The sequence below is a fragment of the Scleropages formosus genome, chromosome 2, assembly GCF_900964775.1.
Source record: "Scleropages formosus chromosome 2, fSclFor1.1, whole genome shotgun sequence".
In the NCBI taxonomy this organism is placed as follows: domain Eukaryota; kingdom Metazoa; phylum Chordata; class Actinopteri; order Osteoglossiformes; family Osteoglossidae; genus Scleropages; species Scleropages formosus.
The window spans coordinates 19,497,944-19,783,986 of NC_041807.1; the positions used below are offsets into that span (position 1 = coordinate 19,497,944).

General features: G+C 46.8%; 8 protein-coding genes across 18 annotated transcripts; 5 read left to right on the forward strand and 3 right to left on the reverse strand.

Moving 5' to 3' along the window:
• The first annotated feature begins 318 nt into the window (after positions 1-318).
• On the forward strand, positions 319-25,449 carry LOC108931426 (inactive histone-lysine N-methyltransferase 2E-like). Of its 6 annotated transcripts, XM_029249653.1 has the most exons (25): positions 319-429; positions 565-671; positions 10,071-10,255; positions 13,732-13,846; positions 14,003-14,229; positions 14,426-14,565; positions 14,845-15,026; positions 15,125-15,163; positions 15,422-15,622; positions 15,709-15,839; positions 16,185-16,302; positions 16,463-16,572; positions 16,718-17,000; positions 18,156-18,254; positions 19,621-19,800; positions 19,929-20,255; positions 20,393-20,680; positions 20,775-20,922; positions 21,365-21,597; positions 21,685-21,741; positions 21,913-22,365; positions 22,554-22,807; positions 22,981-23,069; positions 23,181-23,278; positions 23,417-25,449. In XM_029249653.1, the coding sequence occupies exons 3-25, from the start codon at positions 10,185-10,187 to the stop codon at positions 24,488-24,490; spliced, it is 4,917 nt and encodes a 1,638-aa protein (XP_029105486.1). In that variant the 5' UTR covers positions 319-429; positions 565-671; positions 10,071-10,184; the 3' UTR covers positions 24,491-25,449. The 6 variants fall into 6 exon arrangements, with proteins under 6 accessions (XP_029105486.1, XP_029105485.1, XP_029105487.1 ...); XM_029249652.1 differs by having other exon boundaries at positions 319-671; XM_029249654.1 differs by lacking the exon at positions 565-671 and having other exon boundaries at positions 319-512.
• Positions 25,450-26,244: 795 nt separating this feature from the next.
• LOC108931374 (LHFPL tetraspan subfamily member 3 protein-like) lies at positions 26,245-53,621 on the reverse strand. Its single transcript, XM_018747119.2, has 4 exons — positions 52,333-53,621; positions 31,386-31,622; positions 30,331-30,358; positions 26,245-27,658 (listed from the first exon to the last, which is right to left on the reverse strand). Exons 1-3 carry the CDS (start codon positions 52,757-52,759, stop codon positions 30,342-30,344), a joined length of 681 nt encoding a protein of 226 aa, XP_018602635.2. The 5' UTR covers positions 52,760-53,621; the 3' UTR covers positions 26,245-27,658; positions 30,331-30,341.
• A 2,317-nt stretch (positions 53,622-55,938) lies between these two features.
• Positions 55,939-76,824, forward strand: orc5 (origin recognition complex, subunit 5). Of its 3 annotated transcripts, none has more exons than XM_018747224.2 (15): positions 55,939-56,008; positions 56,790-56,940; positions 57,842-57,934; positions 58,210-58,392; positions 58,777-58,851; positions 59,949-60,060; positions 60,189-60,319; positions 60,464-60,512; positions 60,811-60,901; positions 61,511-61,566; positions 61,722-61,834; positions 62,055-62,102; positions 62,199-62,309; positions 74,677-74,789; positions 76,241-76,822. In XM_018747224.2, the coding sequence occupies exons 2-15, from the start codon at positions 56,848-56,850 to the stop codon at positions 76,284-76,286; spliced, it is 1,314 nt and encodes a 437-aa protein (XP_018602740.1). In that variant the 5' UTR covers positions 55,939-56,008; positions 56,790-56,847; the 3' UTR covers positions 76,287-76,822. The 3 variants fall into 3 exon arrangements, with proteins under 3 accessions (XP_018602740.1, XP_018602742.1, XP_018602741.1); XM_018747226.2 differs by lacking the exon at positions 55,939-56,008 and adding an exon at positions 56,013-56,072 and having other exon boundaries at positions 56,794-56,940; positions 76,241-76,824; XM_018747225.2 differs by lacking the exon at positions 55,939-56,008 and adding an exon at positions 56,425-56,486 and having other exon boundaries at positions 76,241-76,824.
• Positions 76,825-79,404: 2,580 nt separating this feature from the next.
• Positions 79,405-173,809, forward strand: reln (reelin). 4 transcript variants are annotated; one of them, XM_018747417.2, is made up of 65 exons: positions 79,405-79,858; positions 101,807-101,914; positions 117,526-117,661; positions 130,212-130,282; positions 136,669-136,701; positions 136,829-136,907; positions 137,088-137,184; positions 137,452-137,503; positions 138,397-138,493; positions 138,603-138,843; positions 139,024-139,169; positions 141,531-141,682; positions 141,777-141,892; positions 142,850-143,058; positions 143,186-143,314; positions 143,476-143,585; positions 143,769-143,835; positions 143,960-144,193; positions 146,539-146,700; positions 147,546-147,782; positions 148,115-148,307; positions 148,684-148,796; positions 150,228-150,365; positions 150,480-150,666; positions 150,882-151,087; positions 151,197-151,368; positions 151,515-151,721; positions 152,328-152,563; positions 153,108-153,265; positions 153,513-153,720; positions 153,817-153,893; positions 154,269-154,427; positions 154,579-154,776; positions 155,142-155,421; positions 156,113-156,253; positions 156,375-156,552; positions 156,851-156,935; positions 157,117-157,299; positions 157,827-157,995; positions 158,131-158,233; positions 158,351-158,577; positions 159,029-159,252; positions 160,149-160,299; positions 160,381-160,639; positions 160,719-160,968; positions 161,136-161,304; positions 162,374-162,514; positions 162,994-163,171; positions 163,507-163,700; positions 163,852-164,105; positions 164,245-164,399; positions 164,535-164,749; positions 164,923-165,100; positions 165,232-165,407; positions 165,492-165,598; positions 165,748-165,990; positions 166,161-166,336; positions 166,451-166,524; positions 166,677-166,838; positions 167,088-167,245; positions 167,677-167,896; positions 168,666-168,863; positions 168,968-169,066; positions 171,075-171,080; positions 172,646-173,809. In XM_018747417.2, the coding sequence occupies exons 1-65, from the start codon at positions 79,624-79,626 to the stop codon at positions 172,740-172,742; spliced, it is 10,413 nt and encodes a 3,470-aa protein (XP_018602933.2). In that variant the 5' UTR covers positions 79,405-79,623; the 3' UTR covers positions 172,743-173,809. The 4 variants fall into 4 exon arrangements, with proteins under 4 accessions (XP_018602933.2, XP_018602934.2, XP_018602935.2 ...); XM_018747418.2 differs by having other exon boundaries at positions 154,582-154,776; XM_018747419.2 differs by lacking the exon at positions 171,075-171,080.
• Positions 173,810-174,097: 288 nt separating this feature from the next.
• On the reverse strand, positions 174,098-175,251 carry bncr (bouncer). The gene is made up of 2 exons (XM_018747275.2): positions 175,219-175,251; positions 174,098-174,807 (listed from the first exon to the last, which is right to left on the reverse strand). The coding sequence occupies exons 1-2, from the start codon at positions 175,224-175,226 to the stop codon at positions 174,426-174,428; spliced, it is 390 nt and encodes a 129-aa protein (XP_018602791.1). The 5' UTR covers positions 175,227-175,251; the 3' UTR covers positions 174,098-174,425.
• Positions 175,252-178,509: 3,258 nt separating this feature from the next.
• guca1aa (guanylate cyclase activator 1Aa) lies at positions 178,510-182,248 on the reverse strand. Its single transcript, XM_018747245.1, has 4 exons — positions 182,051-182,248; positions 180,240-180,389; positions 179,650-179,743; positions 178,510-178,637 (listed from the first exon to the last, which is right to left on the reverse strand). Exons 1-4 carry the CDS (start codon positions 182,246-182,248, stop codon positions 178,510-178,512), a joined length of 570 nt encoding a protein of 189 aa, XP_018602761.1.
• A 13,710-nt stretch (positions 182,249-195,958) lies between these two features.
• Positions 195,959-203,146, forward strand: hcls1 (hematopoietic cell-specific Lyn substrate 1). Its single transcript, XM_018747079.2, has 15 exons — positions 195,959-196,093; positions 197,118-197,201; positions 197,301-197,374; positions 197,573-197,702; positions 197,853-197,963; positions 198,454-198,508; positions 198,612-198,722; positions 198,833-198,943; positions 199,351-199,406; positions 199,487-199,556; positions 199,870-200,018; positions 200,286-200,438; positions 201,644-201,794; positions 202,110-202,172; positions 202,469-203,146. Exons 2-15 carry the CDS (start codon positions 197,118-197,120, stop codon positions 202,600-202,602), a joined length of 1,452 nt encoding a protein of 483 aa, XP_018602595.1. The 5' UTR covers positions 195,959-196,093; the 3' UTR covers positions 202,603-203,146.
• A 3,367-nt stretch (positions 203,147-206,513) lies between these two features.
• On the forward strand, positions 206,514-223,370 carry pik3c2g (phosphatidylinositol-4-phosphate 3-kinase catalytic subunit type 2 gamma). The gene is made up of 32 exons (XM_018747178.2): positions 206,514-206,977; positions 207,217-207,296; positions 207,880-208,037; positions 209,089-209,203; positions 209,592-209,703; positions 210,571-210,641; positions 210,777-210,840; positions 211,134-211,259; positions 211,367-211,388; positions 211,588-211,771; positions 212,066-212,188; positions 212,300-212,428; positions 212,959-213,073; positions 213,659-213,792; positions 213,907-214,095; positions 214,269-214,362; positions 214,471-214,565; positions 215,072-215,252; positions 215,349-215,456; positions 215,564-215,656; positions 215,845-215,974; positions 216,301-216,437; positions 216,743-216,912; positions 217,018-217,174; positions 217,482-217,591; positions 218,594-218,765; positions 219,344-219,462; positions 219,568-219,664; positions 219,783-219,852; positions 220,174-220,265; positions 221,316-221,441; positions 221,985-223,370. The coding sequence occupies exons 1-32, from the start codon at positions 206,573-206,575 to the stop codon at positions 222,135-222,137; spliced, it is 4,131 nt and encodes a 1,376-aa protein (XP_018602694.2). The 5' UTR covers positions 206,514-206,572; the 3' UTR covers positions 222,138-223,370.
• The last annotated feature ends 62,673 nt before the right edge of the window (positions 223,371-286,043 follow it).

Here is a 286,043-nt window from a genome sequence, read left to right on the forward strand (position 1 = left end):
GCAAACAGCTCTTCGCATGGAAATGTAATTTCTGCTACGCGGTCGCTTCCCTGAGGCTGTTTGACCCGCAGATCTCTTAACTGTGAACTCGTCGCGTGAGCGACACGAAAAGGACGCGCGCACTGTCAGAGGGCTTTCTTTTTGTGGTAAATTGGATTACACCTCTCCGCTGATGTACGAAGCTCGCTCAGGCTCCGCTCGTGAACGCGCTTTCAGCTCACGAGCTCTTCTTTTCCGCGACGCCCCTGCGGTCGCGCCCGGGTGAACCCCTCAGGCGAGGGGCGGGGCTGGCCCAGAGGAGGAGGAGGAGGAGGGGGGGGTGTCAAGGGACGGTGGGGCTCGCAGAAGAGGCGGAGCTACGGCAGTCCTGCCTGAGCCGCCATTTTTGCAAAGGGAATAGAGACAGGAGAGTGGATACAGTTACCAAAGGTAGGCTAGGGAATTAACCGGGTTTTAACAAGAAGACTCGCCATAAACTAACCCTAAGGAGACGTCCGAGACAATTAATAGAGGTCGGAATTTTTACAGTGCTGTTAATTGAGAATTAAAATTTCCCTCCTGAAGGTCCGCAGTGATACAGTATTGTTTTGGTTGTGAAGACAAGGTGGCGGGGCTCTCACCCGGGTCCCCGCTAGTTTCTCTGTCGCTTTTAACCGCAGCGGACATTATCGGTGAGTACAGTGGCTTTACAGCCGCGCAAGCAACGGAGCCTTTTTTTGGTCGCCGTGCCACGTAGGTTTGAGCTGAGGGGAGCTCGTCGGGTGACAGCCCTCCAGCAGGGTAGCAGGCTAACAGGTTAGCAAGCAGTGCTCTGGCGGGTCGGGAACGCGCAGTGAGTGGAGCGAGTCCTGGAGCGCCTTCGGTTGGTTTGTGCTTCAGAACGAGGCCGTCCGTCCGGCTGCTCGTGGGGTTCCGCGGTTGACATCTGGACTGAAGCTGCACTACTAATTGTGTCCTAGATGTGGTAAAGCCAGGCGGTTCTGGAGGTGTGCGGGCAATCTTGGTGTCTCAGTTGTAGGAGGTGGTGCAGCTGTTCGGACTTCTTAATAACTGTGCGTTTTTCATGAGCAACAGACAGTGAAATAAAACCACTTGCCCCCTGCGTGGTCCTGTTCAAGGCGGTGGTGTTCGCTGGGTAAGCTGCGTTATCGTACTCGCCTGGGCTGGGGGAAACCGCTTTCACGCAAATACAGAGAGAGGGAGAGAGAGTAAAGGGAGAGACGAGCATGCCATTTGCAGGGTGGTTTTTCTTCTAAATGAACACTGAGACCTGTGTAAGTTGGTTCAACCGGCAAGAGAGGAGCTACCCGCTGTCTTATCTGTTCAATCCATTTTCCGACTGAAGTAAGCTCCACTATGGAGACAGAGGCTGTTGTTTACATGGTTACTGTATCCAGACCTGTGCGGCGCGGGGGGGGGGGGGGTTCTGTGTCTTTAAAAAAAAAACCTCCGTTTTTGCCCCCAGCCTTCAGGGTTGGATGTGGTGACCCGAAGCCTAGGTGATCGGTCGCTGTCCGGAGGCCCCCCGACCTGCTTAGGTCCCTCCGCGACTGCGCGGATCACATCCGAGTCCTTGGCGTAGGTCGATGCTCACGGATCCCCGCTGCGTGGATGGTCACGGGTGGGTTGCTGCGGACGTGGGGGGCGTGTGCAGGGAGACGCGCTGTGGGGATACACTGTGGCAGCTGTCCTGGCGATGTACGCGAGCGTGCGCGAGTCGCGGTGTGCGCCGCAGCGTCCGTGCATGAGCGGCGGCGGGGTTTGTGCGTGCGTGCGTGCATGCGTGCGTTTCTTTTTAACAACATGCGTACGGTGGAGGCGCGCAGGAGGACGGGTTCGCTCCCAGTCCCTCCTGTCATATGTATGTGGCGGCACCTCCTGGTCTCCCGATCGGCGTCCGACGCGTCGGCGCGCTCCTGGAAAGCGGCCGATCGGCTGCACGTTCCGGCCTGGTTCCCTGTCTACGCCCATAGGACTCAGTCTGTAGAAAAAACGTCGATTTTAACTTTAAGTGTCTCTTGTGGACTTCTCGTTCGAAGCGTGCAGGTCTCGTCCTGAAAGCTGACACGGGCGCTCGCTTTGTGCTCCTCTGGGCGCCGCGGCGGATGTAAAGATGGCGGATTGGATGTATAATGTGATTGAACGGGCGCATCCATCCGCCCCCCCCCTTTCCTTCCTTCCCTCCCTCCCTTCCTTCACAGCCCCCACAGCCCTGTGCCACACAGCCCTGGAAAGGAGGCTGGTCCTCCTGCTGGATATACGCCTTTAACAGAGAGAGACTGCAGAATCACACAGTGATGTATTCGTTGCATGTGATGGACAGTGGGCCACATGTGTGTGAGGTCACACCGGTGTGTGCCATGCACTAAAGATGCTGACATCTCTGAGAGGGTGACCATATGCGCATTATGGATTCGGTTCACCTGGGTTACACCCCTGCTCCGGCATTACTGTTTTTATTTGGCAGATGGCTTTGATCATAGCAATTTGGGATGTAGTGACAAATGTGTTTTCGATATACACAATCCACTCCACTGACTCCTGCCCTTCTACATCAGCTCAGATATGACAAGAGCGGAGATTTTAATAAAGTCTCTGCGTACTAAGGCCGCACACTGAGCAAACAGCTCTTTGGCCGGCGTAGCTCTGTGTGAACCGTTGCTGAGTCTGTGATGCAAAAGGGTTTTTTTTTTTTTTTTTTTTTTTTTTAAAACTTATTTTTTTTAAATCAATTGTATTTCAGGGCTGCATTGACACTGATTCAATGACAGACCTTAGCAAAGAGATTTGACAAGTTGCTTGCCTTACTACAGTGTTTCATACCACACAGACTCTCGCTGTTATTCAGCAGTGTAGATGCCTTCTCTTTTCAAGATGGTGAAAACCTCAGGTCCCTGGATACACTGCTTAATGTTCTGCCTGTGTGTACAAGCGTCTGCAGCCCAAAGTGATGTAATTGTTGTTTGAACCCAAACAGATCAAATGGAGGGACACATTTTTGTGCTCACAGGGCTACTGTGCAATCTCTACAGTGAAATCATAGTACCTTTTACATTTACTTGTTCTCATTTTGTCTGCCTCATTGATGCAAGTTAATAGATAATCTAGTGATGTTTCTGTCAGGTTAAAAGCAAGACACCGATTTTTCTTCCCCTCCTTTCTTTAGAATGGGTTCTTTATGTGAATATGAATAAAGATAATTTTTTTTAAATAGATTTCTAGCATAAATGCATAGGCGCTTATGAAATTGTCATTTATACTTTATTCATAGAGCTAATCTTTTAAGGATTAAGAAAATCGATTTCATTTTTAAACGTAACATTGTTCTGAGAGAATTGTGCCAAAAAAAAAAAGAAAAACAACACCATTTACCCATTATGCATCCTTTGGCTGCTAAGTGCAGTCCTTTCAGAGGGATGCCATGGTGGCACAGCGAGTAGCACTGCTGTCTCTCAGTGCCTGGGTGGTGTGAGAGAACGTGGGTTCGATCCCTGCTCTGTCTGTGTGGAGTTTGCATGTTCTCCCCGTTTCTGCGTGGCTTTTCTCCGGGTGCTCTGGTTTCCTCCCACAGTCCAAAGACATGCTGTTCAGGTTCCCCCATAGTGTGTGAATGACCCAGAGAGAGTGTGTTCCACTGTTTTATGGATGAGTTACCCATGGTAAGTTGCGTATCTTGCAGCATAAGTCACCTTGGTGAATAAGGTGCATGGGCTGAAAACACTACATAGTACCTGTTGTAAGTTGCTTTGGAGAAAAGCATCTGCTAAGTAAATAAATGTAAATGTAAGAGGTATCTTTTCTAAATTTTTTTGTGGCCCTCTCTCTTGGTTCAACTGATTGGCGCTTATAGTTAATTGCCATTGTATTTCTGTGGATTTAATGATTGACCCCTTGCCCTCCGAGTAACATAGTTCTAGAGATATGATTGGGCACAGTTGACCTGGAAAATGATTTAAAGTAAAGTGTCTGGCATCTGGTGCATGGGGTACAGCGTTGTTCTTCCTGGGTCAAATAGGCGCACATGGCCCCCTCCAAGGTGCTGTGGCCAGCTGGCAGCAGGTGTGTATCTTTTGTGGAGGCTGGTGATTAATCCTCTGTCCATATCCTGTTTGCAACATCCCAGAACCCTCACAATATTTGAAAAATATCTTCTTTATGTTTTGCCTGTATGGGGGGCGCGGTGGCGCAGTGGGTTGGACCGGGTTTTGCTCTCCGGTGGGTCTGGGGTTCAAGTCCCGCTTGGGGTGCCTTGCGGCGGACTGGCGTCCCGTCCTGGGTGTGTCCCTCCCCCTCTGGCCTTACGCCCTGTGTTGCCAGGTAGGCTCCGGTTCCCCGCGACCCCGTATGGGACAAGCGGTTCAGAAAAGTGGGGGGGTGCGGTGGCGCAGTGGGTTGGACCACAGTCCTGCTCTTCGGTGGGTCTGGGGTTCGACTCCCGTTTGGGGTGCCTTGCGACGGACTGGCGTCCTGTCCTGGGTGTGTCCCCTCCCCCTCCAGCCTTGCGCCCTGAGTTGCCGGGTTAGGCTCCGGTTCCCCGTGACCCTGTATGGGACAAGCGGTTCTGAAAATGTGTGTGTGTGTGTGTGTTTTGCCTGTGTGACACAGTGATTGAAGAGGCCTTAACAGCAGCAGTCATCTCGGCACCCTGGTTTGGATTCCAGGCTTTGACACACTGAACCCAGTTGGCTGTTTTCCTTTTGCTGGACTGGCCTCTGTACAGCACACCTTGGCAGCTTCCACTAAAATTCTAGTTTTAGACCAAATAAAGTATTGCTTCCAACTCCCCCCCCATTTATATATATCTGATGTGAGTGAAGACCATTTGGAAAAAAATGCAGATAAAAAAAGCTGCAAATTTCTGGCCTACTTGAATGGAAGCTGCCGGCAGGGGCAAGGTGTGAGATTAGCTTTCCGTTGGTGCTGAACAGTGCTGTTAAGTACCCAAGAGACAATGGCAGCTCTTTTCTCACTGTTTTGATCCAGTTATTGGTGTGTCACTGGGTGCCAGTTGGGCACCATCTCTGACTGTCTTAAGTTAGTAATATGGGGATGGCATGTCAAACCATCACCAAAAATTTAACTGCACAGTGTCTGCTGCCGATGTCTTTAGCTGAAGGTCATCCCAGGTTGATGTGTGGTTCATATCTGAGCTGTATAATGTACCTGGTTTTACATCCTGCCAGTCTCGGAGAAATGCATCCTGTTGTTTAGCCTGGGAGTGCTACTCCTTGAACCCCTCCGCCATCCCCTGAAGACTTCTGCTTGAGAAATAGGAGGATCCATTTTGCAGTGCATGAGCAGGTGGTACTCGTGCCATCTTAGAGGGTGAATTAATTAATTGCAGCAGTGCTCCCTATTTGGGTCCTTCCCCTGTCACCACGCTCCAACCGTAGGTGTGAGCCGAACATCGGCAACTGCTGCTTCTCTCCTCCCCCTCTCAAAATACAGTCCTGCTACACAGAGATATGGCATCTGTCCCATCATGCTTCCCTCTTCATGGTCTTCTGACACCCCTCCCTCTGTTGGAACAGTCTTTCCACTCTTGGTATTTTTCCTTTTTCTGTTAAAGATCCATCAACAGCGTTTTATAGAAAAAATAATAATAATGGAAGTCTGGAGCTGTCTCCTGTTGTCACTGCGTTGTCCGTTCTCCAGTACAGAAGACGTGAATATGTGGTGGTTAGTTTCTCCTTGGTGTCACATGGACGTATCAGACATTGGGTGAACAGAGGTGTCAGATTTTATGCTTCCTTGCCTGGGGTGGTGGATATGTACCGTCACTCTGACAACAGCGGCAAGGGACCGATGTGAAAAACAGGTGAGGCATTTCTCTCTTATGAACCTCCCTTTTTATGTAACTCCACAGATTCCCTGGTAGCTGATTGAGCTACACATTACTGCCTTGGTGTATTCCTTATTTTAGGTTGCCAGGGTGCTTTTCATTCTTCAGCTTTCGTGCCTGAAACATTGGCTACAGAAAGAACATCTTTGGTGTTATGATGACTGGACCGAACAGGCTGGATGAGTGCTCTGAAGCTGTATTTCACTGTCTGTTGACTTCCTTCGCCTCTTAAAGTAAATTCTTTGAGCCCCTTTCCTGGTTTCTCTCTGTTTGTCTCTGTCCTGCTACACCATAATCTCATTATGAAGTTACATGCATGGGGCCACTCCAATGAAATGCTTTGCGTGTTGATGCACAGGTAGAGGCAGATTTTTAGACCATTCCCAACTTGGTTGGTTATTAGGGCTCACGTGGGTTGAACACCTGGAGGAAATTAGTTTCAGGTAACATGTTCTCGTGGTGCTCTTTTAAACGGGTCTCTTTCAGAGGCCCAGATCTGACACAGCTGTCCCAGGAGATGGGCTACAGCAGCTGGGTTCTCAGCACACCAACTTTCTGATTAGCAGAGAGCAGGCTGCTGTATGCAAACAGGCGGCTTGTTCGGCTAGAGGTAACATTTGAACCCAGTGATGTAATGCTGCAACTGGGATGTGAAATCCATCAGAATCTCACTGTCAGGGCGCCATATGTTTAGCTGCTTTTCTGCTATTGGTGATCAAGTTACCTCTGTTGTCAAGTAACTGCATTATAGCTGTCAGAAAATTGGAATTGTTACTCTTTCCTGGGTTAGATTTACTCAGATTTTCTTAAGATGAATCCAGAGTCACCATTTATGTGAAGCAGTAATTGTGTGTGCCTACAATCAGGACTGTTGGGATTTTATCTGAAAGACACTGAAGGACAGGCAGGGTGGTGCTACATTTGCATGTCAACTGGGCAGGAAAGGGGGAATGTATTGTTTTGTATTTTTGGAAATGAGTGTTTCATTTGTAAAGTCTATAAACCTTGGAGGAATGTATATAGACATTTGAGTGCAACATGGGGATTTCTTGTCTAACTGTGACGGTTGTTTTTCCTGTTGTGCTGATCTGAAGAAATCTACTTCTACAGTGAAGGGAACTGATTGTATTGTGATGGTAAGGAGTTTTAATGTTGACCAAGGACATCCTGAACTGGCCTCAGTTGTTAGTGTGGGCAAAGACATGCAATGACTTCTTCTCAGTGTGAAGCTTGCTTGCTGGATGAGTGATGCTTAATATCAGCATGTGGGACCACGCAACCTCCACATTCCATGTGGACCCCTTCCTCTCCCTCCATCCCAACCTCCCTCTCTCAGCCAGCAGCCCTGGCCTGAGGCCATTATTGTCTGCTGGTGCTGGGTTGGCAGGCTCTGCAAAGTATGAAGGTCAACACACCAATGTTATTGTCCCTCTGTGTTTCTCTGCACACTAACTGTTTTATTATCTGTTTGGGTCATTTTGTACTTCTGCATGAAGTGTCCACTGGCAAAGTCTTGTGGGCAAGAGGAGCAGCACTGCCCACTACCAACATGCAACAGTTGCCATCAAAATCTAGCTCTCGTCCTTCCCACTCTCCCTGGAGAGGAGCACCAAGACCAGCATGACTAGAACTGCTTTGATTCTGTGCAGATCATAGTGCCTGATCCTCTTCAGGAGAAAAGGATTGCGGGGTTACCCATCTGGCAGCATGTGGAGAAGAGGGCTGGGCACAGTTTTGGCACATTCTGGAAGTCTTAACAAGACTAGACTGGGATGCAAGTGCCCAGAGACCTCCATGTGGGTTAAATGAATGGAGGTGACCTGAATGGGCTTATCATAACACCAAAGATTTACCTTCTTGTGTGGTGCTGTGATGACGACAACTCGTCTGTAATGAAGTTCTCCGCATCTGGTTCGATTGGTCCTAACTAATCTTCACGTTAGGCAGGGCTGAACGTGTACTGAAGCATAGGTACTGTATGTGCTGTAGTACAGCAAGACTAACTGCAGACATCCAGCTCTGACCTCCAAACACGATGCTCTGCCACCCAGGCTTTACACAGAAAGGTGAATTCCAGTCTGGTATCCATTTAGATGATTGTTTGTTTGCCCGTTTGTATGCAGAGGGGAACCTCCCCATCTGAAGACCATGGAAGAGGTGCACTGTGTGTGGAGCTCTGCTGTTCTCTGTTCTGTGTTAATAACAAAAAGCAGAAACAACTGTAGTGAGGCTGCAAACCTCCACCCTGTGATTTTTTTAATAATCTCTTTATTTCCATTCACTTTTCCCTGCCTTTCTGTGCCTCCCGCGTGACTGCATCGAGCTTTTCATTTAAGGTGCCTCTAAATGGTAACGGCTTCAGCTCCCTTTAATTAAGACGTCGCTACCCGTCCCTTCCTGAGCGGAGTTCGGGGGATTATTTAGGAAGTGGAGAAGGGGAGGGCATAGAAAGAAATCCGGGTAGTGTGGAGAGGGAAGGATGGCGGGGAGTGGAGGAATTCGTGTGTGTGTGTGTGTGTGTGTGTGTGTCTGTTGGAGCCGTTTCTTGCATATGACTGGCAGCTCTGTTAGGGGAGGGGAAGTAGGAGGAGCAGACACAGTTCAACTGTTAAGATTTCTCCCTGGATCTTTTTTTTGGTCTAGTCTCCCTCTCACCCCCTTACACACAACACACACTTGTAACTGGAATACCATGAGGTGTCTGGCTTAAGGAAAGAATGTGGTGTTGGGGGTGGGAAGCATTGAGTATAATGTCTGTCTAGTATGGGTTTGTGTCCATGTGAGTAGAAAAGGGAGGAGGGAGTGGGGCTGCGATTCAAAGTGTGTGTGTCTGTGTGTGGCGAACATTCTTAAACAGTGACGGCAGAATTCCCTTGTAGGCCAGACCCCGGGAATGTTTGATGCACAGGCTGGTGGTTTCAAAGGGAAGCAGTTTTTTTATTATTATTATTATTATTATTATTATTATTATTACACAGAAACCTGTAACTTCTTTGAAATGGTGCATAGTGGTTTTAGTTTAATGATGATCCTGTAGAAGATTTAAAAAAAAGAATTATTTTGTTGTGGGAAAATCCCTGAAGCAACTGACACAGCAGAGCCCTTTAGTGTAACTCTATAGTTAAGTCTTTCATTATAAGGGCAGCAGGTACACAAATCCTCAGACAGTCTTTGCACAAAATTCTCTCTGTTCTGTGATTCTGCTTTCAAGGGCAGCAGGTAGTGTAATGGGTACAGATGTTGTCTTGTCTTCATGTCTCTGGTTCGAATCCGACTTCTGCTGTAGCACCCTTGATCAGAGTATCAGCCCCGAGTTAGTGCACAGTGAATACCCAGCTATATAAAGTGGGAAACCACAATAAAATTACGTAACATTTTGTCATTGGAAGGAGTCTGATGAAGGTTGGCGATGATCAGTTTGTTAGGATGAAAGTATTACCTGAGACAAAGAACAATATTTTCAAAGGCAACAAGGCCGAATTATGACAACTGAGTTCTGCTCAGTGTGACGAATCTCCAGTTCCCTGCAGATCTTCATACACAGAAGCATGTGACTGTCAGCCTGTGTTGTGTGTACATCTGTCACTGTTCTTAATTGCACTAATCAACATCTGGGCAACACACATACTGCAGTCTGGACAGATGCACGTTTACATATTTGCATTTGCTTCCCACTGTCCTTTTGAAAGTCTGTCAGTGGGTTGAACGTTATCAGTGGATGAACATTATGGGACCTAGAGTCCTTGTGTCAGCCTTTCTCAGGTTTCTGTAGGATATAAATCTATTACAATTTGCTTATTTATGCTGCCAGCCAGAACCTTTGCTGTGTATTTGAAAGCAGGGTTCAACAGGATGGGTTCGTCACATACGAGCTTGGAATACTGTGGCTCTGGGTTTTGAGAAGCCTGAATAACCTTTGTATGAGTGTGACATTTTTGGTCTTGCTGGAGGAAGGGTGACTGGTACTTAGACCTATTTTGTGCTGGGTCACTCCCTCTAGTGGATACATTGGGTTATTGCTTTCAGGTCTTTCCGCTCATTGCTTTTGTGTGTTTAAATGCTGAAAAAACACTGCCTGTTTAATATTGCTTGATAATGTGTTGTCTTGTATTTTTAACGTGTCTTTTTCAAATTGTGAGAGAAAACACTTTGCACTGATAACCCAGCTGTTGTGATATGTTTACTTCAAGTTGATTGTTTACCCTTTCCCTTTGTATACACTCTACAGGCCTGGTGGATGCACTTAGATGTCTGCAATGAATGCTGCGGCTGGAATACCTCAGTGTTTTGGATCCCCATGCTTGGCACTCAGTAGGACAAGAACTTCTCAGCAGAGAACGTCATGAGCGTAGCCGATCCAGTAGGGGTGGACTCCACTAACACCTCGTATCTGGACATGGCTGCTGGCTCAGAGTAAGTATGCACTGCGTGTGCCTTTCCCCTCTTCCAATACTTTCTCCTCTTATTCTTCATTCCCATTTGTTTTTTTTTTTTGGGGTTTTTTTCCCCTTATGCATTCTGTTCCTGCACCTGCTGTGAAATGAATGAGTCTTTTTCACAGCATGTTGACCACTTCTCTTTGTAGAGGATTGGCTGTGGTGTGAGTTTTCAAGGACCAGTACTGACATGAGTATTAGATATCGATGATAATCAACTGCATTTACCTGCACACACCTTTTTCGACACGTTGAAGACGAATTTACTTGTGGCTGTGGGTATATAAAATCACACACAGTATTCACATTTTTAATGTTGTACTGAATTGCTGTGGTCTCGACTGCATTAATGGTTAAGGCCCTTAAGTTCATAAGTCCCTGGGATTGTATTTGTCGGTGCAGCACAGTCTGCAGCTGTGTCTTGATAATAAAACTTAATGTCCTCGTTGGGACTGAGTGTTTAACTGGGTTCTCTAGGCCATGAAGTCCTCAGCCTTTGTTTTGACCTATCAGCGAATTTCCTGGACTGATGTTTTTGCATTTTTTAACTTCCTAACCATCTTCAAATTGAATCTACCCATTAAACTGTCTCAGGTTGTAAAGGTCAGGTATCCAGAAGGCAGCTGAAAGGCAGGGTAGAGCTTACCGGCCCACCCAGGCTGATCTGTGTTGCAGGCACATGTTGGTAAAAACGCTGTCGTGATGTAGCACTGGTGTGCATGTCAGTAAGGATTGGCTGGCTGGCTGCTGGGTTCTGAGAGCTGCATCCATTAATGTTCTGGTTCACTGCAGAGGATTGCGCAGAACATGCTGTTTGTGCTGCTGGCATCTTTGCGTTGTCATGACAACATGCACACGCACATACAAACTTCAACCTTGTGGCAGCTCCTTTTTCTCTGTGTTCCATCCTTTTCTGCTTGCCCTGCCCCCCTCCGTACACACACACACACACAACAGGTGTGCCCTCTTGAGTGTGTGACGGCGCTTGCCCAGGTGTAGTAGGTGCTTTCTGGAACTGAGGCTCAATGTTATTTTTAGCCCCCTCTTTCAGAGCAGAGTAAGTTGGGGCTTCTGTCGCTGAGCTATTCTTGATGAGAATGAGTGGCGGAGATCTAGCTGTCTGTCCAGAGTAGGGCCCACACACACACCCAGCCTGCACTTTCTTTCTCCCTTTGCTTTTTTCTTTTCTGTGCAGTTCTTTAAATGCAGAGTGCCGTCTTTGTCTTTTGTTTGAGTGTCCCATTGTGTGAAATCATTGTACTATATATGGCTTTGTGCGATGTTGCACCTTGTATTTTTCTCATTCCGGGTCTACTCCACTTCTCCAAGCCCCTTTGTTAGACAAGTGAAACCATTTCCCTTTTTTTGGTTACACTGAGCACTAGAAATGGCTCTGGTTTCACTGCATGTCTTATGCTTGGTCCTTATATTCTCAAGCAATGAGTCATAGTTTATTTTACTGGCCAGTTCAACTAGATCAGGGTGTAATAATAATAAAGGGGTAAAGCCAAAAAAGTAAAGAGTGTAACTGTGTAATGTGAGGCTTGAATGTAGATGAAAATCTTTGAAACCTATTGTCAATTAGAATATAATTCTCCCAGGGACTGGCATTACTAGTAAAACTAGAAGAAGCAGTGGGCTGGGTCACAGTTGCCCTCCCCTGTTAAAGCATGTAAACATGCAGTGTCGGTTTTCGTTTGTGTCGTAAGAAAGTGATTTGCATAGGGCCTGACCCTACTGTGTGTGTCGTGTGTGTCATGTGTGCGCGTGTGCGCAACTGCACACATCCTCTTTGGGGCAGTTAGGCTAAAAGGAGCTCCGCCCTTCACTCTGGTGTGCTCCACTTTTGCTTTCACTTTGCTGCCGAGGCATGGTGAAAGCAGTGCGGGCTTACATACAGCAGGTGTTGAATTTGTTTGAGCTGAAAAGGAAGAGGGTATGTGGGATGGGGTTGATCGGGTTGCTGCAAATTCTCGTTTTGGACTAGTAACACTTATGTGACATCTGTTTTCAGTAGTGCCTTGGATAATGTGACATCCATGCTGTGTGTGAGCGTGTGACTTCCTTCTGCTCCTGTGATCCTTTGAGGTATTTTTTTTATGTGGATATGGGGCTGTGCTGTGCTGTGCTGTGCTGTTTTTTTCTGCCCTGCCAGTGCTCTGTGAGGGTCTGTTTCCTCTTTCTTATTCCATCAGGCATTGGTTCATACCTCCCTCTCAAGCTGGCTGGTCAGCTTGTCCTTCCTCTCTGTAAATGGGTCATACATAAGAGAAGAGGTGAACCTCATTGGAAGGGAAGCCCTTGCTTTGGGTCTTGCTCATTGGGTTCACTGGTAGTGATGGTCTGGTGACAGTGGCACCACAGTATTTTTGGTCAAGGTCTCTGTTTAATTCAGCTCCTGGAATGCATATATGTGTCAGTGTGGTTCTAAATTTGTGCCCTGCTTCTGTCTCTCATTGCTTGGTGCTCATGTGTGACCTTGATGTGATTTGGAGGGACTGGTACAATGATCGAGTTAGTGCAGGTTGTGCCCTCATGGCTGACCAGTGCAGTGCTTTAGCGTGTGTGTGTGTGTGTGTGTGTGTGTGTGTGTGAGAGAGAGAGAGAGAGAGAGCTTGTGTCCTGAATGCTGAATGAATCAGTTCGTCTGTAATGTCTTCCTGCTCCTTTGTTTCTTCTTCTCGTTCCTTTTCGTCTTTGTGCGTGTGTCTGTGTGCACGCACAGAGATTTGCTGCATTTTTAAGGTGCCTGAACTCAGCGAGACTGTCCCCCCTCACACCAGCTGCTGCACACTCCCTTGTGGCAATTCTTTTGGTACTTTTCACCTCTCTAGCTCTGTTACTTTTCCCCTCCAAAAATTTCTGTTAATCTGCTCCTGCTGGCTACTGGACCAAAGGACAGTGTCATTTGAAAATGAATAAGTGAACAGAGTAATTAAGCATGTTGATGTAATGTGATATTTTGTTTCTCTGTGGGAGTTATTTGTTTTTGTTTGTTTATGTGTGTCTCCGTTCAGTGAGACAGTGTTGTCACCTGCAGATAGAAGTTCCTTCTCTAAAGCACCTCCATTATGAGAAGATTGGGGGGGGTTTATTTCCATTGCTGTCAGTTGTGGTGATGTGACAGCAGCTGTCAGACGCATTGGATAGACCTTTTGTTTTCTTTGGTGCTTCTGTCTCTCCGTTCCTCTTCCTCTTACGCAGAAGTTACTTCTGTCCTCTTCCATTCCCATCACTTTTGCCAAAGCATTTGCAAGTTAACTGTATAGAACAGGTGGAATGGATCACTCTGAATGGTAGCCATTCATTAAAGGTTTTCTGTCCTTCATCCCGATTTCTGTCCTTCACACTTTCCCTCTTACCTCCCACGTTTGCGTTGTTGGTCCTGTCCTTCCTACACGGACGTTCCACCCACTGCCTGCCTCATTCCCCATGTTTCGCTCTCTTGTCCAGCAGACCCGAGTCAGTAGAGGCCAGCCCTGTGGTGGTGGAGAAGTACAGCTATCCACACCAGGGTTGCAGCGCCAGCTCTAACCACTCCCACAGCTACATCGGCCTGCCCTATGCTGTGAGTATAAGCGCACACTTGTTCACCCCCTACGTGACCTACATAGGCAAGCTCTTCGCTGGCTAATCATCAGTAAGCTCTCACGCGGCTAATAGTGCTTACCTTCCTGGACCATTGAGAGGAGCATTCTTTTGTTTCACTCTGTTTTTCTGTCAGGACCACAACTATGGTGCACGGCCCCCACCCACACCGCCAGCCTCACCGCTGCCAGCAGTTCTGATACGGACAGGTGAGGCGCTGTTTGTGCCGGCCCCCCAGGACGAGGTGTCTCGGGGCACCACTCTCAGCACCTCTGAAGACAGTAGCTACGGCGCTGACATCACTCGCTGTATCTGTGGCTTTACTCACGATGATGGATACATGATTTGCTGCGACAAGTGCAGGTGAGGCAGTGGGTTCGATCTCCCTGTTGGCTTTATCTCTAAGGAGCTGAAAGTTGTGACTCCATGCCACGTTTACGCAGAGGAGCGTTTTAGAGTCTGTTTGCCTTTAGCACAGTTGCCTTGCCCTTCACCCACACTATACTCTTGCATATTTTAGAGTAGATGTTATGCTCTGATTCTCAATTGCTCTGTGCAGTGTGTGGCAGCACATAGACTGCATGGGGATCGACCGGCAGCACATTCCTGAGACGTACCTGTGTGAACGCTGTCAGCCGAGGATCCTGGATCGCGACCGGGCCATTGTGCTCCAGACCCGCAAGAGAGAGAACATGTCTGGTGAGTAACCCGACTGGTCAGTTCCATCAGGTATGGTTAACTCCAGAGGAAGTTTTAGACATAAATCTTAGTGTCACTGATTGTTTAGCTTTCAAACCTGCACCATGCTTCCACCACCTGGGCTTTTGTGTGCCTACAGTGGAAATTTGAACTGGTGCATTGGGTAAAATGTCTAGGTTCAGAATGGATTAAACAAAGCATGTAGAATGTTCTGTCTTGGTTTCATTCTAGGTCCATGGATTTGTGGTAAACATGGGTGCGTGATATTGTGTTTTTCAGACGGGGACACCAGTGCCACGGAGAGTGGAGATGAGGTACCCCTGGAGCTGTACACAGCTTTTCAACACACGGCTGCCAGTATCACGCTAACCCCCACACGTGTATCCAACAAGCAAGCTGAGAAGAAGCGTAAGAAGAGTGTTGACAAGGAGCCTGGGCCCACCACAGCTCGAGCCAAGAAGGTCTTACACCTCTTCCCGTGTGGAATTTGAAACAAAATAAGCTGTTATAATGGTTATGATAGCAGGCAATATGATGTTTCTTTGTCTGTTTACTGCAGGCATTTCGCGAGGGTTCCAGGAAGTCCTCCCGAGTAAAAGTAGGTGAAGTCCTGTCACTGTACATGCATTCATGATCCTGTTTGTCTGAACATTTTTTTTGTTAAATTAAATGCAAATAGTTAGTCACTCAGTTCAGAAATTGTCTAGAAGCCAACCCTGCTAACATGTAATAGTCCTAGTGACACGATTTCCAAGAACACTCTTCCTCTCCTTTTCACGTAGTGCTTTGTTCAGCATTCTGGTCTGTTTCAGACCCCTTTTGTAGCATGCATTGAACCATTTTCTCCCTCTTCCAGGGCTCTGCTCCAGAGATAGACCCAACAGACTCCTCTTCGCTGTGGGAGAACACAATCAAGACCTGGGTGGAGCACTATGAGGAGGCCAACGCCAATCAGTACAGCGAGGAGGTGCAGATCCTGCTCAGCGTGAAGGAAGCTGGAGATGCGAGAACACGCGCCTATAATACCAGCAGTGCAGCTTTCAAGCCTCCCGTGGAGGTGGGTGTACTCTTGGTAAACCCACAGCATGCCATCTTCACGCCCCTACCTTTGCCATTCCGCTCATTCCGTCGATTTGTCTGCAGAGCCAAGTTCAAAAGAACAAGAAGATCCTCAAAGCAGTGCGCGACATTGTTCCAGATACTCTCATCATTGAGTACCGTGGGAAGTTCATGCTCCGACAACAGTTTGAAGCCAATGGTTGCTTCTTCAAGAGGTGAGGCCCTTGTATACATGTGTATTTCAGTGCTAGAAATCATCTTAAGATGCTTGCAGCCTGGTTTGAGATGAAACAGTTGGCCTGGACGTCTTCTGTTAACATGTACTGGGATGTTTTGGTATGTTTAATGAAAGCACTAGGAAGATCAGCTGTAGTGCAGCCATGATGGTTCTGTGTAAACGTAGCCTTGCTGTCCCTATTCAGTGCCTCCCAACCGCTCCTGTATGGGCCCTGGGTCCTAGTCTTCGACTCATGGCTATGCCTTTATATGTGCCCTTCCGGCAGTTTGTCTGTCAAGCACCTCTCCTGCTTTTCTGTCTTTATCTATCATTCCCTCTCCAGGCCCTACCCTTTTGTGCTCTTCTACTCAAAGTTCCATGGCCTGGAAATGTGTGTTGATGCACGGAGCTTCGGCAATGAGGCCCGATTCATCCGCCGCTCCTGCATCCCGAACGCAGAGGTGATTTTTCCCTTGTTCACCGTTTACACACCTCTGGGGCAAAGCTGTCTAGGAAGGGCGCACTTTCCATGAAGCACATGTACTATTGAATCTTGTCTGAACTGTGTGGTTTGTCTCACGTGCTTGTTTGACTGAAATTTTGGCCGCATTTGACTTCCAGGTGCGTCACGTGATTGAGGAGGGCACGCTGCACTTGTACATCTACTCTGTGAAGCCCATCACCAAAGGCAGTGAGATCACCATTGGTTTTGACTATGACTACGGCAGCTGGTGAGCTGGTGAAAGAACACAGATGCATCATTTATAGCTACAGTGCGCCAGCCACAGGCTGTATTTATGATAAAGAGTGATGTTTTAGCATCTAGGAGGTGCAGCATGTGAACGCTCTGCCCTGCGTCACTCCATCTCTCCACAGCAAGTACAAGGTGGACTGCGCATGCTTGCGAGGAAGCATGGACTGCCCGGTGTTCCGGCTCAACTCGGAGCCTGCCGAAAATCTGGGGGCAGGCACTGAGTCCCGGCGTCGGCGGACACGCAAGGACAAGGAGACACAGCGGGAGAGAGAGCGGGACAGCGAGGCAGCGCAAAACCAGAATGTGGCGCTGGATGGTGACAGCACTGGCACCAAGAGCAAGTCCTCTGTGGACAGCAAACAGAGGAGGATGTCCCCGCTCCGTCTCTCCGTTTCCAACAACCAGGTATCTGTGGTACAACTGGCGCAGTATGACCAGTGAGCTGCTGATACCCTGCCTTCCCCTCTTTCCTGCGTCACCCACATTGTCATTCCTTGTGCTCTTTACCGTTGTTGTCATTGTATTGACTCTCACATTGTAAACGTGTTGTGAGTTGTCTCTTTGGCTCTGACATCACGTTTCTGTCATGGGGACAAACCATCTTCTCATAGTCTTAACCAGAGTGGGATATTTGTGCAGGGAGGGACACCCTCCACCTTCAAGTGACCTTTTTGGCATTCCGCAGCTGCAGAATCTTCTGTTGGGTAATTGTTGGTTGGGGTGAGGGTTAACACAGTTAGCAGGCAAACGGTGTCTTACTGCTTTAGTCATGTGATGTCCTTCACGACAGGTAAACGTGAAGGATTCAAGATGTTGTTGTCCTCAGTAATTCCCACGGCCTTTCCCTAGATGTTGTACCAGGGAATTAAGACCCTGTCCTCCACTGAGAGTGTATCTCTTTGCTGCATTTGCTGTGCATCCCTGGTGTTCGTGTTCAGGTCATTAATTGCCTGCTGAAGGTGTGCTGTGTATCTTAGAGGTCCTCCAAATTGGTGGAAACCTCTCAGTGGGTTTATTGTACAGTGAATCCTTGGTTGTTCTTTGTGTGGTGGTCTACAGACTAGGCTTTTATCTGTAATGCCTGGCACCAGGCAGGGGTTGTTGTGGTGAAGGTGAAAACATCAGAAGACCCTACCAACATGGGTCTCATACTGTGAGCAGTAGCAAGAACCAAACACTTAGAGAAGCTGGAGAAATGGAAGTTTTGTGTGATTGCTGAGGATGCGCTGGTTTGGACTTTCCGGCAAGGCCTTCTATCCAGACCAGAGTGGCACACTGAACAGCTGTGGCTCTCACTGTCAGTGAGTGTGCGGATCAGCCCAGTACTGCAGCAGCACCAGGACTTTATGCGAGCACCCGCACCCAGGAGCTGGATAGTCCTAGAGAGGAGGCTTTTTCCTTCAAACGACTAGTTCAATAATAAAGTACAGCACAAGCATTGAGAAAATGCCCTTCCCTTTTTCCTCTCTTCCCCCCCGCCACTTTCTCCAACCCCTCCCTTAGTCTGTAGCCAGACCGACCACAGTGCCGTGATAAAGCACCCCCTCTCCCCTCTTACAGGAACCTGAGTTAATTGAGGATATAGAAGAGAAAACCTCCATTAGCAATGAAGTAGAGATGGAGTCAGAGGAGCAGATTGCAGAGAGGAGGAGGAAGATGGTAAGTGCGCCAAGTGGCCGTGGGGTAGCCACAGACCTGGTGTGGCCTTTTTTGGTCTCCTGTATATTCCCAGTGGGTCCCAGGCAGACCACTACTTGCTACTCCTGTTTCTGCTCCTACCGTGGCGCAGTCTGGGATGCGCTGCCATGCCCTATGTGCTCTCCTCTCGCTGCCTCTTGCTGGCCGGCTCGCTCACTCTTTGTAATGTCCCCTTGGTGCTGCCTTTTCTCGCCTCATTTTTAGTAGTTTAGTTTTTGCAGTAAGTTCATTTATTAGAAATACAAGTCAAGGGCAAAAAGCTCATCAAAGCAAACTCTACATGTTAACGTCATCTGTTTCTACTAGCTTAGCTCACAGTGATGCCATTTCTCTAAGTTATTGTCTGTTAGTGTATAAATAACTAGCTTTTCTGCTTGTGTACATCTAAAGAATGCAGACACAGGTTAACATGTATTTGCTTTGTGCCATTTTTCCACCTTGGGAAAACCACCATCAAATACACTGCAGATGCCTTTTGTATTCCTTTTAGAGGGGGAGTTTTCTGGGCAATGATGGTGATGGAAGAAGCTGGTCTCTGATGCTAGCACTCCATTGAGTTCTGGGAGATCTTTAACCAACCTCCAGACGGATACCATGTCACAGTGCGCTGCTTCAGTGTTTTTTTTTTTTTTTTTTTTTAATTTTTTTATTTTAAATTTCAAACTGGACCAAGTTCTGTACAGACCATTGATGGTTACAGTGCAGTTTTTTTTTTTTTTTTATTTAAACTGAGCATATTAAGAACTGAATGGTATTTTAAAAGGGGAGGAAGGGCTCATCAACTTTGTTATAGGTAACAGCCAAGATCTGCAATATGGGTCTGACTTTTCATAATCCCCTTCACTTCCTGGTAGGCTCTTTTCAGTCCAGTGATGGCACAGGAGTGTTTGAGATGCAAGTACGGTCCACCCATAAACCTAATTTGTTTAGCTCTGCTGTACCCTGTCAGTGGCGCTCAGTGCCTTTTCTGGGGGAGATATTTGCTCTGTGTCTTTCTTTTCACCAGTCTGTCTCTGTTTGGCTGAGGTTGCAGTCTGAGGTGTTCTGCACAGTACTTCTTTTCTCAGAGCATTCAAGGATCACCTTAGTCATTTTGTTTCTCTTTCCTCCCCTTTTTCCCTTTCATTTGAACAATAACATTTTCATTTTAGCTCCAGCTTTACATTTCTGGTGTCTGTGGATGAGATATGAGCAGGACTAAATTTGATGCTATGCTGTGTTAATGAGGAGCTATTTGGTCACCATCTCACAGTGCCCAGGTCTCCACAGGGGGCACATGCAGAGGTGCATCCCTCTGGCTAACAGTCCCTCATCTTTTTCTGTGCAGACGCGAGAGGAAAGGAAAATGGAGGCCATCCTGCAGGCCTTTGCTCGGATGGAGAAGAGGGAGAAACGACGGGAGCAGGCACTGGAGCGGATCGGCACCAAGACAGAGGTGGGGACCCGCAGTGACGTCAAGGAGGAGCCCCCCACAACTCCTGAGGCTGATACCTCAAGTGTGCCACAGGTAACAACGCAAATATACATGTTCTGTGCTTACTGGCCGTCAGTTGTTTTATTGGCATCTGTTATCAGAGACCTTGTTGTTCTGTCCTTGTCTAATGTCTCTGTCCTGGTCTTTATCCCCTGTGTCAGCCTCAGCTGGAACCAGCAAAGGAGGAGCCAGGAGCCAAGCCCCTGGCCAAAGTGAGCCGCTCCAAGCAGAGGAAGAGTCTGTCACGGAGTCGAACCCACATTGGGCAGCAGCGGCGCCGCACCCGCACCATCAGCGCCTGTTCCGAGCTGCCGCCCTGCTCACCTGGGGACTGCCCTGAAGTGCAGCCTAGTGAGCTCCCAGAAGACCCACCCCCACCAGCCCCTGAGCCTGAGCCAATGCCAGTCCAGCCTCCAGATGCAAGCCCCCCTCACAGTAACTCTCCGGCACCACCCTGTCGCTCCACAAAGTATCCCAAGACTAAAAAGGTGCTCCCCCTCCCGCCTGTAGATAGCATGTTTCTTAGACCTTACTAGCTGTTACTCTATTTTATTAATCTGGTAGGGCTGCAGTGGTACTCAGACTAACCAAAGAGTATTCTTGCCCTCACTTGCCCTCTGTGCAGCACTTAGTAAGTGAGTGGATGGTGGAGAAGCAGGAGCCCCCACCTGAACGTCCCTCCGAGCGCCCGCTGCGCATCAGCAGTGACCCTGAGGTGCTGGTCACCCAGCTCAACTCCCTGCCTGGTCTGACATGCAGCCCCCAGGTGTATGGCACACCGAAGCACTACGTGCGCTTCTCCTCACCCTTCTTGACAGGCCGCAGCCCTGCCACGCCCACCGGGGTGCCCATTGGCCGCCGGCGATCCCGCGAGCTGCCCGAGACTCCCACTGCTACCGGGTCCTGTAAGAAGGTAGGGCTGCATCGCATATCTGGTCACTTTGTCTGCTGTGACTACAGAGGTTCTTTCTTGTGTTCACTGTTGCACTTCTCTTCCTCTCCTGCAGCGGTGGCTGAAACAGGCGCTGGAAGAAGAGAGCTGCTTGAACCCAGCCAGCCGCCCAGCCGTTGTCCTGCCCGGGGAGGGGCCACTCAGCCCCCCCGTCAACGGGGACTCGGACAGTCCTGTCCCGATTAATGGCAGCTGTGTACCTGGTAGGGAGGCGATTACGATGTGCTGGCAGGGGGTCCCTGGAGGGACCACAAGTCTATTTTTCATCTCATTTTCCAGCTCTAAGTGCAAAAAGGTGTGGATATTTGTGCAAAATATATTTCAGCAAAATTTCAGCACTACCCCTATACTGTGGTGCTCTTTCATAATGTGGCTAAAACTGGTGTGATTTTTTTTTTTTTTTTTTGAATGCAATTAATGTGCTTAACACACTGCAAATACTTCAATAAATGATTTATTCATGTAGCAGACCCTTTTCTTCAAAGCGATGTACCATTATTTTCACATTTATGCAGCTGCGCAATTATTTGAACTTACCAGACATGGAAACGAGTTTCAGACTTTGAGACCACTGTGCTAGAAGGTTCTGTTTCACTGATCCTGTCTGGCTTTTCTAACCACTTTGTCTCCATCCTCTACCACTAGAGCTACCTGCTCCACTGAAGAAGAGGCGCCTCTGCACCCTGGATGTCTGTACATCAGAGAACTCAACCCCCTACGGCTCTCCTTACGCCACTCCCACCCGAGCCGACCTCCCAGAGACACCTGTCCTCCTTTCCACTCCCCCCTGCCCCCACTTGGAGGACCGTGTCGTCGAAATCACGCCCACGACCTCGACACACAACCTCCAGGCAGTGCCCCATCCTGCACAGCCAGAGGTAGGAGCACCATGACAGACTACGCAGGGTGTAGAAAATATACTATGGAGCATAGAAATGGAGACCCATGTTTCTTTTGTGTTGCAGGGCGAATTGTCTCCCGACTGTTCTGCCGAGGGAAGCCGCAGGTCCAGCATGCAAGAAGTGAGTGTGTTTCTACACACGTGGTTGTGTCATTTCTGTCATATGTAAGACCAGAAGATGCATCTCTGTTTACCTGGTTTTGGTGCAGTTGGATGGTGTTTGTGCACCTTTGTGTTCCCTCCTATCTGGTCCTCATCTTCTGTCCTCTTATTTGCTCTGCACTCTGCCCAGACCACACAGCCTGAGTGTCCAGCCACGCTGCTGTCTTCGCCATCTGTGCGGACCTCCAGTTTGGATGTCCCTCCCAAGGAGATCAAGAGTGTAAGCATGCTTAGTCCGCAGCCCCCGCAGCCGGACCCCCAGGAGTACGTGGGCGAGGAAGAGGGAGAGTCTGGCGCAGAGACTGTCCAGGACACCTCTCTTGTGGAGTCCCACGCACCCTCTTACCCACCCTGGGTAAAAAGCCCAGAGCAAGCAAGTGTGTCCTTTTCTCCACTGAACTCCAATCTTCGGGACCTCACACCTTCTCACACCCTGGAGCCAGGTGCCTTCCAGCCAGATTCGGGGATGAGCTTCAGGGAGGGCACATTCTTCTACACATGCTCTGAGGAAGGGGGCGCTATAGCAATCGCACGGTCATTGGGCTCGGACTTACTGACCCATAACCCTCCACAAAAGAAAAAGGTAAGAAGGAACTTTCAGTGTAATTCGGTTACATTCTGTATAATATACCTTATTCATAAGGTAATGGAAGAAAATAATAATTAGTATCTCTGAGAGCAGGTCATGGCAGTGGCCTGTCAGCTCAGCTTGTTTGGTCATGTATTGCTTCTGGTTCTGTGCATTGTGTGACTCCTGGGTCACCCTCTCAGGTGTCCTTGCTGGAGTACAGGAAGCGTCAGCGCGAAGCTCGGCGTAGCGGATCCAAGGCAGACAGCGAGTTGCCCACCTCTGCCCCAGCACCCCCTTTACCAGGACTGTGTCGTACAGACAGCAGCCCGCCAACGCTGGACGGCGCCCTGGAAACGCTAGTCCAGCCTCCTGGCTCCACCCAGGAACCAGTTCCACCCAGCGAGGATGGAGACGTTCTGCCTTCGGGAGAGAGGGAGGGTCGAGAAGGACAGTGGTATGACTGTGTTAATACTTGGAGCAGATTTACTCCCAGCACACACACACATACACATGCTGACACACAGCTGTCCAGTGTACACTGTAGCAACAGCAGAGATTTTGTGTGTGAGACAGGTGTCGGGAGACCAGCGCCGTTCACCTCATGTTTATCCCGTTTTTGCTTTGCAGGACTTGGTCAACATCAGTGGAGCAGGCAAGGGAGCGCGGTTACCAACGGGCCCTGTTGCTCAGTGATCACCGCAAGGAACGCGACTCTGGTACGACCGGGAGGCTGGGCTGCATGTTTTGTTTTTCTCCTCTTCTCTGTTGGCTTCCTAAGAGTCATGAGTCTGTGAAGTGTAACTTTGTTTTTGTATTTTTCCACTCAGAGGGTGGAGACGCAGCTGTGGACACGAGCGATTCAGCGGGGTTGCGGTGCCCCTCGCCGAAATTGCACAGAAGTTGCCGGAGCCCCTCAGTGCACAAGGTGAGTCTGACATTTCCGAGAAACCGCCCCATGTGTTCAGTGTTCTTGCTCGTCAGCCCTGTTGCTTGTGCCACAGATTGTCACCTGAAGAGAAGGTTGTCTTAGTGACCCCCTCCTCTGTCTCTTTCTGTCTCCCAGCCGTGTTCTCCGGGCCCCGGATTACCCCCCCAGTTCGCCAGCACCTGCGGAAAGGAAGAAGACGGCAATAGCCAGCCTCGCGCCGCCTGCCCCTCCCCGTCCGTCCAGCACGTGAACAATCCCGCAGGGCCCAAGCCAGCCCCACTGACCACCACGAAACTGCACTGCGGAGCCTCGGCTGTGGCCCAGGGCCTGTTTCCTGCGTCTTCGGTGCTGCACTCCCCCAAAGCCCAGCCACAGGGTTCTCCATACCGCGGCCAGCGCCCCTTCCTTCTGACACCACCTCAGGGCCAAGGCCAGTCACAGACCCAGTCAAGCCCAGGTGCATTCCCCCAGTTTGGCCCCCAGGGAGTGCCACCGCCCCCACCGCCGCCACCACCCCCGGCACCTCCGACATCCACCGCCCACTTCGCGGGCCAGACGGCAAACTCCACAGCATCCTTTCCGGGCTACCAGGCTGCAGTGGTGGCCCAATTTCCCTCTGGTTCCAAACCCCTAATGCAGACTCACCACGCACTGCACTACCAGAGCTCCTCTGCTCCCCCTCCGCCCCCGCCACCGCCCCCCCACCCGGGACCCTCTCTCCTGCACGTGAGCCTGGCTCCCTCTGTCCAACAGCACCAGCTCCTGTTGAACTCTGCTGCCCCTCCCTCTTGCCTGCTGGGCTCCAGTCCCCTGCCTCCCCCCCCTCCACCCCAGTCCCAGGGCCCCCCGCAACAGTCAGGTGGCAACACTCTGCTGTCCCTCCAACAGGCCCCTCCGCCCCCACCACCTCCTCCCCCCGCGCCCTCTGGCAACCCACCTCTGCAAGCCGGACACCACTTCCAGGGCATAGGGACTTTCCAAGCACCCCTGCTACACCCTGGGGCTTCGGGCGCAAGCTCCGTAGCCAGCGCCACCTACCAGACTCACCAGCAGGGTGCTCTCCCACCACCACCCCCTCCCCCGCCCCAGCAAACTGCGGTCACACAGACGCAGCCCGCACCCCCGCAGCTGGCCGCCGGCATACGAGGGGCCCCCCCTTCCTCTACCCCCTTCCACAACGCAGGGTATCTTGGCTCAGGGTGGCACTGACCCGGCTTGCCCAACCCCAGAGCCAGAGGGTTTTGCTGTCACCTACGGTGTAAATATTTTCTATGTACCAGTACTCAAAGTCAACGGAAAACAGCACAGAGGAGGGAGGGAAGGAGGAAAGAGTACTTCTCCTGTGAAAGCCAACAGGAGTCCTGTGAGGAGACTGGGACCGAAGGAGGACGTATGAAACGTGGTGCTCATCCCCATCGGTGTGGCGTCATGCGCCCAGGGGGGCGTCGTCTTTCTCTATTACTGTAACTGTTTAGTGACCCCGACCCTCTGCAGAGTCCCCTCCCATCTCTCTCTCTCCGGCGGCCTGTAATCGGTCCTTCCTTCCTTCCCCACTTGTCCGTTGGACTAGTTCCACACCTTGTCTGTTCTCTTAAACCGTTTGTCTGTCTGGTGGCTCATTTTAGAGGGGGGGGAAAAACTGCTTTTTTGTACAAAGAATTTACAGAATTATTATTTTTTTGATTCTTCATGTAAAAAAAAAAAAATCTGTGCTTCATTGCAGAGATTTAGAGGAGAGACTTCTGGTAGTCTGTTTCACTGCCCTAGGAGTTGATGCTCGTGTGTGTGTGTGTGTGTGTGTGTGTGTGTGTGTGTGTGTGTCTGTCTGCGGGAGGGTTTGCAAGTGAGGGTGGCCCAGGTAACGTGAATGTTTGTTGGCTTGAAGTTACCTTGAGTGGGTGAACTTGCCTTTAGGTAGTATTTTAGCATTTTATTTTTGAATTTTAATGGTTATTTGTAGAAATGTAATTTAATGTATAGATGGTTACTCCAGCTTTCCGCAGAGACACATGTAAATAGAAGCTTCTTTTCTTTACTACGCGTGTACAATTCGCTCCCATCCCATTTTGGAATATTGTTGTAAATAAGAACACTCTCTTTGCTAAGCTGAATGTTTCTGTGACCGTAGCACTATTTTTATTGTTCATCTTTGGGTTATTCCATTTTGATTTTGTCTTTTTTTTTATTATTTGTGTGCGTGCGTGCGTGTGTGTGTGCGTGCGTGTGTATGGGAAGAAAGACAAACAGCATCGGTTGGCTGTTTTCATTGTTCATAATAATAAATCACAGTAATGTCAGTTTTATACCACCCTGCGTCTTGTGTGTTAATATGGGCCTTAGATTTAAGAAAATAGAGTTTTAGAGAAACCGGGGCGAGGGGAGCTGGGTCCAACAGAGTTTCAGGAGTCTATGAATTTCATTGGCTATTTTTTGGAGGCTTTCCACTGTTCTCTATACTTGATAATGGTGCCATCTGTCGGCAGTGTGTAGAAGAGCACGTTGTACTGATTCATATTTCCATTTATCTCCTCAAAGTGAGTACAAGTGCTCCTCGACTTAGGACACGAGCCACTTACAGCCACCTTATTTTATTTTCAAGTCCCAAAGTTCAGTTGTAATATGGCCAGCTGGTGGCGTAGTAGTTAGAGCTACTGCCTTTAGGTCCAAAGGTTGTAGGTTCAAATCCCACTTCCAACTGTAGTACTCTTGAGCAAGGTACTTGGCCTGAATTACTCCAGTAAAATTACCCAGCTACATAAATGGTAAATAGTTCTAAGCAGATTAACATTGTTAGTTGCTTTGAAGAAAAGTGTCAGAGGCAACAGCTGCTCCATCTGTTATGTAGTAATACCGTTTGACCGAAAGACTCTTTATTTGTTTTTGTTCAGGTCTCAGTCAATGTTTGGGTGTCTAGCAGCGACTGTGTTTTGTTTTCTGGATAAAATGCCAAGGGAACCTATTTCTTTTTTTTATACATTTTTATAGTTCTGTATTACATGGAGATTTGGCCTCATATTAATGTATCACTATTTTCTGTAATATCTGCGCGCAAACACACAACTGGAGAATATATGAAAGTGACATACTGAATTACTGTAATGGAGGCAGACGCTGTGACAGAGATATGTTGCGCTCTTCCTCAGCCTCAGGTCATTGCCTCCCCCTGACCCCACGGTATCTTTACTCACTTTTCAGTATTCCTTAAATACTATTCTTTGGGTTAGAACACTACACATGGAAAACGTTATCTAAGTGTCTTTGAGTACTTTATATATTTGTTGAAATGCTCACATTTTATTGACCAAATCTAGAAATATATGTAGCTTTTTGATGAATATATTAGACACATTAATGGGATACATATATACAGTTCCTTTGTACGGCCTTGAATTAGATGATCTGTCAAAATTCCACCTGACACAGATCCCAAACACCTACTGCCTACAGGTTACAAACAAGTTCATTGCGAGTTGATGCCAACAACACGATCGCATTGCCTTCTACGGTTGCCGGGGTTGTCCCCGGTTCGAGTGTGGCTGATCCACTGGGCACCCAGTTCTCTGTACCAGTTTGTGGAGTCGGTCTCCACCACCCCTTTTCCAGCCAAACGCAAAGGTGATCCGGTGGGAAGAAGCAAATCCTGGGAGGCTCAGGTTGTTCTGCCGATCCGTGTTCTCTCCAACACGCCTTGTGTCAGTTACACTCCTTGGAGGCAGGGATGTGCTCTTGTGCATCACACACCAGGTGCTTGAGTGGCGGGACTCCTAGAGAACCACGAAGGTGCAAGGCTTGGCTTCGCTCGGCTCGCTCCTCAACCCCCCCCAAGTGTGGTCCGACGGCCGCCAGTGCACTGGAACAGGTATACTAACACTGACTTCACAAGATGACGTGTTTTTGTCTTCACTAGTTAGTGTGAGAGATGGGAACAACGTGACAGCGATACTCAATGTGGGCGAACGTGTTATTGCACAATTTTATTTTACACAGCATCAGAGTCATACACCAGCAGGAATGTCAGTATAGTGTGTGGGGGGGGGAGTCGGGTGGGGGTGGGTGCGCTCCTGTTTGCTCTTTCGTGGTTTTTTTTTTTTCCATGGGTGTCACCATGATGTTGCCGATTTTAACTTTTACGACACAAAAGTTCCTTTAGAGGAGAGAAGGGTCCCTGGGCAGAGGGGGAGGAAGCTGTAATTGGGGTACTTGTACTGTGGTTACGGTGGGGTAACCCCCCACTTTGTGGCGTGTCTCTCCTCCCTCCCTTTAAGGCCACTTTTCGTGGTCAGATTCCCATCCATGCCATGATGGGTAAAAAGTTGGGCCATAAAATTTTGTAGACTGCCCCCCTAGTGGCCAAGGAGGAATCCTGTGGGACAGACCCTGGGGGGGAGACAAAACACTTTCAGGTTTTATGATGTAAAAAGGATCTTAGTGTTTACTGTGGTGTAACTATATGTAATATATAATATAATGCAATATAATCTGTGATGGACTGGCATCCCATTCAGGGTGTACAACCCCTCAGTCTTGCACCCAGTGTTTCCAGGATAGGCTCTGGTTCACCATGGTCTTCGTAAGTGGTTATTGCAACTGGGTGGACATTATGTTGAATATATATTACTTTAATATATACAGTCCTTTGGGGTGCTATGTACAGATAAGACTTTGTTGTTGTATACAATACAATGACATTTTATATAGAAACCCTGAGAGAACAGCAGCATATACATTCACTGGCCACTTTATTAGGTACACCTGTTCACCTGCTCGTTAATGCAAATATCTAATCGGCCAATCACATGGCAGCATCTCAATGCATTTAGGCATGTAGACATGGTCCAGATGATCTGCTGAAGTTCAAACTGAGCATCAGAATGGGGAAGAAAGGTAATTTAAAAGTGACTTAAAACGTGGCATAGTTGTTGGTGCCAGATGGACTGGTCTGGTCTGAGTATTGCAGAAACTGCTGATCTACTGGGATTTTCACACACAACCATCTCTAGGGTTTACAGAGAATGGTCAGAAAAAGAGAGAATATCCAGTGAGCGGCAGTTTTGTGGGCAAAAATGCCTTGTTTATGCCAGAGGTCAGAGGAGAGCAACCAGACTGGTTTGAGCTGATAGAAAGGCAACAGTAACTCAAATAACCACTTGTTACAACCGAGGTATGCAGAAGAGCATCTCTGAACGCACAACACGTCGAACCTTGAAGCAGATGGGCTACAGCAGCAGAAGACCACACTGGGTGCCACTCCTGTCAGTTAAGAACAGGAACCCAAGGCTACAATTCGCACGGGCTCACCAAAACTGGACAACAGAAGATTGGAAAAACATTGTCTGGTCTGATGAGTGTCGATTTCTGCTGCGACATTCAGATGGTAGGGTCAGAATTTGGCATAAACGACATGAAAGCATACATCCATCCTGCCTTGTATCAACAGTTCAGGCTGGTGGTGGTGGTGGTGTAATGGTGTGGGGATATTTTCTTGGCGCACTTTGGGCCCCTTACTACCAATTGAGCATCGTTTAAATGCCACAGCCTACCTGAATATTGTTGCTGACCATGTCCATCCCTTTATGACCACAGTGTACCCATCTTCTGATGGCTGCTTCCAGCAGGATAATGCGCCATGTCACAAAGCTCAAATCATCTCAAACTGGTTTCTTGAACATTACAATGAGTTCACTATACTCAAATGGCCTCCACAGTCACCAAATCTCAATAAAGCAGCGCAACTTTGGGATGTGGTGGAACGGGAGATTCGCATCATGGATGTGCAGCCGACACACGCAGCAACTGCATGATGCTGTCATGTCAGTACGGACCAAAATCTCTGAGGAATGTTTCCGGCACCTTGGTGAATCTATGCCACAAAGAATTAGGGCAGTTTTGAAGGCAAAAGGGGGTCCAACCCAGTACTAGCAAGGTGTAGCTAATAAAGTGGCCGGTGAGTGTATATATGGTTAGGGTTGTACATATAGTACTGTCCAAGCATCTTGTGCTGCTCAAGAAAACGTTTAAAGCTGTCTAGGCAATTCGTGTTTATTTGCTTATAAAAGCAATATATAAAATTATAATAAATACAAATAAACATGCAATAAAAAGTAATGCATGCATTTTTTACTACTGCAAGTCTCATTTTCTGAACACCAGTCAGTGTTCACCTCTGTCTGGAAGCCGTTCGCTGTGCTTTGCTCTTGTAGGCTTCCTTCAGGTATTCCCATGGTAAATTCTGCCCAGCTGCTTGCAGGACTTGCCTTAGCTCTACTTATGACTTTTATTGCTTTTGTTCTTTTCTCTATCCAAGTGATCCTACACAGGTTCAGTTGTGTGGAGGTTGGGGGGCTCTAACACTTATTATAAATATATGATGTTGGTGAGGGTGTCTAGCAGGGTCAAGTGCTCAAATTGTCTCTGACCCTCAGCTATAAGGATGCAACCTAGCAGAGCGCTTGAAAGTATGTGAACCTCTTGTGGACCTCAGTTTTACAGGGAAATTTGTCATTTGCTGAGAATCTGTCTCTGTCGTGTGACATAATAGGTGAGTAATAAAAATAGGAATAATTAATGGGAGTTTCTGACATAATAGGTGTGTAATGACCAATTCCACATGTCACTTTAGAGAAAATCTTGTGTGTAGTAGAAACACAGAAGTAGTGCGGGTGCTAAAATAAGTGAAGCCCAAGTTGTGTCGGTTAAACTAAGTAGGTAAGTAGAGTCAGGGGTGTAAATCGGTCGTTAATTAATTTTATACTTTTATTTTAAGATTATATAATTCTATATTTTATACAAGAATAATGACCATCCCTATAGGGTTCACATACTTTCAAGCAGCACTGTAAGTACTCAGTACTGTTTTAATCGTGAACCACTACTTTTCTTTGCACTTCATGTGTAGTGCAGCTGGTCTAGAAATCGCAGTTTCTCCACAGGCACCTGGAATGCCGTGTGAGAACCCCACCGAGCCAAAGAATCTGTGCCCTTTGTGTCAGAGGAGCAGAAATCTCCTGCAAACAGGTCCGCGCACAGCCGGTTCCTGCTGCCGTACTCACCTCTGCACATCTTAAGCGTTTCCGCTCTCTGGAGGCAAAGAGATAGGGGGAGAAGGGAGAAGGACAAATTAACAATGGCAACAGCAGGAGGTGTGGAGAACAAGCCTCGCACCTCTAGTGTGCCAAAAACACATTTAGATCAGCAACGGACAACAAAAAGTGAACAAGGATGCGTGTGTGTGTGTGTGTGTGTGTGTGTGTGTGTGTGTGTGTGTGTGTGTGTGTGGTTGCAGTTCTCGCACTGACCAGCAGGGGGCGCTGACCAAAGTGCTCTTCATCATTCCAGGGGAGATCAGGAGGGAGCTCTAATATTTATGCCTCCTGATGTTTGTGCCCTGACCACTGCATCGGCGCTGGGGCCCGGTGGGGTCCGGTGGGCTGCGTCAACTTCCATTAGCGCCCAGCTGCTATTAGTGCCTGAGCCCTGGCGGTAACCCCCGCCCCCCCCCCCCCCCCCCCCCCCCATCCATTCCGTGTTCCAGTGGGCTTGTCGGTCAGTCCTCCCTCACACCGTCGCATGTTGGTGCTCACGCTCTTCAGTCCCTTTCCCTTCAAATTGCCGGAGATGCACGGCCATCCGGGATGCTCTAATATGTCGGTTGGTGTGAGAGGTGACCTGTCGATCAGTCGACACCCCCTGGGCTTCTATGACATGAAGAACACATACATCTGCAACTTCCCTACTGACGCACCTGCTCTGGGTGCAGCGTGCGATGAACAGAAACATTTCAGACGCTTTTCTGATGCGTCTCTCTCCCAAACACCGAGTCAGTCGCTGTTCTCGTATTGCAGACGGAGCGGTCAGCGTGACACGTTACGACCAAACATCTGGACTTAAAAACAGTATAATAAAGTTGATGGGGGGGAACGTTGTACGTCTGGGTGTTCGTCTTTTGTGTATGTTGTAAGCGGAGGAGCGTTTGTGTTGCTGTCGTCATTACTGTGGGAAATGTGAAGTCAGCGTGTGTATGCTGGGTTTGAACAAGAGCGCAGGAAAGATTTGTCCTGGGTGCGAGTGCGTGTCCTGCATGTGCTGTCGACCGCGGGGGCCGTACCTTTGCTGTCAGCCAGCAGCTCCTCGGCCATGAGGCCGTCCTGCCGGTTACCGAGCACGAAGGCCAGGAAGGAGAGGATGAGCGCGTCTAGGATGCCCATGATGGCCAGGATGTAGGCCCAGCGCACGGAGCAGGCGCCCAGCGTGTACTTGTCGGTGCGCTCGCCACACATGCGCTTCACCTCGTCGGCGTCCCAACCGTCCGGGTAGATCATACAGCCCAGAACGAGGCAGGTCCCTGGGGGGGGGAGGATGCGAGAGTGGCAATTGGAGCACCAGCGACTGGAGGGCAGAATTGAGAGCAGCACAGCGGAGCCACTCTCCTCATCATCCGTAGCTGGATCCTTAACTACTTTTGTTCTAGAAAGCGGGCAGGACGATCCACGTTGGCATGGATTGCTGGACAACTTTGGAGCGCCCTGCGGGACTCGCCTGAGCTCTTGGGGTGTTGCGTTTATTCCCTTGTTAATGTGTTCTGTAATAACTGTAATGTTTGACGCAGGAGCTGCGATCACACTCGATTACACTTTAAGAACCTCGTTACCCCTCTGACTCAGTTTTTTAATTTAAATTTTTCTTTATTGTTCTGCTGGGGGCTGCGGTGGTGGGGCAGGTTTGGCCGGGTCCTGCTCTCTGGTGGGTCTGGGGTTCGAGTCCCGCTTGGGGTGCCGTGCAACGGACTGGCATCCCATCCTGGGTGTATCCCCTCCCCCTCCGGCCTTGCGCCCTGTGTTGCCGGGTTAGGCTCCGGCTTGCCACAACCCCGCTTGGGATAAGAGGTTTCTGATGGTGTGCGTGTTTATTGTTCTGGTATTTTATTCTTGTGTTGTGTTTCCTAGCGCGTGTAAACAAAGAGTCGTTTTTAATCAACTCGCTGTTTTGCCACCTCAGTCCAGGGATTCCTATCCTCTAGTTGTGTCTCGTTGGGGCACGAACTATTCCGCCCCCTTGTGGGGATACGACAGTTGTTCCACGCACCGCGGCGAAGGTCAGGCCGACCGGATAAAAGGAGGGACTGCGACTCAAGGGCCCCTGCTGGCCCGCTGAACCTAGCTGCTGGGTGGAAGGAAACGTGATCAGTTTCAATGCTGTCTGCAGCTCTTAGCTGGCAGCAAGACAGAATCCGAATGGAAACAGAACGGGAGAACGGGATCGCCGTCGTTCGACTCACTTCCACAGTGTTTACAGCTCACGTCTGGTGTTTCTGAGTGCTGGTAATCCGTAACGAAATGAGAAACATTGCACATGCTTATGGGTTCAGTCAGTCAACAACTGAACTGAACACCTTGAATAGGGAATAATAGAAAGTATTTACACCGATCAACCACAACGTTAAAACCGCTGACAGTTGAAGTGAATAACATTGATTATCTCATTACAATGATACCTGTCAAGGGGTGGGATATATTAGGCAGCAAGTGAACAGTCGCTTCTTTAATTTAATGTGTCGGAAGCAGAAAAAATGGGCAAGCGTAAGGATCTGAGCCACTTTGACAAGGGCCAAGTTGTGATGGCTAGACAACTGGGTCTGAGCATCTCAAAAACAACGGGTCTTGTGCGGTGTTCCTGGTATCCAGTGATTAGTACTTACCGAAAGTGGTCCAAGGAAAGACAACCGGTGAACTGGCAACAGGGTCATGGACACCCAAGACTCATTGATGTGCGTAGGGAGTGAAGGCTAGCTCATCTGGTCTGATCCCACAGAAGAGCTACTGTAGCACAAATTGCTGAAAATCTTAATGCTGACCGTGATAGAAAGGTGTCGGAACACACAGCGCATCGCAGCTTGCCGCGTATGGGGCCGCGTAGCCGCAGACCGGTCGGAGTGCCCGTGCTGACCCCCGTCGACCGCCGAAAGCGCCTACAATGGGTACGTGAGCATCAGAACTGGACCGTGGAGCAATGGAAGAAGGTGGCCTGGTCTGATGAATCACATTTTCTTTTAGATCATGTGAACGGTCGGGTGTGTATGTTTTTTTTTACCTGGGAGAGAGATGGCAGCAGGATGCCCTATGGGAAGAAGGCAAGCCGGCAGAGGTAGCGTGATGCTCTGGGCGATGTTCTGCTGGGAAACCTTGGGTCTGGCATTCATATGGATGTTACTTTGACATGTACCACCTACCGAAAGATCGTTGCAGACCCTGTACACCCCTTCACGGCAACAGTATTGCCCGATGGCAGTGGCTCTGCCACATTGCAAAAATTGTTGAGGAATGGTTTGAGGAACATGACAAAGAGTTCAAGGTGTTGACTTGGCCTCCAAATTCCTAGATCTCAGTCCAATCGAGCATTTGTGGGATGTGCTGGAAAAGCAAGTCCGATCCATAGAGGCCCCACCTTGCAACTTACAGGACTTAAAGGATCTGCTGCTAATGTCTTGGCGCCAGTTACCGCAGGACACCTTCAGAGATCTTGTGGAGTCCATGCCTTGATGGGTCAGAGCTGTTTTGGCGGCATGAGGGGGACCTACATTATATTAGCCGAGTGGTTGTAATCTTTTGGCTGATGGATGTATATTAGTTTTATACACACACACATTGACTGAAACCGCTTGTCCCGAGTAGGGTCATGGCAAGCCGGAGCCTAACCCGGCAACACAGGGCGCAAGGCTGGAGGAGGAGGGGACACATCCAGGATGGGTAGTTTTATACAATTAGTTTTAATATTGCTTGAAGTGAATGAAAATATTGACGTCATACAAAGTATTTTCTTATATACCAAAGCTACATCCAAAATCTTTACATAATCTCACCCATAAAAAAACCGAGAAAATAAATTGTCTTATGCAACTTTGACTGTGAATGTAATGAAGCTGAAAATGACCCGAAGCTGATGAACCCTGCTCTTTATTCAATGAAGTGGTAAAACGGTATGGAATTGGAGGTTGTGAAGACTAGATTTTGTTTTTAGTAATTTTTATAGAAATTCAGATTTTAAAGTAAACAAATTAAAAGTGTGCTACTGCGGTCTACGGGCATCACATTCGAAAGCTGTACCGTTGTCTTGCCCCACATGCTCCTGGGATACTGCAGGCCACCAAGGTCCAGCACTGGACAAACGCTCATCGATAACGGATGACTGGAGGTGTTGCAGAGTACGTTTTGATTACAGCTCTGAGATTTTTTACAGAACCCAACCTATGAATAAATGGATGGACATGAATACGATTCGGCTTTCACTGATCATGACTTAGTAACGGGTCACAAAGCAATCGAGTTGCAGTGACCCGTCCTTAATTGTCTGACTGAATTTCTGCGTTTCTGAGTCTGCTTAGTTTTCAGCAGTGGTGAGCACATGGATGTATAACCTGAAGGCTGGCAGTTCAAGCCTCACTTCCTGCCTTGACCAACTACTGCAGTGAAACTATCCAGGTGTATAAATGGGTCAAATACTGTAAGTCGCTTGGGATGAGTGTCAGCTAAACTACAAATGTGGCATTTCTGTAATAAACTGGAGAAGTCGTTCGCGTTCATTCGTCTGCGATTCAGAAAACGACCTGAGGTGGAGCTGTCCAGCTATTTCTGGTGCTGATCCAGGGGCTCAACTTTATATCCTCTAGGTTCGGCACAGGAGATGTTCCCGCTGCGTAAATAAACGCACACGCAGTTTCGTACTCGCAAAGGCCTCCCTTCATTGCCATGTTGGTTTCTGTCCTCGGTAAGTCGGATGATCAAACAAAGCGAGGGAGTGGGAGGTTGAAAGAGTCATAGAAAGTGTGTTAAAATAAGTATGTGCAGGAGGGAGGGAGGGAAGGAGAGAAAGACACACGGAGGATGTTTTGAGATGGGAAAATAGATCACTGGAAGGACAGACTAAAGTAATCTGGGCATCTGAAATTGGACTGCATCTGCTTGAAAAACCCAAAGGAAAAAAATATCTGGGAACTGCGGAGAACAGGGAGCAAGGGGCCTGTTTTCAGTGCAATTTCGGTATTATGTTTCTGCAGATGAAAGTGTAACAACCAGTCAATCTGTGTCTGCAGCGTTTGTCTCAAGAGACCTGCTGCTCCACTGCCATGAACCCAAGCTGTAACATTTTGCAGAGCTGCGTTGCAGGAGCATCTCCCTGTCTCGTCACCCTAAAGAAAAACGCTCATCCTTATGTTCTTAACACTAGGGAGTTTGTAGACAGTCCCTTGAGGAGAGTCCACTGTGAGACTGAAGGACAGATTTACAACCAAGTGGCTCCCAGCAGCCCTGACCTTCTGGCTTCAAGATAACAGGTAGCTGCACAGCTGCTTCTTCACCGCGTTTGCCAACAAAAAACATGTATTTATGCAATTTGTGATGCACTTCGGTTGTTAATTGTTCAGTATTTTTTACAGTGAAATTTCCTGTTCCGGATTTGTCGCGTCGATGTTCTGCGTTTTACAACGAGTGATGTCTGATCGCAGAAAATGTGAAAACCCGAGTGAGTCCTGCTATGAAGCATGTCGCAGGCGCTGAGGAACTGATGGAGTTTCCATCTCCTCGCTTAGCCTCCACATTAGTTTGAGAATCACTGTGTCAGAGATCATCATCATCATCGTCATCGTGCCGCGCAGGTAACCATTCAGTGAGGTGGACTGAGAAGGACACATCGGAGCAGTGAGTATGCCACGTGTTTAATGGCAGCCACGTGGTCCAACTGATCGCGTTGTGATGCTGACGGACCACCGTCCATTGCTGCTCCTGTGCTGCAGTTCAATGAACTCTACAATCCCTGGCTGACAGCCATCATGAATGTTCATGTTAATCAAAGACCACCCAGAAGCTCTGCAGCTTTTTAGTGATGCAGGGGAGAGCTGTCTGACAGCATCTCCCATGAAGCTCTGGGGTGGGGCAGCAGATGAGGCAGGGGAGAACAGGTGTTGCGTTCAAGCCCTTGGCTCGAAGTCCACAGCAAGCGCCAGTCGTTCCCGCGGTGTGGACGCCGCCTGCCAAAGAGGACCCACCTTGATGAGAAGATGATGGCTCCGAAAAGGCCTGCTGTCCAGGTAATGGAGACAAGCAGATGGAGTGTCATCAAGCGCTGAGCTCAGGTCGGAGCGTCGGCATTAACAGCCTTAGTGAAGAGCTCATGCGGGGCCCGAACAAACAGGGACGCTTTGCTTCCAGGAGGGGTTGTGCTGTAGGACCTTCGAGAAGGACCTTTCATCTAAAGTGACAGTAACATTTTAAAGGTAATAATAAAGATAAAAATAAAGAGATGGATTATGATGTACTGGTGTCCAATCCGGGTGTTCCCTGCCTCACGCCCTGTGCTTCTGGGATAGGCTCTGAACCACCGTGACCCTACACCGAACAGGCGGTCGTTGATAACAGATGGATGGAATATCCTCCATCGTGTTGACTGAGCCGAATGTCCCGAACACCCTGTCCTCCACCATGCGAACGGGACACGGTGAAACGGTTGTAAGCAGATGCTCAGCTGCGTTCTCGCTGCATCACAAGGGAGAAAATGTCCTCTGCATACCAAGAAGAGCAGAGCAGAGCAGATGGAACCTTTATGCGGAGTGAGTGTTTCCTCCGCTGCTCCTGGCTTCTTAGACATTCACGCCTTGTGTGTGTATGTGTGTGTGTGTATGTGTGTGTGCATGCGTGTGCGCACGCCTCTGATTCCTCAGCTCTTCCTGCTGTACATCTGCAGCCCTCCTAAGCAGCCATGAAATGGGATTGGCTCCTCGGGCTCCTGGACCGCTTCCTCAATCCCATTTTCTGCCGTTCACTGTGTTCATGCCTGAAAACAACTGAATTACGTATATATACACACACCTCTTTTGTTTACCTCTTCCTACGACTGTTTCCTGCATGCCATATAAATAAACAACACCTGCATATTTCTTTATGCGATTGAATGCATACTGGCTGGTGTATTTAACTACGTTTTTTCATTATTTTACCATATATGGCTCCATGTAGTTATCGGGGTAAAAGGGTGTGTATATTTTTCAGCTGTCAGACTGAAAGTCAACTTGCTTTGGGAAAATAGAGCGGAACCTCGGAACTCGAACTTAAATCGTTCCAGAAGGGCGTTCGAGATCTGAAAAGTTCGAGTTCCGAATCAGTTTTTCCCATAAGAAATAGTGTAAATTGGATTAATCCGTGCCAGACCCCCAAATGATTGCCTATTTAAACCTATATACATACATACCTGCTACTAAAACCATAAATACAAAGTGTAAAACCCATAAACACATGAAATAAAGTAAAATAAAACAAAATACATTTTATTACATGCATTCCATACTGTGCAGCCAGATCAACCACGCAAAGACCTCTGTTGTGTTTTTCAATTATTTCCTTTTTAACCTCTATCGTGGCTCTCACTATTTTCCTTTTTGGCTGATTGCTTTCACTAGCAACCTTCTTAGGAGCCATGATGGTTTCTTTCTTCTTCTTCCTTGGTCCTTAGCTGGCGATTTGGGGGGCAGGTCGCCCTCTCAACCAATACGCTGCTGTAGGTGCCGCTGGATTCCGTATGTCATTCACGATACGCTTCCACTTCTGGCGATCGGTGGCGATATTTCTAGCCTCGTTGATGGTCAGTCGCTGGTTCTTTAGGTCTTCTTCAACATGTTTAAGCCATGTTTTCTTTGGCGCTGCTCGTTGAACCCTCCAGTGGACAGGTCGCTCTCGCCAGAGGAGCTTGCGTGGCAGCCGATTGGTGTTCATTCTGCATACATGGCCAAACCATCGCAGTCTGCGTGTTTGGATTTGCTCTTCGATTGAGGGTTGACTGTCGCACTTTTTCCGAATTATCTCGTTACAATGGCGATCACGAAGAGAGACACCCAGGATCTGTCTCAGGCATCGCATTTGGAAGACTTCGAGCTTGTTGATGTTTGATTTGAGCAGAGTCCATGTTTCCGATCCGTATAGGAGGATTGGCAGGATCGGTGTTCGGAAGAGGCGAATTTTGGTCTTGGTGGAGATGTTAGCCTTCTTCCATAGGCACCATTTGAGCAAGGCGAACGCTGCTGTCGCCTGGCCAGTCCTGCTGTGGACTTCGGTGGTGGATGCCACTTTCTTCTCCTGCACCAGTGATCCCAGGTATTTGAATTCTTGGACCTGTTCGATTTGGATTCCATCGAGGTGGACGTTGGCTTGTGACCCATCGGTGTGGGATGATGGCTTATTTAATATAAGATATAAAAAAGCACAAAACACGTGGAAATTCACAGAACAATTCAGCGAGATGTTCACTCCGTGAGTTTTCAGGCAAGACTGATTCATACCGAGTCACACGCGTCATACACACCCTTTGTTTTATGGGAAAAAAGACACGTCACGTTTCCGACAGGTTTTAGCCTGAAAGGTTCATCGGTTCGAGTTCCGAGACATTTTTTTCCGCGAACAACTCGCTCGAGTTCCAAATTGTTCGAGTTCAGAAGCGTTCGGGTTCTAAGGTTCCACTGTATTGTGTTTCTTTTAAACCCAAGCTGGGTAAGACAAAGTATCAAGTAAGGAAGCGTTATGGTCGAAGAATCAATTACACCTGAACAAATGGAGTGTTTGAGGAAAAGGTTGCTAGATGATAAATGAATTTGTGTACTTTTGCCAAATGGTTTTTAACCCGTTGTATGCGTGTACGTGACATGGACCTCAACAATTTGTGCTCATCTGAGGGGGGTCCCAGTCCCGCCCACTGTCCCACTGGGCCACATCAGCATCCCTAATGGTCACAATGAAGGTATGAAAGGCAAAAGAGATCGTAGTTTTCGTTTCTCTGTAGCCTTTGCTCAAAGTAACAGAATATTACATATAATATAATATAATATAATAATTTGCTTTCTAAACAGGAGAAAACATTTGCTACAGAGAGAAGTTTTCCATAAATTTTTTTAAAATCAATCTCACCAAGTGGGCTCAATAAGGCAATGTTTCGATATTATTTTTTTGTAATTCAGTTCTCCATCATTTTTTTCTATTTCAGACTTTCAATCAGTATTTCTTTCTTTATTTAACAGCTTTTGACTCTCTTCTCAATTACTGTCTGCCTTATTGTTGTACTGTTCTAAATTTACATTTATTCATCTATTCGTGCAACGTACATCTTCGGGAACAATAAAAAAGTGCATCAAAAGAAGAAGAGATTTCGATTCTGGAGAAGTCAGTTTGTCACACGTCACCATATGAACCAGTGCACATGAGCTTTGTATGGGATATAAATATGCTGTGAAAAAACTTTTTTTTTTCGTTTAATTTTTTTAGTTTTTTGTTTAATTTAAAAAAAAAAAATTATTAAACGGATAACATAGTTGCATTTTACTTATTGGTATTATTATGCCTAAAATCCACAGCTGTTTGTCATGTAATATCATAACCTGTCACATGTCCTGTGCATTGTGTCAATGTGTTGCACGCTGGCGAAGACACTGAGCTGAAACGCATCCCTTTTCTGTGCAAATCTTTTTTCGAATACATTGCGTACACTTGGGATTCCAGCACCCCAGCTCATTCTTTACTCGAGCACATCATTTTGATGTTTTTACTCATAATTTTCATTGGACTAATTTAGGGTAAGTACTATAGCAGGAGTTGGGATTTGATTCTATCGCCAGCTCAGGGTAACAGTCAATAATGCTGACGAAAGAGTGTTCATTGAAGTTTTGTTATTTCCCAGACTGCTCTTTCCTGCGATAAAGTTTCTTTTACTCCCGTTCGATTTTGCCGAACGGAATCCAGAGAACGATCTGCATCTCTGGTGTCGGAGTCCCTGGGGTTTTGAGGCTTAACGCGGGACAATCCCTCCCTGTTCGGTGCAAGCAAGCCTGCATGGAAACGAGATCGCTGAGACTGGAAGGGACCAGAATCACACATCCCTGCATGTAAAATTGGTCTACAGTAATCAAATCCATTTTAATCACGCGGCTTGGAGTCTGGAGTACACTCTTATTTAATTACCTCCATGTGCCAGTTATTATAATAATGTAATAATCAGACAGGACATGGAATATGGAGCAGAGCAATTGTAATCACACAGATTTTGGTTAAAGTGAACCATTCTAATCAGGAATAAAACTGGTAGAAATCTAGAGCGGACCCATATTCATATATGCATATTTTGCTAATGAATTGTCTTTTTATGATCTGTATGCTGATAGGTTCACAATCAAGCGTTCCAGTGTGACCTCTCCTGTTCCAAACAAGTAGATCCAGCTGCTTATACTTCAGCAAGCCAAGAAATTTGGCAGCGGCACTCACTCACCAGCATGAAAAGGTTAAAAAAAAGTCTCTGTGAGAAAAACAGGGGGAAAAAAAAAAAAAAAAACAACAAACCGTTTGGTAGGGATTGGTGGCAGAGTCAGCTGATCGCAAGGTCACGGCATTCGACTCTGGGATTTATCACAATGGTCAGGAATTTCCAAAGAAGCAAAGAGGTGGTGTGAGCCTGCTGGGATTGTCTGGAGCAGATGTTTTTCATCTTCGTAGTTCAAGAGGATCACCAAGGAGTTGACCGCTGCCGACCCTGCAGCGGACACTCAGTTTGTCTTCATCACATGTTTCAAATATAGGGCAGAGTGAGGCTCCTCACCATTACACAGACTGAAGGGTTGCGCTCAAAGAGAGAAGTGGTCATCGGACAGCCAAAGACGTCAGAGCGATGGACAGTGGACAGCCAGAGACGAAAAGCATATGGCAGAGTTAGTTTGCCCCGGACACACTGGAGCCAGCTTACATGCAAAGAACGAGTAGCTCACCGGTTGCCATGGACACCTTACTCTCAACCAACGGCATGCTGGGAGAGGGGTGTGCACCAAGGTGGTGCGATTCTCTGATCACCTCGAAGAGCTTGCAGGCACGCTGTTTTGTGCTTTGAGAGGAGCCCGCAACGGCGTTGATGGGCGTTGCCATGGCAACAGAGGGATGGGCTCATAGGAAAGGCTGCAGCCACCATACTGAGGTGGTGCAGGACCCCACCCTGCAAACCGGGCAGCCTCCACACATTGCCAGTGGCGCTGACGTGCAGAGATTAATGAGCGATTGCTGACTAAAGGGTCCCTGTGGAAAAGGATCTAAAGACCCACTGAAGGCAGCAGGACTCTGGAAGGAGCTCAGCATGAAGTAAAATCTCAGCAAAGTGTACCTCTCCAGTGGCCTGTTAGGTGACTTCTTGAACAGACTAATAATATGTCAGACTCATGTTTACATACAATATAATTAAACCATACAAATTCATTAATTGGCGATTCATCATTGGACTGGATCATGTTCTGAATTTTATTGTTTACACCCTTCTCTCATGTAAAGGGCCATAATGAAAAACCGGTATCATGACAGGAAGATATACTTTTTTGTCATACAACAGGCTAATTATTCAGCACAATTTTTTTTCTCCCAATAAACGGGTAATTTTAGGTCCACAGCAGGTATTTTATTCACTGTCTACTATATGTTTCACTCTGCAAAGCACAGGGACATTGTGCTTCTTATAATAAATCTAGCTCTCAATTAAAATAGCAGATTCAATACAGCGTTAACGCTTAGTAATAAACTGTATAAATGCACTTATTAATTCAATTATTTAAATAATATAAAAAGCTTTTGTAATATTAGTACTCTTACAGTATCATAAATAAAGTGTTGCTCATGCTCTACAAATTGGAATTTGACGACACTGCAGATCCAAAAATTCTCATTCTCCTACAGCATTCATTATATCATCTTATTAATAATTTGGATTAAGTGATATAATCTGATTATTTTTGTTACAAATATAAATATGCTGGTGTTGCCATTGTTACGCATAAAAAAATGCCATTTATTTTGGACAATTTTTAATTTTTTCGTCCAACTGTGTTTTTTCCACAAGAAATAATAGTATTTCACCACCCTCAAGATGGGAATTCGCCTGATGGGGTGATTTCACTGTATTAATTAATCTTGTCAGGAGAGAATTTGGGTGCATTTTATTTGTGGAATTGATGCCGTGACTTTTCTGGGGTAGCTGGTTCGCAGAATGTTATATCCTACGGTAAGTGACCTGCTGCTACACTTTGGGTATCACTGGCAGAGTCAGCTGAGGGTCACACAGAAACGTCCTCCTTTCAGAGCATTTCCATGTAGGATGCAGCAGCTTCCCTCGAGGTGATGGTGAAATGCATGTCCATGCTGGGGGCAGATGTGGACACGGTGTGGCACCTGCCCCCCATCGACCTGCCCCTCGCAGACCCATCTGCAGCAAAGCACACTCCCTGACACCGATGTCATGACACAGCTTGACCCCGCTCGGCAGAGTCCACTCCGCTCCTGGAGGGCATTGTGCTGCCGTGAATTCGGCAAGAACGCAGACGGCACATGACGAAGCATGCAACTGTGCACCTTGTAAATGGAGAATATTATTTTCAAAATTATTTGAAAAATTTTCATAACCTACTTTACTGGACATGGTTCATTAATTTTGGTTATTCGTCATTCTGGGACGATGGATTCCGGGAGGCATGCCCAATGGGAAAGACAGACAGACCAGGTCCTCGTACACCAGTTTAACATCACCAGCTAGGGAGGTTTACAAAAGGACACAGAATCTTGTCCATTGTCCTCTTGATGACTGGTCTGGTGCAGTTTGCTCTGCCTAGCGCTTACAGTCCCTGTCCCTGCTATTGTTCACTGCCGAAATTCTCTGTCGCCGTGCTCACGTGTACTTTCATTTCATTGCACTGTAAACAGACTCTGCACTTGAGTCCACCATAATCCCTGCCCTCCTGTAATTGACCAAGGTACTACAGCAGGACCTCTCCTGGGGCTTAAGCAATACTCAAGTCTGTGTAAAGTTCTCCAAATACTGACGCTAAACACTAACCTGCAATAACAGGGTAGGAAGCAAGTTGAGATTTGCACACAGAACACAGACGGACGCACACATTTACCGAAGCCGCTTGTCCCAAGTGGGGTCGCGGCGAACCGGGGCCTAACCCAGCAACGCACGGCGTAAGGCTGGAGGGAGAGGGGATGCGCCCAGGACAGGATGCTAGTCCATCACAAGGCACCCCAAACAGGACTCAAACCCCAGACCCACCAGAGAGCAGGCCCCGGCCAAGCCCGCCGCGCCACCGCACCCCCAGCACGGACAGACATAGAGTGAAATACCGCAAGTATTCGACCACCCTGTACCCTGTTTTACCAGGTATCGCCTGCGTTCCCCAATAAATGATGAGTTCTGGACACCAAGCCATCAAGTGCAGCCCCTAAGTGCTCACTGGCTCCCTCAGCACCCACCCCCTTGCTTTGGACCCCCGCCTCACCTCTGTCAGACGGAGCGTGAGCGGCACGGCTGACGGTTCACAGCCCTGAGCCTCCTGGCCCTAATTAATCTCAGTTCGGCTGCCTGCGTTTCTTAATCACAGAGGCACTGAAGGGAATGGTAATTCGGAGGTTGGTTGGAGATCAGCTGCAGGGGCGAGCGGGCGACAGAGACGGACAGCGGCCGGGGCTCCGACCCAGAAGCTCTGCGGCGCCACCTCTGCGACTCGGACGGTCTGCCACGGTAACTGCGCATTAGCTTGCGGCACGCCGCCACTGCGCCCAGTTAATTTGATTAAAAAAAGGTCAGAGTTCAGGCCTGGCGGCTTCCTCGCTGGTTTGGGGACACGTCCTCCAGGAACGGGATTAGTACTGGCAGTTATTTTTAACTGGCCTCCTCCACGATTTCAGGCACTTTTCTCTCTGTGTCCAAGCCTGGGTCTGTACCGCGTTTTCTAAACCTCACGTATGTCCGGCCGTACTGCTAGTGCTGGACCCATAATTCATACCGCCCAAAAACATTCCCTCATTGCAGCACTGCTTCATCCTACTTGCAGATTCAAAAAAACAACCCTAAATCACCATATTAAACTCTAATTACAGAGTTCGCACAGCACTGCTCCAGAGCAACGTAGAGGCAGAAACAATATTCTGAGAAATTGCCTATATATGCATAAAGCGAGGCCACACACACCGGCTGAAGCCGCTGCTCCCAAGCGGGGTCGCGGCAAGCCGGGGCCTAACCCGGCAGCACAGGGCGCAAGGCCGGAGGGGGAGGGGACGCACCCGGGACGGGACCCCAGTCTGACACAAGGCACCCCAAGCGGGACTCGAACCCCAGACCCACCAGAGAGCAGGACCTGGCCAAGCCCTAAAGCGAGGCCAGAAGGTCGAAACGTTTCTGTGTTTCACAAGTACGATCACCTGCCGCTATCTAGTAAATTCCAGAAGGGTGTCCGGACATTCGAGAATCCCTTGGAATTGACACGCAGATTAAAATGCTTCTATTGGAGTTTCCAGTTCCGGGTTTTGTCACACGATAATTAATTCTAGAGACCGAGCTCCGCCGTCTTATTACGTTATCGGGTCTGGACAGAGAAAGAAGGATATTGACTGTCGTTTGCTCCCATTTGTTGCTTATCTCCGTGTGACTACTGTTCTCCTCTGGGGGAATTAGTCCTGCGGTAAGGGGGCGCGTGCACTTGCTGACAAGGAAGCTGAGAGTGAGATGGGTTCTTAGGCAGGTATATCAGTCTTTTGAACAAGGGTGGAAAAGAAGTTTCCATTCTGGGTTTTGGAGCTCTTCACTCTTCAGCCTAGTTCCTTAACCACGGAATATTTTTTCCAGACTCGCACACGCGTACACGTTCACATTTATTCGTAGGCAACGCTTTTCTCCGAAGCGGCTCACGATGCCAAGTCACCTCCAACTATTTACACAGCGGGCTAATTTTTCCTGGAGCAATTTTGGGTATGTCCCTTGTGGGATTTTAATCTGCAGCCTTCACGGCTGATCAGGCTACGCTACCAGCTGCTCCATACAAATACGCACAGATACGCACACAAAATGTGTTGTCAAAGCCAGGTAATCCATAGTCCAGTCACATATCCACGTGCACCCAGAGCCCTGGGTATTTCAGTTACGCTCCTTTGCCCTCTCCTGCAGGCAAAGTCCCTTGTGTTTTATGGTTTGGAAAGCACACTGACACTGGCCAAGGCGAGAGCTGCACCTCCATGCCCATTTAAAACAGCCTGTAACCGTCTTCCAGGAAGAGGTGTCACGCTTCACAAAGACGTCACCACCCCACTGAGCCGAGGTGTGGGTTCGGTTAGTCAGACATAATGAGACATTTCCCCGTTCCTTTAGAGAGCCGAGCATTGGCTCTCAACTCGCACAATTACCTCACTGTCTCCCGGATTCTGTCTCGACTCAGCTGACAACCGTATCCCCGATTGGATTCGTGGACGAGGCACATGCACCTCATTAAACACATAGGAGACCCAGGCGCTTTCGATATTCCACAGGCCACCTGACTTAATAATAAAAGCATCAAAGTACATGCTTTGAAATGCAGCAAATTCTATGCTCTGGTGAAATGAATGAATCACTATTCTGTGAATGTGCAAATTCTGCATGCTGAAAAATATCCAAAGCAGAATGTATTAAACATAGAATATATTAAACACTGCCACCCCCCCCCACGTCTGTAAATGCAACTTGTTTTCTACTCTGGGCGCTAGTGTGTGACAGCCAATCAGAGGGGAACAGATGAGGTGCTCAGCCAATCAAAGGGTAATGGATGACATTCTAAACCAATCACAAGGCAATAGATGAGATTCTAAGCAAGTCAGTGGGGATTGCAGAAGCGTGCGAGCAAATCGCGGTGGTAGAGATGAGCATCTGCTGTGAACGGATGGCAGACAGTGACCCAAGCAGGCCGGATCTCTAACCGCCTCACCGACGGCCAGTCGCAATCATCTCACAGCACGGCTCTCCGCACTTAACGTCCCTTCTGCAAATGCTGAGAAGCCATTTCTGCTTTGTCTCTGGGAGGCACTAATTCTGGCCGGCGGAGCTCACGGCTGCCTGGCTCGTGTCAATATGACATTATGAAGGCGCTAATAACTACAGTGCATCCCGGCCCTGCACAATGGGGAACACAAGGCTTCACGCCATGCCGATTTTACACCTCTTCATGTTTGCTTGCCTCTACTGTACAACGTGACAGCTCTATTAAGCAGCGAGTTCATCATTCCAGAATCTAGTTGGTGTTTCCACAGTACATGCTGATATGCCTTCAGGTTGCATGACAAATTAATAGAAAATTACATTGGAATGATGCAGGAATGACAGCTGTGTCTCAGGCAAGTCTGGTGCATGTTTACTTTCAGATCACATGTGAAAACAGGGCCAAGCCTTTGGTTTGGAAATAACATGTGCAGTCTGCACCGCTTAAAAACGCAGTGTGTTGAGTGTTCAGATTGTGTAAGATTTCAGTGTCTTGTTTTCTTGCCGATCAGCGGTCAGCAGGTCCTGTTTCGAAGGGGTGGGCGTGCAGTGGGCCAAGTGTGCCGCAATGTGTCGTGTTTAGCAGCTGGAGAGGATGAGCTCAGCTCTGATCCAATCCTAGACGCTCTCTGTCGGGATCGGAACACGTCAGCGTGCCGTTATTATTGGTGTCCTGAGCTAGACACAAATCTGTGGATAAAAGATGAAATGTACATGTCGCCATTGACTCCAATGGGTCTGGAGTAGCCGTCTTTAATTTAGGGTTAGTGTTAGGATTAGGCAGTAGGGTTATGGTAAGGGATTCCCTCATACACATGTTTTCATTGATACTCACCTTCATTCTAACCATAACCATGGACTGTTTAAGTAAATCACACCGCTTCTTTCTCCTACATCTTTCCTTGCCACGACTGTAATATCGCACAACACAGAAGACCGTGACGGCTTTGCCACATGGAGAGCTGATGCGAAGTAGAGTGTTTTCCACACCCTGGGTTTGGACTGTGCTAAATGGGCCATCACCAGCAGACCAGTTGTCCATTCCTCAACCCTAAACCGCCCAAAAGCTCTTTAGCATCGCTAATTGACTTGGAGAGTGAAGGATGCCGTTTGACCATATTTCTGTGTGTCTTTCCAGCCTCTCTCTCAGCACCCGTCTCTGCTTGTCTGCCAAAGTACCCTAGATGTGATGAAAGATGTGCGATACAGTTGTCAGAATCATTGGGGACTGGCTAACAACATGGGTGCTTTAGGAATGGATGCAAAGCAAATCAGGGTGATCTGTATGTATTCCTACCGTAACAAAGACATGGCCCTCCAGGAAATGTGTCCTAAAAGTGCAAACTTTGGGGAAAGAAAATGTTTCGTATATTTAGTCGCACATATTTAAAATGTTAACTGTTCCTCTGCGGGTTTCCCATATTCTACTGCCTCCTTCCTTCCACAGGACCTCCTGCCGTTCATCTCCTCCTCCTCGTCTCTCTGCATTTTGCTCCTCCTTGCCAAATCTCCTTGTCCTACGAAGCCTGCCTCCCAGGATGTTCTCCCACATCCTCTAAGCTCTTGATGGTCTCTCCCACCCTCCGATCCAACCAGAAATGGCCTCCCAATCCTTCCTGATGGATTGTGATTCTCTGAATGGTGCGCACACAAGGCCCTCGAATACACAGCTCAATCCAGCTCCACACACGCACACACACACACACACACACACAAATCTGCACACACAAACAAGACGACTGGAAAGCAGCCACAAACTGAAGCACAAGCTGGCACTTGGACAAACACGCATACATGCAAATGCGTGACCTTGCGAACAATGTGAGCTGCAAACACACCAGCGCACGCACACACACACCCACACGCACCATCCCAGGACACGGTGCCCTCTGGGTGTCCGTCATTAGTGCCGCTTCTGATGTTTCGCAGCAAAACAGCAGGTGTGACGAGACTCTGGGATCAATACGGCAGCAGACACAATGCGCGCCTCTCGTTCGCACCCCGTCGCGTTGCTCTGCGTTCGCCTCTCCCAGGAGCCACGTACAGATGATATTTAGCGCAGCCTTCTTGTGTGCCACTTACCCACATTAACAGCCAGCCTCGATGTTTTCAAACAGAATCGGAAAACACACCGAAAATTCCGTCCCGGAGAAGTCTAAATTTTTATGTGGTGCGCTGACACCCAACGAGTGTTCCTGCACTGGTAAGACGGCGTCTGCTGCGTAAATTATTAATCATAATTAGCCTCTAAGTTCATCTGCATGGAAGCCTGTCCTGTCGGGCTTCATCGGGGATGGCAAAGTGCAGCTTTGCGTTAAAGTCAGGCGCCAGCCGAACACAGCCGGACGAAGTACGCAGGTAGCTCGCCCCGTGAACGCGCCCGCGTCCAAAACGTAATTATCATTGACCTCACGGCCTCGCTGTCTCTGTAGGGACTCGCGGTCTTGTTTTGCATTTTTGCGATTTAATCAGTGTACTGGGTGGAGGGTGGTTCGGGGGGTGGAGGGTGGTTCGGGCCGCGCGCCCCGAGCGCGCAGAGATGGAAGGGTGGTGTCGTCCAGGGAACGGGAAAGTGTGTCCTGCTCCGGTGTGTGGAGGACCAGGAGTGAAACGCTGCTGCTGCATGAGAGGTGAACACATCAGCAGGGAGGGAGAGTCAAGGGAAGGGAGAGAATGAGGGACCTGAGGTCCACTTCCACCCTCTGTCGCGTCCGATCGGGTGTTTTTTCATCCTCAGGTGTGTACTGTGCGTATGCAGGAACGTGTGCCGCACGCTGAAGAACCGTGTCCTGTGAAGGCCAGCACGTCTGTTCGGAATGAGCTCATCCGAGGGCTGACGTGACGTCTCTCACCGACTCACATGCCTCCTGGTGCTCTGTCCTCATTAAACATTCAGGCCACTGCTGCTGTTTTTAATATGTTCTGCCGCTTTAAGCAGAAGGACCTCGGAGCGCTTCGCGAGCTCCCCCTGACAAGCCAAACAGATTTAAATTCTCAAACAGGTGAGCTTTCTCCTGCCAGTGGTGCAAGAGCTCTGACTTTGAGATTCCACTCGTCAGGAGAAACGGCGATGCCACTCGGTCTCCCGCAGGCTGGGCAACACGACCTGAGAAATTACCAGTGTATCAGTGTTGTTTCACTGTGCCTGGATGATGCAGAAAGACGCAGGATCCATCCCCAGTCTGTATGGAGGTTACATGTCTTGTCTGTGCTTGTGAGGGCTTCCTCAGAGTGCTCTGGTTTCCTCCCACAGTCCAAAAGCATGGGTTCCAAGTGAATTGGTGACTCTGAAATGCCCAGTGTGTATGAGAGACAGAGTGTGTTATTCTGGCATATAGAGGAGTGACTCACTGTAGTGTATCTAGCAGTGTAAGTCACCTTGTATGAAAAAATGTGTCAGATGAATGCTATGTAGTGTTCATTGTTGCTTAGGAGTAGTGTCTGGTAAATTAATTAATGTAAAGGTAGTACAGTCTAGGGGGGTGCGGTGGCGCAGTGGGTTGAACCACGGTCCTGCTCTCCAGTGGGTCTGGGGTTCGAGTCCCGCTTGGGGTTCCTTGCGACGGACTGGCGTCCCGTGCTGGGTGTGTCCCCTCCCCCTCCGGCCTTACGCCCTGTGTTGCCGGGTAGGCTCCGGTTCCCCGTGACCCCGTATGGGATAAGCGGTTCTGAAAATGTGTGTGTGTGTGTGTGTAGTACAGTCTAGGGGGCGCAGTGGCGCGGTGGGTTGGACCGGATCCTGCTCTCCAGTCGGTCTGGGGTTCGAGTCCCGCTTGGGGTGCCTTGCGACGGACTGGCGTCCCGTCCTGCGTGTGTCCCCTCCCCCTCCGATCCTACACCCTGTGTTGCCGGGTAGGCTCCGGTTCCCCGCGACCCCATATAGGACAAGTGGTTCAAAAAATGTGTGTGTGTGTGTGTGTGTGTAGTACAGTCTAGAAAGTCAGAGCAAGCAAACAAAAGCCCGATAAACATCTGCCTGGACTGAAACTTTCTTTGTGCTAAAAATCTTTTTTTTCTGCAACCTTCCATTACAGTAATCAAAATGTAGACTGGTCATGTGAGCCCAAGGAATCCCCCCCCCCCCCCCCCGCTTCATTGGCCACCACCAGATCCCAAAAGGGTCGATTTCATAAAACTTCAAATTTCAAGCTAAATCTAGACACATCGGTACTAAAGCTGTCCGTACAGAACATATAGATTTTCGGCCACTGTTATAATTACTGCAAAGAGCAAGAAATGCCACAGTATATTGTCTGCGTGGGAGGGTGGTGCTTGGGGGGTAAAAGAGAGTGCAATACAGGTGCAATAAAAGCATAACGTCAGGAAGGCAAATCATGGGATTTTTGGGCTGGTTCAAGGAATGTGGTGGCCGTGCTAGTTATGCACAACAGACGGGATGTGGGGGGTGGGGTGTGGGGGGGGGGGCAGCGGGCTAATGATGTCCTTGAATCAACACAAGATGAGTAGCCGTGTCCCACGGGGGGCACGACTGTCATGAGCAATGCCGATTGCATCCCACATCTCAGGTCTTTCAGCATCGAGCGTTCGGCAGGGCACGAAGCACTACCGCCAGGACCTGCTTATGAAAGACGCTGCAAACAGATTTCCCAGCATTCACCACGGTAAAGGTGAAATGAAATATCAGTTCTGAGGAATAAGACAAGATTCTGAAGGACACTGCAAATGATTCTACCAGCTTTCCATGCTGTGCAAGTGCACAAAACACATTTTGAAGAATACAGCACGGCACTGACTGCAGGCATTCAGACATCATAATTCAAACACACAAACACACCAGCTTGAACCCATCCATCTTAAAATGAGTCCACATAACAATATTCACTGGCTGTCCGACATCTGGCTACAGAGTCCTTTGTTTCTTCTCGTAATCCTGTCTTGGTTCCGGTTTTTGTTGGACTTCTGGGAAAAATCTGGCGGCGTACAATTCAAATTGCTTGAAAGGCCAGAGATTTTCATGATTTCCGTCATCAGAGATTTGCGAGCACAGAGCAATCAGTCTCCGAGGGTTCGATCAACCGATGTGCAACAATCACTTGTAGTCAAACAAATTAAAACACTGTTAAATATTTCACACTTTTAAGGCCTTGCTTTGTCTGGATCGCAAGAATCCCCTTTCATCCCGTGTAGTACACTCCGTTCTAAAATTAGAAAGCCTTTAAATAAAATGAGTTGGACATAAGGTCAACCGAATGTTGTTGCTAATTCAATTAAATGTGTTTATGTGACCTTATCTAATGAAATCCTCAATCTGAAATATTCTCAGAAAATCACCAGTGACAGGGCATACCTTGGCCAGAAATCACTCTTTGGCTGACAAACAGCTTGTTGTTTGATGGGCTTTTCGGAACATTGACCAACGAGCGCTGGGTTCCAGGGATCTTGACACGACTGAACTGCAGCTCATTTTTCTTTTTTTTCCTATCACTAAGCGAGGCCAGTGCATCCTGCCTTAAAAGCAACTTGACCTTGCCTCTCCTAATTGAAATATCAATTTTCATTCTGTTTGACTGCATCGCTTAAAATGCAGGAGGAATCAGTTGGCCCCAACCCTGAGTAATCACTTTGGCGCCGCTTGATTTTTCATTCCAAAAATGCACAAAGAAGTGAAGAAGAAAAAAACTGACACATCCAGCTGGTAATTATGCAGATTTCATCACATGCATTTCATCTCACCAAGAATTTAATATTTATAATTTTCCTGCAAGTTAGCGCTTGATTCAGAGTATGTGACGAACTCAAAGAGAAAAACGTGACAGTTTTGGGGCCTTAAATGGCATACCATGTTAGATAGGCACAAACTGCTCAGTTAGAAAACTGGCCTACTGGTGACCGCTTTAATCCGGAGGAATGTGTCAAAACAGGGGGAAAATTACTGCAACCCTGATGAAATGACAGGTATTGATCATCATGTTTTTTTTTTATAAATTTCATTATCTTTTGTATTTAACACATGCTTTAGCCCATGGTGACTTAAAGTGGTGTTACCAGCTTCACAACAAATAACTAATTGGTACAGTTAGGTAATCGTACTGGATCACTTCAGGATAAGCACCTTCCCCAGGGGTGCTAATGCAGTGGGATTGGAACCAGCAACCTTCAGACTGTAGTACAACAGGTCTGAGCACGACACTACAGGCAGCCTGACTCGCACCGTAAAATTCATGTATACGGGATAAAGTGGTCGTTGCACTCACCTGAAGCGAGCTGCATCCAGCCGCAGATCTTGTACACGGTGGCCGTGCTGCAGAAGAAGAAGAGCGCGAAGCAGCCGATGCAGGTGATCACCAGCATCATGGACATACCGATGAAGAAGGAGGCGGCCTTGAAGGCGCCGGATGGGATGGTGTTGAATTCGGTGAAACTGCCGCGGCAGGTGAGCTCCCTGGAGAGCCCGTTGCCGATGCAATAGTGGAAGAGGCCGAAGTAGCCGGCCTGCGGGGTGTCCACGCCGTCCCCGATCCAGTAGGGCTGGATGAAGCACACCACGTTGACGATGGCGAAGAGGATGGTGAAGATGGCCCACAGGACCCCGATGGCTCTGGAGTTCCTCACGTAATTGGTCTGGTAGATCTTGGCAGCTTCCGAGGCTGGGAGCATGGTTGCGGGGGTCCCGGGGACCATGCCTCGGACGGAACTCGGCGCGTTAAGCGGTGGGACGCGGGGTATGGCGGGCGAAGGGTCTCTGCGCTCACAGGCGATCTCGGCTCTCGAACCCCAAAGGACTCAGTATGCGTCCCCAATAATAAACCGGCGAGGGCATTTGTCACAGGAGTGCCCTGGAAGTGTCTCCAAACCTCTGCGCTGTCACGAATGAAAAGCCGTGGCAATCAATGTCAAGACAGCCCCCAGGAGCCTCCCGAATGCAAAAGCAAGCAGAGCATCATTGGCACGGCATCACCCGAAAGCCCTGAACCGCCGAATGCGGACCGCCGGGTGCGCGCTCCCGTGCCCTGATCGCCACCGACGCGGCGGCTCGATGCAAGCCGAGGGCGAGACGCAGCCGCCCCGTTGCCACGGAGACGATGTTAGCGCACCGCCTTCAGCGCCGCCACCAGCAGCAGCATCAGAGTCCTCCTCCTGGCGAGATGAGTAAGGCTGAATCAGTGAGAAACAAGACGAATGAATTCCGTGGTTCATCCGCCTCTCCTGTTCCTGCACTGGACCGGCGATTCCGTTCTGTTTCCCCGCTACAATATAATATAATAATAATAATAATACTGTGTTTATTATTGCAGGTGTCCGCTGCTGCGGATCGGATTGCGGAGCTGATTCTTAGAGCCGCTCCTCCTCGGCGTTCGCTCGAAGAACAAGAACAGCTCTGGTGGTTGCGGAGAAATCTGGGACCGGGAGCCTCCTTTTGGTCTCACATCTCGCGGTCTCGGCTTCTCCTCCACTGGCCGCTTGCTGTGGAGATGATGATGGTGATCGGACACCCTGAACACCGCGGTCCGCTGTGTGACAGCACCAGCCAGCCCGTCTGTGAGCTCAGGACCATATGACCATATGATCGCCCCCCGCCCCCCACCTCCCTCTCTCTCTCTCTCTCTCTCTCTGTGTGTGTGTGTCACACGCACGCACACACAAACACACACAGTCACACGCACACTGGTCTGGAGTGACGTCACTGGGGACTGGGGATTAAGCCCAGATTGCGACAGGTGTCATTCTGCAGGGAGGAACACATCGAAGAGCACATCCCATCTAGCGCGATGGAACGGTATCCCTCCATTACTTCACCCTGTTTTTCCAGATAAACTAAGGCAGCAGGTAGTGTAATGTTTACCGCTGTCACCATGTAATCTGAATGGCGCGGGTTCGAACCCCACTTGTGCTATATTAACCTTGACAAGGTGATGGAAATGCCAGTCAGCCCCATCTGACTCTTGGCGACCACTTGCGTGGTTTTCAAGGAAACAGAAGAAGATAAGTGGTTTGCCAGAGTTTTCTTTCATGGGTGTCGGAGGGGTGCGAACACGCAGAAACGTGAAATGTCCCCACCCTTAGAGTTGTACTCGAACCCATGCCCAACGAACAGCTCAGAGGCAGCGAGTCGCTGGTTTCACCCACTGTGCCCTGTCCCTTTGATGAAGGTACTCACCCTGAAATGATGCAGTAAAAATTACCCAGCTGTATAAATAGGTAGATTTTACTCATTTGGTTATTTATCTTAAACTGTATGTGGCCATAGACAAAGGTGTCACATAAATAAAAATATCTACTGTAAATATTTGGTGATTAGTTATTATTAGGCTATCAGCTACCTCATTTTGACTGATGCAGTTTCTTTGCATATAAGAGGCATATTTACAAACTAGAAATCACCTTTTTGTAATGACTGCTTGCAGTGAAAACTAGAAACTGTTGGTATAAATCCAGCAGCAGCCCGAATAGTGTTACGACCCAAACTATAGGTATCCTCTGGACTATTTTTCTGTCTCAGTGGCTCCTAAATTATGGAACCATCCACCTACTGTCGTGGAAGACACCGCTTCTGTTGATGGTTTCAAATCCAGACAAAAAATCTCATTTTTTTAAATAGCTTTTTAGTTGTTTACTCACCTGATCTGTGAATCAATCCCTCCGCTTCTGCATTCCTATCTCACCTGTTTGAATGTCATTGCTATATTTCTACCTGTTGCTCAAAGTTAAAGAACATTAAATAGGGCCAGAATGTTCTGAAATAGCACTTTGTAGTCTATAATTTAATGGAAATTCATACATTTATTCACCAGCTAAAAATATTTTACATTGAGGTGGTTCCATTCCACAGTGGATATGAACAAGATCAACCCATCCTTTGGAAAGGGTGGAGATTAGTCCACTTGGACTCTACAGTTCTTGACTGACAGAGGGTGATTGTTCCACCACATTGAAACCAGAACCAAGAACCTTCAGGCTTTTGATTTTGGACCTCTTGTATGTGAGACCATCAAGCAGCCAGAGATGGAGATACAGAGTAGTCTGGTGGGGGTGTAGTGTGTGATCAGGTATTTTTAAGTATTGGGCAGCAGATCTATTGATGGTCTTGCAGGTCACAACCAGAGTCTGAGCTTGACATGGGCAGCTACCGAAAGCCACTGGAGAGAGGTGAGGAGGAGGGATACATGGGAACGCTTTGGTAGGTGAAACACAACTTGTACAGAAGCTTTCTGTATCAGCTGCAGAGGTTTGATGGAGGAGGCCAAGAAGCCAGAGAGGAGGTATTTTTTACAGAGGAAACAGCAGAGTGAAAGAATGTAAAGAGCTCTGTATTAACGCCTTATTAACGCTAGGACAGAGAAACTTTTTTCGCCGTTCAGCAGCACAACATCTGGTTCCTTTGGCACAGAGAAGATCAAGCATGGCCTGGATTTGGGACATGCTAGTCCAGAAGTCAGAGGACAGAGAGACTAGAGGATGAGGTCAAAAGAGAGACATTAGCAGCATCTTGTGTGGACAAATCTCAGAACTGAGCAGTGGCTGGAACAGAGGTTAGTAGGCGGTTAGTACAGCAGAGCACAAGGAAGGAGGAAGGTAGCAGAGATTTTAGGTTGCAGTGAAAGGTGAGGGTGTGCAAGTGAAGGTGGGGGTTAGTGGTTGTGCTTGAGGGGTGAAAGGAGGTAAAACAATGCTCATAAATCTGAAGCAGAGCGACAGATAGGACAAGGAACGCCACACTTTCTGGAAAAGACAAGGTCAAGATGACGGCCAGCCTTGCAATGAAATATAAATCATCCTATGCTATCATATCCTGTCGCGAGGTCGTAGGGAGAAAGTGGGTGTACTACATATTCCAGAATCCCCTGCGACAGGAAAACGCGCGCCCATTGACCGCCGTGACGTCACAGGTGGAAACTTGTGCGCGCGAAGGGCGAGAGCCGCCGTCGCTTTGTAAGTAAAACGTGGACGATGGCTCGTGCGGGGCGCGCTCGTGGTCGCGACGTTGCATGTTAACGTACGTCGTCGGTAGAAGTGTGTGTGAGAGAGAGAGAGAGAGAGGGAGCGAGCGAGCGAGCGAGCGCTCGAGGTTCGTTACAACAACAGAGAAGTATGTGCGTCGTGTGTGTGTGTGTGTGTGTGTGTGTGTGTGTGTGTGTGTGGCAGTGCTCGCGCGGTGGATAAATAACGCCTAACATAAAGTAATAGATAAAACGCAGTCACACCCCGCGAAACACACTCGTTCGTTTACCACGAATCTGCTGAGCTTAGGGCACTAAAACTTAGTGTAAGTGAACTTTTAAAGTCAGGATGTTCATTCATTGTGTAACTCTGAGTGTTAATCATCATGGTTTTAAATACTTCCTCCGTGCATCTGTGACAGTCTCTGTCTCTCTCTGATCAAGTCTTTGAACAACAAGGCTTCAGCAAGGTATTTTTTTTCAGGGTGAAGTTAAGTTCACAACTTAAAAGCCTCGTTTGACTCTGTGTTTCCCAAACGTGGTGGGAAGCCCTAACTACTAAGTTACCCTCCAACACACTGACTCACCCACTTTCAGCTCTCCTGTCCTGGTTCTTCCTGCTTCCTTCGTCGTGTCTCATGATCTTCATCTTGCTTCTCTTACCAAAACGAAGTGTGTTCGCAGCCTGGTGCTGTATGTATGGTTATTCGGGCTTGGTACCGCGTTTACCTTTGTGATGTACCCTAACTGTGCTGCAAACATATTGTGTTTAGACAGTCGGATGGAGTGAAGCGAGACGCCGGCGGCAGGTGACGGATTGGTGCGAACAGGATGCCCGACCAGCTGGAACACCTGCCTCGACTGACACACCTGCTGCCATGCAGGGAGGCTCAGATCAAAACGCTCCTCTTGCTCCTTGGAGAGGTAATGTACCGCAACTGCGCTGCGTCTTTACTGCCCGGTTGGCCGTTACGTGTCACCTGTGTGGGTCACAAACACTTTAACCGTCTCAGGACTTGGCACAATTCTTCCGATTGGGTGTCCGCAGGACAAGCGAGTTTTTCGTTCTACCTGTCCGTCAAACATTGCACCTGTCTGATTTTGAAACATTTCGGAAAGACAAAAACAAATAAGCCAGGGATACTTGGTAGCGTTAAGGTTAGGGCTGCTGCCTTTGATCGCCACCTCTGGCTGTAGGACCCCTGAGATACCTACCCTAAAATTGCTCCAGTGACATTGCTCAGCTGTATATATGGGTAATTAATTAATTAATTGGAGAAAAATGTCAGCTAAATTAATAAATGTAAGTCTGTGGCTGGGATTAAAATATACTGTCATCAAAGTGTCAGGTGAAAGGAAACATGCTTACAAAAGGCCCCAACATAAAGAAATTGCCCAAAATAGCAAGTTGCTGTGGCTATTTTGGTTTATTTTTGACAAATCTGGGCACTTTGTAGTGAGAAAATTGTTTTCAAAATGAAAATGCTCATGGTGCAACTAGTTATGTCACACGGTTTCTTTTTTATGACGGCAGTCGGTCACAGTTTTGCATCAAACGTCTTAATGTTTTCCATTAATTTATTGTCCGCCTGCCCATCGGACGAGTGTCAGAATGTCTTTACCTGTCCGACTACGAAAGTTTAAGTCGGACAGCTGTTACTGTTTAGCCCTGCTGTCTGCCGGAGGACGCAGCTCATTTCCTTTTTCTCACAGATCATCCACAGGTTCTTCCTAGTGATTGCTGGAAGTTTTATAGCTATGGTATGTATTGTGCACACATGGATTTTTTTTCTTAAAAAAAAAAAAAAAATCTGTCTTTTCACAGCCGGAACATTATAGCTACCCATCCATTTTTATCTATGGGCACCGAGCGTCAGGAAAGAGCCATGTGACCCTCACTCTACTGAAGGAACTGAAGGTGAGAGAAAAGTGGTTCTGGTCCATTGACCACTTGCCACTGCTTATTGTGTTGCACATTTTGTTCAGTATGAAAGAGTTCATTGAAAGCAATCGTGTGGTCTGTCGAATGTAAATTGAAGAAATGCTGTGTTTGTGTCAAGCCTCTTAATGCCAGAAGCAGCCAGTCTGAGTAGATTCATCTTTAAGAAAAAAGCCTGTTGTATGTTGGAGTTGCTTTTTCACTGTCCAATAGTGGTGTCCTCCTTCCTCCTTTTCCCCCCGCCTTCCACCCAGATGCCCCATGTGGTGGTGAACTGCGTGGAGTGTGTGTCACTGGGGCTGCTCTTTGAGCATGTGCTACTATCCCTCTTTGGCTCCTCGCACACATCCCTGCCCCGCGGCCCATCCCTGTCCGACTTTGTGAGGCTGTACCGGCAGCTGTGCTCAGAGGACCCTGCCAAGCAGACACGCTACATTGTGAGAACAACCCCCGCACACGTACATCACGCACACTTGTCTCCCCCAATCCTTTGTAACCAAAGCCAGGATTTGGCTCACACAATGATGGCTCCATGTGTTTTCCCATCAGTCCCTGCAGTACGATCCTGCCCTGTTTGTGGTCCACTGAGACTGGCAGGCGCTGTGACATCCTGGCGTTTCTGCTGCTTTTACCCCTCTCCTTATGTTTAGCTTTAAATTAGACTTTTTAAAAGCAGTGGACTTTTTTAATTGAGATACAAGGGGTATTCAACACAATGTGTGATTGTGCTCTGCGTGTATATAAGTGTGTGGGTGTCTGTGCTGAGTGTCTTTCTCTAATGAAATATGTGCTATGAAATTTAATGGAGTGTCTCTTGATAGGTGCTGGACCATGCAGAACTCCTCAGGGATATGAGTGCCAATCTCCTGCCCGGGTTCCTGCGTTTACAGGAATTGGTGAGAGACGAGAGCATGCTGGGATTGGAGCCTATCATGGAATGGGGGGAGACGGAGCTTTCGGTCTTGGCCTTAGGTTCAATACTAAAAATGCGGTGGACCCTGTATAGTGGAGTGTGGGATGACAACAGTGAGAAAAGAGAAAGGATTGTGGATGTTAATCTCCTGAATGCTGTTTTCAGGGTTCATCTCTCTTGTCTGACTCCAAATATTGATGATTTTGCTTTATCCCTTTAAGTCTGTATGCAAAGTAGGTGCCTTACAGCATATTAAAAAAATTCCTGACTAAATTTATGTCTGTGCTTGCATTACCAGCACTTTCATTTCAGTGTCACACAGTTTAGTAGAGGGGGCCTCAGTGACAAATGATTGCATGTTAATTCAATTACAGGCATTAGTTCAAAATACTGCGGCGGTGTACAGAACCGCTTCCCAGGCCGATCCGAGGTCGGATAAACCAGCCCCAGGAGCTTACCCTGTAAACAGTCAGTGCAGATGCAAAGTTCTCATGAATCACATCGCAGGGACAGTTATTTGTCTGTGTCGCTGTGGGTGTCAGATGGAATGGAGGCAGCCCAGAGTTGGCGATTTCTTCTCTTTTTAATGCCTGTTGTGCGTCTGTGCCGCAGCTAGAACAGCAATTACGTAAAAGCTTGTTTGATGACTTTAAATCTGCTGCTACGATTGTGCCCTCGCTTCAATTGACGCCTCGCAGAAGTGTCGCTGATGTATTTTTAATGACGCGCTTTCGCACCAAGATTCCGCCGGTGTCCCGCACTTCTGTCAGCAGCAGGGATATTATTACCATAGAGGTGGGAGGAGGAAGGTGGCTGAGTGTTGCCCTTCAGAGCAGTTAATGATTGGATGTCTCAGCTGATGCAAGTGACATTTGCCACAGGCGTCCCACTGCTTTGCATTCATTATAGCAGATGTAGTTATGCATGTGCATCTTGCCTTAACTGCACTGAGAGCGACCCCACGTGGATGTTATTGGTCAGTGTGTGCTCGTGACACGGTACAAGTGTGAGGTGTGGACAACTGGTTGTGTGGACATGGCTGCGTGCCCATTAAGTGCCATTCCACAATCTCTCCGCCAGGTGGAGGACAATGTGACGGTGATCTTCCTCAGTGAGATCGTGTGGGACAAGTTCAGACCTAATACAGGCTGCTTCGAACCCCTGCTGCTACACTTCCCCGACTACAGCAAAGGTAGAGCGAGGGGTTGTTGTGTGTCTGTGTGTGCGAGAGACCTGCTACACAAGTTATTGTGCATGTCTGCACTTCCTATGTGTTGTGGTGATTGAAGGCAGGGGTCTCAAATGCATGTCTCCCCACAGTGGAGCTCCAGCAGATCCTTGCCCAGGACAGCTGTCCCTCCTACTCCCCTGAGCTCTACTCCTCATACATCAGCATCCTGCTGGGCGTCTTCTACTCCGTGTGCAGGGACCTGCGGGAGCTCCGCCACCTGGTGGGAAGCAGTGCTGCAACTAGTTTCTCTCACACAAACATACACACACACGTTTTTTTAACCTTCACACATCCCTAGTTGTTTTCCTGTTCCCAGTTTGCAGTCCTGAGTGTGTTTTTTCCTCTCTGTTTTCCACTCAAACAGGCAGCTCTCAACTTTCCCAAATTCTGTGAGCCTCTGGAGAAAGGAGAAGGTAATGTACTTAGCCTCTGTTTGTTTATTTAAGCCCCACCAACCTGTATTATTGCCATGTCAGTGTCTTGCCTGTTTGCTTTTGACCTAATCGTGCATGTCCTTGTCTGTGCTCCTATGTCTCTAGTTACTGTCCTACTCCATCACCAAACTGTGGTGTTGTGGAGGTTCCTGCCCACTGTGACTGTCTTTTAGTTTTATTTTACATATGTTTGTTTTTTTGTCTGAAAAACTCACCATCCACCAAGAACATTTTTGTAAAAATTATTAAGATGACTTTAATTTGTTCTTGGTTTCAGCAAAGGAAAGTGATGCTCACAAATTATGGCGAAATATAGAACCTCACCTGAAGAAAGCCATGCAGACGGTGTACTTGAGAGAGGTGTCCAGGTGGGTGTTTGTGTCTGTTTCTGTATGTGATTTATTTTCTCTGAGATCAGGTATCTGATATTCATTTTACCTGGCTAATGCAGCTTACTGGTACAAACTCAATAGAGCTTGGAAGTGTTTGTTTCCATTTGCTGTCTTTTACCACTAATCCACAGATAATCAGCTTAATATTGATGTGTGTTGACAGATTTTGTAGAAAGGTCTGCAGAAATATCACATCTTCCTTTAATAATAAAATGACTTATGATATACTTTTGTCATCTTGCTGAACCCCAGAGCAGAGCTGTAAATTCTTAAAGTCAGTTGGATCAAAGTTCCCCCACACTTCTGTACTTGTTTGGATGCTCTTTACTGCCCTGTATTGGCACAGTGAACACACAGCTTGTATGCACTCCCCAACAGACACATTTTAGAAAATATGAGAAACGAAATGTTTGAGTCTTTGAAAATTTGTAACTCAGACATTTATAATGTGAGCAGCCAGTGCACAGGTACTTATAAGCAGTGTATTTGTGTGTCTGAGACAGGCTGTGTGTTTTTGTGTGCAGCCTTTTCTGTGCTTTGACATCTCCTCTGTGTTTAGACTGGTTCCTGTGTGTTTCCCTCCAGTGTTCAGTGGGAAGAGCAGCAGCAGAAGGAGGAGAAGGAGGTGGGAGAGCTGAGAGGTACTAGAGGACACTCAGAGGCCGAACACTGGGGAGGGGGGACCACAGTGTGGACCACAACCACTCTCCCCATGTTTTCTATAACTGTGTGTTCTGCTAAAGCAGTCTAGGAAAAGTACCTGGTCCTTAGGCTCGGTGTACTATTTTCTTCCCAGGTTTGTCAGCCTACACCCACGTGGAGCTCCCCTACTACTCCAAGTTTCTGCTGATCGCAGCCTATCTAGCCTCTTACAACCCGGCACGCACTGACCGCCGCTTCTTCCTTAAGGTCTGTCCTACTGGAGCAGAGACCCCCAGCCATCTCTCCAGTCTGCATGTCATTGGCAGTATGGGAATGAGGGCTGCAGCAGTGTAGAAAGTCTGAATGGATGACATTGTGCTGAAAATCACACCTGTTCCTTAGAGAAAACAATATAGATTCTGTGTGAAACAGCGTGCGGTGTGTTCATCACAGGGTCAATCACGTCTTCTCTCCATTGTGCTCACAGAATCATGGGAGGATAAAGAAGACTAACTTCTTGAAAAAGCACGAGAAGGTGTGTAAGATGGATATGAATGATCACAGTTGACCTGTCTATTTTCAGTCCCTTGTTCCTTCCTGTCAGCATCCCCTTGCTGTGCTTTCTCCTCAGACCAGCAACCACCTACTGGGACCCAAGCCATTCCCCTTGGACCGTCTGCTGGCCATCTTCTACAGTGTGGTGGATAGCAGGGTAGCCCCGACCGCCAGCATTTTCTCCCAGGTGAGCATGGAGCTCCTCGGTCTGCTCCGTGAACCATCCACACATCCTCCATCTCCTCATAGCGGTCAGTCTCTGGTGAGAAATATTTCTTGCCAATAATGAGCCTATCTGCTGTTAGTTTCTTTTAATTCCAGCAAGATTGTGGTAAACACTGTAATGTTAAGATCAACTCAAAATACTGCAGTTTGTTGTCCAAGTAATATTGAATTAGGATGTTTAAGAGCTTCAGGTAATATACTGGAACATGGTAACTCCTGCACCGTTTCCTCCTGTAACTGGTTGAAATAGGTGTGAGGCATAATCAGATCTTTTACTTCAGAATGAAGCTCTAAAATAAGGTCTTCATAAGCAGCTGCAGATGAAAATGATGTAGAAAGTTAATGAGGTAAAGAAAGCAGGTAGAGCAGGAGCTTCCATTCTCAGTGAGCCAGAGGTGCATTGACTGTCCTGCTCTGGACAGCAGCACCAGCAGTCCCACTGCAGTCCCTCTAGGGGGCACTACGGACCAGCATTGCTGGTAGCCTTGAGGTTGTGACATTTGTAGTGTGCAGAGGAAGAATGGCTGATGCGTGCAGGAGCTCACGGGGAAAACGCAAAGCAGACGCTGGTGCGGTCTCGTCCTTGTCTCTCTGATCTGCCAGCACTCCTCAAAGGAATCTGCCAAAATGTCAAACTTGGCTTCCTATATAAGATGCTGCCGCGCCAACAAGGACTCATATCGAAGCAGCACAAACGACATAAAGAGCGTCACCTTGGCAGCAGACTCTCAGATGAAGCGCTCGGGCTCATGATGACACGCGAGAGCTGAAAAGCAGCTGGAGCAATGAGCTCCTCAAACTGTTTGCTTTAAAGGCAAAATCCCTACATAAAGCCCAGCCTGGGAAATGTGGAGGAGCTGGATGTCCTTCAAAGGCAAAGTTCAGCAGATGTTGAACAGTGATTCATTGTCACGTGTCAGCGCTGCATTAGATGTTGCGCACACACACGCAGCTTGTCTTTTCTTTTGGAAGGTGTTCAGGCAGATTTTGTTTTCCCTCTTGAGGTGGAAGTCTTTTCCATGTGGATTCAGGGACAATCTGGGACAGGGAGGTTGGCAGGGAGACCCAATTCAGTGCAGATGTCTGCACCGAGTTGGCTGGTGGTGTCAGTGATGCCTGAAGTTTGTTTTATTTTACACAACATTGGAAATGACCTCTGTCTCTTTTAATGGGAGGTGGACAGTGTGCCTGGACCGAGGAGGGATTCTCAGCACTGATACTTGAGAACATAACTGAGATGTGCAACACCACTAATGGGATGAAGAGTTGTCTGGGTGTGGACTGGATTTAAAAATGGTTTTGATATTTTTTGTGCTTGGACATTTTACCTGTCCTCACAAATTTTGCACTTGTCAAATTTTGGAACATATTGGAAAGAAAGAACGCAAATGTCTAAGTTTAAAACTTCCTTGTAAACTGTAGTCAAAGCGAGGTGAGCAGGGTGTTGTCAAAGGAAGAGAACTAATGAAAAAGCTCCAACAAATTCAGACAAAACAGTAAGATACTGGGGGTGTTTTGCTCTGTTTTTTGCGAAGTTGACTACTTTCTAGCGTGAAAACAGTTTTTTAATGAAAACGCATATGGTGCAGTCTGTGATGTCACACAGCTTTTTTATCACGATGGCAGGTTTCATTTGGCAGTGAATTTTTAAATATCTTAATTTATTGTTCACCCATCCATCAGAAAAGTATGAGTCTACCTTTCAGACTCTGAAAATGTAAGCAGATTAGTGACTGTCCCAAAGAGGCAATGTGGAGCCCCATGTTTGTAGGACATCACATGTCTGGGTGGAAGGTAAGAGGCTACCTGGTGCTGCTGGGTTTTCTCCAGGTGAAATCTTGGTACAAAAGATGAGACCGTGGAACTTGCTTAATTTCAGAAAGTTTATTGTTGACACTCAGATGCAAAAGCTTTCAGAAAACTTTTTTTCTTTTAAAATGCCCTTTTCAGGTGAACCAAAAATTTTGTATGCCATGAAAACCGGAACGATAAGCTATAGATAATGCTGTTAAATACAGGGTGCCAAAGTTACAAAACCAGTTAATGTCTAGGTCACCAGCTTCCATCTGGAAATACAGAGCAGGCCTTGTGATACAGAATGGCTTCCTTATGAAATCATGCATCCCACAATACCTTGGAAACAGGGTATTTGAACATGAACAGCTGTGGTACTGCGTTTAGTCTGAACAGGACGTCTGGCATAGACACAGTGTGGGTTTCTGGGAGACGAGTGTGTGTTAGTGTGCCGCTGGTGGCTCAAAGTGAGGGCAGGTGGGACTGCGGCTCTAGTGAACAGTGACTACTCACTAACAAGCCTTCCTGTCCTCCATGTGTGGAGTTCCATAGGTCTGTGTTACAAAACTAAAGAGCGCAGCGCTGAGGTTACCGCTAGACTGCGGTGATGCAGCCAGCGGATAAAGGTACTAAGCTGTTGGAGGTCAGAATGCTTGTTGTGAAACTTAAACAGCAGCCACTGCTTCACCAGTGGAAAACACTTTGGAATTGGCTGCTTTCCTTTAATTGCATCCCTTTGTTCCACTGAGATGAGTCACTTCATCTCCTGTGTTGCTCCACTGCCAGGCGTGACATCACTGGTACATACTGCGGTATGTACATGACAGCCAGTGGTTACAAGTGTGTGTGATTCTGCAAGGTTATCACCAGTATCTTGGCTGCCCCACTCTGTCCTAGTTTTGCCATCCTGCATAGTTTTACATCCACATTACTCCCTTCCCTCCCTCCCTTCATATCCTAGGCTGACAGTTTCTCTCCCTTCTCCTGTTCCCTTGTTTCCATCTCTGGGTCAAAAGACGTTTAAAACCTCATTGGGCTTGGACCGATAGCAGTTTGAGAAGATTCCCACTGTAATCCAGAGATGGATGGTATGGCCACGTTGGTCCTGGGGCAGCTTGCAGAACAGTGTTTAGAGCAACAGCCTCTGCACTCAGAGGTCTCAGGTCTTGATTCCCACCTCTTGCTGTTGTAGCCTTGATGAAGGTATTTACACTGAATGAGTAAATTATTCTAAGTAGCTGAATATTGTAAGTTGCTTTGGAGAAGAGCATAATCTGTGCTTGCATTATTGTTGTGGTAGTAATAATAATACAGTTCTGTTGGGACAAGCGGTTTCAGACAATGTGTGTTTGTGTTACCATTATTGTTAACGTGCATTTCAGCCACGAGATGGCAGTGTGTATTTGGTCACCTCATTTTGACAGTTCTTGCTGGACTTTGTACCATCCATTGAGCTCATCGTATGTCCTTATTTCCTTATTCAGCTGTACATAAAAACCCATACATGTTGTCATGACGTGAACAGTATGATAATGATGTGCCATTCGGGAAGGTTACAAGTTCGTACGGCTTTTACTCAAGAAGTGCTCCTCAGCTTGTCTCCAAATATGATGGAAACAGCAGTGGAGGGCCAATTGGCGTTTGTTCTCAACAATTTGGGTCTGGAGCTCATTCTTGACTGACTTCTGTTGATGAGGAGGTGGAGTGAGGTTGGATTACACTGAAGGACTGGACAGCTGAGATGTGAAAATGGAAGTGCAGCTGCCAGGCTGTTCTGCAGCACCGCTGACTGCCTGTGGGTGCTGGGCTCTGCTCTTTATTATTTTTTTTTTCTTTTTTTCCGAAATGGAATTAAAATGATACAGTTCGAAAATTTTTAAACGCTTGGGCTCTTTGCTTTAGTGGTCCATGTTCAATGCCCTACTCAAGAGTTACCGCAGTAAACAGTTGGACTGAATACCTTCAGAATGAAATGTACGAATCCACAGGGTGGGTGTGTGTGTGTGTGTGTGTGGCTGTGTTGGAGTGAAGTGGGACCGAGCCTTCCTTTGAGTCCCAGTGCTCCAGGCTACACCATCGCCACAGCTCTGAAACCACGTTGAGAGACACAGCTTCGCAGACCCCCATCTCTCTCCCTCCTGCAGAGAACTCTGTCTCTCTTTTCTTAGCAAACCTTACGCTCATCCATTATTGAGTTGTGTTTTTTTTCTCTGAGTCTCAGAATAAAGAAAGGGGAACAGATCCACTGAATATTTAATATTCTGCATGAAATATGTATCTTTAGCCATTCTTGAACGTGCAGCCGCTGCCTCTTGCAGGACACTGCGTTTGAACAGTTATGAGGTGTCCGGAACTAGGGTGGCTGAATTGGTAGGGACCACCGAGGCTCTAAGTGGAGGAGCAGGAATGAGGCCTGAAGAGGGGTTGCGTGGGGGCAGGTGAGCAGGAGGATGAGTGGAGAAATGTCAGGAAGAGGGTGATTGGCACGGGGGAGTGGGTTAGGGGGGTGAGTGCCATATGGGTGAGGGGGCAGTCAGCTCATCTCCAACTTGGACTGGGAAGATTGGCAGGAAGCATCCAGGATGGAGAAGGAGGGAGGCAGCTTATGTTTCAGCCATGCAGGGAGAGCCGGACGCCCCTGAAAACAGGAAGGTGCCGTCTCTGTGGAGGTAGAGGTGGATCACTCAGGTGAGGAGGATGGGTTTATTTTTTTTATTTATTTATTTTTTTAAATTAGATCTGCCTCTATTTGTTTATGGCCCAGAACCTCAACTGCTGATCTGCAGCACCTGTTAGAGTTTACAGCACCGCACCTCACCCCACAAGCCAGATGTTGTCCACAGCCTGTGGTCCGGAAGCTGTTTGCACCATAAACACCTAATTAGGGAACATGGTGAAATGAGGGAGACAGAGCCATTCAGCTCCAAAGGTCTGTACCGACAAGAGTCCGTACATGTGTGTCATTGTTAGCACGTGTGTGTGTGTGTGTGTGTGTGTGTGTGTGTGAGTGAGAGAAAGGTGCACCTCTGTGAGACACATCCCATCATCTGGAAAGCCTGAGCTCCTCCAGCTCCCCTTTCACGTTCCATACTCCAACCCCCCCATTACCTCTTTGCCTTGGGGTGGGGAAGGGAGTCTTGCTCCTAGCAGCCTCGGGGGTCCTGTACCCCCCAATGAAGCCTGGTGCATATTATATATGTATATATATTTATGTATATACTTACACTCGTTTGTTTCGTTTGCTCCTGTACAGTGATTGTTGCTGGTTGGGGGACATAAGTCTTGTTGAAATGGGTTTAATGCGCAGCGCCCCAACCCCCACCCCCCGGCCTCTGTCGGCCCAAGCAGAATTGATGGAGCAAAAATGACAGTCGTGTAAATTGAAATAAAAGCTCCGCTGGTGCGTGCTGCATTAATAGTGCTTATGACACGATAAAGGAGCAGAGTGCGCAGTTTGTCAGAGAGAGATGACGTTGAGTCAGGGTTCGGCGACGTCTACTTATTTGAGCTGTGATGGGTGCTGCTGTTGGAATGGGATGATGGTAAGAACGCGGAGAGATCACACTGGTTAATGTGCTCCACTGTGGCACAACAGCTGCTCTGCTGAACTGGACAGCTGTGCGAAGGCTGTTGGAAAACCTGTCGTCGGGTGAGATGAGGACAGAGGTTTCCAATGCGAGGTGGAAATATGGAGGCGCAAGGCCTTATCTGACAGCATATTCTTCTCCATCTTCATTAAACCACCATTTGGCTTGCTCCCCAACAGCGATGAAGTTCTAATAAGTAATTGATTTTTTTTTTTTTTCTTTGTGGCAAGGGACCCATTAAGCTGGTGACCCCTTGACCTCAGAACACATTTGTTCGTGATTCCAAGGATGAGTTTTCCCCCGGGAATCGATTAACCCGACTCGGCTTATTTGGGTCAGCGGAGCTGTGAATATGTCGCTGTTGGTGGGCTGTGGTCTAAATGGAATGGACCTCATGTTGGGCGGGGCAGGAGCAAAGTCTGAGCAGGAAGAAGGCAGAGATGTTCATGCAAAGCACAGTGAGCTTCGTGTTTCTAGTGCCCAAATTGAGCAGGTTTGCAGGCGCTGTTCATAAATTCATAATTTAGTCACACACAGACACGCATACAGAGTGAGGGCCTTGCGCAAACGCCACCCTCACTGACATTTCTTCTGATCCGTGGTGCCCATGGGCTCATTCAGAGGTGTGGCTCTCCTGTTTGCCCCATGCTGCCTAGTCCATGTTGACTGCAAATATAGTAAATATGTTAAGCAGCACCAAATTCCATGTCATTGGGCTGGGGGGGGGTGCAGGGACATATTGGGGGTGTGCTGTGGTCTGTCATTGGCTCTAGTGTGTGAGGACATTTGGATCGTGTAGTGTTCGGGTGGAGAGTTTAGTTTCTAATGAGATGCAAAATGCTCCCTGTGTCCTGTGCGCTCCAGTTTGGAGGGAGGAGGCTGCAGCTGTTCCGCTGACATCCTGTCCCCATAAACCTGCTGTCAGCGCTGATTGAAATTTGATGTGGAGGGTTTCTATCATGGAGAACGTGTGCTGTTGTCCTTCCCCTTTCCCTGCAGTGTGAACAGCTTGTAAAAGTGCTTAATTAATGGCCAACTCCTGATTTGTGTGTCGTTGTGTGCAGCTATTTTATGGCTGGTTAGAGAGTATAAAACTTGTGCGTTCGGATGCTTGAATTTCCTCAGTTTCTCTGTCCTTGTAGCGCGATTAACCTCCACTAGTTTTTGTGTGCAGTTGCACCACAGACTGCTCTCACTCTGGGAGTAAGGAGGAGAATTCACTTCAGGTGGAGTTTCAACACCCCTTTTCTTTGCATTTTGAGCACCAAATTTAGATTCTTTGCTTCCTGACAGCTGAGCGGAAACCAGAGCAACCATGAGCTGCTCTTCTCAGTGACAGTTTGTGTCGTGCTGCATTCAGTTCTCACCCCCATCAGCCCTTGTTTTATAGGTTTATCCGTTATAATCTGTGATCACGGACTGCTTGGACTGTCCAACCATGTCCACTTGTCTGTTGAATGTCATTTCATTTACACTGTTTTCATTAATTTCTTTTGTTTTTACTCTTCAGCTTTGGTTTTTTTCGATTAATGTACACACATTGATCATCGTGTGTGTGTTTGTCCGTGAATGTTTATGAAATGTACAGAACATAATGGGTAGGAAAGAGCTGAACGAGTGCAGGCACACAGTCTTACAGTATTAGACAGCATGGTGGCCCAGCGAGTAGCGCTGCTGTCTCACAGGGCCTGGGTGGTGCGAGAGGACATAGACAGCGGGGATTGACCCTATGTGGAGTTTTCATGTTCTCCCTGTGTCTGTGTGGGTTTCCTTCGGGTGATCCGGTTTCCTCCCACAGTCCAGTGACATGCTGTTCAGGTTCACCCGTAATGTGTGAGTGACAGAGACGGTGTGTTCTGCCGATGTATGAATGAGTGACTCAGTGTAAGTAGTGTAAGTCACTGCGGTGAATAAGGTGTGTGGGCTGATAACACTACATCGAGTCAGTGGAAGTCGCTTTGGAGAAAAGCGTCTGCTAAATATGAAAATGTAGAGTAAGTAAAACTGCACTGTTATGATAACTAATGTTCACTGTTGTGGTAACTGTCCATTTTACTGGGATTTGGTGATATTTTAACATAAATGGGTGTCAGTTTTGAAGCTCAAATGCATAATATTTTTGCTATTGAAACTGGTGGAAAATATGTCTTCAGTTTGAGAATTTGCCTTTGAGATGTCGTTCAAGTATCAGTTTCCTTTGTGGGGAGATGACTGCTTGAAACAGGTTTGTTTAAAATGAGCATTAACTGAAAACTGAATTTGCATGCGGAGCTATTAAAGTCGCACACATTGTGGAACATGGAAGTACGACTAGTGTTGAAGGTCCTTTCCAGTCAGGACGGGGTTTGTCTGGGGCTTTCAGACAGTTGTTTAAGTTGCTCAGTTAACTCATTTATAAGCTGTGCTGATTTTCAGAGGTGACCTTGATTCGGCATCAGAATCTTGTGTGTGTGTGTTTCCATCTGTGTTCATTTTTAAGATGGTAGTGTTTGGCTGCAGGAATTGGTTCATCTTCTGTTGTCAGACTTCCGGGTATATGCCCCAGCACTGTGCTTAGACCTGCTCCGAGGACACTTCTTCCTCTTGTTTGAGGTTTTTCAACCAGCGGAACGTCACTTTACAGTTTTACCAAATGTTAAACCTCCAGTGATACGGTGCATCAGTCCTACAGCCTGGATCCAGCACCATTCAACTTCTACGTTCCTGTCCTTCACCGCCATGCTTCTGTGGTTCCGATCTCGCTCTGTTAGTCTGCGTTTCTTCTCCTGCACTGTGTGTGTCGATAGGGGCTCAGTGAAGACCAGTAGTGAACTGCAGGTGTGTGAGTGTGAGAGAGCGAGAGAGTAGTTGTTTTTTCACATTTTTGACATGAGTGATGCCTTGCATGACTTCTTGTCTCCCAGCATGAGCACTTGTCCTCTAGTTTGTTCTATCCACTGCTCTCTAGGCACCCTGTGCACCCCTGTTCTGCTCTCATCTTCTGAGTATCCCAGCATGCCCCTTACACATACCATGCGCTGCTCTCACACAGTTCCCGCTGCCCAATCACACGTTTAGCACCGAGGGACACTGAAACTCGTTTATTCACTTTGTAGACCCTTCCTTCTGAAGAAATGCACACCTCGGTGTAAATAAAGAGCATTTTACAACAGATGAAGAGCTTTAGATGCAGACATTGGAGATGAAGAGACTGATGGGAGCGGTAAGGTTAGCAGCTTGCACCTTGATTTACTTGCCTGCTGAAATAGGGGTCTAGGAAGAAGCAGGAGATGGCGTGTATTGTAGGATGATGTCGGGTCTGGTGTGGGGGGCTGGTGGGAAGGGGGCTGAACTGGACCAGCCCAGTATTGTTGTGGCACACAGGCAAAGGTGTAGCACGGTGAGCTGTGTGCACATGTGTTTGTGTGAGGGGTGGATGGATCGGCTGTGTCTGTCGGGGAAGGCAGAACAGCTGGCTGGAATAAAGGAGCTGGTGTCTGGTGGTGGGATTAGGGTGTAGAGGACAGTCAAGATGGAGATGGGAACAGGAGGACACGCTGGCTGCGAGTCCAGGGGGCTGGGGGGGTGACAAAGACCTGCAGCTGCATGAAAAGAGTCAATAGGCATTCAGAGGGCAGAGTGAGTGATGGGTGCCCCCTTTCACCATCAGTGAGGGAGATAGGATGAATGGAGTAGGGGAGGAGGATTCTGTGGGAGAGGGTGGAGCCAGGAAGAGGAGGCCAGACCCCCAGTAGGGCTGGGAGGGAGGTGCTGTGCTCTGACCTCTATTGCACCCTTATTGGGAGATGTGAATTCACACACAGGGGGCACAGCAGGGTGCATGTGCATCATTATCACACTGTGTGGCTCTTAATTGGAGGTGCCTCTCATGATCTTAATGCTCAGTTTTCTGTGTGTGTGAGTGAGGGAGAGAGAAAAGGCTGTGTGACCCCCCGACCCCAGAACAAAATTCCCTTTATAGTCAGCCTTAAAAAAAAAAAAAAAAATAGTGCTGGTGTGTTTTTGTGTTTTGTTGGGGTGAAATTGGGGAATTATATTTTCTACTGGAGTGGGAGCCAGTGTTACATCAGTATATGTGTTCCGTGTGTTTTTTTGTGCAGCGCCAAAGGGCATGGGGACTCGGATGGGGGCTGTGTGTCATGGCAGATTTCTCTGTCGATAGAAGCTTCGTCCCAGACCGGCCGGTCAAAATATGACCACGTTCCCCCGGATCAGCCGCTAACCTCGCACCCGTGACCCATGTGATGAATGCGGAAAGTCTCCAACCCCCTCGGCCCCCTGACTGTCACTTTATCAGACGCTAATGTATTGCTGAAGGGCAGTGAGCATGTATGCCGTCTATTTCATCATTCAGGACACACACATTTTTTTGTTAAAGCTGTAAAAGATGTCGTGATGCAGTTCTGTTTGGTTTTTGTCCCACCATGTACTCTTCATATCTTCATGGGCTCACAGCTCCTGAAACGGGCAGATGAAGTGTTCGGGTTTTGTACCCGTAAGCATCATCACCTTCCTCATAGATGGGCGATGGTCGCTCCGATGGCTGTGGTCATGGAGTCACTGCCGGGTTTGATGGCGGTTGCTGAAAACCATTGCAAACGAAGCGGAACATGACATCCTTCTGTCATTTTGGTGTGGGTGTGGGTGTGGGGGGGGGGGGCAAATGGAGGTTTACCCCACATGGAAACGTCAGTTTGATTGGCACTAGGGTAGCTGCCATGTCCAGTGTTATGGCCTTCTGGACCACACAAAGTAGTTAGGTCATGTGTGAGGAATGTGCAGGGAGCGCCTCTCCAACTCCCCACAGGTCAGGGTCAGGTGTCGTGTGTGTGTGTGTGTGTGTGTGTGTGTGTGTGTGTGTGTGTGTGTGTGTGTGTGTGTGTGTGTGTCTGGTGGAGGATGGGAGGGATAATGTAAAAAAATAAAATCAATCTTCATCTCTGGAGGTTGAAGGAGAGCGAGCAGGGGTGGGGGTATGAAGGGCTTTTATGTTTCTTCACAAGGAAGCCTTGATGAACGATGGACACACAGGAGCTGGGGAGGGGCTGCTGCTCGTTTAAAATGAGATTTTATTTTATTTATTTATTTGAACCCATCGCTCAAGGCCATATCCTTGCTTTTTGTTATCTCCCCCCAATCTATCTATTTTAAGGTTAAAAAAAAAAAAAAAAAAAAACACTCCTCTGCTGCTCCGACTTGCTCTCTCAGCCTGCCGGTCAGTTGTGCGTGTATGTGTGTGTTCTTATGGCACACTCCACTGAGCACTGGGTGTGTAGGGTTAGAACCTGTTGTGTTCACCGGATTATCCCTGAATGACTTTCCCAGGAGCGACGGAGCCAAAGCTGACCGTGGTTTTGTTTTAGCGCGTCAGTAAATGAATGGTTAGGTGTGGGCATTCCATCAATGAATTATATAGTGTAGTGTGTAAAGTGTGCGTATGTGTGTTACTGTAAGAGGGGATATTGTACAGCAGTATTGTTCCTGCCTCAGTGTTTGCTCTGACCGCAGTGGCTTTGGTGGGGATGGGCAGACTGTAGTCTTAGTTGGGCTTTGGAGAGTCAACCAAGGAAGTCATGTTCAGGTTAGAACAAATACAACATACATAACATACAAGCACTTTGTGGTTTCAGGCCAGACCAGGCTTTTCTCCCGTGTGATGTCCATAATGCACTGCAACTTCTTTTCCACGAGGTGTTGTGATGGCCCCCTTGTCTCGTGTCCACCTTGTGGCTCATGCCGTCTTCCTGCTCCTTCTCCCACATGCCTTTCTTTCCTCCGTGCAGGGGGAGGTCTTTGCTCTTTGTTCATCTGCTACATGTCCTTCTGAAACAGTCCTCACCATAGTGAGGGAATGAAAGGTTTGGTTGAGTAGCACCATCCCTTTGTTGGACAGACTTTATTCCTCAAGAGCTGTGGGTGGGGCCTTCTTTGCAGCCAACAGGTTCTGATCAGCACCTGAGTCTGCCCCTGTCCACCGTCCTCTGTCTGGACATGTTCATGAGGCAAGAATTTGCAGGGTTCATCTTGGGGTTGGATTGAGTGCGCACTTCTGGGGTTCAGTGGTGTGTGTCTGCATGTGTGATAGAGTCAGGAGTTCCAAGGAGGTAACCATGAAGCCTTGGTACTAGGAACAGAGCTCTAGAGTTCCCATCAGGTCTTCTTGCCCCATTCCAGGGAGTTAAAGATGAAGCTTTGGGGTGTCCCTTGGGTTATAGGCCATGGACCTGGTGGGGGCTGGGGTGTGCCGATCATCTCTGACACATCCGGAGAAAGTTTCTCTCTTGTTATTCATTGTGCCCTAGGATGTATTTGTAACCTCCCCAGCTGTCTGACATATTGCCATTATCTGGATCCAGGTGTGTGTTAGAGCCCTGTGCGAAGTGGACGGGTCCCTCCAGCTCCAGTCCTCCACCTCTGTCCCTTGAAGCCCCCCACCTCACCACTTTCTCTGCTCCTTGTTTTCTGTCCGATCTGGCACACAGCCCTGGTTGGGGGTGGTGAGGGGGGACAGCGAAGACAGAGACACACAAAGCTCAACCTTGAGGTGGAAATTCATAATGATAAAAATAATTATCCCCCCCATTGACCTACTTTCCATAATGGAGAGAGATGGCTCTCAGCCCTGGTGTAATGGGAGAGAAGGAGAACTGGTGGTGGTGACGGATGGTCAGCGGGGGTTGGGAGATGGAAGGTGAGGACGAGCAGAGTGCCTTCACCCCTGAATGTGGAACAATTAAGGTTTTGGGGTGAAGGTAGAGCAATAACTTCTAGCCAGTCCTGTGCATGACACCTCGGCACCTGGAGACTTTCCCTTGGCTGTGCTTGTAGTGTGTATCCTATATATATATATGTGTGTGTGTGTGTGTGTGTGTGTGTGTGTGTGTGTGTGTGTGTGTGTGTGTTCGTGTGTGTGTGTTCTGTGACTAACAAGTGACTTTTTGCCCCCAGATCTCTTCTCTGGTGACCCTGCAGCTGCTCACCCAGGTGGGTCACGACGACCAGCTCGACTCGCCCAAGTACAAGTGTGCCGTGTCTCTAGGCTTCGTCCGCGCCATTGCTAGGTAACACGCCGCATGTGCCAACGTCCACGTTTTCTTGCAAAGGAAGCACTGAAAGAACCCAAGCATGCACATGCACACATGCACACAAACAACCCAGGAGCAGTGGATAAGAAGGCACCGGAGAGAGGCCCTGCTCCTGCGAGGAAACCAAATGTCACTGCGCTGTGTCAAACTCTGCATGAGGGGAGCATGAAGGGGTCTGCGCCGTCCTTGTGCCAGCTTGTCCACGTGTGTATGTGTGTGAGACAGAGAAAGAGAGACTAACATTACCTATAGCCCCACCAGATTATGTTGAACACTATGTATGTGGGTGTATCACTGGAGCTGGACAAGTGGATGAGTGAATGTGCATGTGTGTCTGTCAGCACCTAGTGTTGATAAGTGCCTCTTTTTGGCAAGAATAGAGGGATCTCTGTAATACACATTTCTCTGTGTGTGTGTTCCTCTCCCCCCCAGCCTGCCGTGTAAGCAGGTGTGTGCAGCAGGGGAGTGTGTGGAACAGACGGTTGCTGCTGCGCTGTTACTGTGCTCTGCCAGCCGCTCTCGGAGTCACACCCAGCCACACGCTCTCCATGAAAGCTCTTCCTCCCCATTGCTACACCCGCTCCCGTGTATTAGTCTTAATAATGAATCTATTCCGTATCCGCCGTGGTGCAAGTGTGAGCATTCCTGTTGTGTTTTTCTTTTGCCCTAAAAGCCCCATGTGTTGAGTTGTGCGAAAATGGCAGCGATGCCTCGTGTGAGCTTTCGCTGCTATTGTCTGATCATTGTCGTGACTGCACTAATCCCAATAAGAACGTTGACCACAGGTGTCGCTGAGGTTTGTCCTGGCTACCGGCACGGACGACACAAAGATGTGAAGGTGTCGCGTTATGAACGGCGCACGTAGCTCTGCTCTTTCTGCAGACGCTCCCCCGCGAGTCCCACGCTGCGATTAATTAAAACAGTTTAATTGAGCAAGTAACGGGCAGGAGATGGACTCGCAAGGCCAAGGAAACGTCCAGGGCAGCGATGAATCGAAAAGGGGGAGAAATAAATCAAATAACACACTGGCACCAGAGCAAAGGGTGTTGCTGGCCAGGTGTCATCCATTGGCTGGAGGAAGGAAGAGAGCACTGTCGTGGGGCCCCACCCTGCTGAGGGAGCAGGGATGTGCTGGGGGCTGCACAGAGGGCCGATCATAGGCCAGTCTTGTTAGTGGTCTGTGTTAATAATAGATGCTCTGTGTGTGTGAGTGTGTGAGCGATGGGGGCAGATTGCTGATTGGCTTAGGGGAGCGGCACACATACATTTCCCCCCTGGGCAATTTGCTGCGAAATTCCCAAAAGTCCATCTTCTAGAGAAATCCACACTGCCAACGTGTGAACATTCTCACTCCCCGTACCAGGAATTCCCCACTCCAGCAAAGCGTCCTCAGTGCAATGCCCTGTCTCTCTCTCTGTCCCCCCCAGGACGGTGAGCTTCGACATTGTCAGGTACCTGTACGACTTCCTGTGACACGGGATGATGAAGACGTCGTCACCATTGTGCACGTGGAAGCGATGCGAGCGCTACTGTGTGGGGAGCTGACCCACCTTGCTAGAGTCTACCTCTCCACCCGTATGTGCCATGGCAGAACTGTCTGTGTGCCTCACACAAGTGCTTCTTTCTCGCACCACTTGATGTACGCTCACACACTCTCGCACACTCCGTCTGTATAGATGTTTGACAGTAAAGTGTTTATCGTTGTTTGTTTCCACACTCGTTTATTTCCTCAATGAAGCACCCATGTGCTGCGTTGGACAAAAGGTTGTTGATCATGGCTGGATGGATGGAAGGTTTTTCATTCACTCAGAGAAAGATTACATGAAAAGTCCACCTGTCAGCATTGGCTGGTCATGCGTTCCAGCCCTTCGCTCAACCCTCTGGCTGTGTTTCCTCTTTTTTTGAATACACCTCATCAAGTGAAGTCCATCTCCTCACACCGGTAGTATTCTCATGTTCAGGAGTTCAAAGCTGCAGTGTGTCACATTCCCACCTCACCGTCACGGCGATGCAGGAAAGACCCGAGATGCACTCAAGTTACAGAAATCTCGTTTTGGTGAGATTTGGTGATGTTATGGGATAAATGGGTGTCAGTTTTGAGGCTTGGAAAGCATGCAAGTTTTTAGCATTGAAAGTAATGCTAAATATATCTTCAGTTTTTGGGAATTTACCATGCAGCAGGACTTTAAGGAATGCATTACCCTTTTAAGCCTGGTAAAGACTAGTGTATATACACGGTGCCTTCTATGCTCGGCTTAAAGACCAACAAGCAATTTTTAAAAATAGTTTATTCGATTACCTCATACTTCTTCCAAAGTGACTTACGGTTTAAAGTTTCTCTAGTAAAAATACAAGGATTACAACTGTGTAATTTTTGCAGTATCAATTCACAGTAAGTATCCTGCTTAGGGATGGTATAGCAGCGAGGGATTTGAACCCAGGCCATTTATATTGCAAAACCTCTACTGCACTACTCTTTGCTCTCAGTAATTTGGATTTGGACCATTTTAGATGTTAAACTGGCCACAATTTCAGAGGAACTGAGACCTAAATGACCATGCGAGATCACATGACAAAATGCTCCTCTTCACGGGTTTCACAATGAAATTGAAGTAATGTAGGGAAATAATTCAATTATTTTCCTACATCTCGCTGTGTCTTCTGCTGTATGTTTTGTCCATTTATTATGTTTTGAAGTGCAGTCAATTTCTTCCGAAAGAGCAGATCCCACCTTCTCGACAGCCCCATAATTATGAAGGAATGTGTTTGAAAGGCAGTTTTCTGAGCGCTGCAAGAATAAATCTCCAAAGGCGTTGGGTGAAGTGGATAGTTGGCTGTCACAGCATCAGGAATTAATACGGCTCGCTTGATAAGTGCAAAAACAACCCGTATAATATACAGCTATATTCTAAAAGCTCCAGAATTGCTGTTACTGTCATAGTTGTGCAGCAGAACCCTTTAAAGTAATTCTTTCCTCTCTTAAACCTGTCAAACAAATGTATGTTTAACAGTTCCTGCTTTCAACTGTAAATGCTAATGAAATTCAACAGGCCATTAACACCAATATAACTTTCACATTTTCAGGGGCTAGTCTTTAATCGCAGATATTTTTGGGAAGTGGCTTTCAGTATTCTGACGTTTAATATTTTGATTTGGTTGCATTTCCTTTTTTTAAAAATGTTTTATACCTCGGCCATAGAAGGTGGGGGGGGTGCTTTGATTTTCTGGGAAAATGAATTTCAGCCGCTGAAAATGCACGTTTCTCGTCTGTGAAATCATGCTGGATATTGAGTGAACAAAAATTTATTTGCAGTAATACTCGCAGGAGTTAGATAAATAGTGGGGGGGGCGGTGCATCTTGTCCCTGCCCCCACCTTGATGCATTTACATTTATTCATCTGACAGACACTTTTCTCCAAAGCAACTTACAATTATTTACCCATTTCTACAGCTGGGTAATTTCAGGGCAAGTACCTTGCTTAAGGGTGCTACAGCTTCAAAAAGCTCTCTTTACTGACATGTGACGTGTCCCCACCACCTACGTCTTTGACTTTTGTTCGGTTAAAAACCTCTGCAGCAAGTCAGTTTGGTAATGAAACACCGCCCACCCTTTTCATAAAATAAAGTCACACAGTAAACATGGTATGATTTCTGTTTTTATTGTAAGAATTAAAAAATACACAAACACATCTTGTTGCACAGCGGCATCTTCAGTGTTCGCCTCCAGCTTGAGTGCCCACACCTTTAGGGGGGGTCTTATTCTAAGCAAGATGACAATCTGGACTGCTTCTGGCCTCCTCCTCATAAAAAGCCTTTGCTGTCATTACTGTCACCGTACTAGGTGACCTTTGAACCATGAGTTTGTTTACAAACCCTGCTCCCAACCCTTTTCAGAGCTCACACATCAGGTTTGGGTAGATCTGAGTGGGAGATGGCATTGTTTACACAGCAAGGATGGGTTAGGGAATAGGACAGTGGCGAAGGACTGGGGGGGGGGGGGGGCTTGAATGTGGCACTGAGCAGAAGAGTGAGATACAGGGAGGGGTTCAGTCTCGCGCCGGGTGGACCCCAGAGACGGCGTGGACGGTGACAGGACGTGTGGTCTACGAAAGGAAGGGTGAACTATTACGGCGCTGCAGGGTCACTGCTCTGGTAGCTTAATTGGGAAACCAGGGGATTTTTGGTCTTAAGTAGAGGCAGAACACAGGGGTGAGAATGAAGAAACTGGGCAAGAAGGAGGAGCGTTCCACCAGGGCTTGGCGAGGAAGAGCGAGGAGGTGTGACTGGAGCAGAGAGCAGACCTCCCTCAGGGGTTGGTGGAGAAGACAAAGAATGGGAGCCACGCGCATGGCGAGGACAAGGCAGCGGGAATACGGCGGAGAGGAAATAATGAGAGCCGTAAAAGCGGCGGACGAGGGAGAGGCAGCGGAGGAGAGTGACAGACTTGGAGAAGCAGGCAGGAGGAGGGAGGAGGTGGCTGAGAGGAGGCCGCCTCTAAGCCCAGTGCGTGTGTGTAAGGGAGGGCGGGGATAGGGGGGCTATTTAAGTGCCGAGCAGGACGGCGCAGGCAAGCTCTCAACTCCCAGCAAGCGCGGGGAGGAGGACGGGAGGAGAAGCGGGAGGGGGGGAAGGGATCAGATCAGCCCACGAGCCTCGAACACGCGGTCCACGCTCTTCCTTGCACTCCGCTCCACCGTCCCCCGAGTCATCCCGACACCTGGTCCTGAGCGGGACGGAGGAAGGAGCCCACCTGTGAGCGCCACCTGTGAGGTGCACGTCTCTTGCCGTATTGCTGCGTCTCACCGCGGGGATGTGGTGGGCCCCTCTTGGAGGTGCCCTCAGCGGTGTCCTGCTGGCGCTGGCGCTGGAGGTCGCGGCCGGTGCAGACGTGGGCTTCTACCCCCGCTTCAACCCCTTCTTCTTCCTGTGCACTCACCACGGCGAGCTGGAAGGGGCCGGGGTGGCAGAAGGCGGGGCAGACGTGCTCCTCACGATGCAGATTGTGGGAAACCCCAGCACCTACACCCCCGGCCAGGAGTACCAGGGTGAGTGGAACCCCCGTCCCTCGAGGACCATCCCTTTGGTGGGCGCGCGAGTGTATGTGTGTGCGTGTGTGCGTGCGCGTGCACGCCAGGTGCTTTGTCTAGCAACGGGGCAGGTTGCGTGTGTGTAGGGCATTTTAGGGGGCAGCAGGTGCTGCAGTGGTTAGAACTTCTGGCTTTGGACTCAAAGGACCCGGGTTTGAATGCCACCTCCTGCTGCAGTACCCTTGTTCAAGGTACTTACCCTGAATTGATACAGTAAAAATGACCGAGTGGTACAAATGGGTAGATCAGTGTGAGTCGCTTTGGAGAAAAGTGTCAGATGAATGAAAAACTAAATGTCAAGGTGACGCCACTTTGAGAGTGTGTGTTGCTGATGTCTCCGTATCTCAGGGTTTGAGTGTTTCTTGGCGTCTGGCACCACCTTGTTGCCCGACGGCAGTTATCGCTGCGTAGCGAACTCTTCTGCTTCGCGCCAGGCTTCGACTTGTTGAGGACTGACACACATATGGACTTTTTTTCTTACGACCGCCGTTGGGTTCAGTGCACGCCTTTAAATAATTTTTTTTTAAAAACTCGTTTTCTCACCAAATCGTTTCATCGAAGAGGGAGGCAAAAAAATTTTACCCGAGCAGGTGACACGGTGTGAAATGTTTTCTGTAGGGAAAAAAAAATGTTTTTGTAATTTCCCTTCCTGTCGGCTGCAAGCGAAGGCGTCTCACAACAGAAGGTGCGAGGAGGACGAACGTTTATGTAATGAGCGATGGTGCTTCAGCACCTCTCACCGCTCTCATCGGGCCACTGGGCTAGTGGGGGGTTTACACTGAGGACAAAGTGAGGATCACTCACACTGGGGCTTTGGGGGTGGCATCATGGGGAGGGTGGACATCCACACCATGTGTCAAAACGTCATTAAATAATATGCTTAAATAGAAATCACTAACCCTAACACCCTAACTTATGTAGCGACGTGTTGATGGTGGAGGCGAATAACCCTCGTTCTCGAGGAACTGGAGCTGCTCTGGCATCGAAGGCGAACTAGAGAGCGAGGGGCTGATGGGGGAAATGCATTCCAAAATAGTCTCTTCATTCTTCCACTTTTGACAAAGGTGTGATCTCATTAAATCTCCAGTGCGCACGAGCTGCGTGTGCGCACTCGCGCGCCGTCCTTCAGATTTATTTTTAATCAAAGCTGCTGTCAAGCTGTTTTCACGTGTAACCTTGTCCTGACAAAGAAAAGCCTCTTTCAAATTTGAGACATTTCAGGGGAGAGAGAGAGAGAGAACAGATGGATGAAGGGGAGGATAGTGAGCGAGCGAGGGAGGGATGTGACGGGGTGCAGGGCTCTGGGTGCGAGGGTCGCTGTCGCTCTCTGCTGAAATCACCATTATGGCTCGAGCACCTTTTAAACAGCATTAGGGTCCCGAGGGGCTCAGGGCAGAGAGCTTTGGACAGCAAGCGTCAGGATTACAGGATGAGGGGGACAGTTTGTCTAAAATGTGGGAGCTCTCCATGCATTTAGAGCTTCTCACTTCTGGGAGGTATTAGTTGCTTTTTGTATTCTGGACAAGGGTGCTGGGGAGGGGGGTGCGGCTGGGGCAGGACAGGGAGAAGCAGAGACTTTACAACGTGTCTCTCGTACATCTGTGTGGTCTTTCTCGAGGGGCGGTGTAATCGCCATGGGTTCCAATGGTAAAAATGTTTGTGTCCCTCAGTGCCAAAAATTGACACCTATCTGTGGTAAATCATCACCAAATACCATTAAAATGGGCATAGTTACTTCAATAGGTAACATTAGTCATTATAATGCAGAATAACCATACAGTTTCTTTGATGAATTTCTCTATAATACTGTAGGACTGTGTAGCTGCACTCGTTCAGCTCTTTCCTACCTTTTATGTACTGTACACTTAAACACAGACAAAACATACTGTACATACATACTCAGTGTTTATGCATTTCATCTGAAAAACCGGAGCAGCGAAAAGAAATTAACGAAAACGGCGTAAATGAAGAAGTGACACTCGGTGGACAAGTGGACGTTGGACAGTCCAAACGGTCCATGATCACTGAGATTTTGACAGCTGAAAGTAGCAAACAAAGGCTGATGGGGGGGTGAGAACTGAATGTGACATGACACAAACCATCACTAAATGCTTGTATCTTTGGGGATTACTGCATAATACACACACACACAGACAGACAGAGCAGCCTCATGGGTGGCGATCAGTGGCTCCAGTCATGATAACAGTGACAGCGGCGTTTTTGCCGGCTGCTCTACCGCTGAAATGGTGCTTTGGGTCTCCATTCGTCATCCTCTCCTTTGTTCGGTTCTTGTTTTTGTTAAAATTGTTAGACCATTTCAGTTGCCAATGGAGAGGCCGATATTTAACCGAGATTTAAAATTCTCTCTCCTGGCTGCTGCCTCGGAGCCCATTTAGTCGTGGGAGACGAAGCACTTTCCCCTGTTGCAGCAGTGGCTTTACGGCACTCTTTTCTCATACGGTTCCCTCCTAAGCTGCTGAAATAGCACATAATTGTAATAAATCCAATAAGTGATGCACATTTAATGGCTGCTGTTTACTGCTCCCCTGTGGATGTTGAGGAGCCCAGCAGGAGCTGTAACTGAGCAATGATCCCCTGACCACGCTCCTCTTTATCCTCATTTACATTTATCGGAAGCCTTTTAGCAAAGCAACTTACGATGTTAATCTACCTACAGTTATTTACCCATTTATACAGCTGGGTAACTTCACCGGAGCAATTCAGGGAAACGCGTTGTTCGAGGGTGCTACGGCTTGAGGTGGGATTTGAACCTGTGACCTTCAGCCCCAAAGGTAGCAGCGCTGATCACTACACTAGCCACTATCCCCTGCCTACCTTTTCTTGTGTTTTCAGTGATGGCATGGCTTGGAAAGGGGGCTGTTGGGTAATGTTTTTTGTTTTTTTTTTTTTTTTTTTTTTTTTTATAAAAAATTCTCACATCTCTAGAGGGCGGGTTGGCAGCGAACTGTAGGTGTGAGCTGTGAGCAATGCACTTGAGTCCGTGTCCGTGGTCGTCGTGGAAGAAGATGCAGCTAGGAGGGGAAATGAACGACGGGTTGCCTTGGACGAAAGCTTCCGATGAACGAATGAAGTCGAGGGGAGTGTAAGAGAAATAGAGTGTGAAGAAAGGAGGGAGGTGCGGTTCAAGCCCAGGCTCTTGCTAGGGTGTCGGTCAGTTTGTGTTTCAAGAACCTTATTTCTTATCCCCCAAACTGGGCGTGCGGGTGCGTGCGTGTATTTTGACAATTTCAAAAAATTGTTGACTTTTTCTCGGCTCACTCCAAAATAAGAGTGTTTACCCCAGCTTGACCTCTCAGTCACCGAGGTCAGCGTGTGTCTACGGGAACATTCTGGCAACAGCGTCCGTCCAACAACGCAGCTGCTGCCTCCGAAAGGGGGACAGCGTGCGGGAGGTGAACGATGCGATACAGTTTGAGGTACACTCCAGAGACACAAAGGGAATGACTGGAAAAGGGGAAATTAACCTCTGACCTCTGGCACATTAGTCTAGAGGCAATGGAAGGAAAAAGGAGGGGAGGAAGCCGTAGAGATGTGGGTGAAAATGAGATGGGAACACTGATCTGGATGGGGTCTGGGTACGAGCCCAAGGCCAGCTGGTTCTGAGCTCGATGCGGTTCTAGTTGTTCCCAAGAATGCGCCCTTGTCACGTTCACATACCGAATATGAAAAATATGATTTTGTTTGTTTGCTTCCTCCGGTCTCTGAGGGATTATGGATGTGTGTAATTTCTCTATTGATTTGCGTGTTTTGTTTTCGTGCGCCGTTTGTGCCACAGGGCACACTGTGTGTGTATCCCCAGTCGATGCACACGTACGCGCTGTGCGACCGCGTGTCAGATAATGTACATTTCTGTAAAAGAGTGTATTTCGGTTTCGGCCCCCCGGGGGCCTGCAGGCATTGCGATCTCTAAATGGCAGCCCTTTCGGGGGGGAGGAGGGGCAGGGATGTATGTATGGGTTGGCGGTGGTTTGGAGGACGTCTTGGCAGCGCGGCTGAGCGGCGAGGGTGCCCCCCGCACAAGGCCATCCATTGTCTTTGCACCCCTGTTGCAGTTTGCACAGGGGGTAGCGGCTGAATGGAGCATCGCTGCGCTGAGTGCACGTGGAGGGAGGGGGGTCTAGAGGGGGTCTCGCAGAACGGTCTGCACAAGCCTTGCCAAAAGACTACACTAGATATTTCACTTGCAGGCATCTGATTTTCGTTTTTTCCAATGCTTTTCTCCAAAACTACTTATGTTATCTGCAATTATTTTACCCATTTATATAGCTGGGTAATTTTACTGGAGCAATTAATGGTAAGTACCTTACTCAAGGGTACTACAGCTGGAGGCTGGATTTGAACTGGCGACCTTATTTGAAGGCACTAACCACTATGCCACCAGCTGCCCCTTTTAATTCCACCTCTAAAGGAAAAAAGGCACAGGTGGAACACCAAGTTTTGTGAACCGTGTGGAATCACTACAAAGCAAAGGCAAACAGTTGCCTAACCCCCCCCCCCCCCCCCCCCCCCCAAAAGGCCAGCATTCAGTTGTATTATTAGGTTTAGAGAGGTATACTGACCAGCCAAATTTCTGAAATCTCTCTCCCTGCCCCAACTCCTTTTGCATCCATCGGTTGGATCACTTTGCATGTCAGTGTTGGAAGGCGAACCTGCTGCAGCTTCTGATGATGGGTCAAAGTGTTGGGTTGGAGAAGGATGGGCGTTGTTGGTCGTCTTCATGTTGGAATGTAATTGTGTTGTATTGTACTATCGCAGATAGTACTTGTATACTCCTCATCCTTATCTTTCTGAGTCCATAAAACAAACATCTGAGGAGGGTATAGAGGAGCTTGGTCTTTCAGAAATTTCCTTGGCAGACAAAGGAAAGGGAAGGCACCAAGTAAAATATATCGCGGTAAAACTAGAAGACATGAATTGAAGCCATATAGTGAACGATATTGTAAAAAGTAAACAACAGTTAAAAGTCATAATGAAAAAGTGAACAGAGTACACACACTCCAATATTCAGAAGTGTGCTGCCTTAAATTTTTAGGACCCAGGTTCGAATTCCAGCTCCTGCTGTAGTACCCTTGATCAAAGTACTTACCCTGAATTGCCTGGCTGTATAAATGGGTAAATCAGTGTAAGTAGCTTAACACCGTGGGTCACTTTGGAAAAATGTGTCAGATAAACAAATAAATGTAAGTGTATCAGGATGGATGAGAGGATGGAGAGATGTTTACATGGATTAATGGTGGGGTGTCAAAGGTGCTTCAAGTCCATCAACGGTCAATTAGCATTTCCCTTTGTGTCAACCAGCTCAGCGCCATAGCAGCTGGTGGAGCGCTAATCCCTCGCAGTCATTACTGCAGCGCTGCAGAGAGCAAGAGGCTCCGATGGGTGTGTGTGTGTGTGTGTGTGTGTGTGTATTTAAATGCAAGTGCTCTTGTGTGCCATCACACAGACTTTCGCACGCACGCGCACACACATCTAAGTGTTTCTGCCGAGAATGCGAGAGATGCTGGTACGCAAAAATAATTCATAAAGTTCCTCCTATTTATCACCATCGTAAGTTACCGTGCAAGGGACAAATTGATATAAAGTGGGCGTGAAATCCGAGTCCCTGCGTACCCTGGTGGAAACCCTCCCGGGTGAAGACGCACACGAAAAGGCAGCGCTTTGCTTTGACGTGTGCGATCAATCACGGCTGTTAGTCGGCCGACTGCACGCTAATGGCCCCAAACCGCCGACCATTAAGAGCGTTCCGTTTCTTCGCGTCGTCCCCGTACCTGGATGAGCTCGTGGCCAGCGATTGGCGCGCACGTTGAGTCGGTGCTCGAACGGCTCCGGCGAGCGATCCTTCCGAGCGAAGTCAGTGTCACCTTTTTTTTTTTCGGTTATATGCAAATGCTCGCTTTGCAGGGCGGCTGAGAGCGCGGTCGTCACGGCTGCTCTGCGCGACTCTCCACGTTTCTCACGAGTAGTTAAGCAGTCGGCTCCTCCTTTGGCCCGAGCGCCAAAAGAGGAAACGGCCGCAGCAGAAACGTCGGCATCGAAACGGAACGGCAGCGAGCGGAAATATGCGGGCGGGCCCGGAGACGGCACGCTGACGGCGCACCCACTCGCCAGCGTGGAACCCATACGCTGCCAACAGCGTGCCAACGCAGGGCCAGGTGTAGTCTCCGAGAGCGCTGTGCCAACTTGGGCCCCCGGGTGCCAGGCAGCTGCCTGCGTGTCGCCAGCCTTATCTCGGCTGCCAGCGGGAGCAGCTTATACACTCTCATTTTCCCACTTCCTCTCCTCCTGTGTGCTGCGTCCAGGAGAGCCACTTAGCACGTGTGCGTGTTTGTATGTGCTGGGGGGGGTGTGAGAGCGCGGGGAGGGTTCCGGTGGGCGCTAAACAGCTTGCGCAACATTCAATATGGACCTGACCTCAGAAACACACCTGCCAGGAACCACAGCAGCTTTTGGTTTTTAACCAAAAATCCCGATTGCTCTACGCTTATTGCTCTTGTCTGGCACTTTTCTCCAAAGCGACTTACGGTGTTAAATTTCCTTCAATTGTTTACCCGTTTATACAGCCGGGTACTTTCGCCGGAGTCATTTAGCGTGATTACTTTGCTCAAGGGTCCCACCGCAGTACGTGAGATTCAAAAGTCCGAAGGGCACAGGTTTAAGCGCTGCCGCTGTCAGCCGCCCTCCACGAGCATTGTGTGTGTTTTTGTTTCCGTGAACGTTCTGAATAAAACGAGTCCACGCAAGCCTCGAGGTCCTTGCCTCCCGACTCTCTTGGCTCCTGCCCTGTAGTCTGAAGCGCTTCCCGCCGCTTTTACTTCATTGCCGTGTCGGCTTAGCCGCCACTCTGGCCGATGCTGATCCATGGGCGTGTATGGGGCGTCCGCACCCACCCCCTGCGACTCCATTCATCCGACTCTAATCTCCACCCTGAGGCAGCGCCGCAAACCGGCAGATAGTATTCAGCGTGAGGCGGCCCGCTTCCACATCCCGGACGGTCGGAGGGGTGCATCGCGTGTCACGGGCCGGATTAGGCACCGCCTTCAAACGGGTGGCTCTGGTGCCGCGGAGAGAGCCTGGGGTCTGGCATCGGGAGATTACGCGCGTCTGAGCGCTCGCGGTGATGATGACAATCCCTTTCGGGTATAAGATGATCCTCACCTCCTCCCGTAACCTCGCCCTGAACAGCCCCCCGTCAACCCCATCAGGATCCAATGCAAATCAGCCCTCTGTGAACGATGCGAGTTATGAATCGTTATAGAAATTTCTAGAGCTTTTGTTGGAGTTCTTCTATTCATTTGGTGGACTGTTGATAAAGTAGAGAGATTGAGGGACACTGTTGAACAGGCACGTTCGAGATCTCTCTTTGTCCTAAATGGTGAAAAAAGGGGGGAAAAAATCTAGAAACGGGGTAAAATTAACTGTGCGCTCGGTTCACCCCTGAACCCCGGAAACACTTCTTCGGGATGAGTGTGGCTGGAGTGCGACGCAGAGCAGCACCGGAGTGGAGAATGCACCGTGGTTGGAGAGGGGCTCTCAGGATGGGCTCTCTAAATTCACAGCACGATGGGTTTGATGGCGCGGTGGGGCGGGGGGCTTTCGCTGGGTTTGGAGGAGGCTGGTTAGCGAGATGTAACCCCTGCGGTCTTTTCAGGGAAGATAAGCAGACCCCAGGCTGGAATCGATGTGCTGCATGGCCTCCTGGGTGTGTTAACCTGCTAGCCCAGGCTTAGATTCAGAACCAACCCCCCCTTTACCGCACCTCCTTGTTTACCCAAGGCATAGCAGCTCTCAAACTCCACAATACACCCTGGAACACAGCGCACAATAGCACTCGCTCACGTTCCAGATCCCCGCTTGAGCAGCATCGCAGACGGAGACACTGTAGAAAGCTCTGCCCACTGAATAAAATCACAATTACAAAGTGGAAAGTGCTTCTCAGAGCATAAATGTTAATACTTTGCACGTTGAGCGGTTTTCAACGTTCCTCCGGCTCGTTTTTACGCTTTCGGCTGTGACTCAGCGATGCTGAAGAACGGCAATATTTAACGGAGCAGCTTTTATTAATTTGATGGCGCAATAGGCCAATGAACGAACCCGGCTGTAGAGCGGTTTGGCTTGGCGATTGCGCTTGGTTTGGATCTCACCGTTCTGTCTCTGCGGTCATCACCTCGCATCCCAAGCATCTCTAAGGAAAACCTCATGAGCGTGTGAACTGGGGCTCAGTAAGGGCATGCCTCGATAAGAATTCGATCAGGGCAGTCCATGCTCTTTCGGCAATGGGTTTGAAGCAAGCGGTATCTGTTGGTGAGCGGCGGCGGCGCGGTGGGGGCGCTGCTGGGTGGGGTGTAAATGCATTAATTACGGTGCTGAGTGCCATACTGTTGCGCTCAATCTGAGCTATTAAGACCTGCATCCGGTGGGAGAGAATCCACATTGATCAGAGCTCAGTCGTGGTCCCCTCATGTGTTCACTGCCGGCGGGGGCTTTTTAATTACAAATCAATTCCCACACCCGGTGCGATGGATTTCCCTGTCCTACGTGTCATCTTCAGTTCCAACACACTGCCGTGTGTATACAGGGTGCGAGACCCCACCACTTGGCTTTTCTTCCCAACAGCTTCCCTAATGTCATCCTTCGCCGCCCCCAAAAACGGTTAAGGCATCGCTTTCATCCGCACGCTTCGACACACACAGAGAGCGCCTCAAAGGAGCTGCTCCGCTCTCTTTGGAGATCCCGGTAGGGTGTGAGCTCACGCGAGTGTTTGCTGGGAATGTTTTCTGGTTGCTAAGCAGGGCAGGTGGGAGGAAAAGCCGGAGGTGAGAAGGTGACGGAGGGGTTGCCGTGACCGCTCCCCCCTTCAGGGAGCCTGGGATGGTGCACCGAATTGTGATGACCTGCTGTCCAGATTGGTTTGTCACAGTGTCACCAACACATGAAGGCTCACTGCCAGGACGGGGAGCTCATGGTGGCGGTCTGTCCCACAGAAGGGTATAGGAGCAAAAACAAAAAGTCGACGGCTGAAACCTGTGACAATAGCTGTAATGCCAAATCAGGTAGTGAATATTAGAGATTTCTGTGAAAAATAAGAAACAATTTAATATTGAATGTGTTCTATAGCGCACCCTGAGTACATAATGCAGAATAATGACAGTGCTCACGATGAGCTGAACATGGAGCGTTGAGGCACCGCTGAGGGTCACTGACGCTTCTTCCGGCGCACCGACGCGGCTTATTCTGGTCGTTTTCGGTCCTTCTGATCGTTGCCGCTGCCATAAGATTCCGCACACGTTCGATTGCTATTGCCATTCAAACACTTGGTTTGCAAACCCGCGCCTGGTAAGGATTGATACCTGGACCGAGACGCCGAGGACGCGCTGGGTAATGGGGATGAGACCTGCCTCTTCTGCACAGCTGGGGACGTTTGCTCCTCTTCTCAGGTCAATGACATGAGCTGAAACAATGAGAGCAAATGAGATGGTTTGAGAAGTGCGCTTTTTAATGCGACACTTTTTCCTACACTTTCGCGTGGAAGGCGTTCAGCGCTGCGCGCGCTATGTTGAATACATTTAGGTGTTTTCGTGCCGAACGTTCATAAATGTTTCATAGCGCGATTTTTCCGACACTTTTTCATGTGTCAGCCTTTTATTATTCTTTGAGCTGCCTCTTGTTTTGATCTCCTCCCGCTTCCGACGTCATGCTGTCCTGCCGTAACAGGTTTCATACATTACATTTATTCATTTAGCAGACGCTTTTCTCCAAAGCGACTGGTAAATTAATTAATTAATTAATTAATTGCTGCGTCTAGATTGCATGACCTCTCGAAGGAGACCGGAACTCAGGGGGCCAGCTTTCCTCGTCCCCTCCCTACAGAGACCCTGCTGGTGACGGACACCATTCCGTTCCGTTTGGGGTCAGAGAAAGAAAGGGATACCGAACACAGGGCAAGATGATTTCTGGAAGCCTCTCTGCTGGTCGAGATTTTCATCTCAAGTGCTCTGAATACTGTCCGTACAGCCGGTAACTGCCGTACGTCCATGGAGACACAGTCCTGTCCACAAGTGGTTTTCCATGTCGCCCCTTGGGGTTGACAGCTCAGCCGCAGGGGCTTCTGGAGAGTGGAAATGGTATAGCTGTGGTGCAGGAGGAGGGCAGTGATGCGGCTGCCACCGTCACGGGGTTGGCGGCCCCTTCAGGGATTTTGTGAGGGTGTGAGATATCTCCTGTTTTTCACGAGAGGTGTGATGGAGAATATAGATGGCGACACACAGGAGGGGAACATAAGTGTGATGGAAAAGGATGCGGGATCTGATGTCACCCTCACTGACTCTGGGATGTTTACCCAGCATTCAGCACAGAGCCTTTGCGGAAGAGGAGGACACCAGACCCATCCTCCCCTGACGGGACAGCCGCCAAGTGCAGCGTTTGCGGTATGGGGTGCATGTCGTATACTCGTGTTCTGCTTCACTACTCTGTGGTTAACCTCTTTCAAGCTTGGGTCACTCCTGGTCCACGGTCCTGCCCCTTACGGTCAAATGGAGTCCACACCATGTTGTGACACCTGCCGCACAGGTTCACGTGTCAATAAAACTGATAGACACATTTCCTTTTAGATGTCCTTCGCAGCAGCGTTCTTCGTTTCTCTCTCTGGCCGCCTGCCAATCAAAGGACCCTGCGCTTGAATTGCTGTGCCTCGTATTGTACTTTTAAACAAGACGCTTACTCTAAAAATTAAAACTAATCCAAAAATGCCGTTCAGTCTCAATTTTTGTCCAGGTTGTCACATAAGCATATGCAATGTTTGTCAACTTCTGGATGTACTGCTAGTACATTTACAATAGATACTATGTAGTGTTATCAGCCCACACACCTTATTCACCGCGGTGACTTACACTGCTAGATACACTACTTACACTGGGTCACTCATCCATACATCAGTGGAACACACACTCTCTTTGTGTCACTCACACACTATGGGGGAACCTGAACAGCTTGTCTTTGGACTGTGGGAGGAAACCAGAGCACCCAGAGGAAACTCACGCAGACACAGGGAGAACATGCGAACTCCACACAGACTGAACAGGGATTGAACCCACATCCTCCCACACCACCAAGGCGCGGTGAGACAGCGGTGCACCTCACTATGCCGCCATGCAAAACCTAGTGAAACCTTATTAATAATTTTATTTACTGGTTAAGTTGTATGATACTTTGGGTATCACCATGATAAACATACTTTGTAAGACTTTTAACTTCAGGGTCTTTGTTATTAGATTAAAATTGAGACTAATTCATAATGGCTGAAAATAAAAACACTTTCTCTCCGCAAACTCCTGTTATTGACTGACTCATCCCGCAAACGCGCAACTTCTGTCATCCTATTATTGATGGGTGACACACGAACGCAAGCTGAGAAAGTGTTCCGCAAACACTTGGAAACCAGCTTGGAAAGCAGTTATTGTCACATTCCTAAATCTCTCTGGACGTGTTTTCCGCCCACTCGCTGGAGGTGGAGACGCTGGTCGCTTTCACTCTGGACACACAACAGTGAAGAAAATAGTTAAAAGTAAACAAAGACATTTGAAAGTGTTTGTATCTTTGGAAGTTTGTAACTCGAACATTTTGAACACGAGGAACCGGTGTAAGGCCACGTGCTGGAATTACCGTACCTCACCGGGCTTCTGATATACATTGAGCTGGAATGAGATTCTTCTGTCCATATTTCATGGATCCAGCGGCGTTACAGAGTCATGTGTGCCTTACGTGGGGTCGTCTGGTGGACCTCCGCGGAACAACGATGCGTAAGGTGCTGAGAAGTGGAAAATCAGTGATCTAGCGGTGTTTGAAGACAGGAGCTGGAGCACAGACTAGGTGAGACTAGGGTCTAAGACTAGAGATTGTGTCACCTAAATGACAAGGGGACGCAGCTCAAGTCTGTTTGCAGTGTTTGGGGGGGCTGAACAAACACAACAAATAGGTCTTGATACAGAGGTGTAAAAATTGTCAGCGCTATTAATACATGTGTCTCCACCCCTCTTGTTACACCCTTGTCTTCCCGGGTGGTGTATTTACACTGTGACTTTGTTTAGGCAATTTAGTTCCTTTAGGTGATGTCTATATTCCAGTACCAGCATTCAGAGTTATTGTAGTAAATCAGCGCGTGTCAGTGTCAGTTTTTAAAGTTTCTCTATCATGTTATGCTGACAAAAATGCATTATTAATGTTTTTGCTCCGGGGGTGCGGTGGGTTGGACCGGGTCCTGCTCTTCAGTGGGTCTGGGGTTCGAGTCCCGCTTGGGGTGCCTTGCGGCGGACTGGCGTCCCGTCCTGGGTGTGTCCCCTCCCCCTCCGGCCTTACGCCCTGTGTTACCGGGTAGGCTCCGGTTCCCCGTGACCCCGTCTGGGACAAGCGGTTCTGAAAGTGTGTGTTTTTGCTCCAAATAATGAAATCAAGAGCTTGTTTAGGTAATAGAGCAATAGGGTGATACTGTATTATGCTGGTGGGAGGCATGGTGGTGCAGCAGGTTTGTCTGGGTCCTGCTTTCTGGTGTGTGTGGGGTTCGAGTCCTGCTTGGGGTGGCTTGTGCTGGACTGGCGTCCTGTCCTGGGTGTGTCCCCTCCCCCTCCAGCCTTACGCCCTGTATTGCCGATTTAGGCTCTGGTTCACTGTGACCCTGCTTGGGACAAGCGGTTTCAGACTGCGTGTTTGTGTATGTTATGCTGTTCCTTGTGTGTTTAGATCGTTATTTACAACTTTTTTTTGCTTCATTGAAAAGAAAATGGCAAAAGGTGAGCGTGCTGTACTTAGAAAGGTGTGTGGTTTTCAGAAATGATGGACTAACTTTAAAACAAGACTCTGTCTTGCCATTCAGAGGCAATGAATAATGATAAAAGGTCCATGTGGTGATTTATTATCAAAGGCACTCCATTAAAGAGAATATCCTATGATTAGTCTGATGGCTGCAGGTTCATCTGAAATCAACAAACCATCTTCTTTATATTCTGAACCATGAGAATATCATATTTAAAATGATTTTGATGATGTTGGAGACCTTTAATGTTGCAGTCTGTATCTGAGCCTTTGCTTTCTACTTAATTGTACAAACATTTTCACTCAAAGATGTGGAGAAAGGAGAACTAATCAGGAACACTGTGCTTTCAAAAATACATCCAGACTTCATAGCTGTAGTTATTCCCCAAATTGTTGTCAAGGAGGAGAGGCCAGCGCTCATGTCTTGTAGGAGTTCGAAGCATCTAAAAAGGTTGGCAAACCAGCATGTTGCCCAAATTGTTCTTGGTGCAGTTTAAACTCCTTACAGTTTCACACTTTTCTGGGGGAAAAAAAAACATTGGAGTGGTGCGAACAAAAAAGCAAAGTCGCTGCGTATTCTAAGAAAATGTTTCTTTGTATATGCACCAGTGCAGTGTATCAAATCGATAACGTATGAGAATTAAACCCCGCATTTTCGTTATGGGTGTATAAATGGGTAAATAACTGTAAGTGGCTTAACACTGTAAGTCGATTTGGAGAAAAGTGTCAGCTAAAGAGGGGTGGCGCAGTGGGTTGGACTGGGTCCTGCTCTCCAGTGGGTCTGGGGTTCGAGTCCCGCTTGGGGTGCCTTGCGACAGACTGGCATCCCGTCCTGGGTGTGTCCCCCTCCCTCTCCGGCCTTATGCCCTGTGTTGCCGGGTTGGCTCCGGTTCCCCCATGACCCCGTATGGGACAAGCGGTTCAGAAAATGTGTGTGTGTGTCAGCTAAAGAAATTAATAGATAGAAACAGAATAGAAATATATTATGGCTGTTCTGAAGTAATGTGATACATTGGGTAAAATTAGCTCATGCTTTGTATTATTTTTGCATGTTTTTACGTTTGTTACTGCAGCGGTTGAACTAAGATGGGGAAAATTGTATATTATTCAGTAGAAATGACAGACCGACCCCTTCAGCGTAGTCCCGATCCCCTCTATTACCCCTGCCCCTTGCCCCGCTGAACACGGATGCGCCCCTCACTCAGGCCTGCGACAGTGGGAGCAGGGGTTCGAACTGGACCTTTGGACTGCAAGGCAGTAGCTGTAACCACTAAATCTCCTACCGCCCCACTTATTTCGTTTCGCATTTCACCCAGTACCGGTGGTGTTGCGTCGGGATGTAACGGGTGCCCCGTACGAAGAACGACGCCGTGCAGTGTCGGGGTATGGGGCTGGATGGCCACAGGAAACTGCCACGGCAGCAGATGGCGGTGCCGGCAGGGCAGGGCAGCGCCAGCTGGTTGCGCTCAGGAACGAGGGCACTGATCTCAGCTGAAGGCAGCGGTGATGTGACACACTTAGACGCACTTTGCTGCGAACCCGGGTTTACTCCTGGGTGGCGTCTCATCGCAAGGAACGAAACTGTCGCTCCCTCCCAGTTAGCTTTCCCCGTGAAGGACTTCCACACTTCGAACACCCCTACGGGGGAAGATACGGAAGCGTCCGCTTTCCCATGGGGACGTGTACAGGTGACTAGCCACTGAACCTGGGGAGGAAGTGCAGCAGGCATATGGCACCTCGACACTGTCTTGACAGGGGAAACAGATGGGCAGGGTACCCCCTAGTGTCTGGCCTTCATTTCCTGCTCCAGCCTCTGCACTCGCGCTCATCAGGGTGGGAGCGAAAGAGGTCAGATGGCCACTTATCTTCATCCAGGTAGACGAGGTGCGTGTGAGCGTCGAAGAGCGTATCTCATAAAACTCGTCGCGGAACATCTCTCCGGCTCAAAGGAGATACAGTCGGTTTATTTTCCAAGAAATGTTTCAAAGGATTTCGGATGAGAGGTGCAAACACATTTCAACCTCAATCGATTTATCGAACGTCTATGGATGAGCAAGGTCCGCGAGAGATTAAAAGCAGAGCATCTTGTTAAGATGGAACATTTTTGTCTTATGTGCAGAACAGCGGAAAGCGTTCTTGGTTTCGGGCTGCGGACTAAATATTGACTTTCTGTGAAGCTTTCCAGCATTACACCCAGAGATTATAATGCTTTCCTGTCCTGATGGCAGTAATCCTGTGTGCTGGTACAATATTCCCTAAAGGTGAGGTAATGTGCTTTTCTCGTGCCAGTGGGCGTCGTGCTATTTCAGAGCATCTGATAGGTGCATTGCCATGGTATGAGGGCATCAGTGGGTCCTGTTTTATTGAAAAGCATGCAGGCACACAGAGGGTGGTGTTCATAGCGGAGTTCCTGCTGGGCGAAGTGCTGGGAATCGCTGAGCTGTGAGTGTCTAAGGTCTTCCGCTGGGTCCCATTCTCATTTCTTGATCCTCTTCCTATTGTCCTGCCTTGGTTTTATATGACTCTTCCACGAAGCGTCACTTGCTTAAGCCTCGAAACCTCAGCCCTGGAGCCTACAAGACCTCTTTCTGTCCAAACCTTCATTGCTGTCATTAATGAGGAGGACAGGAGACCGAGGAGCTGGTGGGTGAGGACCCAGTTTCAGGTTGTTTATTTATCAGCGCCCGAACAAGGGGCAAGCAAGAGTCATCGTCAGGGACAGGCAAGGGTCGTTGGAGGTGCAGATGTTATCTGTGGGAAGAGACTAAGAGGGATTGGAAGAACAAGGAGCAAATAGTCGTCGCTTGGCTATCGCAGGGGAGCGGTGGACTCGAAGCGCTGCCCGTTTTATCCCCAGTCGCTCCGATTGGTGGCAGGTGCGGTCGCTTGACTTGATGGCGTGGGCGCGACAACCCAACTGCCTGCATAGAGTTAGTTGAGCCCAAGGTTTCTTGTGAGGTTTTTTTTTGGAACAGGTCGATCTCAGACACATTGCCAGTCATCGGAGCATAGCTGTTCGCTCTCAGGGGTGGGACTCCTTGTGAAGGACCCCAGGTGACCCTGTGAGTTCTGTGCCGCACTTGAGGCCGCAACGTAGGGACACTGCTGAGGTGCATCTTTCCGCAATGCTCTGAATTATTCATTTCGCTGCCTCCGCGCTACTTTGCAACCAGGCGTCCTTCCGTATCTGTGCCCCCCACCCCACACCCCATTCACTCCACCCCCACTGCCCCTGATCCCCTCAACCCCCCCCAACCCCCCTAAGTGCTGTCGTTGAGAGCCTGGAGCTGTCAGTTTGTCTTTCAGCTCTCACTGAATCTTCCTCCATCTAACCCAGACCCAGCACACAACTACCCATCCACCGTCTACATGTCCTCTTGAAAGTCTGGTCCACCAACCTGCTTCCAAATGCCTCAATTACTTGCTCAGCCCACCCCCCCACCTGTCAAATACAGTTCGGCTTACATGCCCCCATCGTATTTTGTGTCAAACAGAATGCTGTGCCAGGAGATTGCGGGAGGTGATGCGAATGTTTGGCGGGGGGGTGCTGAAGAATTGGGGGGGTTCGTATAATCCCCTTTAACTCCCCTTTCTCCAGGGCGAGAGGGGGCTGTGAGCGCAGGGAACTGTGTGTGCTGATGCAGCGTGGGAGAGCGCTGCCATGTCCATTGTGTGAATGGACACATTTGTCTTTTGTTTTTCCTCTGCGTGCAACAAAGTTTCACATTTTGACCCCAGGGTCTTGTGATCTTTGCGGAACCAGGGGTGGCGACACAATGGAGCGAGAACAGGCTCACGTGTGAACTGGCAAAGAATGCGCATTTCTCGTGCTCCGAACCAGGACGGTGGTCGAGGTGATTGCTGGAGGGGTGGTGCTGTTTGGTTGATGGAGCTGGACCAAGAGCCCTTTCCACTGGGAGCAATTAAGAAAATGAATAGTTTTAATGTCTTGGGGGCAGAGGGATGTAGGTTCTGGAGGCACTCAGAGGAGGATGGGGATGCTGAGTGCTTTGGTGTCTAACTGGCCCAGCAGGGGTGCTGGGGGTTAGGGTTTAGGAGCGGCTTTGCTCTCAGCAAAACTTTGAGAGGTTTTAAAAGCCCAGCACCACGAGAAAACCTTGTCCCCCATAAACCAATTATATTACACTACTATAAATTGTTTTGTAGTGCTGTGATTTAGCAATGTAATGCAGGCAAAATGCCTGATCTCTGTTCGTCTGCCTAGTTTCTACTTGTTTCTCAACCTTAGCGGGCTCACACACAGTTACACATCTTCCGAGAGTTGCTGATTTGTAAAGAAGGTGGACAGATGTGTCGGTTTTTCCACTTACCAGAGCCGGGGAGCATTATGCAGATCCACAGAGCCTTGAAGATAGATTGTTTCCACGGAACCAGGAGGTGTTTTTTTTTTTTTTTTCCGAGCAGCAGAGAGACCGGAAGCGATGCGCCGAGCGCACGCTCGTCATCTGTTGTTACCAAGCGCGTTCCTCCACGTTTTCACTCTTTTGTCAAGCACTCATCAAAACTATAACAGAAACCTCACTGTGCGGGTGTGATGGACGCGAGGCTCACAGGTTCCAGATTTTTGGTAGCGGGGAACAACGCGGAAACACCCAGCGGACATCCCTGCGCTTGTTCCAGAAGCGAACTGGAAGGAACGTAGCTGACGAGAACATGTCCGAAGTCTTCCTTGAAGGCCCCGGTGTGAGACGTGTTTGCGGTCATTAAAGGCCATGTCTGCTGGAATGGTACTCCTCACCAGGACTTAAACACGTACCGATCTGCCTGCTAGCTCTTTGTGCTGCAGTGAGCTCTCCTGCACTTTCCCCCGAAACAGAACCGTGTAAATAATTCATTTGTTGTATTTTTATCGATCAGGTTGTTCCTCCCCTCTGTACAGCCTCCCCGTCTCCCTCTCGGCGTTGGCCTACTTCAGGTACACCGCTGCGAGGATGTAAGTCGGAGCTTTTATCCATGCATATGCGTGCGGGGGTGACCCCTCGAGAGCCTCAGGTCACGTTGAATGTAAAAATAAGCATGTGTGTTAGCTGAAGAAACAGAGAGTGCGTTTATGAATTCTGCGAAATGCCCTCCTTGCAGAAACCGGGGGTGAATCTTTATTGTTATTTATTCATGCAGCAGATGCTGTACGAGAGGATGCCCTGTTCCTCAATCCCTAATTCCACTTTATCAAACAATAATGAGGCAGTGAAATTAGTTGCCGATTCTGAGGGTTTTCTCCCAGACGTGCAAGGACATTTGCATTTGCCAGTACAGACATCCCTCAATTTGCAGTGTCTTTGTCTAAAATTTTGGTACAACATTACATTTACATTTATTCATTTCGCACACGCTTTCGTCAAAAGGGACGAACATCTCGTAGAAGATGCAATGTGTGCATTACATTAGCAGAAAGACTTGGATGCAGACGCGTGATACTAAAGTAGTTATTTGTTACTTTCCACCGCATGAATCAATGTACATCACACAAGCAGCTGCATAAAAGTTTATCCAAATATCGACAATTCCTAATCATATTACTAATAATTTTTTTTTAACATTTACATTACACGAGCAGCTGCATGAAGATTTCTTCGTTTGTTCAACAATTTTGATCTCAAAGTTATAGAGCATGAACATTTACACATGACATGAGATGAGATTAAATGAGATGAGATGAACTCAAGAGATCACGGGTGAAGTGAGTACAAAAGAGGTGAGTTTTGAGACCCTTTTTATATATAGACAGAGATTCAGCAGTTCTGAGTGAGAGGGGGAGGGTGTTCCACCACACTGGAGCCAGACCCGAGAACCTTTGTGCTTTAACGGCTCTTGCCTTTTGATACTCCATTTTCGATGTATGGAAAACAAAATCAGTCTAATGAAATTTAACCTAAATGTGTTAAAAAAAAGGTTAAATGCAGTAATATGGTGTAGTTGGTGTGTTTTCAGATTTCTCCATCTGTTAGTGTAGGAATGTGAGAATGTTGTTTTAAGAGACTGGGGTATTATGGATAGTGTATGAATTTCCACAGGAGTGTCGGCCAATATTGGGCATGTTATCTAATTTAATGATTGCAGACACAGTAGAGAAATTTACATTTACATTTATTCATTTAGCAGACACTTTTCTCCAAAGTGACTTACAGTGGATACTATGTAGTGTTACTAGCCCACACACCTTATTCACCGTGGTGACTTACACTGCTAGATACACTACTTACAATGGGTCACTCATCCATACATCAGTGGAACACACTCTCTCTGTCACTCACACACTAGGGGGGAACTTAAACAGCATGTCTTTGGGCTGTGGGAGGAAACCAGAGCACCCAAAGACTTACACTGCTAGATACACTACTTACAATGGGTCACTCGTCCATACATCAGTGGAACACACACGCTCTCTCTGTCACTCACACACTGAATTAGCTAAATTAGCAGGAAAGTGTACCTGATAGTTTTTTTGTATGAATGCACATTTTAGAAGTAATGTGCAGTTTCATAAATTTGTTCACAATTAACGCAGCATGCTCAGTGGATCCCTGCTTGGTTTATGGCTCATCTTACGGGGAACTGATAAGTTGGAACTGAAAAGTGGGAAATACATCGGAGCAGTAAGTGTGTAAATGTGTTGTTTATCAAGCTGAAATCACGAGTTCATAGTTACCGAGGTATTTTACAGCGTTTTCAGAAAAGTTGCTTTGTGGTTTTCAGGAGCCCATTATTATTTTCCCCTATTTACAATAATATGAAAAAGGCTTTTGGTGTCTAAAATATCTGCATCATTTTAAGAAACGGGTTGATTTTGTATGGTCTTTCTTTCTATTGCCTTTGTCACAGTTTCTGCTACATGTATAAATGAGTAGTTTCTTTTCTTAAGTATTGCCAATTCCTGAGAATCCGCTTCGAGAGGGGCATGCAATTTTATGCGGCCGGATCTTCTGTCGCTTTCTAATGCCTGAAACGCAAACAGAATTGAAACACTTCAGCGCCGGCGCACGGTGACCTCAAGTGCGGAACAGACTTCGCGGAAATTAAGCGAAACCTTTTCAAGCAAACTTAAGACGCGAACTCGGACTTTTAAAAAGCTTCGCATGCTTGTTTACAAAGAAGTGGATGGAAAGCTATGAGTCATCGTATCACGTTCTGTTGTTTTGCATTCGAGAGGCTGAGAAAGGAGGCCAGGAGACAGGATCTTTGGATATAGTGCTGGGTTAGCAGCAGTAAATTATTGAAACTCTCATGTGGAAAGATGTAGGAGGGTGGACTGGGGAGAGGGGGTGGTGTTCTTGTGAGGCTGTGGGCTGCGTCCTTAGTCCGGGGTGCAGTTACACAGATTTGCACAATGTGTCTGGCGGACGCTCACGAACGACAAATTTACCCTCAGACGCAGAGACTGGGTCGGGGGGGGGCGGGGGGTGTCTGGGCACTGGCTGCAAACAGGGAAGCGGCAACCCACTGCAGAGACGCCGCTGTCCACAACAGTCATTCCCACAATCCTCGGCTCCCCCTCCCCTGCCCGTGAATTTTCACGTGACGCAGATGCACATTTGGCTTCCATTACTCCCGATTTTCCCATTTGCGGCTCATGGCATGTGCTTCCCCTTGGTCGCGAGCAGAGCCGTCGGAACAAAGGCAACAGTGCGGTTCAAGCTCCTCGAGAGACACTTTTCTGCATTTGCTCGGCCCCGCCAGCAAACGTTTCCCCACGGGCCCAGGTTCCCCCCGTGCCATGCGATTTGTCTGCGTTGTCACAAAAGGAAGCCATCAGTTGCCCCACGCTGCTCCCTGTGAGCGGCCGCTCGGTTGCATCGTCGGAAACGAACGCCTCTTCCTTCGAGCCTGACTTCGGTGCCCCTCGGGACCGTTGTCTCACAGATTCACCAGAACTTTGCAGGGCTGCCGGAGGTTACGGCAGATTTCTCTCCCCGACTTGAGGTTCAATCCGGATGCGAAACCCAACCCTAATAAGGTCCCCAGCCCGCCTGAATCCTGTCCGGGTGACGTGGCTTACACTAGGTTTTTTTTTTTTTTTTTAACTGCTCCTGGCAGTAGGCCAGGTCTGCTGTTTTTCTTTTGTATGTCTTCCCATAATGCTCTGTGGCGCACAGTTTGACTGCTGCTGGCTGTCAGTGGCTCTCTGTGACAGATGCCAGCTGCGTTTGTGTGTAGCTGTCCGCCCCAGCGCATTCCACCTCCGCACCTATCTGCACACCCTGCCGAGCATCACTCCGCGTGCCGTGCTTCTCCCGAGGGAGAGCGGCTCACACGGGCAACCCGGTGCCTTAATCACGCTGCTTGTTAACACCTGTCCTTTGCTCAGAGTCGCAGTGTGACGGTAGCTTGCAGAGCCTCAAGGCTCCAGCTGTAAGACACCGCAAAGCCTGCGTGTAGTTGATGCCACGGTTCGGTGTGGCATTTGTGTTTCTACCACCAGGGCTCTGACCTGTTTCGCTCATCATTTTGATCTGAATTAATTCTACGACCTTGTGGGTCACTTCGAGACATACCTCATTACTGTACGGCCCACGTAGTAAATCGCAGAGCTTTTCACTAGCAACTCCAGCAATTAACAGGGCAACTGAGCAAGGACTGGCATCTTCTCGTTTCGTCTCAACATTGAAAAAGTTTGAGACCTCAGTCCTCTTTAGACAGAATATCTGCTCATGTCGTTTAGTTTCAGGTCGCATGGTGGTGCAGCAGGAGGCGTTGGTTTGGATTTGGGTTTGAACCCGACTCAGTCTGTTCTCTGTGTTTACATGGGTTTCCTTTCGCAGTCCAAAGAAGTGTTTCAGGTCAACTGCCAACTCTAGATTTCTCGTGTGTGTGTTTGTGTGTGTGATTCCTCCATGATCATCTGGTAACCTCTCCAGGGTGCACCTTGCTTCATGCCCTATGCTTCTGGGATGAGCTTTTGACCTCCGCAGCCCTATCCTGGACAACCAATGCACAGATCTACTTAGTTTTCACTGTAGACTTACTTTTTGGTGTTTCATGTGTCTCTCATAGCAGACTTGTTATCTAATGTGATGAGTAACACTGGATTTTTATAGCACCTCTGATTCCCTGTTTTTTTAGTGACGATCTCCACCAGCACGCACTTCGATGGACTGCTGATCACAGGACTCTACACCTCCGCCACCATCCAGTCGGCTCCCATCCCACCTCCTGCTGCCTTTGGGTTCGGTGAGTCTACGTGATGTTTCGGCAGAACTTGCCAGTGTAGCACAATAATATACAATGTATCACACCGTGTTCGTTTCTCTCACCATCATGTCATACGAGGAACACACTCTAAACACGTTATGCATAGCTCATATATTTGGGTTCTGCTGAATTTGTGGAGAAAGTGCATCTTTTGTACTCCTGCCCTTTGAATCAGGCTGGATGGTTAGAGGGCCTTCTCCGTTCTCATAACCCCCTGCTGTCACACAGTTGGAACTGATCTTCTTCAGAAATTTCTTACTCAGTGATGAGGCACAGAAAACCTTAAAAATGGTTTTATGCTTTTTCTGCAGAATTTCACCACGTGCAAACACTTCATAATTAATGATGTATGAACTCGCTAATGTTAATGCGCCCGCGTGTCCCGTGCGCATCCCGTGCGTCCGGAGAGTTTTAGAAGATAAAAAGACCTTGAATGGCTTTTGTTTTAAATATGCTGGAGCGTCCTTACTTTCACAGTTAAATTATTTACCCTTCATTTACTCATGATTTACTTTTAATTATTATTACACTTTACTGCATTATTCACTACATGATATTAATGTATATTAATGTTTGGCTTTTCATGCCATTATGTTTTTATTTATATACCTTCCTTTTTCTATGTTTGGCATTGAAATTTTAAGTAAATCAAGTCATTTTCAGGATGAATTAAGAGATGGAAGACAGGTGTGTAGAGACATGCAAAGACACAAAGACATATATCAGTGACTGATAACATCTGTTGAAATTCTGTGCAGAGACTGTAAGAAACGATTTTTAAGCTTTATCATACCTCATCATTGAGTCTCCAAAGAATCAAGATCGGTTCCGATTTACCATTTACAGTCCAGCTGACTTTTATCAAAAATGCACGAAACGTCTATTTTATGTGGTCCCTTGCCAAGGTAGATGAAGGTGTTGATGAGTGTATGAATGTAAATAATTCTGCAAGCTACACAGAAAATTTCCTGCCTGCTACTGGTAACCTTTTTGAAAGTGTCTTTGAAGAGAGGATTTTGTCTGAACTGACGTGTAATAAGTCTTCAAAAAAAAAAGAATCCACAGGGATTTAAAGTCCGTCTGTTGTAGAATGCAACGTGATGAATCGTGTTGACCTCACTTGGCAGGAGTCGAGAATTATGGCACGCCGTGAACTCATCGTGATGTTGAACAGTTTAGCTGAGGGTTCGAAAGGGTTGAGCCTGAGTTTAAATCCCCTTACATGCAAAAGCAACTCCAGTGACAGTTTAGGGAAACCTTCTCTTTTTAAAAATTCACTTGTCCTTCAGTTGAGAAGTTCTCTCCGCTTGGGACTGCAGGACATGGATTTCATCGTGTTGACATGTGAGATTGTGTGCTGGAGGGTGTGGACAATATGTGCATGTTCTGGTAGGAATTTACAGTTTATTCATTCCATTTGCAAACCCATGCCCCCACATCGAGACATTTGTCCACCACTGATCCACCAGATCCCACAGGAAGATTTTGCTGGGGACCGTGCACTTGAAGGGTTCACCTCTGGAGCACAGGGTCATCTTACTCTCCTTACTCTCCTGTTACTGTGAAGTCTGAAGATGAACCATTAATCCTTGGGTTGTGTTCTGGTCAAATTTGACCCATTTACAGTTTTTATGTATTCTAAACGTGGTGTCTTTCATCTGACTGCCGTAAGGTTTTGTGTCTTTCTCCACACCAGCCATCCAAACACGTAAAATTAATGAGCTTCAATTTCAAATTCCAAAACAAGAGTGTAGAACTTGTGATAATGACTAGGAATGGAGATTAAAAGGTGTGACATAACACTAGGTGACCGTCTCTATTTTCACAGTAGCTTTATAAACAATGATAATGGGCTGCCCAATATTGGATGGGAACACTAGAAAGAGACGCCTGTTTGAAACACAACCCAAGGGTTTGTCAGCGCTGAGAAAAATACTAAGAATTGTATTGTGAGGTAGCAAGACTGTGAATTTATCATTGCTCAGAAGCAGGTGGTCTTAATTATCTCCTCTGTATTCTGCTATGGATCTCGCACCTGTCCCTTCATGTTTTCTGTACGCCTTGCTTCTGGGCAAACACTAAGGAATGTGGCTTCCTCCTTGCAACAGGCCTCATTGTCAACAAACCGGCTGCATAAAAGCCTGTCTAGGGATTTGTAGCACATCTGCTGGGGAACCTCTATGACAGTCAAGATGCCGGAAGGCCTAGAGACTTTCATCATGAATTGGAAATTCATAATGATACTCTAATTGAAGGAAATTCATATTTTAGTGGGCCACTTTTTGCTGTTTAATGTGGTTTTGAGACATGGAAGCAATCTAATATATACCCTTTACCGTATTTAACATTGATTTGCCCCATCTCCTGTGAATATTTGGATAGCATGGAAGCCCAGTAGTGGGATGCTGTGATGTTTCAGCTTTTCTTTGCTCCAGACTGATGCTTTGCTACCAGCAGACAGAAGGAGGGAGATGGTCAGAGGGATATAGTGTGGGCCAGGGGTGCATGTCTGTGTGTGTGTGTGTGAGAGACACAGTTACCAGACATGGCTTGTGATTTTAGCAGGGGATCTTAGGACTTGCTCCCTGTGGATAACTGGTGTAAAAGGGCCAGTGGGGTGCTAATGTACCGTTCACTATGCCTCCAGCGCTTCCAGACACCCAAGGCTAGACTCTTTATCAGAATAGTGATGGAGCCTCATAGAGCTTGGATGGGAATCTGATAACATAAACTTAACAAACCTCAAGTATGATGTGTCCATGCATCAGATGTTTGTTGTTTTAGATGATCTGAGCAGGACTCCATTTGAATGAAAATATATTAAAGCAGTTTTGGAAGTGCGTGTTCCTTGACGTTTCGTGGAGCAACAACAAATGTGAACCAGGGATCGCTGCAGCTAGACATGCAGAGGAGAGGAGTCTTGTGTGAGTTGGGGCTGAACCATCCTAAGGTTTGTTCTAGTCCCCCTCTATGTGGGGAAAAGGGCAGTTTGGGGGAAAAGTAATCACTCGAGAGCCCGTCTTCCCCATCTAAGAAGTACAACCATTCAGAAAAAACAAAACAAAATAGTAAAAAAGGCTGTTAGAGGCAGAGGCGTCAATTTGGCAGCTCTTCTCGATTTCCAACCCCAGGAATGAGACGACAGTTCTGAGCACTCATCGTAAAACCGAGAGCGGAACCCGGAGCCGACCCGCGGTGGAGCCTTGTCCCTGTGGTATGGCTGGGGTGGACACACGCTGCTCGCTGCCGATGACATACCGCCAGAGATTTCAGCTCCCAGAAAAAGCAACAATAACAATGTTTATGGAGCCTAGTGACTGGCTCATCACACCTACGCTGGCGACTCCTTCTTTAATCCTCAGAAAGTAGCATCGCTGCTACTGGTGTGGCAGAGCTTGAACCAGAGGTGAAATGTGTTTCCGATTTTTGCGAGTCGGGCACTCAGGATCAGCGTGGAGGGCGTACAGCAGACTGTTGAGGAAGGGTAGTAAGGGTAAATAAAGACTGGATCTGACTAGAGATGTGTTGTGAATGGGTTGGGGGCATCTAGCCAGGAGGAGCACAATATGTAACTGATTCAGCAGCTGTAGAACATCAACACCTCTTTTGGTCTAATTTTTATTCCCAGAGAGAAGCTCTGTTTTGTTCTCTTTAAGAAAGACGTGTGCAGATTTGAACGGACTCCACTGACTCTCTCCGCCTTTGCCGTTCTGTCTATTATTAATTCGTGTGCATTTATGTTTCGCAGAAAGAGAATGGTTTCAAAGGAGTCTCATTTCTGCATTACATGGATGAGGTTTGTGAGCTTGAAGAGAGAACTCTAATGGCTTATTAAGAATAACTCGTATTGTAATGCTAACAATGAACCACGTTATGTAAATGAAACGAGAACGGGTGCGAGTGCTTTCAAGAGAGGTAAGAATCCTTCTCCGCACCCACCGGGAACGGTGTTTTGTCTTGACTGACCCTTTATGTATCGCTAAGCTGGTCTTCTGCCGAGTTGCTGCGAATCATACCCTAGACCATTACTGCAAACACAGAGAGAAATACACACACACACACACACGCACGCACACATGTGTATATACACACACCATTTCCTCTGCACAAGCACATGCCTTTAAAAGACAGTAATGCTAACGTGATGGTTTTTCTGTAAGCAATCTGTAATATAAATATATGTACAACTCAGGAGGAATCTAAATATTTAAATGTTCACTGATCACAATTTTATATGATTAACAATTGTTGCTTCTTGTGGATCACAGAGTTCCAACAGGTTTTTTCACAGCAGAAGAGTTCCTTTATACCTTTATAAGGAAAAAGCAAATTTCTGAGAAAGGACACATTTCTTTAGCCTTGGAAGGGCTCAGATGTGCCATGCGAGCAGCTCTTAGCTATTGCCATGTGCTGAATGTAAGCAGGGAGCAAGAGTGCAGACAGTACACAGAAATTGTGAGACATTGAGCGTGTGTGTGACATTATAACTGAACCTTGGCCCAGACACTGGGGACACAGAGCCCACCGTCAACTGACAACACAATGAAAATCCAACTACACACCAGTAATGTTTCACTATGTCATTCAGAAGAAGGAAATGGCCCAGCTGCTCTCCCTCAACCACTCCTAAAGGTTGGCTTCTTCCAGTTATGGTACAGAATGGGATTGGACTGATGCTCTCTGTGGAGGTGATATAGCTCTGATGAGCTCTGATGAGCCCTGTGGAGATGACAGAGAGTCCTGACAGGGATGGGAGAGGAGACTAAGGTAAGGAGGTATAGAGAACATGTGAACTGAAGAGTGTCTCAACATTGGGGTGGAGAACACCATAGTGGCGGAGGGGGACGCCTAAAGCTAGATGAGCAAGCGGTGGTTTGGAGGATTGAGGGAGGAGGATGAAAGAAGTGAAGGAGAAGGTGGAATAACAGAGACCTTTGTAAAATGCTGAGTCCAGCCATGCTGTCAGTGATAGATCGCACCATTTGGTTCTGCTGGGTAATGGTGCATACATTAACTATTTTCTTCCCCTGCAACTTGTGCTTCCTCTGACTCATAAAAATTCCACAGACATTTGTTTACATATCATCGAGGGGACTTTGCGCTGAGTCTCACTTTGAGCCGATGAATAATTCCTAAACCCACCACAAAAAAAAACACATAAAAGGTGAAAGCAAACAAAAAGTTTTTGCACATTTTAAAGAGTAGATTAACTTAAACTGAATAGCTTAACCATAAAACCAAGAAAGGCTATTATGTTGAGATGATGTCTGCACAAGGTTTATTTCACCCTAGAGCAATTTCCCACAAGGCTATCGAAACACTTGGACACACAAAGAAGAAGAAACATATTGATGTTTGTGGAGATTTCTGGGGCATTTTTTCACTGGACTGATAACTGGACTCCTTTGTTCTAAAGCCAATAGCAACTCAGAAAATAAATAATTTTTTTTTTTTTTTTTTTTTTTTTAAAAAAGACAAATTACATCTACCTACCATTGGTGGGCTGCATGTAACATGACTGTTGACTGTGGGTGGTTTTCTAATATTCAGTGTGAAGACCCACATGGGACGTGGCATCTGCTACTCCCACGGTGTAACATAGCTAAGAAGGAGATATGAAGGGATGTAAATAGTCTGGCAGGAAAAGAGAGCGAGAAGGGCACTAAGAATTAAGAAAAGGAGAAGAACCTAAAGGAAGAAAGAGCAAGAGAAAAAGTGATGAGACTTCAAACAAGTTGTGGTTCTGTGATCCGGCTCACTTCTCTGGGTGCTCAGAGCCCCCCAGATCAGCGACATACACGTACACCCGACCCACCTCTCCTCAGTCATACACACGGATGCCCTGATGGCTACTGGAGGAGATCCTCATGCTGAACCTTTGATCGATTCACGGACTCCGAGGGATGAGACGAATCCTTAGGTGTGAGAAGATGATTGTGTCCTTTGATGTTGTGCAGTTCCTCTATTTTCTCCTCACCAGTGTCAATTTCTCTCTCCAGCGTTGGCACGGAGCTGCGAGCACAGATTGCAGAGTGTTAACTCTGGCCACATGGCACCCCCCCCTTTCTCTCCCGCCACCCTGGGAACCAAACAGGTGGCTCGGCATTTGTCCGCTTTCAGAGTCCAGTGGAGGGCCTGAGTGTGGTTTCATGCACGGGTGAAGACCCTTCATGAGAGCAAACATGGGAGGTGTCCACCTGGGTGCTCCATGCCCTAGAGTGTTAACCTGCTGTGCTTTGGGCCATCAACTCTCCCTGTCACTGGTTGCCACCTATAGCCTCTGAAGTCCCCAAGGTAGTGGTAGGGACCTTATGACCAGCAGGCTAAGGGTACTATGGTGTGATGCTGAGGAGGTCAGTAATGCCATGGCAACGCAGTGGGCAAGCCTTGGCAGTTCCAGATGGAACCAGGGCACCTCTTCTGAGCAGCAAGGCATAATGTGTGTTTCTGTGTTTGTGTGTGATATTGCTTTTCCGTGGCACAGCCAGGCAGGAGCCGTTCCCAGCCAAATAAGATTTTGGGAGCAAAGTTCCAATATGGCGCCCTAAATCTGCTGATTTATTCAGCGCAACAGTGTGATCTGCTGCTCTTGGAGCCGGCCGATGAATGGCCTGCCAGTCGGTGACATGGAAGAACAGACGGAGTGCTTGTTTGAGCTCTTCCTCCAGCTCATCTTCCTGGTCCAAACTGCGGTTCTCGTTTAGAATGGGTTAGGAGAGCGCCCGGTCTCACTTGTCTGTCACTCATTACAACACCTGGATTGCCCTTCTTTCTCTTTATGCCCAGAAGGACTGAAACCTCAACTGACTTTACAAGGGTAGCAAGTAGCATAGTGGTGAGAGGTGCCACCTGTACTTGGAGATTCCAGAATGAAATTCCACCAAATGTTTACCTTGGATTTTTCGAGTAAAAACTATGGAGTTGTACAAATTGGTAAATCATTGTAAATCCACTGAACTATCCATCCATCCATCTTCCTCCGCTTTTATCCGGGGCCGGGTCGCGGGGGCAGCAGTCCGAGCAGAGTACTCCAGACCTCCCTCTCCCCGCACACCTCCTCCAGTTCCTCTGGGGGAACCCCAAGGCGTTCCCAGGCCAGCCGGGAGACATAGTCTCTCCAACGTGTCCTGGGTCTGCCCCGAGGCCTCCTCCCAGTGGGACAAGCCCGGAGCACCTCCCCAGGGAGGCGTCCAGGAGGCATCCGGAACAGATGCCCGAGCCACCTCAACTGGCTCCTCTCGATGCGGAGGAGCAGCGGCTCTACTCCGAGCTCCTCCCGGGTGACTGAGCTCCTCACCCTATCCCTAAGGGTGCGCCCAGCCACTCTGCGGAGGAAACTCATTTCTGCCGCTTGTATCCGCGATCTCATTCTTTCGGTCATGATCCAGAGTTCATGACCATAGGTGAGGGTAGGAACGTAGATCGACCGGTAAATTGAGAGCTTCGCCTTACGACTCAGCTCCCTCTTCACCACAACAGATCGGTACAATGACCGCATTACTGCAGACGCCGCACCGATCCGTCTGTCGACCTGCCGCTCCATTTTTCCCTCACTCGTGAACAAGACCCCAAGATACTTAAACTCCTCCACTTGAGGGAGCAACTCCCCCCTAACCCGGAGGGAGCAATCCACCTTTTTCCGACTGAGAACCATGGCCTCGGATTTGGAGGTGCTGATTCTCATCCCCGCCGCTTCGCACTCGGCTGCAAACCTCCCCAGTGCACGCTGCAAGTCTTGACTTGATGAAGCCAACAGGACCACATCGTCCGCAAAAAGCAGAGACGAGATCTCGCGGCCACCAAAACAGACACCCTCCGTTCCCTGACTGCGCCTAGAAATTCTGTCCATAAAAATAATGAACAGAATCGGTGACAAAGGGCAGCCCTGGCGGAGTCCAACATGCACCGGGAACAGGTCTGACTTACTGCCGGCAATGCGAACCAAGCTCCTGCTCCGGTCATACAGGGAACGAACAGCCCGTAGCAACGAGCCCCGAACCCCATAATCCCGAAGCACCCCCCACAGGATGCCACGAGGGACACGGTCGAATGCCTTCTCCAGGTCCACAAAACACATATGGACTGGTTGGGCAAACTCCCACGAACCCTCCAACACCCTAGTGAGGGTATAGAGCTGGTCCAGTGTTCCACGGCCAGGGCGAAAACCGCATTGCTCCTCCTGAATCCGAGGTTCGACTATCGGTCGGATTCTCCTTTCCAGTACCCTGGCATAGACTTTCCCAGGGAGGCTAAGGAGTGTGATCCCCTCCACTGAACTAATGTAAATCTAAACTTTCACAATCCAGACCCTCTCTTGGTCAGGCTAGGTTTGACCTCATGTGTGCTATGGAACACATTTGTTAAGTCGGTGTCTCTCCCCCACCTACTGGATGGATTTTCCAGGCCTCTCTAATGGCTGTGGGACAACCCGCACTTCAGATGGGCCTCTATCCCAAAACTCTTGAGGGGAGGATGAAAACTAGCACGAGTCGCATCGGATTAACACGTGATAAGGTTTAATAATTAACCGCGAGTCACGTCAGATTAAAAGTCAAATTAGCCTGGTGTCCTCTTGGTGATGCCAAGGGGGGTCCTGGCGGAGCAGACGGATGACATGGTGAGACAGACGAAACTGCTCTTCTGGCATTTTCTTGAATGCTCCCAAGTTTCAGAGGACGGAATGGCAGTGTCCCCCCATTGCTGTCACGGTCAGTAACTCTTGTATTTACTGTAACTGGGCAATCGTAACCCATTAGTGTAACTGGTGCTGGAGGACAGCGCACTAGCAGACTTGGTGACATACAGCCACTTTCAAGCGAGAGGGAATTATATATTTTAAAATGATGCCCTTATTAGTGGTCAGACACAACTCCATCTGTTTTGGGTGGTTTTACTTGTGGTTTGTTGTTTGCCATTCATAGAGAAGGCTACTGTGTTTTGCTGGATGATTTAAGTCCCTCAGTGGTGTCTGTGTGCGATTTCGATGGCATTCTTCTGGTCTTACTAGTCTATGTTTTGAGATAGAGAAACACCAGGATAGAAGGACCCTAAAACATTCCTTTCTTCCAAAGACACTGACACTGCGTCTGTGCTGCCAGAATCCCATTACTGACGCTATGACATTACTGAGTCACTGCAAATCCAGTTATTGGCAGAAAGCCACTGTGCCAGTATCATACATCTAGTGATGGACCTGGATCATGTGTGATGCATCCTGGTGTCGCTGGGTGTTTTGGATTTTCCAACATCAGACACCCTTGGCCAAGCGACAGATTCAGGGTAGATCAGATCCCAGCCTGTGTCCAAGTAGTGCCGTCGTGAACCCATGAATCTCCACATCCTCAGCAACAACTTTCATAGCCTTCCTCCTCTGGCGACTTGACACCAAACAAAGTACAGGCCCCATACAAAGACTACAACTCCGATGGACACACACCTTGCCCTCCAGCATTTTGAGCGGCACCAATAATTCCTCATCCCTCACCACCTTTCTTTCATTAGCCTCTTCCGCTTGTTGTCTATGAAGGGGCTGTAAGCTCCAAAAGAGGGTTGCTTAGAAGCTTCTGATAGCAACATGATGTCTGGACTCGGGGATGTCTTTGTATGGTGATTGGAAAGCTGCCTTCCTAACTCAACCGTCAACTGCATAGAGAAGTCAGTTTCTGATAGCAAACTGCTGTAAATGGAGTCCATTTACTAAGACAGAGCCACTGCATAGAATCCAGTTATAGAGAGCGAGCTGCTCCCAATGGAGTACAGTCACTGTGCTACTGAAACCAGGAATAACCCGCTGTTACAAATGAGGAAAAAAAAACACTCTGTCATCTCTGGGAATCAGTTGTGCACAATGCGCACGTGAGGAAAGCGTGAAAATAGCCATGAATGCTTCATTCCCCAGACTGAGCCGAGTCTGTGTCCCAGCTGTAATAGTTTAGCCTGAAGAGGGGTGTTCCGTACCCTGCAGTGGTCTGCTTTCCCAAATGCTGGGTGATCCTGTCAGTAGGGAGCTTCCACACGTCCCAGCCCTCACAATGTGTCTTGGCATCGCAGCGCTGTTTATGCAACACTTTGGCCTCTGAGGTTACGGATGATGGATGGGTAGCGTGAAAGATGAATAATTCCATTGATGTATACAGAGATGCTGGACTGCTGTTTTCTCTGAACACAGAGAGGCACACACAGGCAGACAATACCATCATCTCCAGGTGTCTTTAGTGCCAGCGGAACTACCCTCCTCTTATGTGGCACTTTCCCAGCTCCCACAGTGTTTGTTGATGCTCCCCCCATGCATATGCAGCACTGGAAACCCCCTCTGCGGCCATTACCACATGGCTATCTCCTGGCACATCCACAGAGACCCCTGTCGTAGGCACGGCGATGCCACTCCGTTGCCATGGCACTGTGATTGACAAGCTCTGTGATCACTCTTTGGACAGGGCGCCATTGGCGCTGCGAGAGGGTGGGACATGACCATCGTGCTTTGTGACTCCGTCAGAACCCAGCGGCCTTCTTTGGATGGCCTTAAGAAAAGCTTCAAAAGGCACTTCTCAGTGTGCGCTGTGCAGTGGTCATACGTGGTAGGAAATGCTGTACTGGATGGTAAAAATCTTGTGACGCCAAGCTTCAGCAGTGCTTTTTGAACAGGTACAGTTCCACAAGTTTCCATTAGTTTCCTCTCTGTTTTGTCAGGTATGAACCGACTGCATTATGCTCGGCAGCTCGGTCTCCACCTGGTAGCAGGGTAGTTAAGGACTGGGACTTGGAGAGATTCTGTTGTTGTATTGCTGAAACTGTTCCTCTTTAAATATTCTTCCAGAAAAAATTAGTTTGAAGAAGTCATACTAAGAATGGATTTTCAAAAAATCCAAAGGATCTTTGCTGTCAGAGACGGAGGTGTTTGGAAGAGCTGGAGAAAAAAAGAAGAGGGTGACGAGCAACTGGATGGATTGGGATGAGAATTCTAAAAATGGGTGCAGCCGTCTTTACCTGAGGAGAAAAAAATCTGGAGACACCCTACGTATGCACGTTCCAAGCCCACAATGACTCGAAGGCTCCTAATAAAAATCCTCAGTCAGTTAAGAATAAAAGTATGTAGTGTTCAAAAGGCCTGCGATTACAGAGTTTGTTATACACACATAAAGTCTTAATGATATGCTATTTGTTCGCGTTTCTGTGCTTTACTCGTTTGTCTGTATCAATTAAAGGCCCTGATGTGGGTCTTTTAGTCTCTGGTACAAGTATGTTGAAGCCCCTTATGTGACTTCCCTTTGCTCAGAGGCTTCCATGGAGAAAGGTCTGACTGGTGGGTGTTTAGCATGCAGAACGCCTCTGGGATCCAAGCCATGTCAAGAGCTTTCCTGTCTCCTGAGATGGGCAATGGGCCCTCCCCACCTTCCCCACCCTGCCCCCAACATATCTCAGCTCCTGGCCTGCAGGGGACTTTGGTGTTGTTCCCAGATCACAGCAGGAGAAGTCAGATCGCATCATTTTTGGAGGGTGATTTTTGGGGTGGGGGGTGTCTCATAATAGACCCTTACTGGTGGACACATGGAGCCATTTCTGCCATTGATGTTCAGTTGCAACCCTCCTAACAGTCCTAGAGCAAAGAAGTGCACTGTGCAAGCATGTGTAGGCTACATATCTCTTCCTCAACTCCATGCAACACACACTGCTGCTCTCTGGTTCCAGTGGATCCCCTGAGCCACCAGGAAAGCTGAGATACAGAGCAGCCTTCACCTCACCATCTCATGTAATGCAGGTGCTCAGAGGTCTGCTGCCATATGCTACAGCCCTCATTCACATGTATAGAACAGATGACCAGTGTGAACAAGCACATGGTACTGGCTTCTCCAAACGATCCATGATACTCCACTTTCAATTAAAAAGAAACACTTCTTCTGCGGTGACTCCCTTTATTTACAATACAGAATTAGAGTTCCTTGCTGAGACAATCCGCTATTACCCCCTGCCTTGGGAATTCTCCTCGCTTGAGGTTGTTAACATCCCAAGGTACCCAGCCTCCTTGTTCAGCCACTCAGAAGTAAAAGTGGGTATACAACCTTGCGACCCATCATTCACATCTACAGAGTATTGAAAACACTGTGAACATCCATGCCACCATGCTGATTTCACGCTGCCCCTCCTTTCTAGCATCTCACCAGCAATCCTTTATAGACACCTGTTGACTGAGCATCAGGTTCCCCCCCGACCCCCTCCTTCCCTCTGTTGGCGGTCAGGCCGGCTGCATCTATATTTTCAATGGTGATCAGAGTATCGGCATGCAGAGCGACTTCGTGGGGAACTATAGGTCAGTCCCCTGTGCAATTCATCAAAACTGACAGCTCAAAGCGGTCAGTCTGCACAGAATGGGGCCGATGGTGGAATTAGCATCCTTTGTTCTCTTAATAGTACCATAGGTTTGTCCATACCATGATATGGACTTCAGTTTAACACTTTGCAGAACTGAGATTGCATTAACCAATACAAGGAAAACACACATACAGTCTCAAAGAATCAGCGATTTATTGATATTCCCTGACTGTTGGGTGCCGAAAGAAAGCTCACCTTAGATGAATGAAGTGGATAAGTTAATCGCTGTCAAAGTTACACAAACCGTTCACAGCACGGTTCCTCAGCTCTTCTCCTGGCTGCTCAGTGTGTGCGGTTTTGCCACCTTCTATAAAGAAATACAGACAGCTTGAATATTACATAGCAGGGTGCTGGGATAACAGTTAAGGTTTTACATTTTGACACATGAACCACATAACATGAGCATTCTTATTTGATCATCATTGTGAGGGTCTAGGATGACCAGTGAGATGATGAGGGAAGAAGCTGTTTGGGGCCCCTCATTGTAAACCACTCAACACTATGGCTCTCCAAGGGTGCACATCTGTGTCGCTGCATGCTTCCTTGTCATTTTATTTATTCCGATATTTTAAGCTTTTTCATATCCTTGGTTTCCTCCGAATCCCAAACAGATGGACTTGGAAGGACTTTTGGACTTTTGTCAAATTTATCAACGCTTATTTTTTCATTTAGGCATTTGGGATTTTAACCTCACTGAGTTTTTTTCCTTAGTTTTGTTTGTACTTTAACTGAACTAAACAAGGAAAGGGCAAACACTTGGAAGTCGAAATGGGAATACTGTGAGAGTGGTCACAGCAATGTCACAGAATCCATAGGAGTGTGTTTTCTGCCCATGCCCCCCCATCCCCGGGTGACCCAAATCCTAACCCACAAGTGGAATTTTCAGGAAACTCCTGAGAGCTTACCTTTTTTTCGAGTCATTTACTTCAGGGCAGCTGGTAGTGCAGTGGTTGGAATTACTGCCTTTGGATCCAAAAGTTGCAGGTTTGATCCCAACAACATACTTACCCTCAACTGCTCCACTAAAGTTACCTAGCTGTCTAAATGGGTAATTATAACCTTAACATTGTAAATCCCTTTGGGGAAAAAAAGTGTCAGTTAAATGAATAAATGCAATGTACCTGCTATTCCAACAGGATACTAACACCCATTTATATGTGAATGAAATCTGAAAATTCAAGGTGTGAAGAAGCTTTCAAGCTGAGTAAATGCTGGGTAAACACATGAATTGATGGCAAGAATCAAGTGTGATTTGTGGTTAGGGTTATGGAACCACTGATCTGGAAACCTTTTAAATAAAGGAGTTACCATAAATGATCCTGTAAACGGTTAGAAATAGTTTAAAAACTCTCTGGTTCATTACTTCTACAAATGAAAATAAATGCCTTTAGAAGCTGCCAAATTTTCCCCACCTGGTGTGAACGATAGGCCATCAGTAAAATGGGGAGTATATTTTGGCCTGTAATTGAGTTACTCTTCTATACCAAAATATTTTTGAAATGGATGCTTTTCAAGGCAGATTTATGATATGCCAGGTCTCAGGTTCGACAGCTGCAAGTTTGCTTGGTGCAGCACTCGATATTGTGCCACGATGAGAATTTCAGGATTAAGGCAGACTGGACACTCCTTGTCGAAGCTGCATTTGTGAAATAGTCACGTGTATGTATGTGCATCTGTACTCCTGTGTACATATTTATTTATTAAAGCCTATGAGACACAGCCCGAGAGCTCCCACTGCCTTGTAAAGCATAGGGGATGAAATCATTCATGAGCCTGTCGCCGAATGACCGTGACCTACGACATCTGTGAGCGTGTGTGTATTTATGCGTGTGAGTGTCAGCGTAAGGTCACTCTGCTCAGATTAATCATGGCCTTCCAAGCTTTGCTCTGCCATTATGAGATGATTACAGCAGGCTCCAGCATTACCTTTACATGGGGAGACGACCCCGAACTGCACCTCTCGAGGCAGCAGGCTGATCCGCCAACCCCTTAGTAATCACACGCCCTCGGTCCCCTACCTCACTGGGGTCCATAGGGTGTGAGGTGGGAGCAGAATCATGTTGACAAGACAAAGGCTGAACTTGCCTCACAATTTCATCCATGGACGATGCCCTTCTCTCTTTGTTGGTCTTGTGCTACCACCCCCACATTGCCATTCCAAAAATGAGAGAGTGCTATTAGCATCTGGACAGCCAGAGGAGGCTGGGTTGTGGAGATGTCTGTTAAAGTAAAGGCTAGAGGGAAGACACTGAAACAATGACAAGATTTATGTATATCCTCCCAAGCTGGGCCAGATTGTTCCCGGGAGGTTAATGAAGAGAAGCATATCTCTCTAACCAAGCAATGGTGGACAGTGGCCAGCTCCTCAGAGGAGATTAAAGTGTGTGTGTGTGTGTGAGGATGGGGGAGCTTTAATATCATCTGTTCACTGAATGTTTAAACGGTTTACTGCAGCTCCAAAGTGCCCGTTGACATTTTTACTCCTGCCATTGGCGTTTAATGAGAAACCGATTGTGTGACAGGAGGAGGAGATGCATGATGTCATTACCGCAGTGGAATTATCCTGCCGCATCATGACACATTAATGAAAGCATGGGTGTTTCGCATAGGAAAGGGTCAGCGCTGATGAGTTCCTTCAGGGCTGGTCATTAGCTCAGTGTGTCAGTGTAGGAGTCCTCAACATTGGTCTCTTCTTCTCTTCCTCTCCATAGAGTAGGTCATCGTTTGAAAGCGCGCTTCAGTTCTTCTGCAGTTCATTTGCTTGAAAGACATCATGATCATATATTTTTTGTGTTCAAGTAGGAACAATAAGACAGCCGTTTGCCTCTTTGTTCTAATGACGTATCATGGAATTTGAGAGCTTCAAAGAATAAGATTTCCAAAATGAATCGACAAATGTTGTTCTTTGTTACGACTTTATAACTGTTTTGCCTTCTGTCCAGGATTAAAGGCTGTATATAGAATGGTTTCTGGGGTCACAGAGGTCAGTCTGATGTTTGACACAAAACAATAGTTTCCTCTCCTCACATGAATAGTTATACTCTTTATTTGACATGCATTTGCACCATTTTGGCCCCTACGTTTTAGTTCTGGCTCCATCCAGGATCACTCTTTCTCAACATGACAAAATTGCCTGTGAATGTCTCTGTCAACCGAGATGCTCCTTCCTGTGTGGGAATACCAAAACCCTAAGAGTCTCTACCCTCCCTCCTCTGTTTTAGGTGTGGTCCCCGAGCGGCAGTTTGGGAGCCAGTTTGTGTGCAGCGTCGTGGCATCCCACGTCAGCCACCTGCCCTCGACCAGCCTCAGCTTTGTGTGGATTGCGCCCCCGCCTGGCACTGGCTGCGTTAACTTCCTGTAAGTCTTGGCATTTGTGCATCTCGTCCACCTGGGTTTCGTAGCTCTCGTATTTGCGTGTCTGTTTTTTGCTGATGGGATAAATGGCCAAACCTTGCACCCCTGCTGCAAGTCAGGAGTCCCCTGTCTCTTGAATTGCTGTTGCTGTGAAGCCAGCTGGCCTTCATAGTTTAATGTTCAGTACCTTTTCTTGGCTGCCTTCTGAATGAATGCATATATTCTTTAGCAACCCAATAACTCTTGATGCCGTCTTCTCTGCAAAAATAGGGAGAAGCTGGACGGTTCATCACTACTGGATGTTTTTCTTTCTCTCCCCTTCTCCTTCCTCCTCATTTCCTATCTCTTATTCTCCTTGTTTTATTTTCTCACTCTGTTTCCATCCCTTTCTCTCTTTTCCCTGTCCATGATTTACAGCCGCAGGGCGATAATCTGTCAAAATGCAATTAACAGCTGTTGGTGGAACAGCAACAGGGATGGGAGGAGGCGGAGAATTTCAATAACCCATGCAGTTGAAAGTCAAAGTTGTCTCCCAAAGTCACTGAGGTGTGCCGGCTGTTTACCCAGCCCGGACCATGCCTGTACTGGGCTAGCCGAGGGAGTGAACGACCAGGTATAACAGGCTGGGAGTCCAGCAGGATGGCACTAAGTGAGTGGAGAAGCAACAGTCCCTTAGGCACTACAACAAAGAGCATTATTACACAGCATGTCATAGTTTTCTTATTCATTCTGATTCTTCAAGAATGTCGTGATGAGTCCCTGGGCCAGGCAAAAAGAAGGGTAGAAGGGTGGAAGTAAGAGAACAGAAGCCGTAACAGTCCGCTTTGTCAAATTGACCCAGTCAGACTCCAGTAAGCAGGTTGGCTCAGGTATAGAGATGCCAAGGAAGGGTTCCTCTGGGTGACTCACTTTGTCCCCCAGCCACAGGTTGTCTTTTATGCCATTCCAAAGCTGAGATCTCTGTGTGGCTCTGTGTGGATCTCTGTGTGATCAGGCTGGTGGATTCTAGCTAACACCTCTCTTGTTACCTCTCCTGGCTTGCTACCATACCATGGTCAAACAAACCAGGAGGCTCCTCTGCTTGTATAACTCCAGGGTCAGAGCTCCTGCTCTGGGATAATTCCCATTTTTTTTTTTTTACTTGATCAGGTTTCTGCCAGGTAAGTACTGAACCAAAGCGGGCATCCACTGAGCATATTGTATTTATTTTGAACAACGTTTTTTGTTGTATGTGTATATATATCTGAAATAACATCATTTAAACTTTCACTGCTAATTGCTCTGTCATCTCCTATTCATTTAATTACATAAGACATCCAAAATGGCTGACTGCCTCCGATTTTGAATTGCATACACTTCCCATAATGCCCCACCATCTTAAAGCACCACGTTCACTTTCCCAACATGCTACACCCATGTACAGGACAATGTTATCGCAAGATCTCCCGACCACACCTGTTCTGACTCAGACTGCAGCTTCCAGGCTCTCACCTGCACCAGACACTGGCGACAGCGAGAAGGTCTCTCAAAGCCCTACCTTTACATTGCATAGTCAAGTCTTCTACACTCAGAAGAGAAGATCTGAGCACCTTCGACACTCTAGGCTGTTCAGCTATTGTAACTCTGCAGTGGGCCTTGTGAATCACCACAGGCATTCATGAGCAGTAACGTTCAAGGCTCACAGCAATTTCCAAAATCAGTCACCGAAGCAGAACAATTCATTCACACCATGAAATTAAGACAGAAATTGGTGCTCTCTGCTCAAGGGGGAGAAACCACTCCAGGTAAATTATATATTGGATGGAGGTGCATGTAGCAATACCTGCACATTGGGATGCTGCGATGCCTGAAATATCCGGGTTGTGTCAGACTGTTATTCCTCAGATCTTGATATTAAAGTCATATTTCTCCACTTTCTGAAATTAAAGCAAGTACTAACGTTACTCCGAAATGTACCTGCGATAGTATGGACCTTACTGGCATCTTCTTGTGTGACTCTCCAAGGGTGTTCTCGGTCATCTTTGAGATACATTTCTCATGTAGCAACCTTTTCTGCCTACGGATAGGATATCGTGATAGACCAGCACAGAGCTGAAGATTATTGCAGAAGCAGAAGAAGCCGTCAGAGTTACGGATACAGACACTGTGGAGTTTCTGCCTTTTTCCTACTGATACCGATAACTAGTCTTTCAGTGTTTCAGTATTGATCATATTTTTTTTTTTTTTTTTGGAAATATCGAGGGTTGTAGGTGAAATGCAGCTCAGATCTTTGTAAAATTGGCCTGTAATGGAGAACCCCCCCACTTGTATCTGTGACAAGTAGAGGTTCCACTCCTGTGTACACTGATTGTGATGACCTGTCCAGTCCCCTGGGTACCTGCTGCTTGGCAGCCTGTTCAGCTGCAGTATGTGTGCATGCGTGCGTGTGTGTGTGTGTGTGTGTGTGTGTGTGTGTGTGCGCGCATGTGGGCGGATTAGGCCGGGGGGTTGTGTACTAATGCCTGTCTTTTCTAAACGCAAAGCGGCACTTCTTCTTCCCGTATTTCCCTTCTCCGGTCGCCGTTATGTTTTGTTTGGTGTCGTCTCCCCTGTGGAGCACAGGCATCTGTGGTGGAGAGCCTTAATTACAGTATGTGCGTGTGCGTGTGTGTGTGTATACATCCCTCAGGGCTTCCGTGAGAAAGTGTGGGGTGGCTGACAGGAGGCTGGGGGTGGTGGCTGAACTTGCCGCCTCTCTTGCAAAACTCCGCAAAGACAAACTTGTAACACGAAGGCGGGGAGAGAAATCGAATTAGAAGTGGAAGGATGGAGGCGTTCGTCTTGTTAGGCTTAATTGAAAAGGAACGGCGCGAGGCCTGTAATTACCGCCGCCGCGGATCCCAGCGCCATCTGCTAGGAGCGGGCCCACGGGAAGCGCCGGAGCCCACCGTCTCCACCGGCCTGTCCTGCCACAGGGGGAGGCTCGGAGATCCTGGAGGGCGTCTCTCTCTGAGGAGACGTGAGGGAGGCAGAATGTCCTCTCCTGGGGGGTGTCACACTGGCTTCGGAGCACAGAGATGATGAGCCGCGATGGAGGGAAGGAGTGAAACTCCTGGAGGGAGAGGGATTGTTGGGGCAGTCAGTGAAAGCCTTGCTTGGTATACTTCCAAAGATTTTTATTACAAACTTTACAATTGTTTTTTAATAGCTCTCTAATTGTACGGCTTTTAGAAGCAGTAATTAAGGTTAATACATTTGCTCAAGGGTACAACAGCAAACCTCCAGTTTATAACTGACCTTGTGACCACCTGGAAACAAGTGCATAACAAGTTTGTCAGTGAATACGCCGCCTATTAATTTACCAAGTTTTAATTAACATTTATATCACGCTTTTCTCCAAAGGAACTTGAAGTGTTAATCTATTTACAGTTATTCACCAATTTATACAGCTGGGTAATTTTACTGAATCAATTTTAGGGTATGTACCTTGGTCAAATGGGGGTACGGTGGCGCAGTCCTGATCCTGCTCTTCGGTGGATTTGGGGTTCGAGTCCCGCTTGGGGTGCCTTACGACAGACTGGCGTCCCGTCCTGGGTGTGTCCCCTCCCCCTGCGGCCTTACGCCCTGTGTGCCGGGTTAGGCTCCGGTTCCCCGTGTCCCGTATGGGGCCAGTGGTTCGGACGGACCTTGGTCAAGGGTACTACAGCCCGAGGTGAGGTTCTAACCCACAACCTTTGAGTCCAAAGGGAGCAGCTCTAACCACTACGCTACCAGCTGCCCCTTATTCCACGCAAGTGATGTTTACAGATGAGCAGCTCTGCTGGAACAGGCCAACGTCATGGCCCGTTTGAGCTGCTCATAGGTCACAGACATCATAACATTCCAGGACCCCAGCTGCAGGAATGAAGGCATGAACCCCTTTTAGAAGACAAAGGGTCCCTCCTTGAATTTATATGGCTCCTATCCAAAAAGTGCACACACTTAGTTTAGGATTATTTATAATTGCTTTGGAATTATTCTGACTTTACTGGGGTGGGATACAATTGATTTTTTTCTAGAAAATTTTGCCTTGAAATTCTGTCTTGGTTTTTTGCTTTCTGTAGACACAAACACTGTAGAATGCAATAAAAACAAAGACAATTTTTAAAAAAAAGCCCAAAACTGTTAATTTTTTTTTTTATAAATACATTAATAATTTTTAAGATAATTAGAATATACAGACATGATTTTTTGGTATTTGTCTTCATCACTGTCTTCCACCAGATTTGTGTCTGAGACAAAGTTCAGACAAGGACTGCTACCCAACAGCTATCCAACAAAGGCTCTTACTGTACTTTACAATGATATATGAATAATGAATTGCATCACTTCATTATGCAAATTGCTGTTGTGAGGGGGTCCTATTACCATTATTTATTATGGAAATTAAAAATAATTGGTTCCTAGATGGAGAATGTCACCTAAAATTCATTACAGTAGCAAAATAACAGCTATTTTTATTAATGACAGCACAAACATCTTTAAAGATATTTGTGGCTTGTCCTTTAATGTGCTATTTACAATTCTTCATTCTTTTCCAGTAATCTTTTGTCCAACACAGGGTCACGGAGGGGTAGAGCAGTGTTCCCATTAAGATGTATCATGTGCACGTGAGCATGTGCAACTAGTTTGTTTACCGCTAACACATGGTAAAAACATTGTGCACATGTAACATATCCCAAAAATTTTACAGAACAGCCAGAGTGAATTGTCTGGTGGTTTCATGCTCCTATCACGTTACGGGTCAGTTACTGTCTTTGCCTTATTGTTCTTGCCAGTGACGTCATGTTGGATTGTTTAACCTTGTCTTCACAGTAGACACATTTCAGCTATGGATAAAAATCTTCCACAAGAATACTTTATAGCACACGCAGCCTCTCAAAATTTAGAGTGAACAATGGTCTGGATTCAGAGTTTTAGGTCTCCGCTCCAAATGTCATACCCAGGGATATGAGTAAATCGTTGTAAGAAGCTTAACATTGTAACACTGGGTTCACATCTACCGTCCAAGAGGACTTTAAAAGGAAGCCAATGAAGAAGCTCACTGCTGAATCTCATTCAACTTGCTCATAATTACCTGCTCCAGTTTACTCTGCCTTGTGTCTCCTAGTGCTCTGTGATCCTTCCCTTGATGTTGAGTTTACATTGATCGCTGACACTAAGCACTGCAAATAAACTCCACACTTGAGTCCACTGTAGTCCCCGTCCCCATGTTTGTGACACTGTGGGTCTTAAGCCTGGCTTGGGTGTCCAGAGCAATTCTCATATTCCGCACTTAATTTTCACTTTGATTTTCTTAGTGTTTGTAAGGTCTGACAGGGATGTTACATGTTTTAATGCACAAAGTGTTCCTAGGCAGTGGGGACTTCGATGAAAGACGTGAGGAATCCATGGAGTCAATAACATTTATTGGTCACACTCCTTTTATTTCGATGTGACACAGGTCACATGCTCTGGTTAGCACAGCATGGCAGTTACAGAATTCACTTCCAGTTATGGCCTTACAGGTGAAAAAATGAGTGAACACATTATATAATATATATAAAATATATATGTATAAAATATATTTATTCATTTATCCATCTATCTATTAATGTAGTTCTTAAGAACACTGGTCTTTTCTTGTTCTGTCTGCTCCAGCACTTTTGGGTTTTGGAACATTATGTCCCTATTTACTTCACATCTGAGACCCGTTATTCGATTGATTGATCGATCTTTTTCTCTAATAAGAGGAAGACATGGAGTCACTGTTTTGTCTCAGAGCTAAGCAGGCGGTAGTTAAGTATGAGCATAAGCGTTCACACGGTACTAATTGATCTGGCCCATAAGCAGTCTGTTCAGTGTTACTCCTGGGCCTCTTCCTGCCTCTCTGAGCTCGATTATAACTAAAGCCGACTCTCATCGGGGCTGTTAGGTGTGCAGAACAAGCAAAAGAGTTCAGCGTCTGTATGGATCAACGAGTCCCTTGTCTGTAGGGCTGCCCAGATGCTCGGATGACACAGTCCCTCAGTCATTCTCTGGCCACAGTCAATTTTCCAGTGGCATCGTCTCTTCTTATCTTGCGGCTGCAGTCTTACCCTCCTGACAGATTTATCCATCCATCTTAATATCATTGCTGTCTCGTGACCCTGACTCTCCGTGGTGGTCTCGCCGCGCACGTCCATGTTTTACAGTTGTCCTTTTTATGGATGTGATATACACCTTTTGCTTTCTGCAAGTGCCATCTCTGAATTTTGATTTAATCGTCTGTCCATGGACTACACACTTCTGCGTGCAGGGAATTAAATTTTCTGCGGAACAGTTTTATGTCAAATGTCAGTAGCTTGGCGCGCCTGTAGGCTGCAGAGCCATTTTCCCCCATAAAACAATTTTAAGCAGTTACCTATGTGAAGGACTCCTTGGAATCACCTTTCTTCCAGTCCACAGTGTAAAATACTGTGCAAACTGTCAAACCAGCACTTTTTTTAAAAAATAAAAACATTTTACAGTGTTAACAAATCAGTATTTAAAATAGCCGGTGATGCGGTTCAGATATATGGACATCTGCTCCGACGGAGCCTTTTTATTTTCCTTGAAGGCACTACAAGGAAATTGCAGAATGGGAGTATGTCTTACCCAAAATTCCCTGGCACAAAGGCTGAGGTGGTGGCAGCGTTCGTGACTGGGATCTCACATATTTGAGGCGTGGGCAAAAGAAGACAAATGGACAGATGAAGGACGAACACCTATCTTGTCCTCCTCTGAAGGTGCTTAGTGTCAGAGTTGCTGCGGTAACTGAAACATTTACCTCACCAAAGGATGAATTGTTTGCTAGCTGTTAATACCAATGCTTCTTGTGTGAACACGTGTGTCTTAAATTGGCCCGGTAACGGTTTAGTTTGACGGACAGTCAGCCATTCGTATGCATTGTTCCAATACGTTCGGATGATTTTCTCCTCACATGTCCTCCGCTGGCAGCTGCCAGTCAGCTTTCTCGACTTTTATTGTTTTCATTATATAAATAGACGGGAGGAGTTTGGCTCGGTCCCCCCATTTACATAATGCCACACAGTACATGGAATAACCTCAACAATAGAGCGCAACACATTGAATTAGGAACATAATTGTTGTGCCTATTAGATTCACCCTGACACACAGCAGACTTTTTTGATTAAGCAATTAATTGTCATCAAGGCCATTTCATTTTCCCGCCACATCTTGAACAGCACAAAGGGGTTTTATAATCCCTCCTGTAACAAGCAGGTAATTTGTTATCGGATCCCTTGACTAAATGTTCATTAAATTTGCATGTGCTTTTTGAACTCCCCGGTCACTGAGCTCAAAGGGGTGTAATGCGATTCAGGCGCGGCGTTCCCGCATCTGTCGTGTGGCTAACACAGAGCGCCACTTCCAACCTCTCCGCTTCCATTTTTGTAAAAGAACAGGCGACGAACCCGGGGATAAAATTCCCTTTACCCGCGATTAGAGTGCGGCAACCACAGCTGGTCCTCGATGCAGGAGATTAATCACAGTTATGTGGTGTTATTTTAAAGGGTGCCCACAAATTCACATGATGATGTTGATGACTGCAAATAGTCCCTCTTGTAAATCAGTGCATTAATCTTGATTTTATGCAAGCCGAGGGAGCCGTGTAGTGGATATGAGTTTTTAATTAGGACAAAATAGATGTTCCTCGGAGTAGTCGAGGCATCTCCGGTTTAGGAATGGAGCATAAAGCTTTGATTCTCCCAGTCCGCGCACGTTTGCGCGCGCGTGCCTTTGTCTGTCTTTTACGCGTACGTGTCTTTGTATGCATGGCTGTCAGGCAGGCCAGCGAGGCATGTGGTTAGCGGTTGGCGGTCAAGCACACACGGCCTATCTGAGGTAATTACCGGCTGGCGCTGAGTGACATGCTGCTGGTGTGTCTGCGCATCACTGTGCGTTTTTCTGGCTCAGTGAACCTCCCTGTCTTTAACTGTGAATGGTCCGTGATGGGGTGTCAGGCCCCCCAACACACACCCCCGTCCCTCCAGAGCCGCCATACAGTAAATGAGGAGGGCAGCAGATGAAGCTCACTGAACTGGAATGGGGGCGTTCAAAATGGCTCAGAATGGGGGTTAATAGCCTCTGATTGCAAAACTGAAATAAACATTCCCATTTGGTCGGAGCAAATGTTTCACTGACAACGTGACCGAGGGTGGACTAGCAAGGCAGTGGTGCACGGACACACACACATAGGCTCTACGAATTTTTCATCTTATTTTAATTAGCACGGCTGCTCTTTCCCTTCTCAGCAAAGTGATTGATAGCTGATCAGTTGTTGATTGTGCAACTCAACTGACTTTTTTTTTTTTTTTTTTTTTAGCAAAACTATTCAGAAAAACTCTGAAGAATTAATACCTTAAACAAGATACGAAACCGTTCTATTGCTGTGCAGCGCTAAAAATTGTCATTGTACGTCCGAGAGGTGGCGAGGGCTATGTCGTGTCAAGGGATGTCTTTGTGCATACCGTCAGCAACTGGGTGGGGCTGTCCTGGCAGGGGCGGGGATGAATTGAGGGACAGCACCCCCCCACCCCCCCACCCCACTGCCTGCCCTTGCCATGCTTCAGAGACTTAATGCAGACCAGCTGCTGCCGATTCAGAGGTATTCAGCAAGAACTTTAAAGGCAGCTGGTCTAAGGATTGGCTGAGGAGGACTTGGGAAAGTGGGCTTTGTGTTGTTGTTTTCTATGAGATGTACGTCGCTTTGGAGAAAAGCATCTGCTGCATGAATAAATGTAAATGTTCTTGGTTTGCCTGAAGGGGGTCTCCTTCGGTTTACAGTAAACCTGGTTTTTGGGGGTAAATCTGCTCCCCTACCCCTAAATCCTGTCCACGTGGCTGCCTCTACCCCACAACTGGCCATAATACCTCCATTGTGCATGTGGAGGAATCCACGTCGGTCCATATGCATCGCGAGTGGAGGGGACGTCAGTACGATTTTTGTGTGCAGCGCATGCAGATAGAGATGCTCAGACCCCCAGGGTTGGGGAAATGGAGCTTTCTTGTTACACCACGCACAGTTCCTGTTTAGTAAATATTTAAGCGCCTTGTTCCTACATGCCCTCCCGCTGTTCGTTTTGTGCCATGTTTTATTCATAAACACCACGCCCGAATGTGGTCTTTAGCCACTTTTGAATTATGAATATAATTAAGAGTTTTTCATCCTCTGTCCCCACAGCACAGGATGTCTTTACAAATTAATGATGATCCTATTTATTATTCATGAGTGGAGATGAATGTTTAAATGTCTTGACACCCATAAGAACCTGTGGACTCTTTGGAAATGGGTGGGGTTTTGGCGATGGGAAGGGAAAATGCTGCACACATCTGGAACCAAGTGGAGTTTGCTTCCACAGAGGTTCAGTGCATTTTTTGTGTGGTTTAGGAATAATCTGTTACTTTACCCTCAATAATTCTGAAAAAAAAAAGAAAAAGAGACATAGAACACTGCTTTAAAAGGCAACAATATGACAAAACGTCAGGGTCGATTTCCTGCAGTAATGAGCAGATGCAGTTTTCAACCTGGAATGTTGAAATATTCAAAACAACTCCAAAACCCAGCACCCTTCTTCCAAACCTTATGTCTTTTAGTTTTTTTTAAAGAATTATCAGTTCTAAACTTAAAATGAGTTCTAAACTACACGGAAAATGCACAAAAACTCATTTCCTCCAGCAATTTCAGTTGCTGAAATACTAATTTTTGGCTTGCAGAGTAAGTATTTTGTGAGCCCAGAGGCTGTTTACAGGCAGCGGGGTGATTAAATGGCCTGCCATTTAGAAATAGGCTGTTGGCACACTATTAATGTTTTATTTGTTTGGTCTTGGCAGTGTTTACATGAAATTATTATATTTTACCTAACAGTATAACAACATTCAAAAATCAATGGGATGATGGAATGTTTCGGAGCTTTTACTGTTTTTCTAGTAGATATGTGTTTTTTCACGGTGTTTTACCGCGATGACTGATACTTTACGCTTTTACAGCACTGTCGCACCCAGTGGCCTACTGTATTATTCCAGTGTGATTAATCAGAAATATTTCACATTTCAGTCAAAATATGAACTTGGCTATCACCGTGAGCCTCACTCTATCCAGTCTCTCCAGGTTACCCGCATCTCTGTTTTTAAAATCACATTCTTCTTTGCTGTTGGCAAAGTTTACGGCATGGGACAGTAACAATCACGCGGACTCGAGTTTTGCCATCGTACCTTGGAGAAGTGGGACCAAATGTCACTTTTCTGTGTCACTGTAACACAGTGTAAATGGGAAGCCAGGATCGAAGAGAAAAAACTCCATGTAATAAAGCACCGTGGAACCATGGGAATGGAACGATGGTTTCATGGGAATGTCCTCCTTTCTGGGCACCTCTCATAAAAGAAGTGTCCTTAGCCTGACACTGTCTCTGAGTGGTCGAATCTATCAGCCCTGGCATCAGCCCTGGCTGGAATAACACCTCTGCCCACCTGCACTTAATTTTCATTTTGCTCTACCACCAGCGCCAGGTTTTAATGTCCAGCCCCAGATGCTTGGAGGTGAAAGCGGGCTGCTTTGGCCGAGCAGCTGGTAGCTTTCACTGGATGGTGCTGCCTATTAGTGCTGCTGCTGCTGGATAAGGATTTATCATCAAATTACCCACTATCACTGTCGCTGCGTTTACCCCACCCTGCGCCCCACAGCCGAACAACACACAACGGCACACGGCCTCGCTGTCCCAAAGACCTTGAAATCAATATCAATTTCCATGGCACACTAAACCTAAGACGCACAGTAAAGTTCCAATTTGCCCTGTAGTACATGGGTGAGCTATGCTTGAGATTTGCATGTGTTCTCTCCAGTCTTGTTCGATAATAAAATTGATCAGTGTGTATGTTTTGGGGTTAATTCAATTGTCTAAGTATGTCTATTACATCTCCTTTATCCCTCCGTTTGCTCCTCCAGCCGTGCATTTATCCACCCCCTCGTCTGATCTAGGTCACTGTGTCAGTATGGAGAGTAGTATATGGTGTGATGTGAGGACTGGACCATACGAGGAAAATGTTGGTCACCAGTGCCCTGGATCACGGTCATCTATCTCTTGGTAGGGTCATTTGCTACAAACTGCAGGGTGTCTGCCTTCTCCAGATGTGCTTCAAATTGGGAATATCGCTTCGCTCTACCTCTTGTCTCATAGTAGGGAGTGTGGAAGTGGGAAGGCTTCCGAAATCTTCTGTTCAATGGAGTGTGTGCGGTAGGCCCAATCTCTTCTAAAAGTGTCTGGAAAATTCTGACTTGAAGTGGGGGAAGCGTGTGTCATATGTTTGGGCACCATGTGATCTTCTGCTCTCTGGGGATTCCAGACTTTGTGCACCTTGTCATTGATAGTTCCGCTTCTCCGTGGGTGTCTTCCAGGATTCCTGCTATGGTTGCAAGAGTGTAGGACAAAGGCAGCCAAAACCGTTTGTCTGTTACTGTGAGCCCACACACACACACATATACAAGCTAGGCCAATTACCTTTTTTGTCCCCAGCTACACTGAGGACTATTTTAGGAAGTCCTTCTTGTAATGCCTTCAGGTGATGTGTCCAGGTGGGCACTGCAGTTTCTTCAAACCATTCCACTAAATGCAAATGAGCTGCGAACCTTCCAGATCCAGAACGGTTCATCCATAGACACACTGCACATCAGTGTCATTTGGTCTGTGCAGGCAAGCTCTTTTGTCAGCAATATGACAAGAGGTGGGAAGACAGCAGAATGTTAGAGAAGTGGAATATCTCTAAATATGTATAATTCATAAACACTGATTTAACACTGATTTCATGTTAAAAATCTTGCTTTTTCCCATTTTTTTTATTGTCATCAAGTCGAAGACAACACGCTGGTGAATGGCGCACCTTAAATGATGATTTACACATTGACAGTTCTACTAATCACTGTTTTATTGGAAGAATTAGGGCTTATCCCAGCTTTTGAGAAGTTGGAGGAAGAAGAGAGGGGGGAAAAAACTAAGTCTTCTTGAGTCATTTTTAATACTGACATTGAAATCCTCCTCAGCAGCTCCTACCGCTGCCCATCTTAAGCCCCCTTCTGTAGGCTCCTCAAATTCACCCACAAAGGACGTGGCGCCACATTCTCCTCTGCTCAGAGGATTTCCGCATATCTCTGGGAGATTCACCCTCTGTTTTATCTCAGGGAGGCTAAGAAGGCTCAGCTCTGCTCCACCCTTGGCTGAATCCTCCACCTTTTGGACCAGGACCTTCACCCCACCCCACCCACTGGCCCACTTTCTCTCCAGCTTTTTCTTTGTTTCCCATGGCAGCGAGACAGACTACTGCTCTTGTCAGATATGGCGATGCAGCCCCCCCCCCCCCATGCCCGCTCTCATTTTTCCTTGGGAAATTAAACCATATGTGCTGGATTAATCTTCATTTTTGGTGATGGGCTTGTTATGTTTCTCCTATCTATGCTCTCGACTAACAGTGCTAATCACTCCCGCTTTGTCTCTCTCCCTTTCTTTCCCTTTCTCTCCCCCAGGGCCACAGCTACGTATCGAGGACAGATACTCTTCAAGGACGCCCTGGCCCAGCAGCTGTGTGAGCAGGGAGGTGAGGGACAGGGGGCTTTGACACCACCGCGGGGCAGGGAGGGATGAGGAGCAGGTGCTCATCTCCTTGTTTCTCTTCAGCACTTTTTCTGCGCTTTGGAAGCATATTTTTAATGACGGCAACGTGGCAGTGGTTCACGTAGAAATGACTCGGCCCACTTTATCTCACCCTGGATTGAGTCCAGCTAATTTTGTAGACTTCAGTTCTTGATGTTTGCGACCAGATGCACAAAGCACAGAAGTGGCAAATATCCTGTTCAAGAGCGGTATTGTTGTTTTGGCAAATAGTTCGAACAAACTCAGTCACACACTGCTGATAATGGGGCATGCTCTGCCATTGAGGAGCTTAGCTGGACAGTGGAGCCATTTCAATGTTTTAAATCTCAGCTAGTCCTTTGCTGATTCCTGACTATTAAGTTTACTCCTGACCAAAATATTTACTTAGGTTTTGGGTTAGATGTTAGGGTTAAGGTTTGGGTTAAGGGTTAAAAGTTAGGAGTTAGAGTTAGGGGTTAGGAATGAGATTTGGGTTAGGAGTTAGGGGTTAGGGTTTGGAGTGAGGGTTAGAGTTAGGGTTAGTGTCATGATGTTCCCCCGGCGCGGTTGCGTCGGACCCAAGTGCGGAGCACAGGAAGCTTGGTCATGGGGTGGTTCGGTAGACATTGTCAAAAAAAATAGGGAAAGGGTCACCGATGTGCAAACAGAGTCCAAAGGGGCAAATCCAAGAACCGTAATCCAAGAAACAGGCGAGCGATCAGGCAAACCAGTGAGTCGGAGATGAGGAGCAGGGTGAGGACGAGGAGCGGGGAGCAGGGCGAGGAGCGAGGATCGAGGAGCAAGACAAGGAGCGCGAGTGATCAATAAGGCTGAGCAAGGTTCTGCACCTTGCTGTGTTTCGCATTCCCTTCTTATACCTGCGTTTAACGAGTCGTGGCAGGTGTTCCCCGTTGCGCCGCCGTGGGGGGCGTGACAGTTAGAGTTAGGGGTTAGGCTTAGGAGTTGGGGTTAGGGTTAACCTGACTGGATGCCCAGTATTGGTTACAAATCCACTGCTGAGGGCCACAAGGTGAAACACAGAAAGGAGTCTTGAGTCCCTCCTCTTCCAGAGGGATAATCGTCAAGACTCAGTCTACACACGGTTGCATATATGATGGGGCCTCAAGATCATGGAGCTGTAGAAGGAGCAGGAGAAGTAACACCCAGCGTGCTGCAGACTGGTTGGGAATCGTACGTTTTCTCACAACTAGACATTTGCTTAGCGAAATCTGACCACTCAGAGTGAAGGGCTGGAGGACAAATGAGCAAGTGCAGTGCTTAGGTGATGAAGGGGAGTGCTCAGAGGAGGGGGGACACAGGAGGTGCGGGGAGTGACGGCAAACTCGAACGACAGGGTGAGGATACGAAGATGGTAGAAGAAAATGGAGGGTGACACGGCAGTAAATTGTTGGTGTCAGTAATGAGAACCCCCCCAAGTGAGAGAACGAGACGGATGGTGGAGAGACGATGTTAATGAGAAAGTTGAAGGTCGTAAATCGGCGCTGCGGTGAGAAGCAGGGGAAAGATCAAACACCATAAAAAATGTACGTCGGGGCTGCGGGGGGAGACCATGTTGCGGGCTAATTCCTGGATGGCAAATAATATGTCATTTTTTGTGCCAGTACACAGTCAAGGAAATTTAAATCACAAATTAGACAGGATTGAGCCAGCAGCCTGAGAGAGAGAGAGGGAGCTGGGAACTGCAGAGCAGTAGGACAGGGTGAGAAAGAGGATGAGAAAAACACCAAGGGGAAAAGTTAAAGAAATGCAAAACCTGTCAAATCATTATGTTGACAGCATTTTTGAAATGCCATATTTTTCATATGTCACATCATATGCTTTCATATGTCTGCTAGTGTACTGCATTGATTTGCTCAGGTGACAGGACTTTTTTTTATTCTGAAATCTCAGGTCGTTGATTCTACATGCAAATTTTGTGTGCAGATCATAACATTTACGTGTGGACCGTGTTTCTAATAAGGAGCAAATAATGAAATTAGACCTTTGCAGAAGATGAATTACTTTAAGTAGTTTTCCTCCAAGAATCTCATTGGCATTCTGAGAAAGTAAAGGGGCTCAAGACATATGAAAGTTCATACACTGAGATCAGGCTTTGAAAGTGCTGGAAGAAAGGAGAATCTCTCGGCAGAGGTGCGATGTGTGTGAAAGACGAGGAGGACGAGGGACGCGTTTCACTGCTGACATCAGAGGGAGGGTCACTTCAATGGGAGCAAATGGGGACGTTTGGGGACGTACACATGGGACGGGTCCCATCTCTAGGAGTGAGCTGAGGTTGAGGGAGGAACAGGAATGCAACATCTAGCAAAGACTGAATCGGTCCCCAGCTCTAGGGCAGGAATCGTGCAGATCGTTTGCGGTTAAAGTGTCTTAGTTATGAAATTAAGAAAATAAGCTGGAGTCAGCGATTCTTTCAGTGTTCATTCCATGTCCTGCTGTGTTTTTGTGTCCCGTGTGAGGGAAGGTACGCAATAAAGACTGCAGTTGGAAGCAGCCATTAGTGTAACTGTTAGCACCACCGCTTTTGTACTCAAAGGATCCAGGTTCAAGTGCACCTCTTGCTGTTGATCAAGGTACTTACCCTAAATTGCTCCAGTAAAAATTACTCAGCTGTGTAAATGGAACAGTAGCCGTAAGAGGCTTAACACCGTAAGTCGCTTTACACCAGGGGTTCTTAACCTTTTTTTTATGCCATCGACCCCTTTGGCAGCCTGGTGAAGCCTCCAGACCCCTTCTCAGAATAATGTACTTCGGTGCATAAAATAAAAAACGTGGGATTACAAAGGAACAAATTATACTGAGACACACTTATCAAGATATGAATAAAACAAATTTGTGATGTAATAATATAGTATGTGCTTCTTTGTTAACTGGGTGTTTGTGACCTGGCTGTAAAAAAAGCACCTGAACTCTGAGTCGTGAAAACATGTTAGAGATGCACAAATATTTCTGCTCTTTGCGGTCTGCAGTCAATGCTGGCATTAAGCATATTTTCGACGTCCCCGAAATCTGTGTGAACGTCCGTATGTCGGCGTGGACGGCAGATTAAAATAACAAGCGCACAGCACTGCATTCCTACACCGAATTCCTTCCCATCCCGTCTTTGCTGCAATTTCCATTCCTCGGTCGTGATGCGTGGAGAGTGGAGTCGGGGCTGGATTGAGGTTCCTGGAGGGGCGGGCAGCTCCACTAGTGGGATGACTGGCCGTACATCAGAGCTCCCATCTCTTTCCGCACCTCTGAGCCTCTTTCATTTCCACCGAACCCGTAAATCTCCTCTTTATGGTCCCGCAGACCCAGCGGTCTACCAGATGAATGATCACGATCGCAGATAATTCACAGAGGCTGCGCTCGGCCCGGGACGGGTTGGGGCGGAACAAGTGGGTTCAGTCCGAGACAGCAGCCCATCCTTCATCTGCGCAGAACCTTGAAACGTCTCCGAGCCCCCGCACCGCGACGCTCCTGGGAGTTTATCATCTTGTCTTGACAACCACTCAGCAATTGAGGATGATTAGCGGCGTTGGCTCCGCCCAGTGGAGTTCACAAGCAGCTCTGATTGGTTTGCGAGTAGCGTGTCACGCGTAGCAAGTTGTCCTGCACGGCCGTGTCACAGAGAAACTCATTAAGAAGAGATGCTTAGTAATAAAGTCATGTTTACTCCATTACTTGTACATAAGTCAGTTTTTGGAGAAATTGCACTTTTCGCAGTAGTTTTCGGCATCAGTACTTTTTACTGTTACTCGAGTGCGATTAGAAAAATTGATACTCCATTGCCTAGCTGTCATCCAGTTTGTACTATTTCTGAATTTTTTTTGCATTAATGTTTATGTTTGTTACGTTTATTAATTTAGCTGATGCTTCTTTCCAAAGAAACTTAAGGTGGTAAACTACCTATAATTATTTACACATTTATACAACTGGGTAATTTTACTGGAGCAGTTTAGGGTAAGTACCTTGCTCAAGGGTACAACAGCTGGAGGTGGGATTCAAACCTGCAACCTTTAGATCCAATGGCAGCGGATCTAACCACTGCGGTGCTGAATTTATGTGTAACTCAGATAACATATTAGATGTGTATTAATGCCATGAAGAGTTAACATTTCTCGGTGTAGTTAGACCAGTCAGAAAGTAGTTCTGACCGATAAAAGTTTCGTGTTCCACTGACAACCTGACTTTAAATGTTGAATAAAGTCAGATTGCATTTGTTTTTTTTTTTTTTTTTTTAAACCAGCCTGTGTTGAATTTCATGATGTAATCAGGTCTTAATTATTTGTGATCCGACTTATTTGGTGAGTTACTCGTATGAATTATCGATTGTTCCCATCTGAACCGTGTTCCTAACATGTCAACAGTAAATCAAAGGTTAGAAAAGAACCCTGAAAAGTCACACATGTTAAAACAATTACTCATTTTATTTAAATGAAGTATTGAAGTTATTTTTATTTTGTTTTCTTATAACTGCTGGAGAGCTCCATGTTAACATTTAATTTTAAGAATGAGTTGTAGAAAATTCAGAAAGTTATATAAATTACTTTATTATTATTTGTCACTGAATTTTGTTTGTTATGCCACTTAATATGCTAATTTAACAAGTCGACATGCCTGCTTTTGGAAGAGACGGGAGCGAGAAGCGACAGGTGGCCGACAATGAAGGCGAATGAGGGTCATCAGGGGTCGTGGAGAATGAATATGTTGTAAATGAAACAGTCAAAAGAGCAGGCACAGAGTGGACGCAGGAAACACACGCACGTTGTCCGAAACCGCTTGTAGCAAGCGGGGTCGCAGCGAGCCGGAGCCTAACCCGGCAGCACAGGGCGTAAAACTGGAGGGGGAGGGGACACACCCAAGACAGGACGCCACTCCATCACAAGGCACCCCAAGCGGGACTCGAACCCCGGACCCACCGGAGAGCAGGACCCGGTCAAACCCGCTGCACCACTGCACCCCCCGTGACCCAGGAAACAGGAAGTGAGAATTCGGCAGACACAGTTTAGATATGTGATTATTTCTATCAACTCTCCATTGTCGAGTCCTGTTGCCTAATCCTTCACGTACTGTACTTTATTACCATAAGCCTATTACCATAATTATTGTAATGCAAGAGAAACGTGCATAGGAGTGCCATGAACCTGCAGTTATCAGATAAAAGTGATTATTTCAGACTCTTTGACCTCTTTATTAATCGCAGGCTAAAATTACAGACAGTAACGCTCCAGGTACAGCATTTCTCGGGAAGTGGGATGCATCTCTGACGTGTCATATCGATCGGTCTTAGTCGTTTTTAAATCCTCAGCTTTTCCGGAGCGCATTAATTTCGCAACAGAAATACCACTTAAATGGATCTATGGAAAAGTGGAGAACCTGGAAGATTAGTCCATTGAAACTATGCCTGGTCAAATTATGGGAAAGATGGGGACTAATGACAGTTCAGTGAGTAGGAACTAATCCCACGCTTTGTGTTTGAGGCCGACTTCAATCTGGGTCCTTGTGCCGGTGAAAAGGGGGATTTGCGAACGGAAGTGGGTCATGTGGGGTGACACTTTATCACCAGCTCTTGCTTATCCTGCCCATGGCTTGGAGAACATGCTCCAAGATCACAGCTCCGTCATCAGGTTTCCCTCTGTCAGGTGGTAGACTCTGTACCTGCATCCATGTGGAAAATGAGGTAAAACCCCAGTAGACTTTACTTGTGTTCTCTGTGGAGATTCCCAATTCTGCACTGGCCAGGTGATGAAAAACTTATCTTTGCCTGCAGATAACTGAATGGTTTCCTTACAGTCTTTCATCCTGTGCACCCCCCCTTTCCTGATCAAGTCTGTAGCCCTGCCTGAATTGGCACTGGATATGTGTGTGTGTGAACCCTGTCTCCTAGAAGAGATGGATGGTGATGTCTGCTGTTTTATGGGCACAGCAAGGCCAGCAAGGATGGCAGCGGTTAATTGTGGTGATATGTTAATCATGGTTGAGCTGTTTCCATCAAGAGGCAAATCAGCGTCTGGGTGAAAGTTATGATCAGGACAAAGTCGGGACAGGGGAGGGGTTGAAAGGAGGAGAGATGTGGAAGAAGGTGTTTGGTATGTGGCTCTTAAGTTGTCTTGAAAAAATTAATTTCCTTTGTCACGCACACGTACAGTATGTGAGGTGGGGCCGAATTGGCAAGGGGCCCTTCTGATTGGCCGGTTCAGTGTCTCTTATAGCCCCCGAGGTCTAAGATGTGGTTCACCTGGGCAGGTTGCCATCACCCAGCCTCTAGGGTGAGTGCCTGTCTCCGGGGGCTTGGCGCTCATTGTGTCTCCCCAGTGCAGTAATGCGTGTCACCTGCTTGTGTTCCAGCTCCAACGGAGTCGCCGCTGAGACCACGTCTGGGTGAGTCCCTCCTTTCCGTTATGACCTCCAGCCATGACTTTGCCTCATACCTGTTTTGTCTTTTATTTTGCTGCTGTTCTCTAAACTCTGCCCCTGTTTCTCCACGTCTCTCCCTCACGGTGTGCAGCGGAAGTCCACCAGGATCACGTTGTCCTTCGCGATGACTTTGACTCCAACCAGCAGGGTCCTCTCGATGCGAGCATGTGGTAGGTGCTATTTGTGTCATTATTTACTCTGGGGGGGTCCTCCATACGTGAATCTCTGCACACACCTCTTTCGTGTGCCTTGTGTTCTCTTTCTTTGTTCATCTCCTTTGTTGCCTTCTCTTTCTATCCCAAATCCTTTGTGTCAACCTAATTCACCTCCCACCCCACTCCTGCGACCAGGTTAGAGTGCGCAAACTGTGAGGTTGGGGAACAGTGTGGGATCCTGATGCACGGCAGAGCGGTGACGTTCTGTGAACCCTTTGGACCAAGAGAGCTGGTAAGAGCTGCCCCACTGTTGAACCTCTAGGTAGATTCACTCAAACAACTCCAGGTTAGATCCCTTCATAATCCTCAGATGGTGCCTAATAGGCCGCATGTCACACCACAAGTACACGTATGCTTCCTTGCGAGCGCATCTGAAGACACTCATAGCAGAAGAATTTATGGACCAGAAGGATGGTGGCAAGCTTGCCTGCTGTTTATGGTTGATTGGATGGTGATCGTTGGCTGTAAGAATGATCAATGTTAATTTTGTCCTCCGTAGACCACCGTAGCCCTCAACACCAGCATGGCTTCAGTCCTGCAGTTTTCCCTGGGTGAGTATGAATGTATAGCAGGTCCCTACTTCCAACCATGCCCAATTCACAGAGAAGAATAAAAAACCATGTAATAAAATAGACTACAGTATAATAATATACTATAAAACGAGATTGCAGATAAAGCTAATAAAAAACTAAAAACAACCGAGTGACCAACACATGCAGTTCCTTTACTTTTTCCAGCCTTTATCCAGCTGTGAATGTTTAAATGATGTATTAAATGAAGGTCGCCAAAAAATTAAGAAAAACCTCTGGGGGGGCCACCATCAATCACTATGCAAATTGGACTGACTTAGGCTGGCTGTCCACCCTCGAACCCTGGGCAGCAGGCTACTTAAAACACTTTAAAAACGATTGACCGGCTGCTGCAAGTTTCGTCATATATGATTTTGAGGTTCAGGGCAGCTGCTGGTGATACCCACTCACCATTCACACGTGGAGTTATGTGTTCGATGCTCCCAGATGCTCTTCACTTTAGACCTTCATTCTATGAATATATGTTTCTCCGAGTTCTTGGTCTCCAGTGGCCTGTCGGCTGTTTCCTCAGCCCATGCCTCCAGCACTTTTTAGAGCAGCCAAGCTGATCGTTTAGCTTTTTCATCATCGTCATCGTCGTCATCGTCATCATTTAGACATGATTTAATAATACATAATTTGAAATGGAGGCTTATCTGCTGCTGGCCTGAGGCCCGGGGCGTGGATTGCGACCACCCTGACTGACTAGATGAGAAGAACCCGACACAGTGTTTTGCATCTGCTCTGATTCCGTCTCTGAGGCTTAGCCTGACGTTAAATACACTGTGTTGTCACGTCTCACGGTGCAAATATGTAAGTATCTTAATTCTAACTGTCCCTTTGATTGCCTGTCTCTCTGTTTACCTGTATATCAGGTTCCGGCTTGTGCCGCTTCAGTTATTTGGACCCCAGCATCGTTGTCTCCTTCAGTGCAAATGGTTCTGATGGCTGGACCACCTTGGAGAGGATCAGGTTTGTCTCTCTTCTCTTTCTCACCTGTTTCCTCATTCCTCTCTCATTGGTTCATCAATAAGGACATAATAACATGTCTCTTACTAGCTGTGCTCTCCCCCCCACCCAGGGCCCCCATCAACAGCAGCACGGTGGTGCACCTGCTTCCCCTTCCTGCCCAAGCCAGAGGGGATGGAGTACGTCTTCGATGGGCCCAAGAACCCCCTGCCGGACCGGAGGGCTACGAGTCCTGCTGGGGGGTGGACAACGTCCTCCTGGTGAACATGGCTCACAGACCCCCACTGCTGGAGGAGGGCTTTGACCCCCTTGATACTGCCAACTGGCTCTTTTTCCCTGGGGCCACAGTTAAGGTACTGACCCCTGAAAGAATTACAGTGACTAACTATATTGAATTCTACCTTGTCAGTATTGTAGTGGAAGAGAGTAGAGCTGCAGCTCTGGTGTCACTCAACCAGAGTCCGTAAAAAGTCCGTAAACCTGTTGGACTTCTCCGCTTTGCATTAACGTGTGTCATCATCTGAATCTTCCAGCATGCCTGCCAATCTGAGGGCAATGCCCTCTACTTCCACGGTGGAGATGGGGCGGGACACAGTTTTGCTTCCACTCGGGATATTGACCTGCATCGCGAGGAGGGGAGGAGCTACTGGGATGAAGAGTTTGAGACTCCAGTCACTGGGTATGTGTTGTCTAGCACTTGTTGTTTTCTTTTGAAGTTCCCCTCAAAACTGCTGAATTCATTTCTGCATCTCAGAAGGGTTTAAAAACGCAGCTCTTTCACACCCTACTTCTCTCCTGATCTCTTAAGTGCGTCGTAAATTTGCATCCCACCATCTGTTACAACATCCTTTGTATTTCCTGTCTGACACAATGCTCTATGTAGCCACTCCTACGAATTGGACAAACTGGCTGAGCTTAGACAGCCGTGCGGATAAATGTAAATGTAAATATCGAAATCTCTTGTAGTGTAAAATGCACTGTTGTTTACTCTGGAAATAAAAGTCTGCTAAAGAAATAAATATAAATATAGGTCAAAGAACAGACGCTTTCTTCTGATTTAATCAAGGGATATCCTGTTTAACAGCGTACTTGTGCAAGTGCGTGGACCGCTTTGATTCTAAGAAGGCTCTTAACACAACTCTTCTTCTAATGAAGGCACCTTCCGGACTTCTTTCTATGGAATCTGAGGTCTTTTAATCTGAGCTGGATGTGTGATGGATTTGTGAACGAGTGAGAGTACATTTGCAGATGCTTTACTCCAAAGCAGTACACAACTCAGAGTAAACAGCTTCACCAGCTGATGGAGAGCCATAGACGCAGACACGTAATTCTCAAAGAACAGCCACTTAGTCCAGCACCAACATTTTTGCCACCATACATTACACTAGAAGCTGCATGTAGAATTGGTGGACAATTGACATTGACATTTATTGAATTGTCCCAATGTCAAATGTCAACGGTAGACAATTCGACGGAAAAAACTGATAACATTAATAACATTACATGAGTAGCAACATATAGAATTTGTAGGAAATACAAGGGCAGCTGTGACAGGTAACATAATGCAAGTTTATGGAGCAGATAGCAGATGAGGAGAGACGAGAGTCTCGGTGAGATGTGTTTTGAGAGGGATTCAGCAGTTCTGAGTGCGAGTACATTCACATTTACCTTTACATCTCCTGTGTTTGTTCTTGATACTTTGATCAGAATCTTGGTGGTCTTGAATTTTTATGAGTTAACTACTGTGGATGTTGGTGTGAAAGTCCCCTTGACCCCCACATAATATAATATAAATCAGTCAAAGCAGTGGTGTCATGGTTTTGTTTTGTACTCAGATGGCGGTACAAAGTGATCATTGACCGGGGCAGCTCTCCATGGTTCTGAAATACATGTGGGTTCTTCTTCCTGTCCGTCCAGCCCCTTGTAGGCATATTCACCCCTGGAGAGCTGTACCCTGAGTGTGTCCAGACTCTCCACGACCTCCAGGTTCTCCAGCGCCCCATTTGTAATGTAGCGTTATGTTTGAGGAACAGGCCAGATTTACACGTCTCTGTCAGGCTGGTGTGAAGTGAACCGCGGTGAACATTTCACACTAGGGTTCACGTGGCAGAAACAATTAGTCTAACAGTCAGTGTTAGAAACTGCAGCCTCTTCTAAGCCATTGCTGCCTGTCTGCTGGCACCTGACATCAGGGGAGTTGGTGGGGGGGGTGGATAAGGGTGGATAAGGTTTTTGACACCACTGTGGCAGGTGGGAGCACCATGCTTGTCTCCTTGCTCCGGCACACGCAGAGCAGTTTGCTGTCATGGTTCCACCCAGTGTTCTGGCAGGTGCCTCCTTACGATTAATGAGACGCCCCTTTCCCTCGTTGGCGCGTTGGGGGTAGGGGTGGGGATTATTCACCATGCAGTGAGCAACTAGGTAATAGGGTAATGAGAGAATGGAGCTGCGATGCCAGCGGAGAAAAGGAGTAGAAGCATGTGGGGCTGGTGGTAGGTGACAAGACTGGGGTGATGACAGTTAATCAGGATGGAGCGGCTGGGGTGGGCGCGGTGCCTCCGGCCCATTAGTGGCAGGTGACAAACAAGCAGGTAGTGAGGCAGTGAGATGGCCGTGGTGTTTGGACGATCGAGTCTCTGGGCAACGAGACGGAAGGGGTGGGACTTGCCGAGGTGTTGAGGTGGCAGCGATCCAAGACAGTAAAGTTCAGCACTACCGGATACCTCAACTTACTAGTGTCGCTCAGCTCTCACTTGGCCCGCTCACCGCTGCCAGTGTTGGTTACCTGAAAGGCCCAGTCTCTGGGATTTGCGATGATGCAAATAGCAGGAATGGCACAGCTGGAAATGTCGCCTGCTGCCGGCATAGCAGAGGAGAGTTTTGCAGCCACAGCTGCTATCGGGGTGGATCTGGTGAGTTGGCTGCATAGCACCGTGCTGGGCCGTTCTCTTTGGTTGCCTCGGTGACACTTGTAAACATATGTTGGCCTGGGTTATGCACATGTGCTTCTGCTCCTCGACGTTATTTCTCATGTCCGCAGATGGGACGTTGAAGGTGCTGTGTATGGGACGCAGTGCGGAGAGGTGGAGTCTGGTTCTGCGCTGGTCTTCCTGCGGGACGGAGAGAGGAGGGTTTGCACCCCAAACCTGGACACCACCTCCTACGGCAACCTGCGCTTCCACTTCACCATGGGTGCGTCTCTCTCTCCCTTCCCCAGCACGTCAGGGTATGGGTAGATCGCTACCTTCACACACTGAGTCTTTGTGTGCGCGCCCATGTGTGCCAGGGGGAGAGTATTGCGACCCAGGAGAGTCCCATGAGAATGATGTGATCCTTTTCGGCCAGTCAGAGGGCCAGAGGGAGCGTGTGATGCTGGACACCCTGCCTTATTCCTCCTACCGGGTAAAAACACTGCGTTCTCTACGCTGTTTGCATGTTCACCGTACGCTGTGCTCTAGCGGAGACCATTCTTCTTTCACGTTATATAGTCACTACGCTTTAGACAAGAATGCTGTTCATGTCTTTCTGCAAAAATTATCAGTAAGGTACAGTCTTTCTCCACCTTGCAAAGGTAATTTGTTCCTGAGAACCCCTTAGTAAGGTCGATTCTCGTATGTTGAAGATACAGTATAATAACCATTTCTTTCAATGGTACAAATTTTATGGTACATATAATTTTAACTCATTTATACTAAAATGTCACCAAATGTCATTAAAATGGAGACAGTTACTTTAATAGTGAACGTTAGACAACATAACAGTGCAGTTTATTAATTACTCTATAATACCGTTTGACTGTCTACCTTCAGCTCTACCTATTATGTACTTTACACTTGACAAAGACTCACAGACAAAACATACATACATATGATGATCAGTATGCATATATTAATAGAAAACAGAAGAGTAAACACACATGAAATCACTGAGAACAATGTAAGTGAGCTGACACTCAGCGGACAAGTGGACATGGGTTGGACAGTTCAAACGGTCCAGGATCAGATTATAACAGCTAAAACGGGAAAACAAAGGCTGACGGGGATGAGAGCTGAACGCCGCGCGACACAAACCGTCACCGAGAAAAAGAACTCTTGCTCGCTCTGGTTTCCGCTCAACTGTCGGGAGGCGTGTGCAAAATTCAGATTCGGTCCCTCGTAAATGCGACGAAGTGCTTCACAAATTGAAGCGGGGGGTATGATGGGACTGTTGGTAACCTGCAGTTCTCCTAACCCAAATGCGTGTGTCTCTGGGGAGGACTCTATTTGAAATATAGGTCTTCCCTGCAGGCACCCTTCTTTGTGCTGTAATGCAGTCTTGTCAAGCAAGCAGTGCACAGTGCCTGTCTTCCTGTCCCCGCAGACCCCCTCAGTGGTGTCAGTGGCTCTTCCTACAGCGCTGCAGACACCCGTGACCCGGTTCTGCCTGGAGCAGCGCAGCCACGGGGGCGCGCGTCGCCACGTCTGGGCCGTGGACTTCCTGCAGCTGCTGCCGGCGCTGCCCAGCGCCCACACCCACGTGGCCCAGTTCTCCATCAACCTGGGCTGCGGCTCCTACCAGCCGGCCAACAGGTGCCACGTTCGCCCTCAGTGCCGTCGTGGGGGAGGGGCACTCCAACCCGGAGAACTGAGCCTCAGCAGAACACGTGCTGTTTTTTTTTTTTTTTCTGATTCCGTCTCCCGTCTTGTGTTTTGGCAGTGTGAGTCTTGAGTTTTCCACCAACCACGGCCGCTCCTGGTCCCTTTTGCACACCGAGTGTCTCCCTGAACTGTGCACTGGGCCCCACCTGCCCCACAGCACCGTGTACTCCTCCGACAACTACAGCGGGTCAGTGTGTATCTGTGGGTGTTTGTGTGTATGTGTATATGTGTGTGTTTACAGGCCAGGACATCCTGTTAAGTGAGTGCACTTTTGCCTTTGCAAGTATCTCCGCGCGGTGACGTCTTCTGGAGATTTCCAGTTGTTTGCAGCTCTGTCGCCCCCTACAGGTGGACTAGGATATCCATTCCCTTGCCCAACGCAGCGCTGACGGACAGCACACGTTTCCGCTGGAAACAGACCGGTCTGGGCGTAGGGAACATGTGGGCCATTGACAACGGTGAGATCCTCAGGGTGTGTCCTCCTGCCATTTCCCATTTCAGCCCAGTGTCCTTCGTTTGGAGCGGTTTGTCCACTCGCCCTGTACTGTGCACTTTCTCTGCTATGAACAGTAAACGTGAGAGAGCCCCTCTATGTACGCAAGCCCTCACAGCACTGCTGTCTTTGTCTTTCTCCCTGGCAGTGTACATCGGTCCATCCTGCCTGCGCTTCTGCTCTGGCAGAGGACACTGCTCAAAGACCGGCTGCAGGTACGAAGGGAAGCCAGTCGGTGGGGCTGGATTTAGGTGTCAGCCAGCATGCGGCCCCGTCCACAATTGTTGCCAGTGTCTGTTATCTGCACTGGTCTTCACGGAGGTTTTCCCTGCCTCGCAGGTGTGACCCAGGTTTCAGTGGGCCGGCATGCGAGCTGGCCTCTCAGACCTTCCCGGCCTTCCTGTCGGAGAGCTTCTCCAGCGCTCGGCTCTCCTCCTACCACAGCTTCTCGTCGCTGCGTGGGGCTGAGGTCAGCTTCGGCTGTGGAGTCCTGGCCGCCGGCAAGGCTCTGGTCTTCAACCGGGATAGCCGCAGGCACCTGGTCACCGCACCGCTGGACAGCTCCCAGGCCAGGTACGGTACAGCTTGGCAATACGCTAAGACCCAGACAGTCACAGCAAGTTCCATGGATAGCAGCACGTAGACGCACATGAACCCAACACTGAAGAGCCCAGCAGTGATGAAGAACACTGGTGAGCTCAACACCGATAAACACACAGCTGCATTCGGTGAAGTGGAATCAAGAAGCAACAGGACACTGCACAGTAACCGTCAGGTACAGGGCGGCTACTGTAGAGTAAAGCAACAGTAAGACGTAAAGACGTACATGGTACAGACCCACGGAATTTGATCAGCGCCTTCACTCCGAGTAACACGTAGGCTCCTGGACCTGCTCCAGCATGACTCTTCAGCCCAGGGATGTGCAGTGCTGGCTGATACCGCTGGTTTCTGGAGTTCTTGATTTTCTACTCACTTATGTGAAGCCCTCCCTCCCCCTCCCCACACCCGCGCTGAAGACGGATGGGGGCGGCAGGGAGGGTGCTGATTAGGAGCGATGGAGGGAGTGAGAGAGCGATGACACCCGCGCGGGATTGATGAGGCTCCCTCCCGGCACAGCGACCAGCAGGACACCTGATGCCTGTGTTTAATATCACTTTCCTCCCTGATTGAACAAACACCTGCTGGAGCAGACCCTGCGACCGTGATTAAAATATGAGGTGCAGCATGCCAAAGATAACTGGACCCCTGCGGTCAGTGGGTGCCAGTGATGGATCTTCTCGCTGCATTACTGAGTTTACACTTTCCTGGATTTTTTTTTTTTTTAAACTAGATGCGTTGCCTCACTGCTTAATTTTTGTACCAAATCCAAAGCAGCGAAAAAGCCAAAATTGCTGAATGTACTGGCAAGTTGATTTTAGTTGATTTTGATTTAATGAAATAAATTAAATACAGGCAGTCCCCGGATTGCGAACGAGTTCTGTGCGCTCGGTTTGTCTTTAAGTCGGATTTTTACATGAGTCGGAACAGTTAGGTATGGTGGGTGTTTAACGTCAGTTTGTCAACTGTGTGTCTTAGTATATCTTATACCGTGTACTTTTCTATACATGAAAAACATTAAAGAAACACTAAAATATCTTTAATATAACAATACACTAATAATAATAATAATAATAATGTATTACTACAGTATTTATAATAGAGAGCGAGAATGTGTGTGTGTAGGTATAAAAAACATTAAAGAAACTTTAATGTTTGCTTTTCCAATGTGCTTTGGTGTTTCACCTTTTTCCAGTTGCTTTATTTCCACTTTAGTTTCAGTCGTGATCGTTTTCCTTTTCTTTGATGCATCACCATCACTTGCATCACACTTTGGTGCCATGGTTACGAGGGTAAAAACAAAAAAAACAAATTAAAGCCAAATACAGTAATACACACGAGACACTTAACAGCAACGTGGTCCGTGTCATACTGAGCTGGCGGGAGACTGAGGTGTGTGTGTGTGTGTGTGTGTGTGTGTGTGTGTGTGTGTGTGTGTGGACCCAATCGTGGGATCTTCATTGTCGGTACACAAGGGAGCAGGCGAGATCAGCGGTCGGGGACAGGTGCGGGTCGGTCGATGCATAAAACGGAAGTCTTGGGGAGAATCCGATGTCGTAGTCGAGGAGGCGACGCAAGTGTTGGGAGCCGCGGACGTCAGGAGCGTGAAAGAGGGATTGAGGACAAAGGGGGAGCGGGGAGAACGGGGGATTGAGGAGAACGGGGGATTGAGGAGAACGAGGGACTGAGGAGAACGGGGGACTTGGGAGGCCGGGTAGGTTGTCGTGGGTTTCTCAAATGAGATTTTGCAACCAGGGTATGGAGGTGTGGCTTCTTTATACCCTCCTACTCTGATTTCGGGCAGGTGTCATGGGTGTGACAGTTCGACCGAAAAGAACAAAGTCTTAGTCCTACCTTTGGCTCACGCGACGAACGGCTGTAGACGCAGAATGTTTTGATGCATGTCGCAAAAGTAGCGCCCGATTATTACGAATCATTTTATGTAACTCAAATTTTTCATATAGTAGGCTTTACGGGGGGTGGTTCGTAACTACAGGTTTTATGTAAGTTGGACATTCGTAAGCCGGGGGCTGCCCGTAAACTAGATAAGGGGCAGCAGGTGGCACAGTGCTTAGAGCTGCTACCCTGCACTCGAAAGAACTGGCTGCGATTCCCACCTCCTGCTGTAGGACACATGTGTAATGTATCGATGTACTTACCCTGAAGTGCTCTAGGAAAATTTACCCTGCTGCGTGGATGGGTAAATCATTGTAAGCTGGAGAAAAGTAAATGCAAGTGACATCAATAAGTCTATAGCAGTTAGTGCAAAAAAATAAGTTGTAACCCCCTCTGTCTTTCTCTATTACACACACGCTACTCAGGTATCTCCAGTTCACCCTGAGGTTGGGGAGTCGCAGCACCCTGAGTTCCTGTCCTGCCCCTGACCAACCAGGAGAGGGCGTCCTGCTGCACTACTCTGCTGACAATGGCATCACGTGGACACTACTCGAACATTACTCCTACCAGGGGTTTCATGAGCCTAGGTATGGCAGATCATCCTCACAGCGGCCATCCAAAACCCTGCTTCTGTATCCCAACTGACCAGCTCTGTGTCAAACGCCTCAAAGGCCCCCTGTTCTGAAAAGTCTGGGAACCACTGGTTTAGTGCTTAGTTCAATGAGTCGTCAGTGGTAAACTTCGTGTCCATCAAACGGGCTTGGTAAACATGGTGAAGGTCCTTTCACATATCCCGTATGAAATAGATGCTCGTAACGGAAAGACAGACATTGAGTGTATGTTTGCGCTGTCGGTGTGTGTGCATGCATGCCTCTGCTTGCATTGTGGGTTTGCACGCGCGTGTTGTGTGAGCTGTAACATGGAACCATGGGTGGCTGAAAACAGTGGGCGAAGTCCTCTGGGACTTATTGACTCACTTAGTGCCATCTCTGCCTGTAATGAAGACGAACAGCCCCAGGCCGTCGCTACGGTGAGGTGGAGGTGGGGGTGGGGGGTTGAGGTCTGCTGGTGGATCAGACTCTCTGTTGGTGATACCCTAACTTGCAGCTCCTCCTACGGACTCTGACACCAGTGAGATTTTTAGTGCCAATAGCTGGTGCTCAGAAATCCGAAAACAGCACTAAGATACATCCACTATGAAAGTGGTTTGACATATAGGACCCCAAGGTGGAGCTTTCTAGATACTCTGTGATATGTGAAGCGCCACTTGATGGATTTTACTTACCATATCTGTTTCTTGGACCTATGCTACTTTATATTCTGATTCATTCTCTTTTTCTGCATGCTCTTAGAATGAAATCTGCATAGAAAAGTAAAGATCGTCACCAGAAACCTTCCTTGAACCATCATCCTTTTTTCTCTGTTCTGCCAGGATTATTTCCGTTGAGCTCCCACCAAGTGCTCGCCGCTTCGGGGTACAGTTCCGCTGGTGGCAGCCGTATCACTCAGGCCGTGGGCGGGACGTGTGGGCGCTAGACGAGATCTCCATGACCTCCGTTCTCTTCAACACCATCAGCCTGGACTTTGGCAATGTGCTGGATGTCACCCAGAGCCTGGGCTTTTACCTAGGCCATGTGCAGCCCTACTGCGACCACGACTGGACACTTAGGTACCCAGTGGACCTCCAGAATGTCTAATGAGATGTATACATATAACTGTAATGCAATGATTGGGTTGGATATTTAGGTACACCCCAACCCTGTCTGATATCCTATGGAACTGCACTTTTGGAAACATGGTCACTGTGAAACACACAACGGGAGCAGTCAGTGTGTTCTCAGAAACCACAGCTCACCTAGTCGTTCTTTGATTGCAAACACAAACTCAGAAAACAGATGCAGACTGTAGATCCAGCTACACCTCATCTTTGTCCCTTGTGTCTGTTCAGTACTGTTCTTCATAACCTTGCCACGAGGATGTGTTCTTTGCTCCCTTCCCCAGCTTCTCCGGTGAGCCCAGTCCTGGCTCCAGCATCCGCTATGTGGAGACCCAGTCCATGCAGATCGGCGCCTCCTACAGTATCCAGTTCTCACTAGTTATGGGTTGTGGACGTGAGGCCTCCCCGAACATTGACACTCAGGTCCGCCTGGAATTCTCCACCAACCATGGCCTTACCTGGCACTTGGTGAAAGAGGTGAGGCCCTTCCCTGATCTGGAGGGTCTTAAAGAATGGTCAGCTGCACAAGAATTCTGCCACTCGGCTACCGCTCGACTCACATAAGCATGGTACACAGTACATAAACAGAAATTATGTACGCATCTGTTCAGCAGTTCTGCTATTCTGTGCAAATCTCTTACTGCAATATTAACTTAAAACCATGTACTGTGCACTGCTTGAGAGTCCACACAGCTGTCTCAGTCTTGCTCAGTTACCCTGCATTTGATGATTTCCAGATGTCTTCTGCATGCTTCCATGCCTACTGCATGTTGCGTTGCTGTTTGTGTTTGCGACTGGCAGATCGTGTGCTGTGCCATTGCCTGCCCAGCTGTGCTCTTTACACTTCCACCAGGCCTGTCTCCCTGGGATGCCCAGCTGCCCCGAGTTCACGGCAGCCAGTGTGTACCACCCTTCAGAGTTTGCTGACTGGAGGAGAGTTACCCTGCCACTGCCTCATAAGACATGGTAAGTGGGATGACAATTATTTGGGCAGAGCTGTGCATATGGTAACCGCACTTGTTCACTGATTGTTGACTGTGTATGGCTTTAAGCAGTCAGTGACTGTACATGGAACATGCAGCACTGACCTGAGCGCACACAGAGGAATGAAGTCCAGAGACAAACAAAATCCTATCTGCTACGTGACATGTTTGATGACCCATTCACTGAATCCTTCCCACATGTCCTTGCCCTTTCTGTCATGCCTTTGTACAGGGGGGCACCTTGATTTGATTACTTCCCTGATGGTATCAAAGGTGTAAATGGAGATTAAACAGCCTTCTCCACATGAGGTTAGAAGTCATGCAGTATTTCAGCAGGAAGCAGTCACACTCCCACTATAGATCTTTTCTCCGTCCATACATGACATTAACACATGACGAAGGAGAGCTAAAGGTGACGTGGGTAGCAGCCATGGCTCACTGTCACAGCGAAGTTCTGTAATCATCCCTCAATCCTATGAAAGTATAGCAGCTGTCAGAGGAATCATTGCAGGCCATCACAAAGCGTTAGTGAGATCGTCACTCACAAAAAATCCTTACTTCTGTTTTAGACGTGCTTTTGAGGTGCCAGAATGGTGTGACTCATAGTTTTTCAAGAGGAAAGATAGAAGATACCATTTTATGGGGTAATTAAAGATAGGTGAAATTGATGCGCATGGGTTTATGTTAATGTTTAGACTAATTCTGAATATGAACAAGTATGATCTCGTATGGGTCGGATCCATTCATGTCTCACAGCTTGATGCATAATCTATATCCCACATTGACAAGCCCCTAGAAAGAAGTGGAATGGTCAACATTGGATCTCTATAAGGGCCACTAACAAGCTCCTCTCAAGAGGAACTCTAAGGCACCTAAAGCCTTTCAAGCTCCTGTGGGCTTGTTCCAATTTAGAGTAATGCCTTTTGGCTTACACAGGCCATTGCAGCAGCTTGTGAATAGGGTTCTGGAGAGCTGCAAGGACTGAATTGTAGCATATTTGGACAACGTAGTAATTCAAATCTATTTTGAGAACTTCCCCTTCCTGTCATCTCTGCAGCTCACATGCTGTTTCCTTTATAGTGTGACTATCCACCTATCTCCAGAAAAGGCCTAGTGGTGTAGTGTTTGTCCTTTTCGTTTGTGGGGATAATAGGGTACTCTTGTTTCCCTGCTGGGTGCGGTGGCGCAGTGGGTTGGACCGCAGTCCTGCTCTCCGGTGGGTCTGGGGTTCAAGTCCTGCTTGGGGTGCCTTGCGGCGGACTGGTGTCCCGTCCTGGGTGTGTCCCCTTCCCCCTCCGGCCTTACGCCCTGTGTTACCGGGTAGGCTCCGGTTCCCCGTGACCCCGTAAGGGACAAGCGGTTCTGAAAATGTGTGTGTGTGTGTGTGTTTCCCTGCTTTCACTTCTGCTCTCAGGTCTAGTGCAACACGATTCCGGTGGATCCAGAACTATTACAGTGAACAGGACGAGTGGGCACTAGATGACATCTACATTGGACAGCAGTGTCCAAACATGTGCTATGGTCACGGATGGTGTGACCATGGACACTGTAGGTGAGTCAGGCCTAACATACATGCACACAATAATATACAGACAGACACACAATTGTACATGTTTCCTCAGGACCCCTTACTCTATCTTGCTTGCCTTTTCCCCTTCCCTCTCAGGTGTGATGATAGCTTCACAGGCCCAGACTGCCAGCCCTCATCCCCACTTTCCTCCAGTGTCCTTTCAGACTTTGAGTCTCAGGGAGCACTGCTTACCACCTGGCAGGAGGTGGTTGGTGGAGAGGTGGTGAGCCCTGACCAGGGTTGTGGGGTGATTTCTTCAGGCTCTTCGCTCTACTTCAGCAAGGTTTGCTGCTGCTGCCTGGTGTTTAGTAGTGCATCATGCTTTCATTTATAATATATGCAAACTGCAGCTATGTCTGTATTTTAATGTATGAGCAATGTTTTAACAAATATTCAGCATACTGCCACTGCTTAAGACAACATATGACAGTAGTGTGAGTGTAATGTCTGTAGTTTTTCATTGTGTGTGTAAGCGCATGTGCACTGACCTGCTCATAGGGTGGGCTGAGGCAACTGGTGAGCTGGGACCTGGACACGGAGTGGGCAGAGTTTGTGCAGTTCTACCTGCGTGTAGGTGGGGACTGGGTCGAATGCAACCATGCTGACAGCCGGGAGGAGGGCGTGCTTCTGCAGTACAGCAACGATGGGGGCATCAGTTGGGGTCTCATTGCCGAGATGTACTTCACTGACTTCACCAAGCCTCGGTAAGGAGCCCTATGACGGACCATAAGCTACTTAATTTACATGTCTAAATGCTGTGCAAATACAAATACACTGAGAAATCTCCCTCTGCCTGAACGCTTCTCCTTATAGCTTTGTGCACTACGAGCTGCCACCAGCCTCCAAGACCCCCTGTACACGTTTCCGCTGGTGGCAGCCCCTGCATTCCGGTGAGGGATATGACCAGTGGGCCATTGATGATGTCATCATCCTCTCTGAGAGAGAGAAGCATATCATTCCTGTAGCCAGCCCCACCCTACCTCAGGTGAGTCCCCTTAATGGGTGGAGTTACCTTGACAGATATGGCATGTGTTACATGTTGCAGGCTGGAGTGATGTGGTTTTACAGGTCTGCTTGTCAGTGAGACAGCTTTGCACATTTGCCCTCCTGCTCCTGGTTTCCATCTTTCAGAATTTCTACGAGAAGCCAGCATTTGACTACCCACTAAACCAGATGAGCGTGTGGCTGCGCCTAGGCAACGAGGGCATGGAGAAGGAGAGCAACGGCAGCTTCTGTGCCCTAACACCATCTGCCATGGTGTTTGGCCGCTCTGAAGGAGACAGGGTGGCAGTCACCCGGGACCTGGCTCTACGTCCTGGATACACCCTGCAGTTCAAGGTATCTTCCTGCAATCGGGTGACAATCATGTGACATTCAGGTTACCATAGGAGACATTCTCAATCAATCAGTGACTCCCTATCTATAACTGTTTTTGCGAGTTATGGTGGCGGTGTTCGGGACCCTATCCTGGAAGCACAGGGGATAAGGACGAGTAGGGCATATCCTGTAAGGGACGCCAATCCATCTCATGGTAGCCCTGTACACCCAGTCACTCACACAATCACAGACTATAGGCAATCTAGAGTCACCAGTCCACCTGAAGCACTTGTTTTTGGATTGTGGGAGGAAACAAGAGCAACTGGAGGAAACCCACATGAACACGGGGAGAGCGAACAGACTCCACACAGACTGAGTTTAATTCGGACCTATGCCCGGACAGCCCCAGGCACCGCGAAGCAGCAGCACTACCCGCTGTTCCGCCAAGAGCTCATTCTAACTCTGAGTTTGTGAAATCATGGTTCTGAAAGCAAATATAAAAGCAAAAACAACAGCATTTTGTGTTGTATGACTGGCCTGATGAGACGCACATAACTATAGAGCTAACTGTCCATCTCAATCCTTTACAGTCGCGTATTTTTTCTCGCCATCCTTTTCTTCCTCAAGCTCAACATTGGCTGTGAGTCACAGTTTAGCTCCTTGGCACCAGTGCTGCTGCAGTATTCCCATGATGCTGGTCGGACTTGGGCGTTGGTGCAGGAGGCCTGTTATCCCGGCACACCGGCCGGGAGCGGATGCGAAGGCAGCGCACGAGAGCTGAGGGAGCCAAGCGTCTACTACACAGGGGACTTTGAGCACTGGACAAGAGTCACTGTGGTAATGCCTCGCAATGTGGCTGCCAGGTAATTATGCTGCTCTTTGTTTATTCATTTAAAAGTAACTCACAGTGTTACTTTTACTAGCTACTTACACTGATTTTCCCATACAGCTGGGTAAGTCTTAAAGTATCAATTCAGGGCAAATACCTTGCTTGGAGGCGGGGTGCGGTGGCGCAGTGGGTTGGACCACAGTCCTGCTCTCCGGCGGGTCTGGGGTTCGAGTCCCGCTTGGGGTGCCTTGCGACGGACTGGCGTCCCGTCCTGGGTGTGTCCCCTCCCCCTCCGGCCTTACGCCCTGTGTTGCCGGGTAGGCTCCGGTTCCCCGCGACCCCGTATGGGACAAGCGGTTCTGAAAATGTGTGTGTGTGTGTGTACCTTGCTCAGCGATACTACAGCAGGACCCGGGTCCTTCGCATTCAAACATAGCAGCTCTGAACACCGGCCATCCTACTGCCTCTGTCTTTTCCTTTACTTTGCAAGGTGTGAGGAGTAAACTCTCGTTTCTTTGTCTGTACTCCCTGACCTTCTCTTTTCCCTTGGTCCCCCATGCTCTGTTTCTCCACCTCAGCAAGACACGGTTCCGCTGGTTCCAGGAGAGCAGCGTATACCCAGATGCCCCTGCATTTGCCCTCGATGGGGTGTACATCTCTGAGCCCTGTCCCAACCACTGCGGGGGCCATGGTGACTGCATCTCAGGGGTCTGTTTCTGTGACATGGGCTTCACAGGTATAGCAGATAAATACAGGAGCAGAGGGTTGAAAATGTCTGTCTTTAACTACAGAAGTTAGCTTGACTCTGCCAGTGTGAAGGGATGGATTTGGTTTACCGAAGGTCTGCTGATGCTGTATTTCTTAGGGGATTTTAATATAATACAATGTGCCAAGTGTTTGCTTGACACAACCTTGGTTTGTATGGGTGTGTGTGTGTGTGTGTGTGTGTGTGTGTGTGTGTGGGGGGTGGGTTTGTATCCCAGTGGAGCAGGACAGCTGTGTTCCTGCTGTACCGAGTCCCACAGAGCTGATTGAGGGGTTCGAGGGCAAGCTGAGCCCCCTCTGGCAGAGTCTGTCCGGGGCTCAGACCGGAGCTGGCTGCGGGACCATAGCTGATGGGAAGAGCCTGTACTTCAGCAGCACCGGCAGGAGAGAGGCGCGCACCACCCCCCTGGACACCAGCAACAGCCGGTTGGTAGTCAGCCGTCGTCCACCCCAGCAATCCCCCGCTACTCATACATACCATCTTCACCCTTCTACCCATCTCTGTGTCTCTGCACCCTACAGCCTAGTTCAGTTCTACATCCGGATCGGTGGGAAAAGTATGGGTTCTAGCTGTACCCGGCCAAGATCCAGAAACGAAGGTAAAACGATGTCCCTACCTTGGGCCAGCAATCACAAAAATGTTAATTTTGCGATTCGATGTGTTGGATGCTTTGCTGCTGCCAGGTGGTGGATGCGTGCGATTGCAGCTTGGTGTTGCATGTAATAAATCAAATGTGAGTCAGACACATCGAGGAAACTTAGGCCTCGGGTGCGGTAAGTTTCAGCAGCCACCTGTCAGCGAGTCTGTCATGCTTGAAGCCAAGGGATTATTATTATTATTATTATAATATACTGTTGTGCTTTTGATGTTCACTCAATTGAGTTCTCTGGAGAGAAGGCAGTCAGGCTGGACTGCTTGCCTCCTTCTCCATCCTCGTCCCCTTGCGCTCAGTACCTTGGACTTCCATGCTCAGGTGTGATTGTCCAGTTCTCCACCAACAATGGTGTGCAGTGGCACTTCCTCCGAGAACTGGACTTCAGCTCTTTCCTGGAGGCCCAGGTGGTGACCATCGAGCTGCCCCCTCCAGCCAAGACGGCCCACACTGTATTCCGCTGGTGGCAGCCACGACAAGGTGAGAGCCTCGAACCCATGGATCTGGTCGAAGGGCACCTCAGTCCTCCACCGTGTCGCAGAACCACAGCACCGATCATTGACAAACATGAATAAATAATGGCGGCTCTGTGATGGTAGATTTTCTCTCTCGCTTCCTCACTTTCTCCCAGTAGGTAAACATTCTGCCCAGTGGGCTCTTGACGACATCCTCATCGGCATGAACGACAGCTCCAGGACCGGTTTTCATGACAAGTTTGACGGGCCGTCTCCGGTGCGCCACAACTGGTACCGCGTGCAGGGGGGCGAGGTTGCCGTGGACTGCCTGTCTCTAGACACAGCGCTCGTCTTCGGCTCAGAGTCCAGCGACAGTAAGTCCTTTCGCTGGCAACGTAAAGTTAGGAACGTAATAAAGCCACATTAGGATATTGTGCAGCTGAATTACTTTTTCCACACAGCTCAGATTACACTTTCCGACAGCGAGGTGTTTCGCTGGAGTGCATAGGTTCATCCTTGCTAGAGCAAGGGCCTCCAGGGATGTGAACGTTGAGATTTCTTAACCGCTGCACCCCCTATAGCCCACCTGCTCCCTGGCTGTTATTGCATAAACATCATCCAACTGGTTCTTCCTCTAAATGTCAAGCCTTCTCAAAGACACAGGTTCGGCATAACCCAGCTGTGCGCGTGTGTGTGTCTCTGCGTTTGTATGCTTGCATGTGTATGTTTGACTGTGCAGAGAAGCCGCGCTATGCAGAGAGCTGGGACTTTGAGGTTTCGGGCTCCTCCTTCCTCCAGTTCGACCTCAGCATGGGCTGCAGCAAGGCTGTGTCCGGCTCCATCTCTCACGGGGTTCGCCTGGAGTACTCTGCTGACGGGGGGCGCCGCTGGGCGTTGGTCACACCCGAGTGCGTGCCCCCGGCCATCGGCTGCTCCAGCTACACTCAGAGCTCCATCTACAGCGCTCAGCAGTACACCAGCTGGAGGAGGGTCACCGTCTACCTCCCTAGCGCTGCCAAGTAAGCCCTGCCTGTGTGTAGAACCACAGGGGTCTGTGTGGTCCTTGTTTTGGACATGTGTGTTATATCGAAAGAGGCCCACGAACCATCATGGGATCCTTTATTATACTAACACAGCAAAGATAACACACCATCTACTAGCAAATCTCTCGCATCGGCGTTTCACGTCACTTCCCACTTCGCTAATATGGTCTGCCTGTGAAGGTAATAATGCTGTGCAGTCTTGAACTTGTACAGATGGTCCCCGATTTACGATGGGGTTGCGTTTCCCGAAACGCATCATAAATCGAAAATATCATAAGTCTAAAATGCATCTAAAACACCTAATACACACCTCTGTGTGACAGAACGGGAGATGTGGATCGCTGTCGCTGCCCAGCATCTCGGGAGAGTATCGCTCCGCGTATCGCTTGCCCAGGAAAAAAAATCAAAATTCAGAATTTGAAGTACGGCTTCTAGTGAATGTCCGCTGCCAGCTCACCATCGTAACGTCGAAAAAATCGCAAGTCGAACCATCGTAAATCGGGGAGCACCTGTATGTTAAAACGAGCACCGCAGTTCTGGGACCAGAGGCAAAACACGGTCCTAAGAAAGCCTCTCCAACATATATATATGTGATGTCTGTATTACTGGGTGCCCCATTTGTGAACTTGCTGGTCTCACCTTCTTTCTCATCTCCTTCAATCTCCAGCTCCCCCCGGACACGCTTTCGCTGGATTCAGCCCCATTTCACCCCCGGGGCGGATGGGTGGGCGCTGGACAACGTGCTGCTGACTCCCGGTTGCCCGTGGATGTGCTCAGGCCACGGCTTGTGCGACGGAGGGCGCTGCGTGTGAGTGAAAGGCTCTCCTCTAGCGGTCCGTTGCCATGACCACGCGAACATGGCCTCTCGGGACCTTTTTCCTGGTCCCGCTCTTGCCCGCTACCCTCTTGACCTGACCTCCGTTTCTCAGGTGTGACCGTGGCTATGGAGGGGCGCACTGTGTCCCTTTGACCCCACTGCCTTCGATGTTGAAGGAGGACTTCAATGAGAACCTTCGGGCAGAGGAGTGGCCGGAAGCGTATGGGGCCGAGCGTGGCACTCTCAGCGGGGAACCCCTCAAATCGGGCACCGCCCTCATCTTCAAAGGGGTGTGTATGCAGAGGGCGGTGCCATAGTTTGTTCTGTTTCATTGCTGATTTCTCCAGCTGAGCACACTCATCCCCAGTCGCTTGGTGTTTTTTCAACGGTCCAACCAGTGCTCGTTCGTACCGCTTACCGTTAAATGGTCCGGATGTTGATTTCCGCAGTGTGTGACATCAGAAGGACGGGACAGGATGCCGCACTATTTCTAATTTCTTCTCCCTTTGTTTCTCGTGCCCCCGGCCCATTTATGGCACGCTTCTGACTCACTTCTCACCTGGGTCTGGCCTCATTCTCTTCCCCCAGGAGGGTCTTCGAATGCTGGTGTCCCGCGACTTGGACTGCACCAGCGCTCTCTACATTCAGTTCTCCTTCAAGTTCATCACCAAGGGTGAGTGTGACTGTCACTCGTTATCTGTGAGTGTGCAGTGTGTGTGACTCCGAAGTTATTTTTGTATGTGTGTTAACGACTTTACGTTATATGATTACATGGTATCATGGTATGCTGTTGATGACCTTTATTGCTGTGTGTGTGTGTGTGTGTGTGTGTGTGTGTGTGTGTGCGTGCGCAGTTCTCCCGGAGCGCTCCCACTCTGTCCTCCTGCAGTACTCGGTGAATGGGGGCATCAGCTGGTTGTTGCTGGACGAGTTCTACTTCCCCACCTCCACGGCCACATTGTTCCTGCACCTGCACCTCCCTCCCGGCGCTCAGACCAACTCCACACGCTTCCGTCTGTGGCAGCCATACAATAACGGTGAGATGCATCACACACACCTCACACTGACATTGATTCAGTCATGCGGTGTTTCCCTTCAAAGCCGTTTACCATGTTAAGCTGCCTACAATTGTTTACATTTTATACAGCTACTGTCGGTAATTTTTTTTTTACCTCATAAATTCAAGGTAAGTACCTTGCTCAAGGGGGGTGCGGTGGCGCAGTGGGTTGGACCGCAGTCCTGCTCTCCAGTGGGTCTGGGGTTCGAGTCCCGCTTGGGGTGCCTTGCGACGGACTGGCGTCCCGTCCTGGGGGTGTCCCCTTCCCCCTCCGGCCTTACGCCCTGTGTTACCGGGTAGGCTCCGGTTCCCCGCGACCCCGTATGGGACAAGCGGTTCTGAAAATGTGTGTGTGTGTGTGTGTGCACCTTGCTCAAGGGTGTTACAGCAGGGGGTGGGATTCAAACCTGCAACCTTCAAGTGCAAGTCTAAGCACTTTGCATGTGCTTGCATAGACATATACGTGTATAACAAGGCCATGTGTGTTGCGCGATGTGTTGCCTTTAGGTAAGAAGGAGGAAGTGTGGGTGATTGATGACCTCATCATCGACGGCAGCTCCCAGCACAACCCCCCCATCCTGTCAGACAGCTTTGAGGGAGGGCCCCTGGAGCATGGCTGGCTCTTCTACCCGGGGGGCAACACTGGTCTATACTGCCCCTTCCAAAAGGGGGCGCTGTGAGTATCCGTGAAGTGTTGAGGTTTCCATGCTTGAGAAATGCAGGCAAACACAGCAATGTTGGATGAACCGCGGCATTAATAAGTGGTAAGACACATCACGTAGCAGAGTGACGGCAATTGGTTTTGGTGCAGGCAGGACGACTCGGCCATGGTGTTTGTCTCCAGTGAGCCGGGAGAACATTCCATAACCACTAGGGACATCGATGTCAGCGAGAACACCATCGTTCAGTTTGAGGTATTGAGGGGGCAGGCGGCAGGATGTATGCGAAGGGAGGATGGGATTGGTTGGGCAGTGGGCCGGTGGGGTCGTGTCCAGCGTTGAAGTGTTCCCCACCGCTGTCCCTCCTGGCAGATCAACGTGGGCTGCACGACGGACAGCTCGTCTTCCAATGCTGTGCGCTTGGAATTCTCAAGGGACTTTGGAGCTACCTGGCACCTGCTGGTCCCACTGTGCTGCGGTGGACCCCAGCCCAGCTCTTTGTGCTCCACCGAACTGCACCCTGGCAGCATCTACTACCCCGGCACCACTCATGGCTGGAGGAGGGAGGTCATTCACTTTGGAAAGCTGCGCCTCTGTGGGTGAGCGAACGTGACAACGACTTATGAGACATATCTAAATGTCTATGTATTGCTTGGGGGCTTGGTGGCGCAGCGGGTTTGGCCAGGTCCTGCTCTCCGGTGGGTCTGGGATTTGAGTCTTGCTTGGGGTGCCTTGCGATGGACTGGTGCCCCCTCCTGGGTGTGTCCCCTCCCCCCTTCAGCCTTGTGCCCTGTATTGCCGGGGTTCGCCACAACCCCACTTCGGTTAAGCGGTTTTGGACAGTGTGTGTGTGTGTGTGTGTGTGTGTGTGTGTGTGTGTGTGTGTGTGTATGTGTATGTATTGCTTCCATATGAAGTGCGCTCAGAAACATTTCAGATGAAGAATACTTCTGCATTATATAATATATTTCAGATATATATTTCAGCTCAGTGTTCATAAGTGAGGGTTAGGATGGTGACGCTTGTCAAAATTTTGCTGTACCCCTGCAGGTCAGTGCGGTTTCGCTGGTACCAGGGCTTCTACGTAGGTGGCACGCCTCCCCCGACTTGGGCCCTGGACAACGTATACATTGGTCCCCAGTGCCGGGACATGTGCAATGGGCGAGGGGCATGTGTAGGGGGCACCCACTGTGCGTGTGACCCGGGATACTCTGGCCCTACCTGCTCCGTGCCTGACGGCCCCAACCCTGACTTCCTGAAGGAGGACTTTGAAGGTACTGGAGATGCTCATTGACGTGAACATAGAATCTGTGATGTGACCTGTGTGAGATGTCCAGTTTCAAGCCAAATCTTGCAAATGGTATGAAGTGGTCAGTAACTAACACGGCTGTTTCTCGTCTTGCCTTCGAGATTCAGGGTTTTGTAGTTTAATTCAGCATTAATGGGACTATTGTTTCTCTTGTTTTAAGATAAAAGGTATAAGACTGTTAAAATGAGATGGCGGTACACTTGGATCCCATCTTATGAGCACAACTGGAGCCAGAACTCTGATTGTAACTTAATTGTTTGTATGTCACAATCAATGAAAGATATAAAATAAACGTACCTTAATTTAGTTGTATAGGTTAGATGCTGTTAGCTACTGAATGAAAAATTTTCTGTAAGATTTTTATTTGCTTTTTTCTATTTTTAAAAACAGCATCTACAGTGCAAGGTCTCAGTGTTCCCCTATCCTAGGACATGAGTCATGGAACTTGAAACAATGTTCGTTAAATCTGCTTAAAAATTACCGAAATTTTTTTAAAAAGTCATGTCCACTACCTCCTGTTCAATATTTTGTGTCCTGCTGTATACATGCAAGATAGTGCTGTGTTCCTCCCGTGCATCCGGAGTTATCGGAATGTAATGGAGGATCATGTAGGGAGAACATAGTGGAAAAAAATGTTTGACTTTGAGTATTATTGACTAAGTGTGTCATTTGCAGGAATTTTGGAAAATAGAATTGTGAGGAGAATGCAATTAAAAATAAACCGTGAAATATCTGCATCTGTAAAATTCATAACTCAAATGTTCATAACACAAGTACAGTGACAGTAGGGTTTGGAGAAGGTCTATCCAGTGTCCTAGTCGATAAGCTGCCATTTGCTGTCCTTGTCCTCTCTGGGTGTAGGGAGCTCTATAGACAGCGAGCGTTTCACACTGCTCAGTGGTGGCAAACCCTCCCGTAAGTGCGGTATCATGACCAGTGGGAACCACCTGTTCTTCAGCGAAGACGGCCTTCGTATGGTGGTCACCACCGACATGGATCTGTCCAATGCCAGGTACAACACACATGCCTCTAGGGATCCTCATACAACAACACACACCTTCATTTATGTGTGACCCCCCCCATCCCTCCACAGGTTTGTGCAGTTTTTCCTACGACTGGGCTGCGGCAAGGCTCCCCCGGACCCTCGCTCCAAGCCTGTGCTCCTGCAGTTCTCTGTAGACGGAGGCCTGTCCTGGTCACTGCTGCAGGAGTTTCTTTTCAGCAACAACAGCAACCATGCCCGCTTGGTGGCCCTAGAGATCCCGCTTCGCGCACGCACCCCGGCTACACGCCTGCGCTGGTGGCAGCCTTCCGAGGAGGGACACTTTCACAGCCCGTGGGTAATGGACCAGGTGAGCAGTACAGTCTGGGTAAAACAGGGCAAGTTTCTGCTTCAGACTGGCATTACACGTTTGTGCTCTGTTACACCAGGTGGTGGTGGGGGGCAGTGCCAGTGGGTGGGGCCCCCTGGAGGATGACTTCTCCTCCATGGATGAGCGCTCCTGGTTGCTTCACCCAGGAGGCACCCGCATGCCAGTGTGTGGTTCTGAGGGCGAGGCCTTTGCCTTCATCGAAAAGTCCAATACGCGCTACGCCGTCACCACGGACATCAGCGTGGGCCAGGATGCCTTCGTCCAGTTCGACTTCTCGGCCTCCTGCTCCGTCACAAACTCCTGCTATGGTGAGTTCGGTTCACCGTGCGCCATGGTGTCGGTGGAGTTCAGAGAAAAGGAACTAGGGAGAAGCGCGGTTGGAGTTTCACGATGGAAGGATGAGTCCACAAAGATTGTCGTAACAGCAGCTTGGCGTTGTTGTGATTTGTTGGTCTACGTTTTTGTCTGCACACAGCTGTAGAGCTGGAGTACTCCCTGGACCTGGGCCTCTCGTGGCAGCCGCTGGTGAGGGACTGCCTTCCCAGCAGCCCGGACTGCTCCTCCTACACGCTCCAGAGGCTACTGGTCTCAGACGTCTACAACAAATGGGGGCGTGTCACCGTGCCCATCCCTCCCTATGCAAGGCAAGTCTCATGGTGCTCTGGATTTGGCTTTCCCCGCGGTCTCAGTTTCAATCAGCCTTTTCGTGTTTTTTCTCTAAATTTTAAGATTTTTCAAACCGTGAAACATGGTGAGTGATACAGACAACAATCACTGTATATAGCCCCATTTTATACAAAGCGGTCCCCAACTCTCGCACCCACCCTACGCATTAATGAACTAACTGACAATAAAAATACTCCATTCGCACTCTACAGGCAATTTAGCATCACGGCTTCACCTGAACTGCATATCTTCGGACCGTGGGAGGAAACCAGAGCACCTCATGGAAACGCACACAAACATAGCAGTACACGTAATGAAAAAAATCCAGAAATAAATCAACAACAACAACACAAAAAAATATATGAACAAGACATTCTGAGACCGGAGTCAATTTCATATTGTAGTAAAAAGGCCATCCTGGCATCTCCAGGGTCAAGTAAAGTAGTGTTTTCAACGTAAATTGAAATTCAAATACAAAAACATTGCACAGTGGAACACTGAAATACGTGTCTGATCTGATCTTGTTCGACTTCAAGAAATGAGTCCCGTCTCTGACCTCATGCGCATGAGACGAGGGACACGTTTTCTTGAGCTCCTTTCAAAGAGACGATGTGCCAGCAGAGATGTGAAGGTGATTCTGTCACAATGGCTATTTGTTAAGGAAACCCCATCAAGGAGAAAACCAAAAAGTACTATTAACGGTGTCGGTGCAACTGTGACATCTGCAGTAGTGGACAGAGGGCCAAATACTGTGGTCTACAAGGTGGTTAAGTGAGAACAGAGAGGCAGCAGTTAGTTCACATCTATTGCGCAATGGATTAGAGTAAATCCTTGCCAATCTACCTTTAGACATATGAAGATGGTATAAAACTTTGAACTGAACCCAGCCGTGTTGTGCGCAAACTGAGGAAGTGTGTACTCTACCGAGAGCTGGCGACTCAATCGGTCTTGATCTGATTCTCTTCCGAAGCCACTCTCGTAACGGTCATAAAGGCAGCTGTACTGTGTTTTGCGATGTCAATGAATGCGATGTGTGTCGTGCGACAGATCCCCCGCTACTCGGTTCCGCTGGTACCAGCAGGCCCCCTTTGACAAGCAGCAGACGTGGGCTCTGGACAACTTGTACGTTGGCGACGGCTGCCCAGACATGTGCTCCGGACACGGCCACTGCCAGCAGAGCACCTGTGTGTAAGTGTTCCTGGGGTGTGTGTCTCGCGGTCAGAACACACACTTGAATTGACCAGGTTTGCCAACACTTTGTCTCCGGAGGACAGTAAAGGAGCAGGAAAGAGGTTAAAGTAACATCATATACAAGACGTGTCCGTGCTCCTATTTGCCGTAAATATTTCGTTTTTTCTAATTCATTTTGCAACTCTGCTGCTTATCTTTCCTTTCAATTAAAACTACACCAATCATAGGGCATCATAGGATGGGGCTTGTCCAACAACTGCGTTGTGTGGACCAGTGCGGTTACTGGCTGTGTTTTGGTGCCGAGCCCTAATGTTAACTGGGCTGTGACAGGTTTTAGACTCATAGCCGGACCCTCAGTCTCAGAATGTGTTTTTGTACAACTCCAGTACAGTTTTGACGTTGAAGGGGTGGACTACTTTGAGGCAACCATGAGGTTGAAACCCTGTATTGTTCCCCCCAACTCACCTCTTCCTCAGATGTGACCCAGACTGGGGTGGGGTGTACTGCGACGAGCCGCAAGTCCCGCTGCCCGCTCAGCTCAAAGATAGCTTCAGCCGCCCGCCGGCCACCAGCAGCTGGCTCCTGTTGACAGGGGGGAAGCTCAGCAGTGTATGCGGGGCTGTTGCGTCAGGGGACGCGCTGCATTTCAGTGGGGTATGAGGGGCCTTAGACCCTTAGATCCTTTCACAAAACCTGAACTGAATAAATGCATTGTGAAAAATTAGAGCAAACACAGTGACACTGTAAAAAATGAGAAAAAACAAAGAACTATGACATTATTACATATTACATTACTGTTTCTTTAGCAGACACTTTCTCAGAAATCAATGTACCGAACTTGCAGTTTTTCACTTTTACAAATATTACCATACAAGCTTAAAATAAGTACCTTTATTTTGAGAGTTCTGCAGCTTGCTGCTTTTCTCTGGGTCCAAATCCAGTTCATATTTAAACATTTGTTTTACCGTCCTGGTCCATCTCGTCCTTAGGGCTGCAGTCGTCAGCTTGTCACCGTTGACCTGAACCTGACCAACGCTGAGTTTGTCCAGTTCTACTTCATGTATGGCTGCTTGGCACCCCCCAGCAACCGTAACCAGGGAGTGTTGCTGGAGTTCAGCCTCAACGGGGGAGTCACCTGGAACCTGCTAACGGAGATCTTCTACGACCAGTACAGCAAGCCCGGGTATGACTTGGTTTCAGTTCAGCTTATGCATTGTCCAACACAGGATGCAAGAACACTCCTACAGCACGGCACACTTGAAGAGAGCCTGCTGGCAGAAACTCCTACGCACCCCAGTGCCATCCCTTCAGCTCCCTGTGTGTTTTTTGTGTAGGTTTGTAAATGTGCTGCTACCCTCTGCTGCACGGGAGGAGGGAGCGCGCCTCCGATGGTGGCAGCCGCAACACGACGGAGCCGACCGCAGTGACTGGGCGCTGGACAATGTGCTCATTGCTGGTTCTGACCCCCGAGCTCAGATCTTGGACACTTTTGGCGGGGTTGCTTTGCCAAACCACGAGAGGTCCCCGGCCGACGGAGACCCCATGGGGCGCGTTGCCCATCTCACCCAGCTTGAAGAGACCGCCACTGGTAACTTCGTGTTTTTCACTGCTGTGCCACGGAACCCATAACTTAACTGAATGCATACAGCAGGAGGGCACTGACCGTACCCTCGCACATTGATGGAGAATGAAGTCGTAATACATGTCCCATTCTCTGTGATGGACAGTGAGTGACCACTGGCTCTTCTCCGAAGACTGTCTGGTCCAGCGCTTCTGTGGCTCCTCAGATGGCGTAATGGTGTGTGGCAGTGTGGACGGGCGGGAGGTGTACGCTGTCACCCATGACATCATCCCTGACCATGGCTGGGTCATGCAGTTCAAGGTCAGAAGGCAATCCTGTGCCTGTTCTACACTCATCCATCGCTAAATTACCTCAAGGCTTTTTTTTTTTAAATAAAAAGTTAGAACACCTCTATGCCCTTGAGGTCCATGCTGAGTCTGGCCTGTGTTTACGCAGATGGCTATGGCCTGCGGAATGCCAGACCGCCCAGCCGAGAGGCAGGTGCATGTCCAGTACTCTGTGGATTTTGGGGTGTCCTGGAAGTACCTGGTTCCCCAGTGTCTGCCAGCTGACCCACAGTGTGGGGGCCAGGTGTCCCAGCCCTCTGTCCTCTTCCCAGCCGAGGGGTGGAAGCGTGTGGTGTACCCACTGCCAGAGAGCCTGAGGGACACGTGAGTCGTTCAAGCCACTCAAAAAGTGCCCCGTAGCACTGTCGTCAGGTCAAGCCTGTTGATGCTGCCTCCGTTTGTCAGTAGCTGTCAAAACTGTGACGGAAGGTTTGAACCAGATTGTATCATGAAGTGTGTGTGTGTGTGTGTGTGTGTGTGTGTGTGTGTGTTGGCAGATCCGTGCGGTTCCGATTCTACCAGCAGCACTCAGATGCCCAGTGGGCGTTAGAGAACTTCTACATTGGGCCGGCATGCGAAGGCCACTGCGGAGGCCATGGTGACTGCCTGGACCAGCGCTGCCTCTGTGACCCAGGCTTCTCTGGACCCAGCTGTCATGCCAGTGCTCCGCTAAGGGTACGAACATTGCCCACTGTCCACGTCAAAACCCACCCACAGCAAGCGCCATGAATCGTAATCAACCCGCTATATGAACCAATCCTGAATCCCCTGGTTTAGAACCTTACTCTTCTCTCATGGCTCCACAGGCTTCCCTGAAGGAACGCTTTGATTGGGAGGGATCTCCAGACCCCCAGTGGCAGGTACTGGAGGGCGGTCACCCCTGCACTGACTGCGGGGTGCTGGTGGAAGGAACTGCCCTCTACTTTGGAGGTGCCAACGCAAGGCAGGCTGTCACCGTGGATCTTGACCTCCGCGGAGCCAAGTCAGTGTACTTTGTTCCCAAATGTTGGCATGAAAATCGATGGTTCCTGGCATGAAACACTGAGCATTGCCCCATTGTGTGCAGGTTTGTGGAATACTGGGCGAGGATCGGCAGTGAAGACAACATGACCATGTGTCACAGGCCCACTTGCCGCAAGGAGGGCGTTCTGCTAGACTACTCCACCGACGGAGGTGCTGCCATTCCCCAAAGTCTGATCTCCACTTTGAACACAGCCTCGTCACATCTTTGACCCTAGGTTTCAAAAGCCAAAGACTAGAAGACAACAGTCCTGCATTCCATGCTGCCGTGTTCTTGTTTTTTCACGTTCCTCTTCTTGTAGGCGTGTCCTGGACTCTGCTACATGAGATGGACTACTTGAAGTATGTATCTGTGCGGAGGGACTACATAGTGCTGCCAGAGGGAGCGTTGACCAACTCCACTCGCCTTCGCTGGTGGCAACCCTTCGCCATGTTTTCCGGCCTGGCCACACCCAGCTTGGACCGTGCTCAGTGGGCCTTGGACAACATCCTGGTGGGGGGCTCCGACATCAACCCAAGCACCCTTCTGGATACCTTTGACGAAGGTGAGAACTACATTCTGAATTTCTTCCTGGCACTTTTGTTATTTCTGAAGAGTTTGAAAAATATTCATTGTGGTGATTCCTTGTGTTTCTGGTGTTCTAACCCTGCCTTCTTTATGGTCCTCCCTCCCTACTTCCCTCCTTTTCTCCATTGGTCCAACACCTCTTCCCAGAGGGCACATCTCATGAAGAGAGCTGGAGCTTTTACCCCAATGCAGTCCGCACGGCGGGCTTCTGCGGCAACCCATCCTTCCATCTCTACTGGCCCAACAAGAACGAGGACGGAACTCATAACATCCTGGCAACGCGTGAGCTCATCGTCCAGCCTGGATACATCCTCCAGTTCAAGGTCAGAGCCTTCTAGCAACCCAGGCATCTGGTTGTAAAATGCATAGCACTGTTTACAGTGATGACTTTGCGTCTGACCCACATTCCCATGTAACTCACTCCTTGACTCACGCAGATTGTGGTGGGCTGCGAGGCCGATCGCTGTGATGACCACCACTCTGTGATGCTGGAGTACCGGAAGGATGCCAGGTGATGGAGAGCGACATCGCTCCAAATCTCCATGTCCACATACCGCATTTTCCAGTGGAGCCTTTTTACAGTGGGTGTGAATCAAGGGTGTGCACCAGCATGTGCGGCCAATGAACTCTGGTGTCCCTACCCCACCCCTTACCGCTCACTAGGTCGGACTCATGGCAGCTGGTTCAGTCGGAATGCCTCCCTTCCTCTGTGAACAATGTGGGATGCTCCCCCTTCCAGTTCCACGAGGCTACCACTTATAGTCCAGTCAACAGCTCGGCTTGGACCAGGGTCACAGTCCAGCTGCCTGACCATGTCTCCTCTGGGTATGAAAACCACTTTCGATCTACCTGTCTCTCCTCATACTTGTCACACAAAAGGTTCTAGCTTTATATCTATTGAGTTTGAAGATGCTCTTCTCCAAAGCTGATACCTTTGTCCAAGAGATGTAAGGCACCAGTGCGACCCGCTGTTATGAAGTGAGAATAACAACTGTGCTGATTACAACATTTCTTGTCGCCCCTCTTCCTGCTGCTTTGCGTTTTCCCACCTCTCTGCCCCTCTCTCGCCTGCAGTGCGACGCAGTTCCGCTGGATCCAGAAAGAAGGTGCTGGCGAGCGACAGGGCTGGGGAGTGGATCATGTGTATATCGGGGAGGCATGTCCCAGACTCTGCAGCGGACACGGTTACTGCACCAGCGGTGCCGTCTGCATCTGTGACGAAGGGCATCACGGTTGGTGTCCCTGATAGTTTGCATCATAGGAACACATGATAAAAATGCTGCTTTGGCTGCAAAGTACAGTGCTGTCAGTAAAATTAAAAATAACTTTAAAAATAATTTTTCATATCGTCAGCAGTTCATTTAGATGACATGAAGCCACACTAAGCAGCCTCAAGAAACTTGCATGTTCCTGCATTCATATGGCTCATGAGATCAAGTATCTGATGTGTGTTATGATGTAATGACCTCTCCAGGGTTTACCCCGCTTTTCCCAGGATTGACCGTGGATCACTGTCACATCACTGAATAGTCGCTTATTTAAAATGTGCGGACGGCTGCATGGATCTCACATACGTTTGCAACCACATCTGCGATGCAGCACAATGTTTGTGTATAACGTGTTCTCTCCTTTCCTCATTACCTCGTCCCCTCCTTCCACCAAGGTGATGACTGCTCCCTCACCAGCACTGAATTACCCAGCTCCATCAAGGACAACTTTGAGTCTGGCAGTGTGCTGGAGGAGAACTGGCAGCTAATCCAGGGAGGGGGAGTGGGGAGTGGATGTGGCCAGCTGTCACCCCACGCCCACGGAGACTCACTCTACTTTGATGGGTGTAAGATGCGGCAGGCCATCACCAAGCCCCTGGACCTCACCAGAGCTAGGTACCCTGCGCCTGCCCTGCTTGTGGGTTTAACAGACCGCAGAGTTTGGCCAGCGATTTATTCTCTAGGCTGGTTTGCATGTGGACCATAAACTGACTTGGATTAAATTTAGATTACTGTATTTACTGCATTTATTCATTACCCGACACGTTTCTCCAAAGCGACTTACACTGTTGCTTACGCTGATTTACCCATTTACAGACCAGAGTATTTTTTACTGGAGCAATTTTGGGTAAGTACCTTGCTCAAGAGATGAGAGTCAAACCTGTGCTCGTTGGGTCCAAAAAAACAGCGGCTCTTGTCACGATGCCCCCACGGCAGTTTTGACCACCCTCTTCTGATGTAGGAAATGAATTCCCACCAAACCCATGTTAAGTAATCAGTGATATTTTTAATCACGGCTTTTTTTTTTTTTTTTTTTTTTTTTATAAAGTAAAACTACTTTTACTACTCTTTTGGGCCTTTGAAGTAAAATGATCTCATATTTCAAGATTAATAAACAGCCAGCAGACATCGGTGTTAAAAATTCAAATCTGAGAGAATGAGAATAAGAATGAGATTTATTGGCCAAGTGTGCTGACTCACACAAAGAATTTGCTGTGGTTCTTTGTTCTTTGTAAAGGAATCCATTTCCCTGGTTTATCAGTGAAATATCGCAGACTCGGATCCATAAATGACGCGCTGGTTCTTACCCAAAATGGCAACATGAAACCGTGCGTTTTTCCGTTCTTCACTCCGCCTCCCTGATCTCTGTGCTTCCCTCCCACAGTAAGATCATGTTCGTGCTGCAGATCGGCAGCGTCTCCCAGACGGACAGCTGTAACGCTGCGCTGGACCGACCTGACACCGTGGACCGGGCAGTCCTCCTGCAGTACAGCGTCAACCACGGAGTCAGCTGGCATGTTATCGCCCAACACCAGCCCAAGGACTTCATCCGAGCCCAGAGAGTGTCCTACAACATCCCACTGTGAGTGCGTTCGGACCACCAGGCTCAGCGCAGGAAGGTCCTACCGTACAATTACACACTGATGTAACCGGTCTACGTTTACACACTCTCTTCTCACACCCCAGGGAGGCCCGGGTGAAGGGGGTGGACCTCCGATGGTGGCAGCCTCGCCACGGCGGAGCTGGTCACGACCAGTGGGCGCTAGACCACGTTGAAGTTGTCCTGTGAGTACCTTCCTGCCCCAGGAGGCACGCACACACACACACACACACACACACACTCGCTCCATCAGCTTCTCCTCTCATTAAGATCTTTCACCCAGTGTGAGCAGTCACGCAGCACCTTGGTACGGTCATCTCCTCTCTCTGCTCTGACACCATCACCGAGCACCAACCGTAGCCCCCAACACCCTATCTGCCACACAGGGTGTACAGTTTTCTGTTATCTGACGAGGGTAAAACATTTCTGGAAAAAAAAAAAATCAAAGATATAATTGCCATCGCTTTCAGTGGTGGAAATGTTTATGTGTTCCAAAGCCCCAAAACTGACACCCGTTTATGTTAAAATATTACCAAAAGCTATTAAAATGGACACAGTTACTTCAATAGGTGACATTAGTTATCATAACGTAACATAGTAGTTGCTCTTCATTACTTTATAGTACTGTATGAGTGTGTGCTTACACTCGTTCAGCTCTTTCATACCTATTATGTACTGTACACTTAATAAACACTCATAGACAAAACATACACACACACACACACACACGATGATCAATGTGTGCATGTTATTTGAAAGAACCAAAACAGAAGAGTTAAGACGAAAGAAATCAATGGAAACAGAGTAAATGAAGTGACACTCAGTGGACAAGTGGACGTGGCCGGACGGTCCAAACAGTCCATGATCACAGATTATAACAGGTGAAACTATAAAACAAGGGCTGATGGGGATGAGAACTGAATGCAGCGGGACACAAACTGTCACTGAGAAGAAGCCCTGATGGTCGCTCTGGACTCTTTCCAGTCAGCTGCTGAGAGGTGCAAAATCCAAATTCAATCCTCATAAATACGAAGAAGCACCTTGTTAACCCAATTGGGGTTGTTAGATGAAACTCCTTGTAAAGTTAAATTCTTGTAACTCGAATCAGTGTATTTCGGGGTGTGACTTTTCATTAAACCCTCTGATTTCTGGCGCACCTGTAACAACGCTGGGAGAATGAGTCACACACTGTCGGCGTTTGCACCTGGACGTCCACCCCCCACCCATATTTGGACAGCTGATCTCACTTTAGCTGTTTGAAGTGGACAAACGAGCACAGCGGAAACTGTCCGCTGACACCAACAGGCCGGCCAGTCCTTCGCTCGGCCAAGTCCGCTTGAACCCGAGTCGAGACGCAGACGCTGATCGCCACATGCGTGCCCCTCCTTCACTCGCCCGGAAGACAGTCTTACTATGTACGGTGTTACTCATTTGTGGGTGTGCCTGTGAGTATTAGCATAATGGTTAAAAAAAATCGTTAAATAGTTATCAACAAAAAAAAATTACCCAGCTGTATACATGGGTAAATAATGGTAAGTTGCTCAACAGCATAAGAACAGCTTCTGCAACCCGAATAAATGTGTAAAGGGCACCGGGGGGACGAGGCGAGGCGACGAGTCACTGGTCCAGACAGGCCCAGGATGGCGGACGCTCAGTCCTGGCATCACGTGACACCTCCAATGGCCCTCTGCTGTCTCGTGCTCCTCAGAGGACCTTCTCACTCACCTTCTCTCCTCCGCTGGAGGCTCCTTCCACCCAAGTTGCTCCTCCATCCTGTCCCAGTTATTCCCCCTTCCTCCGACCGGTCGCACCGACCCGACTAACCCGTCACCACCGGCCCCTCGTTCTCATTCTTATTGGTTTGCCTTATTGTTTTCTGCAAGTTTACGAAAGTTGTTTCATTTATTTTATTTGTCCTTCATAAGCTTTTACTTATATTGACTTTGTAAGCCCTTCCCTTTTGGCTCGTCTTACTCCTACTCCTACTCCCGCTCCTTCTGCGTCTCTCCCTCCTCTCTCTCTCTGCTCCTCATTCCTTCCCACATGCCCCCCACCTTCCTCCACTGCCCCACCAGGCCGGGTCCTCTGCCCCCCAGGACCTTCCTGCAAGGCAGCTGCCCCCTCCCACCCCTCCCCCCTCGCACGCTAACCTCTGCTCTCTTCTGTATTCTGCTCCCTGTGGCATGGCTGTAGAGTCAGGTAAGTGTTCCCCTCACCACGCTGCCATGACCGTAACGCTCCCCGGCCATACCACCATGCCCCAGACCACCACCCCCCATAATCGCTCTCTGCCCCCACCGATCACGTTACATGTGTATGTAGGGAAGAGAAGAGGGCCGTGCTGTTTTTGCGGCGTGCTGGCACACATTCTGAGACCTTCCCAGAACGTGTGGCCCCCTTGCGGCTTAGACACCGGCTCAGATAGGAGAGTTACTCTGCATTCACATTTCCACGTGAAACGTCCCGTGGAGTGGGCCCCAGACACACGCACACACATCCAACCTGCACAATAGTAGTGTTTTCTGCTCGTGTAAACTTGGCCTGCGTATGTGCACTGTAAACATTGCCTGTTGTGTGTGTGTGCGCGCGTGTGTGTGTGTGTGTGTGTGTGTGAGGATTGTGCTGTGTGTGGCCTGCGGTAGCTGTACCATGTAGCTTTACCGTGCCAGTGTGTATGGTTCCGTGGTCATTGTGGAGCGGTGTCAGCGCACGTGATCCGAGCATCTCTGAGATGTTTCGAACCAGAGCTTCACTGCGAGTCTCTAGTTACACAAGGCAGTGGTAGGAAGGGGAAGCAGAAAAGGCCCCCCCCCCTCTGTATCATCACACCCCTACCCCCGCACTCTCCTGCATGGCTTCTGCACTCTGTCGCCCTTGTCCACCCCTTGTGCTCCTGACTCACCCCGAGAAAAGCCGCTTCGGAAACACGTCGATGTGAGGAGCATGCCCCCACCTGCCCCCACACCGCTTTACAGAGGCCCCTGGCTGCACTTCTTCGCTGGCACCGCCCTGCTGGAGAGAAGAGGCAATGACAGGCTGAGCAAGAACAATTTTCATACTGTTTTGCATTCTTTTTTTTTGCTTTTCTGTCTCTCTATTCTTCAGTCTCTGGCACCGACCATGACCCCCACCCCCAACCTCAACCACTCACACAGAAACCACGCTGTTTAACACGTGTGACTTTTCCACCTGAGCTGTCTCGCCGACCTCTTTGAGTTTGTCCCCTTGTCCTCACAGACGGGGCAGCTCTTCTAGTTTGGGGAGCGGAACAGAACTGATCTCATCAGGCAGATGGTAATGGGTTTTATGAACAACGTTGTCAGGTCGCCGGGGAACGTGCTGACGGAAGGGCAAGAGAGACGGGGGCTTTAAATTAATTATCAGCGTTAAAAGAGCATTTTCCAAACCTGTTATGGGTTTACGTCCCGTCACATTAAAAAGTCATTAGCCAGCCGGGCTGTGCCAGGGTCGATACCCGTTGTTACACAGATGGCGTTGGGTCCCCGCAGCTCGCGACGCAGAATGTCCTCTAAACCGGGATAGTGATCGGGGTCGATCCCGAGCATCCGGAAAGGGACGTTGGGGGACAGACGGAGGGCGTGTGAGTGTTTGAGGTTATGGAGGAAACATGGACGAGGACAGCCTGCTTGCTGCCAGCATGGACCTGTCCAAGATGTCTGTCCAAGCGTGGGTTGCATCTTATGGTTAACGCTCCTTCTCCCCTGCCACGCACCCCCTTCCTCTGACTCCTCTTCTCCCCACAGCACCCGCAAGCAAAACTATATGATGAACTTTTCACGGCAGACGGGTCTGCGCCACTACTACAGCAGGAAGAGGCGGGCCTTGAGACAGCATGCCTGATGGCGCCAGGGGACTTACCCTGCTACCTGCTGACCACACGACACCCCTTCTCCCCTTTGTCCTGATGACATACCGCCCCGGCTAGCGCCACCATCGGAGGATTTCTAATCAGCCTTCGACCATCCCACTCCAGTCAGACACCTCGGAGATGTGAGCGGCAGCGGCTCGAGGCTTTTCCCCGACAGATGGTGACGGGAAGGACGGCGCCGCGCAACAGACCAGCCGTTTCGTTTACTTTCCGCGGACTTTCGGGTTTCTGATCGTTTCTTCATGATCGCTGTTTGTGTTATTACTGTTAAAATTGCGCTACTGGCCTGGCCTTCACCTTTCAGCCCTCTTTAACCACACTGTGAAGCATGAAGACATCGTCGAAGGAGCAGCGTCAGGGTGGAGACGGGGCTCTCCGCTGGCTGGGCTCCATCTGCGCCGACGACGGCGAAGAAGATGACGCGATAATGAGTATTGTGTTCTTGCTGTTCTGCGTGTCTGTGGATTCTTTTTGTGACAAGTTGACTGTGGTACTCCGTTCACTTTGTTTCTTTGTTTGTTGGTTGGTCCGTTTTTTTTTAAACTCTGTAAACGTGTTTTGTTTTTCCTGGTTTATAAATGGTTGAACACCCAGCCTTGGGGGAAGATGGCAGAAAATAATCAAAGACAAAAAAAAAAAAAAAACCTTGAGACTGATTTTTTTTTTTTTAAATCTGATTTTTTTTATATATGTTGGTTCCCAAAAATGCAGATATTTATGGCAAAATTCTCCATGTGACATATTTAAGATGCACTGTGTGTGAAGAACCTGTTATTTTCAGTGTTAAGTTATTAGACAGCTGGGTCAGATTCTGACCACCACCCCTCCCTCCTCTTGTGCTGTTACTTCCTGTTCTTATTTCCAGTTCCTGGAGTTGAGATTTGCCCTGTCAGTGTTTTGCAGTCTGTATTATGATGCTCCTTCCCCACTGTATCCCCTCTATACCAATCTCCTGTATATATATATATGTATATCCACTTTGGGGAAACCCAGCAGCCTTATCCAAGGGAAATAAAGTACGGTTCAGACCTCCATTCACAGCCCACACTCTGTGTGTGTGTGTGTGTGTGTGTTGATGGTTGGCCCACTTAGCCCAAGAGTGTTACTGAAGCACTCAAACAATGCTGCCCTTTGGGTATAATGGAGCACCACAGAAATAGCAGTTGGAACCAAACCTCCCACAACTGGAACCAGCCCTGAAGCTCACTCAACATACTCAAGATCAGAAGAAAAATATAACTGCAGGTGAGAATAAGCATTAGTTCTGAATTCAGATGGGCAGAGTCATCACAACACAGCCAGGGTCAGCTTGGAATACACAGGATGATGATTTATTTAAAAAGACTACACACACAAAAAATGAAAAATTATCTTCGGTTTTCAGGAAGAAACACTTCAGAAATGCTAAAATTATCCACTTTGACATGGGGTTAAATGGCACGTAGCAGTATGAACAGGCCGAGAGGGCAAAGACCACCGAATGACGCTTATTGATCTGCCTCCCCGCTGCACAGACCACACACCCACGAGGAAGTGTACGTGTCGCTGATTCCAAACAGCTCTGCCGACAAGATCCTCTTCCAGATCATCTTGAAACACAAGCCCAGCCGAGAGTCTCGCGCTTAAAGAGACACGGAGGGTCCGGCCCTCGTTCGCTAGTACATCCAGCGGGTCAGCAGGAAGGCTGTCGCTGCAAGTGGAGCCACAAGGAGGGCGGAGCTGAAGAAAGAGAAGCTCGGAGCCAAGTTGCAGAAGTTCCAGTTGCAGCAGGTGTAGGTCATGGTGAAGTTGGTGCCTTTGTAGGAAACAAGGTGCTTCATGGTGCACTGCTGCTTGGTCATACACCCCGAGGCTGTCAACCCCAAGTCACCAGCGTAGTACCCTTTTGCCCTGAAGCACAGCTCCTCAGGGGGGCACATAGAGTGGACTGTGCGGCAGAACTTGTTCTTCATCTGCAGGGGGCAATAGAGGCACAGCAGATTTTCACAGACTAAGCCTGGAAAGAGCAGGCATGTGCACAGCAGTATGGCCAGAACCCTGGAGAGAGGTCAGCAATGCAAAGCAGAATAAGAAAGTTAATCCACAGCAGTACCATCTACATAACATATAATACATAGTACAGTCAGTTCTCTCTTTTTGTTGCATGTGATATCAATGCAGCCACTAATAAAAATGGGAAAAGCTTTTTAGGAGCCTATATTTACCGACAAAACACTCACCAGCTGGTAGGAGCGTTTAATCTTATTAAGGAGCAATCAATTAGTCTATAAAGTAAACAAAATTATATTGATTTACACAGCAAAATTGTAGCTGCGGTCAATTTAATTAGAACACCACACTTTGGTAGCTTTTATCAGGCTTGCTAAATGACCTGCAAACTATGGACTGTTAGATTTCTTTCTTAAAACTTTTTAAATAAGGCAGAACAATGCTACTAGAACCACTCACCTGTACATAAGTGCTGATGTTTTATCAGGGAGGTTTGACACTGGGATGACTTCAAGGAAGAAAAGAACTCAAACCATTGCCTTTAACCTCCTTAAATAAGCTCCCAAAATCCCCCGCCCCTATTTCAAGCCAAACAAGCACATTTAAGTGAATTACTGCACCCCAAGAGTTTGCTTACTAATAAAATGCTGCAACATAGTAGCCTTCTTTTAAAGATGATTTTTTTGCTATTATTTGATTTTTTCATATAACAGGCTGTTAAGAGCAGTAGTGGGGAGAGAAAATGATCACAATGTCAGCTTGGAAACAGAAGATTAACACTGAAATTGTGTCTGTCTTTTTGAATTGGTGTTCCACTGGGCTATACACTGGGCCCCTTACTTTTCTCCATCTGCCCCTCTTCTCTTAGTTCTGTCCTTACATCTAACAAACATCAAAGTGTTCCCATGGGTCTTAAATTTATTTATTTATTTAGCAGATGCTTTTCTCTAAAGCAACTTCCAATGAGCTCTATGTATTGTTATCAGCCTGCACACCTATTGTGTTATTGTATTACCCAGTGTCTCTTCTCTTTGCTCTGGCTCTCCGTAGCTGCCTGTATCACACACACATTGTCTGAAGCAGCTTGTCCCAAGTGTGGTCATGGAGGGGACACACCCCAAACGGGACACCAATCCATCGCAAGGCACCCCAAGCCAGACTCGAACCCCAGACCCACCAGAGAACAGGCACAGGCCAAACCCACTGCACCACCACACCCCCCACCTGCCTGTATCAGTTTACTCTAATTACAACTAAAAGATGGTCAAAGGATCCCTCTCTATACCGAAGCAAGTGTGATGCACTCCTCTACCTTTGGCCATTTGATGTTTATACTAACAAGAGGTCAAAACTAAATGTCTGTAGATTCTCAATTAGACTCTAAGGTGTGGAAAATAAGCTCAGTCTCTTCCTTAGAATTACTGAATCTTTCTCAAGTCACCTTTCGCTCCATATGGTGCATTACCGTGTGCCATGCGGACATAGGCCTTAGCAGACAGGACGTAGAGATGCCAAAGGTGCAGACACCAGGAAAGCCTTCCTCCTGTAGGGCGCAGTGAAAACAAAGAAAGCTTGGGCTGGAAAGTGCTGGGAGGAACAGACAGAGGACGCATGGACCAAATTCCAGAGACCAGGGTGGGTTCAAAACCTGGACATTGGGGAGTCCAACAAATGCACTTGAATGCCTGCAGCTCTGGGGTTGTACCCAAACTCAAAAGTGCTTTTAGGAGAAATACTGCACATTATTTGTTTAGTTTTGCTTATATTTTACATGGAAACTCTTTGAAAATGGTTGAAAACTAAGTAGCTGTTTTTACAGATCTATACAAATGATTGCTGACTGAATTATGCTGTAATAATATTGCTGCAATTGCTCCACCACCAGATGGAAAGATCCAGTTCTTTGACACACCTGCAGTGTATGTACAATAAAAGTAATTGTTATAAATGGTTTTGAACTGACAATAACACACACAGGTGAATGTCATTGCAGCTCAGGTGCAACTGGTAACCAGAGCTTGACCAGTGTGAAGCAGTTTGCCATTATGTTATTACCATTGATAACAATATTGATCTGAATGTCTGCATTGACATTATAGTATGTTTGCAACATATATAATCTTTTCCTCTGGGTGTTAGTCAGTCATTGGATTGATATTCCCTTGGAATGGTTTGGTTCCCAACTATTACAGAATTGTTTAATGTGGACTGGGGTCTCATACTCAGTTTCAACAATCTTAGCTTCTTCCCCTACTTCTAGCAAAGGTAAATGTGGGGATTGAAATCTGAATTATAACTGTAATCAGGAAACTACCTGCAGACAGAACTGTATTGTTTTTCTGCCATTCCATTGTGTGTGTGTGAGAGATCTTTTGCACTTGGGCCACATGGTATGAGCTGCTATGTATCTAAGTGGTGATGCTTAATCATGATAATCGCATGATGCGTTGAGATGGGAAATGCCTGGTGAAGCTGTAGAGCCATCACTGTTCAGAGTGGTGAGCACCAGGTGTCATTAACATGTGCTGGGCCAATGTTGATCAGGTGAGAAATGGTAGTGATTTAATCAGTAACGAGTGATCTCCATAACTGCATTGTTTTTGAGCAAAAGAGAATTTGTCAGGACATTGTAATCTCTTCTAATGCAGTTATTTAGGGGTATTGATGCGTGACTCAGCTGATGCCAAGTGACATGAGTATGATTGCAGGTGTTGATAGGAGACTCATTGCAGGTGAACATTTCTTTGCTTGTCCAGTAAAGCTAATTACAATTATTTACTACTTAGAGTGAGCAGTTACTGTTGATGGATGGTAAAATGATAGTGTGGAACATGCACTTCTATTACAGGCTAGTAGCTGTGGTGTCTTCATCTTTCATTGAGGTAATATTATGCAGCTGTGTACATAGTGTTTACTTGTAAATGACTGAGATTTCTTTAATGAGAAAAGTGAAATCTTTTTTTTTTTAAAGTTTTATTCATTTGTTCTAAGTGAGCCCTATGAGGGCATACCACACACAGCCATGGCACTGTCAAGGAATACACCAAAATATAATTGCACCAAAAAGGACTAGATCGGCCACATTGCATCCACAACCGAAGAATCGTGAAATGCATTTTCATGTTCCAGAGGACACTGTTAGCTCCTGTACCTCACTGTAAGTAGGCCCAAAAGCCCAGCTCTAGAATCGCTGCAGTGCTCATGTTGCATTTGGTTGACAGGGCTATCATAAGCACCTGCTCTGTTTGGTCAGTCCACTTGTCTGGTTTGGGGTTCTCTGGTTTAACTTTTATCTTAAAATTCCTGAGAGAACAAGACACAAAGGAAGGTCATGGCCAGCCAATAACGGACTAAAAGGATGGCTCAGTAATGGGGCTGCTTGAGGTTATCTTTCATGTTTCTCATGGCTTTATTACAGAGGACATAGTTTTGCTTTGTGGGGATACTTGACTGAACCAAAAAAATATATTTTATGGGTCATTTTCAGTGAGCCATAGTGGTTATCCTTCGACGTGCTCAACCATCTGCTGACCATCCACTCTCCAGGATTGGGCAGTTTTCGGTTGGCTTATTGTTGCTGGGCTATTGGGGGGGGGTTGGATCCATGCCAAGCTTCCTGGGAGAATTCTCACTAGGAGAACATCCAGCAGGGTGCACCTTGCAAAACTGCAGCTGCACTGAGACAATTGATATGGGTAACAGCAGAAGAGAGAGGGTGAAGGGGGGGGAGAGGTGGGGGAAGGAGGAAGTCTAAATGCTGTGCCTTCGGTTGTGGATCATGGCCACGATGTGGGTGAGATCTAGACTCTTCATCATCACCTCCATGAAGTCATCATCACTGCGTGCCCCCGCCACAAACTCCTCGAGCGACAGTTCCCCTGCAGGTCAGGAGAGGAGCTGTGTCAGTGTGGGGCTCTGCTGTGCTCACAGTGCTGCTCGGGGTGCTGTGATTGTGCCTCCTTTCCCTTCTGCTGCATTTATATGCATGTCCTGTAGAGTACATACTCTTCTGCACAGTTCACTGCATTAATAAGAGCACATGTTCTCTCGAGGGTCAGTAGATATCATTCCCTCGTATGTTTTTTTATAAATGGGCGAGTTGTTGAGTTAGATGTGTATTGGGTGGAGTGCCAATGATATTTTCCAAATGTTTTTCAAAGTTTCACCTCCTCCTATTACTCCATTTGGTCTAAAATCAATATGAGCCAGATTTCAGCATAATCCAACTGCTTTTCATGTTCACTTGAGTATATCACATGTACAGTATGTATGAAGGACACACAATACTATCACACATAGCGCTGGTTTACTTAACACATCCACATTAAACACTTGGGTCACAGGTACAGTTTTTAGAAATCTTTTGTATAAAGAGATTCACTGGTATATTTGTGAGGTGTTTATATTGTTGTACCTGCCTCTATCTGAATTTAATATAAACCTGCCTTGAGGGGGGGGAAAAAAAGTCTAACATCACTAAAGGACAGGTGTGTTGCTAGTAGAAATAAAAACTATTTTGTTACATAAAATTACTCATTTTTGGTAAAAAAATGAGTCAGTGTCGTCATTAGGACTACAAAAAGGTTTTTTCCCAGTAATGGACAAATTATAGAAAAGTATTGATGGCAGAAGAGCAGAGACTGAATGACACTTAATGGCCTTTCAGACATGAGATATAATAAAGAGTTCAGCAATTTGAGGTTGTGAGATGTCTCACAGAAGCAAAGTGAATTTTCACCCCATCTTTTGCAGACACTCAACTGTTGGGTTCGAGTCGCGGTCGTTGAGTACCGACTGATCTGGACTGTAGTCGATGAGCGGACAAGTTGTTAAAAACGAGAGACCTTGGTGTTTCACAACCTAAATTCCCAGAATTCAGTGGAAACTTACCATCTCCGTTGATGTCAATCTTTTCAAATACCCGGTTGGTAAACTCCTCAGCTGAGACTTCCTGAGATTCGCTGCCGTTGATGGCTCGGATGGCCTTAGAACACGGGAGACGGAGTTGAGACATCAGAAAGGGAATAAGGCACGTTCACGTGTTGGGTAAACAGCGGTTCTCAACCCTGGTCCCAATGGCCACGACCCGTGAGGGTCATTTCACGTACATATTAACTACTTAAAGGTTCCTAGTCATCTCTAGGGGGCACACTGCATTGTCCCAGGCAGTTGATGGGCGTATGTGAGTCAGCAGTGGGATCTGAAGGGCTGATCAGGCGTATGGAGGGGATCAGTGAGGTAATCCTACAGGCTGCTGACAAGCATTGACAGCAATGAGAAGGAGATAATTGACACACACTACAGTGCCACACACTTCCTACCTTCACGCTTCCCCCCCAAAAAAAACAAAAAAAAAAGAGGAAGAAAGGCATTAGGGGAAATGCTGTGTGTTAGAACATCCAGAACAGGTGTCACTGTGCTCTGTGTGTCGGAGGGGACATGCTGATGTTTGCACGGCGCTCTTGGTGCCGCATCTCTACCTTGATGATGTTGAGCAGCTCGTGCCGGTCAATGCAGCCGTTGCCGTCCACGTCGTACAGCTTAAAGTACCAGCGCAGCTTGTGCTCCATCTTGCCTCGCATCACCAGACTCAAGGCTGCCACGTACTCCATGAAGTCAATGTATCCATCCTAGAAACAGGTGGTGCGCAAAGCCGGTCAAAAGCCGGCCACAACATTTGGAAGTTGTTTCCTGTCGTTTTCATTTGGTACGCACAAGGCCAGCAGAACACAATATCAACCATTTGCTGTGTGCTAGAATGCCAGTAAAAAAAAAAAAAATTGTAAATATCTTTCAAAGTCTCACCCCTTCACATTATTCCTTCTAGTATAAAATCGATGAGCCAAATTTCAACATAATCCAATGACTGTTAATGGTAACTCGGGTATGTCACTTAGGACACACATTGTCACACGTGAGTCGGAATATAAATAAATATAAAAAAAAAAAAATTGGTCAGTTTCATTCTAACACCATTATTATCCAGACCCAAAGGAGGACGTGTGTCACTAAGTGGATATTAAAACTACAATTTACGTAAAGAAACATTCTTGGTACACATCAGTGTCACCTTTAAGATTACCAAAAGGGCTTTTTTCAGTAAAGAGCAGGGTATTGAAAAGTATAGATGGGAGAAAATCAGTCACTAAACAACCTGTCAGAAATGAGATTTTTTCCACAAGACTCTTTATACTAAGAAGTGAGTTCAAAGTTTCCACCTTGTCTTTCAGTGTCACTCTAGAGCGTACAGACAATGAACTAGAAGAGCATTAATGCTCTCTAATCCTTGGGTGCAGTAATTCCTCCTCAGATTAACGCATTGTGCTCAAGTTAACAATATAAGTGTGTTTACACTTTAGTTTAACAGTATAATGTTACTGACACAACTGTAAACAGAACAGCAAAGGGTGTCATTAGTCTGGCATCATTCAGCTCTATTTGCGTTAGTCTCCAGAGCTGCTGTCTTTGGACCCAGAAGTCACAGGTTTGAATCCCACTTCCAGCTGCAGTGCCTTAGAGAGAGGTAATTACGCAAAATTATTCCAGTAAAATTAACCAGCTGTGCAAATGGGTAAATAGTTATAAAGAGTTTAACCTTGTAAGTCTCTTTGGAGAAAAGCATCAGATAAATGTAAAGTGAATGTATTGTACTGAAAGACTATAGGCATTGCGAACATCAGGTAATAATTTTTTAAAATATTACTAAAACACACTCGCACAGAAATCCCATCTGAGAAACATAACCCGACTTCTTTCAATTCCGTCTTTCATCGCAGACACAAATATATGTAAGAAAAGGACAAATAGTCTAAACTAGTCTAAGAGATAAATATGGGAAAACATGGTGTATTTCTGTCACTACTTATACAAATTTACAGAGAAATATTTACGTATACAATATTAATTATTGCAAGCGAGAACAACGGGGTGACAGTGATATTGGCTCCTGTAAAAGAAAATGAGAGGTGATATCTATTGTACATGAGTCATACTACATATGTTATGCCTCATTTATGCCATAATAATTTCAGTGCAGGTATTTGAATGAATATGAATGTTAATTCACCCTTGTTGGTAAACCATAAAGTATAGTGCACACTGGTCAATTGCTGATGTTCACCCTGGACATTACTATCGGTTCCTAAGTATTTAATACCATTTATTTTTAATAACAGTAACAAAAATAATTATTTTAATCCTACTTATTTGACAATGAAGATGCTCACTGCTGTCTACACCCTTGTGTACATTTCAGACCGGTAATTTTATTGCCGCAGCTGCCGCTACGTACCTTGTTCATGTCGAAGGTTCGGAACATCTGCTCGATGTAGGCATTGGCTTCGGAGTCGAGTCCCCGGAGCCCGAAGAACTGCTTGAATTCATGCAGCGTGAGCTGTCCTGAGGGACACTCGGTCATGAACTTTTTGTACCACAGGTGCATCTCTACAGCCTGGAGGTCATCCACTGTGCTTCCGGTCGAGTTGCCCATGGTCGCAGGGGGTCGGCTCTGAGTGCAGGTGGGGTACAGCGCTCCTTCTACTGGCCCGATTGGTCTACTGTGTGAGGATCTCTCCGCACAGTCACACAACTCTGGGACTCGAGAGCTCTGTTGGACACAGCGCCTTTTATAGAAGCCTGGGGGTCGGACCCATGTCCCTTTCCCGGCCCGGTGCGGTAATCCACAATTAAACGGCTCAGACATGTGTATGCTGACAGACGCTTCCTCTCGCACGTGACATGTGACCTCGGAGATAAACACCGTCGTTCACCAGCCTGGAGCCAGACTGCCGCATCAGCACCTTTGGATGGTTTTGTGGACCGAACTCCTCACCGTTTTCTTCTCCTTCAAATAAGCTGATTGTGGCTTTTTGGTTTGTGGCCTATATTACCGTTGCAATTACAATATTAATGTCCAAACGCCCCACCTTTTAATGACTTCTGCACATGTTCCATTCATTCAATCCTGAGGAAGCACTGCCAAAATCTGACATTTAGTTTCTTTTCTTACAATTCTACATGGCTTCACATAAAAATATGAAAGTAGCTGAAGTGTTACTGTATTGCAGATAGTTGGAAGACAGATGTGACGAAAAGAACTGTATGATCTCCAACACGTTCAAATTTATTAATTCAGCAGACGCTTCTCTCCAAAGTGAAATACACCGATTATCAACCAGTTTTTACTCCGTCCGACACCTTTACCCCAGGTGACTTAGAGCGTTCAATACAATACAGTAAACCCCTGCAGTGATTCACACATCTGTACAGCAGAGCAACATTACACACTTACTCACACACACACTAGAGGCAATCTGGAGTCACCAATCCACCTGAAACATGTCTTTGGAGTGTGGCAGGAAACCCACACGAACACGGGCAAAACACAGAAAGTTCGCACATGTGAATGGATTTCAACCCAAATGCAAGAGCATGGCTCTCCACTGCTCACTGTATCAAGAATATAAATTACTATTCAAATTTCTGTTACACTTCTTTATTCTTTTTATACATAATTCCATTCACACATTTACAATCACTGTATTCAACATAACAAAATAAGGTTTTTTTGCCATTCTTTTCTTTCAACATCTGCAAAGCAGGTAAAGTCACTTGGATTTTACTTAACAATAGTTAATAAATCCGTATAGTTTTTTTTTTTTTTTTTTTTTGCTGCAGGACACATTTCAGCTTTACCACACAGGCCATGTACACTGTGTGCTTTTGCGCTTTCAAAGGTACCCCTAAGTGCAAGAGAACAGGATTAGTGCAAACCTCCACACACAGGTTTCATTTCCTAAAAGGCTATATTGAAGAGTATTCACATTTCACGCATGGCTGTAATGACCTTTTTTGGCTAAAATCATTTTTAAACATTTAAACAATTAAAACGGACTCTTAAAAGGAAGCGGGAAGCAGAAATCTTTGTTGATGCGATGCTGCGTTCATCACCGGAAAAAAGGTCATTAGTTTCAGGCCCAAGCAACTCCTGGAGCAGTTCCAGATAGTTCTCTGGGAGGGACCCGCAATGGTGTGCAGACCATCCGCATACCCAGGGAGCAAAAACGAACGGATGGAGCTCTGGGGGAAACCTCTGGGAAGACGTTGAGGGTAACGCACACGGCAGCGATCCGGCCCAGGAGAAGCGTTCTTCTTCACGGAGAACAGTAAACAGCCAGCGGTTAGGCTTACTATATAGAGTAGCATGGTCCACATGGTCCAGTAAAGTGGAAACAGTTGTGTGATTTATGGCCAGAAAGACTTGATGAGTGTTCTTTGCTGGATTATACTCCCCGATAACTAACACCAGCTGCTGATCAGACCCTTCTTGAATATAGATAGAGTTTCTGCAGAAGCAGAAATCATCTTCAACCTCGATGAGGCTTTATTTGGTGACCCACTGGCGAAAATGCCCTTGTGGATGTCGAACAAATAGTTGGGGTCAGCTCCGTACAAATCCAAAATCCCCGCTGTTAGCTCTTGGCATCAGGGGAATGGCTTCCATCAGACCTCCCTCTGTTTCCGGCTGCCGGTCAGTCAGACTCAGCAGAGTCAGTGTCGCTTCCTGGGCAGATCTCCATGGCAACGGCAACAGCATCACCCCTCCGGCTCCACCAGTGCAGGTAGGAGTGCAGTGTGTCGAAGGCTGCCACGGCATGGTGCGCGAACACCATTGTCCACTTGGCACACAGCATGACAAGTGTCACGGAGCGTCTGGCCAGGCTCACAAACACCGTGACATAGTGGGCGAGGAGGAGGAGACTCCGTCCGATCTGCCTGCCGTAGTTTATGATCAGATTCACTCGAAAATCGTGTCCTCCCATTGGCAATGGCATTGCCTTCGGCAGAAAATGGTTGAGTTGGTGTCCTAAAAAGGCAAAGATGAATTAGGCAACATAGACTTCATTTCGCCGTCACTCTGCCAATATGACATCCCACACATTTTCTGGATGGTTTTGATCTTGGAGAAGTGCACGAGGACAGGCTGCAGAGTGACAGTCGTGTAGTTTAGAGACGATCCCTTACTCACTGCAGAACAGCGCAGTCGGGCTCCTACCACACTTTTAAGCTCTTGGATCCGAATGACTAATGGTACAGGTAAATAAAGGAATTTCATGGAAAACTAAGGTCTAAGAAACGGGAACCCCTAACCCTAACCCGAAACTAAGTGCGCCTCTCCCACGCGTTGCACGGTAATTTCGAGACGATCCCTTGGTTACGGTGTCACTTGGTTAAATAAAAAAAAAAACATAACAGCGCGATTTAATTTAACAAGCTAACCTGCAAGGGGTCTTGCTCACAATAACTACGAGATGACAAGCCGCAAGCCTACTGTCCTGTCTATGATCGCTGCTGAAACGATACACCATGGCATGGCATATTTTCCAACAACCCCCCCCCCCCAAAAAAAAACAAGAAACCAACAAGCTGTGCATAGCCTCTCTCGTCATCATAAATTACCTTTATTTAATAGATTCATAACTTGATTCTTTTTTGGCCTTTCCTTTGGGCTTTGACAGCATCCATATCTTGCAGGTTCTCAGCTGCGCATCGGAGACTGGGGCAACGCGCATGCGCAGTGGAGCGGGGCGCGTCCTCGGGGATCTTCGGCCGCGATCGGAACGGATCGGGGACAGCATCCTTATTACTAATTCATAAATATTATATCAGTGTCCACGGTAGGTTTGTACAGAAACCTGCCAGGACTTACGGTTCCCATTTATGCAACAATGTAATTTTAAGGGTAAATACAGAGTGAGGATTTGAACCTGACACCACGTATTCAGAAGTCACGGTTCTAACTGCTATGCCACCCTCTGTCATCTATAAAATGTAACTTATGACATAAGTTATGTACTTTCTTCTTCTTTCCCCATATTAGTTAGATGTGCTTATGCACATCCTTGCTATTGACCTACTTGTGCAGTATTTATTGCTTTTTATTCAATCTTTGTTACGCGCCACTTGTGATATTATGTTAATGTTGTTGCCTTATGTCCACCATGTCCAGCCCCTTGTCCGTGCAAATGTTCCTGGCCAATAAAGGCATAAATTATGATGTGATCAGGTGTAAAAATCAGTGCAGCCCCCCTCACCAAACAGGGTTTATTCGTTTAGCAGACACTTTTCTCTAAAGTGAGGGGGTGTGGTGGCGCAGCGGGCTGGGCTGGGTCTTGCTCTCTGGTGGGTCTGGGGTTCAAGTCCTGTTTGGGGTACCTTGTGATGGACTGGTGTCCCCTCGTGGCTGTGTCTCTAGCCTTACCCCCTATGTTACTGGGTTATGCTCTGGTCCCCTGCAGGACAAGTACCTCAGCCCATGTGTAAGTTTTCTCCAAAGCAACATACATCTCAGAGAAAGTACACTTTGTGCATTACATTAAGAGAAAGAGAGACATAGTTGCAGACATGCGATTCTTAAGTAAACCTGGTTTGTTCTTTTCCACTTTATGCAACCATGTTCATCACACGAGTAGGTGCACAAAACTTAGGATGGACTAATCCTGATCACCTCCCTACAATTTTTTTTTGCTTTTTTTGTTTAAAGGTACACAAACATTTACGTACAATACAGGAGTAGCAACTGTAAGGCTTATCTGGGCATGATCATAAAGTCATGGTGATGAACATTTAGACCATACATGAACTTAAGAGATCTTGGGTGAAGTGAGTCCGGAAAAGATGCGTTTTCAGACCCTTCTTGAATATAGACAGAGTTTCTGCAGTTCTGAGTGGAGGGGGAGGTCATTCCACCACAATGAAGCCAGAACTGAGACCCTCCGCGCTTTTCCTTTCATGCGCAGGACCACCAAGCGAGCAGAAGTAGACGAGCAAAGTGATCTGGCTGGGGTGTAGCAGTTGATCAAGTCTTGTAAATAACTAGGAGCAGTTCTGTTGATGCATCTGTAGGCCATAATCTGGGTCTTAAATTTGATCCGGCAGCTATAGGAAGCCAGTGCAGAGAAATGAGTAGAGGAGATACACGGGAATGCTTTGGCAAGTCAAGCAGAGGTTTGATGGCAGCAGTGGGAAGGCCACATGAGAGAGTTGCAGTAGTCCAGACGGCATGTCACCATGGCCTGGACAAGTAGTTGGGCAGAGTCTGTTGTGAGGTAAGGACGGATCCTGCAGATATTATGCAGGACGTATCTGCAGGACCGGGTTGTGGCTTCGATGTGCTGAGAGAAAGATAGACTTGAGTCAACTGTCACTCCCAGACTCTTAGGCAAAATGGGGGAGTTGTCCAGTTTGATTGATAGCTCATGACAGAACAGGCCAGCTGGGAGGTGAAGAATCTCTGTTTTGGAGAGGTTGAGTTGGAGGTGACAGGTGGTGTGGTGTCACAGCAAATTTGGTTGGGTCCCCACTCTCTCTCAGGTTTGGGGTTCAAGTCCAGCTTAGGGTGCCTTGCGATGGACTGGTGTCCTGTCCTGGGTGTGTCCCCACTCCCTTCAGCCTTGCACCCTGTGCTGACTCAAACCATCTTTGTGCCGCTCCTTCGATCCCAGCTGACTAAGAGAGGAGAGTAGAATCCGGTGGTTGACAGTATCAAATGCTGCAGACAGACTGATGAGAACTGAGGAGAGGGAGGTGGCTCTAACTGACTGGAAAGCATCAGATGCTGCCAGAAGTGCCATCTCTGTGGAGTGACCAACTTTAAAACCTGACTGATACCCATCAAGGAGATGGTTCCGGGTGAGGAGTTCAGATAGTTGATCACAGGATGGCCGCTCAAGAGTTTTAGACAAGAAGGAGAGGAGGGAGACTGGTCTATAGTTTTGAACCGAGTTGGGATCCAGGGAGGCTTTCTTTGACAGAGGTGAAATGAGAGCAGTTTTGAAGGCAGCTGGGAAACAGCCAGAGGAGAGCGAGGAGTTGATGATCTTAGAGATGAAGGTGGAAAGTTGTGGGGAGATAATCTCTAGGAGTGACGATGGGATCAGATCAAGTGAGCAGATGGTGGCTTTGTGTGATATCAGGAGGTCGGACATTTCAGATTCGGAGAGCGGTTTGAATTTAGAGAGCATGACTTCACAGGGAAGTACAGGGAGGTCCAACGTGATTTTGTCTGTGATTGCATTGACTTTATCTCTGAAAAATAAAGCAAAGTCATCGGCAGTGAGAGAAGAAGGAGGAGGGGGCAGTGGAGGACATAGAAAGGATGAGAAGGTGGCAAAGAGTCTGTGTGGTTTTCTTTGTTGCAGACTGTATTTTGTTGTGGGGGGTGCAGTGGCACAGCAGATTTGGCCAGGGCCTGCTCTCTGGTAGGTCTGGGGTTCAAGTCCTACTTGGGGTGTCTTGTGATGGGCTAGTGTCCCATCCTGGGTATGTCCCCTCCCCCTCCAGCTACACACCCTGTGCTGCCAGGTTAGGGTCCCACTTGCCATGACCTTGCTTGGGACATGTGGTTTCAGCCTCTATGTATTTCATTGTGGTAGAAGGTATTTTTAGCTGAAGAGACAGACAGACACACACACACACACACACACACACACACACACACACACACACACACACACACTTTCAGAACCGCTTGTCCCATACAGGGTCATGAGGAACCGGAGCAAACCCGGTAACACAGGGCATAAGGCCGGAGGGGGAGGGACACACCCAGGACAGGACGCTAGTCCATCGCAAGGCACCCCAAGCAGGACTCAAACCCCAGACCCACCAGAGAGCAGGACTGTGGTCCAACCCACTGCGCCACCACACCCCCACACTGAAGAGACAGCAGAGTGAAAAGTATCTGAGACTTGTGTGTAGGCATCCAGGTCCAAGCGAATCTTGGATTTTTCCTATCTTTGCTCTGTAGACCGGAGTTTGATCCTGTTAGCACGTAACACATCACTCAGCTATGGGGTGGCACTGATCCATGCTGGTCTGGAAGATAGTGGGCAAAGAGAGTCAAGGGAGGAAGATAGGGCAGAGAGAAAAGTATTAGTGGCATCGTCTGTGGATAGATCTGAGAATTGTGCAGCAGAAGGGAGAGCGGACAGCATGGCAGAGGCAAGGCAGGAAGGCGAGAGAGATTTTAAGTAGCGGCGGAAGGTGACAATGGGTGCAGAAAGAGGCGAGGGATTAGTGGCGAGGCAGGGTTGGAAGGAAATGAAGAAGTGATCAGAGACATGCGGCGGAGTGACAGAGAGGACAGGACACAGGCCACAGTTGCAGGAAAATACAAGGTCAAGACGATTGCCTGCTTTGTGAGTAGCGGGGGACTAAGACAGGAAGAGGTCGAAGGACTGTAGGAGCGACAGAAGGCCACTTGCATGAATGTCATTGACATGCAGACTGAAGTCACCCAGGAGAATCAACGGAGCATTGTCCTCTGGGAGAGGGCTCAACAAGATGTCAAGGTCATCCAGGAAGCAGATGAGAGGGCCAGGAGAGCGATAAAGAACAACTACAACAGGAGTGATTGAGGCAGTGATAGAGACAGCATGCCATTCAAAGGAGGACAGATCATGCAGGTGGAGAGGGAGAACAGAATATTCCCACCGGGTTGAGATGAGCAGGCCTGTGCCTCCACCTCTGCCGGAGGGACGAGGGGTGTGAGAGAAGGAGTAGTTAGTGGAGAGAGCTGCAAGTGTGACTGTGTTGTCTGGAGTGATCCAGCTTTCAGTTAGGGCCAGGAGGTCCAGTGAGAGATGGGAGGGATAGGCTGGTATGAAGTCAACCTTTTTTACCCCGGACTGGCAGTTCCAGAGTCCCATGGAGAAATTAAAGCAGGACAGAGGGTTTGACAGAGAGGATAAACCAGGTTACTGTAGCAGCGGAAGCGTCCAGGTGTCCGGTGGTGATGACGTTGGATAGCTGGGTTTGCCGTAGACAACTTGAATGGTTGACATGTTAAACACAACATCCCTTGTGGAACACGCTGTTGGTGGCCTTTCTTGGTGGACTCCCACTGATAGATTCTCTTGTCTTTGCACCCTGAGTTGTTGCACCAAGAGGTTGCCACCGCAGCTGCCACTGTGGGTCACCAGCTGCTATTTAAACCAGGTTACTTCCTGTCAGCTGACATTCCTAATTGAAACTGAAACTACTCCAGCAATGGCGACCAAAACAAAGAAAGAGACGTGATTAATTGAGCGACGGAGTCACACCAACTCTACACTACGGGACATAGATTTCTCTGAAATCGCGTTTAGGTGAATTCACAGTGTTCGGGGGTTTAATTAATGTGGTTTATTTGGAAAAAATAATAGGACCACCAACAGGAAATGAGATTTAGGAGCTCACGTGATGCTTCATTGCCTCGGCTTTGGTTGACTGAGGAGCAGAAATCGGTGAAGCAGATTAGGATACTTAGCTTAATTTCTGGATAATTTTTGCTCCATTGACTATTTTACCAGCCCATTAGGCTTTCTTAGCAGCCATGGTAGCATTACACCTGGTCTAAGGGTCCAGTAGTGACCACAAGATGAGTGAATGATGTGGACCTTTTGGGAACAGCTCCTGTCTTAGCAGGAGAGAGGAACAGGAAGCGGGAACTACATCAGCTCCAAGTACTACTGCAACTCTCTTCTGTGAGGCCTTCCTGCTACTGCCATCAAACCTCTGAAGCTTCTACAGAATGCTGCTGCACATGTTGCGTTTGATTTGCCGAAGCGCTCCCATGTATCTCCTCTACTCATCTCTCTGCACTGGCTTCCAATAGCTGCCCGTATCAAATTCAAAACCCTGGTTACTGTGTACAGATGCATCAATAGAACTGCTCCCAGCTATTTACAAGACTTGATCTACCGGTACACCCCAGCCAGGCCCCTTCGCTCATCTACTTCTGCTCGCTTGGTGGTCCCACGCACGAAAGGTAAAGCTCGGAGGTTCTCGGTTCTGGGTCCGTTGTGGTGGAATGACCTTCCCCCGTCACTCAGAACTGCGGAAACTGTCTGTTTTCAAGAAGGGTCTGAAAACCCACCTTTTCCAGATCCACTTCGCCCAAGATCTCTTCAGATCCTTTATGGTGTAACTGTTCATGCATCGTAACTCCAGAAGCATCCCCAGATACAACCTTTATTCAGCCATTACTCTGGTATTGTACTGCTCATTTGTGTATCTTATAATATTTAAGAAAAAAATATGAATAAAAAAAAATTGGTGTGGGTATTGGGATTTGTCTATCCTGTGTCTTATGCAGCTACTTGAACGATGAACCTCGGTGCAGCAAGTAGAAGGGAACAAACTAGGTTTGCTTGAGACTTTCATGTTTGCAGCTATGTCTCCTTCTCTCAGTGCAATGCATAAATTGTACTTTTGCTGAGATGTATGTCGCTTTGGTCAAAAGAGTCTGCTAAATGAATAAATGTAAATGTAAATGTATTGCAATCCTAGTGACTTGCTTGGGGATGGGAAGTGTCTGCAGCTACCCAAGTGTCTTTGGAGTGTCCCAGCAGGCCCTTCACCATTGTGTTGCATTTGAAGATTCCAGCTTTCAGATGCAAGATGCAGAGCTTCTGTGATTCTCCATGGAACTGATGGACACAGTGCTTCTGTTGGCGATTGTTGGCTGAGAGGGTGGAGGAGATGGTTAAATGCTTGAGTTTTCAGGTCCTGAAATGGCTGCAGTGGAACTCAGCAGCACGAAGCATCAGAAACGTATGCTGAGATACAGACGGAGCGGCCGAATGACGTCCATTTTATGCACCGCAGCCATCGGCACTTTGGATTACTAGTAAGAACACAATCACTTATTAGTGGGTATTAAAAAAACTGTCACATTAATTCCTCAATGGGACTTTGACACATGGATGAGACCGTAGCAGGTAAACAAAAAGCGATTAAAAGCTTACAAGATCCATAAATGGAAGCTACAAGAAGATATGGTGCTCTTTCTGCGACCGCATGTCAGCAAGGTCCTCACAATGAGGTAGAGCAGGACCTCCTGGAGTTCAGAAGGTGAGGCACCAGTGGTCCCTAGAGGCAGTCTGAACCCTCTGTGCGCTGAACACAGCAGGGAGACACAGAGGAGAGATCATTGGGAGCCATTTGGAGGAGATCATTGAAAGAAGACAATCAGAGAAAGGGTAGGGTGCAAGAGGTGGACGGAAGACATGTTGACAGTACCCTGGCTGTAACATATCTTTTTCTCTCTGGAGGACAGCACAGAAGCCATGTGGACGGAAATCGATGAGGATCCGACATAAGGTGGGTGGAGAAACATGGGGTTGAGCACCAGGAAGATCAGCTCCTGTGCTCTTCATTGCTTACTATTGTTCTTCCATTAATTGCATGAAGAAGAACATACCTTTAGATGTGTGGTGGCGTCACATGGCTACAAACATGTTTTATGGCCTTTGAATTATGCAGTTTTTCCCCATGTCCTTGGCTGTACCAAGATGTGTGTTCAGAATATCCTAAAGCCTTTCCTTTAAAATAGCCCAGGAATTTACACTGTTGTGTAATGCACTTTTTGTGTTGCTCTCAGAGACGAACGTTACTTTGGAGAAAAGCGTAGTCTAAATGAATAATTGTAAAAAAGTGTAAATGTTGGAATGCAGTGACTGTGATAATAACTATATTTATTCATGTAGCAGACACTTTTCTCCAGAGCAACTTCCAACAAGCTCTATGTAGTGTTATCAGCCCACACACCTTATTCGCCGCAGTGACTTACATTGCTAGATACACTACTTACAGCAGGTCACTCATCCCTTCATCAGTGGAACACACTCTCTCTGCATCACTCGCACGCTATGCGTGAACCTGAAACAGCATGTCTTTGGACTGTGGGAGGAAACCAGAGCACCCAGAGGAAACCCACACAGACACGGGGAGAACATGCAAACTCCGCAAAGACCGAGAGGGGATCAAACTCATGTCCTTTTGCACCACCCAGGCGCTGTGAGACGATAGTGCTGCTCACTGTGCCACAGTGCCAACCCAGCTGTACTAGTAATCACTATTATAATTATTTAGCTGTCCCCTTTGACCAGGTTAACACAGCATGTAGTATATGGGAATTTAGGGCAATGTATCTGACATTTTAACTGGGAAATCTCTCCCAAGAAGGCTTTAAGGACTCCGTACGGACTGTAAGGCATACTGTTGATTCAGCTTTTAGCATGTGACCATTTGAAACAGCTGTTTGTCACCGGAGACTATTGAAAGTTTGCCTCAATTTGCAGGCTCAGCAAAACAAGCATCAGACACACTTACCTGTCTGGGACAGTCAGGTGCGTTCGGATGAGCGTCCACAGGCCCAGACAGCAGCTCCTGCAGACAGGCGGAGGATAATGCCGGCGCTGTCTGCGTCCCAGCCACGGCGGCGCTAATCCACCTGAGCAGGACCTTTGTTATGATACCTAACCTTGACACCAAAACCCTATACGGCTCAAAGACCGCAAGCCGACGTCTCTCCCCGAGATTTTCACCACACTGCAGCGGAGTGACTGACAGTGACAATATCTCTTTTCATTGTCCTTCAGATCTGTCCTAAAACTGATTTAGTGCTTTTAATTCAATGGTCTATCTATCTATCTATCTATCTATCTGTCTATCTATCTATCTAAGTTACTGAGATAGTAGATTGTAGACCAAGAGGCCAATGCAGAATGTCATCATCTTTGAATTACAGCTTTTTTCTGTTCTTAAGGAGCAGGAGACCAGGGAGGAAGAGCATCCTTCTCGTTCTCACCAGTGCCAAGACCACTGCCCGAGGAGCCCAAAGAGGAAAAAGAACCACCTGCGAATGAACCTCTGCAGCCCTTTCTTCATGTATACACCCTTTCCACATATAACAGGGTCTCACACAATGAAAGATTGCTTATGAAAGTATATACCATGTATTATAGTATTTCCTGGTTCCAGTGAGACAGTCCTAGGAGCAGCATTTTGAATCCTCTGCACGCTGGATATAGTGCGATACGGACAGATTGTTAATAGGGCATTACAGTAATCGATTCGATTCGAGATAAAGACATGGACCAGCTTTTCCTCATCTTCTCTGGAAAAAAAAGTGCCCTAGTTTATCTATATTATTCAGCTGGAGAAAATCACATTTACAAAGGAAACTTCTGGTATGGACCATATATCTTCCCAGCACACCTGCTCCCAAGCAGTCAATGATTTCATTTCATTTGGTTTTTACGGGGGAGAATCTTGGAACAGCACATACCACTGCACCTGCCTGCTGGTGTACGTCTGCCCTGTGTTTACTCTCCTTGTGTTACTTGTCACCCTCATATGTTCACGTGTCCTCAGCACAAATCGGTACTACTCACCTTACACTTTGCCCTTACAATGAAACTCTGGCACTTGAGTTCACAACAAGTTTCCGTGGCACATCACGACAAATACTTTTCTTTACCAAGTATGTCAGAATAATCAGGCTACAATCTGTAACATCATCAGAAAAGAATTTCTGTTGTGGTTTTACAATGAAACCAACAGACAGACACAAACCGGACTTTTTGACGAAGGCCTTTTTGTGTGAACGGTGGTCCCGCGAGCTTGTACCCAGAAGTAGAGTGACCATGAGGGGTGGTAGGAATTTTCCCAGTGGGCCGTGAGGTTTTGACCAAGGAGACTGAGAGCAGAGTGGTTTTCACACTCGGATTGTGTGCAAACACAGGCAGGAGTGGTTCACAGCCAACAATCTTTGCGCAATCAGGTTATATATTTGTATCTATATCACTCCATCAGTTGGCGAAAAGTACATTGCATTCCTCAAATACTTTCCCCTAGAGAACCTTGCAATGTGACGCTCTCTACTGCTCTATACTGCAGCGATTCAGGGTAAGTACCTTGTTGAGCAGGCTACGGCAGAAGGTGGAATTTAAACCCGCACCCTCCACGGAACAGCCTGTTTGGTTTGTGTTTGGTGCCTTGACAGCTGCAATACTTACACTGTTTCTCAGATCAGAACCTCTAAGGACTGGCCTGCAGAATACAGCTGAAAGTGAGTCCCACTGGGGCCCAGTTCATATCCCATCAGATTCCCAGAGTAAATGCATTAAAATGTATTGATGTGTTTTAATGAAGCAGTGGGATGGTGAGTAGTGCTGCCAGGGCGTGGACGTGCATCTGATCCTGGCTCAGTGTGTGTGGAACTTGCACTTTCTAATTTCTTTGTGGAGTTCCTCTAAGTGCTCTGGTTTCTTCCCACACTCCAACAGACATGCCTTGAAGTGAACTGGTGACTGTAATCACTGCCCATTGTGTGTGCTTCACTGGTGTGTAGATGAGTGATTCATTGTGTGTTGTGTATCTAGAAGTGTGAGTCACCTTGGGTGAAGAGGTGAGGGCTGGTAACACTACACGGTGTTGAGTAGAAGTCGGAGTAGCACGCCGAGGCCGCCCGGGGAGGGGGCGGCGACGGGAGCAAAGCAGCCACAGCTGGGGCTGATTACACTCCCTATTTCTTCCCTGGTGCCCAGCAGTAGAGAGAGGAGACCGAGGAGGAGAACGAGCTCAAACCCGATCCCAGAGACGACGCCTGCGTCCCGATCGACCCGATTCTCCCAGCCCCCGTGACCCACACGAAACTCATCCTACCTGGTCCCTGGTCCCCCTTTTCCATCCCCTTCCTTCTCCTCGCTGTAAGGGCAAATAAAAGCCTTCACCAACGGGCAACTGCACCTCTTGTCTCCTGCTTCGTCTCTTACGGTTGCTTTGGCGAAAAGTGTCTCCTGAGAATAAAGCGCATGGCAGAGAATTACATTTAAAACACAGCTGACATCCCTGGGAGCACCGTACAAAAACACATCAGAGTGGTGAAGATTCTGTGGGCGAATTGGAGCTCTGTTCCCTAGATATTGAGGAAGGTGCAAGCGGACGTCATTAACACAGGGCCGATCGACACCGACCAGTGTTACCAGTGAGCTGTAGAGGAAATAAGTGCAAGATACACTCAAACTTTTCCTCCTTTTGAGTGGCAGAGAAACCTTTCACAGCTACTGCTATCAGGCAGCGACGGTCACCTACATAAAGTATAGCACATCTATAGCTTTTTGAATGATGGATTAGTGAATTATGAAAATGGCAAGAACCTGTTTGTAAGAATCATTTGCCTATTGATTTTGGCTGAATATATTATACATATTTTAATTAAATATTATGCATGTGTGATTTTTATGCAAATTTCAATTATTTTGACTGACCTTATCAAGTAGCATCGGTGTTTTTCGCACATGCATAATTGCTGCCATATTTAGACAGGTTCGGGCCCCCGAAGGCGGGCAGAAGCACTCTGCTCCTTCCTCCATCAGCGCACCAACACGCACTGCTTCCTCAGCCGCTCGGTTGCGCACTTCCTAATGCGCGCAGAGGGGTAGCGGACTCTTGGAACACAGTTTTCTATTTCTTAATCACTTAATAACACCACTGCCAGAGACTGAATGTAAGTGTCCCTCCTATGCTCTTCTTTACTTATGTCCTTAACTATATCAAAGTGTAAATATTCTTCCTGACTATTTGAGCATGGTGGCAAGAAAGAATCAGGAAGTGGTTATAAGTGTTCATTTTTAACATTTTTTTTTTTTCATTTCTACATCAAGATGCTCAGGAAACAAATAGTGTTATAGCCTGTTATTGTTTTGTAGTCTGTATTTCAGTCCAATATAATGCATTTGATATTTTACCCACTTTTCCGTGATAAAAAAAATCATTTCACCTGAATAAGGAAGTGAACCAGATATACAAAGGATGTTACAAGAACGGTGACTTTTTCCATTCTGAATTTTTGGGATGCTATTTATTTTACTGGGGAAAAAACATGCATGCGAATGCTAAGACGAGCAGTTTTGCCGCAAGGGACGACACCGCTGTTAATATCGAAGCACTAATGGTTGCGCTGCAGGATGCACGACACCAGTACTTAGCATCAGTCTCGCACTGAAAAAGATGCTACTTTCTGTTTGTTCACCATGGTACAGTATAGTCTCCGTTCTACATTACATCGTCACTATTACTGTAACGTTTAATGGCCCGCAGGCTTTTACACTTTCCTTCTTACTTATGTGGTGCAGTCTGTGTCACACAGCAAACTGTAGTATGGCATCGTGCAGAAACATTTCTTCTCTCTGACGTGGTGCATGAGGTTGGGCATAATGCATGAGGTTGGACATAATGCGTGATGTTGGACATAATGCGTGATCTCGTATGGTCTTGCTGTTGCTGTATGAAATGTAATTTTAACTGCGCTTCGGCCCTCCCAGAAGAACGACGCTTCACTTCCTCTGTGGCAACAGTTAAATTAGACCGAAAGTTGCTTTTTGACGTCACTCGCTCCACCGAGACAAAAAAAAAGCGAAAGAGGAAGCCGGACGAACTGCTGCTCTGTGTACATTTCGGTTTTATAGACAGAAGGATCTTTCTTACTTATTCATCTGTTGGTGTATTTATGGCGTCTCTTGTGCCGCTAGATGTGGAAGTCGGTGGTGGGTCACAATGTCACCGTGAAGGTGGCTTCGGAGGGGGACGACTGGGAAACAGACCCCGACTTTGAGGTGAGCTGCCTTTCACTCGTGGGGGGGGTGGGAGGGCAGAAAGGCACCGCTGGGATGTCGCTTTGTTCGCACGCATCACGGGCGGCCGGTGTCTTTCAGAATGACGTGTCCGAGCAGGAGCAGCGATGGGGCGCCAAGACCATTGAGGGATCAGGCCGAAAAGAGCACATCAGGTACTGCTTCATGCTATAGCCTTTCACGTGTGAAGGGTAACGGTGATCTTCTTAGGTGTCATGAAGACCTGCGTGCGCGACAGTGCTGTTACCGCGGAGGAAGGAAGATAAAGTGTTGAATGTATCTTGCTGAGATGGCACCGGCGTTGCGTCAGCTCGCTCTCTGTTTGCGTGTGTTCTCCAATGAATTGTTTGCAGCGTGGCTGAGCTCAGGCAGAAGGTGTCCATTGAGCATGAGAAGGTGAAGAAGAAGGAGTTGGAGCAGGCCCCCAAGGCCTCGTATGGCTACGGAGGGAAGTTTGGGGTGGAGAAGGATCGCATGGATAAGGTGCGTCGACAGGAAGCTTAATATCTGCCAGTAATGACCTCCTTATTGTCAGCTGTGTGATTGATCCGTACTCTTGTGCTTCTGTCTGTGTGTGGGTGTGTGTGTGTGTGTGTGTGTGTGTGTGTGTGCATGAATCGTGTAACTTTCCAGATGGCTGTGGGACATGGATACGTGGCTCAGGTGGAGCAGCACTCATCCCAGACGGACGCAGCGCGGGGCTTCGGGGGGAAGTTTGGGGTGCAGAAAGACCGCGTTGACAAGGTGAGGAGGGGGAACAGGTGGTGTTAACCGACGCCGAAAGTTCCACACAGTGACCTACAACACATTCGCAGCTCTCAAGAAACACCCCTCCATCGACTGATGGCTTCACCTAGCTACCAAATGGGGGCAGGTTACCGCACCATTACAGTTTTCACCTATTTCAAAAGTACGTTAATGACAGATGGAGAGGTACAGACACCCATGATTCCGATGCCTATGTTTTTCAGCACATATCTGACAGCAGTACCTGTTTATAGAACTGATAGGAAATGGAAAAGTTTTTTCAACAGATAATACAGTACACGTTTATGGAGGAGATAGGAGCTCAGGACAGAAGTGTGTGAGAAAGAGATGTGGTTTGAGACCTTTGTAGAACATTGACAGGGATTCAGCAGTTGTGAGGTCTGCATGACACTGCAGCCCAAGGTAAGGCTTTTCGCACTGCACTGTGTGCCTCTTGTAACAATGACTTCCCCCACTCTGCCCACAGTCAGCTGTTGGCTTTGAGTACAAGGGGAATGTGGAGCAACACGCTTCCCAGAAAGGTATTCGACTTGCTCAAGAGCATTTTACATCACAGGTTCGGCATCTCGGAGTGTCGACTCTTCCTGCTCGCCGTTTGACTCTCACTTTTCCTTTCCGCTTTAGACTATTCAAAGGGATTTGGCGGAAAATATGGAGTGGAAAAGGAAAAGGTGGACAAGGCTGCTGTGGGTTATGACTACAAGGGGGAGACAGAGAAGCACCACTCTCAGAAAGGTTAGATCGCCTCCTGCTGGCAGGGCATGGAAGCACAGTATCTGCTAATTACCGTCTTTTACCCTATAACTTCTCCCATCCTCCTTTATTCTCCCTCTCTCCTTTTTTAGACTATGCAAAGGGATTTGGTGGCAAGTTTGGAGTGGAGAAGGAGAGGGTTGACAAGTCCGCCTTAGGTTACGACTACAAAGGGGAGACTGAGAAACACGAGTCTCAGAAAGGTGATGCACGCAAAACTCTGTGCTTCTCTGTCTAGTGCTTGCAAAGAGACGATCCAAAAGCTGTAAGAGATTAAAATATTTTTATGGCGAGATGAAGAAAGGCAACAGCTGGCGAACTGAACGAAGAAACACACCTGGTTTAATTCCAGGAGGGATCGTGCTGTAGAGAAAGACATGCAACCTAAATAACTATTTTAATACAGTATCAAGCTGCATAAAGGGCCAAAGGTGTAAAGTCATTTTCTATCTATCTATCTATCTATATAGTACATGGTGGATGGTACTCCCGCCTTTAATGTCTTAAGTAAGTCAAACTAGACTGTGTGATCAGTCCAACGTATCTGGATGAAGCTAATAGTGAAACATTGTTCATTCCTTCTTTCTTCCCCTCCTCTCTGCCATCCCAGACTATGCTAAGGGTTTTGGAGGGCGCTACGGTGTGGAGACGGACCGTGTAGATAAGGTGAGTCGACGTGCTTTGCCTGATCGTACAGCCGTGTCATCGCCTCCACGTCAGGCCGTTAACTGTGATGTGTTCTACAGAGCGCGGCTTCCTTCACAGACATGGAGTCCCCCAGCTCCTCATACCAGAAAACACAGCCCGTGGAGGCCTGTGAGTATCACTCCTGAGTCACACACTCACAACAGTGAAGGAAGGGCTCCTCTAGCCTTGGACAAAGTAGTTTGCAAGTCATTCTGAGTAAACATGTCCGCTGTGCAAATACGGGCGTCACGGTGTCCACCGTATGAATGGTGGTAGCTGCTAATTATCGTCAGAAACCAGAGTAAGACACATTACCTTGAATTGCTCCAGTGAAAAGTATCAAGCTGTACGAATGGATGAATAACTGTACGGAGCTGAACACTGTAAGGTGCTTCGGAAAAGTAAAGAAATGGAACTGGTTTCCTTGTGTCCACACAATCAGCGGGTGCTGGGGCTGGGAACCTGAAGGCTCGCTTTGAGAACATGGCCCGGGCATCGGATGAGGAGAACAGAAAGAGGGCAGCAGAGGAGAGGGCCAGGAGGCAGGCCAAGGAAAAGCAGGAAAAGGAGGAGGCCCAGCGAAGGCAGAAGGTTGGCAAGCAGATGTTTTCACTGATACACGATGCCTTAGTGGTCAGCGTGAGAGCAGCTGCAGAAGTGATTCTTCCACAGAGGCGTCGGGGAGCTTTGCAGATGGTGGCGCATGAGGTGTAACGGGAACTATCAGCAACAATGAAAAGTTGTTCGTCACATTTCCTTGCTTCTGATTTATCAGGTTGCAGAGATAGTAGACTGTGGACCAAGAGGCTGACACAGCATCTCATCACCTCAGAATTACAGCTTCTTTCTGTTGTTTAGGAGCAGGAGAGCAGGGAGCAAGAGGAAGAGGAAGCGCCTCCTCCTCCTGTTCCCCAAGCAAGGAAGAGCTCAGCGGTGCCCAGACCACCGCCCAAGGAGCCCGAAGAGGAAGAAGAACCACCTGCGGAGGAACCTCTGGAGCCCTTTCTTCATGTATACACCCTTTCCACATACAACAGGGTCCCACACTATGAAAGATTGCTTATGAAAGTATATACCATGTACTATGGTATTTCCTGGTTCCAGTGAGATGGTCCTAGGAGCAGCATTTTGAATCCTCTGCAGGCTGGATATAGTGCGATACGGACAGCTTGTTAATAGGGCATTACAGTAATCGATTCGACTCGAGATAAAGATATGGACCAGCTTCTCCTCATCTTGCCTAGAAAAAAGTGGCCCATTTCCTCTATATTATTCAGCTGGAGAAAATAAGACGCTAACCTAGATGTGGCAGCAACGGTAGATTAGCATTGAATAAAATGCCCAAGTCTCTAAGGCTATCGGAGCAGTTAAAATTTAGTCCTTGAGAGTTTGGAATATAAGTAATTTCTTTGTGAGTTACAGCATCTCCATCAAACAGGAGAATTTCTGCTTTATCATTGTTTAGAGATCAAGTGTCACCACTCGCCCACTGTTGTAGTTCTATGTAGCAATTAGCTGAAGACACAGCAGAACTAGTTTGATCATTTGGTCTCAGAATTTCTTGATGAGTGAATATTTAAAAAACAACATTTCAGACTGCTTATTGACAGAGGTGCTGGGTTGGAGGAGTTTTAATATGTTGTCAATTGCTCACACACACACACACACACACTCCTGCTGCTAGGTGTGCTAATAACCCGTGCTCCAAGTTTTGGCCACAGTTTCCATTTATTTAATATTATAAAGGTTTAGGTAAAACATGATGATGTCGTAGTACATGAGATGCACAGAATTTGAATGTTAGCTGCCGGAAGGATTACAGAACCATACGCACCCTGCAATCTGTGGCAAAATGGCTGCCACCTCGATAGTCCTACAACCAGTCAACTTCGCAGTTTAGCCGCCATATTTTGATAACGAATAATTAAAGAGCTCCTGTTAGGATTAATGTGTTTATACTCTTTTAGTACCAGAGCATTGAGTCTCCTCAGATTGGTATCGTGTTCCGTGGCAGGAAACAAAGAAGCTTTGAAAAACAGTCCTGTGTAACTTCCTTGAGAAACTGACTCAGTAACTAGTGCCACTAGTTCATGTGACGGCCTTCTAGTTCTCTGGTGTCCGGTTTGTGTGGCACCTGTCCTCCCGGTCTGCACCTGCCCTTTTGTCCAGGTTGCGCTTGGTCCGGTGCTCCGTGTAAACTGTGTGGTATCCGGCAGGAGGCGAAAGAAGAGCAGGAGTACGATGAGCCCCCGGCGCTGCCGCCCCGTGCCGATGACCTGCTCGACGAGGTCTACAGTGCCCCCGAGGAGACACAGCTACTGGAGCAGGAAGGGGACTATGAGGACATTTTAGTGCCACCCCAGCAAGGTCAGCGGGCAACACTGTTTTGTCGAGGCACGCATATTAAAGCTCGACTGGTCGTTGGTCGGGGGGCGCGGTGGCGAAGTGGGTTGGACCGAGTCCTGCTCTCTGGTGGGTCTGGGGTTCAAGTCCTGCTTGGGGTGCTTTGAGATGAACTGGTGTCCTGTCCTGGGTGTGTCCCCTCCCCCTTTGGCCTCATGCCCTGAGTTGCTGGGTTAGGCTCCGGCTCTCTGCGACCCTGTATGGGACAAGTGGTTCAGATGGTGTGTGTGTGTGTGTGTGGTCATTGGTTATTAACTAACTCATATTTTCCACTTGTAGACAATGACTATGAGGACTTAAACTGTGGACAGACAGCTGTGGCCCTCTACGACTATCAAGGGGGTAAATATCACCGCCGGTCTACGTTTATGACAGGGTTTTGGGACCCTGGTGGTTGCTTGGCTATCAGTGTTGGACGGTCTTGTTAAAATGTGACCAGAAAATTCACATAGTTGCAGCAGTGTGACCCGTGACCTGGCATGTCCTTCTCCACAGTTCCTCAGCTGTTCTTTTCAACCGTTCAACAGTCCTACTCAACTTCCTTCGCAATATGCGTGCGGAATTTCACGCTCATGTCGAGGACATACTGGAACAGTACACTGTGTGCTTAAGTAGGGTTTTTTCTTGTGATGTTGCAGAGGGTGATGATGAGATCTCCTTCGACCCGGACGATATCATAACAAACATTGAAATGGTGGATGAGGCCTGGTGGCGGGGCCACTGCAATGGTCGCTTTGGCCTCTTCCCCTCCACCTTCGTGCGGCTGATGTAGCGAAGCGTCTGGATTTTTCATGTGCCAGTTCTTCTAGTCATTCCACCACTCGCTCTTTCCTCTTTCATGTGTTAGTGCCTCTGGCAAAGCTGTCACGTCTTCCAAGTTTCCCGTCTCTGTTTCTCTCCATCTCTGCGTTCAGTAATGCCAGCCTTTGTCTTCATTCGCATCATCTTCCTCTACCCTTGGTAATGTCTGTCCTTCACTCCATCGGTGTTAGCCACTGTAAGCAAAGACTGAACTTGACAAGCACATGTCCTACTGAATCTATACTGTGCCAGATTCATTTTTTGGGCGTTAATTTGCAAAAGCACAAGGACTGTATGCTGGCTTTGATGTTCACATATCTTGTGAATTAATCTACCTTCAGCCTGTAATCATTTTTAGTTGACTGTCCAGTATTTCAGTGGAACATAGCAGAAAATTTTCTGACAGTTCTTTGGAAAATGTTTTTTATTTGAATTAATTATTGAACTTTATTATGGATTTCTTTTGCTTTTTTTAAAGAGTAACTAAAATCGCCGAATAAATGATGGATCTGCTACGACTTTGACTCATTGCGAATACTTGCATGGTTTCCACGGCAATGGTTCATAACTAATGCTATCAGCTGAAGTAATTGTGTCCATTTTAATGAGACTTTGTGATATTTTAGCATAAATGGATGTCAGTTCTGGGGCTCAGGAGCACATAATAATTTTTGTAACAGAAACCAACAGTAATTGTGTCTTCAGTTTATGAGAATTCACCTTACAAGGGGTGTTTCAGAAACGAGTTACCTTTGTGGGGGGTAGACGTATCCAATAAATGTCAGTTGCTTGATGAAAATTCTATTTTCGCTGCATTTTGAAATATACACCACAATGTTCTGTCTTGAAGGAAACCCAGCATTTTTTTTGCCATATACCCTCTGTGCGATGCTTGGGTGGGTGGGACTTCCTGGTGCGGGACTTGTGATTTTTCTTCACCTCACAATCAATGTAACTTTCTGTATAAGTAACGTTATAGTTGTGGCAGGTACTCCCAACCTGAAACCAGGTAAGGATCACAGTCCCACAGTAGGAACCAGGTGTGTGAGAAATGTGCTCCGGTACAAAAGCTTCATTTGCCACAGTGTGTCTTCTTAATATTTCTGTAATACAGAGAAATTAATTTCTTTCTTATGCATTTGATTGAAAATCAATTAGAAATCCTCCTAGTGAGCTGTTTACATTCTCCTGCACCCTGTAGCAGGAAGAAAGGAGCCAGAAAGATTTTTTGAAAAAAAATTCAGCTGAAATAGTCTGTCTTCTTATTTTTAATTTATTTTTCACTAATCATTTTTTATGCCAAGTTCCCTTGCTGATATTGAATGCGTTTTTATTTCCACATTTCATTTACATTGGTAAGTGCTGTTAAACTGTATTAAATATATGTAATTATTGTTTTGGAAATTAATATTTAAACTTACTTGACAAAAACAAACACATCCCATATGGGGTCACGGGGAACTGGAGCCTACCTGGCAACACAGGGCATAAGGCCAGAGGGGGAGGGGACACACCCAGGACGGGACACCAGTCCATCACAAGGCACCCCAAGCAGGACTCGAACCCCAGACCTACCGGTGAGCAGGACTGTGGTCCAACCCACTGCACCACCACACTTGACAAAAATATTTAGGCATATTTGGGTTTTAAATGAAAATAATATTGTATGTAAATTTACTTTGGGATAAATTCTATGTAATCTATCAAAGTTTGCGTGGTCAAATACAGTGGTACATTCAACAAGTGATGGTAATGTGGTGCTTAGAGACACTACCTTACACCTGAAGGATGCAGGATCACATCCCACTTGTTTCTCTAGTACCCTTCCGCAAGGTACTTACCCTGGATTTGCTCCAGTAAAAATTGTCCACCTCTATAAATGACTGATTAAGTGAGTTGTTATAGGTAGAAACATCCTGTAAATGACATGACTAACACAACAACAACGTTGTTAGATTAGATTAAACACTTTGAATGTTCCCGAAACATTCAGACTTCTCAAAACCACATTTTATTATTCATACTTTGCAAAAGATATATGACATTTTGCTTTTTTCTGTAACGCCACTTCTTAGAAGGAACTGTTTTCGTTTTTAACACCTACCGGTAAACACACACGTTTTGAGACACCCTTTCCCAGACATACAGTGGATGCTTTAAATAGCTTTTGAATACGCTGTCTTGGAGTGGTATCGGTTTACTGGTGTCAAGTGTCAGCTTCACTTTCATTTTTTTAATGATTTTCTACATTTACTAGAAAAGGGTAGTTGTATGACAGATAAATTTGTGCCATACAGTTGATCATATATGGTCACGATGAACTGTCGCACTGAAATGTCAACCTTTGACTCTGGTGATTGTCGTTTGGATCGGAGCGATAAAGGTATTCATGCAAGCAGGTGGCCCTGGAACACGCCCATCAGTTGAGGGTGAACACACTCCCTTTCTTCTCTCAGTGTCTGAAACACCTGTTGAGCTTCACCTCTAAAAAGCCTGGAAGTCCAGACTCCAGACAGTGATGTAAGGGTGTTCAGATAGACAAAAACTGCTCAGGTGTACAGGACAGGTGTACTGGTGGACTGTAACAACAGGACTCAGGGACACCTCTCATGGTCCAAAAACAATGCAGAGTGGAAGGTAAGGTAAGACTTGTAGCATTATACATCATTTAATAATTTTTGTGTGCATGTGTGTATATGTATTACTCTATTTACCTTATAGTGTAATATAAATAGTATGTATAGTACACATATATAAATTTATATACATATATTATATATTTATATATATTTATCTAATGCATACATTATATAAATACACATTTATATTTATAAAATGTGTCTGTATATGTAGAGCTATATAAATATGTACATACATACACACATATTTTATAAGTATATTTATAGATTTTAAATATATACATATTTATGTATTTTTTGAAGTATAGATACTGTACACATAGAGTGTATATTGCATCTAGTATATGAAGTCAAGTATTATGTTTGGAAATGATTACACTTACGTGTCTTACCTAAACTAACTGGAGACCGAAGCTGACAACAATCTACAGGGCAACAAAATAAGATACCCTTATTAAGGTGTGAAACACACACACACACACATTTTCAGAACCGCTTGTCCCATACGGGGGTCACGGGGGAACCGGAGCCTACCCGGTAACACAGGGCGTAAGGCCGGAGGGGGAGGGGACACACCCAGGACGGGACGCCAGTCCGCCGCAAAGCACCCCAAGCGGGACTCGAACCCCAGACCCACCAGAGAGCAGGACTGCGGTCCAACCCACTGCGCCACAGCACCCCCTAAGGTGTGAAACAGCTTTAAAAAAGTTTTTTTCACCTCTGAAAGCAGCAAGAGTAAAAAAAAGGAGCGTCCAGCTCTGGACACTGAATAACTGAGTGTGGTGAAAACAAACACAGGTCATTGTTCAAAGGTCTGGGCGCTCTACTCGCTGGCAGCACGGTATGCAGAAACGTTAAATGCAGCCGCTGGTATACAGTTCATATGAAAGAGGCGGGAAGGGAAAGGAAGAGGTGGAGAAAACGTGATCGTGTTTGCATTCAAAATGAACTGTCGGTTGGAGCTTTTTACTGGAGTTAATTATTAGTCACAGCAATTGTGTGACTGCTGTTTCTGTTCGCCTGTCCTTTCACTGACCGTGTTCTTCACCATGCTCCACGGTGACATGAACTGGTACTTTAAATATCGTGTGCGCTTCAGCGTTCTTCGTTTCGCGTTACAGGCATTTCGCAATCATCACTCTTTTCTCCTTCTACTCCAGATTTTACCAAGACTTTTGTAAAGGCACTTTGGCCTCTGAACAAAGAAACGGTTCGGTTTCTTCGGTTTCCCTACAGGCGACGAGTCAAAGGATGAGCGAGTGCACCGACACTTCGGTAGGACATTCTTAGCTTTTGGCATCGATGGATCGTCATCAGGGCGACCCTCCGGCAGTGCGGTGTGGAGACAGAGGCCCTCCGTTGCCCCTCGACAACCAACTGGAAATGGCCCTCTCTGCTGCTCTGGACATCTCTGCGTTCGTAGATGACAACGAGTTGGACATGTACGGCTCCCTTCAGCCCCAGGTACTGCCGCGTTCTGAGCCCCAGACCAAGCCTCCTTCTCCTCCACCTCGGGTGAATGCGGGGTCAGGCGCCAGGGCTGGTGAACCCGAAGAGAGGCCCAAGAAGCCTCCGAAGGTCCCTCCGAAGCCTCCCCGTAGGCGGGCCACCAGCGACCAGCTCTCTGAGCCTCGCAAACGGCTCTCCTGCAATGTGGACCTTCCTGTTGTTCCTTCAAGGCTGACCAGAGCCACTACAGAGACAAACGTGAGTGTCATCATTCGGAAAAGCCCCGCTCAGGTACACTAACACTACGGTACAACCGGAAGGCGAGGCTGTTCTCTGTGGGAGTGAACTCACGTGGTCTACAGGAAGGGGCAGGGGTGACATCATGTGATGTGGTGGAATGAAGGATTTCGATGGAGAACCAGCAGCGCTAGTTGGAGGAGCGATTTCCTGTCGGGTGTTACATCTGGAAGTGTGTTCACTGCTTTGTTCTCCCCCAGACAAACTGGAGCATAAAGCTGAGCGAGACCCCACAAGGCAACAGCAGAAGGCTTGCTGACTTCTGCAAGTCCACATCCAAGTAAGAGCCAATGCGTAGATGGCGATCCATCCCACTGCTCCACAATACTGTCCAGAAACAAAAAGAATTTTCTCTTAATCTCTGTTGTTAGTGAGAGATCATTTTGGGGTCTTTCACTATGGCTTGAAGAGTGGTAAATACCATTACTACCACCATCTGAAACCGCTTGTCCCAAACGGGGTCGCGGGGAACCGGAGCCTAACCCGGCAGCACAAGGCGCAGGGCCGGAGGGGGAGGGGACGCACCCAGGACGGGACGCCAGTCCGTCGCAAGGCACCCCAAGCAGGAGTCGAGCCACAGACCCACCGGAGAGCAGGACCCGGTCAAACCCACTGCGCCACCATGCCCCCCACTAACAAATAATAAAACAAATAATCAACACATGGAGCTAATGGTGTACTGGCATTGACTTGTAACCAGAAAACATGTCATTCACGGGAATAAATTCAAAGTGTACTTAAGGTGTGACAGATATACACTGAAATATTAATAAATATATTACAAATAAGCATTGAAAAAGCTATAAGATTAATCCTATGACAGAAAGTATGTTCATACTTTTTATTTTTTCTACTCCCCCAAGACTGATTTCCCAGCACAGCGATGCTGATGGGATGTGGAGCGCGGGGCTGGCGTGGGGTCGCGTGTTGCCTCTTCACGTCGACTTGCTGCAGAACGTTGAGGTGAACGTGAACGTCACCACTGACCAGTTGCCCTACCAGCTCTGTCGCAGCACCCCTGGTGAGGCGAGAGGCCTTGCGGTCCGGATCGTAGGCCTGACCATTTCCGCCCTTAGTCCCAGAGTGCTGGCTGGGGATATGGCGTTTTATTTCAGCCAAATGTACCGTGAACTGTATGTCACCAGGCTGTTCTGAACTAAGAGTTCACGTGCACTAACCATCGCAGGTCACACTCTCAGATGATCAGTTATTTAATAGGACATTATTTTGGGAACTATTTCATTGATGACAACTGTGCTTCACCTGTGGTTTTCCAGAAATAGTAGGCCTACATAAAAACCGTGAAATACATATAGATTATATTTACGGAAATATTTTTCAGTACATTTATGTTTACGTTTACATGTATTCATTTAGTGGACGCTTTTCTCCTAGGCGTCTCAGGGAACAATACAAAGAGTGCATTACATCAACAATATGTTTTACATTTATTTACACTTTTCTTCAAAATGACTTACAATGAATACTATGTAGTGTTACTGTCAGCCCACACACTTACACTGCTAGATACACTACTTACACTGGATCACTCATCCATACATCAGTTGAACACACTCTCTCTGTCACTCACACACTGGGGGAACCTGAACAGCATGTCTTTGGACTGTGGGAGGAAACCAGAGCACCTGGCAGACATGGGGAGAACTTGCAAACTCCACAAAGACTGAACGGGGATTGAACCCATGTTCTCTAGCATCACCCAGACACTGTGAGGCAGCAGCGCTACTTGCTGTGTCACCATGCTGTACCGTAGTATGCCCTAGTTATTAAATTGCTAACATTCACATCTCTGAGACCTGGTTTTCCAAACATCAGTTTGCAGCAATGCAGTAACTCATTATTAAAAAATTAAAAAGTTATACTTTATAACTGCATTTTACATCTTTACACGGTATAATTTGACCTATATAATACATTTATTTAGTGTATTTAATTCTTCACTGAGAGTAATTATTTTGTAGCTGCTGGGCATTTATGGCTGTTTGCTGGATCAAAGTTCTGATGCTCAGGTTTGTTTAAGTGTTTAATGTCTCATGTTTTCTCTCGTGCAGCGAGCTGGACTGTGGGGAATCTGCTGGATGGTCTGCTCCACATCCTGGACATCAGCCCTGCACGCAATGAGCAGTACTTTCTGAAGATCTGCGGCTCAGAGGAGTTCCTCAAAAAGTAAAAAAATAAAATGCGTGGTGAATTTTGAACTGACGAAGAATGATGCACTGTAAATTCGATTCAGCACGGTGACCTTTGATAACCTTTTGTGGTATCGTGCCTGTTTGTGAAAGCAATGAATTATGAACAACTTGTGTGTATCTTGCTTAAGGGCTCTCGAGACTTGGTACTCCTCAGGTTTCAAATCCATATTCTCAACCATTACAGTACCTCTTCCGTCAAGGGGTGTTTCATGAAGCGGAACAGCCCTTTGACTATCAGATAAATAACACAGCATTCAGACATTCAATTTACATTATGTTTTCGATCTGTTTGTTAGTCCAGAAAGTGCTGAACATACTGTAAGGCACGCAGCGGCTGTGTTTCCTATCGGCTCTGTTCTCAGTGGTGAAATTTTCGGGAACCATGAAAGTGCGAAGAGGTTCCAGCAGCAGCACATGGAGGTTCCGCTGAGGCTCCTGCGCCGGGATGCCGTGAACAACGAGTTGGCTCGCGATGTGAGTCTCTTTTTAATCCTTCTAGACATGCTGGTCAAATATTTTTCCAGCTGGACTTTTACCCTCAGAGTGACCTTCCATCACACAGCTAGTCGTTTATCTGACGCTTTTCACCAAACGACTTATGATGTTAATCTACTGACGATTATTCACCCACTTACACAGCTGGGTAATTTTTACTGGGGCAATATAGGGTAAATACCTTGCTCAAGGGTACTACAGCTGGAGGTGGAATTTGAACCTACAGCCATTATTCACATTAAACTGTACAGTACACTAGTTTTGCAGGGCAGCACCAACATGTACTCCAGGTTGAAGGTAAGTTAGCAAAAAGAAAAACTGTAAAAAGTTGGATGGCCAAAAGTCACTGTTTGATGAATTAGTCTGTGCCCGTTTGTGGTTTGTAAAACTCTGAAATGTTGTGCTCACAGTCCAAGAAGAGACTTGATTTAATATGTAAGAGTACAAATGAAGGCAGTGCAGTGGGCTTGGCCAGGTTCCACTCTCTAGTGGGTCTAGTGTTCGAGTCCTGCTTGGTATGCCTTGCAATGGACCGGTGTCCTGTCCTGGGTGTGTCCCCTCCCTCTCCAGCCTTGCGTCCTGTGTTGCTGGGTTAGGCTCCGGTTTGCCGTGACCCTGCTTTGCCCCAGTGGTTTCTGACAATGTGAGTGGAGATGAGGATGAACATGCCCTTGGTGGATAAATGGTAGGAAACTAAAAGAGAAAATAAATAAAACTTGTCATGTGTTCAATGAAGTCCAGCTCTTTTCTGCAAAACTCTTGGCTCCACTGATGGAAATTTAAAGGCTGCAGGAGGTTTATTTCATTCCTTAAGGCTGAATAAATAAAACAATGCTTGCCTTGAAGGGTGAAGATGAAAAGCATCCTTTCACCATGACTCACCTGATGGGTTTTGCTTACATATTCAATACATCAAGGTAAATGTGCCTTTGTTTACTGCTATTGACATTGCAAATGTCACGTCAACAATTTCTGAGCAACAAGATACTGTTTCTGACCCCGTGTCGATATGAAAAAGATCATATATGTGTTGTGTTTCCTTTCCTATGAAGAAGCATATTGGAAAACCAGCTGAACAGCTACAGCAAAGAGGTGCAACACATGATGAGAAGTAAGGTTAGTTGGAAAGACTCAGTCATCCTGACCATCCTCAGACCAAAGTGCTCCATTCAGCCTGTCCTAAGAATATATCTCATTATTAATTTATCCTTTAGTCAACACTTTTATTCAAAGTAGTGTTGGATATTTTATTATTAATTTAATTCGGGGTGAGTACTTTGCTCAGTGGTACTACACCAGGTTCTGGTGCTTGAACCAGGCAGCTTCAGGTTTCCATGTTTGCGTTCCAAACCTTTGACCACATGATAATTGGGCTTTGGTGCTGTTGGCTTTTTGGGTCGTCCTTGCAGTGTGGGACTAATATGAAGCAGATCGTGGAGGAAGTACAAAGTATCTGCAGTTTCCTGAGCAACGTGTCATCCAGAGAAGTGGAGGATGGCATTGCTGAAATCCAGCGAGTCATACCTCTGAACCCGGTAATACTCCTTCTAGATCACCAAAAAACACTCATAAAAACTCTTTCAAATACAGTGTCTCTGTAGAGAAATGACTGACACCTGATGAGTGCCTTTTTTTTCCCCAGGATCCCTCTGAGTGTGAGACAAGTAAGAGCCTTCATTTAAAAGCCTAAATATGACCAAATACATCACCAACAAGCGGGAGTGCAGTTCAGACATTGACTTTTCTCATGACTGGCTGGCTGGTTTAGCGTGTGTCTGTGAATGACTGTGTGTGTGTTTATATGTGTGTGACAGCCATTCGGAGGGTAGAGTGCACTAAGCATGCCTTAATCAAACCCCTCAGGGGTCCTGGAGCTCCATCAGGCCTTGCGCAAGCTGCTGCACACCTTCTTCTCAAATTTCGAGTCTGACTTTGGCAGCGAGGAGGTGCTCCCCACTCGACCCAAGGCCAACGTGAGCCATCACGAGGATGTGCTCCAGCTGGACCTTGCCGCGCTCTACAGGGTGAAGTCAACCTGGCTCAGCAGGTGCGATCCAGAGCCTTGTCTCAGAGATGTTATATTCCTGAAAGTGATGAAGTGGAAGAGCTTCAGGCCTGCTGTAAAAATGCCACAGCTGAAGAGGGAACAAGATTTAGAGCTACCAGGGCTTAATCTGCCAGAAGAAAGCAGGCAATCAATCAGAAGACCGTGCAGCAGATGCAATAAATTCTATGATTAGAGAAATGACTTCAGACTATGTTTAGACATGGATTTTACCACTTTAACTACCTCGGCCTCTTTATAGAGTTCACTTTAACACCCCCCTCTCCCCATTTATAGCTTTGATTTCTTCTCCATTTCCTGCAAGCTGACGTACGGCTCCCAGGAGCTGTGTGAGACGGCACTCTCGGAGAACATCGCCACAGCCTTGTCTCTGGGCAACAAGCTGCAGTGCAGCAGAATGTGAGACCATCTGATGTTCTTCCCTGCATTTGAAGTTCATCTCACCTTTCATGTGATCCACCAGGCTTTTCTCAGTTCTGTCCACAAGATGTGTCCCCTCATTGTTTTCAGGATGGTTTTTCCCATTCAGATCAAGAAGCTGCCCTATGAATCCATGCTGACATTTCGCCTGCTGGGTTCTAAGAAGGGGAAAAGCCCGGAACTGCTTAGCTGGGCTGTCCTGCCCCTCTTCAGCAAGAGGCAGGTCACATTGTGGCCCTTACAATTTCTTCTGTTCAGTTATCTGATGCTCTTCTCCAAAGTGACTTGCATCGTTAAACCACTCACACTGGTTTACCCATTTATACGGCTATGTAATTTTTACTGGAGCAATTCAGGGTACAAACAGCAGGAAGTGGGATTTGGACCTGTGATCTCTAAGACCAAAGACAGCTCTAACCACTATGCTACCTACTGCCAGTAAAAAAGTCAGTAAAAATGAGCACAGAGCCACACTGTGGATGTACATCATCTTCATCATCATCATCAACATCATTTACATGATGTTAACACCATAAATAACACCATGCCCTTTGTTACTGTGTCATGGTTTGTAATATGAGGGATTTAGCACCGACTCTGAGACCAATTTGATGTCAATGACAGTGGTCCTGCTTATGTCTCTTCTGACTTATGGCACTTTTTCAATGTACTATATTTATTTACTGTACACACACACACACACACACACATCAAAGTCACGGTTTTGACCATCACTCAATTTTGTGCAGGACACTGGTCAGTGGCACAGTCCTGCTCAGCATGTCCATGCTCCCTGAACTGACTGCTCTGCCAGTACCTGCAGTGTCAGACAGCCACAGACAAGCCACGGGGGTCATTCTAGAGGTGAATATGACTGCCTCCTGCTGGCTGGAGGTGGAAAGCGATGTCTTCTCGTTCAGTACTTTTTAATAATTTTCTAGAAATTTATTTCATATAAATATGGGTTGGGAGGCCACGGTGGCGTGGCGGGCTTGGCTGGATCCTGCTCTCTAGTGAGTTGGGGTTCGAGTCTTGCTTGGGGTGCCTTGCGACGGACTGGAGTCCCCTCCCCCTCCAGCCCTGCGCCCTGTGCTGCTGGGTTAGGCTTTGGTTCGCCATGACCCCGCTTGGGACAAGCGGCTTCAGACAGTGTGCGTGTGTGTGTGTGTGTGTGTGTGTGTGTGTGTGTGTGTGTGTGTGTGTGTGTGTGTGTGTGTGTGTAAATATGGGTTATGTAGCATTCAGTAGGTGATGTGAATCTTTGACTAACAAAATAGAAATCACTTTCACTAATACCTACCACTCAAACCACACTGTTTTTACTCGCCACTTACATTCTACTCACACAGTGGGCACTTAAAGATTCTTAAAGATTACGTGGTTCCAAAGTGCACAGCAGTTTTGAAGGTTGCACATTTCACCTGCCGCTGTTTTTTCACCTCCTGCTAGCTCGGCTTTCCAGATACACATCGGTGGAAATACGACTGGCCAAACCCACTCCCTGGCTCCATTCTTGCCATGCCCCCCTTTGAGGAGCTCCAGCAGAAGATCAGAGATGTTTCTCAGAAGCACTGCCTGTTGCTGTGAGTTCCTTCCCAACCTAAAAGATTAATGAGGACACACCATGGAAATGGAATCCCTGCTCTGCCATGTGTGGGCTTCCAAAACCAAATTCATCCTCATATCCTATAACCCAGCTTGACAGAAAATGAGAGATCCTTCTTGTGGGACAAACGACACTTCTGCACAGAAGACAACACCTACGTACACCTCCTGTTGGGCAGTGCCCCTCGGTGGGCCCCTGAGGATCTCACAGAGATCTACACCATCCTGGAGCACTGGCCACTACGGAACCCAGAGGACGCCCTCTTCCTTCTCAGTGACTGGTGCAATTCCACTATGTCCTCTTTATGCCCACAGTGTCTGTAAAAAATACTACATGATGTTTGAAGTGAAAGCCATATGAAAGGACAGTTGGTGTCAGATCTAGTTGTACAGCTCAGTGTGTCAATGTTGCATTATTTTCCAGTCAATTGACTGTACCACAATGTTTGCCCAGCTTCCTGGACCAAAAGATCCGCGGAGTGGCAATCCAACAGGTTCAGCAGTTCTCTGATGAGGAATTGGAAGAGTACCTGCCTCAGCTAGTGCAGGTGAGTTGGTCAAAAAGATGCATGGAACCAAAACACAATTTCAGAAGAGCCTCAGCCAGAGACAAGGTCAAAACACAATGTACCGTCTTCGGCCTCAATCCCCTACAGGCTCTAAAGCTGGAATGGGAGCTGGACGGGCCTTTGGTTCTGCTGCTTCTGAGACGGTCCCTGCAGAGTGTCCGTGTGGCCCAGCAGCTTTACTGGTGAGTATCAGGTGGGGTGGGACAGTGTGGATATGATGTCCCCGACTCCCAACAAAGCTGTCCCTGAGCTCACAGCAGGGTAAGGATTTCACATTTTCATCGGGGTCACAGTTAAGACTAGCAGTCATGGTTCTGTTAGGAGGTCTTTGATTTCCTTGTACGGGCTCAGACCGGGTTCAAATGTGAGTTTATCTCCAGCTAAATTGGCTGAGTGACTCAGTCTGTGACTGTATGATGGTCACAATAGTACACAAATGTTCAGATCTCTCAGATGAAGTTCTGGAAGTCCACATTGTGTGCTAACTTTCCAGCGATCACTGCCAACTCCAGCTCTAGAGAGATATCCAAAGTAGTTAACTATAGAATAAAATTAGTTTGCTCAAAGTCTTAAGAGCTTCCTGAACCTTTTGCACACAGTAGCCGACCGAGACTGGAAAACCATCGCTTCAGAAGCAGTGAGGCTTAGGAAGACTGATAGTAAAGGAAGGCTTCTTTATGGCCCGCAGGCTGCTGGAGGATGTGCTGGAGGACATCCACTACAGAAGCTGGTACAGCAAGGTGCAGGCAGCCCTGAAGCACTGCTGCGGCCGACGACTGAGGCAGGAGCTAGAGAATGAGCAGCGGCTGGTCAAGGTGCTCACCCAGGCAGCAAATAAGATCCGCATGGTGGAAAAGTCCCGGAGGAAGGTAAAAGATTTGATGAGCTGTGCTCTGTTGTCGCAGTTGACGCAGTAACACCCGGTGAAACTGTTTGACATGCCATACCTCCCTTCCTCTCCACAGGAAGTCTTAAACAAAGAGAAAATCAACATCAGCAACTTTTTCAAGGATGGCATCTCATGTCGCCTGCCACTGGATCCCGCCGTCTTCGTGGATGGTGTGGACATAGAGGTACCGCGATTCTCACGGAATAGCTCTGCTTTGCCGCTTTGCAGCTTCTCCTCCCTCATGCATTTCAAGACACATTCTTCTCAGGCTCACGGTGTTTCTTTTTTCAGGCCTGCACGTTTTACAATGCAAATTCTTTGCCCCTGGAGGTCTCCTTCATCAACGCTGACAGTCAGGGCAGGAACACTGGAGTCATCTGCAAGGTAATGTGTGCCATTGTGGCGCACCTTGGTGACTTTTAGAGGAATGTGAGATCAAGATGGCAACCTGATTGTGAGACCCTTGGTAATGTGATATTAGAAGTTTCACGAATCCAAAAATGCTTCAACGGACAGTTTTTGCAGATGCTTGGATCGTTAATGCTGTGTTTCAAGGAGGCTGTTGCTCTCAGACAGGGGACAACCTCCGGCAGGACATGTTGGTGCTGCAAATCGTGCGAGTGATGGACAGGGTGTGGCTGCAGGCCGGCCTGGACATGCGCATGGTCATTTACAGGTGCCTGTCCACTGGGAGAGACCAGGGTTAGTATGAAAATTCATAATTAATATGCAGTTACCATAGATGTCCACGGTATGAGCATAGATATTACCTCGCTGTTTCTCCCACTGGCTGGAGCAGAACAAGACCAGTTGCTGTCCATCTTATCCCTCAGCTGTGTGTTTTTTACCTTTATTCAAAATATGCCCACATATGAGAAGAGAGTGTCTGTGCAGCTATGAGTCATGGGTTCCAGGTTCCAGTACCAGTAAGAACAAGTGAAGGTTTAAGTGAAACAACTCAATGTTTGTTTTCCTTTCCGTGTGTGTCTGTGCGTGTGCGTTCGTGTGTGTGTGTCTTTGTGCTCCAGGGCTGGTGGAGGTGGTACCGGAAGCTGTGACCCTTGCCAAGATCCAGCAGGAGTGGGGTCTCGGCGGGGCTCTCAGGGAGGACACCCTGGAGAAGTGGTTCCACATGTGGAACAGGACGGAAGAGGCCTACGAGGAGGTGCTCGTGTGTTTCAGAGATCCCAGATAAGGCATCAAAAATTCACAAGCCAACAAGAAAGGCATTAATATGAATGTGTGGGAGGAGGTTCATAAAGAATTTATTATGATGTTCTTAAGATGAAAAGAAACATTTAAGCTACGAGCTGACGATCTGCTCTTCCCATTAGATTTCACTTGTGCGGGGCTCTCTTGTCATGTCCTCAGTCCAGTAGGATTTGAAGAAGTCCTCAAGCTAAGGGTTTGAAATAGTGAGAAGGCTCGAAAGGTCAAGCCCAGCATTGCTCTGTCCTGCTCTGCCCTCAGGCTGTAGTGAACTTCCTACACTCTTGTGCTGGCTGGTGCGTGGCCACCTTCATCCTGGGCATCTGTGACCGCCACAATGACAACATCATGCTGAAGCACAGCGGCCACATGTTCCACATCGACTTTGGAAAGATCATGGGAAATGCCCAGACATTTGGCACCATCAAGAGGCAAGAAGTCGAATGTGTCCCTCTGAGGTTTTCGCCGAGGACTGCTCTTTGTGTGGAAGTAGATGTTGTAACCGGGGTTTCCTTACCTTACCTGCTGTCCCACAGAGACCGATGTCCATTCATCTTCACATCGGAGATGCAGCACTTCATCACGGGGGGAGGGCGAAAACCCCAGCGCTTTCACCGTTTCGTGGAGCTGTGCTGTGAGGCTTACAATGGAATCCGGAAACGTGCCGCTCTGGTTCTCAGCCTGCTGCAGCTGGTAAGAAAACCCCAGGGAACATTCCAGGATGCACCAGAACAATCCAATTACCCCTGATTACACTCCATAGTTCATGGAATCCCAGAAAATGCCCCATCAGCACAATACAGCTGAACACTAGCCTAGAATTCTGCAACACTTAGCGATGAAATGATGGCAAATTGAGCTCTATCCAGCCAGACACACCACTGATCTTGATAGCCTGCGGTTCAAAATAATAGTAACGCACAGTTTGTTTGTTGTCAATATCTCGATGAGAGTTGCAGTGTGAGAATAACTTCCTGTCACATTGGCCCATGCACTCTAGATGCTTGGGGCTGGGATGCCGGAGATGAAGGACAGCCAGGATCTGCAGTATGTCCACAACCATCTGCGACCTCAGGACTCGGAACTTGAGGCCACCTCGTACTTCACCAGGTACACACTCACTGTAGCACAAGATGTGATTTTCAGGGAACCACATTTCTAAGCAGGTTCACACCCCCAAGGGTCTGAGGGTCAGTTTCCCAGTTCTGGACAATTGTTTGTGTTTTTTACCAAAGCACTTGAAACACTTAGAGTATATGATGGAGCAAACATTTTCATTCATCTCATTTACTTTGAAATACCTCTGTAATCTGAATAAGTGATGTTAAACGTTCTTGCAAAAACACCATGAGCAAGGCTGGACACACCTTAAATTAAAAAGCATTTTTCTTGCACCTTAAAAATTCCAGGCTGTGTTTGAGTCTGAAGCTCGAAGATAGTCTTGCCTGCACTGTTATTGCGATTTATCACCCTAATTCCTGCACTGCAGTTTTTTGCCTGTTCTGAGTTCATGAGCATAACCAAAAGTTGAAGGCATGTCCACTGTGCGAGGTTCAAGCAGCAATTACGTACTGTTCGGAGTACACGTTTATCTAAAAAAATTTAAACGCTCTTGCTTTTCCTTAATGTAAACATATTTTATGTTGAATCAATTTGGATACAATAATTCAAGCATTTGGCCCAGTGTGTACTGCTGCTGCCTCACTACACGTGGGCGTAAGATTAAATCATGCTCAGTCTGTGTGGAGTTTGCATTTTCTCCCCATGTCTGCATGGGTTTCCTCCCACAGTCCAAAGACAGACAGATTGGAAGGATTGGACACTCTAAATGCCTGCGTGTGAGTGTGTGGCTTCCCTGTGATGGATTGGCATTCCATTCAGGATGTACCCTACTGTCTTGTACCCTGTGACCTAGTGATTCTGGGATAGGCTCTGGACCACGGTGATCTTGACCAAGAGAAGTGATTAACAAAAAATACAGTGAATTCAGGCACTTAATAACCAAGGTCAGGGTGCAACCACAGGGCCCACATTTGCATGTCTAACCTTAACCCTAAAGCACTGCCTGGCTGATATGAGTGCCTCTCGTACCTTTCCTTTGTCCCCCCCAAGAATGATTGAGGAGAGCATGAACAGCCTACCGGTCAAGATCAACTTCCTGATCCATAACATGGGCCAGTTGCCCGGTAGACAGCGGCTGGCTGTTGAGGCCACGAGGGTGAGTCCAAGGACCAACATCCAGGAGGCTGTCATCCAGAAGTACACCACGAAGGGCAGAGAAGTGGTAAATCTCTTTTCTGTGTTTTAAAAAAGTGATCAGTCAACAGGACTTAACATTAATAGCTGTGCAAATGTTCAAAATAGGTACATTTCCATAGTTGGACAGGTAGAGTTGTCCTTATACCTGTCCAACGGACAGGCGAACAATAAATTAAGGTAAAATCTTAAGAAATCTGATAACAAAATAAAGCGATCACTGGTGTAATAAAGGAACCATGTGACATCAATAAGTTTGTCATCTGCATTTTTGTTATGAAATTGTTTTCTCACTAGATAAAAATGTGCCAGATTTGGAAAAAAGAGGAAGCAAAATAGACCCAATATCTTGCTATTTTGGGCAATTTCTTTATGCTTATCTCATTTTTTAGTTTGTTTCCTTTCACATGATTTCCTGACTGTCTTACTTTAAGATTTACATCATTTTACACCTTGACCTCTACATATTTTCGTCTTTCCAATATGTTCCATATGGTCCAATATACTTGTCCTGTGCAGAGCCCTGATTAATAACTTTAACCCTTTTCTGAAGAGAAATTGAAACAGGACCTTTGTCATAAACACACACTGTTTTGGTTCACATAGATCTACGAGCTCAAGGTAATAATTGAGGATGGGTATCTGATCAGTGAGAAGACCTTCAGCCAGTTTGAGACGATCCACAAAGCGCTGCAGAGGCTGTTCGTAGAGTCCATGCTGCCACAGTAAGTGGGTGAGAGAGGTGAAAGGTCACGTCCAATTTGATGTTCTCATCTCTCTCTGTTATTCCAAGGTTTGAACGGATCTGCTGTGAACCCTGTGCTCCACAGGTTCCCCGGCTGGTACAGGATGTCCTTCACCCCAAGTCGGAGAATGACCTTGCTGAACAAATACCTGAAGGAGCTCTTTAGCGGCCCCTGCAAAGGCGTATGACAAGCGTTTTATTCTGTATTCTATATTTTTCCATTATTTTTATTCTAAATGTACCGTACGCATAAATAGCGAGAAATAGCCGAGCCGTTCATCTCTGGGCTTCTATCTACAGAATGAATTTGTGTGCAGCTTGTTCCTGGACGGTCCCCGGACAGATATGGCACCGAAAGCCAGCAGAAAAGGTTTGGCTGTGCTCTGAAAAGAATGCAGAATTTCATTTTCCATTTCAGCCCCCCTTAGCTTTACCCTGTTTTGTTGCACAAAGCGCTTTGAGCTGCTGTCCCTCTTTGAAGCTTCGATTCATACACATGTGCTCAACTCACGTATTGTTGGGAGTTAAATCATTCTGCCAGCTGTCACATTCTTGGTGGGGGTGGCTCCAAAAGTGGGTTTTCCCTTTAACTAGTCTGCGAGGGGAGTATAGTGGGTAACCATAGCAACGATGCAGAGTGTGGCAGCCCCAGCAGTCGTGTGGGATTTGAGTCCGCTGTGTTCTTTTACAGATGCGGTCCTGCTGACCACCCCTCAGGTCCAGCTCTGCATGACCTACAGGGATCGCAAGCTGTCCGTGCTGGTGAAACATCTCAAGAACATCGTGAGTCCTCATATTCAGCATTTACCCAGCCCACCCCCCCACACCTCCCCTCCCCATGCCTTCATTTCTCTTCGACCCATTCATGTGTCCGTGTGTCGCTTTTACAAATAAACATGAATTTGTCCGTTCTGCTGACCAGAATTACTTTTCCACACAAATTATCTAGTCTTTGTAATATTATGATATATCACAATGTATTATTATAATAATAAATGTACCTGACGTGTCTGAGCTCTCTGTGTAAGAAAAAGCCCCTGACAGTATGTTAAGCCAATGAGACTGAAAACCAAAATATATTTTTTCCTATTTATATAACATCCATATTTATCCATTTATAGCTGATGCTTTTCTCCAATGCTAAACTACATACAGTGATTTATACAGCTGGGTAATTTTTATTGTAGCAATAAAAGGAAAGTACTTTGCTTGAGGGTACTACAGCAGGAGGTGGAATTCGAGCTTAGTACCTTATAGTCCAAAAGGCACTGACTGTAACCACTGCCCTGCTCGATGCCTCCATTTATGATGTTTATAGTAAATATAAAGAAAACACCATAAGCATTATGGATTTGTGGGCAGCACATCGGCACAGCAAGTTGCACTGCTGTCTCATAGCACCTGGGTGGTGCGAGAGGATGTGGGTTTGATCCCTACTCAGTCAGTGTAGAGTTTGCATGTTCTCCTTGTGTCTGGGTGGGTTTCCTCTGGGTGCTCTGGTTTCCTCCCACAGTCCAAAGACATGCTGTTCAGGTTCCCTAGAATGTCTGAGTGACAGAGGGAGTGTGTGTTCCACTGATGTATGGATGAGTGACCCGTTGTAAGTAGTGCATCTAGCAGTGTAAGTCACCTTGGTGAATATGGTGTGTGGGCTGGTAACACTACATAGAGTTCATTGGAAGTTGCTTTGGAGAAAAGTGTCTGCTAAATAAATAAATGTAAATTTCTGTTTAGACCAAAAGCAAGGAAGCACTTCCTGTGGGAGATGTCACTGGGGGATGGGAGTGTGCTGCCCTCTGTGAACTTCCTGTTTCACCTGTGTGTCCTGGTCAGAGGCTACCTGACGGCACGTGTCCTGACACCTATGTGGTGACCCGACTGCGGCCCGACCCAGAGAATTGCTCCAAGAGGAAGACTAGGGTGGTCCGGAATAACTACCACCCCACGTTCAACCAACTGGTACGGGATGGCATCCCCCCACATCATGCTGTCTGAAATGCCTCCTGGCATGTCCTGTACTGCAGTCCTAGAACATGTGAGCCTGGAGGTTGTGCGCTTCGCATTTGGCCCATTTAGGTCCTACTGGAGCAGGACCTGGCCTTCGTACCTGTACTGTGACCCTACTGGGCTCCACCCTCCGCTGTGCCCTTTTATTGCTTTATTAGAATGCTATGAAATCGTTGCTCCAGCTACCTGAGCAGCAGGTGATGAAAGATCTCTATGATGGGGTCAAAGATCAGCCCAAGCAGCTCTCACTCTAAGCTCAAATCACAGTAGCGTGGTATATACACCTAACTGAATCCATTGAGCACTGCGAGCGCCGTTTCTGCAACATCACTGACACACACCACACAGCGACAGCAGGAGCTCTGCGTCTCCAGGTATGTCACACACACTTGTCACACATTTTTCTGTCTGCACTGCTGTCCTGGACTTTCACTGTCTTATCCCCCACTTGCGCAGCACGGTGAGCACATCTAATGGTCATTTTCCATCATCCAGATTGAGTACAGTGATGTCCAGACCCTCCAGGGCAAAGTGCTGGAGCTGCAGGTGAAGAGCAGGAAGGGGTTTCTGGCCGCAACCAGCATCCGGCTGGAAGACGGGAAGATGGGAACGGAGAAGTGGTTTCTGTTGGGGAACTGCTCCATTTGACAGCAGCCAGCTGACAGGGACCAGCTGCGCCGCTTGTCAGAACGGTGCTCTTCTGCCCCTTCACCAGTAGAGGGAGCTCTTTCCCGAGCCCCAGTGCCTATCCTGCAATCACTGCTCGGGGGGAGTGCAACCCACAGCACGGCGGGAACCACATGTCAGGCTGCGATTCCCTGGGTTCACCTCTAGAGGGAAGTATCTGGCCACTTTTTTTGCAAGCGGAGCGACCACCCCGTTACGCGTGCCGAAGTCAATAACTTCTCCGAGTAGCCGCTGTGTGGCCAGTCTTGGAACTTACCGACTACCTGCGCGTGCACGACGGAACGTTTGCAGGATGTTCACAGAAAACCCGTTGAGCGCGAACTGTTGCGTGAGCAGCTGATGTTTGGTGTGGCTAGCGGCAAAAGATATTTACAATATGACATGATGATGTCGCATGCGTACAGTCAGCGAGGACGGCGAGTGCGCATACACTGCGCGTTCTGTTACCAAAGACAGCAATAAAGCAAGGTTGCAATTATTTAATCAAAATATATTCATAGAAACCTGGAGCAGAGCTACACAGCCTGATAATTAGTGCCAATTAAGCGGAGAGCTGCGGTAATTCAAGCCCGCCGGTACCGCGGTAAAGTCACTGCTGACATACGCCATCCATTGCAGTCGCAGCGGTAGCGGCCTCTCCTGCTGTGTCTTTCATTATTTATGCTTCTCCTCGACCGAGCTCCTATCTCAGCCGAGCTCCTGCGCGTCCGGATTAAGTCTGAGTGATGGATGTCAGTCACGGGAGTCTTGGGGGGGGGGTCCCCCGGGGGTCCCCCCCGTCCGGCTGTCCGGCCGTCGGCTCATCCGTTACTGTGGATTAGAGCTGACAGGTGGAAGTCTGTTCTCTGCCACTGTGGCCTGTGTTAAATTCCCTCCATGAGCCGCTGACCTGTGAAACACACTGTTCAAAAATCATTAAAGGGGGGGCGGTGTTGTCTAGACCTCGCGTTTCTCAAGAAACACTCTCAATAAATAAAGGAGACATAAATGCCCAGGGCCGGTAAATAGTTTTTATTGCCCCTCGGCTCAGCGAGGTTGGGGTCTCCATAAGGTCCAGAATGCAGCTTTTGCACCTCTGTCCGTAGAGTTTGGTCCTTTGTTAGATTTACCGCAGGATTTGCTCCGTTATTTAACTTTGCATTTGTCCTTGTTTCAGCTCTTGTTCCATGTTTGATGTCTCTTTCATGTGTTACATGTGATGCCTCACTCTTTTATTGTCATGTATGTAAAGTTACATTCTTATACGTTCTTATATTTATAAGTCTTCCGGATAGAGTGTTATGTAGGAATAAACTGTATATATTTGTGTATATAGTGGATGTGTGAGTGTATATATCAATCCCTAGCAGGGCATTAGCACCTGGGCTGGATTGCTTGTGTGTGTGTGTGTGTGTGTGTGTGTGTGTCTACATATGTATGTGCAGACATGCGCTATTCCTGTGGTTCCCCACTTGTCTGCTGTCCCCTCTGTCTACATGATCATTTCCCCTTGATTAGACGCACTTGCCAAATTTTGTAGTAACACCTCACACTCCGTGTCCTCGTGCGACGGTGGAGAGGGGGGAGGACTGGCAGAAGGTTGACGGAAGCTTCTGGAACAAGCTTGTAGTTCCTGGAAAAGAAGATGTGATTGAAACACTTGTGTAATGCGGTATGTGGCCAGCTTTGTAATTTGGACTGAGTTTGAGTGTGTTGTCTCACCCACACTGTGTGTGTGTGGGGGGTGGGCTGTGCACCAAGCAAGCTGATATTCATAATCTGCTGGTGGGTGAGCAGAAGGAAAAAAAATGAGAGTAGTGGCAGGAGGGTGTAGAAGTGTCTTGTTAACACTTCCTCGTTCTGAAGCATTATAAAACCACGCAAGAGACCCTGCAGACCAATGTATACACTGCACGCCTCAGATATTGAGTTCTCTAGAAGCCAGAACGTAAATTGGATCTGACACTCTTGTCACGGTCCATAAAGCTGCTGAGCTGTTTGAGTTGCACAAACTGTGGGGCTCAAAAAGCACAGAGATGGTCCTGTAGACTCGTCTTCCATGAGCCGCCCGAGACGCCTGGGAAGAGAGAGAGCAATGGGGTGACGAGATGTGGTAAATGTTCCCTGGAGCCGTTGTCCCCCTGTCCAGCACAGCGCACCTCCTGTAGGACCGCGAGCCAGAGGGGAGCACATGATTGGAATGCAGAGTGCTCTGCCCTCACGTACGATGCTTTGCAGTGAGTGCGAGGATGCCCTACATCACCTTTACGTGCTTCCTGCCAAATGAAAAGCCATTTCCCGGAAAAAAACTCAATTTATGCCTTGCAATCCCAGATGCCGTTTCTCAACGGCACGCGTGGTGGAGGGAGGCGATTGATCTACAGCGCTGCAGGAGCGCACTCCTCCCTGCATCGGGGGCTCCGACAGCCTCTACAGGTTGCGCCGTTTTATTCGAAACGCGGTCCTTTCAGCTCTTTTCAGATTTTCAGCGTTTGGACCAAAATGCCAAGTATAACATCCAGAGGTGGGGATTGAACCTGTAAGGCTTGGGTCCAAAAGCAGCAGCTGTAACTACTACACTATCCTGTTAGCTGAGGCACCCATGTAATATTTACCTGACTTTTACCCTGTTTATCGCCATTATCCAAGGTGATTTACATTGCTAGATCTGCACTACCCCTCCATGTTCACGTGGGTAGAACATACAAACCGCACACAGATTGGGTGGCAGTTAAAAACACATACCATCACACACTCTGAGAGAGCAGCACTGTGCACTGCACCACCATGCCACCCATAATTAGTAAGTGTGAGTAATACGAAGGACCCGCAGTGAAGACGGTGAAGGACACAGTTAGTCTCTAAGAAGACGGCCATCTCAGAACACCTGCAGGATGCTTTATCGACGAGATCAGTCCTATGTGGGCGTGCGGTGCGTCTTAGAGTGCTGGAGCACCAGATTTGCAGCTGGACATTCGGTGAGCAAATGGCTACTTTCTCGCTAAGAAACAGCTGCTTGCAGTTTCAAATGATTCGTTCTGTCTCCTGCAGCTGCCTGAGAGGACCCCCAGGGTCTCTACGCACATGGGGAGGGTTTGCGTCCCTGCTCATCTTGGAGAGGGAGTTGTACCAGATGCTGGCAAAACAATCTATCTATTCCCCCGTGACCAGTGTTTCCACCTCACAGTGACCCAGAGAACCTTTAACAAGGTTGTTCATCACTCTTGACATCTGACAGCTTTTCTGCATTTCCTTTTGCCTTCCAATGCAATATTTAAGAAAGGTCTGCGAGAAGAAGGCTGAGGAAATAACTGTCGTCTCTGAGACCTCTTTCTTTATGATAATAGCTCTTTCTGCCACTTTAATCCATACTTTTATTTAGCAATTTCCCTTCTGCAGCCAGTGTTGACAATTCTACATCTACAAATAGAAAGTGTGTAGACTCATTACCTCCAGTCACTCACCTCAGTGACTGTTCATGCAAATCAGGGTCGCAGTGGTGCAGAGACAAGCCCAGAAACAAAGGATGTGAGGCAGGGTACTCTCGGTCACGATGCAAGTCTGTCTTCGCACACATTCATCCACACAACAGACTATTTCACCATCTCGTCTGAAAAACATCTTTGGAGTATGGGAGGAACTCCACAGCAGCACTGGGAGATCATGTCAGTTGCATTGAGATAGGCCTTGATTCAAACCAGACTCGTCTTTCCTCCACATCCTCTCCGGGTAAAAGGGATTAAAGTAAAACACTATCATGTACTTTGCTTGGGAGGAGGCAAAACTTGAGAGTAGAGGTGTTTCTCGTTCTTGATTTATTCAAAAAAATATTTTTTAGTGTCGAAGCAGAATCTGGGGAATTCAATGTTTAATTTGTCATACATGAATAGCACCTCAGCAAGAAGTATATTGATTATATTCTGCTTCCAGTTTCTTGACCCTGGCTAAATCTCCAGCAAAGTCAGATGATTGGACACTTTGAATTGTAAATATGCTTTATTGATTTTAAAATCCTAAATGTTCTCCATGTGATGTTTCTAGTGAAAACAAAAAAAAACTGCAGTCCTTCCCTTGCCAAAATGTTGAAAGCAGCCAATGGCTGAAGGCTCCCGATGTAGAGACCGCTTCTCTGCACTCCCAACATCTATGTCATTGTCCATGCCAGCAGGTGTGTGTGTACTCATGTATTCATGGCTGGAGTGTACAATCAATCACCACTAGATTGGGGAGGATGATGTTGTATAAAAGCTCCTGATCCAGCTCTGTTATTTTGCTGGGGCCTAGGTTGGGTGGGGATGATCCTATCAGTAGTCAAACCAGGTTGTCTCTTTGGACAAAATCAAGAAGTAATGCATATGATTTCCTCAATACCGACCTTTCCCACATGGTAGGTGAGAAGCCATCCCATTGCCACGTGATGTTCTCTCTACAGTAAACTGTGGCAGTATTTAGAATGCTACAAGAAGACCAAGCAGAGGTAATGTCCTCTTACTGAGTTGTGTCTTTGAGTATGGAAAATACTGCAGCAGCTTCTTTTCGTTCAGATCTTGACCAAGTCCGGGTGTGTTTCTGTTAACCCATCATTACATGCTCTGTTAAACTGCTCCCTTGGTTGAGTCTGGAACTTGGTGGGCCTTTATGGTTGAAGGCGGTGGTGGTGTGATCCACGTGCAGGAAGGCCTGGAGGAGTAAAAGATGGAGGCTAAGCACACCGAGCAGAGCACAGCTTGCCAGTTGCACTAAATGAACCTCCACCCACCTCCTCCTATAACCTTGTAACCCAGGCTGGAGAAGGATCAGGCCATCCATTCTTTTGGGAAGTTCCAGCTGAGTGTTTTTGGAGGGGTTCTTTTGCAGTGGGTCACTGACAGCAGTACGGCTATAGCTGAGGAGGGTAAAGGATTCCCCTCTTCATCAGCCTCATTAGTTATACCAGTTGCAGCAGGGATCAGCATGGAAAATACATCAATCTTTGGCAAATATATGCATGACTTCTGCAGGAGGGAAGGGAATGAAAGTGGTTTACCTTTGCCTTCTTTCATGGTGCACAGAGTATCATTGCCAAAAATTCAACATTTAAAGGTCCTCAGCAGTTAGAAAGAACTTGTATGTCTTGAGCAAAATATGAACTACTGTTAGAAAACGTGCAATAGCAAACAAGTGACTAAGCTGAAGGCTCAGTGGTCAGTATTAATAATTCTCTAAGGCTTGTCACCCTATAACGTTCCATTCCTTACACCTTCTGTGAGAACAATTGTGTCTGGCATCTCAATGAAATGACTTGATGATGTTTTTAACTACTTACATTTACATTTACATTTATTCATTTAGCAGATGCTTTTGTCCAAAGTGACATACATCTCAGCAAAAGTACAATTTACATATTACATTAAGAGAACGAGACATAGCTGCAGATATGAAAGTCTCAAGCAAACCTAGTTTGTTCCCTGCCACTTGCTGCACCGAGGTTCATGATTCGAGTAGGTGCATAAAAATCAGGATAGACAAATGCCAATACCCTCCCACCAATTTTTAAATATCATAAGATACACAAATAAGCAAGTACAATGCCAGAGTAGTGACTGAATAAAGGTTGTATCTGGGGATGCTTATGGATTTATGATGTGTGAACAGTTACACTGTAAATGAGCTGGAGAGATTTTGGGTGAAGTGGATCTGGAAAAGGGGGGGTGCGGTGGCGCAGTGGGTTGGACCACGGTCCTGCTGTCCGGTGGGTCTGGGGTTCGAGTCTCGCTTGGGGTGCCTTGCGACGGACTGGCGTCCCGTCCTGGGTGTGTCCCCTCCCCCTCCGGCCTTACGCCCTGTGTTGCCGGGTAGGCTCCGGTTCCCCGTGACCCCGTATGGGACGAGCGGTTCTGAAAATGTGTGTGTGTGTGGATCTGGAAAAGGTGAGTTTTCAGGCCCTTCTTGAATATATACAGAGTTTCCGCAGTTCTGAGTGACAGGGGGAGGTCATTCCACCACAACGGACCGAGAACCTCTGAGCTTTATCTTTTGTGCGCGGGACCACCAAACGAGCAAAAGAAGACGAGCAAAGGGGCCTGGCTGGGGTGTAGCAATTGATTAAGTCTTGTAAATAGCTGGGAGCAGTTTTACTGATGCATTTGTACACAGTAACCAGGGTTTTGAATTTAATTCAGGCAGCTATAGGAAGCTAGTGCTGAGAAATGAGTAGAGGAGATACATGGGAACACTTTGGCAAATCAAACACAACTCGTGCAGCATTCTGTAGAAGCTGCAGAAGTTTGATGGCAGTAACAGGAAGGCCGCACAGGAGAAAGTTGCAGTAGTCCAGATGAGAAGTCACCATGGCCTAGACAAGTAGTTGGGCGGAGTCAGTAGTGAAGTAGGGACGGATCCTACGAATATTATGCAGGATATATTTGCAGGACCGGGTTATGGTTTCGATATGTTGAGAGAATGACAGACTCGCATCAGTCGTTACTCCCAGACTCTTAGCAAAGGAGCTAGGGAAAATGAGTGAGTTGTCCAGTTTGATTGACAGATCGTGACACATGGGCGGTTATGACCGGACCGAGGGAGGAGGTGTAGATCAAGAAAAGAAGACGACCCAATACCGAGCCCTGCGGAACACCGGTTGAGAGAGGCAGAGGAGAAGAACGAGAGCTCCGCCAGACCACTTTATAGGATCTGTCAGAGAGGTAGGACTCAAACCATCTTAGTGCTGCATCTTTGATCCCAAGCTGGTTAAGAGAGGAGAGTAGAATCTGGTGATTAACAGTGTCGAACGCTGCAGACAGATCGAGGAAGATGAGGACCGAGGAGAGGGAGGCAGCTCTACCAGCTTGGAGAGCGTCAGATACCGCCAGAAGGGCAGTCTCAGTGGAGTGACCAACTTTGAAACCAGACTGATAACCATCGAGAAGATGGTTTCGGGCGAGGAAATCAGACAGTTGCTCACAGGCCGCCAGGTCTAGGGTTTTAGACAGGAAGGAGAGGAGAGAGACCGATCTGTAATTTTCAACCAGATTGGGGTCCAGGGAGGGTTTTTTAACAGAGTTGAAATTAGAGTGGTTTTGAAGGCAGCTGGGAAACAGCCAGAGGAGAGTGAGGAGTTGATGATTGTAAAGATGAAGGAAGAGAGTTGAGGGGAAATGTTCTGAAGGAGTGATGATGGGATCAGATCAAGCAAGCAGGTGGTGGCTCTGCGCAGACCAGTGGCAACCGGTAACCTGTGTCCCTGGTGAATGGAGGAAGTTCAGGCGAGTGGGTCACTCATGGAGTGCAGGCAATGTGGGTGATGTAGGTAATGGAGTATAACTAGCAAATTTCCAGAGATGTTCCATTGTGTCATACTGTCAATAATTTAATATTAATAATAAATTTACCAGCAATCTGATTCTTCTCCTCTGCTCATAACTTAAATCCACCTGAAAGGTGCTGGGAGCAGCCCTGGGGATTTTCTGAAATCTTTTTCCTGGAGGCTTACAGGAGCACAGCCCACATAAGTCAAAATGGAGTGAATAGATAAATGAATATTTTCTGGGGAAAAAAGCATCAGGGGAAATAAAATTATTTATGTTCAAGAAAGTGCTGGAATTTTTTTCGTGGCAAGCATATTAAAATCACAGTTTGCAGGGACAAAGGTAGTGGAGGGAGTGCCGGAGGGGGGGCTCCATATTCCACTGCACAGTCAACAATGTCACTTGCTAGAATGCAGGTGGAAGCATTTTACGGTGAAAGTACGATAGTTTTCCCCCGGCGCCACACTGCTTGATACCCCCCTGGAACCAGCCCGGTAGGCGGTGTCGCACTGCCGATGGCTGACAGAAAGAAGTGATATGGCGACGCCGTGGTGCTCCCTTCCGCAGGGGGCCGTTTACATGGAGCAGGATTTTTATCATCATTACAGATAAAACTGGAGCCTCGGCTGCAACGTGCAGCCGGGGTACGGGTGGGTGGGGAGGGCTCATTGATGAATGGGCCAGGTCAGGCTGTAAATAGCTCTTTAATGAATTATGTATGGCTCACACACACCATCTGTAAGGGTGCGAAAGGTAGGACTGTTTTCTGACCTGTCAGCTGACTGCACCTAAAAATAGAGACGGCGCTTATGCACCCTGTGTCCCGCCAAAGACAACCTGTTGGCTGCTTGAGTTCTCTGCTATTCTCTTTATAAGGAAGAACACATCAATTTCCTGATGAATTTTTAATCAGTGATGTCAGGATTTTAGTGGAGCACATACATTCATGAAAAGTTCATAAAATCTCTCATGACTACTAATGCCTTGAATGTTATGTAATATATATATTTGCCTCACGAAAAAATTCAAGAACTTGATGCTGGTCCAAATCGAGGCTATCTTGCTTCACATGGAAACCCTTTTGACTCCTCGGAATGATGGAGGCATTAAACTTATAGGGGACCTAACAATACACATACATTCCTGCTTGAAAGTCTTTGAACCCTGGTATCCCTTAGTTTTACCATAAAATGGTTATTTAATGAGAACCACAGAACCAAGTTGTGCAGGTACTAAAATAAAGTGAAGCCCAAATTGCATTGGTTAAACCAAGTAGGTAAATAGAGTCAGGGTGTAAATAATCATTTATTAATTTTATCTTTATTTTAAGATTTAAGATGAAGACCTTATGTTTTTTTTAATTTTTTTACAGGAATAATGTCCACCCCTGTAGGCTTCATATACTTTCAAGCAGCACTGTACATGTATCCTTAGGTCCTCTGCAGGTTCAGATCAGATTTGTAGTGAAATTCTCAGGCTGGCATGTCCCTAGTTCTGTGTGTGTGTCACAGGCTGCAGTGTTCTCATTCATACCGTTACCCACCCACACACACACACACACCGTCTGAACCGCTTGTCCCATATTGGGTTGCGGGGAGCTGGAGCCTAACCTAGCAACACAGGGTGTAAGGTTGAAGGGGGAGGGGACACACCCAGGACGGGATGTCAGTCCGTCGCAAGGCACCCCATGCGGGACTCAAACCCCAGATCCACCCCGCCCCCCCTCCCTTTACTCTAATTTGTCAACATCCTTTTCAGCAAAGCGTCTGAGAGCTGAGTCCTCAAGCCACGTGTGGGGTTCCCTGACACATATGAGCCAAAAACAGTCCAAACACATACAGTGTCTGCTTCCACACTCTTCTCTGCATGTACTCTGTGTGCAAACATGAATTATATATGGTGGCTCACAAAGACGGTGACGGTGAACAGAGCTCTCGGTGCAACAACATGACCTGACCGCACTCTCTAAAAGGCCATGAACTGAGCGTGTCCAGGCACTCTGTGTTAAACTCAAGTCTATTTTTGGGTCTTAAGTTGACTTGAACCAGTGACCGCGCAATAACGTGGTATTAAAATGAAGTGCAGAAAGCATTTTTCTCTAGTGCATTATTGAAAGGACGTGTTTAACGCTGATGTTTCGTCCCCACCCTGGGATTCACATTCATGGCATGCTGGATAGAGGAATGTTGCGCCAATGCTGTGATGGCTCAGCTTGAACGGCGCATATGATGAAATCATTAGCGTGTGCCGTGCTGTACTTCATTCTGCTGAGTTGGTGTAAAGGCTCCAGCTAAGTGTACATTGACATTTACAGCGCATTCTCCCTCCAGTGATGTCTCCTCAGTGAACTGAACTCAAGGCAAAGAGGCCAAAGTGTTGCGCTGTGTAATTTAGTCGAAATTCCTACTTGAGACATGATGTACACACACGATCTCTTTACTGACCGGTCAAAGCTCAATAGGTCTTCCAGCAACCTTGGTTAAATCCAGATAAGGTCAGCAAGAAACAAGCCAGAAACAGCCATGCAGATAGGAACAGGGGGGATTTCAGGATTTTTTAAATGAGGTGGCACGGGGGCGAGGCAAGGACCGGTCGAGGTGGGGCACGGGAAGTCTACCAAAGTCACATTAGCTAAGCTAACTAACTAGCCACGTAATATTATAATGGGACTCTAGGGAGCTTTTGAAGTTGTTTTACCTGCGAGGATTGTCTTTACTAGGGCAATCGAGGCTTCAGTAGCCTTCCTCCTTCGGTAAGATGCATCGCTCACTACTGTTGCCGTTATCTGGAGTTCACCTATAGAAATTATTGCAGCAGAGAATGACATATTTCAAAATATATAATTCAGTGTGTTCATACCATGAACAGAGACATGGTCTATGGTCGACTCGTGTCTCTCCTCCTGTTGAAAAAATGTGGTGCTGATATTCTGCATTGCAAATCAGGCAGCGATTGACAGCGCTCTGGTCCAATGGCGTTCAGCATTGTCAGATTGACAATACCGTAGCCCAATGGTGTTGAGGGGGAAACGGAGGGCCAATCATATTTTTGGGGGGCCGGCTGCTACCCCATGCCACCCCTTTAGACGCACCCCTGAATAGGAAGCAGCATTTACTTCTTTAACTAGTACATTTATCCAACGCAGAGTTACCATGGTACATTTATGGAGCTACAAAAATTTACCTATCAGTCCAAGTGGGAATTCTTACTGAATTCAGGTTAGAGACCTTAGTTAAGGCTTCAACCGCAGGAGTGGGATTCAAACTGGGACTAATGGGGGTGATGTACTAACCAGTACACCACCGTGTTGGACTCGTACTGGAATCGGACAAGAGGAGATGGACCCCTTGACCCTAACCCAGGTCCCAACACTGATCCTGCCATGTCCCTGCACCAATTGGAGTCACAAAACCTTGTTCTTGCCTCACCACAACTGGAGTGTACCTCTTCGCCACTTGTTCCCTACAGCTCTGTAAAGACACAAGAACTGTGGGAGAGTGAGTGTGTGATGTTAAAGGCTCTCAGGATGCTTGAGTGACAGCCTGTGAGTCTCTGTTATGGAGGGAATTCATCTGATGTAGCATCACGAATGCCCATGTGCACATGCACATGCGAGCGCACAGACACACAGACACACACACACACACACACACACACACACACACACACACACACACACGCACACACTGAATGCAGAAAACCCAGAAAGTGCAATGTACTTTTACCATGATGGCAACCCAGCAATGCTTTGATTGCTTTGATTCAAGGAAACATGATTTATTTACCCTATTCAGGCACTCTCTTTTCAGGCAGGCTTACCGTGCTTTTTCTCTGATCCTGAACCAGGACTCTTCTCAAGCCTGGGCAAGAAAACAGGCCAAGGGTAGGAGAGTGGGGGTGGAAACTTTTAGGGTATAATTTATTGAAGACCTACTAGTGAGATGAGGAGCTCTAATGGTGCATCTTGAGCATTCCTCACCCAGTCTCAGTCTACTAAGTCCCACTACTCATCCTTCAGTCCATACCCCCCCAACACTGTTGGAACCCACTTCCCGGTCACCATGTAATTAAGACCTGGACAAAGAAGTCCTGATGTAGCGCTGACTGTGTGTACCGTGGCACAACAGTAATTCCCTCAAATTCAAGCATGGCTCTATATGGCATTGAGAGGTTTTCACATCCAACCTCCTGAGGAGGTGTCATTGTGTCACTTGTTTAGGAATCCGATGGAGACTAAGTACATGGTCTTGTAAACAAAAGGTTGTAGATCTGAGTCCCTTCTCGCAGTTACCTTGAACAATGTGCTTAATGTAAATTGCTCTAAATTGCTCGATGCTTTAGCATCCAACAGTGTAAAGCACCAGATAAACAAAAAAATAATGCTATCAGTATTGTCATTCTATCACTTTGACAGCTTCATGAAACACCATCTTTTCTGGAATATTTCTGTATGACTGGTGTAATTAGCTCACAGGTGGGGGATTTTTCTGAGTAATTTCCATCGAAATGGACAATTACAAGTCATAACTCTGTCTCGTTAATTCAGAAGTTATTAATAATCTGTTACTAATTAAGTGCTCACATTAAGATTTGGTTAATGTGAGACTGATGATGGAAATCTTGGCAGACTACAGTCTCAGTCTAAGACTACACAACGCAATGGTCCAATTTCCATCAAAGAGTGAAAACTGGTGATACAAATCATTCTTAGCGAATTAATAACTCTATTTTCAGGTCTTTTAGCCCCACAGGAAGACAGTGTGATGCCGCAAATAGGAAATGAGGAGAACAAAGCTCTGCAATTCAGTCATCAGGGTGCAAAAGAGACACCATCACTGTGGCTCCACGCGAGATGTAACCCACAAGGACCCTTGTTGGCGTGTGTAGCGTTTCTCCACAAGTGCTGTGATCTCTTCGGATGGTTCTGGACATGTGACTGTCGTGTGTAAGTATTAAGTAAGAGGAGTGTGCAGTTTCTCAGGTGATCCTTGCAGTGTGTGCGGTATACTTTTCAGGCCACAGACACACACACACACACACACACACACACACACACACACACACACACCACCAAATAAATGTTGGCCATTATGGACTCTTAGTTTAATAAAACATAATTTAATAAAACAATATCCCACTCTTCAAAAAACAGGTTACCGTAAAATCCATTTTACCTCGTGGGACCGTGTTGTTCGGGGTTTACTGTCCTTATGGGACACTTCTTAACATCCATATATACATTCACATAGGCTCCAGTCCTTTTGGATATTTCAAGAAAAATACATTTTTTTTTTTTTTTTGTAGCAAGACATTTTTCTTAAGCCTTGGAGGAAACATCAAGGAGCATATTTTGCCATATTCTCCTTTCTTTTCCTGAAGTTGCCACAACAAAATATGCAATATTTAACTCTTCTTCACATCTGGTTCAAGAGATTTCAAGCCTCACTTCCCCCCGAAGGGTACTTAGAGTTTTTTTTCTCTATGTCTACATGTGTACATACATATATAAGTGCGTGTGCGAGTGTGTGTGGGCATCTACCACACACTCACGCTGCTGGCAGCCCATATCCTAGAACTAGCTGGAGAAGAGGGTTTGAGACCGGAAGATTCTGCAGACCAAAAAAGGGCTTACATGACCCCTGTGGACCTGCTACTGGTTCAAGGCACACATACCATCTTCCACCATCTTCGCTGACCTGCAACCAAAGTCAAATTGAGGGAGCTGCAGTTACTCAGATCTTACTCTCCGAAGCAGGCGTGCTTTCGGAGCTTGTTGAGTTTGTCTCCTGAACGTGGTCCGCTTTGAAATGGAGGGAAATTTTCCATTGTTGTTTTTGAATGTTTGTCATTTCAGTTTTAAATGTATGAAAAGTTGCACTGTCAGTGGAGAGACACAAGAGTCACAAAATCCATTGTGCAAAAACAATAGTGATCGAACTGCTTTTTCAGTTAGTCTATTTCCAACACCCACACACACCTGCTGCCCCCCTCACACACACACACACACACACACACACACACACACACACTCTACTATATACATGCTGGTGATGAAGCGTACTCACTTCTTTATTATATTATATTATATTATATTATATTATATTATATTATATGGAGGGGGCGCGGTGGCGCAGTGGGTTGGACCACAGTCCTGCTCTCCGGTGGGTCTGGGGTTCGAGTCCCGCTTGGGGTGCCTTGTGATGGACTGGCATCCCGTCCTGGGTGTGTCCCCTCCCCCTCTGGCCTTACACCCTGTGTTGCCGGGTAGGCTCCGGTTCCCCGTGACCCCGTATGGGACAAGTGGTTCTGAAAATGTGTGTGTGTGTGTGTGTGTGTGTGTGTGTGTGTGTGTGTGTGTGTGTGTGTATGTGTATATTATATGGGGTCCCAGTGGGTTGGACCAGGTCCTGCTCTCCTGTGGGTCTGGGGTTCGAGTCCTGCTTGGGGTGCCTTCTGATGGACTGGCGTCCCATCCTGGGTGTGTCCCCCCCCCCTCCAGCCTTGCACCCTGTGTTGCCAGGTTAGGCTCCGGCTCCCTGCGACCCCGTATGGGACAAGCGGTTTCCGACAGTGTGTGTGTATACTATACTATATTATATTATATTATATTATATTATATTATCACACTGCCCCCCCGTCCAGTATTAACGGTTTGTGTATGTGAATGAATTATTATTATATGCTCTCTTTGATGTTGTTATTACCTACTATTAAAGTTGAATTAATTACTTTATTCTTTACCTCTTTTATGTGTTCCATTTCATTACCCCTTTATATATCAGCTGCATGCGCTTTCTTTTCTTTGGTACCTATATTCCTGTGTTACTGCCTGGTGCAGAAAGTTCTAGAAAGAAAGTAACTCTGTTACTAGAAAATTCCACTTAGCAGGACTGGATGCTGAAGGCCTTGGATGGTCTTTGTTCTTGGGTACAAGTAGATAAGAGAAGTCTGGGGTGGATAAAAAGGCACAACTGTGTTTGATAGCACCTGGTGAGTCTCTGCAGAACCTTAATAAACCTTTCCTTATTGTATCTTGTCACCAAGAATTGTTTGACAAAGATCAGGTCCAACACTGGTCTCCAAGTGTTCCTGGAAGAAAACTGACCAAAACAGATTTAGTGTTAATTCCCAGTTATGTGTTTTCCAGGTTTAATTGCAAGGGCAGTATGGTTTGGTTCAGTGTCAACAAACATAATGGGCTTATCTTCAGGACCAGCTAGAAGTAACGAGACAGATGCCTCCATGGCCAGTGCCTCCACTGAAGCTGGAGGCTTCAGCACCAGCAAGGGTATCTGTGCACTTCTATGACTTCCAGCCCCAGGTCATTATTGACAGTTGTTTATTTGGTGAATTTCTGGTTCCCTTTGAGATATTACATAAATTGTAGACACAATGAATTTAATGAGGTTTAAGAGATACAAACTCTTAAAGGCACAGCAGTGTAACTCACTGTCAGTTGCAGTTTTTGTTCATGCATTTGGAGATGTCACCAAATGTCACTTAATGCATTGAATCTGACTTGAAGTGCTCCCTGCTGTTTCAGCGGCTTATTAATGATCAAAACAACCGGTGAAAGCAGTGAAACCCCTATTTGATACAGTCCCATTTACCATGTCACAATCACAGAGAGATCTGGGTCACTCATGTGCAGGTTGTGCAGAAGATGTCACATAGAGGCTGCAGGAAACACATAGGGTGGAGCACACGTCACTCAGAGCAGAACCTGAAAGCTCCACTTCCTGTCGACTCAGAGAAACTAGACTGCAGGCTGTGGCAGAAGGCTATGTTTTCAAGGACAATCCGAGACACGCAGCATTAACTGTTTGAAAAGCATTCACTTTCCAAAGCCACCGTGTTGCTCAAAACCACGAAAGTGACACTGCCGGTGCTTCTCATTCAATGAACGTGCGCCTCAGGTCGCAGGTTGACGTGGTTTTCAATTTGCAGCAGCTGCCTAGGACAAGTAAGAAGAGTAGGAAGTAGGATGATGATGGAGGAGCCGTCAGAGGAATCGACGCCGTGGCCCGGGAGGTGTGCTGGGATGTCGTGGTCGTGCCGTGGGGGGGGCAGCTGATGAGGTCCACTTCCTCATTCTCAAAGTTCACAACCTGCCCATCCCCCCCGGGCATCTATTTAACACTCTTTTCTATGGGTTAATTTATTTTGCGCTGCAGAGTCACGGTTTGGCAGTGTGGAAGTCCCTTTGTCACGCAGTGACCCCCCTTAGGGTTAGGGTTAGGTGCCTCCTACTCTTGGCCCTAATTTCCAGGGCTTTTTAAAGCAAACAGTAAATGATTGTAATGCATTCAAAATATTCTACATTTTTACAGCAAGGTTATTCCTCAGAAGTCGTGGCTGAGTTATGAAATACTCTACAGCCCCCTGCGTAGAGACCGTTTAAATATCTGTGTGTGACCTTGGAAGTGCTCCCATGTTTCTTTGCTGCTTTAAAGCCATGAACAACTTTTGTTTCAAGTCCATGCCACATAAAGATATGTAAATATACCTTTTTTTCTACAAGTTCTCTTTTATATTAAAGCAAAGCAGATAGTTTCATATTCAGCACTTTGCAGGATTTTTTTGGGGGGTGGGAAAGAACAGCTGAAAGTTCTGTAACGCTAAAAAGAGGCCATGATTAACAATTCTGTCTCGTTTTTACAGACCTAAACTATTATGAATGACTGATTGATCAGTTAACGTCGGAATGTTCCTGGTATGGGGGTGCGGTGGTGCAGTGGGTTGGACCACAGTCCTGCTCTCCGGTGGGTCTGGGGTTTGAGTCCCGCTTGGGGTGCCTTGCGGCGGACTGGCATCCTGTCCTGGGTGTCTCCCCTCCCCCTCTGGCCTTACGCCCTGCGTTGCCGGGTAGGCTCCGGTTCCCCGCGACCCCGTGTGGGACCAGCGGTTCCGAAAGTGTGTGTGTGTGTTCCTGGTATAATACTGAATTAGTAAAGGGATAGGAACACGTTATTGTATTACATTTAAAGAACACATTTAACCTGGACCCATTTCTTAACATTTTTGAGTGGACGAAACTATGAGGTACTTCAGCACTTGCCATTTAAGGTTTTAGAAAAAAGCATCAGTTACACAGAAAAACCTGCAGTGATGCTAATTTGCATACAGGAAGCGCTGCTTTATCTGCGGTAATAGTGTGTACATCATTTTAAAATTGCATTTCATCTCCATTAATTCTCTCTCACGGCAGCATTCTGTCCTCAACCCTCCCTATTTGTAAATTCCATATGGAAATGGTGTAAATTTATTTTTCCACTTGTATGAACACTGTAAGAAATATATCTTCTACATCTCCCAAATGAATATACCTAAAGCTGATAACAGCTAATGAACCATACTGAATAAGGCATGTGTCTTGTAAATGTGTCAATCAATGTGCCAATTACATCTAAATCTGAACATGATGAAGGCTAATCATCTGTATGGTGCTGAACCAATCTGATCCACATATCGGACTTGGATTTACATTTACATTTATTCGTTGCGCAGACGCTACGACTCCAAGAACAATAGATAAAATGCGTTACATCAGCTGAAGGTTTGATGGATATTTGGATGCAGAAACATGATTCTTGAGTACAGTTTGTCTCATACCACCTTTTAAATGAGTGCGGATTATACAAGTATCTGCATATGCAGCTTTTTATTCTTATTAAATGGATAACACAGTACATGTTTATTCAGTGCACAGGAGAAGAGAAGTGCCTTTGACTTTTTTCTGTAAAGTCGTGGCCAGGGGGCTAGTGCACAGTCTGTTTGTCGGGGAAGAAAGATGTTGGAATTATAATGTTGATGTTGGGACTATTTCTGGAAGAGAAAGGCTCATGCTCAAGCAGATGTGAAGTAACAGAAAAGGAGGAAATGGCAAACAGTGGGGACTCCTGTCAACATCTGTCACATTAAGGTGGCCGGTGGCAGGTTGCCCTGAGGTTCGTGAAACCGGAAGGTCCCAGGTGAGTGATTTGTCACATCAGCTTTTTCAGTGTGTCTGTCTAAGTCTGGCCTGCGCACAATGTACTGCCAGCAATGTGGAATGTGATTAGAAGTCAGAAGACATTTTTAATTCACAGTCAAGTGTTTCACTCAGAGAGGGGTGCGGTGGCGCAGTGGGTTGGACCACAGTCCTGCTCTCCGGTGGGTCTGGGGTTTGAGTCCCGCTGGGGGTGCCTTGTGACGGACTGGCGTCCTGTCCTGGGTGTGTCCCCTCCCCCTCTGGCCTTACGCCCTGTGTTAACGGGTAGGCTCCGGTTCCCCGCGACCCCGTATGGGACAAGTGGTTCTGAAAATGTATGTGTGTGTGTGTGTGTGTGTGTGTGTGTTTCACTCAACTTCATACAAGTTGGTGGTCTATAGTCAAAAAAGTAAAAACTATGAAAAATAGGTTGTACAGGATTTTTTAAAACGAGCAGGAAAAGTTGAACAATTTTTTATATCCTTTTGATCACTGCTGGTGTTTTTTCAACATGGGAAGACACAGAACATAAATTATTTTACTGCAAAAAGTGGTCAGTGTCAATCCATGACAATGTAGAATATTGGAGGAAAATAGTAATGGTCAATGTGACACCTTGGAAAAGCAGAACATTTGATTTATTCTGGGTAATGGAACACGAGAGCTTGCGCTGAATTAAAAAAAAACAGTTCAACAATCCCACACTGACTCGTGTTGAACATGTGGCAAAAATTCACCCTTGCTGTACCACATTATTCATAGAATGCTGATCTGAGAACAAGACACATATTGTGCTGAATCATTCATGATGGGCTTGTATGAGGCTGTTTATTCTGAGACACCTCTAGTCTGAAGAGGAGCCTTCTGGACTATCTGATCCAAAGTTAGGGAAACAAGGAGTATAGCTTGGTGCCTGTTTCTTGAACCTATTCTCCAAGGGGACCTTATTCTGTCTTCTGTATGGGTCTAGGGTTTACAGTTATTCATTTAGCTGACACTTTTTTCCAAAGCAACTTACAGTGTTAAGGTACTTACAATTATTTTACCAGTTTATACAGATGGGTAATGTTACAGAAGCATCTTAAGAGTAAGTACCTTGCTCAAGGGTACTACCACTAGAAATAAAGACTGAACCTGCAACTTTTGGGTCTAAAGGCAGTAGATTTTACCACTATGCTACCAGCTGTAGAAAGGGTCATGATTAGGGTTTTGGTTAGAGACAGAGTTAGGGTTACAGTTTGGGTTAAAGTTAGAGTTAAGCTTAGAGAAAAGGATACGGTTAGGGTTACAGTTTTGGTTAAGGTTACAGTAAGAGCTAGGGTTAAGGTTCAGGTTAGAGATAGGGCAGGGATTGAGTTAGGTTTAGGATTAGGGTCAAGGAAAAGGTTAGGGATAGGTTTAGGCTTAAGGTAAGGGATACGGTTATGATTTGAGTTGAGGGTAGGGTTACAGTTTTGGTTAGGGTTTGAGACAGGGATAAGATTAGGGTTACAGTTGAAGTTTAGGTTATGGTTAAGCTAGGGTTAGCACTAGGGTTTAGGTTAGGGTTGAGGTTAAGCACAGGGGTAGCTTTATGGTTTTGGTTAGAGGTAGGGTTTACTTTTAGGTTAGGATTAGGGTTAAGGATTAAGGGGCTGGGGTTAGGGTTGGAGCTAGGGTTTGGATTAGAGCTAGGGTTATGGTTGGAGCTAGGGTTAGGGTTGCAGATAATGCAATAATACATAGGGAAAGATGTTCAACCCCTCGTGCCAAAATCAAGGGGGCTGGACACAAACCAACCACACCACCAGTACTCCATCCCTCCCAAAACCCCACATACCCCTCACCCCCCACCAAACAGTTCCCTCCACTTAAAAAAGAAAATAAATAAAAATGAGCCCACATCATGGGCAAGCACCATCCTCCTCGCCAGGAGCCACTGCAAGCTCTTTGTTGGGGTTGTCAAGTGGGCACCTTCCTTCGTTGATGTTTCAATGAATTGAGCCCACAACACCTCCAGAAGGCTTAACGGCGAGATCTGGCACCCCAGACCCACCCCCCTCCATGCCCGCAGTGCCATCCCGGCGACTCCACCCACCAAAGGACCTCCCACCCCAGCCATACATTAACCACCAGCAAACCAACCAACACACCACATCAGCATATGGAGGTGACAACAAAACTCAAACCATTTGATGTTCACATAGACGAGTACTCCCCACTCAAGTGTGCTTCCCCCAAACATTCTGCTGCCTCCTCATCCACAACCACTGACTGGATCTTTCTGCTACCTCTGACAAGCTTTTAATCGCTGCTCTTAACGACTGACCCCTGAAACCAAAATCCAACAGTAGCGATGTGGTTGATTTTGCAACAAACCCTCTTACACCAGTCTCCACCTGTCTAATAATGCACTGCCAGCCTCGCTCCCTCACCTCACCAGCCAACTCAGTGTACTTCAGTTTCTTCCTTTCAAAGGCATCTTTAATGCATCTTCGAAGGGTATCGTTAACTCAATTAAGTACACTATCCGTGCGCCCTCGGAGTACATCACAATATCGGGTCTCAATGCCATGACCGCAATGCACTGCGGCATCTGCAGCTGTTTTCCCACGTCCGCTACCAACTTCCAGTCTCGCACGTCACCCCACTTAAAAGTCGTACCGCCGTGTCCACGCGCGTGACATGCAACGTTCTCCCCCCTCCCTCACAAAAGAAATGACCTTATTTCTCCCGCAATGCCGGAGAGGATTGATTTCAACCCGCTTGTTCTCCAACAAGCATGCCATGGATTTTAGCACTTCATTATGCCTCCAAGTATATCTTCCCTGAGATAAACTAACCTTACATGCAGACAAAATATGCCTCAAAGGGGCTATACCACCACACAAGCTGCAAGTTGGCTCTGTGCCTACCCAGCAATAAAGATTCTGTGGAGTAGGGAGAGCATTGTAGGTGGCTCCAATGATAAACTTAATACGACCGGCATCCATAGCCCACAGATCACGCCAGCTAATCTTCCGTTTCTCCGCATGCTCCCAAGCCAAACTTTGCCCTTGCACACCATGTGACATCACAGTTACCCGCCTCGTCTCCTCTTCCCGTTCACAGATAAAACCAATCACCATCTTTCTCCTCTCCGGCAACTACTTACCAGCACCTGACCGACCACATCTCTGTGCTCAAGCGTTGTCTGCACGTGTGCTACAGCTTCCCGTGGATCCCACTTATGTCCTGTTTTTAAACTTACAGGAACCAATCTCACCACTGGGTCTCTTGTACGGTTGGAGCTAGGGTTAGGATAAGGATTAGCGTTAGGTTTAGGGTAGCGTTAGACTTAGACTTAGGTTTAGGGTTAGGGTTGGGGATTGGGTTAGAGTTAAAGGTAGGGGTAAGTTTAGGGATAGGGTTGGGGTAGGGATAGGGTAAGGGTAGTGATAGGGTTAGGTTAAGGGGTAGGGTAAGGGGTAGGGATAGGGACAGGGATAGGGTGAAGGGTACGGTAAGGCTGAGGGATGGGATATGGTAGGGGAATGGAATAGGGTTAGGGCTGGGGAATGATTAGGGTTATGGCTACTGTTGGGGTTAGGGATAAGGGTAGTGATAGGAATAGGGTAGGAGCTAGGGTTAGGGCTGGAGCTAGGGTTAGGGTAGGAGCTAGGGTTAGGGTAGGAGCTAGGGTTAGGGTTGCAGCTATGGTTAGAGTTGGAGCTAAGATTAGGGTTGCAGATGGTGTTATGGTTGGAGCTAACGTTAGGGTTTTAGCTAGGGTAAGGGTTGGAGCTAGGGTTAGAATTGCAGCTAGGGTTAGAGTTGGAGCTAGGGTTAGGATAATGATTAGGGTTAGGTTTAGGGTTGGGGTAGGGTTTGGTTTGGGGTAGGGTTAGACTTAGGGTTAGAGTAAGGGTTTGGGTTGGGGATTGGGATAGGGTTAAAGGTTGGGGTCAGTTTAGGGATAGGGTTGGGGTAGGGATAGGATAAGGGGTAGGGTTAGAGTGAGGGTTAAGGGTTGGGTTAGGGGTAGGGTAAGGGTTAGGGATGGGATACAGTAGGGGAATGGGATAGATATTAGGGCTGAGGAATGGTTAGGGTTATGGTTACTGTTGGAGTTAGGGGTAAGGGTAGGGATAGGGGTAGGGTTGGAGCTAGGGTTACAGTTGATGCTAAGGTGATAGTTGAAGCTGGGGTTAGGGTTAAAGCTAATGTTATGAATAGAGCTAAGTTTAGGATTGGAGCTAGGGAAAAGGTTAGAGTTAGAGTTTGGGTTAGTGTTGTAGCAAGGGCTAGGGATAGAGATAGGGTTAGGAATACAGCTAGGGTCAGGGATAGAGCTAGGGTTACAGTTGGAGTTAAGGTTATGGTTGGAGCTAGGGTTAGGGTTATAGCTAGGGTTATGGATAGAGCTAAGGTTAGGGCTGGAGCTAGGGCAGACCTGGGCATTGTACGGCCCGCAGGCCACATCCGGCCCTTTGGCTGTCGTTGATCGGCCCCCCATGAGGCCAGTGGGAAGTCAGGAATCAAAGTACACACACACACACACACACACACACACACACACACTTTCCGAACCGCTTGTCCCATACGGGGTCGCGGGGAACCGGAGCCTAACCCAGAAACTCAGGGCATAAGGCTGGAGGGGAGAGGACACACCCAGGACGGGATGCCAGTCCGTCGCAAGGTACCCCAAGCAGGACTCGAACCCCAGACCCACTGGAGAACAGGACCCGGTCCAACCCACTGCACCACCGTGCCCCCCGGAATCAAAGTAAATAAATGTATATTATACACACAATGCAATTATATTGCTTTTATTTTGAAGGCGATCGCTAATTATACGTCATTATGCTCGTGTGCGTGAGCCTATGGTGTGTGCGTACGTGCCCGTATTTAATTGGCGATCTGACCTTTACCAGAGGTGCATTAGAGGTAATCCCCAAAATGTCCGCTTAAGAAAAGAGAGATTGATACAGAATGTCAAGTTTTTAACAAGACATGGACTTCTAAGTATTTATTTACCGAAGTCAAAGGTAAAGCAGTGTGCTTAGTTTGTGGAGAAGAGATCGCTGTGTTTAAGGATTACAATTTGAATCGCCACTACATGATTAAACACGCAGAAAAATATAATAACTTCACTGATGCAGAGCGGGCACTGACACCTGAATCTTTGCTAACCAAGCTGCAAAGGCAACAAGGACTTTTTACCAAGCTTTATACATCCAGGGATGGAGCAGTAAAGACCAGCTTTGTGATATCCCACAAAATCGCCAAAAACAGTAAGCGATTTTCTGATGGGGAATTTATCAGAGTGTTTGGTGGGCTCTGCAGCGATAATATGCCCCGAAAAGAAAGAAGCATCTGAGAATGTGCCCCTCTCTCAGCGAACCGTAACAAGACGGATGGAGGACATCGCGCTAAATCTGGAGATTCAGCTGCAAACGAAAGCGGACAATTTTAACTTTTTCTCTTTAGCTCTAGACGAGAGCTGTGATGTTCGCGACACAGCCCAGTAACTCATCTTTGTGCACGGAATAACGGAAGACTTTGAGATTACGGAGGAGCTGGCAGCAATGCGGGCAATGAAAGGCACAACCACGGGGTCTGATTTCCTCACGGAGGTGAGCGCATGCTTGGACAAGCTGGGGCTGAAATGGGACAAACTGGCTGGTGTTACAACTGATGGTTGTCCAAATATGACTGGGAAAAATGTCGGACTTTTGAAGCGGATGCAAGATGAAGTGACTGAAATGAACCCAGACCAGAAACTTGTATTTTTGCATTGTATTATACACCAGGAGGTGTTGTGTAAATCAGTGCTAAAAATTGACCATGTTACTGATGTTGTAACTAAAATAGTTAACTTCATCAGGGCAAGAGCACTGAATCACAGACAGTTTCAGCTAGTGTTAGGGTTGCAGCTAAGGTTAGTTTTGGAGCTAGGGTTAGGGCTGGAGCAAGGGTTAGGGTTGGAGGTAGGTTTAGGGTTGGACCTAAAGATTGGGTTGGTGCTAGGGTTCAGGTTAGAGCCATAGACAGGGTTAGAGCTCGAGTTAGAGTTTCAGCTACGGTTAGGGTTGGTGGAAGGGTTAGGGCAGGAGCTAGGGTCAAGGTAAGAGCTAGGCTAAGGCTTAGAGCTAGGGTTAGGTTAAGGTTTGGAGCTTAGGTTAGGGCTGGAGCTATGTCTTGGGTTGGACCTAGGGTTAGGGTTGGAGCAAAGGTTATAGCTGGAGCAATGGTTAGGGTTGGAGCTACGGATAGGGTTTGAGCAAGGGTTAGGCTTAGAGCTAGGGTTAGGGTTGCAGCACATCTTAGGGCTGCATCTATGTTTCGGGTTGCAGCTTAGTTTTGGGTTGGAGCTTGGGTTAGGGTTGGAACTAAGGTTGGGGTTTTAGCTAAGGATTGGGCTGGAGGTAGGTTTAGGGTGGGAGTTATAGATAGGGTTGGAGCTAGGGATAGGGTTTCACCTAGGGTTAGGGTTGGAGCTAGGGATAGGGTTGCAGCTAGAGTTAAGGCTGGAGCTAGGATTATGGCTGGAACTATGGTCAGGGTTGCAGCTAGGGTTAGGTTTGGAGCTATGGTCAGGGTTGCAGCTAGGGTTAGGTTTGGATCTAGGGTTAGGGTTGGAAGTAAGGTTGGGGTTTTAGCTAAGGATTGGGCTGGAGGAAGGTTTAGGGTGGGAGTTATAGATAGGGTTGGAGCTAGGGATAGGGTTTCACCTAGGGTTAGGGTTGGAGCTAGGGATAGGGTTGCAGCTAGAGTTAAGGCTGGAGCTAGGATTATGGCTAGAACTATGGTCAGGGTTGCAGCTAGGGTTAGGTTTGGAGCTATGGTCAGGGTTGCAGCTAGGGTTAGGTTTGGATCTAGGGTTAGGGTTGGAGCTCTAATTAGTGTTTGAGCTTAGGTAAGGGTTTGAGTTAGGGGTACGGTTGCAGCCAGGGTTAGGATTGCAGCTAGGGTTAGGTTTGGAGGAAGGATAAGGGTTGGAGCTTGTGTTAGGGTTGGAGCCAAGGTAAGAGCTGCAGCTACAGTTAGGGTTGATGCTTAGGTTAGGGCTGGAGCTATGGTTAGGACTGGAACCAGGGGAAGGGTTGGAGCTAGGGTTAGGGTTGGAGCTATAGGTAGGGTTAGAGCTAGGGATAGGGTTGAAGCTAAGGTTAGGGTTGGAGTGAGGATTTTGCCTGGAGCTATGGTTAGGGTTTGAGCTAGGGTTAGGTTTGGAGTTTAGACTAGGGCTGGAGCAATGGTTAGGGTTTGAGATAGGGTTAGGGTTGCAGCTAGGGGTAGGGTTGGAGCTATAGGTATGGTTAGAGGTAGGGATAGGGTTGGAGCTGGGGTTAGGCTTGGAGCTATGGTTAGGGCTGGAGGTACAGTTAGGGTTGGAGAAAGGGATAGGGTAAGAGCTAGAGATAGGGATGGATCAAGGGTTAGGCTTAGAGGTATGGTTAGAGTTGAAGCTTGGGTTAGGGCTGCAGCTAGGGTTAGGGTTGCAGCTAGGGTGAGGGTTCGAGTTAGGGTTAGGGTTGGAGCTAGGGTTGGGGCTGGAGCTATGGTTAAAGTTGGAGCTAAGGTTGCGGCTAGGGTCAGGGTTGCCGCTAGATTGAGGGTTTTGGCTAGGGTTAGGGTTTCAGCTAGGGTAAGTGCTGGAGCGCAGGTTGGAGCTGGAGCTATGTTTAGGGTTGGAGCTTGGGTTTAGAGATGGAGGAAGGGTTAATGTTAGAGCTAGAGTTAGGGTTAGTGCCTGTCTTAGTGCAGGAGCTATGCCTAGGGCTGGAGCTATACTGAGGGTTGGAGCTAGGGTTAGGGCAGGAGCTATGGTTAGGGTTGGAGCTAGGGTTAGGGTTGGAGCTAGGGTTGGGGTTGGAGCAAGGCTTAGGGCAGGAGCTATGGCTAGGGTTGGAGCTAGGTTTAGGGCAGGAGCTATGGTTAGGATTGGCTCTCGGGTTAGGGTTGAAGCAAGGGTTATGGCTGCAGCTAGGATTAGGTTTAGAGCTAAGGATAGGGTTGAACCTTGGATTCAGGTTCGAGCTATGGTTAGCGTTAGAGCTCGGATTAGGTTTGAAGCTAAGGACAGGGATGGACCTAGGGTTAGGGTTGCAGCTATGGTTAGGGTTGGAACTAAGGTTACGGCAGGAGCTATGGTTAGGGTTGGAGCTACGGTTAGGGTTCCAGCTAGGGTTATGGTTAGAGCTAGAGTTAGGGTTTCAGCTAGGGTTAGTGTTGGAGCTTAGGCTACAGTTGCAGCTAGTGTTAGGGTTGGAGCGAGGATTATGGCTGGAGCTATAGTTAGGGTTCGAGCTAGAGTTAGGCTTGGAACTAGGGTTAGGACAGGAGCTATGGTTAAGGTTGGAGCTAGAGTTAGGTTTTCAGATAGGGTTATGGTTACGGCAAGAGGTAGGGTTTCAGCTAGGGCTAGCGTTGGAGCTAAGGTTAGGGAAGGAGGTAGGGTTAGGGTTGGAACTAGGGTTGGGTTGGAGCAAGAGATAGGATTAGAGCTAAGGTTAGGGTTGGAGCAAGGGTTAGGGAAGGAGCTAGGGTTAGGATTGCAGCTGGGGTTAGGGTTGGTGGAACGGTTAAGGCAGGGGATATCATTAAGGTTGGAGCTAGGGTTAGGGGTGCAGCAGGGGTTATGGCTGGAGCTGAGGTTAGGGTGGGAGGAAGGGTTAGGGCTGGATAAAGGGATAGGGCTGCAGCAAGGGTTAGGGCTGGAGCTATGGCTAGAGTTGGAGTTTGGGTTACGGTTGGAGCTAGAGTTCTGACTGCAGCTAGGGCTAGGGTTGGAGCTAGGGTTAGGGCTGCAACAAGGGTAAGGTTTGGAGTTGTTGTTAGGGTTGGACCTAGGGTTAGAGCTGGGGCTATGGCTTGGGTTGGAGCTATGGTTAGGGTTAGAGCTACCGTTAGGGTTCTAGCTAGGGTTATGGTTAGAGGTAGAGCTAGGTTTGGAGCTTAGGTTAGTGGTGGAGCATAGATGGCACTATGGCTTCAGTTGGAGCTAGGGTTAGGGTTGCAGCAATGGTTAGGGTGGAAGCCAGGGTTAAGATTGGATCTCAGGTTTGGGTTAGAGCTAGGTTTAGGGTTGGAGGTAGGGTTAGAGTTGGATCTAATGTTAGGATTAGAGCTAGAGATAGTGTTGGAGCTTGGGACAGGGTTCGAGCTATGGTTCTGGCTGCAGCTACGGTTTAGGTTTGAGCTTGGGTTAGGACTGGACCTAAGGTCAGGGTTGGAGCTAAGGATTGCGTTGGAGCTAGGATTAGGGTTGGAGCTATAGATAGGTTTAGAGCTATAGATAGGGTTTCAGAGTGGTCTTTGGTTTCAGCTAGGGTTAGGGTTTCAGCCAGGGTTGGGGTTGCAGCTAGGACTAGGTTTGGAGCTTGGGTTAGGGTTATGGTAAGGATTAGAGTTAGAATTGCTATAGGGTTACTGTTACAGTCAGTGTTAGGAGTCGGGTTGGAGTTGATGTTGGGTTAGGGTTAGGGTTAGGGTTAGTGTTGGAGTTGGGTTAGTGTTACGGTTATGGTTAGGGTTAGGTTTGGGGTTAGGGTTAGTGTTTCGAGTGGCGTTATGAGTAGGCTTAGGGTTGGGGTAGGGTTACAGTTACGGCTAGGTTATGTTTAGGGTTGTGGTTACGATTAGGGTTATGGCTGGGGTATGGTTAGGGATAGAGTTAGGGATAAGGTTGGAGTTAGGGGTATGGGGAAAGTTAGGGTTATGGTTACAGTTTGGATTAAGATTAAGGTTGGGGTTTTGTCAGGGCTATGGTTAGGGTTATTATTAGGGATATGTGTTAAAGCGCTCTGTGTAACTACGTGAGAAGAGCGCTGTATAAAAAATAAAAATAATAATAGTTAGGGTTAGTTTAGGTTAGGTTATGTTTAGGTTAGCGTTAGGGTTCAGTTAAGGTTACATCAGCATTTGTTTAGGTTTAGGGTTAGTTCTGGTTCTCTTCGGGTTAGGGTTGGGGTTGGGGTTAGAGTTAGAGGTAAGGGTAGGGATAAGTTTAGGGTTGGGATAGGGTAAGGGTTAGGGTTCAGGGTTGGGTTAGGGGTTAGGGTACGGTTAGAGTTTCGGTTTAGGTTAGGGATGGGGTTAGGGGTATGGATAGATTTATGGTTTTGGTTAGATTTAGGGTTTACTTTTAGGTTCAGATTAAGGTTTAGGATAGGAATAGGGATAAGAATAGTGTTAGGGGTAGGGTTAGGGTTAGAGTTAGGGTAAGAGTTAGGCATGGTGGCACAGTGAGTAGCGCTGCTGTCTCACGGTGCCTGAGTGGTGCGAGAGAACGTGAGTTCCATCCCCACTCAGTCTGTGTTGAGTTTGTGTGTTCCCCTCGTGTCTGCATGGATTTCCTCTGGGTGCTCCAGTTTCCTCCCACAGTCCAAAGACATGCTCTTCAGGCTCCCCCATAGTGTGTGAGTGACAGAGAGAGAGTGTGAGTGTATGGATGAGGGACCCATTGTAAGTAATGTATCTAGCAGTGTAAGTCGCTGCGGTGAATAAGGTGTGTGGGCTGATAACAATACATAGTATCCATTGTAAGTTGCTTGGGAGAAAACCGTCTGCTAAGCGAATAAATGTAAATTATAAATGAGTTAAGGATAGCATTAGAGGTACGGGTAAGTTTAGGGATAGGGTAAGGATTAGAGTTAGGGCTAGGATTAAGGATAGGGTAAGGGAATGGGATAGGGTTAGGGTTGGGAATGGTTAGGGTTAGTGCTGGGGTTGGGGGTAAAGTGAGGCTTAGGGTAGGCTTAGAGTTTCAGTTTAGGTTAGGGATGGGGTTAGAGATAGGGATAGATTTATGGTTTTGGTTAGAGCTAGGGTTTACTTTTATTGTAGGGTTAGGGTTTAGGATAGGAATAGGGATAAGGATAGTGTTAGGGTTAGGGTTAGAGTTTAGGTTAAAGTTATGAATGGTTAGGGATAGGGACAGGGTTAGCGTTAGGGTTAAGGTTAGCGTTAGAGTTTGGATTTATGTTACGGTTAGACTTGAAAATAGGTTTAGGGTTTTGGTTAGTGTGGGGGTATGGACGACAGATGGAAGCAGCAGTGGAGAATTGAAGTAGTGGACCAAAAGGTTTATTTTCCTTTACTAAAAAGTATTCTTCAAACACATTAACCCTCAACCAAGTACAAAACAAACATTAAGTTAAAAGAACATGAGGCCTATGAGCCATGGGCTTAACCCCTTATATCAACATTAATGCATAACTCTCCTATTCACTGCATGAGAGTGTCTGCATAAGTTTGCATCAATCTCCCTCACTAGTGCCCTAATACAAACCTATATAGCAATAGCTCCGCCCTCTGATTATACCATAACAGCCTCAATTTATTTCAAAATACATTTCCCCCAAAAATTACATCTAAAATAAATACTTAAATACTAAAACATACAAACAATACTAAACATTTTTTACTATAAAAATCCCTACATACATCTTATAAAAACATTTCACACTACACAGTAAAACACCCCTGCCTAGTTGGTTGTGCCCAAGGACTCCCCCCTAGATATACCCCAAATAGTTGACTCCATCGGGTTTACAACACAAGGCACCAAACACAACAGAACACCAGACAGCTACATGGTAAGGAAAAAGTCTACAGAAATGTTCTTCTAAAAACAATAAATACATTCACTCTCCACACAGTTACATATACCTGCCATATCTTTATAAAAGAAATATTAGTTAATGACAACCAGACAGATACCGGTAGGCCTTTCCCGGCACCCAATCTAGTTCAACAAACAGTGTTAAATGGAATACGAAACCAGAACAAACAATATAACAATACAAGATAAAATGCATGCGACAGGCAACAGCAACAAGGTTCAGCGTTACATTGTTGGTACTTTGCTGGCATCTTGCTGATTCCTTGGAACAACTTGCCTGTCACAGCTCAGTCTGTGACAGTTAGTGTTAGGGTTTGGGCACTATATCCTCCTGTGCTCTCAGTTCTTCAATGATACAATTTTCTTCTGCTTCAAACTGAGGTGCCTCTACCAAGGAAATAAGCAAGAGAACAGAATACAGTATGAAACCAATGTGTTGTGCAGAGAAAGGTTGGAACACAATGTTTGTGTTGGGAAAAAAAAAAGACTCATCTCACCTGTCTTTATTAGATCTAAAATCCTACCAAACAGACCAGACTGACGTGAGCATGCACACAAAACCGAGTTCCAGGCCTGCCTCGACTGTCGGTGTCATGGAACCCCTAGCAGTAGCTGAGAGCTCATTCCCCCCCACAGTCCTCCTCACTCTCCTGGTCTTTCCTCATCTTTTGTTTTTGGAGAATAAACTTTTCATTGTGGGGCAAGATTCCTGCACCTCTGCCTCCTCATTGTCTTTACTTTCTTCCTCCTCTCTCTGTCCATCTTTCACCCTGTCCTGACCCTCTCCCTCTGCCAGAAGGGTTTTGTTGTGCTTCATCAGTATCTAATGTTGCAGGTTTTGGTGGCTCAACACTTCATGACAGACTTTGACACATGGGTTTTGACACAAGCATCACTGCAGTCAAGCCTAGGGCTGCTGACCTAGAGGCCTGAGGTCAGATGTTTGATCCAGTTGCCAAAAAGTCACTTAATTTATCTTACTGTTCTAACTGAAACTTCTTCAGACTTTTTCTGTACGTGAAAGCTGCTGGATGTCTGCTAGACTTCCACACCAATGTTAATTTGCTTTGCTGCACACTGTCATTTGGTCAGCAGAAATCTGTCAGGGTGACTTCTATTCCAGATGTACTAACTAGTGTCTTTTTAAGATGTCAGGACAAATCATCTGATTAGTTGATTATTTTGGGACATTGATAATCACCGGTTTACTGTATAATATTGCTGCAGCAAAATGAATTACATGTACCAGCTCAGCATAAAGACAGTACAGCCTCTCGCATAATACGTGGGCTCAGCTGCTCGGATCCATGACAAAGCCAAGAAAGCTGAAGCTCCCTCGCTCACCAGAGGCTTTGTTTGCTTCCCATCTCCTCGCTTACCACCGTTTTGCGATACGTGAATTCTCACTATGTTCCATTTAAGAGCCTAATCATGTACTTGCAATGCGTTGAATAATAATCGGCTCTAGTCCTGCACGCCATGCCTTTAAGTCTTTTTTTTTGCTACAGTTACCTACAGGAATTGTGCAGCTGTAGGGATTGCATTCTCCACAATGTTAGCGGTGGGAGATTAACAACAGGGACAATGGAAACAGATCCAGCATGAAAGAGAAGGGTGTTCTTCGACTTGTCAGTTACCCAACATCAAAAACAATCTCTGTGTTCAGCACTCGGTATGTTTTTTTTTCCCCCCAAGTAAAACTGTGTATCCTGCATTGTTTGGCTTTGCCCACACTCCTTGCCAGGTGAGCAGAACACACATGCAGAGTAAACACTGGGCTCCCCTGGTAATATGGGTCCCATGCTCCTGCTAAAGAGGAGAATTGAGATGCGTGGGAGACGTGTGAAGGAGTGAGGAGGAGTGAGGAGGAGTGTGCTCGTGTGAAGAGCTGTAAGGATAAGCGTGCCGCACAGACGCTGCTTCATCCTGTAGACCCTTTCGTCTTTCCAGTCTTCACTCTCCTCTATTCTAACTGCGATCTTTGCATAGTGACATGACTTTTACATTTTATTAAATAGATGTAAATAGTTGTGTCAGACTGCGGGACATCAGTCTATGTATGTATCGTGAAATGGCATATATTTCTGCTTATGCCTGTATTTAATTTATTAAGCCAGATTTCTCGTTGCCTGTTTGTTACCTAGAAGTATGATAAATTTGTGTAACCCTATGGAAAAAGCTATTTCTTACCCAAAATGTGTCAAATAAATTTTACACCTGACTTCACAGGGCACATAAAAATCCATAGTAAAAGTACTAAACCTTGTAATTTAGTTTAAACACCTCCTACTCTTTACTGGGGGGGTGCAGCAGGTTGGGCCAGGGCCTGCTCTGTGGTGGGTCTGGGGTTCAAGTCCTGCTTGGGGAGCCTTGCAATGGACTGGCGTCCCGCCCTGGGCGTGCCCCCTCCCCCTCCAACCCTGCACGCTATGTTGCCGGGTTAGGATCTGGTATGCCGTGACCCTGCACGGGACAAGCGGTTTCAAACTCTGTGTGTGTGTGTGTGTGTATGTGTACTCTTCATTGTACACAAAGTCTCTCAGAAGACACAGGTGGTGTTAGATGTGATGTCTGGTTCTGCAGACATCTGAACGCATCCAGTTCTGGGTTTGGAAATCTGCTGTTGACCCTCAACTGGTATAACCGACTCGACTTTAAGATTGACTTTTCCTGAACCTCACCTGATTTCCGTCAGCGTTTCATGAAAAATGCAACAAGAGACATGAACAGAGGACTCGTGCTTTGCAAGAGCCTCACAGCTGAACATCACCACAGCGAGCGCTTCCCTAATCGGTGTCCACAGAGGCTGAGCTGCTGTCCTTCTCTGCGTTTTGATACTTCCTGACAGAAAGACTACGTGAACCAGTGAGACGTGAGGCGCTGTGCATGCGAGAAAATCACAGGGTCGAGTGTAGTCATGACCCCCTATATTCAGATGTCCTGTTTTACATCAGATGCAGATGCTGCGGGATGACCTCGCACCCTGCTTCCAGTTTGATGAGCAGTAATGTGGTGTGTTCAGTGTTGTTCATAACACACTTGCCAAAACATAATCATAGTCATTAGTCTGTAGTCATTCCCCAACAGAGTTATGTACTGAAGGTCTGAACAGGATAAATTAAATAAATGCATAATAATATATACTAAATATATGCTTAATCTGTGCATTTGGTTGTTTAAGACTTGTCTTTCAAATTCAGAAACATCTTGACTATAAATGGTGCTGGATTCAATGATGTCTAAAAAAAGTTGGATGGGGTGACAAACAGGTGTGCTCATATCTTATACCAGATTTTAAAAGGGTGAAGGGAACATTTATCTCCTTGTCGCCTTTGCTTGTGATACAAGTTGGAGCAAGTTGGATACAAGTTGAAATTAACTTTCCCCAAAATTTGTTCAACACACCAAGCTGTAATATTTTATCGGAACCAGGCAGCCAACGAAAAGGATTTACTGTGAAGCTGAAGGGAAGGGAAGGGAAGAATTACCACTGATTCAAAAGCAAAAGTCCTCTTCTTATTGAGAAAACTAACTTAAAACTACCTTCGCCATCCTGGACATCAAGGTCAAGAGCAAGAATGAGGCTCATATTTTCAGGATGATGTGCCACCCCACATCTCGATCTGCCTCCCCCCTACAACTGGAGAGTGATTGTCAGTCAGGAGCCCTAAAACCTGAACTCTCCTCCATTGAAAAATACATATTTCATTCTCCTTGGTATTCTACCCTTTTCTGTAGTCGTGATACAAAGACTTCAAAGGTGTGCAGCATTTTAAGTAAAATTGCAGCATTGCTCTAAACTCATCTCTGTAGATGTTCTTTTATCAAGACACTTTAATCTTCCATGGGATGCTGTTCACTGCAGAATCACTGAGCTGTAACATTACCTGAATGTAAACGGGTTGAGTGGTCTTGATGTACTGTATCACACTTTCCATCCCAAGGAAATGGCCCTTTCCAAGCCTCTCCGCACACTCTCTCTACTGAAGTCACTGAGTTTCTAAAGGAAAACCTCTCTGTTCACCTCCTGTCACATAAGTATGAGCCCCAGGTGGTCACGCTCTCACCAACCCATCATCCTCAACTACCCAGACAAACTAGCCTATGAGGTCTTCACCTCCTTCTGAAGGACTAAACTGTAAAATGCAAGTTTCACCAGCCTGTGTAGAAACACCTCCAGACTGCAGTCTGTGAAAGTAAGCAGAAGTCAGCTTTTGTCCTTCGCTGAAGTGAATCAGAGTAAAATTATATTAGTACAGAAACTCTGTGACAAAACCTTGGCAGGTCGGTCAGTGTGATCAGTCACGATCAGTCACTTCCGTCCAACATTACCAGCTAATAAATACATGCTGATAATGAATGACTTTTTGTTCTTCTTCACTACAGCTGCGTTTCCTCTCATGGTTTTTGTCCATCTTCACTCCAACTGCATTTCCACCGGATTTAGTTGACCTCCACTGAAGGTGGGTGGTGATTGTATCTGACAGAGAGGTCCTGCAGTGAAGGCTTTGTTCCATGAACCCTTGAACCCTTGATCCTTGTACCCATTTCTTTCACTCATTCACTTTCCATAAACGCTGGTCTTTGTCAGGGTTGTGGCAGTCCGGAGCCTATCCCAGAATCAATTTGTGCTAGATTGGGAGGTGTTCACCCTCGATCGGATGTCAGTCCATCAAAGGGTATATTAGTTTTTCTTTTTATAGTATTCTTATGCATAAACTGTTTTCACACAAATGATTTGGTCATTGATATAGGTGATTGCAAACTTTTTAGCATTATTATGCACCACTCACCATGCCTCCAGGCATGCATTTCATTTATGTTTAGTGTCATCGTAGGACATGTGTTGCCATTCTGTTTGGGCCGTGAGGAGTTCAAGTCACTCAGGGTGCAAGAAGTTGCCTTTGTATGTGTACTATAGTGTCCAGCTGTGGTGGAATCTTGGCTTGCTTACAAGAGTTTAGGCCAAAGGTGACAATAGGGTAGGATACCATCATGTCTAGTTAAGAAGAGAATCAATAATTTTCCAGCCCAAGGATTTTCCAGCTCAAGGATTACAGCCTACAGAGAGAGCTGAGATGAACACAACAGGCTTTTGATGCCAACAAACACTTTAAGCGTTGGGATTCCCTGTCGCTGCTGACTTTTCAAAGCAGTGAGAAAAAAAACATTTTAACAAGCAACATTTTTCTTTACCAAGCAACCATGATAGCCATGAAATTATTCTATAGTTGTAGTCCTGTAATGCTAATATTCAATTTGAAGTGTACTGATATGACCGATTTTTTTAAAGCATCAAAAGCAGCATCTTGCACCAAAGCACTGGTTCTTAATGTGCTACTGAAAGGTATGACCGTGCTTCTCTCTGAAGTCGCAGGAATCCATCGGGGAGTCAACACGCCCATTTGTGAGGGATTTTCAGCATGAAGGATGTGGCGTGCCTGAGGGATAAACTCCGCCAATCACTTTGCACAGATCCGCTGAAGGAGTTGGTCCACGGATGTGTTCACGTAGCTTGAAGTCAGGACAAATTTGCTGCAGTACCCTGGGACAGGGAGCATGCAGCAAAGTGTCAGCAGTGTAAAACCATCAGTGTACTTCTGACCTGTGTCAGTCTCAAAGGGTATAACCTTCAAGGACATGTAAATTTGAACAGGGAAAAGGTCAGGGTGTTTTTTCAGTTACTGGGTAAAAAGTTTATTCAGAAGAGACTCAAGTAGTTATTCCCATATCTTACAGTTACATACTGCAGCAGGTAGTGCAGTGATTAGCCTTAGAGGAAGAAGGTTCTAGAGCTGGGTTTCAGATGGAATCCTTTATTCTGCTGTTGTATCATTCAGCAATGGTTGGCTTACACTTAACTACTCCAATAAAAATTTGTAAGCTGTATAAATGGGTAATAAGTATTTCAGTATATAAATTCAACATTATATGTGGCATTGGGCAAAGGTGACAGGCAGAATATCTAAATTCTATGTGAGGCTCCAGGTAGCCTAGTGGGTTAAGCAGTTACCTTTTCATTTGTAGCTCCTTTGATTGTCCTCACTAGCTGTAGTACACATGAGCAAGTGCTTCCCAGCTGTATAAATACAAGCCTGACATTGTATGACACCTTGGGCAATACTAAATGGAAACTGTACAGCTCCTCAACAGAACAGATTAAGAACAATTCCACAAAGTTGGAATGAAAAAATCACTCCAGGAACTATTTTTTCAAACTTTAGTCTCACATGTCTACAGCTGTGCCTCGAAACATAAACAAACTGTTCCCATCAACCTGCCACATCTGAAAGATTTTCAGAACATCTCCACAAGCTGCAATTCCTGAAGCCAAACTGAAAGCCAGGCCTTGACAGTGTAATACTTGAGCACTGATGAATTTGGCACATAATATGATAACGCCAGGGTCATTATGCTTCTGATCACATAACTGCTTTTTTATTTATGTCACGACTCACTGTGTCTCTTGGACCAGTGGCCTACGGCACAGATGAGCTTTCGGAATTTCACTGGCAGCTGAATCACACACCTTAAGGCTACAAAGCTGTTTAAATCTTCCTTGTGTTTATTCACAGCTATTTAGACTCTTGCCGTTAATTTGCAGGTGGGTCATAAGGAGGGGCAATAAAGTCTGGTGCACACAGAGTTCAAGTGTAAAGAAATGAGCTCATCCTGTTATATATGCAGTCACTCAGTTCTTCTGAAAAAAAAAATATTACAAATGCAAGCCAAATTTTGTCATTTTTGAAAATCACAACCACATGATCACTGAACTCCTATATCTGTTTCCATTCACAGCCAGGAATAGATTACAACCTCTAGCCGTCCTTTTCACAGGTTTTTACACCAAGTGGTCAGACATTCCACAGTCTAATGCAGTTATTGCACAGACAGCTCTGAACAGTGTTTTGAAGGGAGACCTGAAGAGTTACAGTCAGAGTACTAAAAATGAAAAATCTCTTGTAGGAGGAAGTTTTTGTGCATGCAAATGTTTCAATCTTGTTCGTCATTTTGAAGCTATGGTGAATCTGGGGCTAGAGCTCATGCACATTAGTGGGGTTGATCTCGAGGCCAAAACGTCCTCTTTGCAGGGCTCTTGGCTTGTGCTCGCAGAATTGTCCCACATGAGAGGTGCCCAGGGGTAAATGCAGCACACATGTGGGGGGTGCGGGACAGTGCTATCTGGTGGTCAATAGAACGACCTCGACATGCTGAAACAAGCATTTCCTTCAGCTCTCACCACCTTTACCTTATTCCACTTCCTGGGACCCATGAGTACAGTAGAGAATATAAATTGTGACCTGAATACCTACCAGTTGTTAACAACTGCTTGGCTGGGCTGGACCTTAGCTAAATGCTTCTCTAGGACTGGACAAGCAATGCCATCATGCTCTTTGATAAAGAAATGTTTTCTGGGATCACCTCTGACCTCATCCAGCCAAGGGCACAATGATATGTCCAACAGAAGCAAAGTGATAGACAGAGATTTGGATACTGAGAAAGGATGGGAAAGAACTGATTGCACTGGATAGCATTCAAACCAGAAGAAGAGAAGCATTAGGCAGGAGAAAGGGGATGGAGCCAAACTGACAAATAGCCTCAACCAAAGTATCAGTAAGACATGTTTCATGGGCCCACTTCCCCTGCATACTACACCTAAAATTTTTTACGCCACTGGAATATTTCTTGGTTCCAACACACACAACACACTTTCACTATAACTCATTGAGATTTGAAGTGCATTTTTTGTAATCATTCATGTTTGGTATCTCTTGTCTTTGCCCTTCTCCCTGTTTCCAGCTCTCCGTCTCTGTCTTGCATGTAAAGTGAAGCTTTTTTGGGAAGGGACTTGGAATGCAGACCCCCAGAGTGAGATGATGGGAGTCATGCCTAAATGCCTCTCATGTAGATACTGGACTTCCTAGCTTCACCTCTGGAATATGGTCAAGGCAGTAGCCCAGTGGCCGTCCAGTGCAGCTAAATCATCATCCAGCAACCTGCGAACAAGTGACAGTGCAGTGTGACAAACCGTGTCTCATACCCTACTTCATCCCACTGAAAGACTGAGAAAACTACAGGCTATAAATTCTGCTCAGCCCAAAGTGATGATCTAATTTGAAGCATTGTTGCTTTATCATTTGTTCTGAACTGCTTCGCAGCTGTTTTATGTTGCAATACCTCTCCTTGCTACACACATTCCTTGCCTGTTCCCATTGGGGTTTGTTATTTTTCTTGCCTGTTGCTGTACACTGCTTACAAATAAAACAGAAGCATCGGATTTGTACATGATTGTTTCTGAAAATGGCATTCAATGGGCAGCAAATCAAGTTGTAACAGTTTCCTTCTAGTGTACAGGCATAGGACATCTGGCAGTTTTCTCATATTTGTCATGCAGTGTTGATTACTTAATTTGCTGCACCATCTCATCAGATGTGTTTTTTTTTCTCAGGTTATATTCAGTTGCGAGAAAAGTTTGTGAAGGTTTCCAGATTATCTGAAATTCTGCATGAATTGCTCCTCATATGTTATTTGATCTTCTTCTAAGTCGTAATAATTAATAAAAACAGTCTGATTGAACAAACAACACACATAAAATTTTACTTTGCCGTATCTTTCTTGAACAAAAGAGTAAAATAATTAAGATGATTCATGGAAATGTATGCAAACCTTTATACACGAAACTTTCTGTTAGTGCTGATCAGACCTGGATTTAGGAGGTATTTTGGCCTATTTCTTTATGCAAAACTTTTTCTGTTCATGTATTATAGTTTTGCAATGTTTTGCTTTAGATTGTGCCATGGTATTTCAGTGGGATAAACGTCAGGACTTTGACCTGACCATTTGGAATATGGAATACAGAATTTCTTCTGTTTGAGCCACTCTTGTTGATTTACTCTTGTGTTTTGGATCACTGTCATGTTGCATAACCCAGCTTCTTTCTGTCACAGAGACTCCCAGACATCCTGCTGAAGAATTTCTTGAAACAACTTGGAATTCATTGGTCCCTCAATGACTGCAAGCTGTCCAAGCATTGAGGTAGCAAAGCAGCCCTGCACCATTACACTCCCTCCACAAGTCTTTACAGGTGAGGTGAGGGTTTGATGTCGGTATGCAGAGAGAAATATACGGTGTAAATTTAACAAAAATTTACCAAAAATTTCAACTTTCGTCTCATCTGTCTAAAGAATACTGCTCCAACAGCGTTGTGTTACATCCAGGTGGTCTTTAGCAATCTTGAGATGAGCAGCAATGTTTTTTGGAGAGCAGTGTTTTCCTCCAGGGAAACCTCCCATGAACACCACTCTTGTTAAGTGTTTTTTTTGTTTTTTTTTTTTTTTTTTTTAAACGGAAGACCCAGAAATTATCAAATGGAAAAGATGCCTGCAGATTCTTAGATGTCACCTTAGGGTTCTTTGTAACATTTTCTAGGATTGCATGGCATGCTCTTGCACTGATCTTTGCTCAAAACCCACTCCCAGGGAGAGAAGAAACAGCACCTAACATCTTCCATTTGTAATCTTCTTGACTGTGGACAGATGGAGGCCCAAGTCTTTACAAATTCTAATCTGACTTTCTCCAGTCTTATAAGCTTCAACAACTGCTCTTCTGAGCTATTATGGAATCTCATTTCATCAGGCCACACTGAACCTGAGTAGAATTCTTTTGTGAAGAGCAGACAATCAAAACTGTGTTTTTTTTTTTTTTTTTTTTTACACGTTTCTGTAGTTGTTTAACCTAAAATTTTACACGTGTTCATAATTTAATATGTAAACTCAGTTAAGCAGTGTAGGGGGGTATAGTGGTGTAGCAGGTTTGGCCAGGTCCTGCTCTCTGGTGGGTCTGGGGTTTGAGTCCGGTTGGGCTGCCCTGTGACAGACTAGCGTCCTGCCCTGGGTCTGTCCTCTCCAGCCTTGTGCCCTGTGTTGCCGGGTTAGGCTCCAGCTCAGGACAAGCAGCTTCAGCCAGTGTGTGTGAGTTAAGCAATGTGCTCAAGGACACATTAACCAACACCTGTCTTTATTAAAACTGACAATCTTTTGTCTCAGATCCATTTCCTTCATGTTGTATAATGTGCTACAGTACTCAAGATGACTCTTTTGCAGGCTCTTGGCCACTGCTGCAATACTCAACTCATTGTTCCATAAGCATTACTTACAGTATATAGAGAGACTGCACCCCAGAGGGTTCCTGCTGTTGACCTTTTCAAAAGGTACTTAACCTGAATTGCTCCAGTAAAATATTTTGTTTTATAAATGGACTAAAACTGTCAGTCACTTTCATGAAAAACATCAGCTTGGACATGAAGTTGTACTAATGATAATCAATAATAATTCACTGCTCTGTTAGGGTGCAGCAGTTAATTTGGATAAACAAACCTGCTGATAAGCCGACAGATTTAAAATCTTGCCATCTCATCAGAACACCCCCTGGCCCCACCAGACTAGATTCAGCTGCCTGCAGCATTTCATTCCGCACCATTGGTAGACTGAGCTAATTGCTCATCCCTGATACATCTGACATCTAAGTCCTGCAGTTTGCTTACCTCTGATTACTTCTTATTTCACTTAGGACATCCTACTTTTTTATGAAGTTGTACTCAAACACTTTTACTTGCAGGCTAATAATATACTACATATTAGCATATTCTAACTACGTGACTAGTTAATTAGAAATGTGCTTGCAAGACTATAAATAGTGTTCTTTTCATTTTGTAACAGATCATTTTCCATTCTTGTATTTGAGGAATAAACTTAAGAAATAGAATTTTTAAAAAAATAATTTGCCTCCAATTAAAGTTCAGTCAACTGCTAACTATGTTCTGTTCAAAAGGTTTCTTATCTCTTCTTTATCTGCTTACTTTCAGCAAGGCACACCTGGAGACCACCAATTTATTATGGTCTCGAGGTTTTAAATCCATTATTCAAAAATCAGCATATAATGGGGCACAATACGATTTGTCTACTACGATGAATACATTTCTATCAGTGTTTCACAATGAAGTGTTGCATACTCTAGAAATCATTCAGGTTTTTGAGAAAACTGTTTCTAGGAACAGTTCTCTTTCAGCGAGCTACTATTTCACAAATTGTAGACGGCCTACAGGGAAGACCTCTGCCTTTCAATAAATGAAGACTCCTGATGTGGCTTTGTTCAGCGGCAACACAAGAGCAGCAGCCATTGAACTGTCTGCTGTTGATTTGGCAAGAAATTGCCCTTCTTTCTCTATTTTATTGTTGCTGGCAAAAGGCTTGTAATAGTTGTGTTCCACTCCACATTATTAGTGATTTTAAACAACGTAAGTGCATAAGTGACTCACGTTAAACAAAGCAAACCACTCAGTTTGACAAGACAAAGAAATCACAAAATGAGCAGCACTCTATTTTGGGAGGTGAAAAAAACTGAGCACGTCTGGCTCTTGCTCTAGATGATATGTGACATACTGTAAATTCCAAAATTTATTGCCCCGCAGCCTCTGAAAGGCCCTTTTTTCCTATGTCCCATAAAGTAACACTAGGTTTATAGTGTTAAAAGAAAAAGTGACGTGCATGGTGTTTGTTAAAGGCTTTGAGTTGGGTTTATGGTGAGTTGGGGGTGAATCTTTAACAATTTATGAGGAATTGTGTCTCAAGTGAGAAGAATGTAGCAGACAGCAGCATACAGCAGCATTAGTACCGAAGCCCACCTATTGCTAACACTAGAACACAGCGCATGAAACTCTCATTAATGAAGTACATTCCCTTCTCGGGCAGCTGAGAAGAAGGGTCATACATCATGACGCTTCTTCCCCTAGGCTCCAGGGCAAAAGAGTTCATTTTTTGGCACCATCAACTATTTCTCTGGATTATTTCCTTCCATTAGGGAGGTCCTCACATTATCTGGTGTGTCTGTTTAGAATGAGCTGGAGTGGAGACTCAGGGAAAATAAGACTTTTACAAGGTGTGTGGGGGTGTGGTGGCGTGGTGGTGTAGGCGGTTTGGCCTGTGCCTGCTCTCTAGTGGGTCTGAGGTTTGAGTTCTACTTGGGGTACCTTGCAACGGATTGGCGTCCTGTCCTTGGTGTGTCCCCTCCCCCTCAGCCTTGCACCTTGTATTGTCGGATTAGGCTCCGGCTCGCCGCAACCCTGCTCGGGACAAGCGGTTTCAGTCAATGTGTGTGCACAAGGTGTGTTACATCCACACTTTAGTGTTGCAGAAGGCAATGGTAATGAGAATAAGAGTCCATGAACCGTGGCTGGATGAGCAGCCCAAGAGAAAAAGGAAACATGAAACGGGGTTTATATTAATAAACACTAAACATATTTAAACATCAGTTTCTCCCACTGATGCCGCACCAGAACCGGTGTACACCTGACCAGTCCTTTACCAAGGTGATGACAGCTGAATGGTCCAGCCAGTGCTAAAATCATATGCAGACCATGAAGGGGAACTGACTCACTCTTCTGCTTGATGGTCCACAGCAGGGTGTCCAGTGTGGCCTCCTTCTTAAGAAAATTCAACTGTAATTCTATTGCTTTCTAAACAGCAAGATTAAAGCAGAGAAGAGGATTTTAGAGATGATAGTACATGCTGAAAAGAACTGTTTGATTTTTTTTTGCAAGCCATTTATTTTAACTTATGTAAGAGCCAGTTGCATAAGTAAGGTTTGCTGTAATACACTGGATTGGATTTGTGGGGAGCCATTATCATAACCAGTCATGTTCACTAGGCCAGTTTAGTGTCACAACTTCTGTTGTGAAAGGGTCCACTTTAGATGGAATCCAAATGCAGCCTTAGAATTCTTCTGGATGTTTAGTTCCATTGAGCAACATTAATGATCACATACATTCCTGTACTCAAAGAAGTACAGAAAATGCATGTGCTGTAATGCTATTTTTAATGCTTTGATGTGTTCCATCAATCAGCTGACTATAGATTAAGGAGTGAAACATGACCCCACTCTATGAGGTCCTTCATAAACACAAATGTGATAGATTCTCTTTACAAACTTGCAAGGTTTCTGCACAGAGTCTGTTGTGAAAGGGTGCACTTTAGATGGAAATATTACATTTCACATATCACACAAAAAATGGAAATTTTCATTTCTGCTGTATGCTGAAGAATTCCATGAACTTTGATGGCTCCTCCGAGTCATCTCCATTCCAAGGCTGGCTCATGTATCACACTACATATGCTATTAAAAAGATGCATGAATACATAATTGCCACACACCAGCAAGCGATCAATGAATGCACATCTTTGATGCAGAAGACGCCTCACCGTCGCTACTTTGGCTTCCGCTCTCTCATCGTATCCATGGCAACTCTTTGCGCCTTCAGCTATGAATAAAGGCTTAATACCTCAAATTCCTGTCTTGTCAATACAGAGTTAATTCATATAAAGTCCAGTGGTATCCCAGGAATATAAAGCCCTCTGTAACACATGAAATGTAGCTGGAATTCAAGAACACGGGGGTTAAATACATGGATTTAAGATTTTGAATCATTGTAAGAGGTGAGAGTTGAAGATGAATTTGGAGATGATCTCAGCATATACATTTATATAGTCACTGCCTTTTGTTCCAGCAGATAGAAACTTTGATAGTTGTGAAGTATTGCTGGTGCGTAGCAGCGACAGATGTTGTGATCTTTTAAACTATAAGCAGCTCCTGCTGTGCCTGTTGACTGAGAGGTTTGCAAAGTCAGGAAACAGAGCAGCCTGCAAATATATAATATTATATATAATATATAATATTTGCAAGATCACAGTAGTTTGGGTTTCTTCAAAGTCATCAAAGCTTGAACCCATTTTATGTGCTACGCATGCTCATTGTAAGTCAGGAGAGGAGCACCACCTGGGTGACTGAAAACATGCAAACATGTGTTGCACTTCTCCACCCCTCCATCTGCTCATATGGCTGATTCTGCTGAGTGAGACATGAGAGTAACATGGCTCACTCGGAGAAATTTATGCGTTTAGGAACACGGAGAGCTGGTGCCTGGTTAAGGTGAATAGGTTTTTCTTTTTAAGCACCTGTTCAGCCGTCAGGCGGGTGTTGGGAGAAAAAGAAACAGTCCCAGTTCAGGTGTGTTTGCACTCATAATAAAACACACAGCAGTCCTTGGTCATCTAAACTTATTCATTTTGCAAACACTCAGCACCAAGGTGACTTAAAGTGTAGATGATACTAGTGCATTCCACAAGATCAGCCACGCCATAATAGACACAAGTTCTGCTTTTTTCTGCACTTCTATTTTAAGGGTAATTATTACCCAATTACCATGATATATTTTAGGGATAATTATGTGGCAACACATAAATTTATTTACTTAAACACATATTCTTGTGTATAAACTTGGTGAAGCTGTCAAGGAATGGGGACTGAAGTGTGTTTGAAGAATTGAGCTTTGAGATCTGTCTTGACAATGTGAGGGATTCTGCGCAGCAGAGATGACCAGGAAGCAGTTTCACCACCATGCAGTCAAAAGTGACAAAAGATGTTACCTGCCAAAAGTCAAGGTTTACTAGAAAGTAAAATTACCTGTTTTTTGTTCTATTGAACAAAGGCAGGAAAAGTCTAAAGTGTTTTTTCTTGCTCATCCACAGACTTACAGAGGGAACTTGAGGTGAAGACCATGATAATCACAAACATTTCCTTGCAAAGGATGTAAGAATACTCAGTCTATGTTCCATCACGTCATCAAAAAACTATTAGGGTTGTGGGTTAATAAGAAAATAGAGAGGGACAGGTCAAACTTGAGCTCATGCTTCCTGCACCACACAAAAGCAGTATCCCAAGTCTGATCCCGGTTCTGGAGCAATAAACAGTGTGCCGCTGAACAATATACTGTAATAATGTGTTTCTCAAGTTTCCAGTCTACTGAAATGACTCATGGTAGATTTTCAAGTACTCCCTCAAGGGAAGATGGCTTTGTTTTACATCAGCATGAAAACTGTCAAGGAAAATAGCACATAAACACAGAGAGAAACCTTTAGCCTTGAACAATGCTGTCATCGCAACAGTCCCAGGTGATACTCAACCCCTTAACACTGCTTTGCAAACACTGTGCGCCATTTAGGATTTAATGACAAACTGACAATATGCGCTTTGCCATCCTGGGTTACAAATCCCATCTTTCTTGGCCTGATGAAGATACTCTGCTCTTGCATGTTCATTTGCTCTGTATGAACAGGATTTGCTGTATGGGTTTCAGAAGAGAAGCCCTTGGCTTAGACTTTAGTTAGGTCTATTTAAGCCCCCTTTTAATTCGAAATAGCTCAAAAAACATGCATCTCTTCTCATTTTGTTCCTGTTCCTTAATGTTTATTCATTTATAGTGATTATTATGTAGTGTTTGGCTGACACTTGTTACACACACTGCATTAAAACTACACTCATTCACCCATGTATAGAGCAGAGCAACATTACACACAGACACTATGAACAATTTAGTGTGATCAATTCACCTGAAACAGACTTTTTTGGGCTGTGTGAGGAAGCCCATGTGAACACAGGGAGACAACATAAACACCACACAGACTGAGTAGGGATCAAACCCATGTCTTGTCACAACATTGGGGCACAAGCGCTACACTTTTCTCCTAACTGACTTTCAATGTTAATCAACCTATAATTACACTATTTACCTACTTTAACAGCCAGGTAGCTTTCGACTGGAAGGATTTAGGTGAGATGCCTTGACCAAGGGTACTACAGCACATCCAAAGGCAGTAGCTCCACCCATTACACTATCAGCTGCCTTGTTGAATCTAATCCATCGCTCGGATGTTAGCACATTAGCATTGGCCTTCCTTCGTCTTACCTAAAATTAACACTTAGTGCAATAGAGGCAACCTGAGAGGACCAGGAACACTGGACAGCTCAGTGATCACATTTACCTCATTAGGGGTGTTGCATTTGCACAGACTGAACTCTGCCTCCACACATGGTGTTTGGCATCTAATTGCAGCCCTGAAGCCTGTGCAAAATCTCACCCCTGGAGATGCTGAATATTAGAGAATTAAATAGCAAATAAATTAATTAGGATTGAATTAAATAGAGAATAAAAGGTTTAAAGAGGTGGTACCAAAGGTATGATGTTGATCAAATCATAACTTAAGTCAAAGTATTTGATGGAAGAAAAAAGTGAAGAATTAAGAGGTAGAGATAACAATGATGGTGTGACGGTATGTTGTCCAAGCTCTAGGCGTGCTCTTCATCTCAAACTCAGTCATTCTCTTTGGTCTCCATCTGCTCCCTGTGGAGGAACTCCAGCAGGCTGGAGGCTGCAAGCCTGTCTACCCAGGGGTCCAGCAGTAGTAAAAGCCCTGGATCTCTATTCTTCTGCAGGAAGATGAGATGCATCATCCATCCTTCTTCCATGACAGTGGTATGGACCCTTCAACGTCACCGGAGATGCTCAACGAGGAGCAATTCTGACTTCAAACAATGGAACTAAGTGATCTGTAAAACTTTTAATGAGTAAATTCAAAGCTGTCAGTGTGTTACATTGAAAACAGTTAGCAGGACTAGATGTCAAGTGTTTACTTGAATTCTTCCCTGAGAAAATGAAGCAGGAAAGAAAAGGAAAAGGAAGAACTAATGGGGGACAACTTTGTAGGAGGTGTAAACATTAGACTTATAGGGTGGCTATCAGTGGGACTGAGGCAACTCTCAGAGGACCGCTGTGGAAAGCTAATGCTGTCCACTGTTCTCCATGGCCTAAATACCCGTCCTGGAAATGGCTGTGCTGTGAGATGCTATTTTTGCTGCTGCTCCAAAGGAGAAGCAGGTGAAAGTGACCCTGGGACAGTGCACATCAAGACTTGACAAGGAGATCAGCTTTGGCCCAGAGTACCCCATGTTGAATTGATTACATTAGAGTTGTAATTTTAGAATTTGTACTGCAATGTATGTAAAAATGCCAAAAGGCTGGACCCTTAACAATTTAATGATACCTTTTGCAGAACTAATCACAATACGCTTGTGTGCCGTGCTAATTTTTATGTTTTAATTTTTTTTACCAGTCGTTCTCCATTGTCACTGTTGTGTAATAATTTGTTTCTGCGCTGACATTTTCTCAGGTTAATGAATTCGCAGCTCACTGGAATCAATAGTCTTCTCTTCACATTCATTTTTGCCTCCAGTGAGCCATTCTGAAACCAATAATTATTCAGCTGGCAAGCCTCATCCTCCAGGGTCACTCCAAAATGTATCTACTGTAAGTGAAAAAGTAAGAAGTGAAGAAATAAGAAATCAGCCTCCTAAAACAGTCTAAAATATGTCATGAATCTTCAGGATATGCTTTACATCTCTAAGTGAGAACTGTGATTAAGTGTTGTACTTCAGTGGAAACTGGTAGCATAGCAGTTAGAGCTTCAGCTTCTCAAGCTAAAGGTTGCAAGTTCCCATCCCACCTTCTACTCTAGTACTGTTGAGTAAGGTACTTACCCTGACTTGCTCCAGTAAAATGACCCTACTGTATAAATGTTTTGTAGGCTGTATACTGTATGTCAGAGGCCGAATGTCCTCTCTGTTGCCTATAACGTAAGCATTAGTGGGGTCTCCCCTGTAAAATGTGAGCATTAACCCCTAGATTACACGTCATGACTGCTCCATTGCTGTAGTCATTGTCTGGGGGGGTCCTGTAAAGCTGCATCAGGCGGTGGCCCAGTGGGTATACTTTATAGGTCTTCATAAATCACTGGTGCACAATAGCAGTCATCACACGTCACAGTCGACCAGGTTTAATATGACTCCTTTGATCAAGCAGTGACTCATATGGACGCATGTATGATTTACACTGACATAGTCTACTGGCCTGGTTCTCCTTCCACACGTCAGAATGTTTTTTCTCTGAATATTGTGAACATGGCTTCTTGGAGATCTGTAACAGTGAAGGTTCTCCCAGGGGACCAGAGCAACGTGTAGAACATGTAGAACGCGTAGAACATGCAGAGAAGCTCCTTCAGACTGTATCCATCCAATGTTGTGTGAATCCCTAAGAAAAATCGGCACTCTGCAGTTAACCACTTCTTCCTCCCATCATTCTACAGCGACTTCTTGCTCCAGAAATGTCGATAACTTAGTTTGTGTGCTGGGTGGCCCTCAGTGTACTGACCTCTGGGCATATGTGGAGGCAGTCATGGAGTGCGGAGTGTGCGTAAAGAGCATGCTCACAGAGGTCAGGAATCACCTTACAACAAGTACAGGTGCTCACAGAGTCCCCTGTGGGGGGTAATTTTGTATTACAACCAACAGTCCAAAGGCTGGACTTTTACATTCATTTATTTAGTTGACACCTTTCTCCAAAGCAATTTGCAATGATTTAACTGTTTATACAGATGGAATAAGGTCAGGATTAGGTTTAGGTTTAGGATTTAGGAGTAGGGTTAGAGGTTAATGTTAGAGGTTAGGGTTAGAGGCTAAGATTAGGATTAGAAGTCAGGGTACCTTTCTAAAGGGTAGTACAGTATGAGGTGGGATTCAAACCTGGGCCTCCCAGACCACTACACCTGTTGGCCTTCTAAAAGCAGGAAAGACCAGCTCTCCTCAGTGAGATCCACTTGCGGCAATGAGAAAACCCACAGGGATTCCTGCAGAAGCGGTTGGTTTATGGTTAACCGAAGTGCCAGTGAACCAGTGGAATCTGTCCTGACTGACTACGCAATGAGAGTGAGTTTTTGTGTTTAACGTTAATGTTTCCTCCATTAGCTTTCTACTGATCTTAAAACTGAACCCAACATTTTTTATGTCTCACTTTCACTCCACTTACCTTCTGTTAGAGCTGTCTGTTTTAGCTCTTAAGTAAAGTGGATAAATCGGGGCTGGCAAATTTTTTTTTCGGAATTCTGCAGCCTCACTGATTCTTAGTCCCCAAACCATATGCAGCCTCTTTAATATACAGGAGTAGAATGTACCATCCTACAATTTTTTCGTCCCATTCTCTTGTTTTGGCTGACCAAACAGCATCTGATATTCAAATGTAACCCTAAAGATAAAAATATACAGTACAAAGCTTAGCTGTAACATGAATTAATGGATGAGGCTGACATCACTTTCCATGCAGACAGTGGAGGATGGGGGATGGGGGGCAGAAAGGGGGTGCTCAGCATTCAGTGATGCAGAAGACACCGCTTGTCTAAACAGGAATCCCGGCTGTGAACAGTGAAACCCGCTCGTCTCGTCTGAAATAACAAATTGCGTGACATCTGGTGTCTCCCTTTCTGAAGTGAGGAGCCAAGGCATGCAAATTGTGTTTGGGGAGCAGGAAAAAGAAGCAAAGACAAAAAAAGCACAAACTTGTCGCCAGCTCTTTGTTCCATTAAGCAAGCAGTGAATCAAACATATAATTAGCAGGCCCTAGGGCCAATATGCAAACTCAGTTCTCCAGCTCTTGCTTCGGAGCTATCGCTCCCCTCCGATACCCCCCAGCAGAGTCCCACAACAACATCGTTCTCCCAACAAGCCCAGGCAACATAGTATATCTTTGTGCCAATTTTTTCACCACGTCTTTTTTTTGGGGCCTCAAACGAATCATTTTCGAGCCCAAGTGACTGACAAGGGCCAAACAGCTCCTTGTCGCCATACAGCACGCAGGTCATGGCAGCTGTTGGAAAAGGCTGTTTAAAAGGATAGCAGTAGGAACTCAGGTTGTTGTTAAAATAAATCTCCCTGCAGCCTCCTTCAAAATGATTGGCCAGCATTGCACTGGGGGTATGTTATAGTGGTGGCCACTACATAGGGAGGTAACAATAAATTATAAGCACTTTAAAAAATTGTTACATTACTGAACATTTTGCAAAATGGGTTAGACTGAAAATGCATCCGGTTTAGAGCTGCATGCAGCATCAAGCAGTGATGTTGTTCCATCTCGGAACACCTTACTGCACGCGGAAACCCTTTTCGCATGTCTTAATTTTTGCTTTACCTTTGTGAGCTGTGTGCTCAATTACAACAGTGTAATAATTTTGCTTTAATTTAGTTTTGCTGTAGGTTTTATTTTAAAAACATTGCAATAATGATTACTGCCTACAGCTGAGAAAGAATAAATGAATGTTTTTATAGCTATTTATTTTATTACTCAGGCTAAATAACAATCTGTTTTCAAAGACAGCTCATAATGCATATGGTTATGTATATCCCAGTTTTTTGTTATCCGGCCCACCGCTGTGTCCATATGGACTTGTTCTTCTGTTATACCATCGCTGTCCGTAAATGGAAGTTAGTGACGTTGGTGCTTGCTGATACTGAACTGTACAAACTAGTAGGAGGGAAGACCCACACAGGAGCTGGACTCCTCTTCCTCCCCAGTCACGTGGCATAGTCAGTAGCACTGCTATCACACAGTGGTACGTTTACATGTATTCATTTAGCAGACGCTTTTCAACAAAACGATGTCCATCTCATAGAAAATACGATGTGCGCATTACGTTAGGAGAAAGAGACGTAGTTGCAGATGTGTGATTCTTAAATACAGTTTGTTTCTTTCCACTATATAAACCAGTGTTCATCACAAGAGTAGCTACATAAAACTTTATCAGAATATCCATGATTCCTGATCACCTTCCGAGTAATTCTTATAAATATAAACATTTACGTTACATTACAGGAGTAGCTGCGTAAAGAATAGATCCAGGTATGATCTTGAAGTTATGGTGCATGAACATTTACACCTTACATGAACTTAAGAGATCATGGGCAAAGTGAGTCTGGAAGAGGTGAGTTTTAAGACCCTTTATAAATGTGGACAGAGATTCAGCAGTTTCGAGTGAGAGAGAGAGGTCATTCCACCACAACGGAGAAAGAACCGAGAACCTTCCTGCTTTACCTTTCGTGCACTGGACCACCAAGGAGGCAGATGTGGAAGACCATAGCAGTCCGGTTGGGGTTTAGTGGTTGATCAAGTCTTGTAAATATCTAGGACCAGATCTATTGATGCATTTGTAGGCCATAACCAGGCTCTTGAATTTGATCCGGGCAGCTATAGGAAGCCACTGCAGAGAAACGAGTAGAGGATATACATGGGAACGCTTCGGCAAGTCAAACACCACTTGTGCAGCAGCATTCTGTATCAGCTGTAGCGGTTTGATGGTAGTAGCAGGAAGGCTACACAGGAGAGTTGCAGTTGTCCAGATGGGATGTCACCATGACTTGGACAAGTAGTTGCGCAGAGGTGGTTGTGAGGTAACGAATCCTGCGGATGTTATGCAGGATGTCTCCGCAGGTCCGGGTTGTGGCTTCGGTGTGCCGAAAGAATGGTCAACTTGAGTCGATCATAACTCCCAGACACGGGTGATTCCAGGATTTTTTAAATGAGGTGGCACAGGGGGCCAAGAACCTGTCTGGGGCAGCACAGGAAGTCTGCCGAACTTACGTTAGCTAAGCTAACTAACTAGCCACGTAATATTATAATGGGACTCTAGGGAGCTTTTGAAGCTGTTTTACCTGCGAGGATCGTCTTTACTAGGGCAATCGAGGCTTCAGTAGCCTTCCGCTGTCGGTAGGCTACATCACTCACTACTGCTCCTGTTATCTGGAGTTCACCTATAGAAATTATTGCAGCAGAGAATGACAACACCCGAGTCAACATATTTCAAAACACATAATTCAGTGTGTTCATACCATGAACAGAGACATGGTCTATGGTCGACCCATGTCTCTCCTATTTGAAAACATTTACATACATTTATTTAGCAGACTTTTTTCTCCAAAGTGACTTCCAATGAACTCTATGTAGTGTGATCAGCCCACACACCTTATTCACTAAGGTGACTTGCACTGCTAGATACACTACTTACAATGGGTCACTCATCCATACATCAGTAGAACACACACACACTCTCTCTGTCACACACCATGGGGGAATCTGAACAGCATGTCTTCGAATTGTGAGAGGAAACCAGAGCACCCGGATGAAACCCACGCAGACACAGGGAGAAGATGCAAACTCCACACAAACTGAGCGGGGATTGAACTGATCGGATGTTCTCTCGTACCACCCAGGAGCTGTGAGACAGCACCACTACTCATTGTGGCACTATGCCACCCATAAAAAAAACGTGGCACTGTGATTCCGCATCTCAAATCAGGCAGTGATTGACAACACTCTGATCCAATGGCATTGAGCATTGTCAGACTGACAGTACTCTAGCCCGGTGGGGAGGATGGGGAGGGCAATCATATTTCAGGGGGCTGGTTCCACCCTTTAGACACACCCTGCTCCCAGACTCTTAGCCAAGAAGGTAGGCAAAATGTGTAGTTGTCCAATTTGATCGAGAGATCATGACAGGAAGACAGGCCAGCTAGGAGGTGTAGGTTCTCTGTTTTGGAGAAGTTGAATACAGTGGTTGGTTGTAGGTAGGAAGGTTGGTAAGAGAGGACGTGGTTCCATCCCTGCCCAGATTGTGTGGAGTCTGCATCTTCTGCCTGTGTTTGTGAGGGTCTTAAGGCATGTGCATTGGAGACTCTAAATTGCCCACAGTATGTGTGAGTGTGTGTTCCACTGCTCTGGTGTATAGATGAGTGACTTGCTGTGCGATACCACAGTGTTAAGACACCTTGGGTGAAAAAGTGTCAGCTAAGTACTATATAGTGTTCATTGTAAATTGCACTGGAGAAAAATATCTGCTGAACAAATAATTTCAGCTAGAATGTTTATTCAGGGGGTGTGGTGGCGCAGTGGTGCAGTGGGTTGTACCACAGTCCTGCTCTTCGGTGGGTTTGGGGTTCGAGTCCTGCTTGGGGTGCCTTGTGACGGACTGGCGTCCCGTCCTGGGTGTGTCCCCTCCCCCTCCAGCCTTACGCCCTGAGTTGCCGGGTTAGGCTCCGGTTCCCCATGACCCCATATGGGACAAGCAGTTCTGAAAATGTGTGTGTGTGTGTGTGTGTGTGTGTGTGTGTGTGTGTGTGTGTTTATTCATACATTTCTGCTCCTCACTTTCACTAGAAAGCATGTAAGGAAATTTCCACCATCATAGCCTAACTTCATTCCAAAATATCAGGTCATATGTGAGAGGACAACTCATGTAGGATTTATACCAAGAGAAGAAAAATCATGTGCAGTGATTTACAACATGGCCGTATGAAATCCAACATTTTCTTGTCTCAGCCCCAGTGGGATCTTGTTCTTGTACCCTTGAGTGGGAATCATACGCAGGAAGAAAATTCCTTTTATGTTAATGGAAGAAACTGTGTCTAGGTGGAAAAGTCTGTCATCTAAGCAACAAAATTAAATTACAAAAATGTTCACTGATATTCTTTTTGAACCAGTGCCAGATTTCTTAAATCCAGACAGAAATGGCGATGAATTAATATCTGAAGGAACAGCGCAACTCCAATGGACGTCCTGTTCTTCTTCGACAAAACAAAGTGTCTGCAATTATGGCTTTCTCGGCGCCGCGTGTACCCCGCTCCGCAGGGCCCGACAAGGCTTAGGCGGAGACGTCCCAGTACAGCTCATGAAATGGTGCAGCGTTTATTCACGTTCCCCGTGCAAGACACAGAGAGGCACAGACGAGCACCGTGTGTTCCGCTAAACCAGCGCTTCCACGCCGTGCCCCAAGAAGATCCGTCCTGGTGGGATCTGCGGAAGAACAAGATGCCTGTTAACTGAGTCGTGTCACGTAGCCAATTTCTAACCTTTGTTTGCTCTGCTTTATTTTCAGTGAGATAAGAAGCGGGTTTGAAAATCAAGCCTCTCCTTTGAACGCCGGGGACATTCCCAGCAGTGTCAGCTTTGCTTTTTTACTTTTTGCAGAGTAATTGCCACACACGTCAATTTCATTTCTCTCTGAGGACGAGCAAGAAGTAGCTTTAAATGAATTCATAAACAGGTGTTCAGCGTGAACGTAGAGCTGCGCCGTATCCCAGAACGTGAGCAGTCGGCATAGATTAGATGTGTCCGCAGACAATGTCGTCGAGTGCCTTGTGGGAATGCTGATGATGGTCGCACCCATGCCCCCAGAAGGTGAGCCGTTTTAGCCACTCCCTGCTTTACCCTACAGCACGTTGGATACACAAACACACAAAAACAGAGATTAACATGGGAGGACAGGTGTTATACCTGTCTCATTCTATCCCCCTCTGTACCAGTGTTATCCCTCTGCAACAACACACATTCCTGCGCCAAAACTCTCTTACAATCCCCTTAGGATCAACTTTTGATCTTCCTGCACTGTGTATTTGTTTACCATTGTTTATGTTGTTGTGGTTCACTATTTATTTGCATTGTCTTTGTGATAGAGACAAAAACCATGTTTCTGTGACCTGCAGTCTGGTGGCTAATCAATAATTAATGGATTACCCTGAACCATCTGGCAGGAGAGTGATTTACCGCAAACAGTCTGTGCAGATGTAATGAGAGGAATGATCCAGACCCTGCGAGTGCTTGTACACCCCAACGGTCCTGCAGGTGGACATCACTTAGAGCCAATAAAGAGGTCCAGCCCGAACAAGGGCTCATTGTTACATAACCGATTTGCATAATTGGGTCTGCCAAACTGGAGAGGTAAGTATGCTCTGTTGATGGATGACAGTTTGTAGTTAGGGTGAAAAAATTGTGGATTTACATATTGATCGCTGAGTCCCACAAACATGGGGCATCTCTCAAATGTTTGTCTTCATTCTTTACTCCAGAATCAAAGAACGTTCAAAGACCCTGTTCTCTTTGGGATGCTGCAAAACTCCCGACCAAAGTACAAATCATTTAATAAGTCCAGTCCGATAAGTGCAGGCTGAATTCATTATGAGACCTGTTTAATTTCAAGTAGAAAGGGAATCTCTGAGTGCAGGGTCCATAGACAAAGTCCAAGTGACACTTCTGTATGCATTTCACTCTAGTTTTGCCCACAGTTGTACTTGTGCGTGCGTGCGTGCGTGCGTGCGTGTGTGAGAGAAAGAGATCTTAATCATGCTGATGGGGACAGCATACCAAAGAATAAGATATTAAAAGACTTTTATTATAAAAGGTCATTGAAGAGCTTCCTACTTTTACTTGGATAAAGGGAAAAAAATCTAAGTTTTCTTATAAAAAGATACCAGTTTCCCTTGTTGTACTCTGTGTTTGGTCTGTCAGATGAGAGAATAAAAATATGAATTTCATTAATAAAATCTAAAGAAGCATCATGTACGTGGCTTCCATGTCAGTTGTGATGTATGAAAGGAAAAGATCAAGGTTTATATGATTGTTGTTACGTTAATATTTCTTTTTGTTGTTGTTTTTGATCAAAAACCAGATCAAACAGATGGAATGCATGGAAGATAGGGAATTCTCAGTTTGGTTTTTGAAAGATATCCAACAGCGGGGCACACCTCTGAGCAACCCTTGTTCTCCTTCAAACTGATCATCAGCTCACGGCAAAACAATTCGTCCTCATCACCAGCATACAATACTGTGCCACTACAAGATCAATTTAGATATACCCCCAGGGGGGCCCAAGAGGAGGTGAGAATGATTGGCCCAAAAGATATGAGAAATCAGATTTGCACAAATGACAGCAGGTATGGAAAGCATGTGAAGAAAAGGTTCAAAGAACTCGCATGGGCTGAAGATTCATGAGACCAAGACAAATTGCCCCTGCTGAGATGCATGAGGGACCAGGCGAGGACACAACCCATAGTAACCCTGAAATCCATGTGTCACAAGCCTGATCCATAAGTAGAGTTGTCAAAAGGTGCCGTGGCAGGTAGCCTCAAGCAAATAAGTGGAAAGAGTTTTATCAGTTTCTTGAAGATGCAGATAAGATGTTTGAGGAAAGAGTACAGACTGCTGTGGATATGAGGCTTCAAACAATGCCAACCATTGTCAGTCTTGCAGTAGAGAGGTTTGGCACAAGTCAGGATACATAAAGGACACCCAAGCTTGGAGGACAGAGGGCATATGGAGAGAACTGCTGGCACTGAGACGGTAGTTTGCAATGGTGAATGAGAGGGAAACACTGTTTGTAGGAGAGTGAAAAAATTTTGGAATACCAAACCTCACCACAGACTTTTAGCTGGCTACAATAAACACTTAAAGGTTGTGTTTTTTAATCAATGAGGTGTTACTAAGTACTGAGTCACAGAATCCCTTTAAATGTCATATTTACATTTACTCCTTGCAGAGGTTGTTTTAGTTTTTTCACTTAGAAAATACACAAAACATGTATATTGACCAGGGGTGCCCAAACTTTTGGGTTTTGTCTTTAACCATTGTTAGGTGCATAAACCCCTTTTAGTGTCAAAGAAATGTATTATAAGTTCCAAAGTAAGCGAGAAAGAGTAACTATGTACAATATTTACAAAAGTCCACAACAACAGCTACACCAGCCTCCTTTATGAGAGAAAATTAATCCTATAAATTGCCTCCATTGAGCCTTTTTTTGAAGGACTGAACCATTTACACAAAATGGGGTATCAGTGAGTCAGGAAAAACACTGACTTACAGATGTTAAGTTACAACGAAGACCTTACGAAAGGTATGCGTGTGAATTTTATTTTCTCTTGTGTATCAATTCACGATTTTCATAAAATGCGACGATTAATGAAAACCAATTAATTGCAAACTTCCCATTTACTTCCAAGTGAGCATGTGTAACACTTAAAATGGGCGATATTTAGGGCCACCTAAAACGTTGCTTTAGTCTTTTGCCAGGCGTGAAAGCAAACAATCCTGTTGGGTAAGTAACACAGTAAAATACAAGCATCGCGCACATGCACAGCACAGAAATAACAGGGGGCAGTTTAATGTTTGTATGTGTTGAGTGTTGTGTAGGGCATAAAAATGCAGTGAGCTCAGTGTGTACCCCCACAATGTTAGCTTAACAGTGGAATGAATGATTGATTTTCGTCCAAATTTTTCGCTGGGGCAGACCTGCTGCTCCGCCACATTGGTGCAGAGATGAGGTTACTTGGGTGCTTAAAACATACTGGTGTAGTGACACACTTGATTATAGAGGGACCTAAGAATGAGGGCAACAGCAGTGGTGTGGTTAGATCCCACAAATACCAAAGGCTCAGTACTGCATCAGGTGGTGTAGATGACATTATTATAGTACCATGTCGCAGGTAAGCTCAGGGGACAGCTGGGAGTGTAGGGGCTGGAGCTACTGCCTTTGGATCCCAAGGTTGCAGGTTTGATCCCCATTTCTAGCTGTCGTACCATTGAACAAAGTATTTATTCTAACTTGCTCTGGTATAATTACCTAGCTGTATAAATGGGTAAATAATTGTAGGCTTGTAACTGAACTAATTGTAACCTTAACAATGTCTGTTGCTTTGGAGAAAAGTGTCAGCTAAATGAATAAATGTAAGATCAAGTCCTTTATTGCAGATGTTACTGTGATTTCTGTATGAGGATCGCAGTGAGACTATTAGAATGTCACAGGCTGGAGAAGGGGATAATTTTACTATCTCCGATCCTATTTACTCAAGTCATTTGCATGTTGGTGAAGTCAGCAGAGGAAGAGTACAGAGGTCACAACAAGTAAGATGTCAGGCAGCCACACATCAGCACTTCCATGGATGACTTAACAGTAACAGAATGTGTCCTAGGATGTAGGTAGATTTTTTTGAGTCATTAAAGGTCAAAGTCAGCCATACACAATACAGCTCAGTAGTTGAAAATTCATGTTATGAAAAAATGTTGTTACTTTTTGTTGTTTTACTGTAGAAGTTTTTATATATATAAATAAATATATATATTTGCCCTCGGGTTAGTATATTCACATGGTCTAGCAAAGGTGAGATTTAAAAACTGAACGAGTATGAAAACTGCAAAATCCTAAAGACTGTGGAGAAATGCTTTAGGTTTTGTCTGACATCCAGCCACATTCTGTCAACATTCAGAGAGGTAAATTTTTGACATGTGTAACGGAGTGTGGTAACTCTGCACTGCTGAAAGAGGCCTACTCCTCCAAATTCACATGCCTGTTCTCAGCCACCTATCAAATCTGTCAGCTGTCCTTTCTGTCCTTCTCGCTCAATCCATTCCTTATTCTGGAGGTGTTTTTCCCAAGTCTTTGTCTATGACTTTCCCTTGGGAAAGTAATAAACACGTCTGTTTTAAAGGCATCGCCGTCCGCGACAGACGCTCCATGGGTGCAGATCATGTTGGAAAAAGAGCTGCAGTGTGGTCCGATGGTTAGGTGTTGAGGTCTGATTTAATCCTGAAGTCAAGCCCCCTTCTTTTTATCTATTAAACAGACTGTAACTGATTGTCGTACACTGCAGTGTAACGCTGACAGCCACCTAGGAATTGAATGCAACTGCGAAGAGCAGCCCTCTAACAAAATACACCTAAAGTGGATTTTCTACAGATATTACAGCATTCCCACTGAGTGCTAGAAAACAGAAGAGGCTGGCAGTTTGGCAGCCATTCGGCAGGCTCCCCTCACCCAAAGGACTGATGATGAAAACCGGGGTAATAACTGTCCACTCTCCTCCCCTGGAGAGTTCCACAACAGGACTGGCTTCACCTCCATGCTTTGAGGGTGAGTTCTGGGATCTTTATATGCAGACCCAAAGCAAAGCAGAACTTCAGTCATTCTCTCAGGTTTTGGGACACATCCTCCAAAAAACTTGTTTGTAGATTTCAAAACTATATCTGCCTCAGAATAAATGACTCATTCGCTTGTGATATTACTTTAGAATTTGATTAGCATCTTTGCATCCAGTCCAAATCCAGTCAGAATGGAAACTGTCTATACTTCTGTGCAGCACAGTGGTATCATTTTTATTTCCCTCTTGCTGGCTTGTCATATGTCTTTGTTTTGGCATTTAATTAAAATCCGTGTATTTAAGTATTTCTATCCTTTTAGACTGTTTCAGAAGGCCTCTTCCCTTTCCAACCAACATTAAAGCATAGCTGGAATGATAAGACAGCCAAAATGATGGCATGCTGTAAAGATCAATAAGCATTCCACAGAAGGAAATTTGTTTGTTTTATGTTTCATAGATATGTCTGTCCGATGTTGTAAAGAACTGCAAAAATACTGAATAAATGAATGCACAATTAGGACTGAAGATTTGTTTGTAACTTGATTTGTTTGTAATTCCAGCCACTTTGTCACAATCAGTAAAACCTTAAAAATAAATAAGTCTCTCTATATTCTTTGATTTACATCATATGAAAAGTCATAAGTGAGCCATAACCTACAGAAAAGGAAACTTTAGCAGCTTCATCATGATTGGAGCAGACTTTGGCAGTTTTTCTTGAATTTCACTATGACATATTAGTGTTAGTTTACTCGTAAAACCTGTCACCTCAGTAAGGTAAACATGTTGCGACACCTTGTTTATAACACTGACTGGTCATCTGGTCAAATGTATCACTTTTGGAAACTTAGAAAATAGAAAATTTCAAGGGCTAACATGATTTAATGGTAGGTTTCAAATGTATATACTTGACAATTGTGAGAAAATGGAAAAGGCATTTTTTTCCAAACTGAAGAAACTACAGAGATTCTAAAATTAAAAACTGAGTCTTATAGGAAACACCCAAAGGTATGGAAGTTGTGTTAATGAGCTTGTATTTTCATGTCTCTCTGTTCTAGAAAATGAGCAGAAAGGCAGTGAAATAATGAAGAAATAAGTCAACTCATCGTGTAGATCAGAATAAGTGAGACGTCAGCTTGGTTTTCCAGCTGAGCTTTGTGAACTTAACAGCTGTAACGTTGATGTACTCTGCTGTATATCTTTGCTCCTTCCAGAACAGTATGAAGTTACCTTCCTTTATTAATGTTTGTATCGTACTCACTCATTCTCACAAATTGCTTGTCCTGGTCAGAGCCTACTTATGTATTTTATTTTGTTTTAAATAAAAAATGGCAGAAATAAACTTGATAAACCTCTGGCTACTTTACAATGCCAAATATCGTTTAAGAGGGAATCTGTTTTTTAGTCCAGTGTGACCCTTGGGCACAGCCATGTCCCTGTTGGCCTTATCGATCGATAGAGTGTTCAATTAGATAATTAAGATGTCATTTAAAACAAAGGACCTGCTCATTAAAGGATTTAAAGAGCCCGTTCATTGTTTACACCAGCTCTCTAATTTACAAGAAGTCGCACACGTTCCATAAATCTAATAGACAAAAGAGGATATGACTGTAAGGGATTTGTAGTTAGTGGTGCATGCTGTTTGGGTTATGCAATGCAGCTGGGCTGTCCTCCAGCTTTTTCAGAAGGACAACGCAGAAGAATGTAGCAGATGCCAAACTGGCACTGGAATCATCGTCCACTAGCCTCCAGACCACTGTTACTAACTGGCATTTCTCCTTCCATGGCTTGATTGACACAAAAGTGATTGTGAGTGCATTTTGTTGATTTCTTGTATCATTGCAAAAGGTGTAAGAGAACTTTCTTGTCTTCAGTTTTAGAAATTGGCATTTTAGCATTACTCTGCAAAAACATCAACATTTTTTAAGGCTTATATTTTCCCCTACCTTTCATAATACTGCAACAAGAAAATAATTACATTGCTCTGCAGTGACTAACAATATGAATTGCTTTTGCAAACTATGTCTGAGTCCTGGAACAAGGAACACTCCCCGAGGGAAGCAAACTGTCCCTCAAACAATTCACATTGTTGATTCTTGTTTACACAGCTAAGGTTTGTTTTACTTATTTTTTCTTTTTTCTGAGCAGCACAACAACAGTATACAGATGTCAAATGGTCAAAGGAGTATTGATCAATTGTCTTCTTGCTGTTACAATGGTGGGGGTTGCGGGCACAAGGCAAATAGCTGTTCTGCTATTCAAGTCCCAGCTTGTAGATTCCGCTACTCATGTGTGACATGAATGGAAACTACCAAGGTAAAATGAAACTAGCCAATGCTAGATAGAAAAAACCCAGGCCCACATTTAAGGTGCAACCAAGAGTATATGCTGTCAAAGTGCCACCTGCTTTGACCTTTGCAAAGCAGAGATAAGTAGCAAGTCAATACACATTGATCTGGATCAAAACAAAACTGCCCAGACTGCCATGGAGCTGATGGTTAAGAACCAGCTAAGCAGCCGATGCAGACAAACACTTTATCTTAAACAAGAGAGACAGGCATGCCTGAAAACATTAGTGCTGTGCTTTGACTTAACCGCTTAAGAATTTTTTCACAGAGGTCTTCACATAAAACAGACTTGTGACATATTATGGGTCCAGTCTGACACCAAATGTCGAGCAGGATTAAATTGTTTACGTTTTGGCATTCAATTAAATCCTCTCAGTAATGTCGCCAGAAGTTGACCAGCCAGAGTGATCATGGTCCGTGGTGCAAAGTTTGTAAAGCATTAATAAATAATTTCATTTTCACTTGTATCCAACAGCAGCATCACACTGCCGGCCCTTCGGTTTGTCTGTAATGGGCATTTAAACCCTAAGTGAAGACTAAAGCAAATGCCAGGGTATGAAGTTTATCTTGGATTTACTGAAACACTAGCTGGTCAAGGACTCCTGTATCATTCATATAATTGGCTCATTATGGCTCAGCTGCTTGTGCTCTATTTGTGTTTTTCCTGCTGCTGTTGTATTCCTATTTCCCTCACTGTGCTATAGTATTTTAGAGGAATGAAGTGCCAGCTCACAGGAGAGGATGAGGTTCCAGTTAGCTCATTCAGACATTGCCATAGGAGACATTGCTGTCTATTGCAGGGCAAGCATGAGGACCTGATGGCTCAAATCTCTGTCAGTTGCTTACCTTCTTGGTCCTCATTTTGGAGCAGTGGAAGAGTTGCCCATCACTGAGAGGCAATGCATGGAATGCAGAAGTGGAGAAAACGGGCAGAAAATAGGCTAGGCAAACAGTAAAAGGCCCAGATCTCAGAGAGAGAAAATGGCAATGTGCCCTTGAACTCAATGAGATAAGTGCTCCAGTTATAATGGCAAGCTGCACAGGGTCCTGTCAGAATTACATGTGCAACTGCCTGGCTTCATCAGATCAGAGAAGAGATTATACACTGAAATGAAGCTGTGCAAGAGTCCGCTTATATGAACTCTAGAGCAGTACCACTCTATACAAGCTGCACTTGGGGGTGATGACCTCACCTTATGATCAGATATGCTGTGAGTACTTCTTTTTTGACCCCTATGAGCTCATAAAGCTGATGAGTTCATATAGGTTGGTAATAGGTAGCAAAGTAGGAAGAACCTGGACAGAGGTTGTGGCAGTATATTACAAATGGAATTTTGGTTACAAGAGAAGCCATGTACTTTCAGAGTCTTTTGTATGTCCTAAACCCTGCCATAACAGTTGCATCTGCACTCATCCCACTTTTAATGGTTCGGGTAGAGTCTGAAGTTGTCACCAGGCATTTGTGACAAATAGCCTGTATGCCAGATTTGTGCTCTTTGTTACATTTATGTAGTCCACACACACACACACACACACACACAGACTGAAACCACTTGTCCCAAGCAGGGTCATGGCAAGCCAGAGCCTAACCCAGCAACACAGGGTGTGAGGGGGAGGGGACATACCCAGGATGAGACACCAGTCTGTCACAAGGCACCCCAAGCAGGACTCAAATCCCAGACCCACTAGAGAGCAGGCACAGGCCAAACCCACTGTGACCCCCTATATTTTCTTTGAGCCACTCTGTTTTTTTTTCGTTTGGGTGGGAGGGCAGGAGTTTTGTCATCTACAGGTCCTCAATGGACACTGAGCTGTGCAATCCCAAGCTACTGTTTAGGAGAATGACACTCCAAAAGAACTGAACACTCATGGATTTGTAAAGCAGGTGCCAGAACTGTATCTGATTCAACAGCACACAAATGGTTACCGTGCATAACTGACATGCCATATTCCTTTTCAATAATAAACTATAAGGGGTGTGGTGGTGCAGTGGGTTGAACCACAGTCCTGCTTTTCGGTGGGTCTGGGGTTCGAGTCCTGCTTGGGGTGCCTTGTGACAGACTGGCATCCTGTCCTGGGTGTGTCCCCTCCCTCTCCGGCCTTACGCCCTGTGTTACTGGGTAGGGTCCAGTTTCCTGTGACCTTGCATGGGACAAGCGATTCAAAAAATGTGTGTGTAATAAACTATAAAAAAATAGCCAGTCAGATGTGAAAACATTTTTCACCTAATGGTTTCACCTATAGCCTTTGTTCAAGTTGTCATATATTTGTTTAAAAACGTAAGGCCTGAACTGTTTGCATTGTGCGGTTGACATTTAAGATGTACAAACTGCTCTCAAATCAGAATAAGAGTTCTTCTGAAGTCACAACTTTCTGTTTCCATGGTGAGTCCACATGTGGGTATTTCAGGCTAATTACTTATTGATTGCAGGCAGTGACTTTGTAATAGAATTACACTTTCATTAATAATTTTAGTACATGTGGAGTCATTTGGCTGGTCAGAATAAGAAAACTAAGAAATTCAGTGAGGTCTTCTGAAGTCTCCAATTGGACTGAACAGACTGGATTCATTATATGATGTACTTTATGTGATGCTATGCTTTATTATGCCATGAAAATTATTACTTTGCAATGCATTAAATAATAATAATACAGAATATTTTTATTATACAGTACACATGCTCTTCTGCGCTCCTGTAGTTTATATCTTTTGAGGCTCATCGTCATTCGTCATCTTGGACACTTCATAGAAAACAGGTTTTTTTTTTTTTTAAATCACTCCAAACATACTTGTCCTGTTAGGAGTAGCTTTCCATTGGACTACTCGGTGATCCAGTGAAAAGTCAGTGCTCTATGCAACAATTAATTTCAGGGCTCATTCACATTGAGACCCTTCTCCTACCAGAATGTCCTAAACAGAAGCTCTTGGGTTTTTCACCACTGGCCTTCAGCAATAGTTTCTGTTACTTTGGAATGGCTGAATTCAACTTGCCTTTAACTAGTACCTTTCTCTGGTCGACCCTTGTCTCTCCTGGGGCAGATCTGGCAGCCTCTGGTACCTTAACAGGTAAGCAATGATGTTTCTCTATGAGTCAGCATCTGCAGCTTGAAGGGACTAATGAGTAAGCTCAGTAAAAACAAAAGTGCAAAATAATAGAAAGAGGAAAAGAATAGAGAAAGAAATGACACGAGAGGGGAAAAGGGACGCTTGTGTATTATACAGTGGGAATTTTAAACATGTAAATCTTAAGCCTGGATTTAAAGGTGATCTCTCTCTGATCTCCGTGGGGAGGGAATTCTACAATTTGGGGACATTGCATGTAGGTTAGCTTGAGTAATGTGTAAGAGACCAGAGTCAATACAGAATAATTTTCAAAACATGGGAAAGATATTTCATGACGGGGAAGAACAACCTGTGACGTAATATTGAAATACTTTACCTCCACATTTGTGTCTAATGTAACAGTCTAAAACATTTCAGCATCTTCAGGCGTGCATCTAGTAGTTCTGGGTGATTTTAATTAGTGGCAGGTTAATGGACTGTTGTATTCACAGGATGATGTCATCATTCTAGTGCCTCATTTCAAAAAAAGGAACTGCTGCTGTGACCCATAGACATCTTGAAATTATTGAGGTCTCCACTAAAGTTATTAACCTTCCTCTGGGGTAAGCAGTGGCATAGTGGACAATGAAAATAGTTATCTTTGGAAAAGATCATTAAAAAGACTGTGTTTTATATATGTGTTTTAAATATTCTGACAATGGCAATACAAAATAAGTGTCTCTATAAAATTCAGGATCTTTTGTGTCCTTGACTGCATTGAGCACTCCCAGAAGGCCAGCTCTGAAAGTGCAGTAACAGCTGCCTTGTAAAATTGCACTTAGCAACATGGTGTATGTCACTGGTGGTTCTCAATCCCACGCTCACTGGTATGTGGCAGGAGGAAGCATGTTATACTCCATACAATGTAATCCCCAATGTACTGTCACTTCTCATTTGGTAAGGATGAGCTCTTACTGTAAATGGAAGACAGATTCTCTTGTTCTCCATCTCTCCTCTCTTTTTACTCATTCATCAGGGATTGTGGTGTTTGGTGGCAGCTATAATATGCTGGTGAAGAATAATTGGCTATCAAGCTCTTTCTAAGTAGAAAAATTTTTTGTCATAAAATATGTGATGCAGAGACATTTTATGGGGTCCCACATTACCATCTGAGAAACAGTTCCTATCATGCCTCAACAGCTTTC

Coding starts and splice junctions, on each gene's coding strand:
- LOC108931426 (XM_029249652.1), top strand. CDS start 10,185: ATGAGCGTAGCCGATCCAGTAGGGGTGGACTCCACTAACACCTCGTAT. Junction 15,164..15,421: donor GGAAGTCCTCCCGAGTAAAA/GTAGGTGAAGTC, acceptor TCCCTCTTCCAG/GGCTCTGCTCCAGAGATAGA. Junction 22,366..22,553: donor ACCCTCCACAAAAGAAAAAG/GTAAGAAGGAAC, acceptor TCACCCTCTCAG/GTGTCCTTGCTGGAGTACAG.
- LOC108931374 (XM_018747119.2), bottom strand. CDS start 52,759: ATGGTCCCCGGGACCCCCGCAACCATGCTCCCAGCCTCGGAAGCTGCC. Junction 31,623..52,332: donor CTGGATGCAGCTCGCTTCAG/GTGAGTGCAACG, acceptor TCCCCCCCCCAG/GGACCTGCCTCGTTCTGGGC.
- orc5 (XM_018747224.2), top strand. CDS start 56,848: ATGCCCGACCAGCTGGAACACCTGCCTCGACTGACACACCTGCTGCCA. Junction 58,393..58,776: donor CCAAGCAGACACGCTACATT/GTGAGAACAACC, acceptor GTCTCTTGATAG/GTGCTGGACCATGCAGAACT. Junction 61,835..62,054: donor ACCGCCGCTTCTTCCTTAAG/GTCTGTCCTACT, acceptor TTGTGCTCACAG/AATCATGGGAGGATAAAGAA.
- reln (XM_018747417.2), top strand. CDS start 79,624: ATGTGGTGGGCCCCTCTTGGAGGTGCCCTCAGCGGTGTCCTGCTGGCG. Junction 137,504..138,396: donor AGTCCTGCAGTTTTCCCTGG/GTGAGTATGAAT, acceptor CCTGTATATCAG/GTTCCGGCTTGTGCCGCTTC. Junction 157,300..157,826: donor GTGGCAGCCATACAATAACG/GTGAGATGCATC, acceptor TGTTGCCTTTAG/GTAAGAAGGAGGAAGTGTGG.
- guca1aa (XM_018747245.1), bottom strand. CDS start 182,248: ATGGGCAACTCGACCGGAAGCACAGTGGATGACCTCCAGGCTGTAGAG. Junction 179,744..180,239: donor AGCTGCTCAACATCATCAAG/GTAGAGATGCGG, acceptor CCGTGTTCTAAG/GCCATCCGAGCCATCAACGG. Junction 178,638..179,649: donor GATTGACATCAACGGAGATG/GTAAGTTTCCAC, acceptor CCTGACCTGCAG/GGGAACTGTCGCTCGAGGAG.
- hcls1 (XM_018747079.2), top strand. CDS start 197,118: ATGTGGAAGTCGGTGGTGGGTCACAATGTCACCGTGAAGGTGGCTTCG. Junction 197,202..197,300: donor AAACAGACCCCGACTTTGAG/GTGAGCTGCCTT, acceptor GGTGTCTTTCAG/AATGACGTGTCCGAGCAGGA. Junction 202,173..202,468: donor CCTCTACGACTATCAAGGGG/GTAAATATCACC, acceptor GTGATGTTGCAG/AGGGTGATGATGAGATCTCC.
- pik3c2g (XM_018747178.2), top strand. CDS start 206,573: ATGGATCGTCATCAGGGCGACCCTCCGGCAGTGCGGTGTGGAGACAGA. Junction 209,204..209,591: donor TCAGAGGAGTTCCTCAAAAA/GTAAAAAAATAA, acceptor CTCTGTTCTCAG/TGGTGAAATTTTCGGGAACC. Junction 211,260..211,366: donor GAGTCATACCTCTGAACCCG/GTAATACTCCTT, acceptor TTTTTTCCCCAG/GATCCCTCTGAGTGTGAGAC.